We start from the raw sequence: 288358 nt of genomic DNA, 5'->3' as shown, positions 1-288358 counted from the left end.
AAAAATAATAAAAAAAATCACTGATATACATAATCCAAATATAACCTGTAAATCTGATAATGAGGTGTTACTCTCTCATAATAATGACTCATTATCTCACAGTAATGAGAAGATAATAATCGTGAGATATTGAGATAAGCCCTGAGCGTTATGAAATCGCTAGTAATAATTCACAGAAACTTTCACATTAATGACACATTCAGTAAATACATGACCGTTTTAATGGTGGAAAATAATATTTTAAATAAAATATACAAATAGATAAATTCATCGCCGACTAAATCTGAAGATCTGATGATGTTGCCATCAACGTTTATCAGTTTAACGTAAAGGAATATGTCCTTAATTCCTTTATTCAGAGAGCAAAATACGCTTTGTTTAGGATTAAAATTCTCTTTGAAACAACACGGCTGTGTTTCCTCTACCTTTTTTAAAAAAAAATAAGATCGTACTAAAAACAGTCTGAACGTCAGCTATTACGAGTTTAAACTGCGGCGCTGCCTCAACAAAGCGCTTTAAGCGGATCTGTGCGCGCGCGTGTTCGGTGACTGTGTGAAGTGTGGCGCCCTCCAGCGGTAGCTGCTGGAACTTCATACTAATTTTTTTCACTCAAACCAACCCTGAACTACAACTGTCTCTCTACGCGGCTCAGTCTCAAACTCCCCTCCGCGGTTTTAGATTTTTTTTTTTCGCTTTTTCCCGGCGTTTGAAACGATTAATTAACACTAGCAAACAGAGCGGGAAAGACCAAATTGGCGCCGCATTTTATTACAGCGGAGAGCTTTCTTCCTCCTCTTTTCGCTTTCATTCTGCTGTTTATTTCTGCTTTCTGCAGGAAGGCGGGAAAATAATCGGGGCGCGTTTTCGAGACGTTGTGAAAAACGCTGAGGCAAAGTTAAATGAGAAAACGCGACGGAGAACAAGGATGAATGCATTTGTTCAGACTTTAAATGACACACCAAAGCTGCTAGCGTACTGCGCTATGTGGCTGTCTATGTAGGATTACAGAATAGTATTACATTTAAAAATAAATTAATTACAGCCATATGGTGTATTTTCCCTTTATTGCGCGATTATTAACATACACCACAATGACTGTAAACTGAAATACAGTATGAACATCTATAACTGCACCTACAGCTGTGTATGTATGTTGACTTTATCCACATATTAATACATTAATACACATTAATAGAGCCTACAAACACCAATACATGGAAGTATTTCTAATCATTGTAACCCCGACAGACAACTCAAAAACAAACCCACGACACTGACGCATAAGGCCCACGGTGCCTGTCAATGCTTGCAGCACATTAGCCCAGTCCTTTTCTTTCTCTCTTTTCTCATATGTGGATATTTCACGCGTGATGCGTTAATGCCCCCTTCACGCGCTGCTGTCTGCTTCCGTCACTGTGGGCTTCTACTCTGCATTTCTTCCCCAATCCAAATCTCTTTCATTTTTTTCGTGCCTGTCAAGCCTCCAATTTGGTGAAGGGGGAAAAAGGAGGTCACGGTGCGCCTGGAGGGATGAGGGGCAGCTGCTCGGCGACCAGCTCCAACGCCACACCTTCAGCTTCCTTTCCGAAGGCATGCATCCTTCAGAGCCGTTCACGGGCCTTGATGGTGTGGGGAGAGAGGCACACCCTCAGCCTATAGGGTTGCTGAATTGTTACAGCATTATTACTACGTTACTACTGTACTATTATTGCTTTATTAGCGTATTATAATTATAGCTAGAGGTAACTGTGGGCTTCGTGCGTTTCAATCCTGGGAATGATGCTGTAAAATTTAATTATTAGTAGTAGTTATGGGTGCCCTTAAAAGGTCTACTTTTGCCTGCTTAATATTTCAGTAATTTGAGCATATTATACAGAATAGCGCAGAAAAATTTGCTGAAGTGAGCCATTTTTTTCCCTTTTAATTCCCTAAATGATGAGTCTTTATCTCATTTACTAAGAGATATAAGCCCAGGCTGGTGGGATGGGAGCCTAAAGCTGCTGGGCATCATTTCTGCATCAGTTTAACTGCCTAATCATTTTAAAATAAACACCACAAATCAGATTAATGGTAACAAATGTGAGCAAATCCACTGTGACAGCAACGCTTTGCTGTCCCGAATTACACACTGGATAATAGCAGCAACCACCACTTGTCCGCCCGAGTGTGGCAGATACAACTCCTCACATCAGCAGCACTAATTATGTCTCAATTTAAAACGGGCAAACTAGTGTATAATTCAGTAATTGAGTGATTCCAGTCTTCCCTGGCCTCGTGCCTTTAGGGCAGTACGTGATTAGGACCTGTCAGCTGCTGAAGTGAACCTGAAGCAGTGGAGCGTGCAGGCCCTACATGACCTGCTATTGTTAAAGCTTGTCAACATATTCACTTTAATTCCCTGCAGTCATTTAGGAATTGCTGCTTTAGAAAAAAAAGAGGGATTTTTTTTCCTTTTTATTTTGGGGGGAGGTGTAGGGGGGGGGTCTACTAATTGAAAAACAATTGGCATTTTCTATTCTCTGAAATGTGTATTAATTAAAAGCCCTGATGCCCCAAGCTTTTTTTTTTTTTTGGTTAAAAAATGTAATGTAAAGTGAAGTGAATGAGTTAATTCCTCATTAACCTTTCAGATAAAGTACTGAACAATATGCAATCCCGTATCTGAAGCGAGGTTTTGTGTGTGTGGTAAAAACCCATGAGGTGCTATTAAGAGGTAGCGAATCATGGCCTTGTCCCCACTCTGTAGGTTCAGACTGGGCTTTAGTAGCCCCACTCCCAGTCAAGCAGATCTGATCTAATTGCACGTGACATGGGCAGAAGCATATTTTTGGTGCACCAAAACGGTGCATCCCAAACAGGTTTTATCCTTGTCAAAACGTATTGATTTGTAGTCTTTTGTGGAGCGGTTGATGTCTCTCTTTGTGGGGCCGACATGGTCAGCAAGAGCGGCTGGGTGTAAGCGGGTTCAAACCACAGGCTGCACACACACACACACACACACACTTCCTCTAATGAGACTCAACACATCACACCTCTCCATATACTCACTCAGTTCTGAGGGATCAACAACACTTTTAAAAATAAAGGCACTACAAATGGTTCTATAAGCGATGCCATAGAACAACTTTTGGTTCCATAAAGAACCATGCATGTTTAATATTTAAGAGTGAATAGCTGTTAAAACGTTGTACCTATTTGGTCTAAACTAATAAATTAATATTTTTATATCTTTAAAATAAACAAAAAAGTAACTTTATGGGAGAAGGACACATTTGATATTTAATAAGACTATTATCTTCTCACACATCATAAAAAAGCAGAGCTTTAATGCTTGTTTACAATTAGATATATATAAAAATCACTTCTAGCTTTACTCTCCACTGTATCAGCTCCAATACACTTTGCTTTTCTATAATGACAGAATATAGTCCACCTGCATTCCTTGTTTACCCACTTTCACCCTGGTCTTCAAAGGTCTGGACCCCCACAGGGCCACCAAAGACCAGGCATGATTTGGGTGGTGGATCGTTCTCTATGCTACAGTGACACTGATGCGGTGATGGCGTGTTAGTGTGTGTTGTGCTGGTGCGAGTGGATCAGACACAGCAGTGCTGCTTAGGGTTTTAAACACTGTGACCACTCACTGTCCACTCTGTAAGACACACCTACCTCGTTGGTCCACCCTGTAGATGTAAAGTCAGAGACAGTAGCTCATCTGTTGCTGCACAGTTTGTGTCAGCTTTTATAGCAATATATACGTATATATATAGTATTTACACTATAGGTTCAAAAATAACCTCATACATGTTTTAACTTTAAACACACAGACGGTGAAACATACTCAAACAAACTCGCATAAACCCCTATAGCACTCTTACATACATGTTGGATCATCGTGGCCTTTTTAGTGGGGGCTGTGTGGAGCAGGAGAAGAGCAGGAAGAAAAGGGGTGAGGGAGAGAGAGAGAGAGAGAGAGAGACAAAAAAAAAAAAGAGTGAGTGGGCGACTACGAAGGTGATGAATTTCTCTCAGCCACAATCAGTGCACCTGGGTTTCCTTTGGTGTATCCAGAGGTAAATAATTGATGTGGGGATAAAAGCGTTAGTGCAGGGAGTAAGACAGGCAGTCAGGCACAAGAGGGGGGAGTGAAAAGCCTGACCATCGCCCACCACAGCCTCACCAACACACCACTCACCCCCCCTCAAAAAAATAATAAATTAAATAAATAAATAAAAAATCCTGATCCAGTGCCCAAGTGCCCCCCCTTCCAACCTCTATCTCTCCAGAGCCTGGCCCCTCGCCGTTTGGTGGCCCCTTGCGCTGCCCCCGTCGGACCGCCTCTTGAAGTGCAAATCCGTGTTCTGACTTGTTCCTGCTTGCTGTCAGCATGCTTTCCTCTTGTCAGCAGCGATTGACTCGGGGCTCGTCTCACCCTTGTGCTGCGAGTGTGTAGCGGGATCATTGACAGGCCAGTGACACTGCCCAACCGGATAATGGAAACCTATTGATTTTTTTTTCACCCTCTATCTCTCTTTTCCTGTCTTTTTTCTAGCTTTCCGTTTTTTTTTTTTAACCATGGGGTCCTTGCACTTTTCAGACTGACCAGCCGCATCACTGGGTCCTGATCTCTGGGTCACACCTGACACATGAGGGTTGGGGGGGAGAAGACAGGAGGCAGACGGTAGTAGAATTCCAGGTCATTCACAATGGCAAATTTTGAGTCGCTAAGTTGTCAGTCTCAGCATCTGTGAACCAATAAACATGCTTTTATTCCCCAATCTGGACCTTTGCATGTCATTAACCACACTGAGATGGACCGGCGCCCCCTCCAGGGTGTGTTCCCGGACCCACCGTGACTCTGAACTGGGTCACGATTACAGAAAATGAATGAATGTTATTAACCCCAGGAATATCTGGTGGGTGCTGACCACTCCTGGTATTTGACAAGAACCACTTGTTTGTCTCAGATACGGCATTCGGTATAAAACTGTGCCAAATTGATAATGTGGATAAGATAACCGGCTGTGGCGACCCCTGACAGGAACAAGGAAGAAGAAGATCAATGACACTAAGTCTTTCTTTAGATACAAAATCACTCATTCTCTCAGGCTACGCTCACATTACCAGGTTGAAGTGAACTGAACCTTATTTTTTGCCTTAAAAGTGACAGAGATTTGATTGTTTTTTCAGAGCTGTGTGAACATGTAAAATCCATTTTTCACTTTCAAATCATCACTGTATGGAAGTCAACATAAAAAGCTATTATCCCAAGTAACTTTATAGCATTTCTATTGGTCGATTCATCATGAACCTTTCACACAATGTGTAGCTGCTGGGTTCAAACAATGACCAAAATGGAGATAGATATTTTTCTTTGGACAGCGATGAAATGTGGTCCTAGATCTGCTAAGTGTCCAGTTGTGCGGCATGCGTCATGAATGTGAAGAGGCAAATCTGAATGTGTGTCAGGAAAGATCCTACTGAAACTGAGCAGGGAGTGAAGTGGTTGCTAAATGAAAACATGAACCCTCAAGACAGGCAAATGTGATCTAAGCATAAAATAAAAAATCGGATCAATGGTTAATAACGCTTGTAATGTGAACATAGCTTTAATTAAGAAACCCACTCATTAAGTAAATCCTTAACTCAGTAACTGGGTTTCCATCCAAAAATGTTGAAATGTGATGGGCAATAAAGAAATACCAACAGGGAAAGAAATGCAAAATAGTGCAAACAAATTTTATATGACATGGGCATCAAAATGTGGTACAAGGCAGAAAGATCTGAGTGGGTTTATGCTTTGATCAGAATCAGTTTTATATCCAGTTTATTGATCAAATATTTACTTGTTGAGACTTGTTTCTCTCTTACAGAACTTCTTCTGTAGTAAAATTATGTGTGGTCTCTGACTTTTGCGCAGAGCTATATAGGTGTACAACAATCTGTACATGCACTAAAACAATAAGCTTTTAAGAATGGTGTTAGTGTTATGAAAATGGAACGATCCTAAGCGTGGCTTAAAGACCATGGTCATGCAGGCGTGTCAGCTTTTTGCCATATTTTAGTGTTTTTGCAAAATGTGGGCCTTTTCTATTCACATTGTTTTGCATATTTTCATAATTTGCAGAATCTCTGTAGATGATAAACCAACTTTTCCTTCAGTAAATTTAGGGTCACTAATAGTAGGCATGTGGTCTGAGTCTGGACCCAGATGCTGTCCTATCCAGACCTGGACCTGTAACTGATAATCTATTAAGAGTTGTTTCATTTTTAACAGAGTGTTTGTTTTAAATGGGGTAACTCTTCTAGTCATTATGGTTCAGGTTTAAATTACCAGACTAAACCGCATGCTTTTCTGCATATCACATGAGGCTAATCAGCCAATCAGATAGAATAAAAATAGCCAAGAGATGTGATAAAAGCTCTTTTGGGACACTTTCAGGACAACACTGTTGTTTGAGGTAAAACCTTTAAAAATAAGGGAATGATTACGTATTGAAATTCTCATAACGCTGAACATGGATTCCCGTCCTTCAGCATAAAAAGCCAATCAGCTTGCTGTTAATGGATTAAGTCCCGCCCTCCAGCAATAAGAAGCAATCAGATTGCTGGTTATGTAATGCCATAAGTCAACTGCAACTACAAGTCATTATGGACTTTATTTACATGTTCATTTTATTCTTCAAAATTGTTTTATTTGTATTTTTTTTCTTTAAAAAAAAAGGAAATTAAAATTTTAAAAAATTATTGAGTATTTGTTATTTATAATATTTATAAATCTTGTTGAAATGTAATTGAAAGTGTAATTTGATTTGAAATTCCATTATCAACTACATACAATGTTGCTAAACCGACAAGGCTACTTCAATATGTAGGAAACGGCACTGATCATAATGTAGTTTATACATTATGTTCTGGACCTTGGCTTGAAAACATTTTTTTCTAACTGGACCTTAATGAAATTTAATTAATTACCCCTGCACTAAATCATTGAATTAGCCACTCTCACAAAACAGAAGCCAGTAATCTAGAAATTTTCCAGACATTACCCAAACTTTATCCTGTTACCCCTAGTACAAAGTCTGGGCATTGTAAACAGAGTCAGCAATGGATACTTGATAATACTGGATGTATTGCTGTGCCTCTTGCACACATGGAACTCAGAGAACACATCTGACACAGAAAACCTTTTCCCTATGTTCAAATGTAGAAATGGTTTAAGTCACTCATTCATGAATCACTCACTCACTCACTCATGTTTGGCAGGCTAAAGATTCTCCACAAGGGGGCTTTGTGAGTACTGAAGCATTTTAAAAGCAGTGGTTTGCATCAACCTCATGCGGTGTGTCCTGGTCTCACTCTGTCTTTCTTTTCCTGTCTTCATTCTGTTTCCTTTCCAAAGTGAAGGGGGGGGCAATCTTTGGGTCCTGATCTCTGCCACATGAGAGGTGTGAAGGGAACAGACGAGAGACAGACCTGAGACGAAATAAAAAAAACAGAACGGCTAAGGGGGGGCGGGGGGCTGGCAAGGAGAGATGGACAACAACAACAACTAAAAAAGAAGTGCCCATCAATCAATCAACAGTTTCCTCTTGGTGTTGGTGTCAGGTCCACCTGAGACACTATGGTTAAGAGACAATGCTAAGCTGAGATAAAAAAGCCCTCTCTCTCTCTCTCACTTCCCCGAAGCCTCGGCCTGTCTCTGTCGCTATCTCTCCGATAAAATATTAAGGATGTGCTTATGTGCTGGAGGGCATTTTTAATTAGCACCTAAGGTTATACTATTAATATGAAACAAGTTACCGAAGCCTCTCGTTTCCTCATGCTTTGTGGAGGTTCGATTTAACAAATAAAATACAGCGATTACAGGCGAACACATAGCTTACCTCCTCTCTCGTTTTACAATGCCAACTCATTATACCCTCACCGCTCCCATTAAACATGTCTGTCTCTCTCCCTCTCCCTCTCTCTCTTCGCTTTCTCCACATGGAGAGGGGATGACACATCTATACAGTTTTAATAGAGGAATCTCCTGAGAGAGGGCCTCTTTGATTCGCTGCCTAATGATAAGCATGCGCTGGTCTGTCAGCAGCCGAGCCCCTGTGGCAGATGGCTGGTGTGGATCTTACACTTAGATACACATTTCTTTATGTCCCTGCCGCCCCCACAATCCAACCCCCCCATTCATAATGCTGCCAATAGAATAATGGAAGGGGGGGAAAAATGCAATCCTGGTCATGGTTAGCTCAATCTCATTATAATCCCCTCGTTTTTTATTCATTCTGCCCCTCGGGATGCTGTCTGCCCACTGCACGGCTTCCATCCTCACTGGAGAGCGAGAGAGAGAGAGAGAGAGAGGGCCCCTTTTGATTCAGCCAGGAGCACCTAATGAAGTCACAGAGAGATACAATTACTTCCCAAAGCAGGGGCATTAATGTACTCCAAATTCCCTCTGGAGGAACGTGATGACAATTGGTTTGTACAGCTTTGATCGCCTGTCTAAGCCCTGCCCAGGATAAACTGCAGGGTCGCCCCCGCCTCTTTCTTCACCAGCCGCCTGGCCCCCGCTCTCACAGGCGGTAGATTGACCCTGAACACACGCCGACCAGCCACAGTCTCCACATCAGAGCCACGATCCCACTGCACACACAGCCAGCCAGCAAGATGGAGAGGATTACTGATTACATAACACAGAGATGGCTTTTCACCAGAAGCAAGTCGCATCCACAAAGAAACCGAATGGGAAAAAGCACATTGTCGCTGTCCAATGAAATATCTCAGTTCTCGTTGATCCGGAGTTTACCACATGATTTGAATAAAGCAGCTGCCATTGAGATTGTGTACACATTTCACGATGAACGGACCAAGAGAAATGCTCCAAAATCTACTTGGAATATAATCTTTTTACATTGACTTCCATTGAAACTTAAGAAGGCTTCTCCTGTAAAATTGCTATTTTGGAGAAACATATATTTAATTGGAGAGTGACGATATTGTATAGTATACTGATAAAATTTACATACACAACTTTTGGATGAATAAATTGTATTACATTAAAAAAAAATGTTCAACACCAGCTCATTCAGCTTCGAAAATCTAGGGTACACTGTCATAAGAACTGCCACTGTGGTAGTACTCCCAACGGTACATATTCTGTAGCTTTAGTTAGGGAACCCTAATTGTATCTTATTCTGTTATAATTATATATTTTAAAATTGTGTTGATTTCATTTGCCCACAACGTCCAACAAAAGGTACCTCCACAGTGAATTTTTCTGAGAGCGTAGGGATAAAAACATTACGTGTAAATCATGCAGAGCACTGACTGGCCAGAGACAATCTAGCCATATGTAATAACTGTAAAATTACAGTTGTATTTTGAAGGTTCCAACGTTCTTTGGATGGGTGGCAGACGAACCAGGTACCGGGAACCAAAAAGCAGCACAACAGAGCAGAGTAGGCACTATGCAATGGAAAAACGTGACTAGTGGTCAGATACTGATGTTGAGTATTTAGTTGTGTTCATGCTCACGAGCAGCTGCTCCAGTCTATGAAGATTACAAAAATTAAACATGTGTATCAAACATGGGCCTCTACAAGTAGATGACAAAACAGAAACCAGTTCTTTATCATGTATTTTCTGCTGTGATGATGACAAAGGTTGCTTCAATGTATTATTCATTTGGAGGTGTGTACATTTATACATCATTACGGTACTTACCGTAAGTTCATTTTCAAGTTACTATTGCAATTGTCTTATTATGTTTTGTCTTGAATTATTTTCACTGCATTATCACCATCAAAAAAAAAAAAACAGGATTAACCGCGATCAGCTCCTGAGAGACAGGACACAATCCAGCACCACTTTTGCTTCAGATCTGGAATAAAACATGTGTTTCTACCCATCCTTCCACAGTGAGAATCTATGGGTGTGAAGTTATGTGCAACTGTCAAGAAGTGGTTACTGAGAAAAGGAAACAAGCAAAAATAAATTCTGCAAATAATAAAAAGTATGGGTGTTTACAGAAGTAATAACAGTAGGGGGGTTGAATGTTTTTTAAACCCACAGTTTTCCCAATTCCAGCTTCTCGTAGCTAGTACTACTACCCAACTGCTTTTAGTTTGTAATTGAACATTAAAGTGAAAAGTAAGTGATTAAAAACATTTTTCTGGAATTGGTGTCAAAATTCATGTACTGGCATTTTTTTTCCAATGAGTGCAAAACAAAACAAAAACAAGTCTACACATCTGCAGATTTTTGATCATTAAATTTATTTATTCTGGAGAGTAATTAAGCCTAAGAAGTCTAATGCCTGGCAATCTCTGATTGCACTTACTTACAAACTACTCACACAGTTCCAAAGCTTTATGTGTGCTAACCCCTTAAATCCTAAGCACATTACTTAACCCATAAGAGCCTATGGATCACTTTATTTTCCCACACTTTTTTTGCGCTAGTCCGTTACTATATATTCAGGTTCAAATCAAAATGTAAAATTAAAATCACAACAACCTTTTTTAAATTGGAACAAAATATTGTTCTTGAAATGGGATCTGTATGGGTTGTATGTAACAGCACAGGCTACTAATCTTCAGAAATTTGAATGATATTTGAAGGATAAAGCTGTGTGAATTTGAAGGATAAAGTTATGTAGGGAACGTTCTAGAACTAATAAAATGTTTGTGACACACACTTTATTGCCAAATGTATACACTCACCCATCCAAATCATTGAATTCAGGTGTTCTAATCACTTCCATGGCCTCAGGTGTATTAAACCAAGCACCTAGGCAAGCAGACTGCTTCTACAAACATTTTTGAAAGTACGGGTCGCTCTCAGTAGCTCAGTGAATTCCAGCTTGGTACTGTGATAACAAGTCTGTGTCCAGTTTTAAAATTTCCTTGCTACTAATATTCCATAGTGAACTCTCAGTGGTATTATAACAAACTGGAAGAGATTGGGAACGACAGCAACAGCCGATGCTGATGTGCATAGTGTGCAGAGGTCCCCAACTTTCTGCAGAGACCATCGCTACAGACCTCGGCTAGCATTCCCCCACTGGACTCTAGAGCAGTGGAGACGTGTTCTGCGTCTGACAAGCCAATGGATGAAGTTGTCAGGAGAACTTGTCTGACTGCAACGTACCTAGTGTAAAGTTTGGTGGAGGGGGTTATGGTGTGGGGTTGTTTTTCAAGTGTTGGGCTTGGCCCCTTAGTTCCAGTGCAATGAACTCTTAATGCTTCATCATACCAAGAGATTTTGGACAATTTCATGCTCCCAACTTTGTGGAAACTGCTTTGGGATGTCCCCTTCCTGTACCACACACTGTGCACCAGTGCAGAAAGCAAGGTTCATAAAAGCAATGGATAAGTGAATTTGGTGTTGAAGAACTTGACTGGCCTGCACAGCGTCCTTACCTCAACCCAGTAAAGCACCTTAGGGATTAAACAGAGTGAAGACTGTGAGCCAGGCCTACTCGTCCAACATCAGTGTTTGACCTCACAAATGTGCTTCTGGAAAAATGGTTCATGGAAAAAATCCCATAAACACACTCCTAAACCTTGTGAAAACCCTTCCCAGAAGAGATGAAACTTGTATAGCTGCAAAGGGTGGGCTGACGACATATTAAACTCTAAGGATGTCAACTCTAAGGTTGTCACTGAAGGTCATATGCGTGCAAAGCAGACAAGTGAACACTTATTTATTTTAAAATAGTGCATGTCACCATAGGCTCTTATGGACTAATGTATTCAATTAAACAAGTGTAGGGTTCGAGGGGTTAATGCTACATGAATTTGTCCCGATTATAGAAAAGCAGATAATCACGTCCTTTGGAGTCAGCCTGTGCCTGTAGAATCTTTCATGAGGTCCAAAATGCACATGTAAAACTGCACATATAAAAATGTCCGTAAATAGATTTATTGACCACAGAAAGATGGACACATGGGAGCTGCTTTTCTCGCAGTACATCCTAAAGGAAGGGATGGCTAGAAGGTTTCACAGAGGTGAGGAAATGACTGAATACTGACCTTCTGAGCGGCCTGCCTACTGTATGAGCACCATAATGATGAATCCACTGAAACCCATTAAAACCCAGGAAATTTTGGTTTCAGTATTAAGCTAAGCTATAAGCAGTGTACTGCAGTTGCAGCAGTGTGCAAAAGTATCACAGAACAGTGTGCTTCCAACATATCTAAACCTTTTGAAGGAGATAAATTTAAGAGCTGAATATTGCATTGTTCTCATTTTCTCATCTCAGTATCTGGAAAAGATATCCATGGCAGACTGTTTAAAGTTAATTTTGTTCAAGATTATCCTTAAAAACCTAAAACCAGGGGCACTAGAGCCCCCTATTACCATGTCAGAAGTTGCATAAGAACTATGAGAAACCTTATCAGTAAGTATAGCACTACAAGGGTTGATGTAGTTCAAAAATAGGTTCTAGCAGTTCTTCTCTGAGTAAATATCCATGTCAATACAGTTCCGTTATATAATATATTCATTTACTGTCTCGTTTAGCCTTTGCCAGACTTTACATGTGACGTAAATGTCGTGCCATGTCTAAAGAGGCAGAATACAAAAATAACAGACGGAAAGAGAAGAGAACAAATGGTCCAATGTCCAATGTGCAATATGAAATAATCTCTCTCTCTTTCTCTCACTCTCTCTGTCTCTCTCTCTTTCTGAAGTTCTTATATATTTGTTCTTAGACTCTTACAGATAAATTGATATAGAATATGCTTTGTTTACATATCTCTGCGTATGTACATGTGCAGGGCAGGTGAGTAAGAGTAAAGAGAAGAGGCGTGGTGTAAACGTGGCTTTAGGAGAGCCCCTGAGCGAGCTGGGGAAAGGGCAGAACTTCCAGAGATGTGTCACACAGTTCCTCACACATGGCTGTTACCTCCACCATGCTGGCCCCTGTGCCGGGGACACTGGTATGCATCAGGTGTCTCTGCAGGTGTTTAACCCAGTCCTCCTGCACAGACTGAGGGCCCTGGAAGACTAGATCACAGAACCTGGGGAGTTAGGGGGACAAGAGAGAAGAAAATAAGAGAAAATAAAAGGCTTTTTAAAAAAGAAGGGGTAATGGACATAGAATCTGGCAACCTATCACTGTTGGCATTGTGTGACATATGTTGATTTTTCAAGGAAGTTATGCCACACATTATATAAGCGTGTTTTTTTTTCCTGCTTTATTTAGCGCATATCACATATGCCATAACCTTTGCACAGGCCAGGTGTTTTATTTATTTTAATCTGTATATTAACTCTCCATCAAACCTCTTAAAGGTTGTTTGAGTTTGTGTATTTATTTTCTATATTCCTGTGGGTTAGAAGAGTTTTAAGTAGTTAGCCAGGCTGTTTTTAGAAGCTCAGACGAAGTGGTTAATTACTTATTTTAAAGCTACGTAGCTTTTAAATAACAAGTGTTTTAGTGAGGTAGACAACCTGCAGGTGAGTCTGTAGATCACTTCAGATGCTGTGTGTGAAGAGGGGAACTCCTTCCTCTTTGGCCCGGGCCTCAATCGAGGACGCTTCTGACTGCACTCGTATGCTGCAAAATACACAGCCCGATTAAAACTGGACATGATATGTAAATGTAATTAACAAGCTTGCCGGATTTTCCAAAGCAAACAAAATGGAACTCCTAGTAACCAAGCAAGTTCTGGTAGGACAACACTACCCCAATCAGATTAACATCACTGTGCAATGGAAAGGATGAACAGCTGTCAAGAAGCTGAAGAACATAACTAAACAAGCCCAGAAATATGCAAATCAAACAGTGAAGCTCCTAGTGTCCTCAGAATAATGGACTGACCACCCGTGAGTTCACACCTGAACAATACTGAATGTGTTTGGGATGTCTTTAGACCTGCAGTCTTGAAGCCAGGACTTTTGATTCCGGTTCCAGGCCAGGATTTGCAATGACACTGTAACTGCCCAATCAGGTGCATTAGCAGTTGTAGCTAAAGGTATCAGACGGCCATTTTAAAATCCTGGCCTGGAACCTGTATCCAAGGTCTGGATTTGAAGACCTCTGCTTTAGACCATGAGAAGCCAACTTCTGAGGCTGAATATTGGACTGCAGGTTTCTTTGAAAAAGTGAAGGTAAGTTTCTTTAAAATAAAAAAAAATGGCTAGGGCTGGACATGCTAAATACTGAACACATGTATATTAAATTTAGTACATGAGGACTTTCTCCTACTATCCTGGCAAATAAATAACTTGTACCAAACGGAAATATACATAATAAAGTGATCTCTATTAATGTTCCAGATGTGGTCATATCTGATTATGACATCATATTTGAGTAAAGAGATACTTTGTTCCTTTTGTATATTAAGCAATATTTTGCATGTCCCCCACTACAGAAGGTAATTAAGAAAAGATCTCAAACCCACATGTTCCCTCAAGCAGGGCGATCCTCTTCCTGCGTGCATAAGCTCGAAGATGATTGGACAGGCTGACAGCGCTGTGAAAAGTTGCATTGCAGTGGATACAAATCTTCTTGTTGATTTCAAGCTTTTCTACAAAAACCGAGAATGAGAGAGAGAGAGAGAGAGAGAGACATTTACTGGTTTTTAACAGACATATTAACTGACTTCATTACCGTATGCCTCTTCTGATATCAGCACAACAGTATGCATCCACCCACACCTCGTCAGATTCATTTCAATAGGTATTTGGCAGCATCGTGTATGAGGGTATGCAGCATAGAAACTTGGAATCAACAATTCAGTGAGAAATCCAGCACTGCATAGAAAGCTGAACTCTATGTAAAAGAATGAAGCTGTGCTGTGTTTAGCCAATCAGGCATGAGCACACCTGGTTGGATCTGGATCTGAATGGAGCACAACAGATACTTTACTTCAGTTCAGTGAAGTCAGAGGAAGGCTCATGAGTAGAGTCATATGTGGTGAGAATATTGTGTAATATGCACTGATTTCGGGTAGGTTTTGGACCCACTGCGACCCTGAACGGGATAAATGGTTACAGATAATGAAGGAATGAACCAATGAATATGTCATGTAGAAGTATATTGGGTGTAGATCAAAGGGTTAACATGGTGTGTGTATGTGTATATATATATATAAGTGTGTGTGTGTGGGTCTGTGCAACGTTTTGCACACACCACCAGCTTGAAGGAAATAAAGCTGTGATTCCCTTCAGAGTCTTCACCCTCTCACTCCATCTGTTGTCAGATCCTTAAGCTCACTTTTGTATTGTTGAGAATAATGTTTATCGAAATACACCCCGCTTGGTTTGTTTTTATTTTGACAGCGAGAGAATAAAAAATGTACAGGAATAATTTTGCGCCCGCTGAGATATGACAGGCGGAACCAGACGACGTTATAAAAGTTAGAGGTTGAGCTGAACATCCATCATGCTGAATCCAATCTGGAGGTGCGCTACTATATATACACAGCCGGTACTGTGGGAGCGGTTGTTTTATTACGCAAACAAAATGAACGGATGCATCGTGGTCTGAAAGAGTGACGGCTGGACAGAGTTAAGATATTAAAAGGTATACATGTGCTTATGTTGTGTGAAAACTCCAACAGCTTCCAGTCATTTCGCACCAAATCAAGAGCAACATCTGCTACTTAAGACTTGTTTTTCCGTGACAAGACACCAAAGGTTATTTAAATTACCTGCGAATTGTTTTACTGACAATTATGCGCAACAAACCAACAGATGTCTCCGTTAATTACCTAAATATCTTCAAGCGCAAATATTTTTTCCTCTTTTCCTCGTCACAGTCTCGGTTGATTATAAAGGCAGAGATGTCAAGATTTTCGAAAAAAAATGTCCATCTGAGTGTTAAAGGAATAAAAAAAAAGCATGGAGGAGTTTTAATAAGCCTGCTTAAGTATTCAAATTCCTACAATTTCAGCAGACTGTTTGAACTTCCTGCCAAGGCTGTCAGGGCCCCACCTCCGAGCACTAAGCTCAGAACAGCAAGTAATAAACTTGATAAAAATGAACATGCATGAACCATCAAAAAAAAAAGAAGAAGAAAAAAATAATAAAATAAGGCACTGGGATCGAAATTAAGATGGACACCCCGAACAGAGGAATGAGGTTTTAAATCTTCGCTAACATTTTCCCTGCTAATGCGGCTGAAACTCTTTATTTGGACAGACATGAAACAAAGGTGTGTAAACACAGCTGATGCGTTTCCAGCGTCACATCAAAGAACTCCACGGCTTTTACATTTGAATTTCAAAGCCACTTCGGATGACACTCATCCTTTTTTTATTCGCGTTACAATAATTCAACGGGTAGCGAGCCTCTTTCTGTTTTTTGTTCTTTCTCTTTACCACTGCACTCTCTGCCTCTCTCTCTCTCTCTATCTCTTTTCCTTCGATGGCTTCCAGAGGCGTCTCTAGACTTCAAGGTTGCTGAGAGAGAGCATCTGTGCTTTACGAAGAGCGAGGTGTCTGCCATACATATTTAATAGCCGACTGTATGATTGAAATTGGGTGGTTGAACATGAGCGACTGTAAATAATGAAAACGGCCGAGGTGGAAAAACACACACAAAACAGCAATGAAACAAGGTTTTGTACTAGCGCTACATATTTATCATCAACACGAGCGGGCTGCTGTACACGCCGGCTGTAAATCTCCCCGATTAGTGCCACCGCCGTTAATCTATCTGTCGTTATGTGCCATCGCAGGGGCCCCCTCCAGCGTAACACAATACCTACACAGTTACGACTATGTTATAAGAATAAATAACACTCGGTGATAATCTGTGACCCAGATTTTGCAGCACATCATACAATTTAGCCATCACCTGTCTGTCAAATCCCAGCCGTAGCCTTTGATTCCACATCAATAGAAACAAGACAGATCATACGTGCGTCTGTCTGAGAAACAGAGAAACCCTCTTGTTACAGTTGAGCTTGTATTCTCATTAAAAAAAAACTGCTAGACACCAGTCAGAGTGATTGCTGTAAACTTCAAGCCTGTTAATGGTACATGGAAAAAGGGACGGTGCTAGACAAGGACAGTTCTCATACATCACCAGTAGCTGATCTACAGTATCATGCATTGTACACATGTACACCATAATGTTTTTGAACAAGAAATAGGTGCATGTGTGTTTGCATGTCTGTGTGTGGGAGAGAGAGAGAGAGAGAGAGAGAGAGAGAGAGAGAATTCATTAGTAGCAAATATATTTGATTAAAATAAAGTAGGTACCTCAGTTCTAAAAATGTAGGTACAGTATGTAAATCTTTCATTTGTATTCAACACTATAAAGAAGAAAAAAAAGTATATCTACCTTAAAATTACAGCTTCAAAACCTGTAATCAGGAAAACCTGTCATTGATCAAGGCCCAGCACTCCAGGAACTGCGCTATGTACATTTTGGAGGAGGGTAGGAAACCCCCACCACATCCACTGAAAAAAAAAATCATACCCAGCGTTCCCTTTAAAAAAAATAGTTGTTTTTACTCCTGGGCTCCCCCTACATTTGCAGAGTGTAATTCACGTTTACAGCAATGTGGCGAGAAAGATTTAGTGCAGTTTCTGCAGTGCTGAGCCTAGATTAGCAATGGCAGATGCTTTACTGCCTTTATTACAGGTCAGTGGAGGATCAAAATAATACGAAGTTGTCATTTCAATGTCAAAATATTTCATAGTGTTCCTTTAATTAACTTTTTTATGCATTTATATTGAAACTGCCACAGGCAACATGTTCCAAACTCAGGAGAGAGAGGAGAAATATTGTAAATGTACAAACAACTTTTTAAACACGTGATTCATTAATAAATATTATTAAACACACATTAAAACAGCACGCTTCACCACAAGAACAAAACAATGCTACTTTTAAGGTACTGCCTTAAGAATGCCAAAAGGAATTCCAGCACGTGTGGCAACTTCTCCAGGCTCAAGCTCATCTGAAATGCAGTTATACACAGTGGGAATCCACTGTGATCGTCCCCTGGACATTGTGTTCTCTAGGCCAAAAAAGAAACGGGAAGTCAGACTGTTACAATTCAAAGCAAGGGTCTGTCATTGTATGGGGGGTTTATTACTGTCCATGACATGGGTAATTTACACATCACTGAAGGCACCATTAACACTGAAAGATACAGTCATATTACGGATAATATATTCTGCCTTCCTGACATGTTTGTCAGGAATGCCCATGCTTATTTTAATATCACAACAGCAAGGAACATGTGTCTGCGTGTGCTGCAAGAGTACAGCCGTGTAATCAACAGAATCTGACGCTGGACTGACCTCCCTACTGTCCAGGCCTGTCTCTCACTGAAAATGTGTGGCATATTATTAAGATGCAATTACTATTAAGTTGAGTATATATTTATTTGTAAAAAAAAGTTCATTTCATAATTTAAAACAGTAAAAAGTATGGTTTGGTACAGTTTTCTAATTAACACATGTCAGACAGGAAGTTACGATTTGCTGCTTTTTTTTTCTTTTTTTACATACTGTCCCAAACTTTTGGGACATTGGGACTTTTTTGAATTGAGGTCTGTAATATTCTATTAATGAGATCTATAAAGGATTATGAAAAACCTCTTCCTTTAATTTCTGAATAGTAATCACACAAAATTTCAGAAATATCACGCTTCCTCTGTGCAGACCCACAACGTTCAGGTATATTCTAATCATGTGTGGTGCTGCAAAAAAAAAAAAGGAGGAAATCCTGTCATGCTACTAGTTAAACTTGTGAGCATTTTAGACAAGTGTGGCTCTAATTATTCACTACTTTACATTTTATCTAAGAGAGAGTGTGGCAGACAAGCATCGTGTCGTTGTTTCTGGTTGAGAGGGAGCCTGCTTATATGTGAAGTTACGTACTGTACTGAACCTTAAAAATTCAATATCTAACTTATAGACATTCAATTAAATCCTGTACATCCTGAATTTTAAAGCAGATCCCAATTATGCCTCAGGCACTGATGCTGAGTGTGTGAAGAATATTGAGTTTAAAAACTAACAAAGTTAATAATACATATAGAGTAATACACATTCCCACCCTAAATTCATAATTAAGCAGCAATGGCCTTAAAGTACCTATAACTATCCAAAAGAACCTGCTCAACTTTTTTTTCTTAACTTATTTTCTTTTTTAAGTTGTTTCCGAATGTTCTACTTATTATTGTTTGTCACTAATTCCACCCATCAGTGGGTCTCCCCTCATTGCACACATGCCGCTAACCTCGGCCAAGCACAAGCACAGCCAACTGACTGCTTCCTTTGAATTGCTACTAATACAAAACAACTGAATAACTGGATGTGTTGGAGAATGCAAACTGCCAAGATATATCACATCACACTCATGCTGGTTAGTAATATGGAAGAAGGTTGACCATCCTAGCCACCAGCAGGGTGAGACCCTAGCTGTGTCCTAATTGCACACTTAATATTAATTCAAATTAGCATTTGAGTATGTAGCATGTAGTATAGTTACAAGTGTCAAATCTGAGTAGATTATACAAAGGCAATGTTCATAAAGCTATGCCCGAAATGGCTCCCTATTCACTATTCCCTATTCCCTATATAACTCACTATACAGTGCACTATTACAGGGAGCTGAGTTTAGTGGAGGAGTTTAGTGAACGATTGTGGAAACATCCTCATGCAGGTTTTCACCAAACAGCACAGTGCATTATATTATATTTACTAGTCTTAGCTAGTGTACATGGGTTGTACGCTACATTTGTTCTGCATTGTGGGATTGTTTGAGTACACTGAAAATTGTCCAGTATGATTTTGGACACTACTACAAAACGGCCAGACCATAAAATAGTGCACTATATAGAGCATAGGGAACAGTTTCAGACACAGAAATGGAGACTATTGTCCGACAATCCAGTAAGAAATGGAAAGGGAGGACCTACTTGTGGCTGGGAAATTATAGCTCTGTACCAAATACTACCCTACATAGATTATAAAACTAATATGACTACACACCGTGCACTCAATGTTAGAAAAAGGGATGTGAAGCTTACACTGAATATGAATGGTTCTATCATTCGACATACAATGTACAATTTTAGTGCATAAACCAGTGGTGCCAGGTGAAAGATATTCTAGGTGGAGCTGTTTGTGCCACACTGTCAATCATCCCTACACCTTTTAACACATAAGACAGGACACCAAAGCTCTGTCTAAATCATTCATTCATTCATTCATTATCTGTAAGCGCTTATCTAGTTCAGGGTCGCGGTGGGTCCAGAGCCTACCTGGAATCACTGGGCACAAGGCGGGAATACACCCTGGAGGGGGCGCCAGTCCTTCACAGGGCAACACACACACTCACACCTATGGACACTTTGGAGTCGCCAATCCACCTACCAACGTGTGTTTTTGGACCATGGGAGGAAACCGGAGCACCTGGAGGAAACCCACGCGGACACGGGGAGAACACACCACACTCCTCACAGACAGTCACCCAGAGCGGGACTCGAACTCACAACCTCCAGGTCCCTGGAGCTGCGTGACTGCGACATCTACCTGCTGCCCCTGTGTAAATCATTAATTTTAAATTTATATTAATATTAGTCATTTCTAGGGTGTATTGCTGGCTCATGAAAATCCTTGTGAATATAGATGGTCTTCACAAACATATAAAAACACATACACCCACACATACACACAAATATCTTCACAAGGATTTTGTTGTGATTAAATTTTGGTGGCCCTCACTAATTCTAATGCCTTTTTACGAAAATTGGTACTTTAATGTAAAAAAAAACAAAAAGAGTGAAATGATTTACCTTAGGTTCCTGAGGTTAAGGAGTTTAGGGTTAGGTGTACCTGTAGCGTGCATTAGCTACTGTAATCATGATTTCCATGAATGGTCCTCACAAGTATAGCAAAACCATTATGAGTGTGTGCATGTGTTTATCTGGTGGACTTTGGAGAAGAGTGAAAGATCTTATTTAATGTGGAATGTTGCTGGATTCTTGTGCCCTGAGTGATCACCAATAACTGTCAGGTTTTTACTCCACCACTAGCGAACCTTTGGAGAGACAGACAAAGTGCCCTGAAGGCACTGCTCTGATTGGCTGTGCTCCTGTCATTCACCCAGGCTGGAGGGGTGTCCACAATCTTATCCTCACCAGCAGACCATTTGGAACATATTCATATCTCAAATAAGCAGCTACTGACTAAAGACACAGTCTTTATAAAAGAAAAAAATTATATTTCCACTGGATAAGGCTCTATTGAGTAGCCGACCCTGACAGAAAACTTATTTTATGCCTTACACTGTACACCAAACTACGCTGGGCGGAAGGCGATATGTGAGTTTCAGCCTTTAAAAAAAAATGTCAAGAGTGTTGCAAATGCAGCTTGGTAAGACTATGTTGTCATAGCAACAGGTCATCATGTCCTGTTAGTAAAAAAACAGTGTAATGTTAAGATTTTGTGTACTAGCCTGCCAAACTCACACTTGTAAAGTTGCTCACCTATACTGCCACTGGAGCTCAGGTCCAGCGGAGGCAGGTATGCAGGAGCAGTGTTTCTGGACGATGGAAGGATACGAGTCCTGGCAGCCTGCGAGTGACCGCTGGCCTCCTCCAACTCCGGATCCAGTCTCTTTTTCTTAAGTAGTTCTATTAAAGTGCTTGATGAGGTTTCATTGATTGCATTGATTTCCTCACTTTTCTTCCTCCTCTCAGCTTCTTCGGAAGACCACTGACGCTGGACCTTCACAGGGACGCCAGTGGGGGTCAGAAACAGACCCTCGCTGTCCACAAACTTCTGCGAAATGAAAGGCCTAGAAAAGTGCGGCTTGCCCTCGAGAGAGCGGAGGATCTTCTGGTGTTCGTTCTCATCTTGCAGCAGCTCGGTGAGGATGGACAGCGGGGATTTGCTGACCCCTGTGATTGGCTTCCCGATCCGCTTCAAGTGACCACGCACGTGATTGGACAGGCCGGTCTTGGTGTCAAACCAGCCGAGACACAGGGGACAGGTGTGCTCTGTCTGAGATAGGGGTTTATCTGTGGTGAAGGAAACATACAAAAAAACAAAAAACACAATAACCCAAAGATATCAAAGATGACTGAGAGAGTTCCACTGACCATACAGGAGCACATTGTTTTTTTATAATTACAGACTGTAGTCCAATTGTTGCTCTGTATACTGGTACAGGATCCCCACAGGACCACCACAGAGCAGGTACTATTTGTGTGGTGGATCATTCTCAGAGCTGCAGTGGCACTGACGTGGTGGTGGTGTGTTAGTGTGTGTTTAGCTGGTATGAGTGGATCAGACACAGCAGTGCTGCTGAAGTTTTTAAACACTGTGTCCACTCACTGTCCTCTCACTTAGACACACCTACCTTGTTGGACCACCTTGTAGATATAAAGTCAGAGACAGTAGCTCATCTGTCCTCTAGTCTTGTATCAGTGACACAGAACGCCACCTACAAGACGCTGTTGGCTGGAAGTTTTTAGTTGGTGGACCTACATGCATGTTATATATATATATAAACGCTCTGCTAACAGTGTGACAACAACACTCAAAATAATATAGTTAAAAATGACCTAAAACAATGTTTTTGAGTGCATGAGGGCCTTAAAGCGGCAGCTTGTTTCAAAGTTGAAAGAGGAGCATTAGGAGAAGATTGTTGATTGGTAGAAATACTTAGTCATTCCCTCATGGTGTGGAGTTAAGTGGATGTAAAAATATAAACAATTCATATTTAAAAGTGAGTGCAGTTAAATATTGCCTTCCCAAATTAATTTGATTTATAAAACAACTTTTATCAATGTTGTTTAGTTGTTGCAGCCCTAGTGTAAAATAGATATTTTGGTCAAGCCAGCAATTTCAGAGTTGAGCTTTATCCAGTCAGAAATTTCTATACCACCTTTTCGGGTTCTTCGGATTATAGAAGGCGCCCTCCTGCGGATGCGAGGTTGGCGGTCTTGGGAAGCCACTTGTTCAGGGGAGAGCATGTGACGAGCGTCATAACTCAGCCCCAACCTGTGCAGATGTCCTCTCACGTGATTGGACAAACCTACTCCTGACTCAAACACAGCAGGACAATATGGACAGGACTTGCGGTCCATCTCCAACACAGGGGACACTTGGTAGCTCGTGTAAGAATCACTCAGGTTGTGGTCAGTATACTCTAACTCCACGTTGCCCTCACTCACTGGGCTCTCAATACTCTCTTCTTTCACGATGAAGGTGCAAATTTCATCTCCTTCCAGATAGTCCTCATGATCTGAGTGATCGGCTGAGTTGCAGCTGTCTTCTTTCAGCGAGAAGCCCTGTCGGATGAAGTGGTTGGCATCGTAGGGGCTATGGCCACCTTCATTGCCGTCCAAGAGGTTTGCTGGGGTGTTGTCGTAGTAATTTGCATCATCATCATTATCATCATCATACTCATACTCACTTCCCTGAAGGGCATCAGTGTCCTCCTGCCATTCGGGAGAAACTGGTTCACTTTTTGGGAAAATCAAATGATTGCTCGGTGTGTTGCGAGAGGGAATGGACATTTTTCTTTTGGAGGGAGATTTCTGTGCCTGTGTCGCTAAAACGCCTCTTTCTGAGGGATCTTTGGGAGCGTTAGCAGTGTCTGGATTCAGATGTGCTGTTTTGCTGGAGGTGGTCGTAAGATGCGTGTCAAAACTAGAGCGATATTTTGTCTTTTGTTGGGAGACAGCACTTTCATATCCTTGATTGTCCTCTTCGACATACGGGAGACCTGTTGTCACATCCATTCTCTCTGTAGGCACAGATAATTTACTTGGCTTGTCACATCGCAGGGAAGATGGTGACAGGTTGTTTGCTAAGCTGCCAAAACTCCACTTGATCAGTGAGGAGCTCAATCCTTTCCCGGATTCCTGTGTGCCTTTATCTCTCACATAAAGGTCAGCCGTGCCGTTGGACCTCATGGAAAGCCCCGCTGCTTTCCAACCGTTCTGCTTGTCTCTGAGTGACTTTGGCTTCAGCGAAAGTGGAGGTGAGACGCCTGTTTTAGTTTGGCCTGTTAGCTCTTCCTGATCTAAAACAGGCCTCATATGGCTGTCAGCTCTCTGGAGGTCATAGTCATAAAATGGCTGCTTGTGGATGAGCTCCAAGTGCTTTCTAAAGGCGTTCATATTCTTTGTGCTAAATGTGCAACTTTTACAAAGGTACGTGTCAAAGATTTTTAAGAATCTGTCTTGGTGAGTCTGTCGGTGCTCTTCCAAATCCAGCTCAGTCGAAGCTTCATAATCACATTCGTCACAACTATAATTGTGAGTCTTGGCATGGCGGACGAAAGTTTTGGGGCAGTCGGTTGTGAAAGCGCAGTGGGGACAGCCCAGCCGGGCGTCGAGGCCTTCGTCCTGTGGTCTGTTCAGACCTTTAATCTCCTGCATCAGCCTCTCTCTGCGTACCTGGTGGATCTGCATGTGCTTATGCAGTGTGGAACGCTCGCGGAAGGAACGCCCACACTCTTTGCATATAAAGGGACGGAGGCCGCTCTCCTGCCCTACCTGATTATGCCGGCTTAAATGATACATCATATGTCTATGCAAATGCGTCTTCTCCTTGAAATTAATGTTGCACTTTGTGCATTGGTAGAAAGACGGCTCTGGCTCCGTTTCCTGCCTACTCTTTAAACGCGCAGGTTTGCCACCCACGCAGCCGTCTGCATCTCCGTCATCGCCTTCATGGCTTCTGCTTTGCTTCTCGCTTGAAACGAACTGGAAGAAACCGTCTGCTTCTTTGCGAGAATTCCCCAGGCGCACGTCCACGTTCGCTCTCAAACTTTGCGGCTCTTTCCTCCAGGCATGTTCTTTACTAATGGACAAATCCAAATCTATGTCCCCATCAGTGAGGGAAGCCTCCAAGTCCCCGTCTTCCTCGGTGGGCATCCTTTCAACTCGGCACAGCTTCCGTTTCCGCCTGCTTGGGCTGGCCAACGAAGAGCCCTCATTTTCCATCCTTCTTTTAACTTCTCTCATTACTTTGCCTTTCAACAACAAGCGCATGAACTTCTCTTGGAGGCCCCTGTTGAGGTCTTCATAGTCGTCTGAGGAGCTTTCTGATGACTCAGAATCCACATCCCATAAGAACCCTGTTTTGACGCTCTTTCTCCTCCACGGACGGCTGATTGGACCGTTACGTGAGCCGTCCCCCGCCGCCACATCCAAAGGAGCCTTGCGATCATCGCTCTCCGACTCGGATGAGGTCCGCGTGGATGGTGCTTTCAGGACGTGCCCTTCTGGTTTTCGCCAAGTGTCTGATTGAAGCTCGCTGGGAGGCTCCGACACCTCAGGGTTGGTGTCTGTCCCAGGGCAAGGGGACGTGTCTTTGTTGGGGACGTGGGGCTCCTCTGAGGTACAGTGTGAAGCAGGTCCATTAACAAGTGCTCCTGAAGGCAATGAATCGTCTGGGCAGGGGGCAGTCTGGACGGCGCCACAGACAAATGGGCTCGGCTGTGCTCCATTTAAAAGACTTTGCTGAGTATCCAAAGACTGGCGCTGCTGAGGTCCCACACTGTTGTTGTTGTTGTCGTCATCGGTGCTGGTGGTGGTGGTGGAGGTGATTGGTGAATGGGTGTGACCGCCTGACAGATCCTGAGTGCGATCTTCTGCAGATTCCACCTCTTTCTCGTCCTCTGCGCACTCTCTCACTGCTGCCATGACAGAGACACCATCTACAAAACAAAATTAGAGGGAAACTAATTCATTATCAGTGAACATAGCTGTGAAAAACAAGGTTAGTTGATGAACAAATGTGAAATCATTTTTAATTGACACTATCAAGATTTAAAGTAATTAGGCCTGTCACAATACTTACATTATCGATTTATCATACAGTATATGGATATTTCCTCAATATTTTTTGCTGACCCCACTGTTTACTTGCGTCTTTGTTTACATAAGAATTAATTGCTCTGTTCTGCTCTCTGGTTTTCTCTGGTCTCTCTCTTCTGGGCCTATTATATGAATTAGTTTGAAAACTGTAGATTTATTTTATTTATATATAGGATATTTAATATTTAATCATATATTCGATTTTCAATGTCTAAATATTATTATATTACACTATAATAATATAATTACTACTAATACTATTATATTAGTCGCATTAAATGTTCTCAAAATGACAATAAAATAATTCATCGCAATAATTTCTTGGACAATATATCGACTGCAAAAATCGAATATATCGACTGATGCCTAAAGGTAATTCCAGACTTTTAATTAAGACTTTAAAGTACAATTAAAGTAAACTCTACAAACTATTACAAACTAACCTTTCTCCCATGCAAAACTACAAGACTACAAATTACACACCAAATTGAGGCCATAGTTTTTTTTTTAAATGCTGCCTTATGGGTTTCCACACCCACTGCCACCACATCTATTCGCAGCACACCCTGCTGTTAGCCCTGGAAACACTGGTGAGGAAGCTTAATTATGTGAGCACACCTCTGGGATCCGACCTTCCTGTTTCTCCCACTAAAGTTCTCAGCCGCCTCCTAAAATTGACCAATTTCCATGGGAACAAAGTACACCTCCAATGAGATCATATTATTCTGTCTTAGCACTCTCTGATGGTGCCAAAGCACATCCCAGCACGAGACTGTTGTTGCCTCAATCTTGACAAATTGGCACACATGCACCAGTGCTACCACACACACACATACAAATACACACACACACAGAGCCCCAAAACACTGGACAGATTGCTAGACGAAGAGGAAAGCAACATTTTCAAGTGTCAAATTTGGCCAGTCTAACAGACCTATAGCTCAAAATGAATGACAACTAACTATCTAATTATATTTGATGGTTCGTAGCAGTTTCAGATTAGAAAATGTTGCAAGGTTTCCACTGACGGTTAACAAAGCGGCTGCCGTAACTTACATTTGTGTGATTTATTCCACCCTTTATTGATTCATTTAATGCAGACCATAGGAAGACACTGGCTTTCTTACAAATGAAAATTAAAAAAATTGATCATCTCCATTAAAGCACATTTTATTGTATTTAAAGGGGCACTAGGTCGTATCTTTACGTTAAAATTTCAGCTTTAAAATCATTGCGATGCTCCACTGACCAGTGACACGTAGAACAGAGCCTCTGTTGTTACTATTCCAGGCTCAACATTGCAGAAACTGCATTATGTAACTTTTGGAGGAGGGTAGGAAAACACCATCCCCAACCACTTGATTTCATGACAGTGCAGTTAAAATAAAAATTTACTCTGCAAATGTAGGGGGAAGCCCAGGAATGTATATATATCAAATCTTACCTAGTGTTCCTTTAAGACCAACAAGACTGATGTGCAAATGTGGCTGCTGATCTGCACTGGTTGAATGTACGCAGGGCAGCAGATGTGTGTTACATCACAATACATTTAAAAGCATGAACCTGTGGCCTGTGCAAAACTTATGTCTCGTGTTAAATTAAATTCCAATATGGTAAACTTTGGAAAAAAAGGAATGTGCAGATTTGTAGAATAACATTTGCATAGAAAATGTCTTATTTAAGTTTCTGTAAAGAATGTGTTAAGTTATTTTCACTTGGAAAATCTAAATGTGTAATTTATCCAAACGGTTGCATACGGCTGACTCTGTGTTATTCTATTCTAACTTGTTTCATTACAACTATGCTTGTTAAATAACTATTAATTATGTAAATAATTAAATAATAAAACAGAAATAATAGTAGAAGGAAGAATAATACTACCACTTGTTTTCCATACAGTTACCCAGACATGAGGACTTAAGAAAAAAAAGCTTTAGCCCTTGAAAGGGTCCAAGTTTGCTGGAGGGGAGGGGGGGCGCTTCTGGACTAAACGAATGCTCTGAGGATTTGACATCCAGCACTGGATGCTCTCAACAGGAAGCTGCGTTGCTAACGAAGTGGTAAATTCAGTGTTAATGAGTGGCTTCACTGTTACCACCTCCAAGGTAAACCTTCCCAGCTCCATATTCTCTCCATCTGTTCGGGTGTGAGGGGCTTTAGGAGGGGGAACAGACGCTCCACATTTAAAGCAAACTTCACTGCAAGCCCCCGAACAGCAGGGTGGCAGAGCCATCAGAATATGATTTGGGCGTTAAATTTACAGGGCTCATTAGCTGCCGGCTTACGCGCCGATCTGTTCCATACATAACAAACAGGGTTCAACTGCAATGCGTCTTTTAAAAATTCATTTGCTTCTATTTACTTCATTTAGTCAATGTTAAAAGGCTGACTTTGCCTTGCTGGAAGCTATTTACAAGGATTATGAGCTTAAATAAATGTACGCTGCTATGCTAGGATCGATCCGGAGCGATTAGATGTTTCTCTCTTTCTCTCCCTAGCTCACACCCTCTTTCCTTCCTCCTTTATTCACTCCTTTTTTCTCCTGCCTCTTTTAAAAAAAAACGAGGTTCAATAACGAATGCGCCAACAACAATGAATCAGTAGAAATCCCATTGTGATCTGTCTAAATTAACTGCACAAGTAAAAGAGCACTTAACACTTCCACGACACGCACATATGTCACTGTGCTTTCTCTCCCCCTCTCCCTGCTCCCTCCATCAGCACTTGCTCTAACACTCAAGTTACACCTCATCTCGAGGTTACTGCTGAAAAAAATCAGAGGTGATAATTGCATATTATCATTACACATTATTCTGCAATCCCAGAAGATAAACTTTTCTTGGATATATTTATTAATCAGAAGGGAATGTGAACTACCAGCCTTGCTCCACTTTGTGTTTTAAACTTTTAATTTCCTTGCTTCTTCCCACTTGTTCCCCAAAATAACAGGCACAAAACAGCACACACAAGACTGAAATACACTTTGAAAGATCTAGATAAATAAGAATCGCATTCACAGAGAAACTGCTGCTAATCTCCACTTTAAAAATAACTTCTTAAAGTGAGGTGATGGAGCAGCTTCACATTAGTGCTCTCGTGTATTTTTCTTATCCATATTAAAGCAGTTCTGCTGTGGGAAATGCCAGAAAAAAATCAAATAAAATAAAATAATCTGAAAGATCTTAGGCATCTAAAATAAAATAATATCACAATATTCCAAGGTATTTTTGCGATAACAATATTCATGGGGATCAATTTCCGGAACGTACTATTGCAACAAATAAAATGTTAATAGTTTGATTTAAGTATAAATAGAACACTTTAAAACATTCAGTCATTGTCTGTAACTGCTTGTACAGATCCTGAATCACTGGGCGAAAGGCAGGAACACACCCTGGAGGGGGCGCCAGTCCTTCGCACACTCGCTCACACACTCGCACCTAGGGACAATTCTTTTGAGTCGCCAATCCACCTATAAACGTGTGGGGGTTTTTTTGGACCGAAGGAGGAAACTGGACCATTCAGAGGAAACCCACTCGAACACAGGGAGAACACAATAAACTCCTCACAGACAGTCGCCCAGAGCAGGCTTCAACCCACAACCTCCAGGAACCTGGAGCAGGGTGAAAGCCATACTACCTGTTCCACCCTTTAAAAATTCCATAGAACAAAAAAGGAAATAGATAGATAGATAGATAGATAGATAGATAGATAGATAGATAGATAGATAGATAGATAGATCGATCTATCTTGTTGCTGTGTCTCACGTAATTTAAATGTGTAACTGTGTGATGTCATAAACAAGTCTGAATATCTCTATTGTGTAGAACTGCAAATATAGCAGCTGAATTAGTGGATAATTGCTGGATGTGTTTTAAGAGTAGAGAATGAGCGATGAGTAAGATCATTCCAACTAGGAATGCATGATAATATCAGATATCAGTATCAGCAGATAATTTCTGATTATGACAATGCTTCACATACTTATTGTACTTTAGAAGAGATAGACTTTTAGGCATTGCTGAGTTACTGCACTACAATGTCTGTATTGAATTCATTTTATTACATTCATGTGTGTTTCATTTCTCTGTAATGCTAACATTTTTAGTCCCTATTTGTACACCTTATGAATGTTTATACAGGTATGAGCATGTCCACTAGTAGAGAAGTACAAGATTTGTCTGGATATCAAAAGTGAAATTCAGTCACAGCCCTGAAAAAGTGAGAAGGTTCCAAATTTACTGATTGATTTGAGATGATGTGAATTTATGAAGCATCTACTTTAGAGCAAGTGTGAATTAAAGCTTATCAACGAGTGAACAAGCACTCATTCATGATATCACAGAACAGATATCTGTCTTCATACTGAAGAAAAATCAATACAATACATTAATTTGATTCAAATTAGTACATATATTCAATAAGAACATGTTGCATCAATCATATTATAATAAAGAAAATTGAATTTTTTAGAGATTCTTAAGTTATATATATTTTATGGGGACAATTCTAAAGATTGATGATGAGAGGACTACAATCTCCAGATAATTTTTATGAAATATTTCTCATTCACTGTATCTTATTTAACCCGTGAGATTCTTCTTGGTGATATAGTAAATAATAAAACATATGGCATAGCCTGGCCAAGCATTCATTTCCAATAAAGTCACACTCAATATATCAGCACTACATACAGCACAGAGAAGTGACAAATTATTATTGTTTGACACTGACAAATTAAAATTATTGTAATTTTATTTCACCCAAGACACGACATATGCCTTATCCATGATTTAACCATCAACAGATTTCACAAGTCATAAATGTAAGTACGGAGGACCCAATTAAACAAATATTGTATATAAGCCCTTTTCACACATGCACTGTAACCCAGAAATAATCTGGAGTTTACCTGGATGAGACGTGTGTGAACTCAAAAATACCCCTAACATTTGTCCCAGACTTTACGCGGACTTTATCCCACTAGTAACCTTGTAAACCTTCTGGATAAATTCAGGGTGAATACATGAGAGAACAGAGCCACTAATGTCCCAGAGAACTGCTCTGTATCTCCTGTATGTGCTGCACAGGTGCAGTCCCATGCTTAAAGCTTGCGGAATATTTCCCACTGCAAGAACACTTCAGACACAAAATGTGTGAAAGGACCACTCTGGGACTTCTCGGGTACCTGATACTCTGGCGTATTGAGGAATATTATCCAATATTTAGGGTTTGTGGGTGGCTGATGTGCAACCCCCTTGTGCAGCAATAACAGCTGGTAAACATTCGAGACTTTGACTTGGGCATTACAAAATGATTCACTCATTCATTGTCTAAAACTTCTCATCCAGTTCAGGGACATGATGAGTCCGGAGCCCACCTGGAATCACTTGGTGCAACATTACAAAATTAAATTCTTCCTTAAATATACTTTAAACAACTTGTGCAAAAAAGAATTAGAAAAATCATAAACATTAATTTCCTTAGGAAATTAGCTTTATCTGCATTTAATCCGTGTCATTCCAATCAGTGCTAGAGAACACGCACACTAGTGAGCAATTCTTCATAAACACTAGATTAGAACAGACACACAACCGGAAGAGCGGGAAGTTGACTGGCTGCATGGCTCACATTCTCTTCAGATTGAATTAATGGAATTTAGTATTAGCTGGTGTAATATATAATTCATTGTCCCGTCAATGATGGCAGGATGTCCTGGCCTGGCTGCAGTAAAACAGACCCAACCCATGATACTACCACCACCATGTTTCACGGATGGGATAAGGTTATGTTTACGCTATGATATACTTCCAAAAAGTGTGTTGTGAAGATCAGACTTAAATAAATCACTGTGCTTTCAATACAACAGCATGCCTGCTCACACCTGATGTATAATATTGGATTATTTCACTCAATAAGTAATGTATGACATATGTATGATGTATCTGTCTCGAAAAAAAATCTGTACACTACATAGCTTAAAAAAGTAGAAAAAGTCATACTGAAACCTGAACTCTCTTTTTATTTTTGCCCATTACCCTTGGGGTATGAGTATACAGGCTGAATCCCTGCTTATAAGGACACAAAACAAAACACTGAGCTCAATACAAAACACCCCCTCTAGCTGGCTGATAAGAAATCTGTAGCCAATTACCTCACAAAACCTATGCACATGCTCTCAGAATACTGTACTACCTCTGTGGTACACACTTTTCTACACAAAGCCAAAGTTCTGCAGCACTTCGGCTAGTTGCTAAATTAATCAAGGGAGGTTATTAGAGGGAGAAATGTGAAACATGCTGTCTCTGTGTGTTTAGAGTGAAAGCTGAAACAGGGCAAAGTTTCTTTTTGAAAGGCTGTCCGAATGAGGGCTCCGAAATAACTCCTGCTTTATTACACTAGCTGCTCACAAGCTCAGGAGCTGGTGGCTTAGAACAAGTCTTCCAAAAGAAAAGCTCCCTCAAACAAACTAGTGCTTATCTAGGAGCTGAGACTGACAACTCAAATGTCCGGGATAGCACAATGGTGGAGAGGCTGCCTTTTTCCCTGGACGGGGCCCTGAAAGGCGCGCTGATGCAAAGTTGCAGCAATGTGAGCTCATCCTGGATTAAAAATGGACCACAGGAACGGGGGCCCTGAACTCGGAGACGAAAGAGCGCATCCTGTCCTGATGCTGCAGTCTTTGTGTAAAGCACCACCACCTCCCCCTCCAACACACACACACACACACACACACATATACACATCCTCCCCACCTCAAATTAAAGGAGATTCAACACCTAGTCCCCTCTCTCTCTCTCTGTCTTTCTCTCTCTCTCTCCTAGGCCTGTACTCATCAAGCTATTCCCAAAATAGTGAGGGCCAAATTCGAGTGCGCAAGAGTGCGCGAGTTAAGGGCTGGAGTTGATGGTGGGTTTTAAGCATGGAGAAAAAGGAGAGAGCGGGAGAGAGAGAGAAAGAGACAACTTTGGGGCTGATAAAAGGGGACAGGGCGCGAGTGACAGTTGGGTTAAGACAGAAGTCATGTTCAATAGCAGGTACGGAACATCAAACAGCGAGTTCACAGGAAAGCCTATGCAACCTCGTCTTGAAGCAGGATTTTCTGTTGTGGGGAGCAGATTAGAGCCGCTGCCGCGATGCTGACACGGCCTCATTTGCTGCCCCGCAGTGTGAGGAGGGGGGATTAAACCATATCAACTTTGAAGCCTTAAACAATACCTTTCAAAATTAAAGGGATTAAGAGAGGACGTCTGATGGGGATTTCCCCAGGCTTTGTTAGTTTAAAACTTCCATCTCTGTTTCGTTAAAAAAAATGGGGTGAGGGAGAGAGAGGTAGAGAAAGAGAGTGCCTAAAAAAATAAAAAATTCTCGGGCATGTGACTGTTTTAATGAGAGTAACTCTCACGCTGAGCTGAAGAGTGGCAGGAGCAAACACACGGGCCTGAGATCGGCAGCCTGTCTCGCACCAGACAACGCCTGTAAGTCAAATGACACAAAGAAAAGTCAAAAAAAAAAAAAAAGAGAGACAAAAAACACACTTCTCAACACAGTTGTTGCATTACCCTGTTAGTTTTAAAAAGTACTAGTGGCACGCATGTTAAATCTGGGGGAAATTCACGCTGATTGTTGTTTTTTTGCCATGGCGTTAATATGCATGAGACTTGCAATGAAAAATACATCCTCTTGGTTGATGCGCTGAAAAATACTGAGAGCATGCTCCACGGCGCCCATGTCTTATTTAGTTGCGGGGCTAGATGTTTTCCTTTATTAAACGCGAAGCTTACCAGCGTGCTGCTTTAGATTCTCTGGGACTGTGCAGACTACACGCTGTCTGTGTGATCGAGGGCATGCTCTCCACCATCTGTCTCTGCTTGAGGTATGTGAGAAAAATATTTAAATTAATAAATAAATGGGGAAAAAAAAGAAAAGAAAGAAAAAATCTAACTTTGTTGCTGTTGCTGTAGAGGCACGTGACCAATCAGATGAAAGCGAATCAATGTCAACGCTCGCCTCCAAATTGAGGATGTGGATTTGGGGGTGGGTAGTGGTGTGTGTGTGGGGGGGGGGGGGGGGGGTCAGGTCTAGCAGAGCGTTCGTTCACATTTACAGAAATGTCAAGAGCTGCAGGTATCAGGACGAAATCGTCTCTTAGTGTGAAGTGCCAGCTAAGACATGAACGACAAAACAGATATCGAGACGTAAATTCATCTGGAAAGGACCACTAATTAACTACCTTAACTGCTAGCCTGAGTGGAGCTGTGGGAATATTACACATATGTACAAGGCCTGGAGTGAGAAGAACCACTAAGTTCATTGCAAAACCGTTTTAAAGAACTTCTTAAGTATGTCTGAGAGTATGACTTTTAAAGTTTTAAGAACATGGCATAAAAGTCGAGCTGGACGATAGGGACAAAATTTATAGCACAATATGTTTATTAATTTCGGTCAGTATCATATAATATTGATATTGATATGAACAATAAAAAAGCCATAGAAAATCTGCCAAGGACTGAAAGCAAAATGACATCTCCATGAAACATAAACCTCCTGGCTTTGTCAATATTATTATTCTTAAACTAAGTTTTAAACTGAGTGCAATGAACTAATGTCAGCACCCTGTAATGACCGTCAGTCAGTGACAGAGTTTGTAAATAACACATATTCATTATCTGTAAGCGCTTATCCAGTTCAGGGTCACGGCGGGTCCAGAGCCTACCTGGAATCATTGGGCGCAAGGCAGGAATACACCCTGGAGGGGGCACCAGTCCTTCACAGGGCAACACACACATTCACTCACACACTCACACTTACGGACACTTTTGAGTCACCAATCCACCTACCAACGTGTGTTTTTGGACCATGGGAGGAAACCGGAGCACCTGGAGGAAACCCACGCGGACACAGGGAGAACACACCAACTCCTCACACACAGTCACCCGGAGCGGGAATCGAACCCACAACCTCCAGGTCAACACATATTGAGATATTGAAAATGTGTATAAAATCATAGTTTTTGAAACACTGTATATTGCAATATATATATATATATATATATATATATATATACTTATGTCCAGTCAGATGCTGAAATCCTGATTAAATACCAATTATAGACACACTTTTAAAAATAAGGATTTTTAAAGCAACAGTAGAACCTATTTTGGCTTCTTTAAAAATTACTTTTTTCCTCCACAAAATGTAAATGTTACTACTGTGATGCTTCACTGATCTGTAACAGGGGGAAGTGTGCTTCTGTTGTTGCTACTCCAGGCTCAGCACTACAAAAACTGCACTATGTAACTTTCCGAGAAGAGTAAGAACAACCCCATGTCCTTCCCCCTTGGTTTCAGGACAGTGCTCTAAAAGTGAATTACAATTTACAACTGAACAGGGAACTCAGGAGCAAAAATACATTTTACCCAATGTTCCTTTAATAATATTTTTTCCTATAACTGTACTTCAAAAGAAGGGACCTTTATTTCTAACAAAGTAAGACAGGCTGGACTCGGGTATCTGGCTAAGTCACAATTGTTACCCAAAAATCTTATAAGTACTTTTGCAGTGTTTTGTAGTCTTTCTGAAAAAATAAAACGTCTTAAATTTTTCTTGGATTGTATATTGTATTTTATTTTTTTTTTTTCATGGTGGTGCAGCAGGTAGTGTCATAGTCACACAGCTCCAGGGACCTGTGAGGTCTGTGAGGAGTTGGTGTGTTCTCCCTGTGTCTGCGTGGGTTTCCTCCGGGTGCTCCGGTTTCCTCCCACAGTCCAAAAACACACTCTGGTAGGTGGATTGGTGACTCAAAAGTGTCAATAGGTGTGACTGTGTGAGTGAATGCATGCGTGTGTTGCTCTGTTAACGACTGGCGTCCCCTCCAGGGTGTGTTCCTGCCTTGAGCCCAGTGATTCCAGGTAGGCTCGGGAACCCACCACGACCCTGAACTGGATTACAGGATTACTATCGGTTACAGATAATGAATGAATGAATGAATGAGGATATCAATTTGATATTTCATAGTAGAACAAATAAGAATTTCGTGTTTGGTAAATTTAGTTGTTATATTTTAAGCTAGTTATAAACAAAGGTCCACTTCCTTCATATTTGATACAATGTAATTACGTCCAGAATGAAATTCTGATCATTGACAGTGTTGACGCAGTCTGTAATAATAATAATAAGCATGTTTTACAAAAATTGTTCAATACTGTACCACCACAATTAACAACATAAAACAAGCCTTTAATTAGAACCCTACATAGATTTATTATTGTTGTCAATGCTGCACCCTGTAGCCCCACCTTATCGTTAGTGCTTCCACCTGTGTCTAGTTTGTTTTCTTTCCCTTCCCAGGTACTCAGGAGTGTTTACTGAGGTCGTTACTGACTAAAATCTCCTAAATTATTCAGAACTTTTGTGAATACAAGGAATTTATTGATATTTTTGTCAAATTAAATGTATTCAGTACAGATAATTGGCTGCAAAAAGGTTGCAGATCATTTACATATACATTATACATCTTTCATAAAACATGACCAAGATAACAACTGCTGTTCCTGCTCCCACTGTCACTGGAAACTGTGAGACTAGGTCACTACAGAGATCCAGAGGTAATAGTGAGGACAAAATAAGGGACATTGATGGAGAAAACATAATCTTTAAAGATGAACAGACATAGCACTTTATGTTCATTCTTCCCTTTTTTCCCCCGTTCCAGTTCTTACAGGTTCTGAAAACCTGGATTTAATCAAAAGCAAAAAAATGGAAAGTGCCACTGAAAAATGAACAAGAACAAATGTTGAAGTTTGGACCTTTGCTAGAGGGACATTTTGGCAACTGGACCTCACTGAACTGATATGTCCATGATGTAATCCATTACCATGATTTGTCCATTAATCCTTAATGTAATGCTATGGTTAATGACACATACGTGGAATTACCTGGTTATTTCATAAGTAAATGGTAACAAGTCTTCGTTATTGCAAAGTGTTGCCGAACACCTTTCAAATAGAGCAACTAAAGCAAATGGAAATAGAGCACAAACTACACAAACACTGCACTTAATCAGTGGTGTCAGTCTCGCGCTCTATTAAACGCATCAAAGCCATTCACAGTGACCTCCAGCCTAACAAATTCTGACTCACTCACAATACATTGTACTGATCAAAAAAGAAACCAGCCAGGACCCAACAGCACAGGGGCCTTCTCCGGCATCCGACGGACCACCTCTACCCAGGCAGACTCCCCGAGGATATTAAAAAACCATCACTTTCTTATTATTCACTGCTGTTTGTCAATGGCATCCATTAAAGCTGAATGAGGAGGTGGACCCTGCATCGCAACCGCTCATTAACACCAGAGTGGCCCTCAGTCACAGGAGCCCTACAACATATCAAAAGAGGGGCCGCAGAGGAGGATGAGAGGTGGGAGTGGTACTGGGGGCGGTGGGGGGTGGGATTTCCCCAATAACCCTGAGAGAGGCCTCATGGAGAGATGTAAATAGCCTCCCAAGAGAATCCCGGCAGGCTGTGAAGGAGATGCTAGCTGGGAGGCGACGGGAAGCTAATGAGTGTAATGGTAAATGTATACAAAAGAAAGAGAGAGAGAGAGAAGCGCTTTCTACATCCCAATTAATATGATGTTATCAGTGCTGGTGCTAGCAGTGGGGGGTGTTGGGGGAGGAACTGCCCCCTCCTCTGCTTGTACCTTCTGGGCCTCGGTGCCATTCAACACAGAGCAAGGTCATTAGTCCTGCGGGGAGGGATACGACAAGTTAAAAGATGCATTATGCCCAAGATCAAAATGCAACTGACCAAATCAAAGAGGATGAAAATGTTCTTTTTGATACACCACACATAAAGCAGATAAACCCTCTGAAGGATGTATTGTTCTGAGATTGCTTTCCCTGTACAACCTTATTGCATGTGAACACACAGACACACACACATACATATACATACATATACATACATACACATACATACATACAGATATATATATATATATATATATATATATATATATATATATGCATGTGTGTGTGTGTAAAATGACAGCATTCCCATAGCTTCCAACTAATATTATCAATTTAATTACAGTCAGATGTTTTATATTATATAAATACATACACACACAAATTAATTTGGTGTATTTCAATCAAGTAACACATTAATACATAAATAAACAAAAGATGAATGAACGAATACAAAAAACGGTTCAACTGAAACAATGAACCTATTTTAAAAGTGAGCAATGTTTTAATCACTACACCACTTCTCCTTCTTTAAATTGAACAAGAAGACGTTCATCCTTTTGAACTCCTCTGCAGCCTCCACTGTAGTCGACTTCAAACATGTGGTTTAAAAAATGTAAAGTAAAGTAAAAACTCTTTGTTTGAGGCATATGATTAATTTAAGAGTAATGCTGATTATTGAATAATAAAACTTTTAAGTTATGTCATAACTTTTCTTTATATAAGATTAGCATCCAGGCTTCCATCAAGATAATTATCAATTTAAAATTTTAACAAAACTGATTTAAAATCTTTATTCAGTAATGGCAGTGATTGCTTTATGTCCTGTTTGAGTTTGTCTCTGCTCACTACCACTCTTGACCAACAGATGGCCCATTTCCCACCATTATATTTAACAATAAAAGTCCCAGTGCGTCCAACTCAAAAATAACAAATATAACCTTATCTTTTTATTAAACATTTGTATCTTAGAAATTAAGGGCCCATATCTTGATTTTCCGCATGTTTGTTTTTTTCCCTGGACATTTATTTAAAAAAAAATACAAAATGGGTAAAACCGAGTCATGATACTTTTTTTTAAACTTTTTATATATTTTAGAAAAGTGTTTATTTCTCTGACTTAAAGGTTACAATACGCCAAAGAGCTGTAGACATATGTAATCACTACAATATATTTCTTTTTTGTGCAATTTACTTTTCTTAGGTGGACTGTATGGATTAGGAACCGAATGGTAGCTTTGAATTGTTTTTAAGCTTTTTATTTCATTAAACATTTAAAAGTATGAGAAAATTCCCATTCATAAGACAGTTTTCTAGCAATAACACATATTTCGTCGTGGCTAATGAAGCCCAAAACCAATGCTTCAAACAAACAAAGCAGAAACCAATATTAGTATACTTTGATGTGATCAATTCATTCAAGCCACTCAAATCCTGTAAGTCTTACTCAAAGGACGTGACCGTCTGACGGTTGAAGTCAGTGGCAAAATATTACCTTTGAACTTTGAGCTGACAGAAATTCATAGGTGAATTTTGTTTAATTGATGCTTGAGGTAAACAATTGTGGTAAATACAATAATCCCATTGTTTTAAATGTAATAATATCCTAGGATTCATAGGAGAAAACAAAATGGGGATATATGTGGTTACTGTAAATGAACTATACATTCATTTCCATATAACAGATTTTATATATATAAAGTGCAGGGTGTCCAAAAGTAAGGAGTCAGTGGGGAACTTACATCTTGTGACTAAAATGGGATCACCAGTTTTATCCTTACATTGTATAATAATGTAATATGTAATTGTTTTTTGTTCAATGAAGTATTTCAAAGCACTTGCAAAGCTCTGCTTCATTAATACACCTCACCTTGCTTTTTAACAGTTTAAAAGTCCTAAAACTACTGACTTTTTGAGGAATGCACCTGTCATTTTAAAATGCTAACTCCCATTTCATAATATATGCTACAGGCATTAAATTAGGATGTTTTCCTATCACCCACTTGCCTTTAATAAACGACTTGTAAAAAAGACTGCAGTTTATTTTGACCCCCCCCCCCCAAACCTGACAGCGTGTGAAGTATTAGTGGTCAGATTCTGCCCCCTAGTGATGAATCCAGTCCTTGCATGCACAGATTCCACTGTCAGGAAGCCGTGTAGAGCGAAGTTGACTCCGTACCTACGTCTGGAGCTTTGGAGAGGAGGTGTGAGGTTTTATGTTTTGCGTAATTCCCCTAATGAAGCACTTAATTAAGGAAAGCCTCTCATTTGCTTGTTCAGGTGTGGATAAGCGACTGCTACAGGGACATCTCAATGAGCCTTATTCACGCCTGCTTCATCAGGTGAGGGAACTTGTTACCCCATTTAATCGTCAGCATCACAAAGGCTTGGGGGGGACTGTTAAGTTAACGTTAAAGCTCACCACATACCAAAGCAAGGGAGCAGAAACGGTGCAGCACTGGAGAGGCGTACAGTAGAAGGCCTACATTCAGCTCGGGGTAAGTGTAGACGCTGCGAGTCAGACACACTTCTATCAAAAAATCATGGCAGATATCCCGGAGTAAGCTTCAGAGGATCTGGATGATTTTTTTTTGGCACCAAGAGCAAACAAGACATATTTCTAGATATCGCCTCAGTTTCTCCAATGCAACAGAAAGCGGGTCATGGATCATCGTCCAATTACTCAAAATGATCTTGTCAGTTTTGCACACACAGGATCCTACCAAAAAACAAGAATCAAGAATCCACCCCTCCTCACCCCTCTGTTTCTTTTTTTTTTGGCATTTTGTTATGCGTGTGAAAAAGTAGATGAAGGTTGCCATGACGAGGTTGCCAGGTTCCGAGGTTGACGTGCCGAGCTGAAGTTTCTGACACACGTAACTGACAGGCCTGATTTCATTTGACTGCTGATCACACCCAGCTATAGTATCACAGCAGTTCACACGTTCAGTCTCGGCTCAAAGTGTCGAGACACGCCACCAAATGTCTGCGACATCACACACACACACACCCGCCTGACACGGTGTACACCCGGGGTGAGCTGCTCCTCTCTATAACAATACTACAAAACACTATCAGATACAACCAGCAGACAGCAAGATAACATCTATCCCTCCTTTCCTTCCTACTTAACATTAAACCCCAACAATATCTTCTCGAGTCAAACTCCATCAAACAGACCTCCGACTTTAAAAAAGAACAAGTGAATGGGTTCGCAATGTGGTTCTTACCGATCTTATCGCAAACATTGGCACCATCCAGGCTTGGAAACGCCGGCCTGCACACACACACACACACACACACACAAAACACATTTTGAAAACACACAACATAAGCCAAGCTGTAACTAGGGTTGACAAAAGTATACTAAACATCATCTCTACATAAATGAATACTCTACAATTACAGACTGTACTCCCCCTGTTTCTCTGCATACTTCCTAATCCCCATTTCACCCTACTCTTCAATGGTCAGGACACCCACAGGATCATCACAGAGCAGGTATGATTTGGGTGGTGGATCACTCTCAGCACTGCAGTGACACTGACATGGTCAAATAACTAATATTTTCAATTTTGAAATTGTTATAAGAATACTGCGGGTTTAATAATCATTTCATTGGCAGCTTTTTAGCTTGTTTCAATTTCCCCATTATCATTTGCCAATGGAATAAAACAACTTCAACTAACGAAATGAGGTGTCAAGTGCTAAAAGTTGAATAATGTAATAGCACTGGGAAAATATTCGATATTCTGCCTACATTTGGTGAATGTATTCTCTTGTTTACGTATCTTTATTTCGCCTGTGAAATACAAATAAATACACTTCATTTAACTTTGGGAGCAACAGCTTTATAATATAAAATAAGTTATGTATCAAATTCAGTTTTTCTTTCAAAATGCTAAAAAAAAAGTGGGATTCATAAATGAATATGAGAGAATCAGTACTGCCAGGACTGCCATACTGTTTTATTCAACTTATGATACTACAAGTAAGTCAATAAAAACAAATGAGTAATTTATTAAATATTTTTCATGGTTTTAATTAATTAATTCGTTTTCTATAACAGCTTCATCATGTTCATGGTTAATGGATTCATTGGGTGCGATGCAGGAACACACTGTGAACAGAGCACCACTTAGTAACACACACACACACACATACACACACACACGCACACAGATATTTTTCGGCAGTTTCCCAAAGGAACTAAATGCAGCAAAGGCCTCAATATCAGTGAATATTTGCTCCAAACTTGGCCCACAGTCCTATAACAATTGCCCATTGAATGACAGTAGGTCATTCAGTGACAGTGGGACAGTGTCAGGTGTGCTACTGAACAAATCTGGCCCACACAACACAAACTGAAGTCCGGCTCACGACAGCTGGCCGATGTCCAAACCACACATCACATGCCAGTGCCGTAGCTGAGCCATACGTGCACAACTGAGCCTTAAGTGGCACTTAAACAAGGCCCAAATTTGTCTGCAATCTGGAGACAGAAGACATCAAACTCTTCACAACCAGTCACACGCAGTCAAAGCCATGTTGCTTCGCCATGCTGCCCTTCATTATGTCAGTCATGTAGTTAATTAGACTGACACAGCGCTTATTATTCATTTCAATATTGCCATTCCTAACATATAGGATTAATAAAGTACAACATTCATTCATTCATTATCTGTAACCGCTTATCCAGTTCAGGGTCTCGGTGGGTCCAGAGCCTACCTGGAATCATTGGGCGCAAGGCGGGAATACACCCTGGAGGGGGCGCAGTGCCTTCACAGGGCAACACACACTCACACACACCCCACATTCACTCAGACACTCGCACCTACAGACACGTTTGAGTCGCTAATTCACCTACCAACGTGTGCTTTTGGACTGTGGGAGGAAACCGGAGCACCCGGAGGAAACTTATGCGGACACGGGAAGAACACACCAAAATCCTCACAGACAGTCACCTGGAGTGGGAATTGAACCCACAACCTCCAGGTCCCTGGAGCTGTGTGACTGCGACACTACCTGCTGCGCCACCGTGCCGCCTTGTACAACATTTTAAACAAAATTTCTTTGTTGTGATTTGATGGAACTCACAAACAAATTTTAGCCCCAAGCTAACTCATTAGCCACAAGCTAACACTATTCACAATACACCATGAATTGTATTGCTACTTCCCTAGAAATATTTGCCTAAACTATCATTAATATTTATATAGCAACACTTTGTATTTGTCTTATATATGATGGATATAAGGCTTTATTGAATGTCGTATTGCCTTCAGAATTTGTTTAACATGGACTCTAACCATGTTTATTTGAGGCTTAAAGTTTTAGTCAACACTGGAAAGAATACTACATCAGTTCCGCAAAAGAAATACTAAATAAATAAAATAAAGTAAAACATCCAGGCCTACTCTCCAAGGAAAAGGCCACATAACCTACAGTGCATCTCCTTCACGTAACCCACACAAGACAACCAATCATTTTTGGAGTGTGTGTTGGCATAAGAGCTTGTACAGAAGTTTTAAAGGTAAATCACTATGAAGGAATGGCTAAGAGTATTAGCTCCAGTGGCTCTGACAGACTTATGGAGGTCTCAGTGTTCTGGCGAGATCAACAGCTCACTGAAATATCTCCAGCCCGGCTGCAGTTCTGCAGGGTTGCTAATTCAGGGCAGTGTACTCCCATTAAGTCATTCCCCAGCGTCTTCATTTATAGCACTGTGAGATGGGAAGCTGGCGGAAAACAGAAAGAGATGGGACCAGTGTTTTATCACTGCCCATTCCAGCAATGCACTTCAGTGCAAATATTTGACCTTACAGAATGAAGCATAATCAATCTATGGAAAATTGGCCTACAGCTATTCATTTATTCAGCCACGCCATGAAATCTGTCTGCAAGGGACTGGCTAACTTATGAATGATTTTGTATGTGTGTATTTGTGTGTGTGCGTGCAAGTTTCTTGCCTGCAGTCACTGGAACTTTGTAAACACATTAGACCGGTCTCAAGCACGCAAACAAAGTGAAGAGCTAGCAAACCGTGAGTAAACAAAAAAAAAAGTGTTTGTTTAAATGTGTCGCCTTTAATGATAGCTTAATTAATAAGACACATGTTCATAACACGTCTGTAGGCTGCTAAATTTTGCACAATACCTACCTACAGCAACCAGAAATTTCTCTCCACTGATTGATCCTTTAGGTCGTTTTGTGGATTTGAGCGTGGTCAGCAGCTGAGCTTATCCTCGTATTTTAGCCGTATATTTCTCCAAATCAGTATGCATTTTCCAGCTCCTCCATTCTTGAGTGATAAGCTTCTTTACCCTGAGATGTGGCGGAATATTCACCCACATGTCTATACACATGGGATCAATATAACCTGTGGTTATATATTCTGCTCATTTTACAATAGGTAAAAGGTTCAGGAATCTGTCTTGAAATGGAAGACTGCAAAATTATTGAGATGCTCTGTAATAATAAGTTCACCCCATGTCCACCACTGCAATTAATCTCGTCCGAATAGGGCTTAAGTCCATCATCCATGATGGGGTTTCTGTCCAAATTTTGATTATTCAATTGAGTGCTTGAGCCTTGAAGCTAATGCTAACAACAAACTAAAAACTAATAAATACTATTTTTTTTATGTACACTGTAAAAACACTCAGCCCACGTCTACGTGTGCAGTAAGATCACACAGCCATGTCAGTGTAGTTATGGACACAGTGTGAAGATTCTGAAGGATCTTGAAACCAAGGAAACACACTGTTAAATAAAAACAAGATCAATCATGAAAGTGATCTTTGTGATGTGTACTTGAAGGGTAGTTGGAATAGAAGACCTCATCAAAAAATGATTACCTGCAGCATTCGGTTACACAGCATGGATTTAACTCATGGTTCACAATAAAAAATTCTGTGCTCTAAAACACATTAACAAGCCTGTGACATTTATAAAGACCTGGATGTGGTTTGAACAGGCTGTATTATTTATAAATATATATGAATAATAACTGATTCCAGTGTTAATCTAAACAAGGGGAAACCAAACATGTCTTTGTTAATTGGCCATATCTGGGATAAGTGAATTATTATTATTATTTTATTTTTTGGCCAAATCACTCTTTTAAGCAAGTCTCGTCTACATCACATGCAGTAACACGCTGTTTTCATCAGATAAGAGGCAAGAGGTTATTGCTTCAAGAACAGAGGGTTGAAAGAGTTCTTTGTGTGGTGATGAAATCACAGCACAAGAATAAGCCTAACTTAAAGTTCCATTTGTTTTTATTTCATTTTCTGTTTGAATTCGATGTACTCTCTAAACCACTGTACTACACGCATACAGAAAACACTTTAAAGGAATACTAGGTAGTATTCTTACCTTAAAATTACAGCTCCAAAATCACTGTGATGCTTTAAAGACAAAAGGTAATAGGGAGAGCAGAGCCTCTGTTGTGGATACTTCAGCTTAACTGTGCTACTAGAAAATGAGTTGGTTTCACATTCACAGATAAGTACTGAAAACATCATCAATTTTCTAAGTAAATATATTTCTAACATGCCATTGACATGAACTTCCCAACAGATGTTAGTAACACCACATCCAGTCCACTCATGCAAAGAAATCAAACCATAGATGTCCATAAATTACGTGTAATAATAAGAAATGACAGGGAAAAAGTATTGACCACGAAGAAAATTAGGCGCAAAAAGCCATGGAAATTCATGACATCAGCTGAAACGTACCAGTAATTAGAAAGCAATCCTGCCACTTAATACAAATTAATAGCAGCTGGTTCAACTGATGGCCTATAAAAAGGTGCCATACAAGAAACATCTCATGAGGGGTTGAACCAGTGAGACTTTCGCAACCTTATTTTTGCAAAACATACTGCTGGCATTGGTTACAAAAGAATTTCTAAACTAAACTATGGTTGAGGCCATAATTTCACCACAAACCGGCCCTGACCCCTGCAAGATTTCAGACAGAGGAGTGAAAAGAATGATTAGAAGAGTAGTCCAAGAGCCAAGGACCACTTGTGGAGAGCTAGAGAAAGACCTGGAATCAGCAGATACAAGTGATGCACTCAACCTGGCCTGTATGCACCCCGAATATACCATACCAACTGTGAAGTTTGGAGGTGGGCACATCATGGTGTGGGGCTGTTTTGCAGCATACGGCACTGGCACACTTCATATAATCGAAGTAGGAAGGAGCGGACTAATGTACCGATACATTCCTGATAAAATCTGCTGCCATCTACCAGGATGAGGAAGATAAAACGAGGGTAGAAATTTCAGCAAGACAATGACCCCTAACACACAGCCCAGGAAACTCTCGATTGATTTCAGAGAAAGAAAATAAAGCTGCTAGAACAGCCCAGCCAATCACCTGACCTGAATCCGATTGAAAATCTATGGAAAAAACTAAAAGCGCATACTTTATTTCATTTTCTGACACCCAGACTTTTTAATATAGATATAATTCCCATGTCATCGTGCATCACTAATATTGTATGGAAATAAACCTATCGTTTTTTTCCAATTCAGCATGATTATGATATCACAACCATTAACACATTTAAATGAGTCTGCACAAGTCATTATATCAGGTCCGAAAGACAATAACAAATGTGACTTTAAGGTATTAAGAAAATTTCGAATATATTTGTTTAAAGATATAAAAAATAATAATAATAAAAATAAGAATGTAATAAGGCCCTTTAAATTCTAAACCCACGATATGAAGGTGTCCGTTCATTGTTGTTATATTAGTCTTGCAATGACATGCTGAGCTGTGTTTACATGCTAATCTAACTCTCCATATAATTTGTTGGAATTTTACCGCTATCAGTGCTCCTGCTGGAGTGAGTGTCTCCTGAGGCCTACAAGCAGTTCATGCCAGTAAATCTGTCTCAAGAATTTGGGCAAACTGAGCTCACCATCCAGGAACTTGTCTCCCGCTGCCTGGATAGGAATCAGGCTAATGGCGACTGACAGCCTGTCTGTACTCAATTTTACAAGCTCTGAGTGTGCAGGAACGGAGAGTGAAAAACAGGGAAGGACTGGATCACCTGTCAGCAGTGAGGGATAAAAACAATGAGCCAAGGAAAGTTCAAGTCTTTGATGCAAACCTATTGCCTCTGATTAAAAAAAATAAAAAAATATTACACTGGTGGCCCAGAGGGCATGGCTGGTAAAAGCAATGCATATCAGTCAAGAAATGCTCTCTAATGCCAGCTCTCGGGTTCAAATCCCAGCTGTGCCTTGTGCAATCATAACAAACATGTCACAAGTCCCTCTCTGCCCCGCTGCTAAGCAATCTGCCATCCATTTTGTGTTGTTATGGGAGAGCAGTAAAGTCTAGTGTCACTAACCCTTCCACTGCAGATCCAACGGCCTGTGGATTTAGTTCCCATCCTATTTTCACAAATCTATTCCAATGAAAGAGACATTCCAGTGAAGAAGAACCCAAACTTAAAGGGATAACTACCTAAAGGAGATGCTTAAGAAGAAATAAACACTTTTTAATGCATTTGCAAGTTCATTTGGAGATCTGGAGCTCCTGCCAAACACAAACTGAGAAACAAATTAAGACACAAATTAAGTACAAAACAGACAAAAACGAGTACTAAGAAATAACAGTACTGAGCACAAACAGCAAACATGTAAACAAAAATGGCTTAAAACCAAGAAGCTCACTTCTCACGGTGTGCTCAGAATTGGGATGAAAATTGGCTAATTTATAGGAGCAGATGTTTAAACCATTCATTCTAAACAGAACAGTTCAGACAAGGGGGCGGTGGTGTTTGATCCTTGTGGTATTTTGAACCAAAGATGGCACAGACATTTCATTAATAACCAAAGAACCTCATGAAAAAGAGGCAGACTCTAAGGCTGGTCCCGAAGAGTCAGCTATTCAGATATTCGTTTGTTGGGTAGGAATTCGGTTTATAATTTTGAGATACATGGATATTTTTTGGGATAAATGTGGCTAATCGATAAAGGCAACCCACCATGCCACATGTATTCAACCTTGTCAACATAAAAGTCTTGAACAAAGCCTTAAACAGGCTAACACCCTACAGCAATCTACTTACAATGAAGCATGGCAAAGCTACAGTTCTTTTTATCGGCTTTACACCTCAAATTAGAACACACAGCTCTGGTTTATTCATGTACATACACTCTGTGCCTTTTGTGGCACCGTGTATGCACAAGTTAGCGAACGACTCAGCAAGCGGAGCCATGCTGGAAGCCGCAGTGCAGCCTTAATTTTACAGTAGGTGCCAAGATTTTCTGAACAATAAGGCTGGCCACAAGTATTTGGGTATTCAGATATTTGTTCATTGGGTTCGTTTTTGTGGTTAAATGTGGCTATTGATATAGGCAATGCTCCATTGAACCTACATTCAGGATCTCCAGCAGTAAAAACTGTGCTCTCCCCACTCCACCCATATTCAGGCTCATCAATTTAAAAGTATTTGTGCAAGTGAAGCCTTAACTCATATAAAACAGCCTAACATGCTAAAAGTGATTAGTGAGCTAGTTAGCAGGTTAGCGAGCACTGGGGGAGCATACAGGGGTTGGAAGAGGATTTTGTTAATGACAACAATATACAACACCCCACTCCCCGACTATTCGAATATTTACAGAATATTTGGTTCCTCAGCATGAACCATGATGTCATCCACAGGTGTGTCAAGCTTAAACTTAATCTCCAAAAAGATATCGTGCAGTGGAGCCAGATGGGTAATTTACAGCAGGTTATGTAAATAATAATAATAAATACAACAGGAACATGCTCCTTGTGTGTATGTTTCTGGGGCTGTGTCCGGCCTGTTCCAGGACAGCACCAAAGTTCCAAGTCTCAAGATCTATGAGGGTATATTTACACTATAGCCTTACCATGCTTGAGCATATTAGACCCACAAAGTACAGTTTGTTTGACTATTGTGATTGTTCCGCACCCTGTTCTGTTGGAAGAGGAAGTCTCAGGCAGTGTTTGCCCAGATATTTGGTTAAATTCTCAGCTATTTACCTCCATAAAAATCTTCTTATACATGTAATATTATTAAAGGAAATGCTCAGGCATGGTACAAGGCAACCAGGCCATAAGAGCTTATGGAGGAAAGCCTGAGAAGAAAATTTTCAGAACGAAAAATTCCCCAAGAGCAACACTGAGAAGAATTAAAAGGTAAAAGGTTGCTGACAGAATGTAGAAGATGCACTTAAAGGAATCAAGTCAGGAAGCCATGACTGGCTTGGTACAAAGCATTAGGCGTTCACCCGTTTAAATGACCACCTAGGTCTATCGCACCCTGCTGACTAGGCAGAGCTTGCCGAGACATTTGAAATCCTTTTTCAAATGAGTTAGTACACTTCTATCTCATGATATTCAGTTCACTGTCTAGTCAAATTAGTTTTGGTATTCATGGGTTGCAATGACAATGTTCTTGGTGTGGGCACCATATTGTGTATGATCTGATTTTAGAGTGCAGTGCTGATATAACGAATGGGAAAAACTGATAAATGTATCTTATACACAGCTCCTCTCCTTGCACTGGAGAGAGTTTTACATCACCCAGAAGCACAGAAACCCACATTCCCTCTATGTAATGGAGTAAATGATCACACAGTGTAGTATAATGAGGAAAAATTTCTTTTTTGGTTTTGTTTTACTGTGTAAAAGACTACAAGACACAAGCCACATAATCTTCAAAAACCTGAATGGAAAATGCTAGGGCTGGCCCCGAATATTCAGATATTCGCTCGTTGGGTAGGGATTTGGTTTATAATTTTGAGATTTGGATTTTTTTTTTTTTTTTGGATAAGTTTGGCAATAAAGGCAACCCTCCACTCCACATGTATTCAGCCTTGTCAACTTAATAGTCTTGAACGAAGCCTAAAACAGCCTAACACGCTACAGCAACCTACTTACAACGAAGCATCGCAAAGCTACAGTTCATTTAGTCAGCTTTACACCTCAAATTACAACCCCTCCATGAAGCTCTGTACTCTTAGTGGCACGGTGTACGCACAAGTTAGTGAATGACTCCATGAGTGGAGTCAAGTGCAGCTTTAATTTTACAGCGGGAGCTGAGTGCTGATTTCTGAACGATAGGGCTGGCCCCAAATATTCGGGTATTCAGACATTTGTTCACTGGGCATTTATTCGGTTTCTAATTTTGAGATTGCCTGAAATTAGAGCACCTCCACTCAAACTGGCTAAATTGTGTAGCGAGCTAGTTAGCAGGTTAGCGAGCGTAGGTAGCGAGCGAAACCGCACTTTGAGCCATGGCGCAGCCTTGAGAGAGTAATATTAAAGCAGGGGTCGGAAGCGGATTTTGTTAATGTCAGCAACCCCACTCTCAGAGTATCTGAATATCCCAGCCGTAGCTCTGAAGCCCAAAAAATGATATTCGGAACAGCCCTAGAATATGCCCAAAGTCCACAAAACCAAACAAATATGTAAAAATGTTTTTACAATCAAACTGTTCACAAAAAAAAAATGCCATGGACAAACCACTTTTGCTTCCATAAAGAACCATGTTCATTAACAAAATGCCAAAACATTACAAACTAGTTCTATATGACAGAAAAGCAAAATCCCACTCAAATCTCCCCCATTTCAATGCCGCGGCTCATTACGAGAGTCTACATCATCTGTAACATATTTGCAAATGTATATAAGACAAATTTCTGTTCCACATTTATCTATTAACCTGCAGTGAGAGATGCAACTATAATATAAGAATATCCCAAAAAATATGCCTCCTCTTTCTTTTTTAGGATGAAACGTCTGTTTGTTAACGTCAAAAACAAAATAGCTACAAAAAGTTTGCTAATATCACAGATGCTATAAATGAGGAGATGTATCATTGGTTGAAATAAGAGTGGGAGTTTTCCTAATGCTCAGTAAGGCATCTTCAACAAAAAGAACCAATCAGCTCACTGGCTATGCCGGGATCTGAAGGGGTTGACGATTTTGTGGCATTTGTGGGGAAAGTTCCCCTTGATGTAGATACCTATGCAAGGTAGGAGCAAGAACAAGCCTATACTACAAAGTATTAAAGAACACTAGATAGGATATAGTACTTTTGCTCCTGGCCTCCCTCTACAGTGCCAGAGTGTAATTCACTTCTACAGCACTGTACTGAAATGAAGGGGGACAGGGGGCAAAGTTGTTTCCTACCCTCTTCCAAAAGTTACATAATGCAGTTTCTGCCGTGCTGAGCCCAGAGTAGCAAAGACACAGGTTCCGTTCTCCCTATTATAGGTCACTGAAGCATCACAATGATTTTGAAGCTGTAATTTTGAAGTAAAAATACTACCTTACATTTTTTAATGAGTCTTTTTGGATTTCATCAGTTATTTAAAATATTTAAGAAAACAGAAACCTTGTGTGACTGGAAATAACCTGGGACTGGGAATAACGAACACTGAGTGGACAGACATGTCTATAAGAACTCAGTAAGCTCCTCCCACTTGTGTTCCCAATGTGATATAAACTTACTCCGCTAGCATCCCTGCTATGATTAAAACTCATATCATTCGCTTAGTGTGCCCACTGTAATTAAGTTCCCTGACACCTTCAGTATTGGACAAAATGGAGGACACTGTCTCACTTCCTATCTCTGTGTTACAAAGGATTATTAATGACTTTTTAGGTGTTTACAACCTAATTAATAACCATGTAATAAATAGTAAATTAATATAAGCCTTTATAAGTGTAGTCTTATATTAAAATGATACCTAGCTACTTTATTCCATGATTCATTTTTCTTCCAATTATCCCTGAATATGTGCAAAGATGCCTCACACACTTCCAGAAAAAAGGTATGGTAGAGGTACATTATTATCGCTAAATGTACAAACAGTGTAAATGTACCTTTAAATATACAATTAACATAGAATAAGGTACAGTTATGTTCCCTAATTAAAGGTACTGAATGTGTGCCCTTGAGGGTACCACCACAGTGACAGCAAAAGGTATCACCATGGTGACAGTATTTCTGAAAGTGTATAAAATTGAAAAAGAAGAAACAGCTGTTATGAGCCTCTCTCCTACATTTAAAAATGCATTGTTGGGAACAGGAACAAAAAGGTAGGGACAAAACCTCAAAACGTTCAGATTCAACAGGGACTTTGTTGGATCAAATCATTTTAGATGATGTTTCACCATGTCATAGTTCACCAATACAAGTAGCATTTGAAACTCTTTAAAAGACCAGAGTAGAGCCAAGTCAAGTAGGCACCATGTAATGGGAAGTGTCAATATCCCTGAACTAAACCCTATAGCGTCACTGCCCAAGAAAAAAGACGACAGGTAGAATTGTTTTGCAATTCTAGAGCACTGACATCCTACAAAAACTACTTTTTAGCCACACACTTTCATACACCTTGAAAAATGGTACACCTCGATACATCTGTTCATTATTTTGTCTTATTGCAATACACTTATAAAAGTAAGCCCATGAAACTTGCAAGTATTTGAAGTTCTTTGTTACATACTTTGAACATGCCTGAGGTTTACCCTTAACCCAATGGTGCTAGATATTCTGAAACATGAAGAGCCCATTATACAGCATTAGACCTACCTCCCACTCCCTTATCAGAATTTGCAACCTGCGTAGGTGAAAATGTGAAAAAAAACACAAGCAGGCTACATGCTTTCTGCACCTTACCATGTTATTGCTAATGAGGAAAAGAGAGAGAAAAAGATGCAAAAACTAGAAAAAAGAGGTGTAAACACCTTAGTTATTACATGCTGAGAATTTGGCAGCGAACATTTTTTTATTTTTCAACAGGATCTAAAGAACATTTTAGCACGTGCTGTGGAGTCACACTTATAGCTGGCAAGCTGATGCTTGGAATGAGCCAAAAAAAGAAAATAAAATGAAAATGAAAAATCAGCCACAGCCAAGAATCTCAGCCAGAGAAAATGTTGATCTAATTAGTGTTTTTTGCCTACAATGACTGACGTTGGAAGAAATGAACCAGAAGAAGAAAGTGATCGCTCCTTCTGCTTATTACTTTGTATCAGGGCTGAAGGGCACCTTGCAGGGTCACACCATCTGGGTTTCTTACCCCTTACAGGGTCTGTGTGACAAAGCTGCTGAAGTCACGTTTGTGTAGGCCTACCACTTTAGCTAACATAAGTTCACGTTGGCTAGCCACAAGCCAAAGGAAAGGAATACTCAGTCCATTCACCAACATACAGTGAGACCAATTAAATATATGGAGATTGATCATTCTTGATGACAAAGCAGTCTCCTGCTGCTCACGTGTCTCCTGAGATAAAGACCTCTCTTTTATCTCACTCTTATGTCTCCTGGAGAATCACCATTATGTCTCCTGGGCTATTACAGAGAAACCAACAAGCGTAAAATTTTCCTCTGGGGACATCTCTTGGCTAATGTGACAGAACTGGGAAATTAATGTTCTCCTCCAATGAATGAACAATAAATGACAGAAATTGTCCAAAGACATTTGTCTTGCATGTTTGATCTATTGGCTAGTACCATTCTTGGCCATAGCATGTGCTAGCCTTTACCTGTCAGACTGATGTGCGGTGTTAATTTTGTTAATGAAATCTATGGCACATATAAACTGGACAAATACTAATAAAAATACTTTTTTGAACATGAGAATTATGACGCTGTGTTATGAACTAATAAATAAGAACCTACCCCAGTATCAGCGTCAATGTGACATTATTATAAGGAACAAAGAGGGTTTCCTTTTTAGGAGAGTGACCCAACTCTAGTTCTCTCCTCACAACCCTGCAACATGGGGTAGATGCTCCTCTGAAATATCCCAAGTTATTATCAGAGTATTAAAACTAAAACTAGACAAAAATACATATAGTTTTTATCAACTAAAAAAAGGACTAAAATGAGACTAAGGGCATTTTCATGCCCGCACTTGTCCTTAGTCTGTTTCAGTAGGCCCCACAATTATGGGGAAGACTGCTGACTTGACAGATGTCCAGGAGGCAGTCATTGAAACCCTCCTGCTGTATCCAAGCATATTAAAGGAAAGTTGAGTGGAAGGAAAAATGTGGTAGAAAAAGGTGCACAAGCAACAGGGATAACCGCAGCCCTGAAAGGATTGTCAAGAAAAAGGTCATTCAAAAATTTGGGTGACATTCACAAAGAGCAGAATGCTGCCGGTGTCAGTGCTTCAAGAGCCACCACACACAGACATATCCAGGACATGGGCTACAACTGTTGCATTCCTTTGTGTCAGGCTACTCATGACACAGAGACTTCGCCACAAGCGTCTTACTTGGGCCAAGGGAAAAAAGGACTGGACTGTTGCTCAGTGGTCCAAAGTCTTGCTTTCAGATGAAAGTAAATTTTGCATTTCATTTGGAAATCAAGGTCCCAGAGTCTGGAGGAAGAGTGGAGAGGCACACTCTCCAAGCTACTTGACTCTAGTGTGAAGTTTCCATAATCAATGATGGTTTGAGGAGCCATGTCACCTGCTGGTATTGGTCCACTGTGTTATATCAAGTCCAAAGTGTGTGCAGCCGTCTACCAGGAAATTTTAGGACATTTCATGGTTCCCTCTGCTGACAGGCTTTATGAAAATACAAATTTCACACTCCAGCAGGACTTGGCACCTGTCCACACTGCCAAAAGTACCAATACCTGGTTTAATAACCACAGTATCACTGTGCTTGATTGGCCAGCACACTCGCCTGACCTAAACCCCATAAAGAATCTATGTGGTATTGTCAAGAGGAAGATGAGAGGCCCCAGAGTGAACAATGCAGAAGAGCTGAAGGCCGATATCAAAGCAACCTGGGCTTCCATAGCACCTCAGGAGTGCCACAGGCTGATCGCCTCCATGCCATGCCACATTCAGGGGCCCTGACCAAGTATTGAGTGCATATACTGTACATACTTTTCAGTAGGCCAATATTTCTGTATTAAAAATTATTTTTTAAATTGATCTTATGTAACATTCAAATTTTCAGAGATAATGGCTTTTGGGTTTTCACTGGCTGTAAGACATAATCATCAACATTAAAAGAAACACTTGAAATAGATCACTCTGTCCGAGTTTCACTTTTTGAATCGCATTACTGAAATATCAGGGTTTGCCGCAGTGCTTTACAGTTAGGGTGGCTGCCTTGACAACGAAGGGCGGCTGCCTTGACAACGTCGTCCACCCCCCTCCCCCCACACCCACAATTCATTTTGTGCAGTTTGTTCAGTTTCTGAATCAGGGTTCCGATGTCTTAGCGCGTGGCTTTTTGCTATGTCCAGTGATCCGTGATTTATCAATCTATTGCAGAAAACACTCAATAATAAGAGACCGAGTGACTCGTTTAATGCGTTATTTCTCACAGTGACTCGTTTAATGCGTTCTTTCTTGAGCTCTGATTACCAATGGGAGCGTGCGTGGGGGCGGTTATAAGGTTGTTGCCCTGTTGTCCACCACCCCCCGGTCAACAAAGGTACCACCTGGACTAACAAATTTACTGATTTATTGATATGCAGCAGTATCACTAGATTTCAGATTCCCACATATGAATGAATATAAAATATATATATATATATTATGTTGTATTAGAAATATATAATGAACTATTTAGATCTAGATTCAGCCATTTCATGATTTTCTATGTAGTGCACTACGCAAGTATGAAGCAATTTGGGATTAAAACACTGTTTCTCTCATGTTACGTGGTGTTTTGATGTCACTCTTAAAGAGGTACAATGGCTCCCTTCTGGACCAGCATGATAATGCAGCCATTTTATTATCTGTCTGAACAGGGATATTTTCAAATATGGAGTGAGGAAATTCTTTGTTTAGGAAAATGAATGGATCCGTGTAGACAGGTCCTAAACATAAATCAATATCAGCTGCCACAATTAACACTGATTATGTGATTAGGGGAGACACGGGTACTACGTGGAAAAGGCAATGACTAAATTGAGCAGAAAAAGAAAAAAAGACTCTAAATATGGCCTTTTCCTGACAGGCTCCATATGGGACTAGTAAAAGCTGGTTATATTTTTATTCTTGCCTCCTTTTTTTTTTTTTTTTGAGAGCTACAGTACAGTGTCACTTGTAACAAACGCTCAACAAGAGCAAGGTGCAATTGCCAAAAGAGCTGATCAAGTTGCAGGAGCTTGTGTTTGCAGTTACAAATGCTCTAGCAGAGATAAGATGAGCCTTCAGCGAGCAAGACGGAGAGATGATGATTGTTAGAGAGCTGCTACATGTCTGTGCCTTTTTCTCCGCCTGCTTGAAGTGTCAAAGCTGAGCTGAGGCTGAGTGCAGGGGGAGATAGGCGAGCAGGGCTGGGGCTCCTGCTTCTGCTGCTGACACGGGGAAATGGGGCTTGCCTTAGCTGCTGATTGACAATGCTTTGGCTAGATCCTGACACAGAGCCTTGTAAAGGAGCAGATAAAGCGTCAACTTCCAGGAGGGAAGAGAAATAACACGACAAACCTTGCTTGGAAGTGCTTTGACTTGCAGAGTAGGAGTGAAGCCTAACTTTTTCCCTGGGTGATTACGCGACTGGGGTGCCATTTAGCCCCTATAACTCTGAAAAACTTTATATTTTTTTAGCATTCCTCAGCAAAGGATAGAAGAAAACACGCATTTATCTAAATCTCAGAAACTGTATCTACTTCATGATGAGGTTCCAGCACTGATTGAGTAACAGGTTTAAAAGAAACAGAAAAGAGTTTTTCAGCATAGGCTAGCATATACTGACCATAACATTATAACCACCTCCTTGTTTCTACACTCACTGTCCATTCTCTCAGCTCCACTGACCAGACTATAGTCCATCTGTTGCTTTGCAGACTTTGTTTGCCACCATTCACCCTGCTCTTTTATGGTCAAGACCCCCACAAGACAACCACAGAGCAGATGTGATTTGGCTGACAGATCAAACTCAGTGCTGCAGTGTCACTGATGTGGTGGTGGCGTGTCAGTGTGTGTTGTGCTGGTATGATTGGATCAGACACAGCAGAGTTGCTGGAGTTTTTAACTACTGGGTCCACTCACTGTCCACTCCATCAGACATTATAATCCTATGTGAATTACAATGTTAATAATAAATTCCCAAAAAATGTGTCAGACTGGGTGGAGGGGGAGTGGTGGTGTTTCAAAAATATTCTTATTTATAAAAGGGGAACAGCAGAAAAAGTTTGAGGACCACTGCTACTTGGTTTTCATCACTGGACACTGCCCACAGGACAGGCTGGATATTTTGGTTGGGATTCAATTTTCATTTCGGCATTGGCCCGAGTGGTTTATAAATTCCAGCAGCACTGCTGTGCCTGATCCACTTGTACCAGCACAATTCAAACATACACCACCACCACATCAGTGTCACTGAAGCAATGAGAAGGATCCCTCTCTCAGATCATATCTCTTTTTTTATTATTATTTACTTTCATTATATACCCTATATAACGGCGTTAGAAGTACAAAATCAACTTTTCTTCATCTCAGCTTGGATGATGTGAATTCATTTGGTGTAAACTCTTCAACTAACTGAGCTGAGTGAATGCTGAAAAACTTCATGGGCTAAAATTGACTTTTGATAAATGAGGTTTCAAGAATATTTAATGCATGCAAAATGCTTTAGCTATTTTAATGTTTATATTGATTATGTGCCAAGCTAAAATGTGGTTACAATGGGCTGGGGCTGATTTAAAAAATAAAATCTGGATTCTAAGTGCCGTAGCTAAATGTCTTATAAGTGTATGCTTAAATTAATGTCAAATGTGAACGTGGGTTGTTCTGAATGACACTGTACCATGGTTTAAAAAGTCTTTTCCCTGTGCTTTACACACCAATGGCACCACAATAACTCCCTAGTGCAGCTAAGCACAGCGTTCGACTAGCAAGATCATTCCCTAGCTGAAAACGGTGAAACGGTTACGTGACTTTTTTATGTTTTACAATAGGTCGTGATAAATAATAACTCTGGTCATTTCAATGAACATGCAGCGCGGTCTCGATCTGCATCCTCTCTTCTTCTTCTCTGCATTACCTGATGTTAGCTTTCACCCCAAGGACTTCAAGCCAAAAAGGACAACAGCGTGTTGACAACACTAAGCACGGCAGCTCAGCGAACCACATAAAGCCAGGACCGTTTATAACCGACGATTAAACCTACCTTTAAGACGCGGGAATGAGTAAAAGAGCGACAACTTTGCTCATGACACTTCCATTACTGCTCCATTTGGTCTCTCATCCATAACACTGTCGCCATTTTGCCTAAAATTCTGCAGGTTGGACTATAACTCTGAGAGGGGTGTCTACTCCGAGGGTTTCACGAGCACCACGCCGCCTCGCAACGACTTCGATCCTTTTCAGCTTTACAATCTGACACAGAGAATAAACAGCGTTGTCTTATCTGGCTGTTTAGTGTAGAATTTTGTTTATTATTAGAGTTAGATTTAAGTCTTGAGAGCTGGACCCCCATTCGGACTGTGGATTGTTCCAAAAACAAGAGGTTATAACATTCCAGGGAGAAGTTGCTGTGGCCAAGACTGGAAAAAATGTCTTGCCAGTGGGCAGAAGGTTGTACATGGGCATAGTGACCATGTGGGTATGTTCATATTTAGTAATTTGGTGCCTCAGTTCTGTTCAAAGTTTTACAAAATGGTTCAGACAGAAGTGGCTAAATACTTGGCCATGTCACTTCCATAAAGTGTTTCATAAGTTATAGCTGCAATACTTCATTTTCATTTTTCTTCATGTACAGAAGTAGTCTTCATTATTTAGAACTGGACCATCTCCTCAGTTAATCAATATTTGGAAATAGCTGCCCTAATTAGCCATTAACCAGGGGCAGAATGTATCTCCCAGAGCGCATGGTGTTAATATGCTGTTACATGATTTGGTGGTTGATCATATCTGCTATGTGGTGATCTGGACCATTAATGAACAGGGTAAAATGGGGATAGAAATTATACAGAGAAATGTCTGGAAGTCTGTAATTGTATAACTACAAAGTGCTCTTGTATGGTCAGTGGAGTTGATCAAATGAACAATGAATATATATACAAGGTAGGTGCAACTAATCCAGTGATTGTTCAGTGTATATAAATAATTATGCATCTAAGATATGTTTATAACAATGTAAGAATTTCAAGTTAACCGCTAAAACGGTAATCAGTAGACGTGGTACCACTTCTAATGATATTTTCTCTCAAACTACGTTATTTACACAAAGGTTTAATAGTTTTATAGGTTACCAGATACATATGTAGATACAATTACAGCAGATGTATCCTAAATATGCCCCAGATATACAGATTGTGCACCGGCTTGATAAACAATCAATTAATTGTTGTATTGTGACATTGTCCTCTCTTTCTGAGTTCAGCTGTGCAAGGTTATTGCTTTTTATAATATGTCTGACTCCTTAAGGCAAAGGTAGCCCTTTCATCATTTTCTGGTTTGCTCATAACCTAACAATACTGATGGGCCTGCTGACTCACTGCTGCTCCAGTTTGTACTGCGACCCTGTACTGAGGACACTGTAGCATTGGTTTGTAAATGCAAACAGAGTAGGGAGCTTGTATATTCATATAACAAAAAAGCTTCTATTTCTGTACCAACTAAACATGACAGCTAATGGAGTTCCAGATTCAGTTCAGTGAATTAACATTAATGCACACTTTCTAGCTTCTGATGTAACAAAGTAGGTCCTACTTTGCCTGTAAAAAGCATGTTGTAACATAGTGTTGATTATTTTGTCACATATATATCAGTGAAATAAATACAACAAACAAAAAATAAGCTTAAAGTTGTATGGAATACAAATGCAATTAAATTGTAATACATTTCATAATACCATATGTAATTAAATATATGTAAATAGCTGCATACTTGGATAAATGTATTTACTATACATAAATAAGTATAGTGACAGCACAATGTGGATATATGAGGTTTTAAGTGATCATGCGATGTGTGGTTCTAAGTCAATAGAGCATATTCTGCCTACATAAGACCCTCATTTATAACAACAACATACTGAATGTGAATTATTGATGTTATTCCATAATTTATTTGCCAAGCAGATGCTCTGGACCTGCTTAAATAAACAGCAGATTGAACGTTTCCATGATAGAGCTTTTTTGAAACCTTGGGTGTAAGATCATAGCCAAGGCATTACGGTACAATTTACATACAACCAACAGCCATCTGAGTGAAATGCAAATTATTGTTTATTCTTATGCAGATGCTGTACAAGATGTTTAGTGTGTTTGTTTGTGTACCACACAGAATATGAATACTGGAATCTACACTGCCTAAAGCTGATTAATTTATAATAATTTTTAGTTGTCATTTCACATTGTAATTTAAAATATTTATTAAGCATATGTTCTAAGGGGCAAAGAAATCAAGCACTGCTGCTATCACAACATATTTTACAGTTTGATGTTATGATATGTAAAATATTTAATTAATGTGAAGTGCTGCACCCTCACTTTCAATCATATTTATAGTAAATCATTTCACGATTAATCATTTGTAAGTCATTGGGAAGAAATACATTATCACTATCAGCGGAAAACATTTTCATATCAGTCCTGTCATCAGTAAAGCAGTTAGCCGCCTACTGAATTATCTATCAATCAGTGAAAATAAATTAATCAATATTTATTTATACAACACTTATAACAACTGACATTGTCACAAAGTAGCTTTACATAATTAGCATCAGAACAGATAATTTGAATCAAATCCCAATGTGAAGACGCCAAAGGCGACAGTGGCAAGGAAAACTCCCTCGAATTAGGAGACATTGCACCTTAAGTGAGCAATTCCTCATCTCAGTTTCTACTTTTCATCGTTTGGAGTTTTCTCTATTGTCTTAAAACTCTGGATGCCTCTGCTCTATTGTGAACAGAGAGAGGGAAATCCTAACATGCAGGACTGAGACTTTTTTTCCCCTCCATGTACTGACACCATTAAAAATGTGAATGTTGCATTTAGGGTAATAGAGATGATTCATTAGAAGAGGTTTCTACAAACAGTAAGGTTTTGAAGTTATGTTTCAATGGTTTTCTGTTATTGTTAATTGAAGACTTCAAAGCTACAATATCAAAGACTAAGCATTTTTAGTGAAGGCCTTATTGGTTTATTTAAGATAAGTTAAATCACAGTTTTCATGGATATATATCACTGGAAATACTGTTTTATCCTTTCTATAAAGTCTGGTTTGTAGGGCTTCTAATGTAGTCTAAGTTACGTTTAAACAATCCCTGTAACAGCCTTCACTAAGACCAATTATGGCAGTAATACCAAGAAAATTGCAGTTTTATCCCCTGTGTCCCCCTGTTATTTTCTCAGGTCATAATAGATTAGAAGATGCCTGTCCTAATTTAATCCACTAATGCCTCATTCATTTAAATGAATATCAAAGAGTGACTACAGATTAGTAAGGTTTCCACATGGCAGAAATAATGAAGGGTATTGGGGATTTGTCCTCCATATTTCAGGCCATCGTTTCAAACGCCCCAAAGTTTGCGGTATTCCCTTAAAATCAGTGTGCACATCCAGGTTGGAAATTGGTGTCATTGAGAGAAATCCTCCATTTCCATTTTAGCAGTTCATTTAAGGAAGGTCACTAACAATCCAGCACATGGCATATTTCCAAGCCACTGTTCACATTTGTTGGCCTGTAAAGGCTTGATTGAATTTTTATCCCCAATTCTGTTTCACAAGACAGCAAAAGCTATTCCATTCAGTACAGCACTCACACCGACCTTCACTGTAAAATAATAATCGTAGATTTTACATTCAAGGTATGTTTTGTTTACAGTACTTTTCTGTTAAAAAACAGATATACACCATAAAAAACCCATAGTATTTACATAAAAAAACAAAGAAACATTGTTTTGCTATAAATTTAACATGTAAATAGTGTGACAAATGAGAAAATACAGACTGAGATATAGCCATATTTAGATTTAGTCATTTACTGTCATGGTTTTACAGTTTTTCACTGTAAAATTTACAGACATTTTTTACCGTTGCAGACCTTTGGTCCAGGTGTGCAATTATTCAAATTGTCCCATACCAATGAAATGGTAGCTTTGTTTTATAGAAAAATATATGTTCAGTCAGTAGAGCTTCTTTGAGGAATTAAAGTGAAAAAATTGTAGCTAAAAATGAAAGTTCTTTTATACCACCAGAACTGTCACCATCAGATAAACATCATCTTGGAGAGATGGGAAAATCAAGCTCCACTTTTGCTTCAGATCTGAAAACTTCCCCAGCTTTTCTGACCATCTTTCCACCATGTTGACACTGTTACAGAGAAAAACATACAGATAAAAAAGAGCAACATTTGCAAAAAAAAAAAAAAAAAAAGCTATTATTGAAGCTACTGGAGAAGAATGCAGAATAACTATAGTTTAAAGAAAACTTACCATAGCCCAGAGCACAACAACAAAGTGGACATCAACAATTACGGTTAAATGTTGCACATCTTTTAAGGTGGAACAATATGTTTGAGGCAAAAAAATGTCTGTTGTTTGTATGTGGCTGAAATTTTACTTCTCTGTAAGTTTTTATTCACTGCTTGAATTACCACAGAAACTCATTTTATAACTTTGGAGACATTTCCACCTTAAACCTTAAAAAGTTCTCTCTGCTGTCTAAAATTCTACAGATGTCTTTTCACTGCTACAAGCAGTAAGAAAGAAAGAAAGAAAGAAAGAGTGAGAGAGAGAGAGTAGTGAAGTGTAGAGTGTAAAAAGTGTTTATTTATTCAAAAAAGCCCTAATGTTATGATACAAAATCAATAACACTTTTACAGGAAGTAGAGATATTCAGTTTCTAGATCACTTTCTAGATCTTTCCTCATGGCAGTCCAGTATTACTAGTTTTACCACAGTTAATAAATACTTCATTATGTTAAATCAAGTGTGCTGTTGATTTAACAAGCCCATATGATCAAGGAGGGCGGCACGGTGGCGCAGCAGGTAGTGTCTCAGTCACAAAGCTCCAGGGACCTGGAGGTTGTGGGTTCGATTCCCACTCCGGGTGACTGTCTGTGAGGAGTTGGTGTGTTCTCCCCGTGTCCGTGTGGGTTTCCTCCAGGTGCTCTGGTTTCCTCCCACAGTCCAAAAACACATGTTGGTCGGTGGATTGACTCGAAAGTGTCTGTTGGTGTGAAGGACTGGTGCCCCCTCCAGGGTGTATTCCTGCCTTGTACCCAATGATGGATATGAAAGATATTTAAATCTTAGGTGCATAATGCTTTTGCACAGTACTATATATCTGGGATGCCTTTGACAAAAAGAAGCAGAAATTCAAGCAACTTCTATGAATGAACTTTCGAGGCAATGACGTAGATTTGCTCTTTACATTGCACCCCCCCCTCGCCATCACCCACCCACCCACACACACATACATACCCAATTAGCTGTTTATTTTTTTTTCTTTGCTCCATGATAAAAAGACATTGTAAGACAATTGACAATTGGCAGTTTGTTGTGCAGTTAATTTCCAAACTATGTTAGACGATTATAGCTTGCTGTTATTATGATTGACTCATTTCATTAGCGAACTTGACTTTAAGTGACTTACATGTTTTTTTGAAAAATAGCTTCTTCTCTTTTGATGCCATCCTCATTCACTTTTGACACCCATGTGTCACCCACAATGCACCTGAGTCTTACACAGTAATACTCGCTTATGACTGGAAAGTTTTCCTTCCTGTTTTGGCGCTGCTCACAACCAAACTACAGAGACTCACGTGAGAGCAGGGAAAGACACAGCCAATCACACTGGCCATATGTGTTAGGGGAGGTAGGCCTCAAGTAGAGAACGTGATTTAACCCTTTCTGCACCTCTAGGTTAATGAGACATTGACAGATCTTTTTCAGGGAATCAAAGTATTGGTGGGGACAGTTATATAATTGCCGGATATTGACGGGGACACGTCTCCTCCATCTATGCTAATTCTACACCCATGTTTGGAGGTATGGGAACATATCGCTGTACAATTCTTTGTTTGCAATATAAGGTTATCGTGAAGGTCCACCTAAAGTGGTCTGATTCTGAGCTCCACTGTTTTGTTAGCACATTACTTCTGATTGTGCACATTATGTTTGGGTGAAGTGGAGAGTGTTTTGTTATGTTTTATTTTTCTTTTTTCTTTTTTTTTTTTGAGGTATTGAAATTGACATTAGGCAGTCTCTTTTTTTTCAAAGCATGAAATAATTCTTTTAATGGCCTGCCAGAGCTTTGATTTGGGTCTGATGTAAGAAGGGCAGAGAATCACAATTCATTTCTCCATTTCTCATGCTGTTTGTGCCTAGCGCTGCTAGTTATCATCTGCAATTTATTCCTCACCTTGGGGTACAGAGGGGCCATTTTCCTCATTTGTGTGTGTGTGTGTGTGTGTGTAGGATCTGCCTGCAGCTCTGGTGCTGCAACATCACAGAAAAATAGGGCTTTGAACACAAAGAGAGGCACAGCAGCCGTTTAAATGGTGACCCACTACTGTACATTCACCTTCAAGACTGAGAATTCTGGGTAGTGTAGTCAGAGATGGTTAGTAACTGGGTAAATTTACTAAATTAAATACAGATTTGTGCTTTCCTAAATATGTCCTAAGTTTATTTTTAAATATATTCAAGGGATAAAGTATCTTGGTAGCATTATTAGTTAGAGATTTTAAGCTACAAAACAATGATGACAGGGGGGTAATATTACCATAATATTATGTAACAAGGTGTATTTTTCCAAACATCAGTTTTTGAGTTGTTACTCCATTATTATCCAGTAATAGTATAAGTAACATGTTTTGTAATATTATTCTAATTACTTGGAGTGTACTGTTCAGGGTCTTGGTGGGTATTTGAAATCATTGGGCGCAAAGCAGGAGCACATTCATGCTTATGGAATCTCCTGAATAGTTAATCCAACTACCAATGTGTGTTTTTTAGACAATGAGAGGAAACCCGCACAGACAAGGGGAGAACACATGAAGCTGCTCACTGACAATGACCCAGGGAGAGATTGTACCCAAAACTCTAGATGCTGTACGATGCAGGATGTACGTTCCACTACTCTCCAGTTACTCAGTTTTTCTGTTTTTATTTGTGTTAAGCTGTTAATTTGGATCTTTTACTAAAGTTATTTTGGAAGGTACTTTTACTTCAGTCATTATATTACGTTTATTTGAGAATGGATTTAGGTTACTGTACCCACCTATCAACCAAAGACTTTTTCCAGTGTTGTAACTGTCAGTCTTGTGGCTGTTGCAGGGTTATTTGCTCTGCTGAGGCTGTAGAGGGCGCTCTACACTGGCCCGGAACAGATGTGCGGGGTGGTAGGTTGGGTTTACAGCTTCGTAGCTGTGTATATGTGTACGTTAATGTTGACCCACATAACCTATATACACTGGATCATCCCCTTCTTGGTCATTATGTAGGAGGAAAACCTTTAATAAGCTCATCTAATACCATTTAGGTGAGCCTTTGTCAACTACATTTCTGTCAGCCAAAACCATGTTTATTGTTTTATTTATGCATTCACTTACTTGTTTGTGTACAAAGCTGTACATATTTCTGAACGTGTACTTATATAACCACTTTGAAGTTACACAGAGTGTTTCAAATACACCTGAATAATCAACCTTAAAAACACAGGCGCACACACAGCCCCTATAAATGCAAAGCATAATGGCGGTTTGGAAAAGTTTAAAAATGAATTACCCCTATTTTTAATATTTAAAACTACACAAAGGTTCAAAGAGACTCTAATGAGGAAAATGAACACACACACAAAAGAAAATAAATGAAATGTAGGATTATAGGTTCTTTAAATTCTACCGAAAAATGTCAGAATTGGTTTAGTGGCCATTTTATTGTTGATATTTTTTTGTTATATGTTATAAAGAATATTTCCTTTGTGGTGCAGGCAACGTATTAGTTTTGACCATTTAAAGACATAACAGGTCTTAACAGAAACAAATAAATAATGTGTTTAGTGTAATTTTACAGGGAAAAAAAAACACTAAAATTAGGGGATGCTCAGATTGAAACCAACGGTAAACCTGTAAATCTTAGCATTCACACTTCACTGAGACATAATATAAACAAGTAGCATAAGAACACCAGACTTTTCAGAGCTTCGCATTAATTGATATGCACTGATGACCACAGTCACTAGTCACTGATCTTTCTCTTATTGCTGTTGACAGTGAAGCCACAGGGTGGCAGAATGTGTCCAGTTAACCCTTTAATGGACCAATGTAGAGCTGTACAATTAAGTTATAGCATATAGCCTTGTGGAATCAAATTTTACAGTGTAAAACACAGTATTGCATAAGGACACAGAGGATTTTAAATGTTTAAAATGGGATTTAAATCGTTAACATCAATAATTCAGCTATAGTCTTTTTAATATATTATGCAATTTGTAATCAGAAGGCAGTGGATATTTGGGTGGGAGGTGGTGCGGTGGGATAACATATATGAATGCATTGAAAAGCTCCATGTTTGTTAAATCCATGATGGCTTGTAGATGCTGTAGATTTAATTGTGTTATTTGAGATGAATTTGCAGCTCTGCGTCTTGTGGCCTGCTCTGCCATCATTTATTCATGACCGCTGTGCAGGGGAAAAAAAACGGCCAATCTGCCCTCATAAAAATCTTAAAACTGATAATGAGCCTGTTTTTTTCTTCCTGAAGGCTGTACCAGTTTCTTTTTTTATCTTATTTTATTCAGTCGATTCTCAGCCTCTCTTTGTTTTCCAACAGCAGCACAGGGTAGGCCTCCTCTGTAGAGTTAGCCTTTGTATTGCTTTTCTCTTAAAAAACAATGTGTAAAATCAGTGCATTCTTTCGTTTTTTGTTTTATTGAGCCATTTCTCTCTCTTTCCACCCGCTGCTCCCACTCAGTAAACTTTGCAGGCCCCAGGCTTTGTTTACTTGTTTAGCAGAGTGCAGAGTCCTGGTAAACCCTGCTGAATTATAATATCATATCAGAGCTGCTTTGTATTGTGTCATAGGATGAGCATTACTGAGTAAATGACATTGAAAAACAGTGAGGTTACTGTATCAGTACAGCCCCATAAACTGAAACCAAATGGCAAATACAGGTCACGAAGTAAGTGAGGTCATGCAAATGAGCATCCGATTTACAAGTAATTTGGAGTATTTCTATTGGTTCATTCATTATGAAATGTTTATGTGAAGGACAGCTGCTGTGGTCAAATATTGTAGTAAACAAATGATTGACAAAAATGCATGTTTATAATTGGACAGTGACAATATCAGTGTAACGGTGCTGCTTTGTGTTCTGTTATGGGGAGTTTAATGGGGCAGTTTAAAGAAGAAGTTTATTATTATTCCTTATAAATAGTCTGTAATCGCTAACGCAGTTCAGGGTCCCATTGGATCAGGAGCCTGCCTGGAATCACTAAGCACAAGGCGGAAACACACCCAATATATATTGCTAGAGCGAATAGGTTAGAGTTGCTTTGTTTGTTCTGTTATGGGAAGAGTGTTAGTGGTGCAATTAGAGCAAAAACAAAAAAATGAAAACAAGAACTTAAGGTTATTTTAGCAATCAAATTATTCACTGTGCGAAAGGCGTTCAGCTAATGTTGTCCTGTTGACAGCTAGGAATTGATCCTTCTGTAAACAAGTTAAAGAATGGCGTGGATTTGAAGGAGATTACAAAGACGTAGCTGCCTTTGAGACTTCTTCTAATGCTTTGATGTTCTCTGACTTAAGGGGTGGGGGGGTGGAATGTGGGGGGCGGTGAATAAAATTCATCAGAAATGGAGAGACCTTGGGCGAGGAACGCGAGCTGATTAGCTTTCGCACGCCCGAGACGTGGGCAAGGCTTTGCAAGGCTGCTCTAATATTTGTTTTCTATCCACTGGATATGTGAGGAAGAAGAAAGCGAGGGAGTGCTTTAAGTATCACCGAATGCGTTTGTTCTCTTCAAAAGCCAGGAAAAGCCTGTGATTCTCTGTTTTTTGCCGTGTCCATTGTTCGTGCTCATTACTGCAATAAAGCCGATTTGTGCCTCTCCAGATCCTTCTATAAAGAGAATTGTCAATGACCCACCACTGCACTACGCTTAATGTATTATTACAAAGGAATAACAGAAGCTGCTGGATGGAGCCAAGGCTACCGGAGCTCTGTCAGAAAGGCCCATAGCTGCAATGTTTGTCTTCTGAGCTCTGTCAAAAGTAAATTGAGTCCTTTGGTAGACGGCTGAATTTCAGGCAGAGAGCTGTTAGAGAATTTATACTGTATGTTCTACCACACTCACAGACAATTAAGAGCGAATGCAGCCCAATAAGCCACCACTCACTTTCCAAAGGGAGTCTAATTAAGTGCATGGCTTTCCATGCTTCTGTAGATGTGTATTATTGCTTTGGAGAGTGGATGGCTCCACTGGAGAATTGTCACTTTGGCCTTAACAGAATTCATTTCAGTTCACTTCAAATGTATTTGTACAGTGCTTTTACAAAAGATGTTCTCCCTTCAGAATCAACTTCAGAGATCGCTTCTTTCTTTTTCTTACACTGTAATGTTTTATTCTGTTTCAGCAATCATCCCTGCCCTATGTACACCATGGGTCAGTTATTAAGCTTAGTTCTCTTGATTAATTAAGTCAAATGAAGATTACTATTATTATTATGAGGCAAGAAGTGACCGCAGTGACCGATTTTGCCAGGACGTCTATAACAACCCTACTCTTTGAGGAAATGCCCCATTTGTTCAGTACAGTGGCCCCATCGCTGCACTCTGACATTGGGATCCACACAGACCACTGCAGTGGTTACCAAACTTTTTCTGCAGTGCCCCACTTTTGTAGAAATTAATATTTTGAAAGGCCTCATCTCCAACACACACATGCATGTCTTTTACTTCCCAACTACAGTGGAAAGTTCCTCGACAATACAGCGAAATTCGTGGCAAGCGACATCCTCAGACATGGTTTGGTCGCCAGTTATAAATAAAAATGTTGAACAGAGAAAAAATACAGGCACCTCTGGAAAAAAACCCTCAACAAGAAGCGGGACCATGCAGGAAAAACGTTGTTGCTTTCCTGGCAGCACATGTAAACTATGCTCTGTCCCAAACGACACCCTACTCCCTAAATAGCACACATCAAAAATGTATAATACTAATACTACTACACCACTACCTCTCACCAGAGCATTCCCTTTTGAGTTTCAGAATTCCTTAAGGTCTAGGGGCTGGAACTGTGGTAGCACAAGCAGACCAATGTTTCCCCAGTGACAAAGGATTTGATTACATTCCACATAAGCATTAATGGCATTACATATCCATGTTGGATGATTAATTCAGAATCAAAAACGTCACTCTAATGTTTCCCAAGGATATGGGATGCCACTTCATCACTGCAGAGAACCTGACATACTTTCACTGACATACTTTATACCACTTTGGTGAGTTCCTAGTATTGAGCATGGCAACCTTATGCTCCAGTGTTCCACTCCTTTAGCAGTGGCTTGCTTTGAATGTTACACATATTGTGGATATGTGTAAATCAGATTCAGATTTAGAAAAAAATAAACGAATACTTCGTTAAATACTACATACTACTCACATACTCACACACCTATGGACCCTTTTGAGAAGCCAATCCATCTACTGATGTGTGTTTTTGGACCATGGGAGGAAACCAGAGCACCCAGAGGAAACACAAGCCGACACAGGGGGAGAACACACCAAACTCCTCACAGACAGTCACCCGGAGCATGACTTGAACCAACAACCCCAGGACCCTGCTGCACCATCGTCAACACCACCAAAACACTTGTCATACGCCAGAAAAATCCCAAAACCAGAATACACACTGTACTTTAAAAATACTCCTTCAGAAACCTGACAGCAATCTATGATATACATTCATTCATTAATATTTTTAACAGCTTCCTTCCCGTCAGGGTCGTGGTGTTTCGGGAGCCTGGAATCACTGGACATAAGGCATGGACACAATCTAGTCTAGTGTAGGCAAGATGGTCTGTACCCAAACTTTTGACAGTCCAGACATTACCTTAATGAAGAGGTTTTCAAATCCAGATTACGGATCCAGGTTCCAGGCCAGGATTTTAAAATGGCCAGCTGGTATTATGCTATAGATGCAACTGCTAATGTACCTGACTCACCAAGTAAAAGCTGTGTCCCAATTACACACTTAATACTAATCCTAACAAGTGTTTGTGCATGTAGTACGTAGTATAGTTACAAGAGTTACGCTTGAGTATACTAAAACTCGATAGTGCTGCATATCTGTGAGCATAGTAAAGATGAACACTTCTGTCCCACAATCCAACGGGGAATGGAAATGTAAAATCTTATCATGGCTGGAAATGTTGGGTTCTGTCACAAATAGTGCCATACACCCTACATAGTACACTTCACCGATAAATCTAATACTACTACACTCATCAAAATAAATGGTTTTATTATCTGACTTACAATGCAATATTTTAGCGAAGAAACTGTTATTTTATGTACTAAACTGTGCACTAAGCAGTTTGAAGGGAGATTGATTGGAGTTTCAACTTTTGAAAAAAATGGCGCACAGCATTGCAGCTGCAGTTCATCACGTCCTATTAGATAGAAATATGTAGTATGTTGATACTTAGTGTACTAGCCTGCCAAATTCACACCTTTAAGGTTAGTACATTGTATATACTGTATAGGATTAGTGTGTAGTCCACAACTGACGGCATCCATAGTGTCATTTCAGTCAGCCATTTTAAAATCCCAGTCTGCGACCTGAATCCAAGGTCCAGATTTGAAGACCTCTGCCTTAAAGTGACTGAATTCACAAAACAGAAGGGCTGTCCAGATAATTTGGACACACGTAAGAGCTTGGAGAATCTCTATGTGTCAAAAAATATATAATGTGAGTACTTGTTCCATCTAAATTGGGACATTTATAACTCACAAATCAGAAATCCTCTTTGATAATCTGACTAAGTTTTGAATATTTGGAAATCTGAAACATTTGGAATTTTCATTCCATTTCAATGACGTTCTGTGTGTGTTCTTTTTTCTTTGCTCAGTTAATTAGACACAGTCTGAAATGTGATGTAGATTTATTTGTCCCTCAAGAGAGACGGCCTACACACTGCTGGAGTGAGGCATTCCTAAACCGTGGTCTCACTGAGCTGAAGGACGCGAAACTGCCGGAGATTTCACTGTATCCTCCGTCTCCAAAACACTTCACACAATCTGGCTTCGTAACCAACGCTGTCCGGCCAAGCAACTTCCTGTACAACTCAGTGTGTGTGTGTGTGTATGTGTGTGGCAGGGCGGAATGCAGACTCTGGCAAATAGAGAGTCTGAACTACACACACACACATACACAAGGCTGAAAGGCATATACATCTGTTCACTCAACATTTCTTCTGAAATCTACAGCATTAATAACTAGTTTGTTTACACTTAACGAAAATGTTTTTCACCAAGTATTGGAGCATTTCTGTGACGATTTGAAGGCATTCAGTCACCAAGTACTGATTATAAACACCACTCCAAGTCATTCTGCAGTTATTTGATGAAAAACCATCCAAAGCTTGGGCGGGTGTGAGGTGGCGGTGGAGGTGGGGCGGGGGTGTTGTTGCTTAGTTCGGAGTTATGCTCAAGTATTTAGACTTTAAGGAAAACTAGACAGTATTTTCACTTCAGAATAACATTTTCAAAATCATTTCAATGGTCCACTGACATGTTACAGAGAAAATAAATAATCTGTCGCTGCTACTCTGGGCTCAGCACTGCAGAAACTGCACTATGTAACTTGTAGTGAAGAGTTGGAAACAACCCCCTCTCCCTCTCCTCCTTATTGAGGTTCTGTTAAATTTAATTACACTCTGCAACTGTATGGAGAGGTCAGGAGCAAAAATGCCAATTCTTACTTATTGTTCCTTTTAAATTACCTCTGCTAACATTTAAAGCAATGAACCAATGTCCGTGTTTATAGTCAGAGTCAGAAACCACATAAGCAAATCTATTTGAGATTACTTAATTAAATCTAGATGATCAGCATACAGTTTTATAATGCTAATTGTTAGCTAAATTAGCCTTTTAGCTTGATATGCTGAATTCTAAAGAAACTTGAACAGAGAATTGCTTGCAGTGCTGGTGCTGTTTGAAGTTTTCATTCATTCATTCATTCATTCATTCTTCTCCTGTTACTGGTTCATGCTCATCAGGATTGTGGTGAGTCACTGAGTGCAAGGCAGGGACACACCCTAGGCAGGATGTTAGTCCATCACAGGGCATCATGCTCTCACCCAGTCATTCATACTTGTGCCACCAACATTTTGGATTTTGAGAATATAGGAGGAAAGTGCAGCACCTGGAAGACTCAATGACATGGGGAGAACACATCAAAAGTAAGGGTCAAATACTAGACCCCAAGCCCCTGAAGCTGTGTGGCAGTGACCAAGCCAGTTATGTGACTATGCCACAAATATGAAATGCTTAATGCCACTAAAAGTTCCCTCATAGCTGGGGTGTGTCTAGACTGCGAGGAGACCTGGGGCTTAGCCCCAAGGAAAAATGTTGCTCTATGAAATCTTTACCAAATGTTTGTAATGTCAAATCAAGCAAGAATTCAGATCTTACTATGAGGGGCTTTGGTTTAATAGTACAATTCTATTAAAACTGCATAGATTAATATGTTGGTTGCACATGTAACTTTATTTTGATATTACTTTAATGTGTGAGTACTTAACTAATACCCTCAAAATAGCATGATGTCAACAAACAGAAAAAACACAGGGCATTTTTGCTGCATTAAAAATAACCTGCAGTATCGTGCATTTGTGCTAAATACACTAAACCTGGGGTGTCAAACTCAGTGGGCAGCGGGCCACATTACACTCAGTTCAATGTCAGGTACGGGCCGGACCACAAAAGCTTTAATCAATATCATATCAGCAATTCCTCTTAAATGTTTTAATGTATCCACAGGGTGCATGCTGAATTCACAATTTCAACATACAAAATAGATGAACATGTGCAGTTCATTATAAAAAAAAATGGTTAAACATCGGTTAATCCCATATTATTTTTATTTTTGTAGCTATAAATATGTTCCTGAAAATGATGTCAATGCATTTCCAGCAAATATATAAATAAGAAAGTGTCTCAGTGACACGTGAAAGTGTCACATGTTTAGAGTAAACTATCACATGACTAGAACTGTTTATGTCCTGGTTGCACCACAAGAAGAGGCTGCATCGAAGCTCTCAAAGAAAAGGTTAATAAAGTATGTTAATATAAAGAGGGCACAATAAAGTGTCTAGTGTGGATATATGCATTTTCATTTACTCAACTTTGCTTAGTGTGGTCTTGAAAGGAGTAAACATTGTTGATGGTAACTATAGTAACCGGTGGGATAACACAATGCATCTAAGTATACACTTATACACATCTTCTTCCTCTACCAAACTTTCTACACTGTTTTTTTTTCTTTTAGCTTCACTTTGAGTCAAATTCTAGATATATTGGACCCAAGTGGCCCTCTAGACAAGGCATGCACAACTGCAGTTATCTCTCAAAATGAGAGAACGTGTGAGTGAATGTGCGAGTGTGTGTCGCCCTGTGAAGGACTGGCGCCCCCTCCGGGTGTATTCCCACCTTGCGCTCGTTGATTTTGGGGAGGCACTCTGAACTGGATAAGCGCTTACAGACAATGAATGAATGAACGATTGGAAGTTTCAGTACATGTTGCACAATGGAAACAATGTTGATGTTTGATGTTCTGTTATCTTTACTTTCAGTATTCATAAGGGTTTTTCAATGTGTACAATAGTCACACTAGAATATAATACAGAATTCTTGTGGAAATGCTGGCGTCTGTTAATGAACTAGGCTAGGATATACAAGAATGTACATGACTGCATAGTACAAATATGTTAAATGCTTATGCACCATATCATCCCACCGGTCACAAATATGTCAATCATAAAACAAACTTTTCATCCATTTTCTGATGGATTTTTTTTTCAAAGTTTTAATAATGACATATAATTTAGATATTTAAATACATTGGAAAAAAAGGGATTAAATGGGTGAAAGTAAGATTAAAACTGTATTTCGGTGCAGTTTATCTAACTTTGAATCCATTGGGTGCAGCACTGAATGATTGACAGCTAACTCTGGCTGTTGATTGGCTAAATAAGTGACGGCCAATGAGAAGCACGTTCTTTTGTGCTGGGGAGTATTAGCCTGTGGAGCGTTATCTTAACAGTTTCACCTCAGTAATACAGAATGAAATCCCGTATCGGTTTCAAACAGAATACGTTTTTTATTTTCCAAATACGTTTCCAAATAATTTTAAGCCATTCTTCTTGCAGGATAGTGGCCAGGTCACTACGCGATGCTGGTGGAGGAAAACGTTTCCTGACTCGCTCCTCCAAAACACCCCAAAGTGGCTCAATAATATTTAGATCTGGTGACTGTGCAGGCCATGGGAGATGTTCAGCTTCACTTTCATGTTCATCAAACCAATCTTTCACCAGTCTTGCTGTGTGTATTGATGCATTGTCATCCTGATACAGAGCACCGCCTTCAGGATAGAATGTTTGAACCATTGGATGCACATGGTCCTCCAGAACGGTTCAGTAGCCCTTGGCAGTGACGCGCCCATCTAGCACAAGTATTGGGCCAAGGGAGTGCCATGATATGGCAGCCCAAACCATCACTGATCCACCCCCATGCTTCACTCTGGACATGCAACAGTCTGGGTGGTACGCTTCTTTGGGGCTTCTCCACACCGTAACTCTCCTGGATGTGGGGAAAACAGTAAGGGTGGACTCATCAGAGAACAATACATGTTTCACATTGTCCACAGCCCAAGATTTGTGCTCCTTGCACCATTGAAACTGACGTTTGGCATTGGCATGAGTGACCAAATGTTTGGCTATAGCAGCCCGGCCGTGTATATTGACCCTGTGGAGCTCCCGACGGACAGTTCTGGTGGAAACAGGAGAGTTGATGTGCACATTTAATTCTGCCGTGATTTGGGCAGCCGTGGTTTTATGTTTTTTGGAAACAATCCGGGTTAGCACCCGAACATCCCTTTCAGACAGCTTCCTCTAGCGTCCACAGTTAATCCTGTTGGATGTGTTTCGTCCTTCTTGGTGGTATGCTCACATTACCCTGGATACTGTGGCTCTTGATACATCACAAAGACTTGCTGTCTTGGTCACAGATGCGCCAGCAAGACGTGCACCAACAATTTGTCCTCTTTGGACTCTGGTATGTCACCCATAATGTTGTGTGAATTGCAATATTTTGAGCAAAACTGTGCTCTTACCCTCTGCTAATTGAACCTTCACACTCTGCTCTTACTGGTGCAATGTGCAATTAATGAAGATTGGCCACCAGGCTGGTCCAATTTAACCATGAATCCTCCCACACTAAAATAACAGGTGTTTCAGAATCTTTGTCTAACCCCTGTAGTGTCATGTTCCAAAACATTTCTGCAATGCAAAGACTGTATGGACGTTTTCCAAGTCTACATCTAGAGAGCTCACCCGACCACCCACACAGGAAGTAAAATTTAACCCAGTGCTCTTAATTGGAATGTCTACGATTGTGGGGAAACGCAGTTCTTTCTGGTTGTTTACATTCGAAGCTAGGTGTCAGTTAAGGTAGGTTTGAGGAGGGAAAAAAAGATTACTGTTGTTTGTACGTAGCTGAAGTTTAACCTGTTTGTAAGATGTATTCACTATTTGAATTACTTCAGAAACTGATTTTAGTTTTGTAGCAGTTAGCCATCTCCTGAAATTGGAGACATTTCCATCTCAAGTGATCCTACACAGCAAAATAAGTCAATATTACCCACCTGTGGAGCAGGAATAGATCAATATCCTCATTCAGATTTTAACTTTTGGAGTTCTCTCCGTTGTCTAAAAGAACTCGAAGTAGAAGAGAGAGAGAAAGACTAGCATACCGGACAGAGAAGGATTGTTTTTTTTTCTACTCATTAAAAGACACTGGGGCTTCGTAAAAACATTAAACAGGTTTCCAGCAGGCACAGTCTGGAGAGCTACCACATAGTGAGGAAACATTTATTAAAAAAAAAAAAACTATTATTATTATTATTATTATTATTATTATTATTACAATCACTAACGCCTTTAAGGACAAACAAAATACACTCAGCTGAGATTTTCACATTTCAGCTTGCTGGAAGTGAGCACTAGAGGGCAGTATAGCTAACAAAATCAGCCTGGACCTAAACAGCTGGTCACTTCAATTAACCATGTCAATGTGTATCCTTTATATGTGATCTTTACTGTGGTATCAGTTTGACTGAATGTGTGAGGATCCTCTGTATTTGATTAGCAGTTAAAGATTATCTTTAGGAGCTCAGGAAAAAAATGCATCATCCCACTCAGGAATAAACAGCGTTTCTTCTTTTTTTTTTCCAGAATATTCATAGCCTCGTTTTGAAAATAAATATAAGAAACTAAGGATTAAAAGCTGTTACTGTTGTATTTGAGACATTCAGGTTACCTTCCTGTGGGAAACAACATAACATATTGTTTCTTACACATAATTCATACAATCCAAATAAAAAAGTAGTAGTAATGCTTGGTCATTGTATGAACTTGAACGTGTGGGTGTGTGCGCGCGTGTATAGGCACAGTATAGACCTGGTGCCAGTCTTTGACAGTATAATTGTGTGTTCTGCTGGTCTCAGCACCACCACTCCTCTGGGGAACTGACTTAAGCTGGGTTACATTATCCACTTGTCTATTGGCCTTGACAGACCAGCAAATGTGCTCAGACCCCTCTGTAACACACATGCACACACACACACAAACTCCTAGTCTGGATGGCATCCCGCTGTGGTAGTGTAAACAGGAACTCGATGCCGAAAGGGAATCAGACACCCTAAAGCTTCGTTAGGTCTCTAATTTACTTACTGTGCATCACTGGCTTAGCCATAGTCAAGAAATGGCTGAAACGCATGAAAATAGATGAGGATGATGCTCTATTTCTGTGAGTAATGTTGATACTTTTTTGCTGTTACAGATTACTTAAGGTTGTACTACATTTGGTAGACCACTAACTGCAGGAAAGTAAAAAAAAAAAATTAAAGTGCTACAAAACTAAACAACTCAAGTTACAAACTGAGTTTCTGTGGTAATTCAAACAGTGAATAATACGTTTAATGCCCTCTAGCCATTTCTTGGCATTGAGTACAATCATATGCAGTTTCACCGAAGGATGAGGAAGCACAGTTAATTTTTAATGTGATTTAATGTTACAAAAAATGTCACTGTAATGTAAAACACAGGTGGCATTGTCAAAAGCCACAGTTGAACATCAGAATCCACAGTATGTGCTCCTTAAAGTAGCCAAATTGCATAATTAATAAGGGTTTCTAAAAACGTAACAGGTCAAACTGGTCAAAGAATCTGCATATTTTGCCCAACAACACTCAATGGAGCATCACAATGATCTTGCAACTGTATCTGTAAAACAAAAATACCACCTAGTGTTTCTAGATGTTGGGCCATGTCTCTGGGGATTTGATGGCATTCAGTCGTAATGCCAGAAATCAGAATTACAAACACTACCCCAGTTCATCCCAGAGGAACTAAATGATGATAAATCTAGACAAAGGCTGTGCTGGGAGGCTTTAGGCCCTTGGCATTAGAGATGCTGACCTTAAGCTAATATAAGGCTGCATGAGAAAATGTTTTATGCTTTTCTATCAAGATTAGACAAGTGTCTGCACAATCGGTGCCCTTTAAAGTAGCTGAATTTACTGATTACAAGGGGGTAGCACCAAATTTTTGGACTGTGTATGTGATAAGCAACAGATTCCCAAGTTGGGAGTGAGCTGAATGTCAATGTAAGTGTTTGTGTTTGTATGTGTCTGGAGAGGGAATGCGGATCAGAGACAGTCAAAGGTAAGTGTGTAGGTGTGTGAGAGAACAGGCAGATTTCTCTGTCTGGGCTGAGGGGCCTGGTGAGGGTCTGGTTGTCAGAGTCTCTCTCCTCCACTGCTCTGGTCATGGTTAAACACACCAGGGCCTGAATGCATTAGATGGCCCAGAGGTAGAGGTCCTGCATCAGGTTTTACAGTTATAGATATGTAAATACTATTACAGGGACAGCCAATTGAAGAGTTGCAAAACGTTTGGAAATGTGAAATTAATGCAGATGCAGACCCGGTCTTAATATTTACAACGCTCGTGGTATTAGTCCATTACTATTACTAATAGGGAAAATAGAGCCTGTCATTGCTACTTTGGGCTCAGCACTGCAGAAACTGCACTGTATAAATTTTGGAGGAGGGTAGGACACCAGCCCCCCACCCCTTGATTGTAGGGAGGTGCTATAACAGAGAATTACACTCTGCAATTGTACTGGGAGCCCAGGAGCAACAATCCCAGATCTTAAGTATTACCTAGGGACATATGGTAAAATAATTTACCAGTATTCTGACAGTTATTTGCAGACTTAAACATTAAAGGTAATTAAGCATTAAAAGAAATGCTAGCTATCTGTGCAGCTAATGTTATTAGCATATATGCTAGCATTTCTGACTCCTCCAACTAACTTAACAGTTGCAGATTTTAAATAATAACAGTGGTGTAATTGGTTTGCACCAAACAAGCGGCCTAAGACCGACTGAGCAGGTGGGTCTTGGTCCATTTCTAAATAAACTTTGGTGCAGTTAATTTCAAATGTGAATACAATACAAACCAAAAGCATCTAAAAAACAAAAACAGCATGTGAATTCCCAAGATGTAACAATAATCGCACCACAAAGGAATGGTATGTTAAAAACAAACTATGGACGACATACCTCCCAGAGCAGCTCTCTTTATAGCAGAGCTGCTCTGTATTGGGCAATGGTGGAATTTCTGGCAGGGTTTTGTTTCCTTTACCCATTTTACCAGTGCTTGCTGTGATTCCAGTTGGTAAAAATACTACCAGATAAATATACACAATCCCAGTAAAGTGCTTTAAAGGTGATATTCACAATTTTAATCAAAAGAACACTTTATATTATACTTGAAAGAAGTTTCCTCACCATTTGCTAGTTCTCCAGTATAAAAAAACAGTCTCAGTCCGGTATACTAGGCTTTCCATCTCTCTCTCTGCTCACGGCAGAATAAAGGCATCTGGAGTATGTTAGACAAATGGACAGAACTCCAGATAGTGAAAAGCATGAACAGAGATGAGGATAATGATATGCTGCTCCATAGGTGGGTGATATTGACTTATTTGTGCTCTTTCGGATTACTTAAGGCAGAATGTCTCCAAATTCGGAATTTGCAAAGGAAACCAAGCTACAAGTCTGAACCCATATGCTACAGGTGTAGATTAGTTTTTAAACTGAATTAGCTATCGTCACAGCTGAGTGAGGTCCATTAGAGCTTACACCCCTCTGTCTGGCACAAGTCCATCCCAAACATTTCCTTCACCAGTGAGAAACCTCAGCAAACCATGCCAATCTATACGCTTACTGACAGAACACTGCCCAACCAGGACTCCTGGACTTTCTCTCTCATTCATCCCACACACACACAGACACACACACACACATCTGTACAGCAGACAAAACAGCAGGATGGTTACAGTACATTTAGTAGACACCTCTACTAATGAGTGACACAGATATGCAGCTGTGCATATACAGTTTGTAGAACGTCTAATAGAAAAGCTTTGCCAGCAGAATGGGATGTTGTAAAGCAGTTGCACATGAGTCTAAGGCCATCATGACCATTGCCAAGTGTTAAACACCTCCAGAATTCAGCTGGAAACAAGAAGTGCCAGAACAAATAAAAAAAAGTCCATTATTATCAATATTGGCTTTATTCAACTGATCAATTAAATCCTCACCGCAGTGTTCCAATAGTTAATGTATAGTCCCTTTCCCAGAAGTGGAGTTTAGTGCTTAGAATGTTACTACAGCAAAGGGTGTAGTGTATGGTTAACCATTTCAGTACCATGTGAATAATCACCACTGAGTGAAATGAAGTATAAAGACAGTTGACATATTGTTAAAATAAAAGATGATATTGGTTATCTTTCATTTTTCCCACATTTAATGGCATATGGTGTTCAGTCACTCACAGATACTTAAAATTAATCAGAATGTATGTTTTTCTAGACTTTTAATTGCACATTTCAAAAGGATAAAATATATACAGTGGAACCTCTACTAACGAACGCCTATACTAACGAACTTTCCAAGATACGAACTGGGCATTTGAATATTTTTTGCCTCCACCAACGAACCATGACTCTAGAAACGAACCCAAGCCTCCTCCGAGCCGGCGGCTGGAAATGGCCACTGACCCCAATAGGCGAGTCTCCCAGCGCTCCCAGACTTGAGTGAGCTTTTAAGATTAGCACATTGTAGCTTTAGCAATTTAGTATTAGTGTAAATAGCAGACATCGAAATTCATGCTAAGTTAAGCCTTCATCTCCCCACATTCACCCGCCTACTCTCCTTTATTCCACCCACCCCCCACCTCCCGTCATACAGCCAGTGCCAGTGTGTTACTCCTCCAGCCAGTCGTCACGTCTTCAAGGTAGCGATGTGTAACCACTTAACTTTTTTATTTCTTTTTTATTACTGTTACCACTGTATTTCTTTTTATTTTTAGTAATGATACATGTATTTTTTTTTACTAATTTGAGAGTGTTGTAAACTTATCAGTGCAAAAAGTGTGACTTTCCGGGTGGGGCTGGAACGCATTAATTGCTTTTCCTTTATTTTAAATGGAGAAAATGGACTTGAGAAACGAACTTTTCTACTTACGAACCGGGTCACGGAACGGATAAAGTTCGTATGTAGAGGTTCCACTGTATCTGCATTCAGGATTAAGCTTTTCTGATTTTGGCTTTTCACCAGTAACATGGGTTGATGCATGAAATTCATCACATCATATATTACTTAAACAAGAACAGTACATGATATTTTTACCTTAAAATTACAAAAAACACTTATTATAACACTCCATTGACCTGTAATAGCCCTGTGAAGGACTGGCGCCCCCTCCAGGGTGTATTCCCGCCTTGCGCCCAATGATTCTAGGTAGGCTCTGGACCCACCGCAACTCTGAACTGGATAAGCGGTTACAGATAATGAATGAATGAATGAATGACCTGTAATAGGGAGAATAGAGCCTCTGTCATTGCTACTCTGGGCTCAACAATACAGAAACTGCACTATGTAATGTTTGGAGCAGGGTAGGATAACACCCCGGCTCCTGCCCTCTCTCTTACTGTGCTGTAAAAAATTAATTAAACTAGTGGATGCCTGTACCAAAAAACATTTCTGCAACATCATTATCCACAAAGCTGATAAAAATAAATACAATATAAAAAAGGGCCCACCCTCTGGACAGACATACTCACATATAAATGGACTAAATTTATAGAAAGAAATTTTGAGAAGTCCTTTTACCATAGGCCAGTAGACTCCTCAGAAACACTGTCAGTTAAATACAAAATATTGCTGGTGTAAATAAACCATTCTTCTAAATATGGACCAGTGTCTAATTCAGGTAAGGCCAATGTGCCCAAACTTTTGCACATTTGCCTTCAGACTGAAGATACATTGCAGATGACCTTAATTGACTGTCCATACTCCCCCTACACACACACACACACAGAGAAAACCAAAGCCAAACTAGCAAAAGCAGACAGAGGTGTGTGTGTGTGTCTGTGCATGTGTGTGATGCTCCCCAGTCAGAAAATTCTCAAGGGAGCCCCATACATACACATCTCTTTCCCCCATATCTCTCTCTCTCTCTCTCTCTCTCTCTCTCTCTCTCTCTCACACACACACACACACACACACACACACACACACACACACAGAATGTTCCATCTGTCCCCCTCCTCCTGTCTGGGTGCATCTGTCTGCTGGAACAGGAGAGAAGTCCCCCAAACGCACACACTTTCGATTATTCAATTGCTCTTGCTGTCTTTTGGAACACTATCATGTCCCTAGCCCCTCTCTCATTTTCTCTATCTCTCTCTCTCTCTCTCTCTTTCTCTCTCTCTCTCTCTCTCTCTCTCTCTCTCTCTCTCTCTCTCTCTAGACACAAACAGTTCTCTGGGTTCGATCCAGGAGCGTTTCTCTCTGTCCAGGTGACATGTGTTTTCCTCTGGCTCAGTGTGGAGCAGCAGGTGGGACTAGCAGGTACACCTCCAAGAAAAGATGGAGAGATGCCATAGAAAAGAAAAGTGCCACGTGCACATAAACTAGCTGCATATATAAAACACAAAATACAGCTAGTGAAAATGATAAACTATTTAAACTACATCAATGAAAAATATCAATACATTTTCACAGCGTTTCTCTTATCAGAAATTTAGTGAATTAGCAAATATCCTCATATGTTAACTGTCTTAGGATTGCTGCTTTAATATTAAGCTGAAATGTGTAGCCTGATCTTGCGTGTCCTAATTGTAATTACACACAGGATTAGATGTAAAATATCTTAAGCCAATCCATTGCAGCTTCATATATGGCCCGCCCCAGTCTCATCTTACATACAACCACAACATTTCTGCTACCATCTATTGTTGAACATTTAAATCCTACATCTAACCACTAAGGTTGCTGTGGCTGTTTATGATCTGATCAGCAACCAGTTACACCTAATTAACGTTACTCATTGGGCCCCGCACATTACCTTCATCTGTACTCAGAGCCCCACTTCATCCCTCTTCACAGGACTGTAGGTTTTTTGATGAATTAAGCCCATGACACCTCGAGAAGACTCAAAAGAGAAGGAGACGTGATTGTAATATGCCTTTAGGGAACAAACCTGGACATTCAAACCTCTGTTGCACCTTTAAAAGTACATTTACACTGTGTGCACTTTAGTGACCAATGATGTACCTCGACCGTACTTTTTTTCAGAGAGTGAGCTTCCACGTTGACCTCCCTGGTGACTAAAAGACAGAAACAACTTACACAATCTAGGTCACACTTTACTGGTCACTGTTTTTAAGGCATAGTTGATCTGATTTGAACTACACTTATGAAATCTAGTCCATCCATCCATCCATTATCTGTAACCGCTTATCCAAATTAGGGTCGCGGGGGGTCCAGAGCCTACCTGGAATCATTGGGCGCAAGGCGGGAATACACCCTGGAGGGGACATGAAATCTAGTAAATTCACTATATACTCTGTCCACTGTAGACAGACATTTCATTGCACAGAAATAAATTGTGAAACTTCAATGAAAAGCATGAAGTGAAATGTGTAGGCGGTAGATTAAAGCAATCATATGCTCACAGAAATCTTCCAGTAAGAAGACTGTCACAAAAGGCAAACTCAAGTTGTTTAGTTTTGTTGCACATTCCATCTGTGGGGGGCAGCCGTGGCCTTAAGGTTAGAGAAGTGAGCTTTAGGCCGGAGGAAAAATTATTTCACGGCTGAAGTGTCCTTGAGCAAGGCACCAAACTGCTCCCCTGGCACCAAGGTTGTTGGCAGCCTCCTGCTCCGGTTGTATATGGGTGTGTGTTCACTGCCCCTAGTGTTTGTGAAGAATTCCTCACTAGTGAGTGTGTTTGTGTCTTAACATTTATGGTTGAGTCAAATGCAGAGAAGCAATTTCCCTAAGTGGATCAATAAAGGTGTTTCTTCTTCTTCTGTGCAGTTCGCTGCAGACTCCTGAATTTGGAAACATCTCAATCTCAAGTAATCAGAAATAGCAAAAATAGGTCAATATTACCCACCTAGTAATATTACCCACCAGTAAATGAATTAATGAATGAATCACCCACCTATGGAGCAGGAAATAGAGCAGCATCCTCATTTCGGGTCACGCTTTTTGATGTTGAGTGTTTTCTTAGTTTTTTTAAAAACCTCCAGGTGCTGTTTCTCTGCCGTGAGCAGAGAGAGTGACAGAGACAAATCCTAGCATACTGGACCAATCCACTTTGTTTTTGTAAACTCATTAGACCGGTTTAAAGTCTAAACAAACATATCTGAGAGCAAGCAAAGGGTGAGGAAACATCTTCAGAATTTTATTTATTTATTTATTTATTTTAAATCATGAATGTCACCTTTAACTCCTGAAGAAACGATGAAAGAGCACACAATATGTAGCCATAGAAATCAGTACATAAATTACCAGAGTCTGACCAATTGTTCCATTCCAATGTTAAAAACACAAATTCACTCAAACAAAAAACATAGATTACTCTCCGCAGCATGTGGTCACTCTGCTGGACTTCATTGGAAGAGTGAGGTCACATTTTGAAGTCAGTCGGGGATCATCGGAACTGCATTATACACAGCAAAAGGCTAATTTCCTTTATAGACTTGAAGTAGCTTGCAGACTAAAGTGTGTGAGATGAACTGTGACAACCATTAAGTCGTTTCCTGTTTAGTTAAATTAATGTTGGGATTGCATGTGACATTGTCTCTCTCTCTCTCTCTCTCTCTCTCTCTCTCTCTCTCTCTCTCTCTCTCTCTCTCTCTCTCTCTCTCTCTCTCTCTCTCTCTCGGCACACAGCTGTTTGCAGGGCAATCATGTTATTTGGAGCTGAGAGTGTGAAACATAGCTTCATACCATTAGAGTGAGCGGATGTCCAAATTCCTCTGTCTATTAATTATGGCCTAGTTTCGGTAAACAAACAAAATATACATGACTACGGGTGCTCTATATCAGAGGTGGCAAAAGTTTAAACCCTCTCCTGGATTTCATTACAACGGCCTGGTTTGTTTAATTATCTCCAAGCCACTTTAGATATGTAAGGAAAGCTGGTCTAAGGAGACTGAGTGCAGCACTCCACAAATACATTGTCTCATACTTTCGATCATGGAGGATGGAGGACCGAGAGCCCATCTAGAAAATGGAATGCAAAACTGGAAATTACTCTTTATCAGATTTCTGATGAAGAAAGTGGCATAGACATAAAACCGGGAATGTTTTTTGTGTGTTTCTGAGGCTGTGCTCTGGACGACTCAAGCCGCATTTACTGTGCTGTTCATATAGCTACTGTCTGTTTTAAACGGGGACATAGCCAGGGATAAACTGGCTGGTTCAGAGTGATATATATTTGGAAAGAGTGTTAAGTTGGGGCTGGTTTTATATTCAATTTGCACAGCAGAATGTGCTCGCACACTGAGACTGAGTCGACTCAGCGTGTTTCGATTCTCTGAATCATCAGCTAAGAATTGATCCAATTTACTATCTATGGTTGATTCGATTCATCCCGACTGTCTAATGCTCAGCACAGATTCATTGGTGGTAGACTCCTCATCAGTAAATACATTTAGACGTTATTTGGCGAGAGGGCTTTGGGCCCATACTCTGAATATTGGATATTTCACATATCTGCCACCAGTCTCAGGATTGTGAGGAATTCTTAGTAAGAATTTCTTTTCAAACCAAAAACTCCTAAAGGAAAACACAGTTTTCTCCCATAATCATGCTACATAGTAACAGACATTTCCGTTTGTTTTCTGGAGAAGGCTTTTCGTAGGAGGCGCACAGTCACAGAACCAGGAGACCTCAGCCAATATCATTCAACATGTGCCTAATGAGTCCTCTGATTGGTCAGAAGAGTTCGCTGATCTCTGAACAGTAACAAAGTACTTTTGCACAACACTGACTGATATTTGGTGCAAAAGTGAGAGCGTGCAAGACAAATATCCCCTTTAAAAAAAAACTAAAACAAAATACTTTTGTGTAACTCGCATTACACAGATTCACATAATGGTTTGCGAATGTGGAACTTTTGTGCATGTTTTATACGAGTGTGTGAATGTGTTTTTTGCACCATATCGCTGCAATTGTAGCAAAACTGTGAGCATATTATATTTTTGTACTTGTGTGTGTAGAATTGAATTTGTGCACCTGCAGTGGAGAATTTGTAACTGTTAAGTTGTATTTGTGGGAGAGGAAACAAATCTACTCCTGAAGAGATTTTATCTGTGACTCAAATTTATTGATACACATGTAAGATTACTACATTTCAGTAAAGGTGAGGTGTTTTCACCAAGGAAATAAATCACCCAATAAACCTCTTTCATGTGGTTTATGTGAGAGAGAAACAACACTGAGAATGTGGAATGGGTGCGGTAGTTCATTAGCTTGTTGGCATCTTTCAGCTTTGGTCTATTTTAGGGTTTAACAACAATGCACACAAAGCAGGAACCGAGTGTGAGTTATATCTTTATAAAAGCAGTGAATAACCAAAAATAAATCTCAAACACAGGCTGACACGCCAAAAAAAAAAAAAAATGGAATGTCCGCATGAAAAACACAGAAACAGGGCATGGGTCAAAATCAGATTAAAATAAAAAAAAAACAAACAAACAAACAATAGAAACATAAATGCTCAAAATAGACAGAGGAAAGCATTGGAAAGAGCATGGACAAACACAGACAGTGTACGCAATGAGAATCTGATGATAAATGGGTGCAGTTATGGAGTGGAATATCTAGTTTTATATGTGACATAGCGGTGTTTTAATTTCAGGCAAATTATAAATAAAATGTGAGAGGTAACATTTCTCAGATTTACTTGTTGATTACTATTTAAAAGAACACTCTGTAAGATATGGTATGTTTGCTCCTGGGCTCCCCCTGCACTTGAAGAGTGTAATTCAAATTTAAAACTCTTTTTTTTTTTAGATGAAACCAGCAGTCTTTGAGAACCCCAAACTATGGACATTTTGTGTTTTTCCTCATCTTGCACAACAGACTTAATCATTAAATATGGTCTGGGTCAGTTGCAACAGAGTAGAGAAAATGCAAACATATGCAGTTCATATGGTCACTATGACTGACTCTCGCAGCATGACATCTTTCATCAAGTGAAGGAAAACCCTGATAATCTCTTCAGACCAACTTTGTAGTGTCAGTGACTCAGTCTGAACCATAAGGAGATGGTGAAAAGGTGCTCCTGAGGAATATATTATCCTTCTCAACTTTCAAAATCATGTCATCCTGAGCATTTGGATTGTGTTTTTATTTCTTTCCTGAAGTGGAAAATGTTTGGGATTAAACTCTGTGGAAGACCACACTCACTGCTCACTGTCAAATGAATTAACAGACAGACATATGCTGGCTCTAAAGGAAAGATGACATTTCCTAATCATTATGAAATATTGCACCATCTGAAACTAATGTTGGGATTAATTTTACTTCTTGTGATTTTTTTCCATGTAAGTCTGATTCCTAGGCTAAATATTTGTGGACATTTTGGTAGTTTAGATTAATTCAGGGGTGTATTAAGTCCAGAGAGGCCATGCATTACTGTGATTTCACCATCAGGAACAATGCATTGAAAGTATTGATGAAGCATAATATAATCATTCATTCATTCATTCATTCATTGTCTGTATCCGCTTATCCAGTTCAGGGTTGCAGTGGGTCCGGAGCCTACGTCTTCTCTGCTCTGACTGCCGCTACTGTTTTGGACAGGGGGCTCACAGCAGCACTTGTTGCTTGTTGAGGACAGTAAATGCAGAAGGATATGTGCTGTCATGGCTGAGTCTCCAAAAGTCTCACTCTTCAGGGAATTCACATTGACTGGGTTAAATTCATTGGCGTAATAGGCAATTAATTATGGAATTCGGGTGTTTACAGGTGTGTGTATGTCATGTATTTTACAACTGTTTAGAACAAGGCTCAACCAATAAGATTTTGGGACCAGAACTATTCGTTTTTTAAATAAAATTTTGGACATTGGTGTATTTTGACATAAAATTCCTGAAAAATTCTCTAGATTGATTAATGTTAACATTTATTTGTTTTTGTCTTCTCAGTTCTCTGACAGGGTTTTATAATCTATTCTAAATGTACTACACTGTAGAGTATCCTCCAACACACTTCGACTAAAACAGACGATTGAAACATAATGTTAGCATACTTTACTCTTTACCTTAGGAGTGTTTTACCAAAGTGAAAGATCCTTCTCATGACACTTACTAAGGGAGGGGAAGAATGCTCATACTCGTTTCAAAAGTTAATGGACACCATTTATAAATTGTAAATGTAGGTAATTTAACGTGCAACCCTTATCGACCCAGCTCTATATAAATATGTTAAAGGGAACGTCAGCAATTGTAGGGAAATGCAGTTCTCTTGGGTTTGTTTACATTTAGTAGCTCCGGGTCTTTTAAGGTAGAATTGTATGTTTGAGGAGAAAAACAATTGTTGTTTGTACGTGGCTGAAGTTTAACTTGTCTGTAAATTTTTATTCAGTTTGAATTACTACAGGCTGCACAGTGGCACAGCAGGTAGTGTCGCAGTCACACACCTCTAGGGGCCTGGAGGTTGTGGGTGCGATTCCCGCTCCAGGTGACTGTCTGTGTGTGAGTTGGTGTGTTCTCCCCGTGTCCGCGTGGGTTTTCTCCATGTGCTCCGGTTTCAACAGGTTGGTAGCTGGATTGGCAACTTAAAAAGTGTCCATAGGTGTGAGTGAATGTGTGTGTTGCCCTGTGAAGGACTGGCGCCCCCTCCAGGGTGTATTCCTGCCTTGTGCCCAATGATTCCAGGTAGGCTCTGGACCCACCGCGACCCTGAACTGGATAAGTGGTTACAGACAATGAATGAATTACTACAGAAACTCATTTATAATTTAACTTGTTTAGTGTTTTAGCACTTTCGGTCTGTTACTTTCATGCAGTTAGCTGTCCGCCAGTTACGTAAATTATCCGAAACAGCAAAAATAAGTAACAATTACCCACCTATGGAACAGGAATAAAGCAATATCCTCATCTCTTTTGATGATTTACAATGTTTGGAGGTGTCTTTGTCTTTTGTCTGCCATGAGCAGAGAGGGAGGAAGCCTGCATGCCAGAATGTCTGAGCGAGTTTCGTGGATGTCACCTTTAAATGAAATGGCACATTCATGAGCAGTTGTACATCACCTTGCCTAAACCTAGTTTCCAGTTAGTGGGGCATAAAGAACTGCGTTTTCTTTAGTGATCAGTACCCTTTATTTCAGAACATAAGTAGGACAAGCCGGAGTCCACAAAATTTAGGCCATAAACTGTTTACAAATCCATGAAATTGTATACAGAATGTTAAGCTAGGCTACGCTGTGGCAAGCCTAGTAGAAGTATAAGCCAATCTTTGTTTTGGCATGTGGATAGAAGCTGTGCCTTTACATAAGGACTTACAGACTGCTGCTAGTGTAGCATTGCAAGTATGCTAATCATCTTTGCTGTCAAACTCCACTGGCACAGTCATTCCTTAATAACAGGGCTTCCTTCAATTTCGTTTGCCCCGATTACTGTCCTCAGCAGCAGGGCTTCAGGGCGGATGATTTTGGTTTGCTTTAATATAAATAAGTTGCAGATCCAGATCCAAGATTGAGGATAAACAAAGAGCTCATTGTGTTGGATGTGGACTTGGCCATCATGGCTATAATTTTATTCCTTGCGGCGGCTTTCCCGCCCCTCCCCCCTCAGTGGACCTAATTTGTCATCAGGCAAAGACACAGAACACACCATTAAAAGTCTGTTTAAATCATATGATGACTTACAGAAAATCCTGCCTTCAGAAAAGAGCAAATTACATCAGCAGTAACACCAAGGATGAGTATGTGTCATTATCACTGTCTAGCTGTGTTGTCCTGTTTTGTTTTTTCATATGGGTGTTTGCCATGACGCATCTTTGTTTTTCTACACAAAATGAAAATGATAATCATGTTTCTTTAATATGAAACAGATTTTTTTTTTCTAAAACTTTTGATAGTAAAAGCTTTTGATAGCAATGTAAGAATTTCTTATTTTGTGGCTGATTATGCAGAAGCTGTCTCAATGCAGTGATGTGGTTTTGTATCGTGTTCTTCATCCCATATTATAGGATGTTGTGCAAGTTATTAAGATTCCTAGAAAATAACCCTTACACTACTCAGTGTTTGAAAAAAACAAGGACAGTGATGGAGGACAGAGTAGTCTGCTTGCATTACCACAGATACAGCGCCCCAGATTCTGAGAAAATCAAACTCAAAATGGACTCCTTGTGAGGGGGGAATTCATGCATTAAGAAAGGGGAGGCCTTGCCCTTAAGTGAGAGAATGCATTTCACCCTGAAGAACTCTTAGGTAGACAACCACGGAGGCCTTGCCCTTAAGCAAGGGGACACCTCCTACCTTAAGTAACCACAATGTGTAAAAGTGGTATGCAAACCACATTATCTTGGCATCATGGATTGATACCCTATGACCTGAACAAACTCAGTCTGCATACCACTTCTTATGAGTTCAGTGTTGTCTCTTGATTTCAGGTTCCGCAGAATGTATCCTTGCTTAAGGTAAATGCTTCCCTGTTCCTCTAGGTCAGAGATTCTACTCACCAGGAGAGTCCCATGTTTTGAGTTTCCAAATTTCAGAGTTCATCTGAGTCCAGGGGGCTGGATCTTTGGTAGTGCCAGGGTGTTTCTAGATTGCTTGTTGTACTGGGGCTGACAAAGGATTTAGAAGGGCACAGCTGTACCCATCTGCTTGCCAGTCAGTCCTGGGGGTAAGACTGTGCATCTAGTGAAAAGCTTGTTACAAAGATTGAGAAATGAAGCACAAATCAAGACTAAAAACTTTTATTAACTGCATTAAATTTGTTTATGTGCGTTCTCCTTGGTGCCCAATCTCCTCGGTGTTTGAGCTTGTTTTATGAATGCCCCTTTTTTGAGCTAGCATAAATAAGACCTACAATAATGTAACAGATTTTTTCTTGTTAAAAACGAACAAGCAAAAACATACAAAGACTGACGGTGTTAGCAGCTGAAGATTTTGGAAAGACACTGGGGCATTATGGGAAATGTAGTGCTTGTAGTGAATTTGCATGGCGTGAAAGGTAGTTCACGTAGGGAGGTAGGGAATGTGTTGTATACATTTTTTCTTTATAGCACCAAGCAAGGTTCTGCTATAGTTGTGATGTCATTCTTGTAACACTAGGATAAACATTTTCCAAAATATTCAGTTTCTGGTTTCTGTTTGTATATAGAACCATTGTCTTCCATAAAGAACCCTTGGGGGTGGGGGAAACTACTTTTTTTTTAAGAGAGATAGACTATTTTCATGTTCTGGGATTTCTAAAAGGTCATAGTTTCTCAGTGCAGTGGATTCTGGGTCTATTTCACTTTAAATTGCATGAACAGTTTGTTGAATAAAGAGTCTTACGCTGTGCCTGAATGCTGTGTTTATATGATTAAGGAAAGGGTTGATAGGGCCAACATCTTGCTTTGTTCATATATGGACATTTTATTGCCCTCTTTCTGCCACAAATCTCATATAGGCCAGTCATTATCTCAGACAGTTTTGTTTATCGCGCGCCTCTTATGGGCTGCTGGATTAGTGCTGAGACACTGGAACACAAACACTACGGAGAACGTCTCAGCAAGACGACAGCCCGGTGATTATTACTTCACTTGCTGTAATTGTTTCCCCTTGTTTATTTGATGGTTTAATTGAGGCTGATGGAGAACACCTGGGCTAGTGGTGGTGTTTAAAGCCCCTCTCAGCTGAAAAAAAGTAAGCAGACCATGAAAAGGTGAAATGACATATGAAAGTGGGTCTTATTCTGTGCCCTCAACTCAGACTTATGGCTCCTGCAGAGTGTGTTTATCTGCACAGAATAAAATAGGTTCCCCATCTGAGTCTTGGGCCTCTTTTCCTCTGAGCCCTGAGTAACCGAATCTGTGGTATTTTTATATGGACGTGGCTCAGCATTGAAGATTTTTAAATCATCCTCAAGGCTACAGAACCATTCATTTGGGTAATACAATGACACAGCTTTAATGCAGATTACTTCTGTGTTATATGAACATAGGTTTGCTGATACCTTGCTCCTCCAAAATTCCTTCAGAAATCATCAGTTTATGCTGCAGTAATGTTTTATATTTTAATGTTCATTGTAACCACTTATCCAGTTCAGGGTCGCAGTGGGTCTGGAGCCCACCAGGAATCACTGATTGCAAGATGGGAACACACCCTGGAAGAGGTGCTAGTCCATTGCAGTGATCACACTCTCACACTTCCTCTTTCACACTCACACGAACACTTTTAAATAGCAAATCCACCAACCCCCAGAAGAAACCTACGCGGACACTGGGAGAACACACCAAACTACTTTCAGACTGTTTGGAGGCTCGAACACACAACCTTTGGACCCTGGAGCTGTGTATCAGTGACACTACCTGAGGGATTTTAGAGGGATTTTACACCATTCCTCTTGCAGGATAGTGGCCAGGTCACTACGTGATACTGGTGGAGGAAAACGCACCCCAAAGTGGCTCAATAATATTTAGATCTGGTGACTGTGCAGGCCATGGGAGATGTTCAACTTCACTTTCATGTTCATCAAACCAATCTTTCACCAGTCTTGCTGTGTGTATTGGTGCATTGTCGTCCTGATACACGGCACCGCCTTCAGAATACAATGTTTGAACCATTGGATGCACATGGTCTTACTGGTGCAACGTGCAATTAATGAAGACTGGCCACCAGCCTGGTCCAATTTAGCCATGAAACCTCCCACACTAAAATGACAGGTGTTACAGCAAAAGATATAATTTCAGAGAACGCATTTGCACTGCATGGAACCTACACAACTCTACTTGACTCAGCACGGCTCTTTTGCTTTTCCACTGGCCAAATCTGGTACCAGGTACTTTTTCAGTCCTTGCTTGCTCCAGGTTCCAACTGCGCTAAGTAGGTACTAATTTGGTGACGTGTAAACCCTGCAGAGTGCTGATTGGCCAGAGAGACATGTCAATCACCACAAAACCCAGAGCTCATTCAAATCCAGCACAAACTTGCAGCTTGTTAAATCCCTTAAAATACAGCAGCATTCACATTTATTTTTATCGGACTCACAAAGGCATCTCATAATTTTATCTACGAGAATTTCCACTGAAAGCCAAATGTGCAACAATGAAAACTAGGGCGAACTGTGAGAACTGGTGCACGGAGGCATGTTCAGTCTAAAAAACAACATGTGAATACACTATGAGTAAACAGCACTTAACTTTACTTCTGCATCTGTTGTGGTTTTCAAAGCCAGCAATTCCTGTTAGAGACGGGGATTTGTGACATCACCAGATCAATTTTACGGAGGGAGCTGTGCCAATGGAAAAGCGACGAGCTTTAAGTGAACTGAGCCGAGTCGAATTGAGTCGAGCCAGTCCCAAGAGGTGGAAAAGCATCATATGTTAAGCCATCCTGTGGTGTAGTGTTAAAAGCACTTCAAAACATTATTAGAAGCAATCAGGCTATTGGCATGAAACCAAATTCATGAAAGCAAAAAACTTTCCAACTTTCCATTCTATACATTCCAAGTATAGAATTAGTTTGTCATATACTTTTTTTTTTCCTTTTTCTACATCATTTGGACACTGTCCTTCACATTGTGTAAAACATTTCATGATGAATGGATCAATAAAAATGCTTCAAAATTGCTAAATCTTTTTATATTTACTTAATTGAAAGCTTAGAAGGTTTTAACCTTCTACTGTAAATTTGCTGTATTTATATTTTCATTGGACTGTGATGATATCGCCCTGTGAAGGACTGGCGCCCCCTCCAGGGTGTATTCCCGCCTTGCGCCCAATGTTTCCAGGTAGGCTCTGGACCCACCGCGACCCTGAATTTGATAAGCGGTTACAGATAATGAATGAATGAATGAATGTGATGATATCGGTCATGTAGAAATAGTCTAATGGCTAAATTATATATGTTCACTTTGCACATATATATTTTTGCCCCTTCTTGCACAGTATCTTTGTACTTGCATGCATAGTTTCCTTTATATTTTTTATTAATTTTTTTATTGTTACAGCACCAACTATGGGAGAGCTCCCAGCATGCTCAGCTACCACTTCTGGGTTGTTTTTGAGGTTAATTTAGGGATGTTTCTGTTGTGTTTGTGGGTGGAGAGTTTTGTGTTTGTGTTGTTGGACTTGAGTTTGGCAGCCTCCACTAGTGGAGTGTTATTTACCCTCCAGAGTTTTGTGAATGCCCTTATAAGGGCAATTAAATAAAGGAGATTCAATTGCAGTAATGGCTCAGTCTCACTCAGCATCTGAATATGCCACTGTATGTTCCTATAGCTAAGGTCTGTGTTGAATTTATTTCAAGAATTTTATTTATTTACATACTACACTAAATGAAAGGCTGTAATATTACGTGCGGCACTGTATTGATGTCTAGGGAGAGTGCAGTTACTTTTCTGTATCCTGTATATTGTATTATCTAACGTGAGGTCTGCTGTGTAGTTTTTCTTGCTACTAGCTGCTAAATTTCCTTCTGGATCAATCTGGATCATCTATCTATCTACACCATACGTTGTTCAGTTGTTAAGAATAATTATTCAGTGACCACAATACATTGAAGACGAAGGGGTATAAAATCTGGGGCAGGAAAAAAAACTGAATTGCATTGCCTTCTTAGGTCTTGGACTAGGAATTATTACTCTGCACACACCTACTGCAGTAAAACCGATGGGGCTCAAACCCAAAGTACTGATATATAAGGCCTATGGGACAGCATGTGGCAGCAGTCCCATTAGTCGTGGCATAGATAGCTATTTCGCATTAAAGAAGTTTTGAGAGTACGAGACATGTCACAAGGCTGTCTCAGAAATGTGCAGACAGAGAGGAGAGCTGGTAAAAAAATTACAGATCTGCACCGTGTGTTTGTGTGTCTGTCGGCCACAGAGAGCACCTTCACTGCCGTTTTAGAGGCCAAATCAAAACTGAATTATACTTCTGCATCTGTAAACATCACTGGTCATCATATACAGACATTTAGCACAGGTACCTGCCAAAATATTTCAGACAAGTTTGCAATGTCATATTTAAACAAGCTTCCACAGAGTAATTGATGCAAAGCATCAAAAGCCTTTCATACAAGAGTTGGTACTGACCATGTAATTTAACTGGACAAGAGATATTCCAGGAATGCTAATATAAAGCATTATGGCACAGGGACTTACAGTGTACAGTATATGGGAGTAAAACTCTGTAGTATCAGCAGCTTCCCACTGACTAACACATGAAACCCAAACCCCTAAAAATGACAAACACTACACCAGTTGAGCTAATGTTACAGAATGCCTAAGTGAACATTTGTAAAAAAATAAAATAAAAAAATTAAAAAATAAATAATAATAATACAGAGGAACTAAAGTAAAAGTTTTATGCCATTGGTGAGGAAGAGGAGTGACCAGGAAGCATCACTGTGTAATCCAATTACTCTTCATTTGCAACACATGTTTACAGAATTACACTGAATGCTTGGTGGTTAGCCACAGAGCTGGAGAAGCTGCAGGAGCTAATAGGGGTCAAACCATCCCTCATGATTCTGGTAAACATACACACAAAACAAAATGACCACCAGGAAGCACATGCCTTTTATTTCACTAACAAAACTAAGATATTAAGTTACGCAAATTAGCAGATGCAACATAGTGTCATAATCATGTCACAATTAGTTAAAAGTGGAAGTATAGGGAAATAATCTAGGTGTAGCATGGGCTACTGGAGAGTAAAACCTGCCAGCATTGGGCTGGGCCAATACGCATCGAATGAGTTGAACATTTGTACAAAGAAAAATGGGGGCATTTTGCAAAATGCAATATAAAATATAATATTTGACTGTTTAATTCTCTTGAACCTTTTTATTAACTCACAAAATACAGATAAAATGTATTATATATAAAATGTATTATTATTATTGTTATAATTATTATTTATTATTGTTGTTATTAAAAAATATTTCTCATTTTCTCACTGACAAACGATGTATTTATAAATATAGACATATTTAGAAATTGATACTTACAATATATTGCCTAAAGTTGGGACAGGGGGAAAATAAGAGTTAAAATGTAATAGAATAGAGTGAATGTTTGAGTGTGTGTCACCCTGTGAAGGACTGGCGCCCTCTCCAGGGTGTGTTTTTGGACTGTGGGAGGAAACCGGAGTACCCGGAGGAAACCCATGCGGACACAGGGAGAACACACCAACTCCTCACAGACAGTCACCCGGAGTGGGAATCAAACCCACAACCTCCAGGTCCCTGGAGCTGTGTGAATTTAATAGAATATTGATGCTAAAGTGTTTTGAAACATAAACAATAAGCAGGTGAATAAAAAATGGTATTAAAAGAAGCACTCATCAACGGATCAGTCTTTGCACTTTGCAATTGTGTGCAATTATTATTTGTCATTGTAAAAAAATAATGTGTATTCTGCATTTTACCCATCTATGGCAGTGAACACACATACACTAGTGCACTAGGGGCTCTGAACACACACCCAGAGCAGCAGGCAGCCAGGGGAGCAGTTGTGGGTTCAGTGCCTTGCTCAAGGGCACCTCAGCCGTGGATTGAGAGAGGAGAACAGTGCTGTTCCTTCACTTCTACCACCCTCAGTTTTCCTGCCGGTTATGGGAATTGAACCAATGACTTTTCAGTCTTAAGCCCTCTGCTCTAAACATTAGGGCACAGCTGCCCTGTTTTGGTTTGTTTACGTTCAGAAGCTCAGCATCGTTTAAGGTTAAGTTTAAGTGGGGAAATGAGTTTCCACTGAATTACCACAGAGACTCTTTTGCTAGAGAGAGAAAGCCTAGCATACCAGGCAGAGACATTTTATTTTTTACCCAATTACAGATACTGGGGCTTTGTAAACACATTAGACCAGTTTGTATGCAAACGGACTGGAGAGCTAGCAAATTGTGAGGAAACATCCTCAGAATTTTATAAAAAACAGATCTGCATCAAGAAATACATCCTGAAACTTTATTACACATATACATATATACATATATCAGTCATATTCAGAAAAGCTTCAGTATTCTGTTAGCACAAGCTCATCTCCTATGATCCAAAAGACGGTGAAAATGCGTGCTGTTGTCACGTTTGTCCATGCGAGTCAATGTATCTGCTTATTTTAAGGGAAAAACAACATTGTTTTCAGCAGGATACTGCCAGGCTGCATTAATGAGTCCCCAAGAAAAAAAAGGATTAAAGGGAAAGTTGATGTAACACAGTGATAAACATTTCTCTGTCCCAACTTTTTTGGGGTGCGGTGCAGGCATCAAATTCAACATGTGTTTGTATTACCAACATACAATCCACTTGGTCAGTATAAACTTTGGAGACATTTTCTTCTGTAAATTTGTCAGTTAAATAAATGTTCAAGAGAATTAACAAGTCACATTTTTTATTGCATCTTACAAAATAAATAAATAATTTGAAAAAGTGTTGTAAGCAAAAACTGATCAAGCCAGATCAAGGTTTTTGAATACCACCATTTGTTGTGATGCCTGATGCAGTGACTGATGAACAGTACTAGTCCTTGCATAAAGATCCATTGGTTTGCAGGTCTGTCAGCAGGTCTACATTTTGCGACTTTAGAAGCAAACTCAAACCTTTCATTTCGAAACTGAGAACCATATCTGTAGACGGCGGAGTATTAACCCTTAAAGTCCTGGTCTGTCACCATCTCAGCTTGTGGCTGTATTGTGCATTTTGAGGTTAATCTGACTCTTTCCTGTGTCGTAAATTTGCCACCAGAATGAAACTCAGTATTCAGCACAGCTGTGCACCAATAACACCAAAGCCCACCTTCATTATATTTCAGACTTAAGGGAGGAGCGGGGGAGGAAAAAAAGAGAAACAGTCAAGTATGGTAACGTAAACTAGACAGTCACTTTGAATAAATGGTCTAAGGTCGTTATCCACTGTGTTTCAGTTTCCTTGGCCATATATGGAAAGTAACCATTCGCACAGAGAGCAGCAGAGCTGGGCTTGTTCAGGGGGCAGGATGGGGTAAAGGGGCCTTAAGAATAGACTGTTTTTGCACCCCATAATCAAAACAATGATTATTCTTTTTGTTTTTAGTGAAAACTGTGACAGAATGTTCAGGAGAACATTAATATCACAGGCCTCCTAGACTCCTCCTAGTTCAAGAGCAGTGCGAGCAGATGTTTCAGTACAGAAGCAGATCTAGGCGCAAACCGGCCTTCATGTCTGGACCGTCTCTGAGCTGTTTATGCAATCGACACACTCACACACATACACACACACACATTTGTTTTTGTACGATCTGAGGACATTGTGTTATACATATAGATGGTGTGGGGAAAAAGAACATGTATCTCGTAAATAGCAAGTTTATAGGAGAAGACAAACGTGTTCTTCACTTTGAAGTTAATGTACTTGACATGACAGGAATTTAATCATGTCATGGAGTCGTGGAACATGATGGTCTAAACGTAATAAAATACATATTTTTTGTATAAAATATGGAAGTGAATTTCTCCTTTGCTTCCAGATATTGTCTTTCTCATGTGCAATTCCAAAGTCATGGAGAGGAGTCGACAAAATGTGTTTTTGCTTTTGTATTTTTAAACCAATAAAACATGATTTGTAATAGGTTTTTTATAAATTCAACACTGTTTTGTTGGTGGTAAAGTTGTAGGTAAGCCCTGTTTGCTCTGCTGGTTTTCCTACAGTTTGTCTTGGAAATATACTAAAACAAACACAGAAACCCACACACTTGGTAATGTCTCTGGAACGTTATCGATTCTTCAGAACTGAGGGGAGCATAGACTGATACACGGATTCCTGCCTTTATTCCTCTAAAAAAACTGCTTTTTTTCCATCCATTGCAATGAGTTTAACAGAGCTACTGCTTTGCAAAAGCATCAGTGTCTAGCTGATGGTGCGTTGTAATGTGCTTTTATTGGAATGGCAATGACGCATTTGCTTGGAAGTATGTCTAATCCAGTGTTTTCTGGAATAGATGAGAGGAAGGACTGAAAAGTTCTTCAGCTCTTCAGAGAAATTTTATGAAACGACATCTACAGCCTTCTTTGAATAGTTCATGTTTCTTTCAACTTCAAATACAGGCCTCCTTCTACAATGGAGGCCAACCAGACAATTAGCAAAGCATTCATGCAAACTGACCTTCGAGTAATGGGCAGTACGTCATTTAATATATGACCAAATTTGTTACAGAAGCTGTTATAATCATCACCAGCCTTGCGATTTAGTTGTAGGCACGAATCAGCCAGAGGTCTAGTGTTAACAGACAAGGATGATGCCGTAAAAGAATAACGAGCCTCTATTTTGACTGCGAAATGACTTTAGACAAGCGAAGGTAATATTGCAGCAGGTGTAATCTTCATTAAAGAGGTGAAATAAGGGGAAGGTAAATATCATTTCTCCCAGTCTGCATTAATGATGGAGGTAGAGGGAGGTAATGAAGGGTGAGTTACGCTTTGTGGCTCCATTTGCAGTTATGTTTGCCAACTCTATCGGAAAGTGCCTTTATTGCCATTACTTATGTAGCTGTTAATTCAACACTTCATTTATAGTGCAGGAAGATCTCCTAAAAAGGCTTGTACATCATGGACTTTTATTTACATGGACACTAATCTGATAAATTCATAAAATCTGATTTGACACAAATCTGTTCATCTCATTTATATGCACTTGTGTAATGAGCAGTGAGAGGAAAATAACCATATATGAATTATTTAATAATCAATTACTGATTAATTATTTAATAACCATTACTGAGCAACACTTTAGCACAGCATCTGAAAAATATAATAATTTCTTGGAGCAGTATTCTTATTAAAATGAAAACATCTGGTACATGTTAATTTCGGAATTTTTTGACTACAAATTTTCATGGACTTGCTTGTTACCAAACAATTAGTGTTTACTGTTTCCCAGGAAACCTGTCTGTGCCGATGTAGAAACAACAGAAGTCATCAGAGTAAGAGTACAAATGCATTGGAAACCTCAACACTGATGTCAAATCCACTGAGAACACTGGCGAGTGTGCTCATGCAAAGGCGACGTGAATTATCTGAGGTCAAACGAGGTATGACAGTAGGACATTCCATTTCCTAAGTTGTAATAGCATTTAACATTTACTATGCCATATAAGGCATTACCATCCACAGTGCAGTGGCCACCCATGTGTGCTTAATGATTGTGACCAACGGAGTCCAGCTAGAATTGTCAATGCGAAAAGACAATCCCTCATGAATATCCCTCAGGTCAGTGCAGCGGTAGTGTCACTAGCAAAGTTGCCTACAACCACCCAGTGCTACTGGCCTATCACAATTAAGACAGGTACAAGTTTCCTTTGTGAAATGATGATTCCATCATGTTAACTGTTGCCAACACATTATGGGGCAGATCGACACACTTGGAAAAGAACCCAACTGCTCCATAAGGCTAGCTTTGTGCTGAATGATGGGAGGAAGAGTGAAGCTCATCCTACCCAGAAAGTCCAATTGTGTTTTCTTGGACTCCTGGCCATGGATGGAAGTCGCATTATCTCAGCACTCACAAATTCTGGCATGTTAAAAAAAAATAATAATAATAAAAATAAAAATTTCAATATGGGTTGACTACCTCTAATTCTTTTAGCCTGTTTCTGCTTCTATAAAAATGAACTGCAGCCAAAACCAGAATCACTGCATTATCTAAATACCTTTAACTTAAAATATGATGCATACATTTTCATACCAAATTTGCACATCCCTGGTCAAATGACATGATTTTTTTGATATTCTAAATGCTAACACATACTTTACATTAAACAAATTTAAATGAAAGTTTTAAAATATGAAAGTGATATGCTTTATGATCATTGTACAACCGTACAACAAACTATGACCACAGGTCATGGACTTTGAACATTCCACTAGCAAGCATTCCACTATTCCTCTATTGAATCATAGTTCATATCTTCTATTTGATTACTGAGGTCAATGTATTGAAAGAAATGTAGAAACTTAAAATTAGAAAAATAAAAAAAGGTGACAGCTTTTGTTAGGGTTTGTTGAATTCAGCAAATAAGCAACGGTTTATGAAATTTCACTAAGAGAATGCACAAAACTTCTATTTATTTGACTAGGGCCCTTAAAGCTTTGCATGTGACTCTCAGCAAAACTGACAATATTAAATAAATACTTAGGAATATGTGAATGTAAATAAACAGGGGTGAATACATGGGCCGTTTGACTTGCACTGGAGTATAAATTTAAAGTTAAGTTATAATGTAAGTCTCTTACAATGGGAGTGGACTAATATCAAGACCGCTCACAATTAAATGACACAAGCAGAGAGACAGAGCAGGAAAAAGAGAGACAGAGGTCAGAAAGTGTTGACCAAAACATTTCCCTGCCCTGGTCTGGACAGAGGTGGGTACGGCTCAGACTGGAGGAAAAGCGTGCGCTTCTGTTATTGAGATTGAAGGAAAAAGCTGAGGGCTCCTTTGGGAGGATTAAAGGTAACGGTCCTGAGGAATCCAGCCATAACGCCAACAAGAGCTACTCCATCACTTCCATGTCCATTTTCTACCAAAATACACACCGTCGAGTCCTTGGCACAAATACCATCTGCTGGAATGGAGGTAAAAAAAAAACGAGGGCCACTTTCATCCAGTCCATTGCTTTTGAGGTTTCTTCTCCCTCTCGTAATTTTGTAGACATGCACACATAAATATCAAGAGTTATGGTACAATATTTACACTCAACCAAGCCCATATGAACTCCAGGGGGAGTGTGAGTGGATATTTTCTCTGTGCTAAATCAGTTGAAAGAGCTGGGGACACAGGTTAATTTGTACCACCATGGGAGAGCCACCAGGAGAGCGCTTCTGACCCTTCCATCATCCAAGCCACTGTGTTTATATAAAAAGGGACAGCTCCCAGTAAACCACCCTTGGGGCTGGGCCTTGGACGTGACGTGTGTTCAACTTTATTCCCTTCCACTATTTATTTAAATTAAAGCCTGTATTAACTGCCTTATTAAATACTGCAATGTCAAACCATCACCTAATTAGTATCTGTCTAAATCTGAACGTGTCTGGAGTTCAGATGCAGTCCAGACCCCAAACACTCAGGTGTTTAAAGTAGCATTCCTGATCAGTTCCATGTGGCACTTGACATCTTGTAATTAGGCATTTTATTAAAATAGGGTACTTTTTTTTTTTTTTTTGCTCTAGAGCTATTAAAGCCAATATAGCTAACTGGTAACATAAGCCCATGCTAGTGTCATGGTAAATCCATGCCTAACTTCTTACATATTTGAACATTTTTAGTCCTTAAGTCATCTTGAGCAGATGTGTCCATGTGGTTTCCAACACTGTATACATACTGTTGTAGGCCTGGTGACAGGGGTTTTTTTTAGTAGTGGTGGGGACATATGGTTGCAGCTCTCCATGACGGCAAATAAATATTTAAGGAGGCACATAGAAAAGAATGAACAGGTGATCCATATACACAAAGATTTACCCATTTAGAGGCCATTTATGGCACTTTTCAACTGCATGGTACCTACTCTAGTCGGCTCTACTCCGGTTTCTTCATATGTGACACAGATGTGTCATTTGTACGGCTGTGTGTACAGCACAAATTGCAATAAATCTGAGTGTTACAATTAGATTTGGACCACTTTCATATACGATATTGAAATCTGATCAATTTCCGATCTGTGGCAATGCGACTCTGTCTGAGCGGCCAGATCAGAGTTCATGTGACATTTACATCACTCCATGGCCGTTGTGAATGATCTTTGGAACTTGGCCCAAAGCATTTTTGTTTTAATTTGAGGTGATTAAGACATGGAAGACATGGTATTTTTCATTTAGTAAAAAATATTGGGAAATGGAAAAACATGGGTAACTTCTTAATCCAGGTTCCTGTCACTCATTTATGAGAAAATAAAACCTGTGGAAACTGGTATTAAGTGTTTTTTATAAAACAAACTTGAAGAACTACTTCATAGTTTTTTTTTTTTTTTGGAATGTAGGCTACTTAAATGGATCAGGGAAATATTAAACATATGATGTCAGTGCTTGATTCCTTAACTTTGGTGACGCTGTTTTTATATCAGCTCCTGTTTTAATATAAGTCTTGAATTTATACCTTGGTTTTCACACTCATTTAGAATAAAGAAAATGGTTGTTTTAGGAGACAGCCCTGAAGTAAAGTAAATTTAAAATAAAAATGCATTGGGTGACACAGCCTGACCTTTTCTTAGTCCATTCCTTAGTCCTTAGACCTTTCCATAGAACTTTTTGCGCAGGTGGGACAGTTCACCCAGGTAACAAATTTACCTAATGACAGAAACAAAAAAGTTTAGCCAATCAAGTAGCGTAGGTACCATGCAGTGGAAAAGGGCCATTAAACACAAATGTGTTTCCTGCTTAACCTTCCTAGATAAAGCACATACTTAAAGTGCACCCAACACACAGTGATACAGAATATATTTGTTATGATGAGCCCGCACAGCAATCAGTGTACAGTAGAAACTAAGCATGTCCTGATTGCATTGCAGGTAAAATAGTTATTTTTTAACATTAAAACAATACTGAGGTGCACTTAGCATTGCTTTTATTAACATATAAGATACATACCAGGCACCAATGCTGCAATCTCTCTCTCTCTCTTTAAGAAGGGACTAAACCTTACGTATACTTAGATTCAAAAATACTATTTGCTAGGTGTTTTTCAGCCAAGTGTGATATCCAGAACCAATGAGGTCCATACTACAGAGAAGCTGGAGTGTAATACATCTCCAGATGACCCAGTAACTGAATGTTCCATCTACTCTTGTGCAACGGTATCCTGTTAGTGTTTGTAGAAGAGGGAGGGAAGTATTGCATTGCAGGAAAACGCGAAAACCAGATCACACGGCCCAGGAAAGTCCACTCGGCCAGGCTGAGTGGTCAGCAACAAAGCAGCCTCTTCTTCTCTGTGGGGAGCATCTATCAAGTGCTCTGCTCCAATAGCCAAGATGTGACTCACAAAAACAGCAGCTCTGTCATACACACACACCGAAGCCTCCCCCACCCCACATTTCTGACATTTTTATCTTTGAACTGTACACGGCCTCTGCTCCCAGAGGAGGTAACACAAATACACAAAATTACTGACCCCACAACTGCCTTCAACCTCTGCCTTCAACAGCCGTGGGATACACTCTTCCTACAAGGAAGTTATATTGGAAAATAAAGGGTTAAAAAATGCTTGGAAAAAAATTTGCATTGTTATTTACACAGCTTTCCACATTTTTTATCAGTTTATATATAATTAAGCAGCCAATACATATTTAGCTTTAAAAAATATATTTAGTTTTGACCTGAAGCTGTATTGCTGTACGTTTTCATAAAAAATACTTTGCCATACAGCATTAGAAGCAGGTCTGTAAGACATGCATTTGCATTGAAAACATTAGCAGTCATTTTTCCATTAGTTTACCCACTACAAACTGCCTCTGGATGCAATATGAGCATAACAACAGTGCACCAAGACCTTTATGAAATGAGTTTCCATGACAAATCAACTGGACACAATCTAAGGTTCCAACAGACAATGCCAGGTTCTGGCTGGATGGATGTAAGGTACTGAGGCAGTCTGACTTAAGAATTTGGATTTGGTGGATGCCAGGAGAACACTGTCTACCAGAATGGACTCTTGCCCCTGTAGCCTTCTCCTGGCATTAACCAAATCCAGATTTATCATTCAATTTGCCAGATAGTAAAATGTGATTCATCACTCCAGAGAAACCATTTCCACTGCTTCAATAAAATGTAGGTGGAAACGGATAATGGCCTGGGGTGGTTCCAGGTTTTGAGCAAGGCCCCTTTGTTCCTGTAAAGACTAATTTTAAAATTACAGCTCATGAAGAAATGTTAGATCATTTTAAGCTTCCAAGTGTGTTGTTTGAGGAATGGCCTTTCCATATTTATATGAACTCACCATTAAGCTCTAGGTTTCCACAAGTTCATGTAAGTGTGATGGTCAAATATTAGGCCATAGCAGGATAATACTGTTATCGAACACACAGTGAACTGAACATTACAGTTTAGCAGTTGAAGGCACATATGCATGTGATTTCTGGTTCACTGTGTCAAATGCAACAGTAATATGACCATAACTTAAAGGGTTAAAAGATTCAGAGATAGTATGTGTACTTTCTGTATGGCCTTTTACCTTTGCACATCTGCTTTAGCTTTCAGCTGACTGACTGCCCATTTTGTGTGTGTGTGTGTGTGTGTGTGTGTGTGTTTGTGTGTATGATGGTACAAGGTGGGTACAGCATCTGTTAATGTTTAGGGTCTGGTGGATGAAGTGGGAGGGGGGTGCTGGTGTTTTTTGGGGGCTCCAGAGCGCTGGCCGGGCAGAAACAGGATTGAGCTCTGCCACGGAATAACAAACCAAAATGAAGGCTGGTCCTGCTGGAATATCTGGCCCACACTTCTGGCAAAGACCCTCACACTGGCACAGTGCAAAGGGTCTGTGTGTGCAAGTGTGAGTGAAAATAAGCACCAGCTTTTTTCCCCAGAAGGTTGTTTGATTTACAACATGTGCTGCAAATTTTTTGACCGCAAAAGTCATATTATAAAAGCTCAGCGAGAACATTGCGCAAACTTCTCAGAATGCGTTCAGATGATCTCCTATGTCATGTCCAGGATCATTAGAGATACACAAATATCCTGCAGCCGTGCATTCTTAAAGGGATGGTTTAGCCAAAATTATATTCACACAATTTGGCTTTGCCAAAAAGTAGACCTTTTAACTTACCCATGTGCAAACTTAATTAGCATCGCATGCACAGCTTTGTTTTTTTTAAACAGGAAAATAATATTAACCAATCGGCAGTCATATCTAAAAATGATTAAGCACCCCTGGCCAAATGATGTAGTGTTTGGTAGATATTCTAATTAAACCATGGATATTCTAATTAATGCATGTTTTTCTTTAGAATGCTAGAAAAAAATGTACAATGTCCCCTGTATAAAAATATATTTAAAATTAATTTCATTCATTCGTTGTCTAAAACTGCTTATCAAGTCCAGGGTCGTGGTGGGCCTGGAATCACTAGCAACGTCATTTTGGTGGTTTACCAGGAAATATATAATATAATATATATAAATATATAATATAATATATATACATTGTTACAAAAAACCAACCTATTATTATTAGTCATTCCAATGATATATCAATTTGTACCTTTTAAAATCATAACATTTAGGTGGACAATTAATACATACTAGTGAATAATTTATTTGCTTTCTTAAAACATTCTAGTGGTTAAAATTAAAAATTAAGCGAATAATTTTCACCTTTTTTTTGTTATTGTTTCGTGGCCCTTTATCCTTAAATACCCTGCTTTTTAAGAAAAGATGAAGTTTTTTTTGTTTGGATGTTGGTCATATAGTGTCGCCTAAACACAGATTGATAAATGACCCACTTCTGGAGGTCAAAAGACCTGAATGCTAATGCGTGGGTGATTTGAATCTCCATGCTTTCTTTAGGAGTGTTTGGGGCAGCATTAGACAGAAAGTTAAGTGCAGTTTCTCTGTAAAGAGCCAAAGAGTTCTAACCCAACTCCACCTTCTAAACACTGCTGATAATCCATCATCTACCAGCAGAGGTGTGGAGGGCATTTGTATGCATATACTCAAGGGTAGGTTACCATATTTAAATAATCATTTAAACAGAAGTAAAAAGAAACCTAAGTACAACAGAAACTTATCAGAATTCTGAGTACAGAGTGTAAGATATTACAGCATGGACCCAAATGTGACTGGCTTAACTTGCTGCAATCAACAGTATTAATATCATAACAAATGTTCCAAACCAGTGTGTCTTCCTAGAGATAGGTTGACCATTTGGCATATTTAGTATATAAACAGGCAAAGCAGGAAGAGCCACAACAGCTCTCACTGTGGGACCAGAAGACCTAATCAATATCAAAGGAAGTTTATTACTGAGTAATCAACAACCACCACAGACAAAGTGAACTAATCTAGACATGAAGGTGATAGGACTCAATACACATTAAGTTCCTCACAGATGACAGGGTTCCATGTGTATTGTGTTCCTTAGGAGGAGCTGAGATGGAAGGCGGTATTGTCAAACTATATAAGCTGTGTTTTTCTATTACTCAATGTTCAATCTAGCTCTGCTGAACCCATGGTACATCTTTGTATCTTGCAACTGCTTACTGTAATAAAGGTTTTCCATTTTTCATCAATTTTTGAGAGACATCCCATTTTTTCCTACAAGAGCTTTACACGTTTGAAGGGGCATGAAAGACTAGTACATTTGTGTAATGCTAGAAAAAATAAATAAATAAAAATCCAATGAAGTCTCCAAAACAACTACTGACTGGCTGTGGTCTTAGAGCCCTAAGGTGGATTCAAATCAACTGAATTCAAATGAAATCCAAAACTGAACTAGTGTGAACTAGTGCTGTCAATGTCAACATGTAATTAATCTGGAAATTTTTACACAAATTAATTAATTTTATGAAATGTGGCCACAAATTCCTCCCAGAATTCACTAGTTTTTATCTCTTATAAAGTTTTTGAAGCTGGAATATAAGGTGCTTTATAATCTGAACTGTAAGCTGCATGCTGCAATTTTCTCAATTAATCCTTGGGCCTCTTAGTGTTTGTAGTTAAACTCTCTCCCTGAGATTTTAATTCAGCAAATTAAGAGGTTCTAACTCAAATTTCAGGGGGTGCACGGTACACTGTCACACAGCTCCAGTGAGCAGGGGTTGGGTGTTCGAAACCCGCTCAGAGTGACTGTCTGCGAGGAGATTAGTGTGTTCTCCCCATGTCCGCGTGGTAGGTGGTAGGTGGATTGGTGACTCAGGTGTGTGTGTGTCTGTGTGTGTGTTGCCCTGCGAATGACGGACGCCCCCTCCACGGTGTGTTCCTGCCTTACACCCAATGATTCCAGATATGCTTCAGACCCACCAGGACCCTGAACTGGATAAGCGCTTAAAGACAATGACTGAATTAATTAATAATTCAAATTTCATAAAAATACTCAGAAATTTTATAATAAAGTAAAACTCATGATTAGTAATAGAATGTCATAGTAATTTATAAAGATTTGTAATGCAATTAATTATTATTATTTTTATCAAATAGCACTAGTGTGAAGACTGTTAGTCACTGCATCCAAAAATGCAAGTTAAATCTCTGCCATGCAATGAAACTATATAGAAAAAGGATCCAGAAATTGTTACCTTCTCTGGGCCCAGGCTCATTTAAGATGGACTAAGGTGAAGTGGGAAAGTGTCCTGTGGTCAGAGAAATCCAAATTTTGAAAATCTTTTTGGAAATCATGGATGCCATGTCCTCTGGGCTAAAATAATGATGGAGCATCTGTAACGGTGTAAGGGTGTGTTAATGCACATATGGCATTTGTGTATATAATGACTTGCATGTAACAGTATTTTGTTTTTATTTACATTTTGCACAGTCTTTATATATCTTTATATTTACATTTTGCAGTGTTCCATTTACTAAGAAAATAATAACATTTGTATATGTATAAAATGTAAATATATTTTGTTTTTATTTACCTTTTGTACAGTGTCCCAAATTGGTTTTATTTATTTATTTATTTATTTATGGGATTTGCAGTATATATTTCTAATATCTATTCATGGCTAAGGGATACAGGCAAAATATATCCCTCACAGAAAAGATCAGATTTCAGATTTATCATTGTTTTAACATTAACAACATACCATAAACTCAAAACATTTTGAGGGTTCACTGGGGGTTTCTAGGTAATAAACAAAATGGCGGCCTTCATTTTGTAAACATAGCAACCCCTGACTCCTATCAGCACCACTGTTTCTCTAAAATGCAACCATTCTACATCACCTTACATCTCCACTTGAAGTTCATATATCAAACATAACTAGTAAAAAAACCCACCTCTGGACTGGACAACACACAGAGAACACAGTGACTATGGCAGGCCTAATGGCCTAACTAAAAAAAGTAGAGGCAGAAATGTCGCACCAATATGAGATCTCTTTGAGAAATCCACTCCAGAATTCATAAACCTGAGTAAACATGTGAGAATATGTGGAATCTGTGGGACAGTCTTCTGTGTATGTGCTACTTTACACAAAATGTGGCCTGGAAGATGTGCAGGTTCCTCCCTTTTCCTCCACCACAGGCTTCTTTTCTCAGCTCTGATTTAGTCATCTGCCTCCAATTTTGCTCTTATGTATATTATTAGCTCCTTGCCACTTCGCAGATGCTGTGTTTGTGGGGGTTTGCCGCATTTGGTGCACTTCTGGGAGCCAGGCCTTGTTTCATCGGTGATGAGCTTACTGATGATGTTGAAGATGCTGTCTCCTGCAGCTAGCACATGACCTCACTATAGGAACATATGGTTCACAGAATATGATAAAGAGATTCAACACTTAAAAGTACTAACTCGATTTATTATTGTCAAAAATGTCAAATTTTCCAAATACTATTTGTCACTGCAGAAAGCTTTCATTTATAATAGAATATAACTTGGTAATGAGGCCACAATAAAGCCATTTGAATCTTTCTTCAGAGGTAATAAATAAAATGTCAGCCTTCATTTTGTAAACATAGCAACAACTGATACAACTGAGCAACAACATAGCCTAATGGCTATGTTCCTGTCGACTGCAGTGAAATAATTTGATCAGTTTCACACTGTAGGGTTTCAGTGTCATACCTTGTTTTCTATCACAGTATAAGCATAAGGCTTCTTTTATTGTTGCATGTTGTTTTTTTTCCCAAGCAATTCTGAGTATATACAGCACAAAACTTTTATAGCAGTTGTTTGCACAACGATAAAGAATTATCCATGTGTTAGTCATTGTATTGTTCGTTTTGTCTTGAATCTGAACACTTTTAAGCAGAGTACATTATATATATAGCTCTTTTCTTGCCCTTAGAGTGTTTGCAGAGAATTAAATTTGTCTTCTTCTAACTGTATTTTTCAAACCAAAATATTTATACCATATCTAACAGAAGGCTTGGCTTGTTTTACAGTATTTATGATTCATTATTATGATTCTGATATTATATATTTTTTTACTGGCAGAAACAAACTTGTTGCTAAAATAAATCGATTTAAACTATGTTTGTGACTGTCTAAATCTTTTGCAGAGTACTGTATTTATTTTATTTATAAAGCACTGTGCTTAAGAAGCCAAGGGTGCTTACATTAATATGCTGCATGAAACCAGAGAGACAAAAAAAAAATCTGCTCTGGTGCTGATGTTGGATGATTGGTTTCACTTCAACTCTTCTCAGATTTGTTGGATGTTGCTCCACCAATCCAGAGAACACAGTTCCGCTCCTCCTCAGTCACTTATTGGGCAGCTTTATACCCCACTAGCCGACACATGGCATTGTATTAAATATCTTTCTGCAGAGATTAAATAAACTGTGTGTGCCTGGATGTGTAAGTACTCGCTTATAGATTCACATGCAGTAATGTGTGTGTTGTGTGGGTGTTCATTTTCGTAAGAACACATGCAGATGGTATGAAATATGTGAGTATTGGAGTATATGTGTGTGTTTTGGCAAAGTCTGAAGTGACGGAGCTGCAATTATGTGGCTGCATAGATTTCAGCCCTGGACCCTATCCAACATTTCCAGTCATAAAGAGCCCTCTTCCTCCTCAGCAAAATATACATCCAGCAGCCCAGCGCCACAATCAAAACACAGTCAGCTACTCAGCAGAATCAAATGGACTTTATTGACACTGGCAGCCTGAGAGTAGGTAGTAAATTTAAAATCCCATGCGGTGGACCGGGCAGCTGTAGCAGGAGAAGCTAATCTTAGCACTTCACACATGTGCGAGCAGGTTAGAGATTATAAATACGAGTGTGGCCCTACCATCAAAGTTCAGATTTTAACCTGAAAGCAGGAGGCAAACTGAGCTTCGGCTGAGGGGGAGTATTGCTTCTTCCATGAGTGCCAACAATATGGAAACAATCATTCAGCTTGTGTGTTATTATAAGGAGTTATATGCAGACATGAATAGAGTATCATATACCCATACCCAAGCAGAACTATTGTTACTTAAATAAAATGATGACTCAGACAAAGAAGTAACTTACCAAAAAAAACAAGTTTAAAAATAGCAAAAATAATACAAATCATAACTAAATTGGTGGTAGAGTTACATGTCATAGTCAACAACACGTAAGTAGACATAGTACATGTCAAGCTGGATATTAGATGAAATACAATGCTTCACTATACTATATATATATATATATATATATATATATATATATATATATATATATATATATATATATATATATATATATATATATATATAAATGAAATAAACTCTATGATGACAACAACAACACAATTTTGCCATTTAGTTCACTATAATTAGTGCATGGAGGAGCATGGCTAAAGTGTCAGACTGCAATGATAATAGGCTAGGTGGTGGTGGACAACTAAACCCAAATTAATCAAAACTGACAATGAGAACTTCCAATTGACATAAATGCCTATATCAGATATATTCATTTATATTTAACCCCTTAATGCAGAAACACCTTTACTATTTTTTATTACACAGTAAAATACACCTACTAACTTGTGGGCATCACAGTGGCACAACAGGCAGTCACACAGCTCCAGGGTCCTGGGGTTGTGGGTTTGAGCCCTGCTCGGGTGACTGTCTGTGAGGAGCTTGGTGTGTTCTCCCCGTGTTTGCGTGAGTTTCCTCCCACTTTACAAAAACACACATTGGTGAGAGGATTGTATACTCCAAAAGTGTTAGTGAATGTGTGAGTGTGTGTCACCCGGCAAAGGACTGGCACCCCCTCCTAGGTGTGTCCCTGCCTTGTGCCCAGTGATACCTGTTAAGTTCCGGAACTGGATAAGTGATTACAGACAATGAATGAATGAATAATCCAACATGCTCAACGATGCAGCCATCTATACTCAACTGTTCTCCAGAAACATCAAACCAAGCACACTACTCTTTCCTGATGTTTATACTGGAGCACACCGGCCTTTTAGTCCATTACAAACCTGAAATATCACTTCAGACTTTGTTTTAAAAAATCACATACAGTCTCATGAAAGGAACTGCACTGGTGAAAATCTCCTAAATATTGGGAAAACTCTGTATTCAATCGCTCATCACGCCACAGTAAACAAGAATTTATTTCCTGTGGAACACAGGAAATATAAAATTAATCTGTGCATCTATCTACGCCCTCTACTCCAATGCTCCCCTACAGCTTGAAAACCCCACCCTGGATTGATACCTTTGGTATATGACAAAATAAATTCTGTCTGTCTGTATTTGGCCATGTTAGACTGTATGTGAAAGGCTGCTGTGTCAAAACAGAAATCTTTTTTTCTTGATTCAGTATATTTATCATTTAATAAAGACCCGTTACAAAGCAAATGTGATCATAATGCTTTTGGTATATGCAGCTAAATCTACAAAACCACATGGCCTTTTTAAAGCTCATGTATCTGCTTTAAGAATGACCCAGATCCCTGGGTCACAGCCCAGTTAGACAATACTGATGGTTAAAAAATGAGGAGCTAAGGGAATACAGGCCTCACACAAGCCTGAAAACAAAGCACTTTTTATCTCAGCATGATCTAATCATCTGTCATATTCAACAGTACTTGGAGAGAAGATGAGATGATGAACGAAGCTGAAGGTACATCTTTCTTTATACTGGCATTCAGAGGAACATGCAAGTACAAAGCCATGCGCCAGTGATGTGATCCAGTCAGATAGACTGACAATGTGGGTTTTGGCAAATGTGACGTTATGTTTCCATGACGATACACCCCCACAGTAGTCAGAGTGTAGACGGGTCAGTTCAAAGCTGGAGATGATGTCATCAGAAGGTTGTTCCAGTGCTCCCACAGCCAGGGCACTATTTTTCATCTCTATTCTCAAGCGGTATTACTAGAATATGTATGTGTGTGTGCCTGTGAGTGTAAGTATCAGCCAATGATGGAGATTCGTAATGTGAGTGGTTCTGCAGTTATAGAGAGCCTGTTTATCTGGATCCATGAAAACCAACCTATTTATCCATGAAAAATGCACATTGTGAACTTAATCATGAATGACCCTGAACTATATTTTCGGTTTTATGATGTTTTGTTTTATGTTAAATCCAAATAAAGTACTGAACTGTGTATATGTTTGTGTGTCTTATATATATCACATTGTGGGGCCCACCATATGTTTACAAATTTACATTTTGGGGATTATTCTCCCCTATAGGGTCAAAAACATGTCCTCATTAGGTAAAATGTACACTGTGAAGTGAAGTCAGGTTAAGGTTAGTGTTAAATTAGGGGTATTTTTAGTGTTGGATTAGGGTTGAGTTTAGACTAGTAGTAGTAATTATGATTTAGGGTAGAGTAAGTAGCCATGAAAGGAATAGAAGTCTATGTAATGTCTCCTGAAACGATGCCAACAGTGTTGTGTGTATGTGTGTGTGTTTTAAATATTGTTACGTAAACTTTTCCTGATATTGTGGTAAAAACTAGAGTAAAACAGGTCAAAATTACAGACCAGTCAAAGTGGATCTTATTTATTTATTTATGTATTCTCCATGTTTCCTGTACAAACATGTTTAACCTTACTCAAACACTTGTAAAAGTCTTGTATAGCTTGTGGCACAACTGTGTATGTGTGTAATAAATGTACTCATCAAGCCGGATCTACACATGGTCTGCATCATATAATGACCCAACCCCAGAGACAAAGCATAACTGCACGGTTATGATTCCAGAACCAATTCTAACACATTATTAATGCATATGTTGTTCTGAGACAATGTCTACAACACTGGGAGTGCTTATGGTATGCAATAAGGCAGATTTATGGATATTGGAAGACAGTTCAGGATGTTTCAGGAAAAGAAAAAAATCACAACCAAAGGTTGACTACTCCCTGAAGGACACGCCATACAGGGGCACGACATGGGGCCCACTATCTATTTGGAAAACAGATGCACATACAAGGTTCAAGATTATAAGAATGTATTTATTTTTTATATATATACAGAACATTCACATAGCATGCATATTTACAGCACATTCTATTTACAAAGAGAAAAGCTTCACAAACAGCGGGAACATGAGCTGCGGAAACAGATTGGACTTCTTCCGAAAGCTGCATTGAATGTATTAGAGTTCACATTAACAGCTGATGGGTTGACTCCGTGACTGTGGAGGGCCTTTAATATGTGATTCAGTCATAAAACATCCAGCCTTTAGTGATCAATACAGTGATATATGTAATGGAGATAAACAAAACAGATCATACTCTGCTAAGATATACACACCTCCAATCACACACACTAACACAACCAAGCAAGTAGCACATTCGTACATTCAAACAGCCCATACACAATATGAGGTAGATATAACAGCCGACATTCAGAGAAGAGAAAGTTACACACGATATATGACTTGGAACAATACGAGAAAGGTGTTGTTAGAGACAGTAAAACTGGACAATGATGACACACTGGGTAACAATAAATCATATCTCTCCACTTACATTTCCATTTCAATCTGCTTATAGATCCATTACAGAAATGTACTAGAACAAACTCTTATTTCATCTGCTATTCATCTGCTATTATACCCAAATTATTTGCCCTTTCACCACTGGTTAGTTTCTGACCACAGGACCATCATTTACCACATATGTTTTGGATGGTTGATCATTTTCAGCTTAGAACAGACACGAACATAGTGTGTGTGGTGCTGCTACAAGGGTATAAGGCATATGTCATTGTTACTGCTGTGTGAAGAATGATCCACCGTTCAAAAATACACTCTCAAGACAGACTCTGTGGTCAGACACTGAATATGAATAAAAAAAAAATATGGCTAGGATTAACCCTGCACCAACAGATGGGCTGCAGTGTTTTAACTCTACAGCTGTTCGTTAGTAAATACATGCAGGGGTTTCTAATAGTGGCCAGTAAGTTTAAACTACTGGTCAAAAGTCTGGAGCAAAATAAACACAACTAGTTTGTGTGTTTGTTTGTTTTTTGACAGACTGAAACACATTTAACACATTTTATGGAATTAAGCAAATAATGTGTGCAGTAACCAATGATTACTGAAGAACCCTGCAGAGATTTACTGATGAGCAGACTTTCTAATCAGACTCAGATGACCAAGTCTTCAGGATCATCTGAGTCTGATTAGACAGTCTGATTGTCAGTAATGGATTGTTAATTAGTTTAGCTCTTGCTGATTCTCCTGCAGAGGTCTAATCAGACTCAGATGATCCTGAAGACTTGAGCAACTCAATCACAACGTTACTTTAAGAAACGAAAGTAATGTTCTGTATTTGACCAAAGCACAGTGAGTCGTTGCTGGCCTTTAAGTTAATAAAGATTAATGATCATTAGTATTAACAGTATTTCAGAGTTCCACTGTGAGAAATCTGATCCATAATCCTCCAAAATTTCTCATCAAATCATATCAGGCCAATGATTTTGATTACATATTTTGAATAAGGCACAACAGTTACAAACTTACTGGAATTGTCCTTTAAATGCCTTCCATCACAAGTCAGCAATGCTTTAAACATATGCATACATCACAATATAGGTGTTAAACAGAACAATGCAAGCAGGACACACACACACACACACACATACATACACACACACAAACACACGCAAAACAAATACACTCCCTGTCATTCATATGAATTATACACAGTATGTCAAATGTTTATAGACACCTTTTCAAATCAAATGAATGATTTCTGCTACATTAATGTTCACGCACTGCGGACACAGATGTTCAGCTGTGCACACACATAGTCTGCATAATCTCAATGGGTCTGTGTGCTCTGAAGCAGCTGCCAATAATTTCACCATGCCCCAAGCCAAGTGTCAGCTAGAGGTTTATAGAGCCCCCGGCATTAGGCTGTGGATTATTGGATCAGTATATTCTTTTGTGATGGAGCTCTATCCAATACCACTGGGACGAGTTGGAGTGAAGTTTGTGCTCCAGAACTAATCATACAGCATCAGTAACTGACTTCACTAATATTTAAGATGCTGATTGTAATCGAATCCTTACAAAAAATGTTCCAATCTCCAGCGTAAACCCTTCCCAGAAGAGTGGAAACTTTTGCTACAGCAAGTTTCCAATAAATACCCTGAAATTCAGAGAAAACACTGGGCAAAAAGGTGTCAATAAACTTTTGGCCTTATACTGCATTTATGGGGAGATTACATTTACATTATAAACATGCTAAAATGGGGACAGATGCTTTATGGATGGATCAGATGCATGTGCTTTTTATCATTCAACAGAAACAAAAGAAATGCATAAGGACAGGAATATATCCCCCAAAAGAAAAGCTCAAACTCATAACAATGGATTGTCAAAATGATACATTTCACTGTAAGTACATTTTATAGATGAAAGCCCAAGAGAAAAAAAAAATTCACAGTATGCGACTCAAATTATAGCTTGGCTCTACATCATACTATTTTTTAAAAAATATAACTTTGTACACAAATATATATAGTCATACTCTGTTTGCTCTCTCTGAAGACATCTATACAAGTTTACATTGACGTAAAAGCTTCAAAACAAAATACATTCTACTGATTCTGCAGCAAGCGACACAGACTCTAGCGGTTATGATGAGATACAAATCAAAATCTGCCCAGACACACAGACTTTATGGGGGTTTCACATCCAAACAAAGCAAATTAAACCAAGTTCCCTTCTTTTTTAACAAAAATACACTAACTCTACTGAACAATACATGATTCTGGAGTTAAGGCACTTTTAATAGTTCAACATTCACGTATACTTTTGACGGTGGGATAGTTTTGGCTTTGCTTTGTCTTCACACAACCAACACAAATCACATACAATAAGCAAAAAAAAGCTCAAAGGACACTTAAAACTGTAAATGTCCCTGTATTGAAAACAAAGAACAAAATATACACCAGTAATGAAGTAACAATGCAGATTTTGTATCAGTTGGAATGTTAGTGTAAAATCTGGACATTGACAAGCAGTGGGTTAAAATTAATACACAAGCTGTAAAATTCCTCAGAGTGTAGGTTGATTTTTACAGGTATTGGCGAGGCACACTGGTTTCAACATTGACGATTGTTATTAGAAACATTTACACTGCGATATCTATGGTTTGGATTTTGTCACAGCAACAGTTGCTATGTTGGACAAGCTTTAGAGAACCCCAGCTAAACTCTCATTTAAGCTAACGAGAAATGGTAGCACACAATTCAGCAAAATTAGGTAAAACATTTATAATTTCAAATGACATTTATGTAACAAATTTTCAGCCATAAATATTTCTCTAACAGGCTCAGCAGAAAGTTCATTATTTAAGAATATTAAGAAAATCTGCTGACAGTATACACCAATTATCCATAAAATTATGACCACCTCCTTGTTTCTACATTAACTGTCCATTCTCTCAGCTCCACTGACCATACAGGAGCACTTTGGAGTTCTACAATTACAAACTGTAGTCCATCGGTTGCTCTGCATGCTTTGATTGCCCTCTTACATCCTGTGCTTCAATGGTTAGGACCCTCAGAGGACTACCACAGAGCAGGTATCATGATATTCATGATGGATCATTCACAGCGCTGAAGCGATTGATGTGGAGGTGTGTTAGTGTGTGTTGTGCTGGTAGGAATGGATCAGACACAGCAGGGCTGCTGGAGTTTTCTAACCTGACTGATATATGGTCCACCAGTCAAACATATCTAACAAACAGCGTTCTGTGGGCAGCATCCTGTGTCCAAAAAAGTAGGTGTGTCTACTAGAGTGGGCAATGAGTGGACCCTCTCATACCATCGCCACACACACTAACACACCACCACTATGTCAGTGTCACTGCAGTGCTGAGAATGATCCACCACCCAAATCAAACCTGCCCTGTGGGGGTCCTGACCATTGAAGCACAGGGTGAAAGGGGGCAAACAAAGCATGCAGAGCAACATATGGACATTTTGTAATTGGAGACCTACAAAGCTCTCTTGTATGGTCAGTGGAGCTAAGGGAATGAACAGTGAGTGCAGAAACAAGGAGGTCTTAATGCTATTGCTGATCAGTGTATCGACTGTCCGTGGGATTCCTCCGGGTGCTCCGGAGACCATTTGGATTTGGAAATGCCTCATTGAAAACTGGGGCAAAGAAAAGTGTTCTGCTATAATATTTGGGGATGATTTAGGGACGCTGAAAGCAGTGTGAGACGGCTATTTATTCTCTCCCAACAGAGTGGCTGCTCACATTTACATAATAATACACTGAAATTGAACTGCAATGTTAAATATTTAGGAAAGGAGTTGTACGTGAACACTGGATTTTTGCCAGTGTTCTTTAAAGCTTGTCCAATTTAACAACAGACGTGATTTGGAAATACAAATTATATCAATTTGATTATATACAGCAACAGTGTGTAAAAGGCATGGTGGTCAGTGGATACGTCTACAAACATAAACCACTTCCTCTCTAAACAACTGCATTGATTTTTGATATAATGCCCAGATAAGTTCACTCCCTATAGAGTCTATCAGTGATCCAATAGTAACAGGTATACATTATTGCCAGTAGCTTATGAAGCCCCAAGAGCAAAGTAGTTAATAATACTCATATCAGAGCTGTTGTAAGTGTCATTGTCATTATAAGAGATGCTCTATTATTAACCGTGATCTGTACTTTTATTTGAATCTATTCTGTCAAAGCCAGGTTGTTGTACACAGCTGATGCACGTGCATCAATAAATAAATAGACTCTTAAATGTTTTCTAATAAAATATTATTTTTATACTATCTCTATATTAGAAAATGATGCTGTATACATGGTTTATGAGAATAGCTTGAAATATCTATATCATTAAGATAATGACAAACGCATTCATAATGCGAATAATTTTAGTATTTTTAAAAAATTCTTTATATAAACTTTTAGCAAAAATATATTTTATTTTATAATACATTTATATAGAAAAGGTATTATCTGACAAAACCAGAATGCCTCTTTTAAGATATTTACACCAATCATTCTTGACTGAGCCCATTCTTGGCCCCAAGGTTCCAGTCACAATCACTGCATACGGCCACTTTTAGTGCAGCATGGGATATATGCAACTTATAATATCAAAATATATCAATGGACCATGCCAAACAAGTTCTGCAGCACGCTCTGATGCTTATGATTATTTGTCATTGTCATTGAAGCACTTTGGCATAAAAAAAGGCAAGTTTGTTTCATAAGTGATTTACAAGATTTTTCATTTAGATTCTGGATTATTTCTGCCCCGAAACCAGACAGACATGGCACTAATTAGTGATTGGCCACAATTTTCTGAGAAACGAGCTTTGCTTTGGCACTCTGAATAGCTACAGCATTGTGCAACAGAATGGAGTCTCAGCCTCGGCCTAGCAGGCTGTTCTTCCAGATGCTTCCACACAGTAAGAATGATTGGAGTAAACAAGCTTTCTATGTACAGACATTTCCCACCCATATATGGTAAAAACAAAATTCTCTGTTGTAGTCTCTCTTTTTTTTTTTCGTTTGTAAAAAGCAGCGTGTAAAAACTGGCTGGCTCCTCACCAACGTTCATCATCTTTCATCCCACATTTCGGAAGATTGTCTTCCAAAGCCTATATTTCTGGTGCTTGCATTCTCGAGTGATGCTCGTCCACCTCCACGCCAAAGTAACTAACCAGTTACATGCTGCTGTATGCTACAAAATTCACTCAGCCATCCTCGACTTTCAAAAAGCGTCCAAGGCTGATGATATCAAGGAAGGAATTAAAGGTGTAAAGGAGTTGTGGTCACAGATAAAAGACACTGGGTTCAGGGTAAATAAGGTGTGGCCAGGGGTAAAAAGGGTGTGGATATGCAGAGATCAAGTCTCAGCTAAAAGGAGGTGTGGTCTGGGATAAATGAGGTGTGATCAGGTGTAAACAAGGGTAAACAAGAACCAGAAATGAAAGAGGTGTGACCAAAAAGTGGGTCTGGTCACATGTAAAAGATGTGTTGTCATTGGTAAATCAGCAGAGCCCTGGGGAAATTACGTGTGACCACATGGAAATTAGGCGTAGACATGGGCGTAGAGGGTTTGACCACATGTACAAGGATAAGGAGGTGGTGCTATGCATTACTGCTGCTGGAGCAAGGGGTGCTCTGGGTACTGCCAATGCTGTGGGCTGCACTGCTGTTTTCAGAGACAGGAGGAGAATGTGGAACCTGCTGCCTTCTCCCTGAATCACCTGAGTGGGAGAGAGAGAGAGAGAGAGAGAGAGAGAGAGAGAGAGAGAGAGAGAGAGATGTTAGTATCACTTCAGATGCGTTGATTAATTGTGCAACAAAAAACAAATGACAGCCACTATCTAAAAACCTAGTGCACCTGGTAGGTAGGTGTGGTAGGTGACAAGGCACAGGGTTAGTAAATAAACTACACTATTAAGCTGGCAGCTCAGTGTACATTGTTGCTGTTGTAAATAAAGCCTTGTACCTCCTCCCTTACAATCAAGATTTGGGTTGTTACTATTGGCTCATTCAGAATGGAATGGAGATATAATAACTAAATACTAAAATGGAGATACAAGATTTATATCCTAACATCAACAATATGCACATTTGAGTGGTCTTGCTTGTTTACTATCTGCCTCCATGTTACTGCGCCTCAGCTGTATTTATCTACCTTAAATTTTTGTGTTAATAAACTCTTGCATGTTTGTGCCCCCATTATGTCTTGCATGTTCTTTGCCTGAGAGAGAGAGAGAGAGAGAGAGAGAGAGAGACAGAGAAAGACAGACAGACAGAGAGACAAGAAATAGAAGAAGAAGAAACACCTTTATTGATCCCCTTAGGGAAATTGCTTCTTTGCATTTCACCCATTTGTGACAGCGAACACACAAACACACACTCATTTTTCAATTATTCACACACACTAGGACCAGAGAACACACACACAACCGGAGTAGGGGGCTGCCTGGGGTGCAGTTTGGGGGTTAGGGGCTTTGCTCAAGGGAACTTCAGCCATTAATGAATTTTCTCTCGCCGGTCCCGGGAATTGAACCGCTCCCTTCTCTAACCTCAAGGCCAGTGAGGGTGTCCAGTGAGATGATTCATTTATTAAAATGTTCAGTTTTGAAATCAGTGATCCTTGGAACCACTGACAACAGCTGTAATGAGAAACATTTACTGTGAGTCACTATTAAAACACAACAACTAAATATTAACAGCATTGTTATGGGCCCCTGCACCCATAACGACACACCTTAAAATATCAGTTCCATCATACTCACTGAGTCGTTGTAGGTCCCCTCTCTCTCTCTCTCTCTCTCTCTCTCTCTCTCTCTCTCTCTCTCTAGTGAGAGCAGTGTGTGGAAAGTAAGCATTTACATGTGTTCCATTTGAAATCAGCTCTGATGAGAGACTGAAGTGTTTCTGATTGAATCCTAAACATTGGATTCTTTGTTTGTTTCAGATTCTTGGCCCAGCGCTTCAGCGGTATTAAACACACCACTTTAACCAAAGCGACACAAAGCCACAGGCTACAGAAAATACATGCTTTAGCCATGGCCTGACCACCTAGCACAATATGTGTGAACAAAAACAGAGTAGATAAAGAATAAAATAGAAAGTGAGTGTGTTTTTGGAAGATGGGATAAAAAAAGAGGAAAAAAGACAATAAGAAAAGAGAGAGGGAGAGGGAGAGAGAGAATTGGATACAGAAAGAGACCAGAGACCAAACTAAGGAGAGGGAAAAAGAAAGAGAAGGCCTTTTCTAATTACTGCAATAATGCTTGGAAAATTTCTACTTGTTTGCCTGTGTGTGTGTGCGTGTGTCAGTGTGTGTGTGCGTGTTAGGACCCTCAATCTGTCTGGTTCCCCCTCTCAGGCCCCTATGCCGCTGATGTTTGCCAGATATGTGCTGCCAAGCAGCCGGAGCTAAAAAAGGCCGCTCTTCTAACTGTAGCCTGGCTTTTAGTGTGTGAGCTCAATCTTCATCCTTTCCTCCTCCTGTTCCTCCTCTTCACATCTCCACATGCTGCCCTATACATTTCCTGACAAGCTAGCATTTAAAAATGCACATCATCATTTCATCTATAACTGAAATGACTGAAATGATGATTATTCATTTATTTATTTATTTATTTACTGTTAGGACAATTATAAACCAGAAGCTGCAAAGTATTTTGAAAGTATTATTGAATATGTTTTATGACCATGTTTCAATTCTTGCCAGAATAGACATTTCTGCTGATTATATTTTTATTTATATTAGTGAATTCATCATTCTTAATGTATTCTTATAGTTATACATTTATATTCAAAATATGTATTGATTATTAATGTTTCTTTAATTAATGTTTAATTAATGTTTCTACAGCTCTTCTACTTTGTTCTCATATCCACAAATATTATAGAATCTACAGCTCTGTTTATCATTCTGGTTATTACAATAAATTACTTTTTCACAGCTTCATATAAATTATTACACTGTTCACTTGGATCTGCAACTACGTTGCTTTTAAATTATTGAAAATTTTATGTTTGTGAAACATATTAAAACTAATAAAATCACAGCTTGAATAATCTCCACAAAATAAAAACATAATGACATTTTTAAATAATTGCTAACAAGCATTTACCAATACCTTAGACACTTTTTCTAAACTCTTAACACATCAACACAACGCACGATGCCAAATTAATTAAAAAGTTAATTTTCTACTCAAAACCACATTTTGTTCATTAAATTCCAACTCTACATTTCAGAGTGCAAACAATACTTTCCCTACATACACTACTCTATAAAAACATGGCAAACGTGCCTCAAAATCATGTAATTAAAGCACTAGCACGCATTTTCTATCCAAGAGGAACATACAATCAATCATAGCATAATCATCGACTGTCAAAATACTTACAGTTTACAATAACAGCATTATTTTCCATTTGTCAAATTACCAGCAAAAATGAGACGTTACGGCATCCACTGTAGTTTACAATTCAGTGTCAATTCAGTACAATTCCTGGAAACAACTACATATTTTGCTTATGTTCTGTAGTTTTTCCAGAAGTAGCTGTTTTTTACCGTATCTAAGGTTTTGAACATTAGGTTTCCAATTCTGGCATTGCTGTGTGCAAGCATTTGTAAATGAGACAAGGAAGATCCATAAATTTGGTATGTACAAAAAGGTTTTTTTTAGCATTTTGAATGCATGTTAATGGACTGCATATTTTGTGAAAACAACATGAATTGTGTTAATGGTGTAGTTCACAACTGACTGATGTTGTACTAATTGTGTTTCGGGTTTTGTAAATGTGAATACAGGTTGGACAATATGTTGTTAACAATTGTAAACACGGTAAATGGAGTGCTCTGAAGCAGCCGCACAGGACCATATTGACATTGTGCAGTGTATGCTGAGGAAAAATAACCCCCCCCCCCCAGCATAGGGCTTTAGAACAGAGGAAGAGCATCTTATGAAATGATGAAGCACCATACAAATCTTTTGGGAAGAGCAGCAGTGGGGTTTATGACCCAGAACTATCATCCAGCACCATATCCTGAAATAACTAATGATCTTGTGGCTGAATGACAGCTAATACGTTCCAAAATCTAATGTAAAATCTTCCCAGAGAAGTAGCAGCTAAAGAGGATTCTGGTACTAATATATAGTTAGGAATATAAAGTGATGGTTCTTTCTAAGTCATACAGAATTTTCTGGAATGTCCCTCCCACAGACACCCCCTCTTCTATTGCAGGGATGAAGTTCACATGCTGATATGCTGAAGTGTGTGTGATGGCAGTGTGTTGACCCTGTCCCGTGTGACTCCTCACAGTCCCTGAGGGTAAACTCCTTAACCTATCACTGTGATGAATCGCACAGAGGCCAAGAGGATCGCCGCAGGCCTTAAGCAATCGCATCCTCTGCATTCCACACAGAAAATAAACACAAGATCCTCTGAAATGTGTTATACAGTTTGTTATTAAACAGTGATTTGCTGAATTGTTAAATTATAAAGCATTGCATTCACCCTATCATCACCACCTTCTTTGAATTCACCACAGTGAGAAATAACCAGGGTACGTATTCTATAATATTTACAGAATCATACTCTCAGCTTTGTGAAAGGCAACATAGACAATTCTGGAGCAAAGCAAACAGTATTGTCTACGTTGGAACAGTATGTTTGAGAAAGAACCTGACTGTAACATGTTGGTGGTTGAGCTTTAAAATTTCTCAACGCTTTTGGCCAGTTTTTGAATTTCCAGAAGAATAAAACTCATTTGCAACTCGAGTTGTTTATTTTTGTAGCATTTTCAGTATGTTTTTACTTTCATGCAGTTAGCAGTCTTCCGAATTTGGAGTCAGTTCCACATTAAGTAATCTCAAACTGCAAAAATCCACCTATGGAGCAGAAATAGAGAAATATCCTCATCTCTTTTTATGTTTTTATGAAAAGTCTGAAGGTCTCTCCACAATCCAAACACCTCCAGATGCTGTTTCTCAGTCATGGCTCAGTCAGCGAATAAGAGAGAGAACACCTGAGACATTTCAGACTTACTTACAAAGGGCTCACAAACACTGGAGCTGTTTCCAGCACACAAAGTGGGAGGTTAGTAAAAGATGAGAAAATGATTTCTGAATTTTTTAAGAATAATTTATCATTTTTTAAGAGGCAACTGATTATAAAAATTGTTCTGCACTTCATTAAAACACATACTCAGTTTCTGGGGGCTCTAAGACGTCATAGCAAAATTAAATAGCATATTGTAATGTAAGAAAAGTGTATACTGTATAAAACATTATATGGCAATTTGTTGTAAAATGACAGCAGTTGATTACAGTGCAGTACAATTTACATGGAAGCTCCTTTCCAAAAGGAGGAGGGGTAAAATAATATGTTGTTTATTCCACCTTCTCTGGATATTAAAATATAATTGATTACAAAGTACTCATTCCCTTACATAGCTGGGTAGATGTAGACTCTAGACAGACATGCCAAAAATTTCAATTCATTTCAAATTCAAAATAATCATTTTCCCACAAACTTCACTTCAATAGCACAACCCTATAATTAACTCGTCACTTTATTCACGCTTATATCTATACTTCTATCTTCAGAAAGTCATCTGTCTAACACTAATGGGTGTCAGTTTCCTACAGCTGTGAGGACTCTGGCTAAGGTGCTGAAGTGTGTTTATATAAAAGTGTGTGGAGGAGTGCAGGATCACCCAATACATCAAACAGAAGAGAGAAAAAGAGGGAGAGACCGAGTCAGTGAGATATTAACATTTTTTTTCTTACCAGTCTCTACTTAGGACTTTCATTTGCCTTTAGGGAAAAAAACACTGGCCAATTTTAACATCACTTACGCTGCAGTGTTCAAAATAATCTGATATTTTAAGCCATTTTAAACCCATAAAGCCTTTGGGAATATATTTCACATCACAAATACCTCCTTTTAAGGGTTTTGGTGATCAAACGGGTTAACCCTTAAATTAGACCAGAGATCTCCAGAAATAAAAAGTAATAATAAAATAAAAGTTTAACATAAATACAAAAGTTACTTGTAATTATATTTGTATATTATAACAACTCAAAAATCCCCTGATGTCAAAGAGTTAAACACTGCTGACTAATAAGCTTTAGCACGATTATTAGACACATCACTAAAGAGGATTTATTGCAATCTGGCAACCAGCAGTGTTAAATCCAAGTGTACACTTTCCACCTGTTTCCGTCAGAACAAAACAAAGCTAAACCTTGGGAATGAGTCCAATCCAGGCTTTCATTTCACTTCTCTCTCTGGTAGAAGTCTATAAAGGCTGAATAATGTGACTTTCTCCAGCACAAACAGGTGGATAAAGATAAGCCCCACTCTCAGGACACCTGATCTGGCTTTTATTTCAGCTCAACAAGAAAGACAAAAATCAGTCGCACGCTTAGTGCAAGCAGTGCACTGAGCTGGCAATCCCAATATAACTCTTCTTTCAGGCTGAGAGCTTAAAGCTAATGCTAACAGTCATCATTGGTCTGATTTGTGTCAAGCCCCTTTTCAAACAATCTGCCCTAATGAATAATTAAAAATAGCCTGTCAGACATGACATTTTTGCTGTCTGAAAATCTTCTTTTTTAGATTTGCACTGGAGTTTAAAAAGGTTTATGTAGCTAAGTAATGAAAGTTAACAGTCATATGCAAAATGAAATGCATAAAAGAATGGTAAATACTATAATGGAGTGTTCAGGGTTCTATATAGATGCATTTCCTTTAATAAAGAACCCTTGTAGAACCAATTTTTAAGTGTGTATATATAACATTATAGTGTTATTAATAACTATTACCAGTATAAGAATTATAAGTACAAGTATGCAGACAAATCAAGACCCTAATTGCTGCCTGTACTTCAGAAATGTCATGTACTTTTGTCATCTTAAAGAAGAGTGATTTGTGTTGATCTGGTTGGATCTAACTGAACTACTTCTTTAAAGGCCATGTATAATAAATCAAAGCCCACTGTACATAGTTTTGTAGAGAGGAGCAGGTCAATAACACTGTGGACTATGAGTGAGGAGTGGCACCAGGGTGGGAAACAGGGCCTGAGAGAAAAGAGCAGCTCTTCCTCTGAGAGGTCACTGAGGGTCATCAGTTTGGCGACAGCGGGGCGGAGAGAGGGGGTGAATCTTGGCATCCAGAGGGATGAGTGTGTTTTTGTAGTTGTGTGTGTGTGTGTTTTCCTGCAAGTCCTGAGGAGACCCTCACAGCGGGGAATTCCAGTGCATTGTACCCATAATGCCCCTGATCAACCCCTCAGCTGCCCAGTGCCTCTCCATCGGGCTGAAAGAACGGAAGGAGTGCCCGAGCTTTGGCTGACCAACAGGAAGTAGCTAAACTGCCCCGGTCCTGTGTTATTGTTACACTGCTGCTGTCAGCACAGGGCACTTTTTCCACATCAAAAAGGGAATTTTTTTTTCTTGATGTCATATTTTGGAAGGACTGTGCTTTTTTATGACTAGTGATGTCCTAGTTTCACAGTGCTGAATCAGGGACTTATATTGTCAAGGGAAATGTTTGGCAAATATACATATTAACACAATATTCCACTTAGCCCAGATGAAGTAATCCCTATTGTTTGAGATTTGATTTTCCATTAGATCAGAAATAGAGCTATGAGGTTAATATTGGTGGAAATCAAGAGTCAAATATTTAAAATATTTCTGTAACAAAACTCATTGCCATAATTTCTATCCACTGTAACACTGACCATGTCTTAAGGGTGATGTTCATGATTTCACAACTGACATTGACTCATTTACTGTAACCTCAGCCCCGGTGTGTCAGTAAATGATTAAAGTGTCTTCATCCGGTATGCTAGGATCTCTCTCTCTCTCTCTCTCTCTCTTCTCTTCTCTTCTCTTCTCTTCTGTGGTATTTTAGACAATGGAGAGAACTCCAAACCTTGAAAAGCATGAACCAGGATGAGGATATTGCTCTATTCCTGCTACATAGGTGGGTAATATCTAGAATTTGCAAAGCAGTAGAAGAAAACTGCTCTGGGATCAGATTCCTCCATATATATGATGGTAATTGAAAAAAAAAATGAATAAAAATTAAATAAAAGGATTGTAGAACAGTGTTCCTACTCTTGATGGTTTATGAACACAGGTCTTTGTTGTCTCATAAAGCTGCCTGAAGCATTCAGTTACATTTTCAGTGCATTTTTATAGATGCTGTGTTCTAAAGCACACTGACAAGTCGGCACAACTTTACTGAAGACCTGAACGAACTTTGAGCACTCATCCATGAAGTTAAAAAGCAACTGCCATTTCAGTCTTTTAAGATATTTCAGTCATCTGTTCTGCCTTGGTTTATGTTATGTTGTCTCGCCATCAGTGGCTCTTCCACATTGTTTTACTGTTAGATTGTTTTTTTTTAATTTATGTTTTTACAATTTTATGTTTTGTTTTGTTAGTTGAATTTATTGTGCAGAAATTTGGCTGACACTCGTTGTCTTTTAAATGTGATATATAAATAAATATGACTTAATTGGACTACACTGGGCTTAATGCACTTATCAGGGTTGTGTTTACTTGCGGGCAAAGGAGTTTTTGCTGTCTTTAAGTGTATTTGAGTGAGACACTTTTGAATCATGACTTGTTGATTTGGCTGACCTATTTTGCTCTGTTTATCTTGGAGATTTTTTTCAGACCTTTTTGAATTATCCTTCTAATGAAATACCCTCGTCTGCACTTGTCTGCTTTCATTGCCTTTCCTAGAACTCGTACAGACAGAACACTAGAAATTGGGCTGTTTTCATTTCCCAATGTATAATAGCTTCACACTGCAAACAATGAGCCTGCTTGCTAACTTAATAATTTAACTGCTAAACCTCAGTCCCGTAATTTCAAAAATGTGTCTGATTATGTCACATTCAAAATACAGTCAACACTGGTGTATAAAAAAGTGAGCTTAACATTGTACATACAGTACTAGTACCAATCAAATTTCCAGACTGAAGAGAGGTACAATACGTTTTTACAGAGCAAGAGTGCAAATGAGGTGACTGTGAGAGAGTGATGCAGTGGTGTATTAGTGGCTGATTCTCTCACCTGTGTGTGAGTAAATGAACCATAGGGCTCCGGTCAGCATGGCTCCAATGACAAAGGCTGCAAAGGCAATTCCCACCACTGTAGGAGTGTCCAGCACATAGAACGCTAAAAGAGAATAATCAGCATTATACCATTTTGTATATATATTGACCAAATATGCAAATTTATTGTTGTGATTAGACACTATGAATACAAACAATAATTGTAGAAAATTGTGCAATAAATGACAGCACTACTTCCAAATAAACTCGATAGAGTCTATAAAATGTTCATATTGATGGCAAACTGTAAAAGCTATATTCACAATGCCAACTTACGTTCACGTTCACCAGGATTAAATCCTGGAGGCAGTAGAGGCTTGCGGGTTGGAGGAACTGAAAAAAAAAAAGCAAAACGTGTTCAAGGACAAGACTGCATTTCTTTACTCTGTTTAGTTATTCTTTCACAATGTAATATGTAAAAGTAACTGAAATTATGATTTAAACCTAAAATTACATTGGACTTAGAATACCTTTTAGTTTTAAATTTAATTCTTTATACAAAAGTTAAATGAGCTTTAATAAATATGCTGAAAGAACGAAAATGTGAGAGTACTGCTCTGTCAAATGTATTTTTAATAGTTTACATGACACTATCATTGCAGATGAACAGGACCTCAATGTATTTTTGCAATTTACTATTTTGAATTCACTGATGTAACATTACATAACTTAAATGTTCTTTAACTCTGGAAAAAGTAAAAAGCTACTGAAATAAGCCCTTTCTCCAACACTGAACACATTCAAACATAGTCAGCACTTACACAATCGAAGCAAACATACAGTATCTAGACTTCCAGAGTCCAGCTATTTTACATTGCGCTTATTTCAAGTGGTGTTCATTGGCACAAAAATAATTGATAAAACTGCTATAAAAGAGCGACCACCAACAGAAGGGTTCACTCTGGAGCAGTAGCACATTATTCCAAGGTCACGATGCTTAATGAACAATGTCAACAGAAGGGTAAGTAACTGAGCAGAGGAACTGAGCTCTTTGAGCTTCATCCAACACCATGAGGATGAGCTAGATTGGCTCTTGTGATACAGAACTAATCCAACATCAGATAATATATATATATATATATATATATATACCATATATAATTAAACGGCTATAGCTACAATGACTAAAGGTATATAATTTAATAAATAATTATGTGATCACATTTGAAATGACAATAATAACACTAAGGTTTACTTAGGTTTAAGGGTTAATCTTTAAAGGGCCTTTAGTGGGGTAACTTCAGGTGGTCAGTGTAATAACAGCATTCCTTAAATAGCACTGTCAGAGCGGTTTTCAAATAATTCATAGTAACTATTGACTAAGCTGTATGATTAAACTCTGAATAACAGGCCAACAATTTAAGGGGTTAATAGAAGTAATGATGTGCTAGGCTAAATGAGAAGAAGCCTGCCAAGCTCACAGGGACAGTGAGCTTCATTGTCATCACAGCAGGTGGCAGATAATCCTCTCAAAGTCACTGACACCCATTTCTCTTGGACCTGACTCCACAGGAACCTGCAGAGATATGGAGTTGGCATGGTTCTCCCCTCTCAGAGAGCGAGCCAAAGCGCCTGAGCGTCTCCATGGTCCACACAACCCAGCGGATGGGTTTCGGCCTCTAATTAGCTCTAATGATTGCCCATCAGGCAGCACAATAGCTCCTGTGTGGCTGCAGGCTCTAGGGTCACTCTGGTCCAGTGCCAAAAGCAGGGCACAAAGGCAGCTATTCTGGGATAGAACACCTTTAAGTTTTCATCCATACTGATGGGTGATGACAGATTATCAGAGAAAAGCTCAGTTGCACTGAGGGAGATGGCTACAGAGCGGTCCTCAGCCGACCAATCACAGAGCACATTAACCTTCACCTTATCTCCACTGCCCAGTTCATAATGTAAAAGCCTTCTACTGACCACATATGTACTCCTGAGTCTGCAGAAAGGAAGAGTGAATGACAAAAACTTCACTCAAGCTAAAACTAGTGTGTTCATCAATGGAGACAAAGCATTAACTGTCCAGTATTGCACTGTTTATACATCCTAACACTGAACAATATTGTGTTATAATTAATACACACTCAAGCACTGTGTAATGCCTTATAAATCAGCAGGTATAGCATATGCAAGAATCCAGCCCAGGATTTTACAATGGCCCGGCTTGTATGAGGCTGTTCCTAGCCAGTCAGGTGCATTGCAATTATGGGATTCGAATGCGTCTGGCGTAGTAGATGACAACACGTCCCAACACTGCAGTCTGGGGTTTGATTCCTTGCATAGTCAAGCACATCATACTATTCAGTAAGAGTCCTTGGAAAACATTACTAACCCAATATCTCAGTAGGTTGATTAAACTATGGTGTGAATGATGGTTCCTCATATTTTAAAGTGTTTTATTATAATTTCTTAAAGTAAATAACATCTAGTTTTCTACTGGCTTACACTCGCCAAGATTTGAATGAGTGATTATCATTCACCTAAGACCTATAGTTTATTTTCCAGCATTCTTTTCCATTCAAATGAACTGGCTTTTGGCTTCATCTGCCAAATTCTACCTGCATTCAGTGTGAGCACAGATTTAATTTTCCATTACTGCACTATGTGCCACACCTCTGTATGTACATGCACTTTATTATTGTGTCTTCACTGTACTGACCTCCAATTTCTGTACTGTTTCTGGTGTGCTTATGTTATGAGTGAGAACATTTCAGGTCTCTAAATGAACTGAAATGGAAAACAATGCTACATCATTGCATATGCAGCAGGGCAGGACATAAATCATCTAAACAAATCCCAGGAACCCTTAATGGGATTTATACGACAGTTTAGAAAAGCAAAGAACACAAAAGACTGAGTGCTGAGCTGATCCCTGAGTGGTGCTGTGTCAGCTCTTGTTTTGAGGCCTTCTGGCTTAAAGCTCTACTCCACCCAACAGTTCTAACAGAGCAGGAGGTTCCAGCTCCTGGTCCACAGGGCCTTAGTGCAGAATAGTTTGGTGATTTTTGGGGTTATCCATGGAAAAGTAACTTTATACTCAGCTATGGTTGGCTAATAAACATAACATCAAAAAATACTGGATTATAGAACTTCAGCAGTAGTTTTGTACATTGAATGAAAAAATAATGCTATAAATTCAATATTAATATATGTTCTTCTTGTATATTTTTATTATATTGTTCTACATTATTTAAGCTTGGGCAAATACAGTTAACAAAGTACTATTTTAGATGCTTCAGTGTTTTAAGTGTTAAGTCATGTCCAAATTTCTACTGTGTAAAATATTTTTGCTAAGTTTACACACCACCTTTTAAAAACCATCTGTGCAGAGAATTGCATTTACCCCTCACATCCACCTGATTGTGAGTAAACTAGAATCTTGCTTAAACCCATGCAAATATACTAATAATGTTCCATGTTTTGTGGACTTAATAATTAAAAAAAAGTAATATTTATGTATTTTTGAGTCCTCCTCAGACCACTAAGTTCAAAATAGCATTTTCTGTTATTTAGGCTACTGATTATTTGTTACGTTTACCATTTATTCATTTACTTTACACCAAACAGTAAATAAGTAGATGTTTTGTGCTAAAATGTGCATTCCCTTGACAGGACATCAATAAAACAATCTAATTTCACAAAGGTGCCCAAACATTTGAATCTACATATAATGAGTCCGATTTTTATTTTCCTTTCCTTTGAATGTGATTTCCCTTCTCAAACACACCTGATATAGCTGAGGAGTTAGCAAGTTTAGTGAATGTGTTTGAACAGGGAAAATCAGTAAAAAAGTTCTGCACTCTGGCCTTCCACATCCAGAACTGGACACCCCTGTAATAGAGCATCTCTAAGGGAGTTGAAGGGAATGGACCCTGGGGCTCTGTGCCTCACCCTGTTCCAAAACACTTTTGTTCTGTAATTTTGTCCATCTTTTGTGGTTAGCTTGGTTCTCAGAGGAACCAGAAGAGAAGCGATTGAAAAGAGTCGTCATGTGTGTGTGTGTGTGTGTGTGGGCCGGCTGTAGGAGAAGTCTCAAATCCCTGAGTCCACAGCCTTTCTATGCAACCTCCATTACCATGGTGACCTTTTCCTTTCACTCCTAACCTCTTTCTGTGAGGTTTTGGTCTCTAAGTGATGACTTGGACAGACTTTTCACACACTAATAAACATACATCACTGCCTCACTGTGTTGCTTCCTAATATAAGGTGTATTTAAAGGGTTTTGTAATTTTATGGCACATATGACCATTCAATTTTTTAAATACATTTCTGTACATGTAAGGAACCAGTCCAATGTTCACTTTCCTTAGATATTTTATTACTTTTAGGACACTGGAGTGAAATCTATCCACATATGAACATCAGTATCTGCATTGTTTAATTTGAAAAGTCCTTTTATCTGAGTTAAATATCCTACAAAATAATTTTTACACATATATTTCATTGAGCTTTTCCCCTTCTTTGTTATATGAATTGATTTTCTTTATTTATCCTGAAGGGGAAAAAATAAGCAGGTTTCAAAATTTAATTTTTCAAATAGTTTTGACTGAATTTGACAGATTTGAAAACAAATAACCACTGGAGCTTCAGCACAGGTGTCAATCTGAATAAAAAATAATATCTAATAATAATAATATTAGATTTGGAAAAGGCTACTTCACATTTAATAAAAAAAGCCCATCATTTATGGAGTAAAATGTGAACGCTGTTTTTCAGACTGTGTTTGGACACTTTAGCATGGCCGTGTTTCCCCAGTGGACAGAGTGCCCACAAACAGCTCTCTTTGATTTGCAGATCAAGCCCTGGCGTCAGGCTGCTGTCCAGAGCGCTATGAGCCCCTCTCAAAGGCAGCTTGTTTTCTTTGCCATCTCAGCATAAGAGATGTCTTTGTCTTCAAAGCGTGGCTCCGAGCCTTTTTTCATTACGCTCATGGCATATCTATGTTTTCTTAATCCTCACCAGAGAAAACAGCTCCAGCAGCGGCAACATAAAATATGCCTTCTCATCGCGAATAAACTCCCTCAATTCACACCGGACCCCGTCTTAATCTGGATACAGTCGGAATTCAGCAGTAAGCCTGAGCCAAATCCCTCTCTATATCCACGCAGGTGTGGGACTGTGAACGCCCTTTTTGAAATGTTTCGCTCGTTTCAGCTCCTCAAAATCTTGAGGACACTTGCATTTCCTTGCTATTATTTTACGTTATTTTAAGTCATCTTTATTACTGAAAATATTTTAATAAAAACATTTTTACATTTACATTTGTTGTAAAAGTGTAACTCTGAAAATTAATGTAATAATGAAATGTCTTTGAAATCCCTGAATGAATTAGCACCCACATATGGGGGCATCCATGTTTAAAATAGTTTTAGTACAGAATATCTGATGCATCCGGGCCAGTGTAATGGCTGCGTCAGCATGTGAATAAGAATCAATGGAGAAAATGGCTCTCCCCAAGTGTTCTACAAACTGCATACAAAAAGAGGTCACTGGAGATATTACAGAAGGTTGGGATTTTCTTCTTTTTTTTTATGAAACATTTTGGCTGTGTAACAATTAAACGTTTCCCCAGAATTTCATTTTTCAGACAATACTTGATACTTGATAAGAGCCAAACCTGACTTGTAACGGACCTATAGTATTGCACAAGTATTTATCAATGGGATTTAAATAAGTGAGACCTACTCCTGGTCACCATGCCTCATTTCCTAATAGGCTCGACGCAGATGTTTTGATTAGTGTGGTGTGACCTCCGCCACAGTTATGAGTCAACAGATTTGACTCAGTGACCATACTGCATTAGCAGGGTGTAACTGAGCCAAGAGCAGAAAACAAGCTCTCATGAGGTCAGTCTGTCTTAGATTAGGTCATTATTAGTAAAATATGCTGTCCAAACACCACCCAGATGCCCTGCAGTGCTCCAGCCTGTCTCTCACACATATATATATACACACATGTATCAATGCTGTAGTAACAATACCTCATACCTATAAAATATCACACTAGTTCATACACTTGCTTATCCAAAGTTTCTTCGGTATTAATAGTGAGCTTGTCCTCACAAGTATGATCTTGATGTTGCAACACTGCTAAGGAAATTTTATTGCATTTAGCCTCGTAAGCAGAAATGAGATCAGGTGCACAAACGTCACTCATACTCATCCCATCACTACGGAGAACATATTCACTGTACAAATGGCTTGGGTGATTTATAACCCTCTAAAAAAAGCTTGGCCTTCATCATTGTAACTTTGTCTGAACATGTGCAATGGATTCACATTAGGAAACTTAGCTCACTAATTAGAAAGTGTGGCTGGATAATTATGTACATGTGGTCTCACTTTACATGAGAGGCTTTAAGATATATTCTCATAAGGAGAAGTAACCTCATGCCCAAAATTATTTGAGCTGATCACAGCTATTTCAGATGACCACAGTTTCTCTCCCAGTTATTAGCTTTCCCTGTCATATACTAATGTGGCAACAATGTCATTTGGGAGCAATTTTATCTAATGCAATGAGAAAAAAAAATTAATTTATTCATAAAAGCCATAGAAATGACAAAAGGTAGGCTCAGCAGCTAGGGAATCTGAAAGGTAGGTGGGTTTATGTGGTCACAACAGACTTACACTTAAACATGGATGCACTTTATAGATACAATAAACTTTAAAAAGTGAAGTGCAGTTGTTTCTATTGCAATTCATTGTCAGCTAAAGCATCTTGATTGTGATGACTATTAGATGGGCTATTAAAAGAGAATAATAGTTTTTGATATGGCAGTTACAGTGTGTTACTCAGAGATTGCTCAATCTCACACAGACCACAGACTGAAAGAACAGTGCATAAGTATATTCACATCACATTCATCACGTCAGACATTAGGGATCTCGCTCTGTGTGTGTGTGTGTGTGTGTGTGTGTGTGTGTGTGTGCCGGGAAGGGGAGGTCTCAGAGGATGGTTAAATGAAAACAACTGCAGGCCGGCAATGGAACACTAAGCTTTTTCCATTTCTTAAAAACTGACTGAGACACAATGGCATTTACCCCACTCGCTCTAATCAACCACTCACACACACACACACACACACACACACACACACACACACACACATTTATATATACACTAGGAGGTGTACTTTTTCATTTTACAAAATCAAGAAAACATGTAATTTGACCTGGGTTGCCCAAACTTTTGCATGTGAGTGTACATACTATATATATGTTGATTATACATGTTTTAGATTAATGCATAAATATTTTTCTAACTGACCACTAATGCACACACACCCCACACACAGGATAATACACATAAACGTATGGTCTAGCTCCACTGATCCAATCAGCCACGCACAAACACAAACTTTTGGTTCTACAGACCCACAGTTACACCCCCTCCCCAAACAAAATGCAAACACACACACACACACACACACACATACAAAAATTAATGATAAGTTTTCCACATCTTAACACACTCCAGATGAGGTGTTGTGCCATAGAATATGACACGACAGGAACTCATGAACATATATACACACTATGCCCATAGAACATCTCCCACCTCTGGACTGCATGTACAAGAGTTAGGTGTGATTGAAAAAAAGTCTCTGCCTGGCTGCTGGTTAAGGTGTCACCTCTACATTCACCATCTCTCCACACACTGCATTCACTACTGCCATTCAAGACTCTATCTGAGGGTAATGATGTAAAAGAGTTAGACCAAAGAGGAAAATGGCCTACATCTATTTATCTGGCTCTCAGTGTGTGTGATTGTTTGTTAAACCAAATCACTACATGATGCAGAAAATGCAAATAAACCATTTTATGGTATGCTCTACAAAGCAATTTTTTTTAATATAATTTTCCCTGTAATGTGAGCAAAGACTAGGTTTGGTTTGAAAAATTGTAAATATTTCAAATTTTCTAATCAATATCCCTATCTAGTTATTCAGGCCTGTGTTTTTAACAGGTTAACAAATGTATCCACTTATTGTGGTTTAATGTTTAAATGCTGAACATTTTATTTTATGAAATTGGTCCCTATTTACCTTTAATGGCACTATTGAGTGTGCCACCATATTTCTGTGAGTGCTCGAATCCTAAAATTTAATTTGAGTGTGATGTTAAGGGCACTACAATCTCCCAAAATGTACTCATAATTTATATTAGAGTGCACTAAATGTGTGATGTCATAACGCATTAGGGCTTGGTTGCTTCTGATTGGTCGGATTCATCAACAGGCAGCTCCCAATTTATATTCCCACACCTAAACCACTTGTGTTATAATGCCTCCTTGATTTGGCTCCACCCCTCATTCCCCACATACCTGTAGTTTATCATGTTCTTCTTTACTCACTCTGACATATACCCCATATAACCATTGCTTTGCTGATCAGATTTTCAAAGGCATAAGCCTGGTTTGTACTATTGTGCTTGGTTTTAAACACGGTCTGTTCTGACTCTAAGTGTTTGAACAGCTACATGGGGTGTGTTTCCAGCCAACAGGCTTTCTTTATTACATCTTGCCACTTGAAAGGCTTTTAAAATGCTATTTCTGTATGAAATCTATTAATTGTCCAGCTGTGGTCCCAGACACTGTGCTGTAGATCTGTTCAATTTCACCCACAATACACAAGGTTTGTGTTGTCCCAGCAAGAAACGGATGCTACAAATTACTGGCTGTCTTTGAGGATAGAAACATTTCATCATGTCAATAAGCAAGTATTGAACAGATACATTCATAAAGGTACTGTGTCTGGAATGCTACAACTATAATTATGTTCTCGGTACCTTTAATTTAACATAACGTTTAAGTGTTTTATTTTTCATTTCCAATGCGGAATGTAAAATCAATTTAAAATACTGGAGTTTAAGACCATGTCTTTACCTTTTGAGACCATACTACACACTGATACTTTTTCCTAGTGGTGTGATTTTTATTTTATTTTGTCATGTATGTGCTGAGAGAACACGGAACATTGTAAGTAACATGTATCTTGTCATATTTAGGCCTCATGTAGAAGAAGGAAGTCTTACCTGGCATTTTTGGATCATTATCCTCTGGGTTGATGGGACCTTCATTGTCATTTGAGATCACCACCAGAGGTTTGGTGGAGGTTTTGGTGTACATCATCATTTTAAGGATGGTGTCTACATTAACGTGTGTACATGCTTCATCTGGAAGCATACACTATAGAGAAAGAGAGAGAGGAAAAAGAATTACTACAAAATCATACTGTAATCTGATAATATATGAACACAAAAGACTGAAAGTTGAAGAGAAGAGAAGAGAAGAGAAGAGAAGAGAAGAGCAGTACATGGCATATGGGCATTATAAGATAAAAGTAGCACATGTTCTGCAGAAATAAAGGCAGAAAATGAATTTTATTTCCTCCTGTTTGAAGTGGAGTCCTTTAAGAGGAATCAGACACTCAAGATTAAAAACATGGGCTCATAAGCATCAAAAGTCTTTGTGAGGTTTACTAAAGAATGTTTTCACTTCATCTTTCATAAAAGTGGAAGGTATAAAAAGAAACAAAATAATTAATGCCATCCGGATCAGCACAGACCTTTTGTATAGCAAAGTAAAGACTTTGATAGGAACACACATGAAGATATTTAACACACCACTCTCTTTTAAGGGTGGGCAATGTGCTATTGATATTGCATTAATTTATAGATCAGTACGCTTTTCTCAATGTATCATGGACTTCAAATACATTAATTATAAGACCTAGACCAATTAAACCCTTGCACTGAAGAAACAGCTGCCAATTCCATTTTCATTTACTCACTTGTCCTGTTTAGTGAGTGCTTTAATTTAAATGGAGGGTGTTAGATAATGTCATTCCTGTATAGTTCTTCATTACAAGTGTACAATTATAGAACTCATATTAGCAACATCCATCATTACATAGTACATAAACTGTATTAGCAACAACTAGCTGATTGGATGTCAACTCACTTTGTCTCTCATTTAATTCTCTTTGTACTATTTTTTTTTCTGCACAGCGTTTTAAAAATACAGCACAACACTGTATTTGATGAATTTCTTGAATTCATCCATTAGTCAAGACCCCTCGAATCACATACAGTGCCACCAACCTAGGAGGGTAAATGCAAGCACATACTTCCTTCAGAATATGTGAAACTGGCTACAAATTCTTTTTTCAACTGCTGCTAACACAATGCCACTGGACAGTTCAACAATCTTGAAGTAGAACAATAACTGTTCAGGTCTATTATGTCATGTCCAAATGTATTATGCCCTTGCTGGTTAGCTTTGTGCTTGTGATGAAGTTAATTAGGGGACAGCCTACCCACCCAGAGAGCAAGGCCAGTTATGTTCTCTAAAGGCACTTTTCCACTGCAATGTACCTACTGTAATCAGCTGTTATGTTTTTCCATTAGGCTAATTTGGTACATTGTACCTGCTCATATTAATGATGTTATATACTGTATTTTAGCAATGGGGATGGGAAGAATTTTACTGTAGGTAATCATTCATAAGGCCTACTTCATGTCACCTACTTATGTTGTCTTTGAAGACAATGGACATAAACCTACATATACATTTATAAACGCTTTTGTCCTACATGCATCTGTTGTCACAAAGTCTGACATTTGTTGGAATAAAACCGATGTTTATGTAGGTCTATGTAATGTGTCATAAAAGGCTCATATAGCCTAGTGAATACTGACCTACACTGAAGTGTTACCGTAAATTTACTGCTTCACTTTTTTCAGCAAACACACTCCGCGAGGTTGATCTGAGTCAGCTGCAATGTGAGGTTAACCACAAGAGAGAGCACACACACACACACACACACACACAGAGCATGGAAGGATCTGATAAAAGAGTATATGGGGAGTAAAGAGAGAAATGACTAGGAGGACAGCAAAGGAGGGGGGGATTGAAGAATACACAGAAAAATGCCTGGGGAAAAACTTTGTTTGGCTGTGTGGATGGTTGCTGGGTAACGCTGAGAGAGATTTACACATCCTGCTCTAGTGAAGAGTGGACGGATGTTGACAGCTGGGGCTGGCTGACCAGTGCCAAGGTCGTGAATTGAAAACACAAAGTGAATGGGGTAGTGAAGCAAGCAGTGTTTTTGACAGAGAGAGCCTCTATATGATTTCTATATGACAAGGAATGAAATGATGGTGTCCAGGTATGTACATCATCTCTGGGATCAACATGATTTAGTACAGCTCTTGAATTTGAATCAAATACAGTCCCTTTTTGGACCAAAGGGAGCGAGGACATTAGGAATGGAGAAGAGAAGAGAAGAGAAGAGAAGAGAAGAGAAGAGAAGAGAAGAGAAGCTCTATACCTCTGGTAGACCCTGGTGGTTGGCTGATGTCTTGGAGCAGAGGGACATTTCACAGTGCAGGAAGAGCAGGGAGGTGTTAAACTTTGACCTGAAAGTGAAGCTGAATCGCTTTCTGTCCATCTGGGCATGGGGCACAGGGAAGTCCACCTTCTGAGGGTAATACACAACGGAGTCATCTTTGGGACAGATGTTTTCTATCATCATATAATCAGACGCTACCAAAGGGTTGGAGTTTGGAGAGATGAAGCACGTCTGGATCATGAAGCCCAGGTCAGGGTCTGCTTTAGTAGCTGCAATCTGCAGAGAAACAGGCAGATAGAGGTAGATATAGAAGAACAAAAAAGAGTGAGAGATGGTTTTAGTAAACAAGAAAGCAGGCCTGAATTATCACAGGGGTTTTATGTGCACACACCAGGGCCCCGAGTCAAGAGTGGGGTCCGTGGAGCATTTATGACAAAATCAAAATAGTTGTTTAAACACAGTGGGAACATTATTGATGGCAAGACTAGTTTCCTCCTTGTCATTGAGTTACGGCTAATTATAACTCTGCATGTCTGCTTCACTTTTTCCTCCAAACACTGCTTAGTACCCGTTCCACTCCATAAGCACAGTGTGAGTCAGTATGGGCACCTGCCATCTGCCAAAACACATCCTTAAAGTTAGCACTCTCCTTCAAGTGTGTTCAGCTGTCCCATGCAGTTGTTTTAGGAATTAAGGCTCACAAAGGGGAAATTAGAAATGAATGTTATCACTACATTTAAATTGTTCAATTTGTAATAATAATAAATAAAACAGTTTATAAATAAAACATATTTCAAAATCATTTGCTAGCTCTCCAGGCAGTTTGGGTGCTGGAAACTGTGAAAATGTGTTTATGGAAACCCAGTGTCAGTAAATAAAAAAAAATAAAAATACAAAAACAAAGCGGCTCAGTCAGACATGCTAGGTTTCTCTCTTTCTGCTCTTGGCAAAGAAATGGCAAAATGACCTGCAAAAGTGGAACGTCATGAAAAGAGATATAGCTTTATTCCTACTCCATAGGTGGGGAAATTTTAACATATATTTGCTGTTTTAGATTATTTAGGTAGTAACCCAGTCTACATTTGAAAGAGCGATAACTACATGAAATTAAATACAGCACAGAACTACTACAAAACTACAACAACTCAAAACTCAAGTTACAAATGAATGTCTGTGGTAATTAAAACAGTGAATAATAACTTATAGACAATTACATTTTCAGCCACATACAAACAACAGTTGATTTTTTTTCCTCTGAAACATAACATTCCACCTTAAAAGAGTTGGTGCTTCTGAACGTAAACAAACCAGAGGTACTGGAATTAATAAAGATTATGGCAATACTACTACTACTACCACTACTACTACTACTACTACTACTACTACTACTACTATTACTAATAATAATAATAATTATAATAATAATTATTATTATTATTATTATTATTATAATAGTGATAATGGCATGAGGGTTATATTTCTATTCCAATGTCATTCATGATGGTGGGTAAAGGCAAGTGGTCTGAGGCAGTTACAGTAGATGGAGGGTGAGCAGCTGGTGTGGGGTGGGTACCAGACAACTGTCCATCAGTGTGCCATCACAAAGAGCAGGGAGTGTTTTTTCACTGAAGGGGAATAGAGGAGACAATTCATTTACTGGGAGCAGTTTTGCAGTTGATGAATCAGCCAAGACTTTTTTAAAAATGAGAAACACTAATATCAGTGCCTGTGCCAACACACAAACTGTCGCTCTTGCTGTCAGTCTGAAACTGGTCTTCACACACACACCCACACACATAAATGCACACACTTTTGGGCTTTAGTTCAAATCAGAAACTATGAGCTCCTCAGGGGCTGTCCATTTATTTTAGCAAAGCTAACGGTCTGAAGGAACATTTTCAGGGTGCTCACTTCCAAGAAACACATTTCTGAAGTGTGATTTCTTTGCCATTTACAAATTAAAGAGAGTCTTTCCATCACAAGACCACAAGGCACTCCTACACCACCAAAGAAATCTTTCTAATCCTTGACACTGGGGGAAAAAAGTACATTTTAATAAATATAAGTAATCTGACCAAACAATGTGCATCGGTTGAACTAAAAATATTATTTTAACCCTTTGAATTGAGCACTAACATTTGTGCAATTTAAGCTCCTCTTATCTATCAGTCGTGTCATTTCTGAGTGACCTTTATGTAATAAAAACAGAACATGATTGAAAAAGGCTATAATCCTATATCCTGTAAATTAAAAAAAATATTTTGAACAAAAAAATACATTTAAAAATGTTCAAATTGCAGTTTGACTGATGGTTCTCTCCCTTTCACCAGTTTCCAGGCAATGCTTACAAATCACTAAAAGCACTAAAGCATTACAACATACACGAATAGTGTGATACTTTCATAAAGGAGTTTGGTGTGTTCTCCCTGTGTCCGCGTGGGTTTCCTTCAGGTGCTCTGGTTTCCTCCCACAGTCCAAAAACACACGTTGGTAGTTGGACTCAAAATTGTCTATTGGTGTGTTTGTGTGAGTGAATGTGTGAGTATGTGTTGCCTTGCAAAGCACTGGTGTCCCCTCCAGGGTGTGTTCCTGCCTTGAGCCCAGTGATTCTGGGTAGGTTCTGGACCCACCATGACTGGATAAGCGCTTACCGACAATAAATGAAGAAATAAACAGTGCAGCCACATAGGTCATAATAAATATTTGTTTTTGTTGTTGTTGTTTATTAAAGAAATATCACTGTTATTGGTATTATCATATTTTTTATTGTAATGCTGGGGCACAATTCTAATGATTTTACATGATTTTGGGTTGTTTGGGTCATTTATTCATTCATTCATTGTCTGTAACCGTTTATCCAGTTCAAGGTCGTGGTGGGTCCAGAGCCTACCCGGAATCACTGGGCTCAAGGCAGGAACACACCCTTGAGGGGACACCAGTCCTTCATAAGGTGACACACATACACAAACACACGCCTATGGACACTTGAGTCACCAATCCACCATGGGAGGAAACCTGGAGAAACCCAGACGGACACGGGAAGAACACACCAAACTCCTCAAAGACAGTTACCCGGATCAGGACTTGAACCAACAATCTCCAGGTCCCCGGAGCTGTGTGACTGCGGCACTATCTGCTGCGCCACGTTTGGAACAAATTTCAAATAATACTTATGCATGTGTTTTTTATTTAAGCTTATTACCATGATGTATTAAGAGCATTTCAGATCATTTCACTAAAAAAACTTCATTAGCACATTACAGAAGTGCTCCATGTTTGACACAAGCTGAAGTGCTGCTCTAGGGCATCTGGTTTTCAAGGGCCACAGCTTTGCCAAGATTGTCAAACTGTGTGCCCATCTGATTCTGCTACAGCATGCACACACTGTGCACACTTCCACACACTCAGGGTCTAATAACACCAGCCACAGAGAGAAAAAACATCACATCCCATTTCCTCCTGTGCCTGAGGCACTTACACTGCCACAGTATCCAGTATACACACAAGCGCTTGACACACGCTCAACAGCACTTATGACACATGCATAATGTGAGTTATGACACAGGGGTCATGGGATAGAGCTTTTCTTGCCAGTGTGGTGGTGCTCTGGGCCGTGTGTGATGTTTCGACTGGACTTTACACACTGATGGACAAACAGGGATGCAAACAAAGCTCTTTGTGACCAGCTGGCCCACTGTCCACACAACTCGAATATATCAGCGTCAGATTCAAACATAAATCAGATCTTCAAAGGCCCACAGCACACCAGCCCTGAGCACTGTCCTTCCCCTTTGCTTGTGTTTATATTGGCCTGAAGACCAGGCACTGAGTCCAGCAGAGTACAAAAAGAATGATCAAACTCAAACATTCAGGGGGCTAAAAAGGACACAGCCATGTGTCATATGAGGGAAAATGATATCTGTATATTTTGCCCCTGTTGTCTTATTATTAGAGGTTCAGTCAATATAAAATCTTAAGGCAGTCTATATCTAACATTATTTTTTTCCAGTATAGCACAAATATGTATTACAAATATAATAAATAACTAACTAACTAAATAAATAAACATACATACATACTCCCATGGCTCCCAGGGACTCGCTGTGCTTGTCATTTTCATGGAAGCTTTCAACACAAAGGCTTAGAGATCAAAGAAGGAATGAGCACTTGGATTCATCATAATGCATCTGACTAAAGAAGCTCTTATTTCTCCCTGCATTTGACAAAGTCTCCATGTTCTTTTGAAAAAGGAAAGTGCTTATAATGGGCGTGTCACAGCCCTTCACATGAGACACACCTGAAGATGGATCTTTAGCTTTCCTGTGACAGTGGCCAAACATCTACAGACCTACTCCAGCTGCCCCCAGTGATGCCTAAAAAAAAGAGACCTAAAAAAATGAGGCCCTGACTAGACTAAATGTATACACAGCAGTATCTGGACTTATTTGACACAAGTGACAGTGAAAGATAGGCAGAAAGTCATGGATATACACCACACTCACACAGTCCTCCAGGCAAAATCACTCAAAAACACATAACTTGTCCTCTTAGCTAGACTGTGTTTGACAGACCATTCACATTATATGGACGGTAGTGACAGAACAAACCACGTGTGCTAGAAAAATGAAACCAATACAGAGTCAGAGACCAGAGTGGCACAGCTATAGCTTTGGCACAGAAACCCTGTTTACAGTTGTATAAGCTAACATACCACTTATTTATGACAATGATTCCCAATATGATCAGATAAAGGCATATCCTATAGCATTAGCATCAGAAGTGAGGGGTAAATATGCAGTTATATGTTTGTGGTTGTCACTAATGACTGTTACTGTAGTTGTATAATCCAATAACTACGGTCTAGTTAGTTCACTAACAGAATCACCACACATTTTCAGCCCAGGACCACAATCAATCCATGTCGGTTAGTGTATTGTAACCCATCAGAAACATTGATAGTATGAAACTCCAGTATATGGAGAAAAATCCAGTATCTCCCAAAAACAACATGAAAGTCCATTTAAAAACTTTATTTCACGTTAATTTGGAGCATGTCTATCGTTCTGTTATTTTTTAAGTTTGAAACAACTTAAGAAAAAGAGTAAAAAAAATAAGACAAATGATAAAAATCGAGATGTCTTTGTCAGCTGTGATATGAACATTCCCATGAGCTACGGTCAGTCCTGAAAATATCAGATATCAGTCTGTTCTCACACTGCTAATTTTGCAAAACAGCATGCCTCAAGAGTTTGCTGATCAGTTTTAGTGATGGTTCAACATTTTCTTCACCTGCAAAGCAGTGCCACCTGGGGCAGTGGAGAGACAGTTGGGATTTAAGCCATCGGTAGGATATGGGTAGGACATGAACAGCTCCCTTTGTGGAGTGTTTTGTTAAACATTAGTGAGTGAACGTGTGACATACAGGTCATTTAAAATTAGGCAATATGAGTAGTATATACAGCACAGCAAGAATATAATTCACAGATATACCTCCACATAGATGAGCTTGTTTTCAGAGATGGTGGGGAAGGACGTAGGTACTTGGTAGAGGAAAAGGTTGGTGTTGAATATCTCCATGCTGAATGTCACGTTATCCACCAGGTCTTTGGGCATCATACCGGACCCCGTCCTATGAGAATCACCCGCGGAATCCTGGCCCTTACGGTATGTACAATTAAACTGAGAGAGAGAGAGAGAGAGAGAGAGAGAGAGAGAGAGAGAGAGAGAGAGAGAGAGAGCATGAACCTCAACCCCTGACACAAGGGATGTACAATGGGCTGGAGTAACTGTTAACCCTTTAATTACAGCTGCACAGTGGGAAATACGAAAGAAGAAAGGACAAAGGGATACAGAAAATGTGTTTTGAGTTATATATTTAGATTAAAGTTTATAGATTGCAAAAGCTCAAAAAGTGATTGTGTTGTAGAATAGAGTGAGAGAGAGAGAGAAAGAGAGAGAGAAATGACTGAAGAAAGAAAGGGAATCATGGCAGTGTTCCAGAAGAGCAGGTCGAGAGGAGTTCAGAAAACAGACGCAGTGAAGAGATGAACTCCTGGCTGATCCGCCTTTACTAGCACTGAGGGAGTCTGGGAAATGTAGTCTCAGTGCTGAAAATCTCCAGACACCCCTTGGACATTTATACATCAACAAATATGTGCTCATGGCAAAGTAAGCAGGACAGCTGCTAACTAAATGACAGACATTGCGTGACAATGTATCTTTACCTGAATTACAGGGACAATGCCCTTTTATAGCCTTCAATAAACAGACCATTATCGCTCAAGATGAACGACCAAGACCACAGAATATATAGTTACTTATTTCTTAAGTCCAAAAAGTTGCCTTTTCCTTTTCCAAAGAGCAATTTCCATTTTGTCACTTTTAAATATATATTCTTCTTCTTCTTCTTCTTCTTCTTTCGGCTGCTCTCTCCCATCAGGGGTCGCCACAGTGGATCAACCACAATCCGCACCATCAGTCTGGCACGGTTTTTACGCCCTTCCTGACGCAACCCTCCCTATTCATCCAGGCTTTGGGACTGGCACTGCACCGCAGTGGCTAGGTACACACTCACTCACTTTTAAATATATAATTTTTCAAAACAATAATTCATACAATGCCCCTGATATTCAGCATCACTTCTTTCATGTATTTTCATGAGATGCTTCACATCTAAAAACAAAGATTTGCAGTTAAATATTAATTTTTACATTACATAGTCTTACATGAATAATTCATTCCACAACCATACACACATGAACTCCACACCCAGATTTGTAAGAGTGTCATGTAAATGCAATACCAGGATGGAGGAGCGGTGTGTAGTCCCTGGGGCAGTTCTCTCAGGAATGTCTGGATCTCCTGGGAACACCACATCTCCCGACTCGAGGTCTTCATCATCCAGCGGCCAGCCACTGCCATCCCTGTTATCTGTATAGCTGATCATAATCTGTCAATCAGAAATACACAGAGTGCTAGGATTATCCTTTGAAATGGCATCCCTCTGAACTATTTCTATCACTTTTCACACATTTACCTCAAAACTTTTGTGAAAGCTTGATTTATGACAGTTTTAATACACACACACACACACACACACACACACACACACACACACACACACATATATATATATATATAAAATATAAAATATATATATATATTTTTTTTAATTAGTTAGTTAATCCGTGACCCTGAACTGGATAAGCACTTGAATGAATGAATGAATGAATGAATGAATGAATGAATGAATGAATGAATGAATGAATGAGTAGTTTTATTAACTGTTTACATAGCACCGTATTAAGCATTATATGTAATCTACAAATGATTACAAAGAACACAGGAGCATGTGATTGGGTAATATGTACATACTAATTTTTATAAGGGACTACGAAGCATCCTGAAAGCCTTGGAGCCATATACCCCTTTATAGGCCTTAAACCTCGTTACAAGATATGAATTTGTAACTTCTGTAGTTCTGAGAATGAGAAATCAAAGTTTGGACTCACTTAAGGATCCTAATTATTAGTGTAAACAGGGTGGTTTGATAAATCAAAGAAACAAAACAAAAACAAACTGAACAACACTGAGCAACATTGTTTCAAGTTCATTACTCAAACTAGCAGTGACCCCAGAAGAGTATGTTTGTGTGTGTGTGTGTCTGACAGAGAGAGAGCGAGAAAGAGAGAGAGAGAGAGAGAGAGAGAGAGAGAGAGAGACAGACAGACAGACAGACACAGAGAGAAAGTGAGAGAGATGTAGCCTGCCAAAGGCCAGCAGAAACAGATGAGCTGGAATTAAGACGTGGGAATGCTCTGCAGTTTCAACAGCGCTGGTCCCAGGATGGACCCACACAGCATACTTTTCATTTCTGAACTCAGTAAAAAGGCCACACAGTGTAATAGAGGGAATCACCCTCAGCACCAAGCCCCTGCTGTTTACCAGCTCGGATGTGATGAAGTGTACGCCTGAGAACATTGCTTAATCGAGGTATGCTGCCAATTTCCGTCATTGTCTCAGACCTTTCGAACGGTTCTCAGCTTCAGTCAAAGCAGGGCTTTTGCTCTGACCGATGCAGGTCACATTTTTTAATTGCCCCTGAGGCCCTACATCTAAAACAAAGCAGCAACAGCTGGGAGCTTGCCCAGCAATTTAATGAACTGGGCCTAAACGTGTTGCATTGAATTTCCTCCACAAATCATCGAAGGAGATCAGGGGGAAGTGACTCATCTGAGCTGGGTGAGAACAAACAGGCTGGACCAAAACAGATCAAGTCAAAGAGGACAGTCAGCCTCAACTGACCCTCAACATCAGCTCTATCTCATGCAGGACTGAGCCACACAAGGCAACATGTTGCCTACAGACTACAACATTATAAACTATATAAATATTAAACAGTCTCCATCAAATATTAGAACATCTGTCCTGAGAAATATATTTTTTTATAGACACCCCTTCTTCAGGGTGGAGCCACTGTAGACAAAGACATTCAAATCAGTTTGTATAACTGCCACAAAATGTTAAGGAATTAAATGAGATGGCCTGGAGCAGCTGCACATGATCTTAAAGTTGCAATACCCGGTACCAAGTGTGGGTTAGAGGTGTATAAAACACTGAATCATTGAACCACAGAGCAGCCCAAACCACTACCAATTAAAAATTTTTGATTGCAGTAGAAATGATGGATGAGTAGCTGTTAATTTTTAGCCATTCATGGAAATATGATTTCACAATTAAAAGCTATATATTAGTGCTATTGGTAAATGATTGTATGCTACTTAGGTTTCAGCAATGGAAGCACTCTAGAATACTTACAGTGTTGATGTAAAGGACCACCGGGCTTGAATGGGAGGGGTATTTGGTGGTTTGGCAGCCAGTCAGAGAAGTTTCCACTGTATAGTGGGTGGAGTTGGAAGTTGCTTTGCATCGTGGGTCCTGAAGGGTTATGTTGGCTTTACTAATGCCACTTGCCTATGATAAAATCCAAAACAGATCGTTTAGAACATACATTCATTAGTGCGATGTCACCATTAATCTTGTGCATCCAGTTCCTGAGTCAAATGCCAAGTGTTTCTACATTTTCCATTCCATTAACGTGAACAAGAGATAAGATAAGCTTAGATTTCAAAAGATTCAGACAAGAACTCCATATTAATTTTAAATGTCTGACATGAGAGAAGGCAACCCATAAATATTCCTCATCTTTAGCACTTTCCACCACCCTCCCAGTGTGAGAGAGATGGCAGGTATTGCAAAACCATGCAAAAAATGCTGCTGGTTCCCAGAAGCAAATAAAACATACAAAAGGTTCCAACTCTGACCAAGTGTAGTCAGACTGCAGAGTGTGTGTGTACAAAAGACTAGCACACACATTCATACAAATTCTGGGAGCATTTACACAGTTTGTAGTGTGAGAAATAAAATCTCTGGTCTTTTAATAATGCATTGTTTTAAAATGCACTGAAAGCTTTAACTGAAAATTCTTTGGCTCGGTAGTCGATTACACAAAAATGTGGATGAAAATACAACTATTGCTTTTTATATTCCCAAGTTAACGCAGTAAAAAATCTGTTCTGATATTGATTTTCTTCATAATAAAATCCTGAATTGTATAAAATCATTTTTTACCACCTAAAAGCAGCAATAAATTCATTACAAACGTGCCAATTTGCAGGAAATAATAGTGAAATGTGTCTTAGGCCCTAAAAATAATTTTTTCTCATTTTTATTCTTCACCTGCAGGCTTTCCTTGTTGATGCTGACCACCATCCTACTGTCCTCACACTGGATACTCAGCCCTGTGCTCAGTGTCCCCCTATACTCTTCAGGATTCTGCACTTCCTCCACAGTTGGGGAGAAGGGGAGGAATGGCAGGCCATGATCCAAGGTTGAGGGAAAAGGGAAGCTGGAGCGGTCAGGGGCATCTCGGGCACTGGGCAGAGACTGTGGGTTGAAGCTCTGAAGAATGGACAGCTCTGGAGGAAACATGGACTTTAGAGGATCCACCACATCTGGAAATGACAGTGGTGAATGACAGCAGTGAAATAAACTCTTAATTTAGGAACAATTTCCATAAATATCATGTAAATTGTGTAAACCATAAAAGCTTAGGGCGGATTTGCTGCTGGCACACTGTACCACTACACAGAGTTTCCAGTGAGTAAATGCTAGGACAAAAATTGCTCCTGAAAGACTGTGGAATGAAGGATTTTAACCAAACTGTAGCAGCTTACCAGCTTCTTTGAGGCGCAGGTTGAAGAAGTTGGCCACTGCAGTGCTGGTGTAAGAGGTCACAGGGCTATAACGATTGTCCTCTGCCCACTGGATCAGTGCCTGAGCCCCTGCTGGAAGCTTCTGCCTCACAGCCTTGGACACCTGCATTAGTCGCTCCACATTAGTACTCAGGCTAACGCTGTCTGATGTCTGAAAAAGTAAAAATTAGTTAATTACATTCCATAAAAATAACATGCAAGTATTTTTAATGTAATATGACAATGTGAGAATTTTTTATTTTTCATTTCCAGATTATCTCAGCCGATCACTCAAGGAATGTTTGTTGTTTAATTAAAGTTAATTTTGCCTTACATTTACAGCATTTAGCAGAAATGTGTTTAATGGACTAGCCTAGGGATTACAAGGCTAAAAATTAGTTAACATACACTGAAGCTATGTTGCTAACTCATCCTATTTTGCACCTACTAGCATTGAGCAAACGTCTGAATCATCACAGACGTGCCTTATATAAAGAAATCTTATATACATTCTGGTGCTATTATGATTCTAAAATACACAGCAATTTGAGCATCAATTTCAGCGATTAGCTATTTATTAGCAACACCTTTTAATTAGGTACAGCATTATTGATACACAACAGCACTAACACCGTGTCAGTTCTGAGGACATAAATTGCACTTTAGATATAAATTCTCCCTGACATAAGATTCAAAGAGAAGAGATTTAGAAGTGACATGTCTGAGTACATCAGACTGCATTCTTCTGCCATCAGTAAATCAGCAAAAGTAATAAGATGCGTCAAATTTTTCACAGCTAATTAGTCATGGATCAGTTTGACTTTCACTGACCAGAGTTCACACTGGAATGACCGTAAATACATCACATGAGTGTCACAGATTACTGGGCGTGAATGGGGACAGACAAACACATTCAAGAACACTAATTTACAGGCAGTCCACTGTGAGACCATGACTAATGCACTAGCTTCTGTTTCTCTGCACTGTCTGCTGAGAAACACTCTAATCAGCAGAGTATCCAATGTGTCCGATTACGAAGAGGATTCCACATTCGTTCCTGGTTGTTCTTCTGCTAGCACTCTGAGGGGGGGTGGATGGGTGTAACTCGCTTTTCCCACACTCAATTTCTCACACTCAGCACCAGGCTGGCAGAAGTGTTCAGACCAGTCTAACCACAGAAGTGGAGCTCTGAGTTTATAAGGGTCTCATATCACTTCACATGGTCACATAGTTTGCATTCTTTAATGTCCAGCAACACACTGGCCAATTTGAACTGACAAACCCACACAAACCAACACACTATGACCATTGTGTGTATGTGTGTGTGTGTGTGTTCATGTGTGCGTGTGTGTGTGTGTGTGTGTGTGTGTGTAAATGCTATTGTGCTCCTAACACAACCCCATCCTTAATCTCAGCTGTCAAAATATCAAGTTCTTTTGAAAGTAACTGAATGTATTCACAAAGTAATAACATTAAATAATTTTCCTATCAATTTGGAGAGATAACACACTACATAACACACACACACACACACACACACACACACACACACACACACACACACACACCCCCAAGAATAACATTGTAACAATAGTGAGTTGACCCCTCTATCAGTCTGGACAGAGATGATACAATTCTTCTTATTGGCAGGAAGTTTCAGAATCAGCCTAGCAAAGCTGGACAACATTTATTGTATTAAAAATGACATTCAAGATTTTAATTAAAAAACAATTCAAATTCAGAAGATTCTTATGCATCCTTAAAGGCATCCGTAAGGCATGCTAGGCTTTCTCTCTCTCTCTCTCTGCTCATGGCAGAGAAATCGCAAAGAGACCTCCTAACATTGAAAGTCATAAAACAAGATTCCTTTACTATAGGTAGCTAACATTTACTTATTTGTGCTGTTTCAGATTACTTAAGGTGGAACTGATGCCAAGTTCAGGGCAGAGCGCTAACTGCATGAAAGTATACACAGACCAAACTGTTACAAAACTGAACAACTCAAGTTACAAATGAGTTTCTGTGATAATTCTAACTGTAAAAAAAACTTACAGAAAAGTTAAACTTCAGCCACATACAAACAGTGCACATGAAAACAGCAGTTCTTTTCCTCAAACATACCATTCCTCCCTAAAAGACAAGGAGTTACTGAACATAAACCAGAGAGAAAAAGGGCTCCCCCACAATCATAAAATTGCCTTTAAACTTATATAACTTATTATACATATATTTATTTATATTATTCAGTTTAAGTATACTGCTGTTCAAATGTCTGAAATAAATTGATATGTGAACTATTTTAATTTTAAAATTCAGGAGCTGTGTAAAAATGCATCGTAAGTTTTTATCGTCATTTTGTTTTCTGAGACATTTTAGAATTTTCCATGACTTCATCATTCTGGACACATCTAAAATATTTTTAGTGTACAGAGTACAGTATACACATATCAGAACACCCAAAACAATAACATTAAAGAGCAAACGAGCAATGTCAACTTAGCTATCTTGAGATGTATCAAATATAAATTGTGCTGATCTTGCTCATTACTGATCATTATTTTTTAAAGAAAATAAGGCTTGTAGCTGTGTATTTTTCTTATTAATAAACCAAAAAGTAATGGTTCATGTCTGATAGCGGTCTATATTTAACATAAACAATGGCATTCTGATATAAGAGCGGATATGCTCTAAAATGGCTTATAATACATTGTCTTAGAAATGGCAGGCGGTGCTGGATGAAGAGCACAGCAATAATCCTTTGGCTCTTTCCTGGCCACAAAAAAACTCTGTCACCCATCACTTTGCCATGGCTCGGGTTGAAGCTGTCAGAAAGAGATTTCACAGCACGTCCCCTCCAGCCCTGTTGCAACCCGTCTATCTGTCTATCTGTCTGTCTCTTTATCTATATATCTGTCTGTCTGTCTGTGACCTTCAAAAAGAAGAACTACTGCACCGTCACCCTTCAGAACAGAAGTTTTATAGGTTCAAGAAGCTTTGTGGGGAAACATAGCTGTCAGGTCTGTCTTGGCATCGAAATGTCATAGGCCCCTCTGACTCACACAGTTGATTATAGAGGTCAGAAAGCAACTCTGGTCTTCAGATGCAGTGTTCTGACACATCTGAAGAAAATTAGCACAGTGTTATTTAGCTGGAGTAAAAAAACCCAGGCTAGATACTGCTCGAGACATTGTCAACAGAGCTTTCAAAATAAAGGTTTTTGCTACATTGCTAGTCAGTTAGCTAACATTTACACAGAATGATTTAATCTTAACCAACCTAATTTCACCTAAGATAAGATATGACGAAACAATGTATTTTCACTACCAAAATGTATTTTCACTATTTAGACAAAGATAGCTACTTTAGCTGGTTAACAAGCCATTTAAGGTATGAAAGCATTCAAACCCTAGCACATGATGTGTTTAAATACTTGTTGATGTTTTTGTTCATTTCAGACAGCTGCTGCATGTGAAACTGCAGTACTTACTAGTGCACGGTTTTTCATTCATTGTCTATAACTGCTTATCCAGTTCAGGGTCGCGGTGGGTCCGGAGCCTACCCGGAATCCCTTGGCAAAAGGCAGGAACTCCCCCGCCAGTCCTTCACAGGGAGACAAACTCTCACACATTCACACCTATGGACACTTTTGAGTCGCCAATCTACCTATCAATATGTGTTTTTTTGGAAACACTGAGTGGGGCTCAGACCCCCCAACTCCAGATCCCTGGAGCTGTGTGACAGCGACTCTACCTGTGGTGCCACTGTGCCACCTGTACAGTTTTGGGGTTCCTCTAATTTATACAGATGTCTGAAAAATATAGTGCAGTGCATTCAAATAATCCTACAGTTTACAGTGTATCGTGGATACCTCTAATAAATATACTGCTTTGTTTAGTAAAAACACACATGAAGTAATGTCCGAAATCCTTTACTAACCTCCTGAATTCAGTTCCTATAATAGTGCAATATTCAGTATGTCCAAAAGAAGCCATTTTGAACACAGCTAGAATTTCTGGCCAAGACTCAGAAAATAAAAATACCTAAAATGTTATAGAATAATAACACATTTATATAAACTATGTATTCTTGCTACTTTCTTGCCACTGTTATTTTTACCAATGAAAGCGTAGGAAGCTGCAAGTTGTTACAACATGGTTAATGCACTTTTTTAAGCTGTCCAAACATTATGTCATTTAAAATATAATTACATAACTAAAGCAGAAAATCCCCAAAAGTGTTTATTTTTGTCAGGAGACATCTAACTAATACCACCAGCTTAGATGACTAGCTTCCATTTAAGTTGAAGCTTTACGCAGTGAGGACCCTGGTCTCTTGGATTTCATCTCATCACAGTGACTCCTTATATTCCATGATGTATAATAAAATATTTGAATGTTGTAATTCAGGTTTTGACCTGGGAAATTGTACAGAACTTTATATATGTGTAAATATATGTATGCATGCGTACCACTATGTCCAGTTTGCCGACTATGCTGTGGGCCTTGATCACCCAGTTCACTGATTTCTCACATCTGAGCAGCAACACGACATCACGATGCAGAGGAAACTCCCCCTCAAGTGGCCTCAAATCCACCGTCACATCCACTTGGAACGCACTGTTTAGAAAGCAAAAAAAGAGGGAGAGATTGAGAGAAAGTGCAATAAGAAAACGTCTTCAGTATTAACATGCTTCTCCGTCTGGCCAACTGATTAAAAAACTGGATACTTTCCCGGAAAAGCAGGACATGTGCGCAACATACCACATAACGCAATACTCAGACGCAATACTCCAAGTCAATCTCCAATATATCTGACAATGCTTTCTGGGATACTTGAGTCATTATTGAGCAACAGTGCACAATCAGAGCTCAGTAAGATATCAGCTGGAACTGAGATGAAGATAATGCTATTCTAAATGAAAGTTTACTAAGTCAACACTGTCCCAGCTCCTATCTAACTCCAAATAAACTTTACAGAGGAAGAGGAAATGCAACATCATTCTGGCATAGGGATCACATGAATTCATACTAATACACACCCATATACACAGAGAACCACACACTGAATGGTTTACAAATATTTAAAACCACTGGACAAATAAAAGATATTTTAGTCAATAGGATCTATCTGATTATTCATGCCAGGTTTCCGCTATCTAATTTCCAAAGATTCCACAAGCTGCACTAACAGTTCCTGAAGTTATATAAAGACCAAGGCAGAATCATCATCGTCATCATCATTATTATTGTGTATTTAAAATAATTAAGTAATACTGTAAATACTTACTTAGTTAGAGCATTATTATTATTATTATTATTATTATTATTATTATTATTATTATTATTATTGTTATTATTATTATTATTATCTCTTCTTAACTTTTAATGGAAGTCAATGTAAAATGATTCTTTTCTATGTAATTTTTAGCATGTTTATTTATGTTTTTGGTCAATTTATCATGACATTTCACACAATGTGAATGTGCTGCTGTATTCAAATTTAAAATTTAAAACTTAAACTTGAAAACTCCTTTGGACAGGATATAAAATAATTTAAAAATGTATTTCAAACATTAACTGAAAAACCTATTCAGGCCACATGCTAATTTATATTGGGTGGGCTCCATTAGGACAGAAGAAGCTCCAGGAGGAAGATATAAAATCAAGTGAAAATGATCCACCTGCTCGAGTTGGGAGCTTGCAGTTCAATGATGTGAACCTCCTGCTGGTTGTCAGGACCAGAGAGGACACAGCCTGTGGATGACTGAGGCGTCACATAACTGCCCAGGTAGTTCAGCGACAGGAACTTGTTGTCAATTTTGCAGGTGTCAGAGAACACAGGGTCTGCAAAAGAGGGTGAGCACATACAAAACTGACCAAAAACTCTGAAGACACAGCAACACTTATGTTTATAAAAAAAAAAAAAGGGGCAGCGCCAAACCTAAACAGAGTTCATATTTTCAAACACAGGAAAAGGACACAAAATGGATGGGTGCTTTCTACTGTATCTCTCTTTGAAAAGCTCTTGTCAGCATATAAACAGAAGGAAAAACATGGCCATTGTCTTAATCTTTTACATTGTTGAAAATGTTTAACTTTTGCTCTTTCTACGTGCAAAACAGCTCCTTCTGTGTGCTAAAGAGGTGAAGATTCTTCGTTCTCTTTCTGGAGAGAGAGAGAGAGAGAGAGAGAGAGAGAGAGAGAGAGAGAGAGAGAGAGAGAGAGAGAGCCAGAAGACAGACACTTCCTTATTTGGCCAGCCAGCTTTTGGACAGAGCACAAAGATGGTGTGTATAAACTGAAAGGTTGGCACCTCTCTCTCTCTTTCTCTCTCTCTCTCTCTCTCTCTCTCTCACTCTCTGAGGTGTCTGCTCTTTGTAGAAAGCCGATCGGAAACGTGTCCGCTCACATGTGGAGCTACAAAGGGAGCAGAAAAAGTGGAAAGCCACTGCTCTCCTGCAGAGGTAAACACAGCACCCCGAGCCTCTGCCAAAACCACAAACTCAGCTAATGACCCACAGCCAACTGTCTTTACTCTGCTCTCTCCGCTGCCAACTGAAGACATGAGCGGAGTTCAAATGATGCTGCCATTATATGTACTCTTAAAGAAAATTCCTAAATGGTTCTTGGCTAGGATACATACTTGTCATCTTCTTAAACTGGGGGAATTGTTCCATTATGTGGAAGTCCTTTAAACTTGAAAAAAGGTTCTTCGTACTCTCAGCAGTTGGTTTTTAAAAGTACTTTACAGAAACTTTCATTCGATTGCTTCTTCTGTGGCACTGCTCCAAAGAATTCTTTTTTGGAATCTTCCTTTTTATTCTTTTTTATTTTTAAGATTGCATTCTGGGAGGTATTTTACTGTCAGCAGGCCGTATGTTCCAACCCTGGTAATGCCACAGCCTTCCAAGGCCAAGAGATGATCTAGGATTGTCCTTTGTTCTCCTATTATCACTTAGCTTAGTGTTAGCAGATATAACACAACTTGATGAGTAGTCCAGTGACTTTGCAGTAGTGTCAGTTTAAAAAGTTGTCAGCATAATATATTACATAATAGCTGATATTATAAGTGCAAATTGATTTTGGTTGGTGTTGTTACTAGTGTCAAGCAGCATTTATAAAATAGATATTGTACACCCACTATGATTAAACAAATTGCATGTCAGTGATATTGAATAACAGTAAAACCCACAAAACTATAAAAGCATACAAATGCTATTACTTAAGTCAGATACACCGGCCTACAGCCAATTACAGCAAAGCTTCACAGCGACAAAGCAGAAAGTTTATGTTATGTTTTTGTTTTTACATTGCTGACATTGCTGTGTCATAGTCATGGCCTGCTACAATTACTATATAATAAAAGAATCACATTCCTACCTATGTGTCAATGTTGTCTTTGTCTATTTTGGTGCCAACTCCACAATATCCCAACTTCCTGTTCTTTCCTCAGATCTTTAGTTGTGAACTCACATGTGCTCAATTCACATAAACTCAGTCAGGTCCTACTCCACAACAAATTCAGTTTGGACATGGGATCCAGGTCTCAGGGAGCAATTAAAAATCGAATCAATGTATTTCAAAGGAGTTCACCTTGTCTAATTTCCTTTGAGAATTAGTGGAGTCCCCGTCGTGACTAATGTGATCAGTCGAGTGGCTAAACTTGGAAGGAACTGTAACTTTGAGGTGCTTTGGATGCTGTGATTTTGGAGCCATTTTATTATTTATATCTTTATTTTCCCTCTACACAGTCAATTTTTTGATCTCTCTTTTTCTTTCTCTCTCCTTTATCTATTATATCCATTATCTAAGTTCTGAGCCGGTGTGAAAGACCACAGATTTGGCAGGACGCCCACACAGAGACCAAACTCTCCTTGTTTTTCTTCCATTTTACTCTGATTTTCCTTCACTCTTCTCTCTGTCTTTCATTCTGACAGCATCAAAAACTTAAGGGACAAGCAGATCAACTCAACACGACAGAATGAAAGCAAGAAAGGGAGAAGGAAAAAGGAGAGAGAATGAGGAATGAGTCTCAGCTGGCCTGAATGGGTTTGAAGCTTGCCCGGTGGTAATCAGAGAGAGAGAGAGAGAGAGAGAAAGAGAGAGAGAGAGAGAGAGAGAGAGAGAGAGAGAGAGAGAGAGAGAGAGAGAGAGAGAGAGAGAGAGAGAGAGAGAGATGAGAGAGAGGGAGAGAGAGAGAGTCTCCGCGGAGCTGCTTTATTACTCTTGGGTGCAGTTATTACACTGTGTCAATGGCTGCCATTCAGAGTGAATTACCATGTGCAGCACTTTGATTATGGCTCAGTCGCGTGCCGAGAAAATATACAAATTCAGACTAAGTAAAATAATCTCCTTCATCCTGAACGCTGTCCATCAAATGTTTGAGGACACCCCGATTTTCTAAAGGTTTCTAATGCAAATTAACTTGTTTTCTTTATCACTTTGCATCAGTTTAACTTTCGAAGAGAGTGCTACATTAGGAATGACGCCAAATCTGACCTCATTTAATTCCCCTGTGGTGATGTAAGCACTCAACAGCACGCCAACCCTTCAGCTGGTAAAACCACCTCTGACTGAAAAGAGTTTCAGCATGTGCTTTTAAGTAAGACACTGTGATATATAAGATTGCCGAGGAAATCCCAAACTCACAAGTTAAAGCTAAAATATTCGCATTCCAGAAGGTGGCAAGAGGTCCCCAGACTGTTCAAACCTTACGATGTAAAGCTCAGTCAATGTTGTTTTTGTATTTATCTGTAAAGAACATGATCTTAAATTCTGAAATGTTGCAGATTAATGTTTGGGTCAATCAAGAAAACAGAAGATTGTTAGGACCTTTCAGTGGAAGTCAATGTAAATATAAAGTAATCTGATTCTTCTGTGTACATTTCTATGTTAATACCAATCTACGGATTCAATTTCAAATGATGTAACTTTGAATCCAGAAAATTCAATGTGTTTATGGGTTTGTGGTCCATGTGTGTGCTTCTCACCCTCTCCGACTTTGATGTAGACATCGTGGGCCATCTTGAGTTCACTGAAGGAGGTGACAGCTTGGTAGCGATGCTGGGCCCAAGACAGCAGGTGCTCATTGCCCTGGGGAAGAGTTTCCACCCGCACTTCACAGGACTGTGAGAAATTCCCTTCAAACTCAACATCTGAACCCTGTGACACCTGAGGGAACAAACACACAGGGATTAGGAATTAGGTTAATCACAAATTAACGACAAAATAATAGTATTGCTGTTGGCAATATGGCAACTTTTTTTAAATATTATATGTTTATAATATTAACATATTACAGGTGTAAATGACATGAATATATGTAGAATATACAGTAAAAATGGTGACTGAGGTTTGAGGGTTTGTTCATATTTACAGTATATCACACGGCCTAGTATTGTGGAAAAAATATCCAAGAATAAAGGAAGCCTTACGCATCTTTTATACAGTGATAGAAAACATGGCCGAACATTAAGGGCACCAATTTGACAGGTTAATGTTATTTTATGTGATCAGCTAAGAAATTCAAATGCCACATTTCACTTGAAAGCCAATATTAATGATTTCACTACATTTTCTGATATTAGAAAATATAGTTCAATATGAGTTCTCCAACACTTTCCCACAACACACATGCACAAATACCAATACTTTCGCAGCTCCTAGTTAGTTTGACACGGCTGCATAAGTGAAGGAGACGACGGGCAGGTTTTGGCAATGAAAGCAGCCCTGATTTACAGCACAGACAGAGAGCTCTTTTTATTTGACTTGTGCAGCACAGGTTTCAGGCCTGCAGAGACAAAACTTTCTTTGTTGATAAAGATATCCTCATAAAACACCATGCCGTATCAATATGCACATCCCATTTTACGGGGAGAAAAATTTCTGCTTGTAAAAATTTGAAAGCCCTTCACAATAAAGAAAAAAAAGAAAAAAAAACACAATGCAAAGAGGGGGAAATAAATAAATAAAACAAGGTTTTCCAGAATTAATCCTTCCACCACACCACTGCCAACACACATCTTTCACACTCTGTGTATGAAGCATATCTGAAAGAAGCTCTAAATGAGCTCTCCATATTTTCACACATGGAGCTCTTGCTCAAGACGGTGTCCACTTTCTTCTGCTTATATAACGCACTGCCGAGAGTCACAGGAAATTTAAAAATCATTATCAAAATGACCAGCACTACCATAGATTTGGGTTTACGTTAAATGTACAGTAAATTCACTACTACATTATTGAGATTAGGACATACTGTTAGCTCCAACACAGCCTAAGCTAAACATAAAAATATACGTTACACTTTAGGTTCAAATGCTTGTTGACATCCTTAATAAGGAGTGAACTGAGCAATTTAATGTGCACCCACTGTGTACAGTGGCATTTATTTGTGTACAGAGCTTTTGTACTCACCATAGAAAAACAAGAAATTAAATTAGACTCTCCAGAGTTATTGCAATTGTCTTTGATGTCACTACTCTCCATGCCATGGTCTAGAGAGGTGTAAAGCACCCAAGCATTGACTGGGTTGAGAAGTAGTGCATCTGTATTCTTTGGAAAGACCTTTGGGGTTTCATTTTTAAGTTGACAGTGCCCACCACCCAAAAATATCCAGCCAAGAGCACTGCTGTGGCCTGAAACTGACCACTAATGAAGGACCACAACATGACTAATAAGAGCCGTGCCTCAACAAAAGCGCTGAATTCTCGAACTGAACGCCAGCAAATTGGAACTACTAGGCGGTAGTCTCTAATAAAGTGATCAAATAAATGAAATGATAAAATGTGTTCAGTAAGAGGCAAAATACACCTGCAGAAAGTGGACAGAATCCTGCTGGTGTGTTACTGGGTCAGATTTAAAGGCAGATAATGGCTTTATCTTTAAAGTAGAGGGCCAACTGTGAGAGATTGTAGAACAATGAGAGAGAGAATATAATAATAAAATATAAATATATCTCTGGAACATATTACTAGAAATATTAATAACACTATATGTGTTTAAAAACTGGACCACCACAGGATAAAAGGAGAGCACAATTTGTAATTGTAGAACTAGAAGGTGCACCAATGTATTGATGAGCGGAGCTGATAAAATGGACAATGATTATAGATATGATTCCATAACCTGATGTGTGTAAATGGAAAGATCTATCTGTGTGTGTGTGTGATCTTAGTGTTTAAAACATGTGATGAAGTGCTGACTTAGTTAAATGATCTTGCTTGCATGACTCCACCCCTTTTTTGGCTTACACTAAAGCACAGCCCATACGCTTCACTTCAGAGAGAGATAAACACACACATGTGCTGAAAAGCCCACTGTACAAGTCCACACACACAGTCAGCAGTCTAGACAGCCCTTGCAGAAGACCTCCATTTTCATGCACTCTTTTTTCCAACCCCCCCCCCTCTCTCTCTCTTCTCTCCCCAAGGTATTCTATCAGCACTGGCTCCATGCTGCCCAGTCCAATTAAAGTACTCTATCACAGTCAATTAAAGCAATACATCACACAATGGCCCTGATATCAAAGCCTTAAGATTCTTAAACACAAAAACCTAGAGTTCTTTTCAGCTGAAGCCAAAGGGCTGTGCTCTAGGACAATAACTAGGACTAAAAAAAGAGAGAGAAAGAGAAAGAGAAAGAGAGAGAGTGTAAGAGAGTAAAAGTAATAGAGATATAACATTTGCAAAGAGAGTGACAGGAATATGCGCGTGTGTGTGTGTGTGTATGTGTTTCACTGTTCATATTCTCTGACCAAATAGGCACGCTTGACTCCACAATACAGCTATTTGAGTTGTCTATCGTTCTCAGCGCTGCAGTGATACTGACGTGTTGAGTGTTGAGCTGGTATGTGTGGATCAGACACAGCAGTGCTGCTGGAGTTTTAAACTTTGTGTTCACTCACTGTCCACTCTGTTAGACACACCGATCTCAATGCACCACCATGTAGACGTAAAGTCAGAGACAGTGGCTCATCTGTAGCTGCACAGTTTGTGTTGGTCATACTCTAGTTCTACATTAGTGGACACAGGATGCTGTCGGCTGGATATTTTTTGGCTGGTGGACTATTCTCAGTCCAGCAATGATAAGGAGTCTTTAAAACCCCCAGCAGCACTGCCGTATCTGATCCACACATACCAGCTCAACACACACTAACATACCATGCAATGTCAGTGTTGCTGCAGCACTGAAACTGATCCACAGCCCAAAAATGATCTGTCCTGTGGCGGTCCTGAGCATTGATGAAGAGAGTGAAAGAGGGGCTAATAAAGTATGCAGAACAGAAGATGAAACTCTATGGTCTGTGTGTAGAGAGAGAGACAGACAGACAGAAAGAGATAAAAAAAGAGAGAGAGAAAAGTGAAAGGACAATGACAGAGAGGGAGAAAGTGTGAGTGAAACATCTGCCTGACCTCTGGACGGCTCTCTAAGCATGCACGCCATCCTGGCCAGAGACGATAAATTTAAAAAAAAAAGAAGAAAAAAAAGAGAACTGCATGAAGACTGTCGAAGAATTCAGGTCTGTGGACGTTATTTTTAGTGTCTACTACAGCTGGAGAGAGGAGTGTGAGGAGGAAGAGTGTATATATTTTCTTACAGCTACTGCAGGAATGAGAGTGAGTAAGAGAAGAGAAGAGAAGAGAAGAGAAGAGAAGAGAAGAGAAGAGAAGAAATGAAGAGAAGGTTTTGGGGTTCATTTGGCAGATCCTTTCAAGCACAGCAGAGCTGATCAATTTTAATTGCGGGAAAAGGGGTCTGTAATTAGTCTTGAGGAATTAGAGAGAAAAGTCTGAAAGTTTAAATTAGCTCTAGGTTTTGGGGTACTTTTCAAACCTCAGGAATTCTTAAAGGGAATATGAAAGCTGTAAAAGACCACTCTGAAGCTCAGCAAGACAATTTCTCCTTACCCATAACCCCCCGCCCCCACCCCACCTCTCCCTCCAAAACAAGGGAACACCATGCCAGCTTACAGATGGGTCGGCTGGTGTTCAAAACCTCACAGCACGAAAACACTATTCTGTGAGTAATGTCTAGTAACGGAGGTTTAACAGACATGAAAAACTGTCTAAGAGACAGATAGCATTAATGCTGACTTTAATGAGAACACTTAAGTCATTCGGCATGACTAATTAAAACTCGAATTCAGCAGGATTTTATGGTCAGAGGCCAGAGAAAACCATCCCGTCCACTCTGGTCCAGAGCATGCTGGAGCAGTAAACAAAGCTTCACACAGATTTTACACTCATCCAGACTCCATAAGATGCGACAGAGCCTCAGATAAAGCCAACATCCTTAAAAGGACTCAACAAGTAGGAACAAAAAAAAAGGAAAAATGAATGCAAAGTATGGATGAAAAAAATATACTGCTGTGGTAACAGCTTGTAAATGTGATGGATGCATTGGATGGCGCTCTATGGCTCCACTGCCCTACAAAGGGATCGACTACAGTGACCTTAGGATCTTGTGTAGCTGTTCCAGAGAATCATGGTTTGTTTCATGGTTTTCTATGGAGATCATACAAACAGTACATTCATAAATGACCATCTGTGTCCATAATGGAAGCACCTTCAAGTCAATGAAACGTATTATAATAAATAAGCATTATCTGACTGACTACATTTTGGGCTAAATACAACACATACCCAAACCGGCAACAGACGTCAGTCAGAGCAGAGCACCTCTACAAATGTTCTGCTCTCAGTGATGTGGTTAGGTTCATTTAAGTGTGGTTAGTCATGTGATAAATGCTGCACCTTGTATTTATTGTGCACAATTAGTGGTGTGGGCTTTGACTCCAGTCCCTCTCCGCAGGAGGCAGCTACTACACCTGAGGCTTAGAGCTGCTGTTATACACATTTTTTTCTACATCAATTTTCATGTTCCTCCACTGTTTTTTTAGTTAATTTCAGGCCAAACCTCTTCTATAAACTCATCAGTAAACCTACAGATCCACTTTTGAGCATTGTAAAAACTTGTAACATATTAATATTCACAGTAATGTTGTTTAAGGTAGTATCCACAATAGTTTAATGCAAAAGAGGAAGGTCAGAGAGTGAACATTAATTCAATTAATTTACTTAAAGGGGACATGACAATGACATGTTTTAGTGCATTAGCATGTTAATGACTACACTGTGAAATGATAGAACCCAGTCATTTTTTGTTGTTAATTTAAGACTGAAAATAAGTGACAAAACAATTAGTTCTCATTCTGTGCTGCATCTGTTTTGCAGGCATTTTAGAGCTGTCCCCAGTATGTCTAAAAAACCAGAGCTGCTCTGGCTCATTCTCTTAAAATGAACAGGCACTGAAATGGGTCTTTATAAAGAGGTCTGCTTGGAGAGGAGAAGGAGGGTGCGGTGTTGTTTGAGCCTTGTGTTGTTTTGACCAACGCTTGTCAAAGAAATTTCTGTGTTAATTTGGGTAAAATGGCTATATATATATATATAATTTAGCTGCACAATTTATTGATATCATATAAACTGTAATTTACACATTAATTGTTTGCCCCTACCCTTAGAAGCAGCTTAAAAGAGTAAAAATATTTCACATAAAGTTAAAATATTCCTAGTTCATATGATGTAACTTATAGTGATGAATATATACATATACCGTATTTTCCGCACTATAAGGCGCACCTAAAAAATTCAAATTATCTCAAAAGTCGACAGTGCGCCTTATAATCCGGTGCGCCTTATATATGGAACAATATTGAGCCACACCAGGTCTTGCAACTACGATAAGCAGCCGCCTACTTCATTTTCTTCCGCGCGCGGTGCATGCTGGATATATACCGGTATATATATTTCATTTCCATTTGTTTTTTATGTAAAGACCCCAAAATGGCTCCTATTAAGAGACACGCATATGACGCAGAGTTTAAACTCAAGGCGATCAGTCACGCAGAAGAACACGGGAATAGAGGAATAACTTAGTAAAGTGAGCTTTACGTGTTTATTTTGTGTGTTGTGTGATTTTAACGTTTGAGCAACGTTGAGTTATTGATATATTGTTATCGCTTTGCACTATTTCGAGTGTTACTATATTGTGATTATTATTATTATTGAATCGAGGAGAAGTTCCCCTCCCCCCACTATGTGGGGTATATTAACATTGCACTACATGTTTTACCTTAAACTACGCTGGGTTGTAATCTATTAATAAAGTTGAACTGACCTATCTGACTGTTTTGTTGACATTCCCTTTAGCGCAGCTCCATCTAATTGATGCATAACGTAACCCCCGGCCTCTACTGTAGCGTCTATTGTATGCGCCTCATAATCCGGTGCGCCTTATATATGGACAAAGTTTTAAAATAGGTCATTCAATGAAGGTGCGCCTTATAATCCGGTGCGCCTTATATATGGACAAAGTTTTAAAATAGGTCATTCAATGAAGGTGCGCCTTATAATCCGGTGCGCCTTATAGTGCGGAAAATACGGTAAGTATAAATATATGTGAGGTTATTTCAAGTGTATTTCCATTCTAGTGCAATGTCCACTGGGGAAATGAACTAGGAGGGTTGTCAAGATAGTTATTGCCCAAAGAATGTAAACTGAAACACAATACTGTGTTGCTTTAACATATTTCATCCATGTGGAAATGATCCACATGTTTCAGTACAGAGCATGAAAACCTTTAGGATGTTTTATATATGTTTGCTTATGAATTCTGACTGTCTTCATTTCTCCATGCACACTATATTGCTCTTATTCTATTCACACTCGAAGGAGACCGTCTGGAGGCTTTCTGCAGGCTTTCTCTTGCTGTATAAATCTTCCTGTTTATCCCTTATCTGGCAGTAAACAGGTCCAGACAGCAGCTTAGCGCTGGGCTAGCTCGGAGCTATGAGCTAATGTCCAGCGGATGCTCTCTGGGGCCTTCTGACTCAGATTTGTTGTCTGCTTGAGGTGAAACGCTTGGAAAGTTTGCATCGTCCTGCGAGCTGACCTCATACAAAGGCACACGTTCAGCCTCGTCCAGAGAGGAGCATCAACCCCAGCAAAGCCAGCGTGCAATCAGGCCTTCCAGCGCTAGCAAAAAGGCGCTTCACAAGCCACTTCTGCTGAAAGAGCAAATACAGCTGACATCTGGCATCCACAGTGTACTACAAATATGAAATATGAGCCTATGAAATATTACACTCTGCCTTCAAAAAGGTAGACTGCAGCTGTTGATACTTGGTGTAAATTTGACCTCAGGGCCATAGAAAGCTTTATTTCCTACCTTCACTTCTAAACACTCTACCTTTCAGATAAGTCATATTTAGGGATTTTTATGCCTTGAGACTGCTTGAAGCACACAAAAGTATCAAAACTATGACTGACTTTCTGCTATTATCCTCTTGGTGACGTCACTTTATGATTCATGACTAGCAGAATCTAAATATAGCCTAAACTTTCCAAAATGTTTTCATTTTAATAAGCAGAACTCACCTTTGTTTTTCCTTCAGTGTTTGAGCAGTAACTTCACTCATCATTCTATTGATAGGACTTTGTCTTACCATTTATGATGTCACATATTATACCCCTTTCACAAACAGCTTTTTTCTTCTTTGTTAAATGTATTAAATACAAATCAGAAAAAAACATTATTATCAAAAGATGGAGATTAGTTTCTTATTATGGAGGCTTTCTCTTAGCCCTTGTCCTGTCGTGTCTGTTTTCCCCACCATGTGCTCACTTAGCACATGGCTCTGTTTGTTGTTGTTCATGTCTCCGCCCTAGTCCCACTTTTGTTCCTCCTCCTCGCCAGTGTCATTTGTAACCCTGCCCCCTCGTTATCTGTTTCAGGTGTCCTTTGTCTGTGTGGTGTATTTAAGTTCCCTTGTCGCTCTTCCACATGTTGGACACTCCAGCTTTGTTTTGTGCTCGCTGGTCTGGCTGTCTTGTCTGTTTCTCATGCCCACCAAGTCAGTCTTTGTAGCTCTCATGTCTGTTTGTGTCTTTTCTGTTTAGCCCTGTGTCCAAGTTTACTCTGTTTATTTCTGTGTTTAAGTTTAGTCTGCTTTAGCTTTCTGTCTATGTTGTCTGTTTAGTTCTCCTTGTCCAGTTATCTGTTTAGCTCTTCCATGTTTAGGTCTCTGTTCAGCTCTCTGTGTAGTTTCAGTCTATGTTTCTAGTTCTCTGTCTGTTTAGTTATCTCAGTCCAGGTTTGTCTGTATCTGTATCTCAGTTTAGTATGTATGTATTGTCCTTTCTGTCCAAGTCTCTGTTAAACAAAGTCTTTCGTTGTTGTAATGTCTGTTATGCTCGTCTCTTTCTGTTTGGTTATCTTGTGTTTCAATAAAGTCACTGTTTTAACAAGTGCATCTGCCTCCGTCAGTCTGCCCTGCGATCCTAACAATCCTAATATTGATTAATTGCTAAGTAACTAATTTGCATGAGTGGCTAACGGAAGTTTAGACCCACATACAGCAAAGCTTGTTATATATGAGAATTAAATGGTTTTCTCACCATTTGCTACCTGTCCAGTCAATTTGCACTTTATGAAAAGCTCTGTTGTTTGTACCCTAGCTCAGTAAATAGGGGGGAAAAACTAAGGGTCCTGTTCTGAAATGGCTTAGGCTTTTCTCTATGCATCAGAGTCTGAGCCACAGTCGAGAAATAGCACCTAGATGCATTTGGATGGCAGAGAGACATCTGAATATTTAAATGCATGAAAGGATAAGAGGATGTTGCTCTATTTCTGCTCCACAGCTGGGTAAATTTGATGTATTTCTGCTATTACAGATTACTTAAGGTGGAACTGACTTCAAATTTGGGAGACTGTTAACTGCATGGAAATAAACACAGACCCAATGCGCTACAAAACTAAATAAAGTTTAAAAAAAATCTGTTGTAATTCAAACAGTGAATAAAAACGGAGTCAGTTTCTTACTCTAACATATTGTTCCACTTTCAAAGATGTGGAGCTTGTGAATGACCACAAACACTGGGGCCTGGGGTTGGGGGAGTGGGGAGTGAGAGCCTTGTTTTGTTGTGAGAACCGTAGAAGAGTAGAAAGAGGTTAATTCAATTTTCCAGATTTTCATGCTCCTTGAATATTTGAGACAATACCACATTATAACTGCAAGGAAACAACTTTCTTTACAAATATGTTGCACTATCTACTGTCCAGATTCAGATAGCTAACATTACAATGACAAGACGGTTAGAGGCTGTCACTGTTATTGTTGTTATTTTATTTTAATAATAATAATAATTATTATTATTATTCATTTCAGAATAGAATATTGGATGAACTAGTGTCCATGAACTACTGGCCCAGTCTGAACAGGGAAAACTTTAAACTGCAAAGCACAGAGGAATCTACATGCTCTGCCCCTTTTAAAAAGCATATTTTATTGCGGTTTTCCGGACTTCGCCTATCAGCATCTACAACATATTACTGCCATATGTGGAGGATAAGTAGAGACGACGCCTGTGCCAAATGGCTTATATCAATTATCACCCAGTGGTGATCTCCAACTGCTCACGCTGCAACACCCTTTGCTTAAGAGAGCACAAAAACCATCTCTGAGAAATGATGAAGTGCTTAAATCGACATCAGGGAGGGGGATGGAGTGCGTGCTGTGGGCTCTTGGGACGGGACGAACGTGCCCCGACGAGCTGGAAAGACGGAGGCAGTAAATGTATTTGTGGTTGATTTGTTCCACTCTCTCCAAGAAAGAGATGCTAATCAAGCTGGATTGGACTGAGGCTTGTGTTCTCGTGAATTGGAGAGGCCTAGCAGAAGTAGAAAACAACACCATCTGTTTGCAAGAACGTTTCTTTAATGCAGAAACCAGTATTGGTTCCCGCCATGGTTTCAATTAATAATCAGAGAGAGAAGGGGGCTCTTGCTGTGAAAGTCTCCAAACAATTAAAAGAAAAAAAAATCACAAAAACAATTTCTTGGCAAATACAGAAAGAGAAACTAAACAGCCATTTTTTTATTAATGTTATGTTTCTCCATCAAACGCATTTAAAGATGTTTTCCAGATCAAACCTCGTAAAAACAATCTGGCTGCGTAGCCTCTAAACCCCAGCTCGGTCCAGACGAGCCCCACATTCACTTCTCATTTGGTCTACACAATGCTAGCGTGATTTGTGTCCACAGCTCTGTCCTGGTTTGGTTAGGGTTAGTCTGTGGGCTGTTATTTATTATGAATAGTCTGTATTTTCAGTCTCAAAATGGATAGCCAACACCAACATTATGTTCACTAGTCCAGAACAGCCTCCAGTCTGCGCATCTGCATCCAGTGGGCTTCTGTGGACTGGAAGTGTTAAATGAACACAGGCATTGATTCATAAGCCAGTGCTGAAGTGGGAAAGACCCATGGTTTCTGGTCATAAGCCCTAACAAACCATTCCTGTTGACGGTGTCTGTGGATCTCTGAGAAGCTCTAAGCTCTTGCTACTTCCTCTACAAATGTTGTGATTTTTGAACACACGCTAGTTTTGGCTCCTGCATGCTAGTACCTCAGCCATCTGTAAGAAAAATGTGTTGAAATCTCAACTCTCCTCAGTCAAAGGAGAGCTACACAGGAATGAACTCTAGAAATAGTGTGTGTCTGTGTGTGTGTTTTAGAGAAATGGCTGGACTGAGCGAAGATGTATTCTCTAAACAGTGTAGATGTGAATAAGGAGAGTAAAGCCAAAATGGAGAGACATCAGGGACGCTTGAGTGTGTGTGTGTGTGTGTGTGTGTGGTGTATGCACGCGCTTGTGTGTGTGTCTGTTCCCTGGCCTTAAGATGGAGAAACTGTACTCAAATGCTGTATTGTGTGAGGTCATTGTTCCTGGCTGATCTCATGCTGACTGGGACCGCTGCTGAGGTGTACACGTGCAAGTGTATTGTGTGTGTGTGTGTGTGTGTGTTGAGATGATGTCATCCTCACGCTCAGGGGTCCTAACTCATGCCAAGAGCTGAGGGAGGTTGAGTGCAGAGCGGAGTGAAGAAGTGTGTTGACAGGCCACAGGGGGATCAGGTGTCCTCTCTTTCACCAAAACTGTCTGAGCATACTGTGCTCTAACTAGACGGCTCACTGGAGCTAACCTGAGCAGAGCAGGAGATTATGGCATCAATGTAACCCCCCACACCCCCCTTTTTAAAGGTAGGAGGCATGTACAGAGGAAATCGCTAAATAGTGTAATTTAGATGATGGAAATATAGCATGGGCTTAATCCTTCGTAGGTCAAATGACACTAGTATTAAACAGATCAGTGCAGAACATTTTCATGGTTATTCTACACCCACACCTTCTTCGTGAGTTCCTTCGTGCAGACAATGCTTCTATATAGAGACTCAAAAAAGATACGCATTTAAATTCAAACTATTTCTTAGTACGATATTGACCTTTTTTTTTTTTTTGCTGAGAGGAGGTCTATATCAGTAAGAGGATCCACCCAGGTAACCATGAGGAAAAAAACAGCAGGGGGGCAGGGGTAGGTCATTTTGAGACCCTGATGCAAACACAAGTACAAACAGTGATACTGTGGGAGCTGACACTCAACCTCTGTCCAATAAAACATCATAATAATAGCTCAGCTGAGCAAAAGATGTGGTAATTAATCCAGTAAGAACCAGTTTTGTTTTTATTTTTTTTTACAATAATTTCATCTGGTGGCTATATGTATGAGAGCTGAGACGTGACAATGTTTTATTCCCACAAAACGTAAGCTGTTTTTCACACACCTTCCTATTTCCATGATTTCTCTACACCCTTTTCTATAATTATGTTACAATCATGTCCACTCTATTTCTACACCCTTTCTACAGTCGCGTTTGACCGATGTCGTTGTTCTCCCGATCCCTATGTCCATGGTTATGCCCCACTTTAAAATGTCTCTTGTTCATTTGGGCAAAAATATTAGTAAATATATACTTGTTATGCTGTATATTATGATAACTGATTTTAATTTGAATTAAAAGATTGAAGCAGCTGAGTCATCAGCTAAAGACTTGCACATCATGTTGCACCCAAGCATTTTAACACCCTGTGGGAATACATTTACCACCAGCTATGAATGGCCTGACAGATCGGGTGTTCCACAACATGAGAGCTCAGTGCTGTCAGTCAGCAGTGTGACAGTGGACTTATTTAAGCTGAGTGTTACCGAGCAGACAGGCAGCGTTCCATACCTCCAACTGTCAAAATAATTAACGCTGCCAAAACACACAGATCAGGTACACTCAATTTGTGTATGTGATCACACTTGTCATGGACTGCAATGTGGAGCCAACTGTGTGTGTGTGTGTGCGTGTGTGTATTAGTGGGTGGGTTGGTGGGTGTGTTTCTGTCAAGCAGACTCCTTTGAAAACAAAGACGTTGTACTAATGTCCTCCAGAATACAGTACATTACAGTAAACCAGATATTTTCATCCAAAAGACATGAAAAATATGTACTATGTACTTTGTACAGGAAATAGTGCAATAAGCGACAATGGCTAATTCCTTCTGTTTTGCTCACACAGCATTATTCTCTGTGGGCTCTGTAACTGGAGCCTCTGTTTCGGATGGAGTGCAACTGTGGTTCAGGCTCTGGTTTGTCTGGAACGTTTTGCTCCATGCTTGGGTTGTGCAATGGGGAACAGAATTGAAAACATGCGTACGGCTCCTATATCCAGTTCTAATCCTACACCCACCAAATACACATGGGTGATGATGGACAGCTATGTCACCCAGTGAGGATTCTCCATGCTGTTGAGAGCAAATGAAGAGTGGTGGAAAGATAAAATCAAAAGTTCTTGCTGTAAAAATCAAATGAAATCATTCAGAGAGCATGTACGTAAGGGTGTGGTCAGGTCTGACATCTTTTTATAAATAAAGATGTAAGAAAGATATTATTGTTAGAGCTGGCGTCAGTGTTTGTGTGTGTATACAAAAGACTGATGTGTGTGTGCTGTATTTTGCTTCCAGTTTTCCAGGAAAGTTGATCCTCATCCACAAAACAAGCAGGCGCAGAGAGCCCATAGCCACATATGGAAATAATACATAAGTCCTGATGCTACATTCTTGAGGAATGCTATGGTGTTAAGGCACATTTGAAAATGATTATTGCATTGAACCGCAAGCTACATGAAAGTGTTCACCAGAGTGTTTCAGTAAGGAAGAGCATACAAGTTAGTTAATCATGCGATTTTCAGAAGATAGCAAAGCTCAGGCCAGGAGATCCAAGTCAGTCCGCTTTCATTTTGTCATTAAGCCTTCTATTAGGGGCAGCTGCTTGCCTGACTAAATATGGTGGGTTATTTGGGGGATGCTTGCCTCAAAACCTCAACCTAAACTCCCTAGTTTGTACCTCTTGATTTAGTCAGTGGAAAGGAAATGCCTGAGATTATACCATGTCATTGCTGTAAGAGAAAGAACACAGAACATATCTCCTGCCTAAAGTTGTATGGTTTTGTAAGAATTACATTTTAGATATTTAATTTTTTTTATTCTCTTACCCTCAATAATATAGTCAGTCAAACAAACAAGTTTTACAATGCTGTCTTATATAATACATATCTTACCTTAGTGAGTAGATTTAGACCACTTGAGCCAGTAACAGTTAGCATGACTAGCCTAGCTACCAAAGCAACTAAAACTATATATATATATTTAAACACCATGTAAATGTGTACCATGTAAATACACTATGCAATTCAATATACAGTTTTTTAATATTATTGTTTTCAACCAGCGTGGCTCTAGTCATAAGCATTATTGGCATGTAAAATGAAAATGAATGCTAACCCACCCGCAAGTATGACAACATGAGTTCTCATTCTGAGATGTTCTTTGACCAAAAAAAACCATAGTGATTGAGTACTTTGTATTGTTTGTTTGTTTTTTAAGCTATTATTGTAGCCTCTATATTATGTATCATGAAGGAAAAGTAGATGTTTCACTGAACGATACACCTTTGGGTTTGTACACTAGGATTTCTGTCTAAAACCCCCTGATCTAAGTCAATTCAAAGGAAAGGAAATGCCTTGAATAATACGATGTTGTTGAGGGAGAAACAAAATCATCACTGGAAAACAAGTGGTGCTGATAAGACAGATCTCCTCAATTTAGTTTATCTCTCAGACAAATTTGCCTTCGACCAAAGTGGTGTGAAAGTGCTTTCTTCAGACAAAACAGCCTCCAATCAGCCTCCATGACGACCACAGGCGAGACGCTGTGTTTTTACTGTTCGACTGTGAAAGTCTTCAGGGTTTTGGTAATGGAAATATCAGCAGACTGTGCTGAGGTGTTTGTATGCAGCAATAAACAGAACACAAGCACAATTAAGGGACGTTTCACGTTCCCTAAACGTTAGTTAAACAGTGCTGGTCTGATAGTTTCCAGCAAGGGCTTCTGGATGAGGTGGAGGTGGAGGTGGGGGTGGGGGTGGGGGGAGACCAAAAAGCACCAGAGAAGCGGAAGGTAACAGAGCGTAGCTGTGGCTAACAGCTAAACCTCAGCTCTGCACTAATCGCTGCCACTTCCATGGAACCGACTGACTGCCAAACATCCGGTTAGCGTCTGCAGGCTGCAGAGCAATCAATACTAACCTGTGAGGCTAAGCCAATGCAATTATACGCCCATCTGTCTGAGAGGGATCGTGTGTGTGTACATGCATGTGTATGCCTGTGTGTTTTTCCTCCAGAGACACACACCTCAATGCATCTTTTTCTGCAAATGGAATGGCTTCTGGCAGGTGTTGGGTGATGTTTGTTTGGGGAAGAGAAACTAGCGTAAAAGAGTCGAGTGTTTGAGCATGTTTGTTGTGCAGGACTGAGCTGGTGTTGAATATTCATTAGGGAGGGGAGGTGGATCAGAGTAAATGTGATGGAAAATGAAATAAATGAGGGTATATAATTCTGCATATATATATATATATATATATATATATATATATATATATATATATATATATGAGTGTGTGTGTGTGAGGGAGAGAGAGAGAGAGAGAGACTGCGGTGGCAGTACAGAAAAGTGGCTGTGCATTGTAAAGCATGTCATAACAATATTACCACGTATATAAGTCCAGTTAAATACTCTTTTATCCCACAATGGAGAAAAACTCAAACTCACGTAGAAGATTCGCTTGACTCCAGGGACAAGTTTCTCTGTGTGAAGCTTCCACAGGACTGAGTGTGGCGAGTTCAGGAGAAACACCAGGGGCTTTCGGTGGACAGACATAGACTGGATTGGCCTCAGATGTAGCGCCACCTGGAGGAAGCAAAACCAGGAGTGAATGGGTGCAAACCAACAGCCAGAGAGAACAAATGAATAAAGAGTGAGGAAGAAGAAAAACAATAAATATGTTCAAGTTTTTCATTCTTAGTTTTGTTTTGAGGAAATTAAGTTTACTTATCATGATTATCATTACTTTATCTACTTCATGTTTATTTCCATTAGACAAAGAATGACTAAACAAAGCTGGAAGAGCAGATGAAACCTTGTATTTTGACATCCACGTCAGTGTCCGAATGGTCAGTGTTATCATTTTACTCCACACTAATTTTGCTCTATTCTTTTATTCCCTTCTCTGTCATATATTTAAGTTGGAGTGTTATTTTCTAAGGCAGTAGAACCCCTACCATTCCTGTGTAATTACCACCGCACCACTCACACTGATTGCTGCTCTTTATCTGAGAGTTCTGTGTTGTTTATGTGAAACACATTGCTGATAATGTCATGGTGGCAGAGAGACAGCAATGCTGTTTAAAAGAGAAATAATACAGAGCTTCAAAGCTTCTAAAACACTGGAGCTTTTGTTAGGGAGAGAGAGAGAGAGAGGGAGAGAGAGAGAGAGAGAGAGAGAGAGAGAGAGAGAGAGAGAGTTAGTCTAGTTCATTTTACTCTTCAGTTCTGTTGTGTATGGACAACTGCAAACATTAAAACATGGTTGTGTTTGTCCTGCTGGTGAACTCTGACCTAAACAGAAGCTTCAGAGTAAATATTTCACAGAAACAGATTTAAACAGAGGTTTGTGTGTGTGTGTGTGTTTTGGGAGGGGTGGTGGTATCAAAAGTAACTCTCAATTTTATTCTCTTTCATTTACAAACCCATTTTTCAGAAAAGTTGGGATATTTTGTAAGATGCAATAAAAAACTGTCTGATGTGTTAATTCTCTTGACCCTTTGATTTGATGGGCAAATATACCAAAAAAGCATTTCACTGACCAACTCTTTTGTAAACACATTTAGAAAAGTAATGACTGACACACTCCAAAAAACATTTAAACAAGGGGGAAATAAGTGTGAAGATTTTTATAGAAATTATTGTCACACCGTTCTGAAGCATCACACTATAAACCAGTGAATATAAAATATTGAATATAATATAAAATATGAATATAAAATGTATAGTAAAGAAGCACTGACCAAAAGCTCAGTCTTTGCAAACAAAAATGAGTCATTGCTCAAAAGGTTATGCCAAAATATGTGACATAATTGTCAACAAATTAAAACAGAACATTTTTGAATGCACCATTGCAAAGTATTTATGTCTTTCACCATTTACAGTTCATAATATCTCCAAATGTCCCATAAAGGCCAGGTTGAGGAACCACTGCTGACTGTGTATGTCCAGTGAGCCCTCAGATGGTGCTTGTCGATTAAACATTCCACCGCCGCATCAAGAAATGCAACTTGAAACTCTATGATGCAAAGAGGAAGCTCTCGGTGCTCAAAGTCATCTGAGATGGACTGAAAGATGGTGGAAACAGGTTCGGTGATCAGCCAAGTCCATGTTTCAGCTTGTGTTTGGGGAAAATGGACATCAGCTTCTCTGCGCCAAAGGCCATCCAGACTGTTGCCAACATAAAGTGCAAATACCAGCATCTGTGATGGCATGTGAGGGCATCAGTTCCCACAGCATGGGTGATCTGCAGATATGTGAAGGTACCACTGATGCAGAAGCTTACATTGGTATTCTGCAAAGACATATTCTGCTGTCAAGATGACGTCTTTCACAGGAAATCTATGTCTATGAAGGACAATGCCAGGCCTCGTTCTGCTTAACCACTAAACATAGTGTGTGTGTACTTGACAGGCCTGTCTTCTACTGAAAATTTATGGCACATCATGAAGAGAAGAACCAGACAAAAGAGACCATAAACTGTTGAATAGCCCAAGTCAATTTCCAAACAACAGTGATCTTCCATTCCCAAACATTTTAAAAGTGCATTTAAAAGATGACATGTTCCAGTAGTAAACATGCTTCTCTCCTACTTTTTTTGAGTGTACTGAAGGCAAACAATTTCTTACATTCACAAACATTTATTCAGACTGCATAGAGCACCTTGCAAATTGATCTTAAAGCTCTTTAAGAAGAGATTTCCTTCACTGTGTATCAATGTGTCTCTGTTTAAAGCTGAAAACATGAAACTCATCCATATGTTTATACATTTAAGGCTCATTTATGCTCAATGTTAAACATACGGATACTGATGAAGCCTTCTGTCTATGCTCTGCCTTCTTTTTGTCCATTTCTGGGCATGTTCTTTAAAAGCTTTTGGATAGAGTACTTCTGGAAACCATTGGGTCAGTGTCTCAAATATTTCAAGCAAAACACGTCCTCTGGTAAAATAAGCGAAAATAGTTCTCTGTCCAACGTCTACTTGTTCGAACCAGACAAACAGGATGTCTTCTAAAACTGAAGTAATGAACAGTGAGAACTTAATAAACACAGCTCTGTAACAGATCAAAGCACAAACAAATGGGCGGGGCAGGGCGGGGAGGAGGGTTTGGGAATTAAGACAGAGGGGGAATAAAGGATTAAATCAAAATGGGAGAAGGAGAAAAAGGTTTATAAGACACAAAGAAAGCAGGAGAGAGAAGGGTAAAGAGGTAATTAACGAGAGTTGGTGCATGAGCAATGAGACAGAAAGCTTTAGAGGGAGAGAGAGAGAGAGTAGGACAGAAAGAGACAGACAATATGCAGCATATTTTTGGTAGCTGAGCTAACCTGGACCTTTTGCAAGGGTTTTTAATAGATCTGTATTCAAGAGGTTCTAAAGAGGGTCTCCACACAGTATACATTTCTCTCTCTCTCATTATCTGTGTGTGTGTGTGTGTGTGTGTGTTTGAGGGAAGAGGAGGAGAGGACTGTAGCAAATCAGAATGCTTAGCAATGAGCTTATAAAAGGGCTGCAATAATCATAACAGAGAGAGAGAGAGAGAGAGAGAGAACCTGAGAGCAGCAGAGAGAGACATTTGGAAAGACGAGAGTGGAAGAAATTACGAAGTGCTTATCACTGCGAGGGTTTGGCCCATTCACACACACGCACACACAGGCACATGCTCACACTCACACATGGCCAGGAGTCCCATAAGCATTACGTTTTAGTCTTTCTGGGTTTTTATTTTGTTTTTTTTTCCCCTTCGTCTTCCCTTAATCGTGTTTGTCATGAGTGGAAAATTTCCGTTAAGTGTCTGATCTCAGTAAAGCCTCACCACAAGAGACAGAATGAAAAACAGCTTAAATAAATAAATAAATTCATTAAAGCAGCAGGTAGTGTCGCAGTCACACAGCTCCAGGGGCCTGGAGGTTGTGGGTTTGATTCCCGCTCCGGGTGACTGTCTGTGAGGAGTTGGTGTGTTCTCCCCGTGTCCGCGTGGGTTTCCTCCGGGTGCTGCAGTTTCCTCCTACAGTCCAAAAACACACTTTGGTAGGTGGATTGGCGACTCAAAAGTGTCCGTAGGTGTGAGTGTGTGTGTGTGTTGCCCTGTGAAGGACTGGCGCCCCCTCCAGGGTGTATTCCCGCCTTGCGCCCAATGATTCCAGGTAGGCTCTGGACCCACCGCGACCCTGAACTGGATAAGCGCTTACGGATAATGAATGAATGAATGAATTAAAAAAAAGAAAAAGGAAAGAAGGAGAAAGAGAGAGATGGGGAGACAGGGAAAAGTGGGGAGGAGAGAGAAAGACTGGGAGAAGGAGAATGAAAGAAAGAAAGAAAGAAAGAAAGAAAGAAAGAAAGAAACAGAGAAAAAGCGTATGAGTGAAGTGTACAAGCCCAAAACCCCTCTGATTGTAAAAGTCATGGAATTTTGGAATCAGACATAAAACAGTCCAAGAAATCTGAGTCATAAACATTACAAACACACCACAGCACAAACACACTCCTGACGTGTCGAAGCAGCTGGGGAAAGGTGAGGGACAAATGATGCTGGCCAGCACTCTCTCTTACATTTCACTGATGACCGCAAGTCACTGATGAGCCCAAACATCTCACTGAGGATCCATGAACTCAAGCCATCAGCATAATGCACACACCAGAGTCCTGAGTATGCATCACTATTTTGGGGCCAGAGTTATGCCTAAATAGAAATACCAGGGCCTGTTTAGGTCTATGAAATGAAATAATTGCATTTACAATAATTGTTTACAGTCTCACTGCCTTTCTCTGGGTTCTTTAAATGATGAAGTTTATGTAAAAGCATTAAAGGTTTGGCAGTGTAAGCCCAAATTCTATATCCAATTAAACTGTTTAATTATAATAAACATATATTATTTTTGTTTTTGATTTACTAGAAAACCTAAGTATAATCTAATCAACTGATTACACATTTAAATGAGTTTACAGATTTAAATTTATTAAACAAAAAAATGTTGTAATGGATTAACTACATTGGGGACTTTAATGACTGTAAGCCCTCAATTTTTTCAGCTTCTTGTTGTGAGGAAAACATTTCAGGAGCTGATTGTTTCAACAAGTGTGGCTGACATTTTGCTTCTTATTCAGTAACCTATGGCTGTTTGTTTCAACAAGTGTGGCTGACATTTTGCTTCTTATTCAGTAACGTTTGGCTGTTTGTTTCAACAAGTGTGGCTGACATTTTGCTTCTTATTCAGTAACCTATGGCTGTTTGTGTGCAGGGACAATTTTGATACAGCACTGTGGCAGTGGCGAGTGTAGGAGGGGCTGGGGAATTCATGGGGGAGCTCCCAGTATGCTCCGTGGCCACCCATTCTCTAGTTTAAGAGCTATTTTCAGTGATTTAATATTGTTGTTTGGGGGTTTGGGGGTATTTATGTGTTTTTGTGTGTGTGTGTGTGTGTGTGTGTGTGTTTGGGCTTGGTTTGTAGTGAGATATGGTGCCTTATGGGGGTTCATCTTCTCAAGGGGGGGGGGGGGGGGGTGCTTAAAACAAACTTACTTCATTATCCCACATCTGATGATCTTACAGTATAAAAAAACAGTAATCAAATTAATCAAATCTTGTTCTACTATGTCTATGTGTTTTTTATGCAGATGCATCGCAAATGTCTTCTGAAATTAAGGCTATTAATATGTAGTTGGTCCCCTTTTGTCCTGTTGCCACAGCTTCTACTAATCTAGGGATATTTCACCCCAGCTGTTGCAACATTGCTGTGAGGGTTTGGCATATTTTAAATATGGAGAAATATATGTTATTGTACATTTTACAGTGACAATAAAAAGATTCTATCACTCCAATTTATTCCGGAAGTACTGAACTGTGCTCCATCACTACAGTGTATGCAGTTCCACTGCTTCACAGCCCAGTAAGAGAGAGACAGTCAGACAAAGAGGCAGCAGTGTTACCCTGGTGTATATAGCAAGCTGGCGTGGGCAGGTGTGTTGAGGTTTTATTTGCCTGTCTATGGTGTGAAACTGTGTCTGGACGCGGGGTCTGTCTGGGCTGATCAAGTTACACTGAAACACACAACAGCCAAACAGCTGCAGCCCACGCAGAAAGACCACCTGGCCAACACCGAGCTGCCTAGCACGTTAACGATCTGTTTAAATCATAAACCAGTCACTAAGGAGAATCAGATACATAAAATACAAACAAAGAATGAGCAAAAAAGTGACATATACAACTCTAAGACTCTCAGTCCACACTATTAGACAAACTGTCACTGTGATGTTATTTTCGTTGGTATGGTATTTCAATGGAATATTCATACCATTAATTAGGGAACATAATTGCACCTTATTCTACTATAATTGTAGATTTTAAAATTGTGTTGATTTCATACGCCCCATTTCATCTCCAGGTAAAGCTGGGCAATTAATTGAAAATAAATCAAATTTGACACTCAGAACTTCTAATTGATATCATTATCATCATCATCATCATCATCATCATCTTTTCCGCTTATATATTTCAGGGTCGCAGTGGCAATAGGGCAAGCAAGAAGCCCAGACGTCTCGGTCCCCTGCCACTTCAACCAGCTCCTCCTGGGGGATCCCCAGGTATTCCCAGGTCTGCCAGGAGATATAATCCCTCCAACGTGTCCGGGGTCTACTTCCTGTTGGACGTGCCTGGTATACCTCCAGTGGGAGGTGTTCAGGAGGCATCCTTACCAGATGCCCAAACCACCTCAACTGACTCCTCTCAACGCGAAGGAGCAGTGACTCTACTTCGAGCTCCTCCCTAATCACGGAGCTCCTCACCCAATGATAGAGAGTACCCCAGAAGCCCATGGGAGAAAGATAATATCAGCCGCTTGTATACGCGATCTCGTTCTATCGGTCATTGCCCAAAGCTCATGACCACATGGGAACGTAGACTGACCCGTAAATTGAGAGCTTTGCTTTATGGCTCAGCTCTCTCTTCATCACAACGGTCCGGTACAGTGACCACATTACTGCAGACCTACAGTTAACCTCACAAGCCCTCTTCCCATCACTCGTGATCAAGAATCTCAGATACTTGAACTCCTTCACTTGGGGTAGGTTCTCATCCACTACCTGAAGGGAGCATGCCACCTGTTTCTGGGAGATAACCATGGCCTCAGACTTGGAGGTGCTGACCAGCATACTGACCGCTTCACACTCAGCTGCACACTGCTCAAGTGAACATTGGAGGCCTCCGTGCGAGGAAGTCAGAAGGACAACGTTGTCCACAAACATCAAAGATGCCATCTCCCGAGCCCTTCAATGCAAGCCTTCCTGTCCCAGGCTATGCCTCGCCATCCTGTCCATGAACACCAGGAACAGGAGTGGAGACCAGCACAGCCCTGTCGGAGTCCAATGCCCACATTGAACAAGCTTGATTTACTACTGAGCATGCGAGCACAACTCAAATTCTGAGAGTACAAGGATCGTACAGGAGCGACCCTGGCACCCCATACTCCTGGAGCACCTCCCACAGAATCTCTTGGGGAACATGATTATACACCTTCTCCAAATCCACAAAGCATGTGTAGAGTGGAGTAGCAAACTCCCCCTCAATCATCTGTGAAAAAGTAAAGATTTGGTCCATAGTTCCATAGACAGGACGAAATCCGCATTGTTCCTCCAAAATCCTAGGTTCGACTGTCGGACGGATTCTCCTTTCCAGCACCTTGGCATAGACTTTCCCAGGGAGGCTGAGAAGCGTGATGCCATGATATTTGGCACACTTTCTCCAGTCCCCTTTTTTAAAAAAAGAACCACCACCCGTTTGCCAATCCAAAGGTACTGTTCCTGAGGTCCATGCAAAATTGTAGATACATGTCATCTAAGACAGCCCCACAGTATCAAGTGCCTTCAGTAACTCTGGGCAAATCCACTCTTGGGGATTTGCCACTGCGTAGCCTTTTAACCACCTCAGTGATTTCAGCCAAGGGACATCCCAGACACTTCTGGCCTTACCTCCTGTCCAAGAGGCATGTCTCTCGGGTTAAGGAGTTCAGAGTTTCACCATCCTTACTTAGCACAGCTTGGACAGTATCCCCCTCTCCCCCTCCTGAGCTGTCAGAGCTTCTGCAACTGCTACAGGTGTAGCCTTTTTCACATGCCGGTATACATCTGTGGACTTGGGAGTTCCCAGAGCCAGCCAAGCACAAAAAGCCTCCTTCTTCCACTTGACAGCTTCCCTCACCTCTGGTGTCCACCAACATGTTATAGGGTTGCCACCATAACAGGCACGAGAAGTCCAGAAAAGGGTCTATTCAGACTCTATTCCCACATCCACCTACCTGAGAGCTGAAATCCATCAGTCCTCTGTCAGCTTTTCCTAGCACACGTGCACTATACGTTTGAGCCTACCAGGTCTGTCCGGCAGCTTTCCCCACCATTGGATCCAACTCACCACCAGATGGTGATCAGTTGACAGCTCAACCCCTGTCTTTACACAAGTGTCCAAAACATATGGCCTCAGATCAGAAGATATGACCACAAAGTCAACCTTTGGCCCAAGGCGCTCTGGTACCAAGTACACTTATATAAGCCACGTTGTGTTTGAACATGGTGATCGTTATGGACAAACCATGATTAGCACAGAAGTTCCAATAACATTACTGCACTCAGGTTCAGATCAGGTTGGCCATTCCTCCCAATCACTCCTCTCCAGATTTCCCAGTCATTGCCAATGTGAGCACTGAAGTCCCCCAGCAAAACAATAGAGTCAGTGCATGGAATCCTCTCTAGCACTCCACTCACTACTTCCAAGAAGGCTGAATACTCTGAGCTGCTGTTTGGTGTATATGCACACAACAGTCAAAGTTTTCCTCTCTACAAGCTGGAGCCGCATTGAGACAACCCTGTCGTTTACTGGGATGAACTCCAACTATACAGCTGCCAGCTGGGGATTGTGAGTATCCCCACACCCACCCGGCGCCTCTCACCCTGAACAACTCCTGAGCGGGAAGGAGACCAACCCCTATCGAGGAGTTTGGTCCCAGAGCCCACACTGTGTGTAGAGGTTAGCCCAACTATATCTAGCTGGTATCTCTCAACCTCCCGCACCAGGTTCAGCTCCTTCTCCCCCAATGAGGTCACGATCTACGTTTCTGCTGCCAAGCTCCATGACACCAGGGGCCCCTTCACCCCTGCTCTGTGCCCAATGGACATGGCATCAAACTACTCTGGATCTTTGAGGGTGGTGAGCCCGCATGATCCTCCCACACTGCCTTTTCAGGCTGAGCCCAACCGGGTCACGTGGGCTGCTTCTAATTAGGTTGAATGGGATTTTATCAGTGTCCTGTTAAGCTTGTCTAACCTTGGAATGGTAGTTATGGAAAACAAATTTGTGGGCAGACCATGGATAATACAATTGCACCCTTGTGTATCATGTTTTGTATTTCCTGAGGTGGCACAATGGCACTACAGGGAGTGCTCCTGCCACAGAGCTCCAGTGTCATGGTATCCTGGGTTCGAACCTTGCGTCAGGACACTATCTGTAGGGTGTAGTCAGCACATGCTTGCATGTGTTTCCTCTGAGCACTCCAATTTTCTCCCACAATCCAAAACATATGCTAGTAGGTGGATTAGCTATGTGAAATTCCACAGGTGTGAGTGTGTGACTGAACTGGCATCTTGTCCAGGGTGTATAACTACCTAGCGCTGAGTAATTCTGGCTAGACTCCGGACCCACCATGGCCCTGTTGAGGATGAATCAGTTATTCCCATGTGCTAATTTGCTAATGGTTTAGTGTGCTTTCCTAGACTGCTAGTACATTAGGGGTTAAACATGCCAACATAAATCCATCTTTTGTGTAACCTGGCAAAATAAAACTGACTCTGGTTTTGATACTGAAGAAACTTATAACCCAGGTGCACACACTCCACCACACACACCTGTGCTCCATTACTGATTTAATTCATGCCCAATGTCAGAAAAACACAGCCGTTCCTCTGCTGTGACCTGAAGTGCCGCATGCCTTTCAGAGACTGCAGGAGTAAAGCTTTCAGGTTTATGATTCATGCTCTCTCCTCTAAAAAGCCTATAATAAATTACCAGCCTGTAAAACACTCTCTTTCTCTCTCTCTCACTCTCTCTCTGTTGACAGAGGATAGCTCACACATTCTGCAGGAAAAGGGTGTTTCCTCTGTTGACAAAGTTCATTAAGTGACTGACATTACTTACAGATTCCCTGCAAACAACAAAACATCCTCCAATTAGCCTGGTGCTAACGCTAAGACAAACACATTCTGCTGGACAACTAAATGCGGTGGGACTCCATCAGGGACAAATTACTCCCCAGATCCTGGCAGAAAGGTGGAGGGAAAGAGTTCGATATTGAAGTGAAAGCTCAGAGAAGGCAGTGCGTTTGGCACTACTGGGGGAAATGGATGTCTTTGGGAAGCCGTTAGCACAGGAATTCAGCGGAGCTCGGCTAATTTTCAGTCACAGAGAGGAAACAGGCTCACAGAAACAGCCTGACAAAACTTCACTACTCTGCCCAACATTACTCCCTGCCCAGGCCGGTGCACTGGAGAACAACATTTACACTCAGCCATGATTTACAGCTAACTCTGTCAGACAGGGACAAAAAGAGCAGATTGTGTTTTGTGCTTGTCACCATTATTGCTAGCATCATTGCAGCTCACAAAAGAAAAAAAATAATTATCTTAACCTTACTTTAAAAAGGCATGTCCAGACCCATAGGCAACCATAATAGCTATCTGCTGTCTTAGTTTCTCTTCCCTTGCAGATTCTCCTATTAATTAAACTGAATAGATCATAAGTATTCAGTCTTATCCACAAAGGGCCAGTTTGCATAGCAGGAGCAAATCAGCTTTTTTCAAACTGAAACCAGCCAATTTAAAGGAAAACTAGGTAGTGATTTAACCTTAATGACAACTTCAAAATCATTGTGATGCTTCTCTTACCTGTAACAGGGGGAATATGGCCTCTGTTGTTGCTGCTCTGGGCTTAGCACTGCAGAAACTGAACTATGTAACTTTTGAAGGTAATAATCCACCCCCACCTTTCCCCTCCCATTTGATTTCAGGATAGTGCTGTAATTGTGAATTACATACTGTAATGTTAAGGGGAGTGTGTTGCCCTGTGAAGGACTGGCGCCCCCTCCAGGGTGTATTCCCACCTTGCACCCAATGATTCCAGGTAGGCTCTGGACCCACTGCGACCCTGAACTGGATGAGCAGTTACAGATAATGAATGAATGAATGAAATGAATGTTAAGGGGAACCAAGCAGCAAAAATCCCAAATCTTAACTAGTGTTCCTTTAACAAGGGTAACACTCCAGCTTATTTGGAACAAAAATCTGCAGCCATGCCAACCTTCTGTGAACACGACTGGACACTTCAGGGCAAATCTGCATTCTAGCAGATTGAGACAATGTTGACTGGATATTTATGGGCGTCGTACTACGCATTTGCCATGATTACAATGAAAATGAACAGCTTGATGCTCCACCCACTAATGACTTTTTCAGTTTCTTCTTTTTCCTAATGGAAAATTCTCCTGTAAGAAAGAACAATCTCCCTAAGTCTCTGTAGTTCCACCTAGATAACGTTGAGATTACATGGAAAGACAAAGGAGATGTCTGATCTCCTACTGCTCAGATATTTCTGCTAAGAAAAAAACGAGCCCAGGAATGTCACACTGAGATTTGCTGAGATAGTAATGTTCATGCTTTTCTGCAGCAGGACTCAGATATTTCTCATCCCAGTTTGGTGCTGTGAGTAAACATATATCGTGCTGTCAGCCAAGGGCTTTACGGTGGGGAGCTGAGGGGTTAGGGTTATGCAAAGTAGGTCCTGGCATGCCAGTGCCTACCAGGAAAAGAGAAGTGGTCGCGTAGTTGTTTTTTGTTGTTGTCATGTTGTGTTAGGTTGTGTTTACTTACATTTGCATTGTTGTTTTGTGTAAAAGCACAGCAGTTTGTGGCGATATGATTTGGTGCTGCGTTCTGTGATCTGGGTCTTTATAAAGAGTTCTTGGGGAAAAGCAGCAAAATAAAAGTCGCATTCTACCCAAGTGCCCTGGTGTCCTTGCCTTTTTTGACTCATTAGCTAAAATATATATTTATAGGCATTTTAACTGCAATACAAGTATCCTAATGTATTAAACCATTTTAATGTTTGTTTTATGCTCTTTCTCCTAAGAATCACCACAGAAGTTTCCTAATTTATCAAACAGCTGTGTAAACTCTTTTTTTTTTTGAGGGATACATTCAGTACTTTTACTAACGAGAAAGAGGAGTGCATTTTAAGATTCAAATCACTGTTGCATGTCTGTGTCTGAACCAATTTACAGCCATGTGTATCACATCTTCACTGGCATGTGTGTGTGTGTGTGTGTGTGTGTGTGTGTGTGTTGTAATGGGTGCTGTGTTTGAGTGAGACAGCATCTTGGTTCTTTCTGGATGACTGCAATGGAATAAAGGAGGCCTCTTTGTGAATGAGAGAGAGAGAGAGAGAGAGAGAGAGAGAGAGAGAGAGAGAGAAAGAGAGAGAGAGAAGGCTCCTATCACTGCAGCTGACTGATCTGAAGCCATGAAGCCTCTCTACACAACGATAGCCATCAGTCGCCGCTGGGCACAAACACACACACACACACACACACACACACACACACACACACACACAGGGACCCCCTATCCCAGTCATATCTACCGCATCAGACCACTTTACCCTGTCGGAGCCCACAGGTAAACATACAATCATAATATGGTGTGTGTGTGTGTGTGTGTGTGTGTGTGTGTGTGTGTGTGTGTGTGTGGTGTGAGTCTCTTGACATGTGTATTCCTTGTGTGAGCAAGGAACCTGATCGTGACCTCATGCAAAAACAGGTTTACACAGATAAAATCATCAAAATGTCCCTCCAATCTCTCTCTCTCTCTCTCTCTCTCTCTCTCTCTCTCTCTCACTCACTCTCTAGTCTCAGTACTCCTCAACTTCAACAACTCAGCAAGTAGCAGTTCACATGGCCTGCTGAAATAATGAAACATTTAAACAACCTTCAGCAATAACAGCCTGGCCCTCACACACACACACACAGTCCTGTTGCTCTGTCAGTAGTCTTCTTCACACAGACTTTCTGGGTTGGTTTCTCCATGATTCTCTGTCTTCTCACTTTTTATTTGTCTTTGGAAGTTAATACGTTCCAGTGCTTTAAACTGGTTTTAATCCATTGCTTGGTGGAACTGGCAGAATAAATCATTTAGAAATATTTCATACTGATGTCTGAAATGTTTCAGCCTGAGCATAATCTCGCATGAGCTGTTTGTTTTCTATCAAAGCAAAGCAATTGTAAGTTTGAGTATGATTAATTGGGGATATTTTTCTTGAATTTTTTGCTTTCCTTTCAGAAGTCCTGGGACCCTGTAACAGACAGTGTATTGTATATTCTATTTACAGTGTAAACTCCCCATTAAGATAGCATTACAACTCTTTGTGTTTGTGTGAGTGAATGCAGGCCTGCTCTGTGACAGTAGCTGCAGCTCATTGTCAAGTCTGAGGTGGCACTGTGTCACATTGGTTTGTTTGGTTTCCCTGTGCTCTGCTCTCTCTCTCTTGCTCCCTCTCTCTATCTAAGAATTCCACCTGATAAAACAATCATCCGCTAGGCTCGGCGCTGAGCCACAGCCAAGAGCTCGCGTTTGATGTTTGCCTTTCGCTAAATTGATTAGACAAAGATGGCCTGCGAGGGAGATTACGCCGGCCGGGCTTTGTTTATTTTTGACCTCGGCGTGGAACCGCTCTCAGTCATGAGGATACAGGACCAGAGCCTCCACTGTTTCTCCACTGTTGCTAAGCAAAATTACACTTGTTTGTCAAAAAAAAAAAAAAAAAAATGCAACATTCACACTTCCAGCACAGGACACACCACCACCAGCAAAAGCTTGATAATTCCCAGCACTGCACTCTGTATGAAGTAATAATTTATAAAAGAGAATTATCTTTGCACATATTTCCCCAGACTTTTCCCTAAATGCAGATTTTCATTCAAGTTCAGACAAGTATTATTTTTTATGTATTTAGTTTTGCACTGGAGCGCCGTGGTTAATGTAGCTAATAAATAAATGAAGCTTTAAAGTAACACTAGGCACTATTTTCACCTTAAAAGTACAGATTCACAATCATCGTAACCTGTAATAGGGAGAATAGAACTTCTGTCCTTGCTACTCTAGACTCAGCACTGCAGAATCTGAATTACTTACCCCTCCCCCTTGATTTCAGGCAGTGCCTTAATAGTGAATTATATTCTTCAACTGTAGGGGGAGCAAAAGAGCAAAAAGAAATCTTATTTAGTGTTACTTTAAAGGCGATTTTTAAGATTTTAATCTATAAACACTTTTTATAATATTCTGATGATGTTTGGTATGCTAGGCTCTCTCACACACACACACTCTTACTCTCACTCACACGCTAACTCTCTACTCATCGGAGAGACATGGCATCTGGAGCGGAGAGAACCCCAAATGTTAAAAGCACAAACCAAAATGAGGATATTGCTCTATTCCTGTTCCATTGGTGGGTAATATTGATTTATATTTGCTGTTTCGGAGCACTTAAGGTTTAAATGTCTCCAAATTCAGGAGACGGCTAACTACATTACTGAAATGCTACAAAACTAAACAACTTGAATTACAAACGAGTTTCTGTGGTAACTCAAACAGTGAATAAAAAATGTACAGTACAACACGTACAACAACAGTCAAAGTACATATCATTCTGCCTTAAAAGACACTGAGCTTCTGGACATAAACAAACCAGAGAAAACGTTTCACTATAATCATAGATGTCCCATTTAAAATGTCCCCTTGAAAGCAGTGTCAAGGAAACTACCAATCACAAAATTAGTGCATTCTAACAAATCTGCCATTATAAAACTGGCCCTAAAATCAAACATATTGAACTCAACATCTCTGTGTGGTTAAACTGTACCTAACTGTAAACACCATATTTAAAAATGTTGTTGGTACTTCAAACTGAGGACAGTATTTCAAAATTATGACATGTCTGATGTGTTCAATTTCTGTTCTGTGTCTGGTTTGTTAGTGCAAGCCAAAACTGTGGTCATTCATGACAGGGAGGGGGTGCTGTGGGAACTCATTTACTGGTGATATCATGCTCTGAAACAAGTGGGGAAATTATAATACAAGCCCAGTAGCCCACCATAGTTGTGAATTTAGAACCAGAGTATGGCTTAAAAGAGGGAGACAGTTGAAAAGAGACAAAACACTCTGAGGTGCTGAGGCTTTATCCCCTAAATTTGTGTGATTTGAGCCTGAGGGAACTGGAACATTGTCTGTGTTATGGCTGCTTGTTAGTTTTTTTGATTTTTTAACTTTTTTGTTTCTCCAGCACCAGTTGCTGGACTTGATTCTCTCAAACATGTATTTTTATTTGTTCAATCATTCATTCATTCATTGTCTGCAAGTACTTATCCAGTCCAGTCCTGCCCGGAATCACTGGGCGCAAGCCAGGAACACACCCTGGAGGGGGCACTATTCCTTCAAAGGGCGACACACAATCACACATTCACTCACACCTATGGACACTTTTGTGTTGCCAATCCACCTACAAATGTGTGTTTTTGGTCCGTGGGAGGAAACCGGAGCACCCGGAGTATGCCGTTGCCATATTCATCCTGATTTAAACATACAAAAGCACCATCTACTACATGCAGTAGTTGGAGAGTCATTTTTGATGTGGCTGCATGGAATTTTCCATCTTAAAATCACTGCACACACATGACACATGAAGAAAATCCGAGACTGGCCTTAAGGAACAGCTGAAGCTGATGTTTTTTGAATGAAGTGAAAATGACCTGTGCCTGTAACACCTTGGGCTTAAAAATCAACCAGAACAAAACACATCTCTGACCACAGGCTCATGCTGACATGTGGGTGCTTTCTGCATCTGTTCATACTATTACCTCTCTCTCTCTATCTCTCTCTCTCTCTCTCTCTCTCTCTCTCTCTCTCTGCCCGGTCCCAGCTGGTTTATATATTAACTTGGTAAGTGCAGCTTTAATCTTGCACAGATTTTACTCTCACACCCTTTTATAGCCAATTTTTCTCTGGTTGGATGCAAACGATAAAAGGTTTTAATGATCTTTTTAATCTTTTACTAAGTGTTTTTAAAATAAGGCTTTGTTTTTTTATATATTTTAAAACCTCAAACTAATAAACCTATGACACAATTACTAATACAATAAATATTCACAAAGTTAATCATACACAGAGTTTGCATATAAAATATTCATTAGTCTACATCTCTAAATGCTTCTACAGTGTCCCTATATATATATATATATTGCAGCTCCACAAAAAGACACCATTTTTTAATAGAAAAAAAAATTGAAATAAAAAAATGTTTGATGTTCTCCAGCTGGCATTAAACACACAGCAGTTTGATCTCTCATTAACTTAGCTACAGCAAACCAGCACAGGCGTGACCGGAGTAAAAATTGTTGCCAACCTCAGAGTACAATTATGTGAATAAAAGTAAATTCAACATCATTAGAGAGCTCAACATGCTTGGAGAAGAATGCTAAACCCCACTTATTTTATATTAGCTACAAACAGCCTACATTGACTAGGATTGTGGTAAGTAATGCAAGAACCACCCAAAGAAAGTGAGAACATTTATGGTGTTCTCCACTGGACTCTCAAACTTGAATGAATGTGGCACTAGTTCTAAACTCTAAAAGGCAGAGCCATATTTGAAGCTGCTACAATTTATTGATAAAGTGTCCATCTTGGGATAAATTTGAACACAATCAAGCAGACCAAATTTCAAACAGCCTGTATTTCAATGTCTATATTTGTGCTAAATAAAGGCCATGAGAGCTTGATTTGATTTAGCCCAAAGAACAATTTGAGCACACTTTACTGTTTGATGGAAAAACGTTTATTGAAATGACTACCAAAATATATATAATAAATTTAAAACCTCTTTTTATTTCATTATATTATTTTGATACAGTAAAATAACTGCTGCTGTATACGTCCAATAATGTGCCAAAGACTCGTTCTGACTTAATCCTCTTCTGCATGAACCTTATCACCATCTTCAGCAAAAGAATGGATGCTTTGTTCTTTACTCCGTCTGATTGCCTCTCCATTCTCCATTTTCACACATGCACGAGCATGGGCAGAGTAGGAGAGAGTGAAATGCAGGCAGATGAGGTCATCACTGTTTAGTTCATAGAGACTAAGGGGAGAATTAACCTGGAACTAAAGGATTAGCATCTGAGTGGTCTGTGTCAAACCCAGCTGAGTCCTGCTGCCAGCCTAAGGGGTATCAGACTACGTCTTTAAAGCCAGGCCTATGAGGCCTTTGAGAATGTTCTGTGAGTGAAGGAACAGATTCTGTGCATATCAAAGGCCTTCTCTCACTGGGCCTAAGCTACTGAAAGAGAGGAACCTTAAACACAACTGTCACCAGGGCCATGATCACTGGAAATAATACAAGCACCACAGCTTCTGCCACTCAGTGACAAATCTAAAAGGCAAATCAGAATGGTTCACTATTCATACTAACAATGACAAAAGGACTGCTTCATGCATTAGATCATTACCTGATCCCAGAAATTTTTAAACATTCATTCATTATTTGTAACCGCTTAACCAGTTCAGGGTCGTGGTGGGTCCTGAGCCTACCCAGAATCATTGGGCACAAGGCATACACCCTGGAGGGGGCCCAGTCTTTCACAGGGCAACACATACTCACAGATTCACACATTTTGAGTGGTCAATCCACCTACCAATGTGTGTTTTTGGACCGTGGGAGGAAACCGGAGCACCCGGAGGAAACCCACACAGACACTGGGAGAACACACCAACTCCTCACAGACAGTCACCCGGAGCGGGACTTGAATCCACAATCTCCAGGTCCCTGTGTGACTGCGACACTACCTGCTGTACCACCATGTAGTCCACTTTTTAAACAGGTATACTATAATAACATTTCCCATATATCGTGGAGGATGGCATGGTCTGTGAGGAATGAAATGAATGAAAACACTGGTTACCCTCCAAGCCTGGAAGCAGCATGTGATGAGGCAGACCTAGCTAACTGATGTCCTAAATCTTGCCTGCTAGATTTAGAGGTAGAGGCAGCTGAGAGACAGACTCCCACTGAAATATGTCAGACAGAAGATTCCTCTGTGAATCAGAGCCACTGTTTTGCCAAATCACATTCCAAGCCCTGTCCGACGTCATGCCATCAATCCACAATCAACCGCACTCCAACTACCTGTCAGTGACAGCATGCTCCACTTCAACCAGCCAAAGAAAACCTCTACCACACTTTCTGGACTTTTATTATTTCTTTAAAAAAGAGAGAAACCCTACTATGCTGATACTGTTCTGTGTGATTGCATAAGAGCTTTGTTGCAGGAGTGTGTTCTGGGCTCTGAGAGAGAGGAAAAGTGGCTGTTCAACGGCATGAGCGATGAGGTTGTTATAGTGGAAGTGAGGTGTGTGTGTGTGTGTGTGTGTGTGTGGTTGGGGGGGGGGGGTACACTGGAGTTTGGGTGGGGGGGTACACTGGAGTTTGGGTGGGGGGGAGGGGGGGAGTTCTGGGTGTTCAATTACAGTTAATTACAGAGTAGAGTAGGGGAGCCTGGAACAATGCCAAACAGCCAGCCTCACACAGCTGTGCTTTGCTCTCCGTTATTAAACATATTATATACAGAGAGAAAGGCTGAGAGAGACAGAAGAACAGAGAGTGGAAGAGAGGAAGTAAGAGAGGGCAATAGAAAAGAGGTGGGAAGTGTAAGGGACAGAATGAAAAGAGAGAGGGATACAAAGCAAGAAAGAGGACAGAGAAAGAAAATAAATTAAGAGAAAGGGGGAAGAATGAAAAAGAGAGACAGTAACAGAGAAAGTGTGTGTGGTGTGTGTGTGTAACAGAGAGAGAGCATGAGAGAAAGTGAGTGAGTGAGAGTGAGAGAGAGAGCGAGAGAGAGAGAGAGAGAGAGAGAGAGAGAGAGAGACCAAGAGCAAGTGAGGCAGGAAACCATTCATTTTGATATGAGCAGTTCTGTAGAGAAAATGAAAATGAATGTGTGTGTGTGCGTGTGTATTGGTTGGGGGGGGGGGGGCATGGGAGGTTGTACTTATGAGACTTTCACACACGGATGTTAGTTTAGTGCGGATGTGGAGGCAACCCTGACACCTTGCAGCTGCTCTGCGTGTGTGTGTTTGTGTGTGTGCGTGTGTATGTTCTACTGGTACAGGTTTGATAGTGTAAATCTGAGGGGAAAGTTTTGTAATTACATTAATATCTTTCTATTCATTCCTGTTTGAAACCGTTTGAGAGTAAAACACTAACAATGAGCCCAGCTCAGTTGCACGCAGTGATGGTGTTTAAGCAGTAGTGTTGTACACATCTAAAGGGCACGAGGTGAAATGTGTCCCAGTTCTGCTCTCAACTCGCCCACCCCTTGAAAACCTGAACCCTCATGGCCCTTCTGTTCACCATTCAACAATGTCTTCAGAGTGCACACTTCAAGGAAGGCTTTAGGGCCAAGGGCCTGAATTGAGACAGGGAAAAGACCATAGACAGCAAAATCTAACCCCAGACATGCTCACCTTGTACTTTCCTACTCCAAGATATGCATATAAGAACAGAAAATGGATGGAAATATAACTTCTGTGAGAACTGCAGTCTATCTGATCTAGTTCTGAAGAGAAGTGTATCAGCAAGACTACATTAATTTCTGAACCTGCTGTTGATTGTACACTTTATGCAGCTTTAGCTATTAGCTGTGATGTTGGAACAACTAAACAAATGGAATAAGCAGGGAACTAAAACAAGAGCAAAGAGAAACTAGGCAAGCCTAGTTTAGCCGGACCGCCATTGGCCATATAGCTATTGCCACAGAGGTATTTCTGGTATTTCAAAAACAGGAAAGCCCAAAATACATACCCTTGTCATTGGAAGGTCTGGATATCAATGTCTTTGGTTACATGTGGTTTTTATTATGTGATTGTGTTGTACAGAAATTATGGAGGGCAGGTAATGAATGCAGAAATGAAAAAAGGAGCCCAAAGATTTGTTCATATTATATAACACTGTCATCGATGTTTTTCTTGTTCATTTTATTTAAAATTAAATACTAGATGATCTACCACCAAAATACAAAGAAGACCAAGAACATTTTGTTGATTTTAAGAATTAGAATTACTTATTTATTTAGTATAACTGGTTAGAGCACATGAAATATAAAGTGGCTGTGCGCAGCTATATGGAGTTTTATAAAAACACTAATGCCACAAAATATCTCCCCACCACAAAGTCACACACTCATGTGAAATAAGTAAATTCAGCAGTCCTCCTCTCTCTGCGAGATATATTATGTGTGTAAATGTTGCCGAGTTCAGAGCTGTCCTGCTGAGCTTGTGAAGTAACCAATGGCGAGCCGAGGATCTGGCAAATGTGCATGAAATGAAATGAATTCAATACTATATACATATATAGATATATATAAAAGTTTCCAAAACTAGTTAGAAACGGTAAGTTGCCTCCCCTCCTTCCTATTTTCTGATGTTTTCTCTCCTGTTTCCTGTCCTCTTTCTCTTGCGTTCTATGCCTGGCAATACACACGTAGATTCAGACTCCTCTCATTAGCTTTGGGACAGGAATGGTACTAATCAGGGATATAACAACAACATCCTGCAGAAGGAGCAAAACACCGGATAGAAGTCCATTATGGGTCAGCGAAGTCCTTCATGTGATGAAAAAGATGCAACTTTATCACCATCCATGATGAGAGACATTGATGAGCAGACATTAATCATTGAATTAAAGACCTACAGGGACGTGCTAAAATCCTAAGCGTGCTTAAAGGGAATGTCTATGATTGTGGGGAACTGTTCTTCTTAGCATCTTTTAAGGTGGAAGAGTTGGTTTAAGGAGAAAATGTCCTAGCACCAAGTGGTGGAGCAGGCGCAAAGGGAACAACTCAGGCGGGTTACACCTGAGAGTTAGAAGTATAGCAGTAGAATCAGGATAAAATAAGTAATTTTGGGCAGTAATAGCACATATCACAGTGTTGAGCACATATCACAGTGTTGAGCCCACATGAGAAATTCTTTCACTAAAACAGCCCTAACTATTTGGTTCTCTTTTACTGTCCTGTTGATTAACAGAGCAACAAAAACATTCAGCCCCAAGATGCCTCTCTACACTAATGTTACGAATGTTTACTTAAAATAATATTACCTCTTAAATGTTTCTTAAAATTAAATGATGACCAAACAGAAGCCATTGTCTTTGGTCATCCAGACTGCACTAAAATAATGGCAAATTGCCTATACACAGATAAACTCAGTGGTCAGTGCTAGTTTTTATCAGCACAGAAAAATTGCCAAGCTCAAACCCATTAAACTGAAGTAATGCAAAACTGAATTTATTACATCAAGTCACTGCTGTAACTCTCTCTACCTGGGTATCAACCAGTCTCTGTCATGTCTGCAACAGGTCCAAAATGCAGCTGCTCGGCTTTTAACTGGGACCAAGAAGAGAAAACCAGAAAACAGAACAGAGTAAGTGGATAAAATAATGGTGATGATCATTCTTATGTAATCAAGCACGGAACTAAACACAATGCTGCCATATTTGCACTATGCTACTCTTTGCCCTTCTGTTAGATGCTAACTGCATTTTGTTGTCTTGTTCTTGTACAGAGCAAAACTGAATTTATTACATCAAGTCTTGACTACTGTAACTCTCTCTACCTGGGTATCAACCAGTCTCTGTCATGTCTGCAACGGGTCCAAAATGCAGCTGCTCGGCTTTTAACTGGGACCAAGAAGAGGGAGAACTTTCTAGTTTTGGCCTCCCTACATTAGTTGCCTGTTAAATTCAGAGTTGAGTATAAGGTCGTATTGGTTGTTTATTTGAACGGCATGTCTCCAACATACATCTCTGACCTCCTGAATCCATATTCAACTCCAAGAGTTTTTAGATCCTCCAATTAGCTGTTCTTAGACACATCGAATTCTAGACTGAAATCAAAAGTTGACAGAGCATATTCCGTTGCTGCTCCCAAACTGTGGAATAGTTTGTCAGTTTTTATTAGGATGTCACCTACAACTGATGTGTTTAAGTCCAAATTAAAAACATACTCTCAGGTCTTTGGGTGCTTTTAATTCAAGTTCTAAGTTCTAATTTATCTTTATGTCAAGGCTAAATTTGAATTTTGCTTTACAAATATACTTTCATTCATTCATTCATTCATTCATTGTCTATAACGCTTATGCAGTTCAGGGTCATGATGGGTCCGGAGCCTACCCAGAATCACTGGGCACAAGGTGGGAACACACCCTGGAGGGGGCGCCAGTCCTTCACAAGGCGACACACACACACTCACACCTATGGACACTTTTGAGTCGCCAATCCACATACCAACATGTGTTTTTGGACCGTGGGAGGAACATGGAGCACCCGGAGGAAACCCACACCGACACAAGGAGAACACACTAAACTCCTCACAGCGGGACTCAAGCCCCCAGCCCCAAACCCAGATCCCTGGAGCTGTGTGACAGCAACACTACCTGCACAATTTAAGGTGGAACAGGAACCGGGAAATGAAAAGGTAACTTTAGCCTCATGCAGTTGTGAAGCACGAGTATCATGTTTTGCACAGTTCTGTTGGTGCTATGACTGTGCACTGGAGATAGATATAAAACATGTATATTTCTCGTACACAAATCTCTCTGGATTAAGAGAGTCTGGCGGTTAGGGAACTGGGCGTATAACTGGAACTTTGCCAGTTCATTCCCCAGAGAAATGCAGAGAACAGTTCTTCTGTGTGCAAGCACAGTGGCCAATAAAATGATTCTAATTATGATTCTAATTCTAATTTGACATCTTTCCTGGGTCTAAAATGGATATGCTGATTTCTTTTTCTTATTCTGTTCATATCTATTCTGCAAATTGTGTTAAATTAATATTTTGTAAACAATTCATTTCAATGTTCAGTAGAGATTATGACATACCAAGTTAAATGGGGGAAACGTGTGCCCATTCCTTTGACCAGTATAGCAAATTCGGCATAAGCAAATTACCATAATGCCTGCTGGCAGATCTGTACTGTATTACTGCACTTCCATAACTGACCACAGGCTCCTGCTGGAGTGACCACAGGATTTCATCAGTCAAAAACATGTCTTACTCTCGACTCTAACAGAGAGTTGATGAGAAGGGAGGATGAAATGTGAACAGAGAGTGCTCTTACCATAATCACTGACTGACCAGTCACCTCTGTGCTGACACTGGTCCAGAGGCTTGTTCCAAAGCAAACAGAACAGAAGCCATTTCCAATAAAGAAAAATGTCTCTCTGAAGTTCATTGCTGGGGTCAGTGGTGAACTCTCCAAGTGACGAATGTCCAGCTTTCCCCTTACAACTCTGATACAAACTACAGGGCAAGTGGAGCCATCAATTTTAAGCAAAGAGGTTGTGAAAGGGTCAGCAGGCAATTAAGGCCCCCCTGAACCTGTGGGGAACATTTACATGATGGCAACTAAAATACCTACTAAATGCATTGTGACTAAAGAGAAAAGTCACAATTAAACTGTGTATCATAAGGCAAAACTATGAAACTGATAATCCAACAGACCAAACAAACGAAAACAAAAATAAAATGTCAACTGCACTTCCCACCTCCAGTCAAATTACGTATTATTTGCATTATGTTTTAACATCCATGAACAAAGTTTTTTACCTTCTCCTATAAAATTACTATTTTTTGGACAGCGATGAGTATTTAGTTGCCATGGATACAGTCACTCCTCTCTGTTGCTCAAGGCCTGGTCACACCTCAGAGAACATTAGGGAGTGGGATGGCCACTGGTGAGAGACTGTAACCCTATAGGGTGCCCTGTGCTTTCGGCCTTGTGTTTGGAGGCAGTAAATCAGGGTCTCTGTGAACTGTTTATGTCTTGAAGGATCTGATTCATCTGCTGCTGAAGGCCGGTGGCGCCTGGACACATGAAACCTGACCTGGTACAGGCGGCACACTCGAGAGGGCTGAAGGACATTTTGTGTGTGTGTCTGTGTGATCAGTGGGTAAGTGTATCTGGTGTGTGCTGTAAGTCTTTGTGTGTCCAGATGGTAACATCTGTGCCCCCGTCTCAGGTGGGTAGAGCAAATGCCAAGGCCCTGTGGTCATTTTACCAGATGTCCTCGAGAGTTTATCTCCTTCTGGGTACTGCGTCATGGACACAGTTTATCTCCACCAGCCTCCATCAGCCCTGACCTTCTGTAGCCAAGTGTTAAAGTCTAAAATATGCGTCTCGACCTGATGAGACATGAGTACTCATATCAGATATGATCACGTCCATTTTCAAGACTTTGATATTCTGTGTTTCACCTTTAATGGGTTTTGAACTGCATGTTTAAAACTACAGACGAGTCCAGAACTTTGAGATACAGTCAAGCTCTGACTTTGTCTTGTAATTGTGTAACTCTGAGGTTACAAGATTTAGTTTGGGCAGCAGCTGGATACAAAGAGGATTTTAATCATGCTACAGTCACAGAGCACTTTGTAGTTTATAACTACAGACTGGAGTACTTTGCCCCTTTCACCCTGTTCTTGTCAGGTCAGGACCCCCACAGTACCACCACAGAGCAATTTTTAAAGCCCTTAGCATCACTGCTTGACTGAAAATATCCCACCAAACAGAAATATCCAGCCAAACGCATCCTGTGCCCACTGAAGGACTAAAGGATGAAGTAGGTGTGTCTAACAGACTCTACAGTGAGTGGACACAGTGTTTAAAAACTCCAGCATCACTGCTTGGTCTGATCCACTCATGCCAGTACAACACACACTATCAACCCCCACTACATCAGCGTGACTGCAGTGCTGAGAATGGATAAAAAAATAACTATACAGAGCAACAAATAGACTATGGTCTGTAATTATAAAAGTAGGAATTGCTCCTGTATGGTCAGTGAAACACAGAGAATGGGCAGTGAGTGTTCAAACAAGAAGGTGGTCATAATGTTATGCTTGATCAGTGTATTTGGGTTGAATTCAAATTTTCAGGCCTGATTAAAGCCCTGTGTTATCCCTGCTTCAGCCCCAGCACTGGCCCAATGTCCTGACTTGAGGGAGCATGTAGGGGCTGATTTATTCCTATACGATAGTCCAGCCAGAGACCACACGAATAAGCAAGGTTTTGGAAACATGAGTTAGGCGTCAGGACAGAGTTGAGTTTCACCAGCGCATAAAATGTCTTTAAAAAAAAAACAACTGATGCAGAGAGTTCTAGTCCATATGCTTACCCGAACTCCTTCATTAAGTGAGAAAAGTATGCCAGAAAACGCTCCACATAGTGCGAAAACAACACAGCAGAGGAACGGACAAGGTCTGGACATCTGCCAAAACAAATAACCCTTAATCGGAGGGTGGAGAGGGTGGTCTATATGTATAACTGCAAGAAATGTGCTCCAAAACCCAGCCATGCAATTAATGCCAAACATGTCAAGGACAAACAGTTTCACATGACATTTGTGCATGGCCAAGCCAAAGGCCCCAAGAGGAAGGAAAACATCCCTCACAACGCGTGATCCGTCCAAAAGACAATGCATTTTTTTTTAACTCTGGGGAAAAAGTAAAAGAATGATAACACAAACTTGAGCAGAAGTGCTAAGGTGAATGATAAATTTTTTGCATCTTTGGCGTATTTCACAAGCCATCTGACCCCACACTGTACACCGTGGTCATAAGCAGTGGTCACTGCCCTTCTTTGAGACACTATTGTATGCAATTTTTCTGTGAGCCTCCAAATAGAATCAGTTGACAAGTTAGTGGAGTTGTGATTTGAAAAGAAAACACCCAGCCACAATGGGCATTAAAAAGAGAAAAATTGCAGAAAACCTGGAAGCTACATCAGCCAGACGTTGGGACACTATGCTTTCTAATTTTGTGGGAGGAAAAAAAAAGAAGAATTGTTCCAGGCAATTTTGGACCACTAATATCAGTTTATTCATCATGTTATTTATTTATTTATGTAAGTACTAATAACAATACAAATAAATACATTTCTTCATAAACATGTACAGTAATAATATTTTTAGTTTCCACCCACTCTTTTGCATGGGTTTCATTCGGCTCTAATCAAAATAACTTGATTTCCTGATGTTGATTACCCTGTAGTCTCCAACTTAATCAGCAGTGATATAAGTGTGAACAGACATCTGATCAATATAACGAACTGTAAAAATCAATAACAAAACTCCAGCCCCAGTGGTCCACTTGTCTTTGCATGCGAGGACTATAAGGTGTCCCATTTCTCATTTTTGTTATCTCATTTTGGCAATCACATTTTGGCTGTTATTCATTTAACTTGTCATTGAGTTGGATTATCATTGTAATTTGAGCCACTGTAGGGAGGGTGGGGGTGGAGAAGGGGGTGCTGGTTTTGAATGTGTGGTCATGATTACGTGCTGGCCTTTAGATTACAAAGATCTCTGCTGCGGATGTGTGTGCACCAAAGGTCGTCACAAGTCTTTTGTTCTGCACATTCCCAATCTCCCTCTCCAATCAGAAAGCACAATAATTGGCCTGGGGATATCAGAGACTAGCAAATACCTGGAGCTTGGAATGCACTGAGTGGAACGGTCTTATCTGTTGTGTGTGTAGACAAAACTCACTTCACATACAGCTTAGAGGGAGCATGCCATAATCCTCTCTCCAACAGGTCCCTGAAGTGTATGGTAAATTGAATTCCTGCAGAATGAAGGGCTTAGTTCTAGTTCCAGTGGGAGTGACACTGTGAAGTTCACTGTGATCTCAAGTTATTTATAATGTTTCAAAATCAGGTTCTGGATGACCAAAAGTAGTTTTCATACCAACAAAATTGAATTAATGGAGCATTGCTAAAGTTATTGCTAACATAACAGATTTATGTTTCCTTAAGTAGCCTACCGCACAGGGCTGGGCAATTAATCGAAAATTAATTGAAATCGACATTCAGAACGTCTAATCGACATAATTTTGTCTATATCGATTATATCAATTATTTTTATTCAGATGTCCCCACTGTGTGTTCATGTACTGTCCCTTTAAAATCATGATGCCAAGCTGATTCTGCGCCTATATGCCACATCGAAGCAACCTAAACGCTGAGGCAGACCAAGCGACATGAGCAGCTAGTACCGTAGAAAAACACACGTCTGTGGTTTGGATGTGCTGTGTTTGACTACACTGAACAAAAAGTCAAATGTAAACGCTGAGAAAAAAAACAAGAGGAACAAGCTCCCAGCAACATTAGAAAAAATATTCCATATTTAATACTGAAGCATATTTACAGTACAAGCCTCGTCTTTGCACCCAACAAGTGGACCAAGACCACCTAAGCAGGTGGGTCCTGGTCCATTTCTATGTCAATGTCAATGTTAATGTCACTTTCAGTTTATTTATAAAGCACATTTTGTTGTCACTGTGGTGGAACCCCCAAGAATGCATAGTCAGTACCTTTAATTAGGGAACAAATTTGTACCTTATTCTATTATAACTGTTGATGTGTGTGTTGATTTCATACACCACAATTACATCTTCAGTGTGTATACTATGTTCTTTTATTTTACACAGTTCTATAATAAGGATTGCATATATCCAATGGGAAGTCATATGAGGCAACACTAAACATGCTTTGGGAGAAAAGAGTGCATTGAAAACAGCAGCATACCTTCCTTAGTTTGGGGAACAGAGGAATTTTGGTGCTATTTTGATGCCATTATCCATTTTCCCACAACTGTTGATAAAAAATACCACAAGGTATACACAACTCCAGCATGTAGCATTGTCTGACAACTGGCTTGCAAAATAGACATCATACATCTGTTTTGTTTATTTATTTATTTATTTTTTTTGTATTAGTATTATTTGTCAGTGTGAACAAACAGTGTAAGAGCAAACTAAAATGTCTCAAAACACATGAGTTTAAAGATGTGATATTTTGGCAAAGCAATATTATTTTGTATTTAATAGGCTAAACTGGCAGTTACCTTACATTTTACAACAGAAACCTGTTGATTTAATAAAAAACAGGAGTCTGCTTCACTGACAAAGACTGGCTATTTTGTGGTGCATGTGTAACAGCTGCATTTAAACACAGCTCAAATGAACAAATCTGGTTAGTATTATCTGAATCATATAATTGCTACATAGATAAAATAAATCAAAATAATACACATTAATAATACACAAAAAAGATTATTCCAATCCTGGCTGATGGCAGTCTTACATGATTGCAACTGTGCATCCCTATATTTCATGTCTCCCAATTCAATCTCGAGTAGCACGAAGTTCACTAATTTTGAAAGTTGGGAGGACAAAGACTGGATTTAGAAAAATCTCAGTTGGCAGCTACATCTATGTATAAAACAATGGTATAATAGGAACAGGGCCCTATATGGAAAAAACACATGTTTTCAATTGGCCTTATATCAGGTGAGGGATTTGTCTTCTGTCTTTGTACTCAGCACCTTGACAGCTCTCATGTGTTACTGAAGCTGAAAATGTGTCCACAAAATGTTTCAAATGCTAAATTCTGAGTTCCCCCACCCCCTGTTTTTCCTTTGCTTGCTTAAATACAGCTACGCAAACCGGCACAAGAGTAATGAAAAGAGATAGACTGCTGTTTAAACTCCAAAAGACCTCCTTAGATATGCACTACATAAACCTCAATTTGGCCTATGTTCAGCTGTTTGCTTCAATTACTCAGTTATTTGCAGGGTTTGCAATACATAAGCAAAAAAAAAAAATGGTAGAGCTGTTGCCAAGCTACAAATACAAATACACCACAGTGGCATAGCAGTGGGAGTACAGCAAATTCCTTCAACTGCCAAAAAAAACAGAAGACTAATCACATCATGGGTTTAAAGAAGAAAAAAAACATCTTGTATCTGGTGCAGGGAGAGATCAGTGGGGTTTTGAGAATCTGCTCTCCTAGAGCCAGTGTTTAGTCCAAACATGTTTTTCACACTTCACTGGCCCAGAGCCTTGGACTACCACAAAGTCCTGATGAAGCAGAATTTACATGGAGGAACCAATGACTCATGACACAGGCCAAACACAGAGATAATGCCACAAGATAGTGGCTTCAGTCAGTGACATATCACCCAGTTAATTATCAATTTGGCAATGAACAACACATTGTGATGTGAAGTCTACATAAGAATATAATGAACTAACTAAACAGACTCAGATGAATTAACAAGACATCAACAATATTTAGGAATAATCACATTTTCATTTCAAAATGAATGTTAATGAATGTTATACAATCATTTTCTTTTTGTACATAGAGAGTAAACACCTTAAAAGAGTTTATGAATAAATTTCTCTTTCTAAGTAACTCAACTGCAAAGATAAAGGGAACAATGATTACACTGTAAATCTTTCCACCCAAAAATAATGAAAAGGCATATAATATGTAAAACATTTTACATAATCATTATATTGGCCAGCACTATTTCATTTATTACTTTTATAACATATCTACTTGTCTGTGGCTACACTCTATGACACTCTATGTGAATGTTCATAAGGCGTTATATGACAATAGCATCTATTTAAATTGACAAATGAGAAACCTATGCACTTGTGTATTGCTAAAAAGCAAAGACTATTGCATTACAAGCCCTTTTTTTGGCTTAATAAGCACTGTAATACCCTGTTCCCTTGATCACTCTGAGCACAATGACTAACAAGTAGTATCACTGTATCACTGTATGACTACATTACACTGACATACTGAACACAAAGTGGTAAACTTTTGCCCAGAAAGCCCTTTTTTGTTTAATAAACACTTTAATACCCACTTGCTCGATAAGACTCAGATGGACTCTCTGACGACTTTGGTTGTCTCCCTCCCTCATCCCTGCTGCATCTGTATCTGAGATAGGTCAGATAGCATTCTCTCTACTTTTGTTTTACATGCTGGAGCCTCCCAAAACAAATCTGATCTCTCCCCCCCTCCTTCATATCTGGCACAAATACTCCCCTGCATGGAACCACTTTAACATTGTTTTAAAGAAGGAGTTCAGTAAAAATAAATAAATAAATAAATAAATAAATAAACATTAAAACAAATAACAATAAAGAGAGAGAGCGAGAGAGAGCTTTTTAGAGTGAGGTCTGAGTTCACACTAGGCAGGTTTGTCTGGATTAAAACCAACACTGGTGTGTTTGCTCTGTTAGAAGTAGAAAGAATGCTGACTGTCCAACCCTGGTGCACACTAAATAAGAACACAGAGACCACCCTTAGGAAGTCTTCAGCTTCCAAACAAACTCTAGTGTGACTCAGTTAATGTGCCCCTATGGTCAATGATTAAAAACCCTAAAAACTCATCTCTGTTCATCAAATTGACAGACTTAGAAGACTTTTCCAAGATATAAAATCCCCTAATGCCTTGAAAGTAGCTTAAATGTAACTCCACACCTTTGCCTTCGTTCAGTGCATGGGGATCTATGAATATGCAATGAGTCCCTTCCTCCAAGTCCACTTACCCCTCCACCGCTTCCCTGCTGCAGAAAAGCACCACACTGCAAGTTGCTGGGGCTGATTCCTTAAGTATTTTGACAAAACACCCCAAATTTCTCCTGTTTGAACTGTCTTTTTAAAGCTGAAATGCTGACCCTATGCTCTGACTGGTTATTTACCTCATGATTTGTCTTCCAGCATATGAAATAACTCAATAAAGACAAGTAAACAGGTAGACAGGTAAAAATTATATTTGTATGAAAAATAATATAAACAGCACAGGCCAAAGACTATATAAACTGTCATCTTCTATTTACAACAAATGAATTAGCTACTAACACTATTTTTAAATCAAGGTTATAATCGCTTCATGAGTTGATAACTGGGGCTGAGACATGTTTAATGACATTATAAAATATTCAGTATACACACATTATCCTGCAGTCATCAAATATAGAATACGTTTAAGTGCATGCTTTCGGTTATTTCAGCTTATAAGCATCATAGGAAAACCACTGTAACATATGGCCTCATATTTCTTTCAAACATAACAAGAAATGCATAAAATTCATGAGCTCAGATGGGTCCAAATGGAGCATATTTGTTGGATATTAACATAAATATTATCATAGGTAGGTATAAAATCTGCCCAGTCTATTTTATGTTTGTATTACTATTAAGTGATGTGAAATGTCTAGGTTTCAAACACTAAACAAAGAAAAATATCAATAGTTTTCAGGTTTGCAATGGATCGAGAGGACGTAATTACAAATGCGAATGCTCCCTTCGTCATGTATGTGAGATATATGTCTGTTATAAATAAGAAATTTAAACATGCATCAGTCAGGATTAGGATAACACCCTTGTCTCATACCAAACTGAATTGTTAAATAGCATCAATTAAAGTTGCTTATGTGGTTTCGGACACTTTATGTTCTACTGTTATTACAATAATGGACAAAAGTATGAAAATGTTTAGCTTGTCCTAGATGCTAGTCTGCTTGTTCTAGTTTAGCTAGGCAGCAGAGGCCCTCTTTGTTCCATTGTTGTAGCTCGTCATCAATTGGCTTATCATCTGCATTTGGGGTATAAGAAATAAATTGTGTAAATGTGACTTCTTTGATATAAGAGCTATTTTGAGTGACCTGCAGGTTACTGATGGTGCTGTCTGAACCAAACCAAACGTTTAGATTTGGGCGCTACATATCCACTAATGAAGAAAGCTTCCTGCTCAGAAGCATAGAGGGCTTGTTATGGCCATGGTTTTGCTTGTGGACAGAGATTGATATTGTATTTCAATGGTGGTGGACCCTTAGAGTTAAGGAACATAAAAAGCTTGCCTTGATCCGCATGGCTGATAGTGCTTAACTGCACCTATTAGCCAAGATATACTTTTCTTCTTTCCTCCTCCTCCTCCTCCTTCTCTCTCTCTCTCTCTCTCTCTCTCTCTCTCTCTCTCTCTCTCTCTCTCTCTCTCTCTCTCTCTCTCTCTCCTTGCAGGACAAAACCAGCAAACCCCCACCCACCCCCTCACTCAGGGCCCACTGCTGTTTTTCTTGGGACGTGTGTGGACTGAAAAGTTGATGGACTGTCTCTTTTTTTTCAGCCCTATACTTTTTCCTCCCCAAGCTCATTGCTCACTAATAGAATTGAGGACCTCCAGACAACTGATCCATTAGGGATCACCCCAACAGCGTTGGGTGTATGTGTGCATGTGGGGGTGAGTGAGGGAGTGTGTGCCGGCTCCAATTGCACACCCTGCTGAACAAAGATAAAGTAAACACAAAAACGATGCTGTTTCTTCAGAAACATGTGCAAGTCAGCGCGGTGCTGGACCAGAGAGGTCTTCCAGCAATTACAACATCAATTAATCTGATAGCCACAGTGGGTTCACACACCTCCTTCTCCCCTTAGCTTGCAGAAAAGGCAACATGCAGTTTCTACAACATCCCTTTTCACTTATGACTCTGCTAACAGCTTCGTAACAACCCACCCAAAGCTGTGGTGGCCAGAAAATGCTTTCTGTCCACTCCATCATAGCAAACTGATGCTCAACAATTCCATTTTACAACACTCTACAGTTCACACTGGCTATTCAATTAAAAAAAACACCATCTGGACCAGAACAATTGAACTAATTACAATGAGTAATTGGTCTGACCACAGGACAGCTGTTGACCAGATATTACTTGGGTGGTGGAATATTTTCAGCATGTACATCAGGCACAGAAGTATTGCATAGTCAGTGTCACTCCTAAGATGGGAGTGGTCCAGTATTCAACAATAACCAGACAAGAGACGCTCTGTGGTCAGAAACTGTACGCTGACATAAGACTTAGGCCTCTTCCACATGTATTCGGATATTTTTAAAAACTGAGCTTGCACTCTACATTTTTGAAAATATCCCTATCCAGTCAAATTGAAATATTGAAACTAATTGCAACAAAAAAGGTTGCAAATGAAAAAATGGTATCAAACCCAGAGTTGGCCAACTTTCAGACACAAAGATCCATAAAAAATGCATTACTATCAGAAGTGAAAAGGAGGCCAATACTTTTTTAATATCCAGATACATGATGTGGATGGAGTCTAAAGCAATGGTTTCCAACAGTCTTGAACTACTCCCTTTCTTGCACATTTTGGTGTTCTCCCCACTCCCAATTAACCTGGTCCAGCTGAAACATTCATTACCCATCTGCAGTTGGTCTGAAATAGGTCAGAGGAGGAAAAGACAAAACTATGCAGGTAAGGAGGTGCTCCAGGATCATGGCTGAAAACCTTAGGCCAATGGCCAATGAATGTATGCCCTATAATATCAATAAAGTGGAACTATTCTTACTTCATGTTTCTCTCCTGATGCATCAGGGCTACTGCTACGCAGGTTGATAATGTGCACCTCCTGAGGAAAGCTGGTGGTTCCTCGGCTTGCACAGCCAGACTGGGCAGTGTAACTCTTCAACAGAGCCTGGACAGGGTGACTCACGCCCACTGGCAACAACTCACATGGGCTACGGGACAGCGGACCTGAAACACAACCAGAAAAACACAGAGCATTAGCAATTGTACACACTTGAACCAAGGGGCTTCATACCTCACTACTTGTAGGTTAAAGCAAAAATTCAACTAAAACACAAAAGTAAAATAAATACAGTCAATGAATCGGTCATCGCATGTTTGCTGTATGCAGTTTGTTTTATTTTAACTATATTTCTCCCAGTTTTGTACATATTCACACAATGGCACCAGGTTGATTGGAAGAAGATTACCCAAGACTTCTCCCAAGACACGTGAAGTCCACACTATTACTTTGGAGACTAACCCTATGGCCACATCAGTTAGCATTGTGCTAAATAGATAAATCATCATACACTTGCCCCAATTTAATCCTTTCTTTTGCAATCTCAGAGACTTGTATTTGTGGTTCGTGACAGTTTATTGTATATTTCACAATATCTATAAAAATGCACAAATAAAAGTAGTAGTAGCAATCATCTAGAAGATTTTGTATTTTATATAGATAGCAGTATTAGAGACAACATCACAGTAACAGTATTGTGATAATATGTCAGAAACCATTTGAGCCTGTCTATTTGTCTATATAACTGAGAGAGTACTACACTTTGTATACCACAAGTCATCAACTACATTCAGGAAATGATTTAAATATTTCAATAACTAACAATTGCAGAGTAGTGGAAAGTAACAAAGTAAATGTAATTCATTACTGCACATAAGTATTTTTTTTTGTATCTGTACTTTACTGAAGTATTTATATTTTGGGTGACTTTTTACTTTAACTCTACAACATTTCAAAGTCAAATATCCATCCATCCATCCATTATCTGTAACCGCTTATCCAATGTAGGGTCAGAGCCTACCTGGAATCATCGGGCGCAAGGCGGGAATACACCCTGGAGGGGGCGCCAGTCCTTCACAGGGCAACACAGACACACACACATTCACTCACACACTCACACCTACGGACACATTTTGAGTCTCCAATCCACCTGCAACGTGTGTTTTTGGACTGTGGGAGGAAACCGGAGCACCCGGAGGAAACCCACGCGGACACGAGGAGAACACACCAACTCCTCACAGACAGTCACCCGGAGCGGGAATCGAACCCACAACTTCCAGGCCCCTGGAGCTGTGTGACTGCGACACTACCTGCTGCGCCACCGTGCCGCCCCCAAAGTCAAATATCTTACTTTTTATTCTATTACCTTATGAAAATTTGCTGTTCCTTTTTGTTTATGTTGTGAATAACAATATTTGTGATATTGTCGCTGCTAAAACATATGAAATATTTCTCCATCTAAAACCAACAATACCAAAAGCAGACTTTATGTTTATCAACTGTTGTGCGAATCTGAGCGTGTAAGTAAACACTTTCAGTTCTTATAATCTTTATGAATTAACAAAATGATTTGTACAGTTTAGTTTTTGGCTGCATTTCAGTCATCAGTAACAACTATTCATACATAAACACGGTTTACAGTTCTGTAGATGCCACAAATCACTCTCCGAGGGTGAGAGTCAGTTGGAGATTTATTAAACACAATATGTGAAGCAAGGTCAAACCCAGAAGAAATATTCCAAAACCCAAAATCAGTACAAAGATAGATAAACAAGTCCAAAAGACAAAAATAAGTATTAGGCAAAAAGTCATTAAAAGAAAACTGTAGCCTGTTTTAGAAAAAGTTGTCTCAGAATTGCAGAAATAACTCAAACTATACTCTGCAACTATGTAGACAAAACAGAGAGCTTAAAGGAACACACTGTAATATGTTTACCTGTAATATAATATATTTGCTTCAAAACCATTGTTATTCTTCACAGACCTGTAATAGGGACAATAGAGCCTCTGTTGTTGCTACTCTCGGCTCAGCACTACAGACACTGCACTATGTACCTTTTGGAGGAGGGTAGGAGGCCACCCCTTTCTCTTCCCCTCCCTACCAATTTCACTACAGTACTGTAAATGTTAATTGCACTGGAGGGAGCCCCAGGAGTGGGGAAAAGAAATCTTACCTAGTGTTTTCAAATGAATAAAAAATACTATGATATATTTTACTCTGTTTATTTACTAAATGTCCTGTGCAATTATGAAATGTATATGAAATGTATATGAAATGTATGAAATGTATTGGCGTCTGCATCGCTCTGCAACCACTAGGGCTGAATTTCAAACATCTTTAACCGTATGTAGTACACAATGCATTAGTGTAGTGATATTAGTTTTACACACCTTTAAAGTGAACTATTTAGGGAGTAGAGTTAAAAGGAGTTCTGGACTTTTTTGACTTGAGCAACTTGAACCATGTTCGTCCAGCCAATCACAAGTCATTATGGTCTGTGTAGATGCGACGAGTAATATCTCTGGAGAGGCACGTATCAGGCCACTCTGCCTACAGCACAGGTTCAACACAGAAGCATAAATTTGGCTTAATACTCAGGAGACAGTGACCTCTGTTGGTTTGGAGGGGCAGCACCTTGGGTGTATGTAATAGTTGATATAACATCATTCATTTTATTTCAGCTTTGACCATTTCTGCTGTATTCATCCATGTCAGACTAATTACTGACAGTCTGTTAAAAGACTGCGGAACCAAGAGTGACACTAGTATTTTCGACTACAATGTGTTAAGCATGATCCTTGTTACAAAAATAATAATAGGACATTAGAGCCATAATATGTTATGGTACATTTACCTACCATACTTATTTACTTTTGAAGGTAAATACTTTTGTACTTTTACTCATATACTTTGTACATGGTTTGCATACTTTGTCCACCACTGCAATTCAGTACATGCAGGTGCTGTGTGCCCAAGCTACCACTTATCACTGGAATGCTCGAAGACAGTGTGGAGACAACTCTACAAAGTCAATTCAACTCCAAATGAGCTGAAGGAGGACTAAAAAGCCTCAATGTGGGTTATCTAGGACAGTGATAAGATAATAGCCCTTAGTGATGGCGTTCTAGGAGCACAGACAGATACAAAAGCCATGTTTTCCTTGTTGAAACTCCCATGTCATTAATTGATAAAGTCCATGTAAAGAGTTAGATTGGAGAAGGGAGAAGAGATAAATTAGAAAGCAGACAGGAGTCTCCCACCCGCATACTACACACTCCATGTTCATTAGAGAGGATCTGGCAACCCATCTGTCCTCCTCTATATCCTCGGCTGTCATGTCATGTCACGTCACGTCTCTCTCTCTCTCTCTCTCTCTCTCTCTCTCTCTCTCTCTCTCTCCTTACATGGCTGGATCTAACCTTGCTTAATCACTACGTTAAAAAAGAGACTTTAAAAGATAGCATGCCCCTCTTCTGGAAAAGAGCATAGTCTGTTGCTACAGAGATGGGTATTATGGGCAGTGGGCAGGCTCAGTAAACCCAAGAAAGGCACAGAGGTCATATTTGATCCATAAATCTGAAGCCTAGAGCAAAGGGTTGAGCAATAATGTGGAATTGGGCATATATTAACTTCTTTTGCATCACATCTCCAATTATGGATAACAGTACTGCAGGTATACCCAGCTGAGCTACTCACTGTCAGTGAACTCTCTTAGAAAGGACATAGTGACTTCACATACTCTCTGTACGGGCAGCTCTTACACACAAGGAGAAAGCCACAAATATGCTGTACCTACTGTCTATGCAGCGTTGCACATGTTTATTCCTTTGTTCTTAGTACTTTCTTTATAAATTTCCTATATATATATTTTTTACTGTACTTCCTTGCATTCCAGTCTTTATACCACTGCATACAGCACTGCTTCCCAAAGACGTTTCTGCAGTGCCCCCATTTCTCACACACACATGCATGTCTTTTGCTTCCGAATGCCATTGTAATTTATTTGAAACATTGTACTTCATATAAAAAAGCAATTTCTTATTGAGCAAAACACTATAAATAGAAAAAGAAAACCTTTACCGTGGAATTATTTCAAGTGACAATGAGTATTTATTAATTTGCCTTGCCGCCCCAAGCAGCCACCCTCCCCCCACAAATACCCCTCCTGAAAGCTTTCAGTCTCTTCATCTTGTTTCTTCTGTTTGTTTTGATATCAGACAATGGCAAACAGAGGCAAACAAATAACAGATGTGCCGCCATTGCTGTTTATAAATATGAATTTGAATATTAATAAACACACATGACATGGATTAAAAACTACAGCTAATAATAGCACCCTACTGTAAAGATCAGACCTACGGAAACACAAGACGTGCCTGTCAGATCCTGTCAGATATGGTATCAGTCATAAGATTGGGGCCTACCTTTTATTATTATTATTATTATTATTATTATTATTATTATTATTATAACTGGGGGAATAGGTACAGTTAAAAAGTGTACCAGTAGTTCATCTTCGAATGGTCACGATTCCTCTGCCTCTATGTTCAATAGGGCTTTTATCTTCGTGATTTTCTTGAATAACTCCTCGACATGCAGCAATAAAGCAGGAATCACATACACAGGAGAAAGAATGAAAAGAAGAATCTGCCTTTTAGGGTCATGGTCAGTCTGCCACAAAAGGTCTTGGTCGCTTGCTGGTGTGTGTGTGTGTGTGTGTGTGTGTACTTTTGTTTTTGTACAGTTTGAGAAACAAATGCTAACTTAGAGAAGCAATAAAATGTTCCTGACTGACATATTTACAAAAGCTCATCATTTCAGGAACATATATCACATATGTTAATGTGGCCAGTTTTTTTTAATCAGCATTTTTTGAAACATTTCTTTTACTATTTAAATTGTAAAAGGCAGGCGGAATTTTCAAGTTATGCCAAAAAATTTAACATTTCTAAGAAAAAAAACAACAACAAAAAAAAATTGTTCTACCAGCAATACTATAAAATATACAGCATGTGAAATGTAATTATTGCATATATATACAAATATATCCTTATTTTATACATAAAATGTCTGTAGGGGTCCTAATGCTGTAATAAAATATCTTTATGTGTGTAGTCCCCTGCAGCTAATCTCTCTCTCTCTCTCTCTCTCTCTCTAAGAATCAAGGGGTATTTGTATTTACCCAGAAGCCCCTGCAGGCCAGCATGCCAGGCTCAGACAGAAAAGACCACATGTCTGTGTTATATTTGTAAGAGCTGAAAAGCACATTAGAACCAAGAGAGGAGAAAGAGACAGAGACAATCAGAGAAAATGAGAGAGAGAGAGAGAGAGAGAGAGAGAGAGAGAGAGAGAGAAGAAAATGAAAGATAATGATAGAAAAAAGAGCCTGATGACTGGATAAAAAATGTCAACAGTGAGAGTTCATTGACTGATTAATAGACTGATATATAAGGACCAGATTTGAATGATTTGGCAACAACATAATTTAATATGATCATGCCAGTAAAGCGTTTTCAATGGAAAGTGTTGGCCGCTGCAGTGGAGCCTTATGCAGGCCAAATCACAAGCCAGGCCGCATTACTTTAAGAAAGGACACACACACACACACACACACACAAATGCAAACAATAAGTGTCCAGGCAACTCTGAGTCATGATGTTCGGATAATGACTTGTGATTCCAGTTCAAATGTATATGAGCAGTGTCTTGGCACTTGAGGAAACTGTTCATAGCAGAGAAATTAGGCTGCTTCCCCTCAGCACTGATGCCTGGACTCTTTCAGAGAGAGCAGTGAGAGCTGCTAATCTCTATGTGTATATATACTTTACTGGGCGAAAGTCAGAGACCATCCATTGTTTGTAATTTCACATCCACCTTTGGCCTTATTGCAGCTTCCGGTCTTTTTCAGCAGACAAATTTACAGGGATCTCTCTTCATGCTTACGCAGTCTTAGAGGTTCATTGCATTTTCTGCTTCTCAAGATCCAAGCTTCCCAAACATATTAAATTATGTGCAAGCCTGAGCTTCTTGGCAGCTATGCATCCTTTCAGACCCATAGAGCTGAGATGTCTACTCACAGTGGAAGAATGGATAGAAACTCTTGTGAGATTTTACTCTTGATTTATTGGTGAGAGATTTGGTGGTTTTTACCAGGTCTTGCATTGGGTGTTATTAGCCCCATCTTTCTTTTAAAAAATGTGTTGCAAAATCCTGTTTATTCACTGTTTTTACTTTGACATTCCCATTCCTAATGTAAGATGTATCTGGCATCCAATCCGTTTATAAATGTTTCCTGAAAAATTGCATTCCTTTGTTTTATTCAAATATCCATTATTCACTTCACTTGTTCATTAATGACTACATTTCATAGGCACCAAAAATGCCTGCACATATTTATAAAAGAATTATTCAAAGTACTGTGATCTAGATCCAGCTCTGAACTCAAAAACAGCCTCGCTTCGCTTTAGTGTGAAGGTCTGACCCAAAAGAGGAAAAAAGAAAAGAAGTGAAGAAAAAGTGATGACCTTTTGATAAACACTGACCCCTTTTGAGTACAAACATTGCTCCATATCCTCAGCAAAGACACTCACTCAAAAAACATACACACTTTCACTCTCTCCATTGCACTATAAAACACACACACACACACACACACATACACACATACACACACACAGTGTTTTTTATTTTACATTATAAGGTAATCTCTCCTGGGATTGTGTTTGGTGGAGTTTTCCCGCAGGTCAGTGCCTCATTTCACCACACACTGAGGCAAATGTACACACACACACACAGAATCCACAGTGTAGTCCCACCACAACATACATACCAACCCTTTTACCACGACATTGATCACACAACACATTTGGAAAGCATTAATGGAGAGAGAGAGAGAGAGAGAGAGAGAGAGAGAGAAAGCAAGGGAGTGAGAGAGAGAGAGAGAGAGAGAAAGCAAGGGAGTGAGAGAGAGAGAGAGAGAGAGAGAGAAAGCAAGGGAGTGAGAGAGAGAGAGAGAGAGAGAGAGAGAGAGAGAGTGAGAATGAGTGGAGATAAACTACTTTTTGCTGCAAAGGCATTTATCTATTTATGTATAGTCTATTCATTTATCTTCCTTGATTATAATTTTCTCTCCCTGTTTTTATTCTCTCTCTCTCTCTCTCTTTCTCTCTCTCTATCCATTGTCCCTATTCAGTGTGCTTTATTCTCTCTCTCTCTCTCTTCATTCCCTCTATCCATTGTCACTATTCAGTGTGCTTTATTCTCTCTCTCTCTCTCTCTCTCTCTCTCTCTCTCTCTCTCTCTCGCTCCCCTGTGATAGAGCTCAAACTGACTTTTTCCCCTGTGCCGTGGAGCTGGGAATAACAAGCACCAGCCGAAGTTTAAAAAAAAAAGAAAAAAGAAAGAAAAAGAGTCTGGAAGACTGCCAAAAGATTACGGACCTTATTGGGCAGTGATGTTGTTTCTTTATTTAACTGCTAGGAGGGGTGGGGGGTGGGGGGCAAGGGTCCACGGACAATAAAGTGTATTGGAAAGAAAAGAACACAGACAATTTCTTTTACAATAATAGAAGGAAACCCTGCATTTGTTTTATAATCCTCAGACAAAATGGGACTCAAAATTGGGGGAAATAAACAACGGGCCTCATTCCCATGCTGAGAAGAAAGAAATTTTCGCACTTTACATTAAACATTGGATATTAATTGGTTACAATATATTTTATATAATAATTTCTTATTAAGGTTCACAGTGGTGCAGCAGGTAGTGTTGCCGTTACACAGCTCCAGGGACCTGGAGGTTGGGGGTTCAAGTCCAGCTCTGTGAGGAGTGTGGTGTGTTCTCACTGTGTTCACGTGGGTTTCCTCCGGGTGCTCCGGTTTCCTCCCATCCTCCAAAAACACACGTTGGTAGGAGGATTGGTGACTCAATGTGTCCATAGGTGTGAGTGTGTGAGTGAATGTGTGAGTGTGTGTGTTGCCCTGTGAAGGACTGGCACCCCCTCCAGGGTGTGTTCCCGCCTTGCGCCCAATGATTCCAGGTAGACTCTGGACCCACTGTGACCCTGAACTGGATAAGCGATTGATGTGGCATGTAAGGCAGTAAAGACTTTTAGTGTAGCTGTTATTCCTTTAAAAAATGAAGAAAATCCTCCTGCAAGACAGGATGGTTTTTGAATTCATTAGGTAACATTTCTCCTTAATATTATCAAGGATAAACAGCCAAGTCTGAGAGATGAGATGATATTTCCTTTTACAACAAAAGATATTGTTGAGTGAAATACATTCGCTGTGCTTTGTTTTCTGCCAAAAGTTCTGTCTGTCAGATAGATGCTTTAAGATAAATAACAGCAGGTTATGAGAAGCAGCACAGACATGCACACAACCTGATATTAAATAAATGGATTTCATGATGGTACTTTTATTTTACTAGCTATTGAAACAAATGGAACATTTCTCCAAGTACATCTGGAAAAAATAAAAGTGTCTGTTGAGAACACAGGGGGAAAGAAAGACAGTGGGGCGGTGGTGGAGAGGACTGTGTCAAGGGGATTTGACTGGCCACAACACTATGTCTCACCCCCTACAAGTACTTCTTTGCTCTTTCACAATTTCTCCTTTCCTCTCTCTCTCTCACTCTCTCTCTCTCTCTCTCTCTCTCTCTCTCTCTCTCTCTCTCTCTCCCTCTCTCCTTCTTCTTCTTCTTCTTCTTCTTGAACTCTGTCCAACCCATATGTATATGTCCCATGAGTTAAGGGCCTCCCGCACAACCAAAACTTCATCTGGCGCAGTCACAGCATCTTCCTCACAATCCAAATCTGAGGGGGTTTATTCTACTCTGGTATTGGGCATAGATCAATGTCAGCTCATGTGCAGCTGCTACAGAAAGTTTTACTTTGTTTAAAAGTCTAAGACAAGTTCACTGATTATAAGGCACATCACTGTCAGAAAAACTGTCACTGTGATGGTACACTCTAGCCCTCAGTACCCTCAGTACATTTAAGGAACACAGTTGTACTTTATTTTAATTGTATGTTTAGTGACAATACAGTAACTCTATTGTACTTTTTTATGTTTTGGGGGCTTTGTTTGTTGTTGTTGTTGTTTTTTACTTTAAGATTTTCTTTATGATTCCAGGAATTCCATTATATTTTTAAATGTTCGTAAAATTTGATGCTCAAGTCAAAAGTTATGGGCGGATACAATTTGTTTAAAGTTGATATGTACACAGAGAGAGAGAGAGAGAGAGAGAGAGAGAGAGAGAGAGAGAGAGAGAGAGAGAGAGAGAGAGAGAGAGAGAGAGAGAGAGAAAGAGAGAGAGAGATAAAGAGAGAAAGAAAGAGAGAAAGAAAGAGATTGACAAAGAGTGAAAGAAAGAGATTGACAAAGAGAAAGAAGGAGAAATATCAAAGACCAGGATCAACATGAAAAAAAAAACAAAAAAAAAAGGAAAAAAACATGAAAAAAGTAAAAACAGAGAGAGAGAAGAAAGAACGACAGAGATAGAAAGAGACTTGACATACTTTGATCAGACAGTGTGTGTAGAACACTGTTTGGAGAGACTCAACATCAACAACCTCAAACACACACCAGACTGAACCATGAAAATGTTAAATAAATAGATACAATCCAGCCGGCAGGATTTGACCAGGTTTGGGGTTTAAAAGCAAGTTCATACTTTATAAAGCAGTGCTGTGTTGACTGGAGTTAAAGCTGTAAATTTATGGAAATTACTGTTGACTCAAAACAAAATTATGACAGGCGCCTAGAAGCAGTGGAAGCTCCTGTCCACCGGCTTCAATTGTAGATGTAATCAAGTCATTTCTAGATTTCTGGGGTTTTCCTTTTCAAGGAAATGTTTAGCAATGAAGGTTCGTGGTAATGTACTGTACACTACATATGCAGCAGAAAGATCTCACTCTGAATATTTCTCAGCAGATGGAACGTGTGGATAATGCCCACTGTCCTAAAAACAATAGGCTAGGGTTTGTTTCCCAGCCAAGGCAGGATTATGACACTAATAAGAGTCATTAGGCAAGAGTACTAACACTATTAGGTGTACAAATATGTTTTAAAGCATTTTTTGTAACAAATACAACTAATTAAAAATTCAAATATTCTTCCACTGTCATTTTTTTGGTAACTGCTGCACAGTATTAGAAATTAAATATATTCAAAACTTCATTCCTTCTAAGCGTCATGATTAAAAATGTTTGGTTGATTTTTGGGGATAATATTATATACCAAAGCATGTATAGGTTCTGTTTTAGGTGTTTTAAAGGAACAATGTAACATATTTACTATATAATTACAGCTTCATTGTGATGCTCCACTGACCTGTAATAGGGAGACTAAAGTACCTCTCTTGCTGCGACTCCAAGCTCAGCACAGCAGAAACTGCATTATGTACCTTTTAGAAGTAGGTAGGAATTTTAATTTTTTAATAAAAAAAAAAATTGGTGATGATGTTTCCTCATCATTTACTAGCTATCCAGTCTGTGTGAATGCTTGAAACCAGTCTAATGTGTTTACGAAGCCCAAATTTCAATTAATGGCTAATAAAAAAACAATTTAAAAAAGTGTCTCAGTCCGGTCTCTCTCTATCTCTCTGCTCACGGCACAGTAAAGTCCTCCTACAATTTTAGACAATGGAGAGAACTCCAAAGGTTGAAAAGTACAAAGCGGGATGAAGATATTGCTCTATTTCTGTAGGTGGGTAATACTAACAAATTTTTGCTGTTTCAGATCACTTAAGTTGGAAGTGATGGCAAATTTGAGAGATGGCTAACTGCATGAACAGACTACTTAGACAAAAAAAACTTGAGTTACAAATGAGTTTCTGTGGTCATTCAACAGTAATTATTTTCTTCAAACATACCATTTCACTTTAAAAAATGAGCTTCTGAATGTTAACAAACCTGAGAGAACACACAGTCCCCACAGTCATAATTCCCTTTAATACCAATCAATGGTTACCATAAAATTACAAAAGACCTGGAGGATATTTGAATTATAAAATATAATTATATGTTACACAAAAACACCTTAAAACTTGTTTGTACAACTGGAGGGTCACATGTAGTATCTGGAGTTCTCATGTAGTTCCATACGTTTGGTGGGTGAAGTCTCAGTCTGAATCAGATGAAGTTACATTGTGTAGTTACACTACCATATCTAAAGAGTGTAAAATGTGTTTCTGCAGCCTACATGCACTTCCTTCAGACTGAGAAACCAAAACCACACCAACACCACACGCACATTTCATACTAATCATTCATCTGGCTAGAACTTGCCACATTTTACAGTAAGCTGTAGGTTACGTTATTAATTGAACTGTATCACTCCTACAGTTCAACAACTAGATGCTTTTGTACCTAAAATAGCAAAATACAGAGACAATTCCAGAAAAATGAGATCTGCATTGAGTTTTCCCTTAATAACTGGACTGGACCATGCTTATACCCAACTGTGGCAATGGCTATGCCACCCCAGAAAGGAGGAATATGGAAGAAGTTTCTCGCCTGGCTCTACCTTATATACGTTTTAGCACAATCTTCACTGGTGTTTCACATTAGGACTATCCCAAGTTAGCAGAGGTAGAGGAGTGAGAGGAGCCATGTGGCTTTAGCCCCAACTCAGTTGATCAGTTCCAGTTGATCTCTCACTCCTTTCCCTGCCATCGCACAGACCCTGTCGTCCACCCTCTTCATCCTCCAAGGGCTTGAGCCACTCTGATCAATTAGCATCATGCTAAATTCATGCTTAAATCATGGTACTGAAATTTTGCTCTCATAATTATACAGAAAATTCTACTCATTTATACAAGTTATATACCTGCCTTTTCAGTTGACAGTATTTTATGACACTGAAGTATTCGGCCTGGACTGCTGACTTAATTGAAGGTCCATTAGAACTAAGACTGTTTACATATTTCACTCAGGCACACCAAAAATATTCCCGTATTATTGTAAGAAATTAAGTTGGATTGGAAAATGACCACGTGACGATGAATAATGAATGTTTTGGTACATGAATCCAAAGAAACAAGAGTAATGGCCCCTCTAACAACACAAATATTCAGGCAATCTGTGACGACATGCAGTTTGCACAATGCTAATTTGCGGGCTATGAGCTTCCTTTGCATCTTTGATCTGGGCTGAAGCAGTGCAGGTAATAAAGACGCATGTTTTCGTAAAAAAATAAAATTTGAGGCGTCACTGATAACATGAAAAGGAAAAAACAGGAAATGCTGAAGTGTGTGTGTGTGTGTGTGTGTGCTTTTATTGCCAAGCTGAGGTCATCCTGAGATGTTCACTGACATACAACTTTCCTGTTGTGATTGTGTGTGTGTGTGTATATAAACTACCTCACTGTAAAAGTTGACACCCATGTGAGTTTTGCTCAATGTGAGAAAGTGAGAAACGTGAGAGTTCTCACTCTCTCTATCACTCTCACACACAGATACACACACACAAACACACGCACATGCACACGCACGCATAGAACAGAACTGAAAGCAAAAAGATTCCGGTAACCCTAAAAGCAGTGCCGGCTCCTGCCATATCCCTCAAGTGGGTGGGGGGGTGGGTCAGTGGTTATGATGATCGCTTGTTCATTGTGTAAATTGATTGTAACTGGCACATTTCATTGTACAAATTGATCAAGAAAACAACCTGACATTGTCATCTAACATTGGAGAGTTTTGTTTCTGTGGTCACCTCATGTAGAAATACCACCAGTAATCACTGATTAATTTTAAAACATAAAGCTGTCTCTTTTTCTACATACTGTACAGTATTTGTGGACAGCTATGTTCAGGAGTTCATTATTACACTAGTCTTTAAAAAAATTACTTTGCCTCTACAGCAACCAAACAAACAACTGGGGTTTTCAACAAATAAACTGTTAGTCGCACTCACAGATATTCTTAAGAGTGACCAGCGTTATCATTAATAAAAAAAATCTAGATATTTTTCACTCTTCAGATAACATTTTAATTTAGGTGCATGTGGTCCCGAATAAAGAGTATTGTGAAGTTTTCGATATCCATACTGACCAGATCGCAAGCAGCACTCCCCTACACAGCTCTGACTGGTCCAATTATCTGTCCAATTAGCCTGAAATTGATCAGAGTCCTATTCACTATTGAGTGCACTACATAGTGAGCAATATAGGGAACATGGTAGGAGCCTGGGGTAGGGAACAAGCCTCATGTTGTGTATTAAAATAGCATTTAGAAGCGAGCCCTCCTAGAACCTAAAGACTATGAATTGAAGCCTTAATGTGAAAGTCTATGAGAGGCAGGTGCATTTTCCACCATCTTATAATTGGCCAAAAAGAGGTGGGACTGTACGGAAAAAACTAATGCTGATTGGACTGTGATACCCATTGGTGGGAAAAACGAGTCTCCCTTTGAATGTCTCACTTTTATTTTATTTCTTGTAGGTACAAATGCAAGTTTTGAAATTTTAAATAGTGTTGAATGTTAAAAAAATATACACAATTTTTTGAGTAATTGAGTGAGTAAGTGAGTGAAGTGGGTGGGTTGTTCTCCAAATTAATGTGCATTATTAATAATGTGCAAATAAATTTTTTTATCATTAAAAGGTTGCACATGTTGGGTTTCAAGTGATCTTCAATTGTGCACAGTAGGTATAAACCCTACAGAGAAGCACACAATAAAATGCGATTCACTGGAGTAGCTGCTTTTGAGCGTCATTTATTTAATCAAAGCATGGACAAGAGCGGAACTGTGTTCTCTTAAATTGGCTTTACTACAACTAATACTTGTTTGTTAGCAAAAGCAAAATTCTCAAGGCTGAATCTAATTAAAACCACCAAAAATCAGAACCTCTTATCTAATGACTTCTCAGAAGAATAAAAGATTGGAAGCTGAAAGAAAAAATAAAACATGTTCTTGCTTCATCTCTATTGGTAATCTTGTTAAATCGTTAGCAGATCAAATTCACACACTAAAACAACACACATAACACAGCGGCCGTGCTTGTGGTTGATTCAGAAGATAAGCAGTACAGGATGTCGAAAAACAAAAAAGTAGGTTGTAAAAGCGGAACGGAAACACATACAGAAACTCTAAACAAGGACAACAAAAGCTACAGGGGCTAGGTAAATAATTTCTGAGCCTTTTTAAATGTAACTAAACATGTCAAGCGCCAAGAATCATATTTCACTACTCTCCACACTTGGCCACAGGCCAGCAGTCGGGCACAGGAAATGACATCATTTACCCAAATGCCAGCTAGGGAAAAAAAAAATCTGATATTCCCACAATCCCATGCAGCCATTTCCGAAGAGAAACAAACAGACCCTTCCCTTCTTTACACACATGCACACACTCGTGTCATTCCCAAGATCCCTGTACATGAGCTTCAGTTTTCCCTTCCAACTGAACCATGGGCAGATTTTAGCCTCAACGTATATAAGCAGGTATTTATATTCATTAACTGCAGAGCAATAATTTATGCATATTACATAACTTTAAGACATAATATTAGGCTCATATATCCACTACTGTGCATTTCCCCCATGAAATCAGGATAGAACTTTGAGGCATGGACTTCTTAAGGGGTCCTCAGGGATTTAAGAAAAATACATAAAATACATAAAAAATATAATAATAAAAAAAAGAAATGTAAGAACTTTTTTCAGATTCCTATAGATTTTCAGGTGCAAAATGAGGAGGCAGTGTGTACCCACCCACCTTAAGCCCTCAACACCTGCTGAACAAGTCAAATTATGATGCTACACCATGCCATATTCTCCAAAGCACACAAATTATAAGCTTGGGGCTCTTTTGGGAAATTACTGTCACTTAAAGTCTGCTGCCTGAAGGTGTATTATACAAAGATGAAGCCATATATTCATTTTGGACAGAAAAGCCTGCTAGCTCTCTGCTCAAAGTCATCTGAGATGGACTGAAAAATGGTGGAAACTTTCTGTCATGAGGCAGGTCTACGTTTCAACATGTTTTCTGGGGGAAATGGACATTCAGTTCTCTGTGCCAAAGCTGAGAAAGACCATATTGATGGTTACCAATGAAAAATGCCCAAACCAGCATCTGTGCTGGCATGGTGATGCATCGATGCCAAAGGCATGGGTGATCTGCAGACATCTGGAGGTATCACTGATACAGAGGCCTATACTGGCATTTGGGCGAGATATATGCTGTCATAAATATGACATCTTTTCTCAGGAACTCACGTCTACTTCAGCAGAACAGTGCCAGGCCTTATTTTGTATTACAGCATGGCTTTGTAGGCATAGTGCATGGGCTTGACTGGCCTGTCTGCATCCAGATAGGTATCCTATGGAAAATATATAGCACATCATGAAGAGGAGAATCTGACAATGGTGACCATATGCTGCTGAATATTTAAAGTCTTGTATACAGCAAGAATGGGTTAAAATTCCACTGGCAAAACTGCAAAAATTATGATATTCAGCTTTTAAAAATAATGTAATGGTGATGTGACCAGGTGTTTTTTATTATTATTTATTTATTTGTTTTTTTTGTGTCTGTGTGTTGTAGGCATTAATATATAAATTTGTTAATATTTAACAAATAAAACAGATTGTGACTGAAAACTGTAAATGTTTCCTTTGTCCTTTTGCTTGTACAAGTTTCAAGTGAATTACAAATTAAAGATTTCCCTTTCTGGAAACTGTGTTTGTAAATATAATCTAGAAATTTCCAGTACTTGTTGATATTTTTGCTCCTAATGGTGCCAGTAATCCCAAACATATTTAAGAATTTTGAGGGCAGGGCCAGCCCTTTTTGTTTGAGAACAAGAGCAACTTTTTTGATTTGGACATATTTTGTAAACCAGTGGTGTCAGTAAAAATTGTTGTGTTGTTGTTATGAAACAGGAGGCTTCCATACACTTTTCTGCACTATACATGTTTTTAGTGAGCTTTAGCAATGCACTAAAGAGGGATTTTTTTTTTATTAAAGACAATGCTATAGGCAGAATAAGGCCAAATGACTGTAGTGCAGGAGGAGGGGGTCAGTAAAGTAGAGGTTGAAAGGTTCACAAGTTCAGGATGGGCATCTTCTATCCACAGAAAGCAGGAAGAACAAAGCCCCCAGCTCTCATAAGAAGCAGGGGATTAGATCAATCCCTTGCTCACCCTGCCCTTGTGCTGTGTTCCTAGCGTTCCCATGCTCCACAAGACTCTTCCAAGCCTGTCTAATACACGCAATATTCCACATGCTCATGTTTTTTTAACAGCAGGAGAATTTTTAGGTTCTTTTTTCTCCTCCACATGAGTTTTTGGCAGTGAAATGTTACATTCAGCATCCATTTCTGTGGGCTCTGCCATAATAAGCATGAGTTTCAACAGCCACCAAACATGCTAGCTGTCTTCCCTAATATACCAGTACATAATGTAGTGTTTACACTGGTGTTTTCAATGTTTCTGTTAATTTTATACTTTACTTTTTAAGCTAGTTTAAAGGTGGCACTCTGGCACTGCACCTTGGACCAGTGTCCGCAACAAGTTTGGTGTGTTCTCCCTGTGTCTTTATGTGTTTCCTCCATTGTGTCTATGCTCCAGTTTCCTCCCACATTCCCAAAGCACATGTTGGTAGGTGGATTAGCTATGGGAATTTCCATGTGAGCGAGAGTTTTTGATGTCCTAGGATCAACTGTCACCACGTCACATGTTCTGCCTTGCACCCAATTATTCAGGGTAGGCTCCTAACCCAGCACAAACATGTGGATGAATGAATGAATGAATGAATGAATGAATCTAAGAGAAAATGCCAAGAGCAGCTAAATCTGTATCAAGGCAACTATGGATATTTTAAAGGACTTCTAAAAATGTTAATGGTTTATTATGCTACACCTTTATCCAGGTGACTTTGGTCACTTCATCCAGTCATTTGCACATCCAGTATCACACATTCAGCCAATGTTGTCATATTACATGTAGTGGAGCCCAAATCTTTCACAGTTTGACATCTTTATTGTTTATTCGGAACGTGGAAAACAGTAAAAACCATACTTCCGAGTAAATGTCTCTTCTGATCTATGGCACGGCTGTTTTCTGTCTCTTGCTTTACACAAAGACCCCCATTGTCCTGCTACAGGCAACAAACACAGGAAGTGAAGGCACTCTTTGATGGGGACAGTGAGAGTTAAATTTATTTGCTTTTGGGTGAAATACAGCTTCATCAGGTCCTCACTGAGGAGCTGTAAAGCTGTCAGCACAGAGCGTGAGGAAGCGAGTGAAGGATGGGAGGATGAGACGATTGAGGGGGAAAAAACAATTGATGGACAGAGGAAAAGAAGGAGGGCAGTTATCCTTTACTCCATTGGGGGGGAAGTAGTAAAGCTTCCAATCGAGGCATGAAAACACAGAGCTCATGTGTGTCTCTTGTTTGAAGTCAGGAGCCAAACATAAGCTCCAGATCTACTGTGAAGGAGTTCATTTAAGCTCCTGGGGCTCATCTGAGTTTAAAAACCTTTGGCAAAATATGCAATTTACACTACTTTCTCCTGATCCCTAATGTAGTCAATTGGCCAAATACACATTTAATATCTGAAGCTTACTTCTTTATTTTTGCAATGGAGCCACAAAGCTGACGTAGCTCACAAGCAATGGAAGCTTATACCACATTGGTTACAGAATTATGCACACCACCTGCACACCAACTACATCACTAAACCACACAGGCCACAAAGCATCACTGGTTATTAAGTAAATTAAAATCGACTTTCGTCTCTGATATTTAATCCACAACAATGAACAAAAGCTTATGGCAAAGCTAAAAACAGTAGTAGGGTTTTAATGAGCCTATATTTTAATCATTTAATCTACAATAGCATGGTATCTATACATTTAAAGAAGCAAACTCAGGACATGTCTAAACTATTATTGAGTTAAATGGAAATTGGACTTGTTTAGATCTTTGGTTAGGTCGATTTAGATTTTCATTGAAATATCGCTTGCACACAATAGTGCAACTCTCACCAATTCCGTGCTTAATTTTATTTAAACGCAAAAGTCTTCATCATGGTTCACATTAGACACATCTGTTATTTGTTACATGCCTCTTAACTAGAGATGGGCCTGATCTGATCCTATATTGGTATCAGGTTCAACATCGATGTCATTCACTCATCGGGTATTGGACAAACAGGGCTGAGGCACTTACCCATCCATGTTCCACTCTGGCTTGTGCCAGATTTTAGAGCCAGCTGTAAGAATGGAATGCATTTAAAGCACACATCTACAATTGTGGGGAAATGCTGTTCTTTCTGGTTTGTTTACATTCAGAAGCTGAGACACTGTTTTTGTTTTTACCCATTTACTGACACCAGGGTTTGTAAACACACTAGAACAATTTCAAGCATGCAATCAGACTGAGGGCTACCAAATGGTGAAGAAACATCCTCGGAATTTTAGAAAAAGTGTTTTCTTGTATCTAAATTTGAATCGGTATTGGCAGTTATTTATCAGAATCGGATCGGACCTGGAAAAATGTGGGTCGGCCCATCACTACTTTGACTGACTTAACCATAACCCACAACTGGATGACTTTTAGTTACACATTTGTTTCAGTAAATATGTAAGGTTATCTCGTACACTTAAATAATAACCGCTTCAAAGAATGTTCTGTATCTAATTTTATATAAGGAATAATGCATGGAAAATGAATGTTGATCAGAGTTGACTGATACAACAGCAATAATCTAAATGGTCCCATAATTCCAGCAGTGAACAATTCATATCCAGCAGATGAGACTCACGATACACATTGTAAACTAATGCATCAGGTCATGTTGTTTTCCACTTGAGAGAGAAATACAACCACCTGTCAAAACATAAAAACCTCTTGTACCTGCCATTTTGGTCAGTGTCCAAGTGTATTACCAGGCAAGCATGTGTATGTAGGTACGGACCATAAATCCAAGTCAGAGTCTGTACAAGTTCAGGAACAAAACAGGGTATAAAAGCAGAGTTAGAGGAGCACACATATGGAACCTGATGTATCTTTCACTTCTTCCTAGAGTTTCAGCATATGTTTACTTTTGTCAGGAGGACATGAGACACGTTTTGGGGACATTAGCAGAGTCATGCTCAGAGATTCTGGGTAGGTTCCCTCCAGACCCACCATGACCCTGAACTGGATAAGTGGTTACAGACAATAAATAAATTAATTAATTAATTAATGACAGAATTCTAACAAATACAACATCAAATCTCTCTCTCTCTCTCTCTCTCTCTCTCTCTCTCTCTCTCACCCCTCAGAGCTAGTATAAATCAGCAGTGTTTGAAGTGAGAGATGACACGGCGGTTTCCCAGAGGAGAAGAAAAAGAGGGAAGAGAAGACTCAGAGCAGACAGCCCAACAGCTGCTAAACACACACAGACACAGACACACACACAAACACATGGTGTGACAACAGTCTGTCTGAGGGTCAGGATACACACAGAATGCACACACACAAACACCAGCCCTACCTCTGAACAAGTTATGGTCACAAACACATTAAAAAGGCGAGCAGTTCTACAGATTAACTCTTGACGAGGCCACAGCCGTTCACTGAAAACCATTCCAGGTGACGACCTCATGAAGCTGACTGAGAGAAGGCCAAGAGTGTGCAAAGCTGTCATCAAAGCAAAAGGTGGCTACTTTGAAGAACCTAAGTATAAAACATACTATGGTTTGTTTAACACTTTTTTGTTTTTCATTCTATGTGTAGTTTCAATGTCTTCCATTATCATTTACAATGTAGAAAATAATAAAAACAACTATACAATTAATCCAAATTAATTATTACCATCATATTAAAATCATTTTATTAATGTATACGGAACTAATTCTTACTTACACATACCACAGACACACTCCATATAAAAGGCACAGAGCAGCCATCCACACACAAAATGAAGAACACGGGACATTTGCACTGACTGATGAGATGCGGTAAATTCTCCAAGAACAGAAACACCATGTCCCCTGAGACTATTCTATAAGCTTGGTCAGACTTGTAGGAACACTCCCTTCTCATACACCCCTGCATCACTGTCAAAAGAAAACCTCCTAACTCCCTTTTCCTTTATATTTTATAGATTTACAAACACCAGCTGGTCTTTACATTGTTCAGGAACTGACCAATAGAAATGGACTGAATAGAAATGGTCTGAAATAACCGGAATAAATTATGTGTTTTGATATGAACTATAATACATACACTGTACAGTCAAAAGTTGACACCAAAAGCATTTAAACTATATATAAGGCTATTAATATTTAGGTTGTACACTTTTGCAGCATTACTGGTTTTCAAACGTAAGATTAAAAACTAGTAGGTGGATCATTTCTGTAAGGATCCGATGGCCCTCAGTTGAACACTAATGAAGTCAGTTACTGATGCTGGTTCTGGATGAGAGATGCCACTCCAAGTTACATAAAGATATAAATTACATGGAGCTCCATCACCCCCGAGAATATAGCTTCACTGTTCCACAGCCTGATTCCGGGTAGGCTCCGTACCCACCGTGACACTGAATTGGAAAAGCGGTTTCAGACAATGAATGAATGAATGTTCCACAGCCCAGTTCCTGGAAGGATGACCCTTGCCATCATAGATGGTGACCTTAAAGATATAACTCTACCTGCATATAAAAATCATGAAATTTTATTTGAAGAATGAAACCATTTTAGGTCTGAACCATTTCTAGGACAACAGCAATGACCTCTGTCTAAAAAACAATAATCAAATAAAAATGCACCCCTACTGTTTCCATTAGAGAGAACATGGCATGGGTTATGTACGGTTTTCATTGTGAGCAAAGGCATTCGAAACTGTTTCAGTCTATCATTCACTATTCAAACCGACTGGGAAATTTCAGAGCATGTCTGATGGACAGGCAAACAATAAGCCTGTCCACTCCGCTTTACTGCACTCGATGGGAGGAAGAAAGCTCTTGAGTTGCACTTGTATTACTCCCTCTCAGAAGCTGCTTTTTTTTTTCAAACAGTGCATAAAACTCATTCTCCATCCTTCACTTCAATATCACCATCTCAACTAGTCAGAGCCAGAATAAAGTGACTTTTCACACGTTTCATAATAGACAGAATGAATTTGAATCAAAAAGCTCTCCAGACTGAGCTCATGTTGAGATGACACCTGTAAGCACAGTGCGCTCATTTCAGCATTTCAGTAGGCTGGGGTCAGTGGGTCAGTCTGGTTTCACACGCTCCCACTTAAACACCACTCAAAATCTCAGAACCTCAAATTGTTTTGTGATTATTATATTTACAAGTTAAATGTCTGATGTTCTTAAGCAGTTAGAGTAAAGCCTATGTTTTAAGCAGTAAAAATTAATGAAGATCATGAAGCACTGCATGAACGTTTAGTACGGAGCAATACTCTGTTCCACTTCACCTCGGAGGAATCCCTGATGCCATCTTAAGGATGGACTGAAATGTGTTAAATGACCCTAATAGGGGCAAAGAAAACAAGTCAACACTGATGTCCACTTCAGAAACTGAACATGCCCTGAATGCACTGCGAAGTGACGTAATTTCCATAGCTACAGCAAAAACAATGTTAGACCATTTATACCTGTAAGCTAAAATAAAAAAAATAAATAAAATAAAAAAAGCTGTTGTAAAATACATGATATACACACACCTGTGATCACCTCACAACATCTGAAATCCATATTAATGCACAACTATATTAAACCCAGTCACTTTTACTCAGTTCTTCTTGATATTGAGAGAGAAATATAGTATTATACATTGCTTGATTATGCCATTTCTACTTAAATCAGTTCAACATGATGCATATTTGTGTTTGTAGCGGGGAGCCAAACTGTTCCAATTAAAAACCTCCTCCTCGTTGCCTCCTACTCCCCTTGTAACTGTGTGTGGCCATTTCTGTGACATAGGTGCTACGCACTTCTGAGCTGTCTGTGGAAGTGGGCGAGGGTAAGTGGAAATCCGAATTGAAAAGAAAAGTGCACAACCATGCAATGTGACACTGTGCAGGGTCAACACTGACGATGGAAGGGCTGCAAGTGTTTCTTTTTTGGTGCGAGCAGCCTCACCCCAGTGACAACACACTAAGTATAAACCTTGCTTTAGGGCCTGAAAGCCAGGGATTCCTGGGGATTGTAAAGAGGTTAAAGAAAGTCAGCTGTCCCCAGGGTTGATAAGTGAATATGCTTTCTTTGTCAGTTTGCTTACCATTTTAAATAGAATGTTTATGTCTAGCCTTTATCCTTTCACGATGACACATTTCCTCAGGTTGTCTTTTCAAATACAAATCACAGATCAATTTAAGCTGTTGGAGCATGGCCTATTATAACGGAGAAGCAAAACAAACAATAAAAAAAATGGTAATTCATGACATGGAATATGGTAATACCAAAATGTCAGTCTGTATAAAAAACAAATGGATGCTGATACCCAGCCCAAGTCAGAACCCCTCTGCACTCAAACTTTTTACCCGTATTGAAACTATGTGTATTTGGCAATAGTTCTTGGGGGGAAATGCTTATATCACCATTTAGCAGTGCACGAAAAAAACAAACTCTTGAGAAAAAGTGAATGTAACATCACTGTAGTGAGATGTCATTTTTCTTTTCTTCCTCAGAGGAGAAAAATCTCACCCTCATTGTTCCCAGACATATACATGCATGTTCTGTGGCGTGATGTCGGGAGTGCACCTGAATAAACTCTTGACTCGCTGCATAAACAGAGTAGGGGAGAGAGAGAATGAGAGAGCCGTATCAGAGTAAACAGGCAAGGGCTTGCGGCTGTTTGGAGGGATGTTCCTCCAGGTCAGCTCAGGCTGCTTTCAGCACATACACAAATACATCAGGCCTGAGTAGTCTGACAGAAGATCCTCTACTTTGGCCCTGCTGGGACATCCCAACATACTGAGTGGGCCAGTATGAACAGCTTAGGCTAAGAGGCAGAAACAGAATCTGGGTTTAATGAATATGCCTATATACTGTCCATTCTATTATACACGCACATTGCTTGTCACCACTCTCTGATCACAGGACACTGTTGCCTGGATATTTATATTTGTTAGACTATGTTCAGTCCAACAGTGAAAACAAGTTTTTATAAAACTCCAGTAGCACTGTTGTGTCTGATCCACTTTTAGCAGTTCAACACACGCTACCACCATGTCAGCGTCACTGCATTGCTGAAAATGAACCACGACCCAAATAATACCTGCTTACTGGTCACGCTGAGGGTCCTGGCCATTGAAGAACAGAGGTGAAAAGGGCAAACAAAGTATGCAGAGCAATAGATGGACTTCAGTCTGTAATTCTAGAACAACATAGTGTAACTATATGGAAAATGGTGCTGATAAAATGGACAATGAATGTGGAAACAGGGAGGTCATTTTAATGTTTTGGCTGATTGGTGTACACTGTGTACACATATATTGAAAATTTGTCAATCACAACAAGTAGTACTGCAGTGTTGGCGAGATGGACAGGTCAGAATAGACTGCAAATACCAATAATTCATAATAAAAAAAGCTATTGCACAAACCTAATGACTGATACATATTTACAATATTTTTCAGACATGGTTTTGGTTTAAAACAATTTTTACACTCCATTAATGGTAAAGAGGTACTATGTTGTGAGGCGAATTAAGTCACCGTGTGGTTATTGCATTTACCTCCATGTAAACATATAAATAAAATGTATGAAGCTTTGAGCACTGTTCTCGGAGTTCTGTGCATACTTATTCACAGATTTACAGCTGCAGTCTCTCTGAAACAATGGCTGACCTCTTGATGATTGTGTTGGGAGTGTGTGAGAGAAAAACAAAGATACACATGCATACATCTATGTGCAGACCACAGATGGTGTGTACAGTGGTCACTTTTAAACTCCTCAATAGCCCCATGTGAAGGCTTTCACAAGTTTCCTTTCACACTGACTGGGCACAAGAGCACTCCAGCCAAGAGGGCAGGGAAGGGCTTTAATCCACAGGCAAAAGTCAAAAGACCTCCTACTGTGTTAAATCATAAAGATATGTGGGAAGAAACAGAGCCATAACAAAGCAAAAGAAACAGTGAGAGGCTTTTGCTGTGGAAAACTTATAAAGTTTAAAAGTTTAACCCTGATACAGTCACAGTAATCACTGGAACAAAACAAACAAATGTAGTCATTTTCTGTTTGTATGAATACATTCTTTCGTGTAAACTATCACTTTATATTCTTATAAATTACAGTGTCTTGAAAAAAAAATGCTGTAGCATAAATTCTTCTTTCAATGCATAAATATAAGTTTGTAAAGAGAAGAGGAGATACTTTATTATGAACCGACTTAGACTAAAAGATGTGGTAGATCTGGATTTGTATCAAAATTGTTTCAATTTGTGCTATATTCATTCATTCATTTTCTGTAACCGCTTATCCAATTCAGGGTCACGGTGGGTCCAGAGCCTACCTGGAATCATTGGGCGCAAGGCAGGAATACACCCTGGAGGGGGCGCCAGTCCTTCACAGGTCAACACAGACACACACATTTACACCTACGGACACTTTTGAGTCACCAATCCACCTACCAACGTGTGTTTTAGGACAGTGGAAGGAAACCAGAGCACCCGGAGGAAACCCACGCGGACATGGGGAGAACACACCAACTCTTCACAGACAGTCACCCGGAGCAGGAATCAAACCCACAACCTCCAGGCCCCTGGAGCTGTGTGACTGCGACACTACCTGCTGCGCCACCGTGCTGCCCCATTTGTGCTATATGTTTTACTGTAATTGTATTATCTTAAACATACAAAAACAGCTTTGGAGAAGTTAATGTAAATGACTGAATTACAAAACTGTCCAATTATAATGTTATCGCATTTTAAAGTAGTGTGTAATGTGAACTGAATTGATAAAAAACAAAGCAATATCTCTAAACAGTATCTAAAAATAGAATTGCAAACAGAAGATAGCAAGAAGGAATGCTGTGACATAGCAGTAAAGTTAAATCACTTTACAATAAAAAAGAGATACGGGACACTTGCATGTGTGTGTGTGTGAGGTAGGGAGGGACAGAGAGATTGTGGAGGGTGGGGAGGGGATGCTTTAAAATGATGGCAGATATTTACTGCACAGGAGTAGGCCGATCACTCCTCGTTCGGAAAAATGTGTCTGATATTTTCCACAAACCTTTCCATTCCGAAGACAGAGGTTTCTCTATGAGGTGGAGGAGTGATTTTGTGGGTGGGGGTGATAGGGGGGTGGTGATGGACCCTCAGAGGAACACAACCGGCCAAAGCCACCACCTGGGAAGCCTCACTTTAATATAAATCAGGACAAAACTGTGGCTGACCTGCAGCCGCAGCCAAAAAGAAAGTCCCCAGGGGCCCCTTTGGATGGGACAGAGTAAAAGTGTTGTAAATATAGGGAAAAAAACAAAACAAAAACAATGATCTAATAAGAACATGAATCATAACAGGGTGTCAAGGGATCTTGGTGCTCACAATACAAAGATTAAAAAGTGATATTTCAGCAAAGAAATATAATATTTACAAATTTTCTCCTCAGTTTCAAGGTCCCAGTCCCAAGAAGTCTAGGTTTATTGACATGAGTGTGCAATAGAGTTTCATGAAACACATAAACAACAGGCTCTGTTTGTGGCACAACTATGTAAACCCTGTCCCCTTCCTCGGTTGATTTGAAGAAACTTTTGAAAAAAAATTGTGTTTTCGATATCTGTGGGCGGGGGTCCAAGAGAAAACTGCACAATTGGCCTTGGTCTCCAAGTGAGTAGAATGACCCTCCCTCTCCCCTCAATGCTCAATGCTAGTCAGTACAGACAACTATTATCCACCACAACATAACTGAGGAGTTAATGTTCTCTTCCAAGAATTTCCTAGCTTGCTAGTGTATGGTGACTAAAGGTGGTACTGTTAATGATTATAATTAAGGAGAAAACTGTTGTCACAATGATAACATGACAGCTATAACCTCTATTACTTAGCCACATTAGCCTCAAAAACATTTTAGTTTTAACATTTTTTGCACACTGTCAGTGTACATGTACATTATTGTTCACCAAAGGGAAATAAAATGTAAATACATCTATTATAGTACAACATTGAATATATTTGCTTTCATAATGGGGCGGCACGGTGGCGCAGCAGGTAGTGTCGCAGGCAGGTAGTGTCGCAGTCACACAGCTCCAGGGGCCTGGAGGTTGTGGATTCAATTCCTGCTCCGGGTGACTGTCTGTGAGGAGTTGGTGTGTTCTCCCCGTGTCCGCGTGGGTTTCCTCCGGGTGCTCCGGTTTCCTCCCACATTCCAAAAACACACGTTGCAGGTGGATTGGCGACTCGAAAGTGTCCGTGTGTGTGAGTGAATGTGTGTGTGTCTGTGTTGCCCTGTGAAGGACTGGCGCCCCCTCCAGGGTGTATTCCCAATGATTGCGCCCAATGATTCCAGGTAGGCTCTGGACCCCCCGCGACCCTAAATTGGATAAGCGGTTACAGATAATGAATGGATGGATGGATGCTTTCATAATAAAGCTGTGCAAAATAGAAAAACAAAATAAAAGTCCTAGAGATTAAACAACTTATAAATCTACAGCTAATAAAGAATACAGTAAAATGATGCTCCCTAACAAAAGGTACTGAAGCACAGTAACAGTATTTTCTGAGTATTTAGGAGGAGAACTGTGGAAATTAGCCTATATATTTTATATTCCTGATAGGGATAGGAGCAGGATTAACAGGCAGCACATTTCCTGTTTACTTTTAAAAGCACAGTAAAGTGGAGCAGGTTATATGTTTACATTACTCTGACAGTCAGAATCCAACGGGTTAAAAAACCTCTGAATCTGGGATCCCTTTTCTCAATGACGGCTCCACAGGACTCTCCAACTCGTGTTGTCTATTTTTCTTCTTCTTTTTTCCACTTCGTTTTTTTTTTCACTCAAGTGAAGCACAATGGAAAGAGCACAACTGCCCCAGATGTCTCCGATTATCGTCCTGGCCCATGATAACCATACACTTACTGGCATAGCGGACAGAGGGGCGAGATACATTGATGATGAGACAGAGCGAGAAAGAGAAAAAGTAGTGAAAAGTGCTGGTTAACCACATATGAGTGTTCTCTGTGCTCATATATACACTTTCAGATGATGTTTTATGTGTGATGTGTGTGTGTGTGTGTGTGTGTATACACGTGTGTGTATTTGAACAGTCTATATGAAGAAGAATATTCCTTGATTTTGAGTTAAACCACTGAACTTCTTACACACACACAAACACACACACACACACTAGTGGGTGAGTTAGATAACTGCACATGGTGTGTGTAAAGCAGCACAGGCTTGCAGTTGCTATGTAAATATCCCCACACATCTCCAACACACTAGCAGCCGAGGATTCTCTGCACAAATGCTGCAAATCTGCTTTTGAATAGAGGATCTCTCTCCCTCTCTCTCTTTCTCTCATTTCATTTTTCTCTCTTTCACCCCTCTCTCATCCCCTACAATCTCTTTTCTATGTACTGCAGTTTTTTCTCTGTCACTTTCCCTCTCTTTCTGGCAATTCCCCTCTTTCTTTCTCTCACTCATTCTTTTTCTCTTTCTGCCCTCCCACTCTCTCATTTATTTTCTTCTCTCTGTCTGCCCCTCTATCTCTCTATCACGCTATATATCGTTTAATAACTCCATATATCTCTCTCTCTCTCTCTCTCTCTCGTGCCATGGCTAACATTACAGAGGTTGTGCAACACTTTGGCAGCACACGCAGTCTGGCCTACAGTTTTGCATACACACACACACACACACACACACACACACACACCATAAAGCAGCTCTGTAGAGCTCAGATTTTTATAAAGCTTTTACTTCTGTCTGGTAAAAGTGCTTGGACTGGAGATAGAGAACTGGACAGTCTTTTAAAGCAGTTTTAAACTACAGTATTGCTCAAGTTCACATGCTCATTTTTCAGATGACCAGACTAAATAAACTGCATTCTCCTTCGTAATGATGCCTGGATTTATTCACTGTTTAGGTCCATTAGTCCAGACAACACACTCTTTTCTCAGCCAAGCAGACAGAGGAGCATGTAATGTTGCTACACACCTATCATCAGTGTGTTTTCGAGTGTATGTGACGTGGAGAAAGTTTGTTTTATCGAGTGTACTTGATAATTACAATGTTTGGCTAAAATTTTTCATTTAAGAAAAGGGGAACCCTAACCCTAAACTTAACTGTAAATGGTTAGCTCTAAAATGTTTAAATGGCAGCAATTTTTGCTTGTGTAAAACAGATAATTGTCTGTTGTTGTGGCTGTTCAAGTCCAGTGATATCTCCTGTTTTTTGTCATTTTGAAGCTGTCCAAATGACCTTGTAAGAAAGTCACTCGGAGCATTCAGATAACCCCTGTGCATTGGTGTTTGTTATATGGACAGATGAGAAGATTTTCAGGTTTGATAAATAAAGAGGAGAATATGAAAGGCATGTGGGTCAAAGAAATGTCTCCACACATTAAAAAGAGATTATGATAAGTTTTCTCAACAACTTTCAATACATTTTTGTTTGAAACTGTAATGTTGAATTCAGCTCGGCTAAAAATGTCCACATTGAACATTTTTAAAGGAAGACTAGGTAGTATTTTTACCTTAAAATTACAGCTTCAAAATCATTGTGATGCGCCACTGACCTGTAATATAGGAGGAAAAAATCTTTGTCATTGCTATTCTGGGCTCAGCACTGTAGAAGTTCATTCATTCATTGTTTGCAACCGCTTATCCAGTTCAGGGTCGCGGTGGGTCCGGAGCCTACCCGGAATCATTTGGCGCAAGGCAGGAATACACCCTGGAGGGGGCACCAGTCCTTCACAGGGCAACACACACACACACACATCACACCTACGGACACTTTTGAGTCGCCAATCCAGCTACCAACATGTATTTTTGGACTGTGGGAGGAAACAGGAGCACCCGGAGGAAGCCCACACAGACACCGGGAGAACATACCAGACTCCTCATAGACAGTCACCCGGAGCGGGACTCGAACCCACAACCTCCAGGTCCCTGGAGCTGTGTGACTGTGACACTACCTGCTGCGCCAACGTGCCGCCTTACTGTAGAAGTTGCGCTATGTAATTCATGACAGTGTGGTAAAAATGAAATACACTCTGCAACTGTATGAGGAGCCGAGGAGCAAAAATAGCTAATCTTACGTAGTGTTTCTTTAAACCAGAGTGATGTAAACACCTGAAGTCGTGCGAGGCGATGTGTCCCAATTCTGTTCTGAACTTTCAGACCACTAGAATGCTGCCACTATTTTACTCACCCTTGCACATCAAATGTCATCAAAGTGCACACTTACAGGAAGGATTTAGGGCTTAGGGCAAGAAGTGAGAGAGGGAAAAAGAAAGCAGATGGCAAATTCCAGGACATTTTAGATGATTTATATATCTCAGCCTGTTGCATTTTTATGGTCCAATACGAGTTCAACAGCTTAAGACAGAAATGTAGTTAGCCACTAGCTAAATGCATCTTTCTCTTGAAAACAGCAAATATATAATTTGTTTAATGTGCTTTAGAGCTTAATCATTACACTTTTTTACATTTAGTTTATAAACTCTAGTTCCATTCGTCTGATCCCACTAATCTCAAGTGTGAAAGGATTTGTGACTGTAAAGCTATGTTAGTTAGCTAGTTAGCTAGTTAATGTTTAGTTAACTATTTGGCTCTAGAGCTAGTGGTAGGCGCATGACCACTTTTATTCTTTATCAGTGAATGGAACAAGAGGTGAGTCTGACAAGAATGTGTATCCATTCATTCATATGGAATTAATAGAGGAAATTTTGTTTTCGTGAAGTTGTTTTCAGGCAAGCATCCCATAATCAGGCTGAAAAATCTGGATTTGAATGATGTTTATATCTCAAAAACTTTGGAACAATTTTTGGCAGAAAAGTATGGAAAAAGAAAACAACAAGAGGAAGAAAACAGAAGAATTATATAAGAATTATATAAAATTTGCACAATGCTAATTATTATATAGGCATATCTACAAGTCTAAGGGGTATGGAATATATTGGACACGGGATAAATACTTTATATATAGATAGATAAACTTTTCTGGGCAAAGATTTGACCCTACATTGGGACAAGGTATAAAAACAACCTGTGTGTGCGTGTGTATGTGTGTGTGTGTCTATTTCAGGAGAACTATTAAGTTGCTTGATGGAAGAGTTCTGGACATCAGCACGATGAGTAAGGACTCATCACGCACAAATTTAAACATTACACAATCACCACTCTCCAGACAGATCAGAGGAATGAGGTGATGCTTTGTACAGGTTCCAGGAGCGAAAAAGAAAAGGGAGAGAAGCAGTAAGACAGGAAGAAAGATGACTAGAGAGGGGAGGGAGAGAACTAGCTTTACACCTTTCAAACTCACTTTAACGTCTTGGCTAATGTGTGGAGGTCGTAATGACCCAACATTAAGCTCCATTTTAGTCTGATTTTCTTATGAAATTGTCATTAGTGATTATAAGCAAGATTGTACAGACTGTGGCATTAATGAAAAACAAAGATTCTGCCTAAAGAACATTTAAAACATCTGTAAACACTGTGCCCTCTTGGCTTGCTCTAACATTCCCAATCCCCATGTAATAAACAACAAGGCCCAAGACTGCTGCCAGTGAAAACACTGTTCATCAGCAGCTAAATATACTGTTGCTGTCAGAAACAAAATCCTGTATCTCTCTTTTGGATGGACTTATTGTTATTATTATTTTTTTTCTTTGCTTACAATGAACTCATCTTGTTATGTATTCAATGTGAAACAGATCAACAGAAACTGTTTAAAATGAAAGGAATTGTGCAAATTCAAACATTGTTAAAATGTCTATTACAAGTTAAATTAACAAAAACTATTTTTTTAACTATTTACTTCAAAATCACTGTGATTCTTCACTGACCTGTAATACAGAGAACAGGGCTTCCATCATTGCTACTCTGGGCTCAGCACTGCAGAAAGGGCACTATGTAACTTTTGGTGGAGGGGTAGGAAGTCAGCCCTTTCCTCCCTCGCCCATCCCCATTGATTTCAGTACAGTGCCATAAAATGAATTATATGAATTGCAGTCTGCAAATATAGGGCCAGCGCAGGAGACAAAATACCAAATCTTTTCCCTCTCCTGAAAAGTGCCAGTTTTGCACAGACAATCTTATTTTTTCTGATGGCTAGAACATTCAGTGAGCCTTCCAAGATTGCTAAAGCAATCTCCTTATTAATAACCTTAATTTCCGAAGATATGTTAGATGAGCATTTGTCTATAAATCTTTAGACATATGGTGTAAATGGATTAAGGTTTAACATTTAAATGTGATTGCTTTTCCATGGTGAAGAGGATGCTGTAGGTTTCATTTGAACCTACAGATCCTTGGTGATGGTCGTACAGAGGGAGGGTCTTGCAGTAAACAAATTAAACCACTTTCAAATACATTTGGGGGAAATCCAACAGTAAAAACTGTGAGACACTATGGTATACAAATGAGATTGATCTGGGACACAGAGGCAAATATAGATCTTTCATCAAATAAATATCACTACCTTCTGGCACACTTTAGATATATATCTTTTTAACCACACTATATCTAAAAAGGGGAAAAAAAAAAAAAACAGACGGACCTCAGTTCCTGCAGCAGTCCATGTGGATTGAATCACGGGCCAAAATGTTGATGCAGCAGATTAGATAATGTCCTAGTTTCGGATTTCCAAAAACAAATGATATCTGGACGTTTCTCGGGGAGGCCGCACTCGTCCAAAACAAAAACAGAACTCCAGCACCAGGGGACAAGTTCGTATTGAGCTTTTGAATCATCCGCTACGTCTGACCTTCATAAATCCACTTTAGGCTCGGACTCATCAGAACCAACAAGCTCAATGAGACTAGACGGTTCTGTCAACAAACACGTTTTAAATAAGCAGGGTTTTTTATGTTAACTCTCAGAAGTTGCATTTTCATCAGCAATAGCACAAGTAATATATTATTTCTCACTTGTAGCTCCCTGATGCAAGACATTCTGCTGAAACAATGGAATTTAAACTTTCTGTTTAAACATCATTTGCATGTCAGAAGTAGACAATGATTTTTTTTTTTGCTCTTCAATATTTATAATATAATTATATATACACAAATATAACAATACTTCATTATTAGAGCTGAACAAAACGTATAGGGATGGTTTCCCAGACAGGGATTAAGTCTAGATGTAATTTTTTTCCTTGGCTGGAGGATTATAGTCCAGGACTAAGCTTAATCCCTTTCTAGGAAACCACCCCATAGGGTTTAACCTGATAATCAGTTTTAAATCTGATAACACGTTGAGTAGGGTGTATCAATGCATAAAAATGATACCTCAGTACAAAATGTATACATTCTGTGTATTGTGTAGCACTGATATCCCATGCTTTTGCATTGTTTGAACACCAAATATACCAACATTCATCAGTTCAAACCAGTATATCCATGTCACGCACCACTCGTCTCCTGCCTCCCAGCTTGTATAATAATATATAATACATTTTCATTCAGACAAACTTCAAATCATTAGAATATTATGTCAAGGAAATTGACTGTTTACTGTCATACCAAGTTATGGGTTTAATGTCGCATCACTATTGTTCAGCTAAAAAAAAAAAAGAGAGAGAGAGAGCTTGAAGTGTTTACAATGCAAACTCGCAGTTTAGACTTCAGTTAAACTATGAAAATCGCTGCAACAGCGATGCGCTGACACAGATGAATGAGTTTCCTGTAGATTGGAAACTATGGGGAATGCAACAATGCTGGCATGAACTCTTCAGAGGAAGAGGTAGGTGGAGAGGCTCCTATGTAAGCTCATTGTCTTAAAGAGCAGGTCACGGCAGGAGACACAGCATAGCTCTGCTAAGCTCAAGCGGCCTTCACACTGAGGGCCATTGTCCTCCGGATCATCACTAACAGGAATGGACCCTCAGCTCCACTAAGAATGGTGTTTACCACCTATTAATCTTCCAGAATCCACAATGTTCCACAACCCCAGGACGCTGGAGCTGTGTGCCATCGTGCTGCCCATTATAGAATATACCATACACAAAATAATGGACATTAAAAGATGTGCTATAAGTGTTCTCAGGCATGTTTTAAGAATTGAAGTTAAGATACAGTATACGCATCAACAATAGTAATCAAAAAGGAATCTATATATAGACTGAAAATGGCATTCAGAGGTTGCATGAAGAAAGAATATTGTACAGGGAGTGAGCCCTAAATAATCCACTAAAATAGAGCGCTCAGGAGGGAATGTGAAAAGAAAGAATACGAAAAAAAAAAAATCTCAGACAAATCCCCAAACTGTCTGGACCACAATGCTCCCATCCAACAGCCAGGACTTGACAACAACCATAATTCCAGTTTATTTACTTGTTTTTATGCTTCTTGTTTTCCCTCTCTTCCTCTATTGGTGTTTGTCTGTGTGTCATGCCAGAGCAGAATGAATCCTCTCAACACACAACTGATCAGATCACATGTTTAGATAGGGCCTATTTATCTGGCAATAGATATCATCATTCAACATGGCCAAGGACAGCCCATTTTGGCAGGAAAAGGGTATTTGATTGACATGCAAATATGAGCCCAAACTGTAAGTCACACAGCTCCAGGGACCTGGAGGTTGTGGGTTTGAGTCCCACTCTAGGTGACTGTCTGTGAGGAGTTTGGTGTGTTCTCCCTGTGTCCGCGTGGGATTCCTCCGGGTGCTCTGGTGTCCTCCCACAGTGTGAAAACACACATTGGTAGGTGGATTGGCAACTCAAAAAGTGTCCGTAGGTGTGACTGACTCTGACTATGTGTGTGTGTGTGTGTGTGTTGCCCTGTGAAGGACTTGCGCCCCCTCCTGGGTGTGTTCCTGCCTTGCGCCCAATGATTCCACGTAGGCTCTGGACCCACCATGACCCTGAACTGGATAAGTGCTTACAGATAATGAATGAATGAATGATCATATGACTTTTATGTCAATTATTTTCAATCCAGTGCAGATATCTTACTCTAAAAAGCTCTGTTGTCACAGTGTAAATACCAGAACAGAACCCTAACCTGAACCCTAAATCTAGCTACTTATAACACTGATAAATTGGAGCATCTGTAGTCTAGGTAGCCAGTTAGATTGTAACAGTTAAGATAACTTCGGCCTGTGTAGAATACAGCCCATATAACTCAGGGAACGAAATGTCAGACTGAGACAAGAAACAAAGTCCAAATGCTTTCAGCTTTTATTTCTAGTCATAAACTCTCTTTGAATAAGAAACATATGAAACAGATATAAATAGACAAGCAAAGCTTTTTAAAACTGTAAAATCACTGTTCAAAACTGACAAAATTGCATAAAACAAAAAAAAAAAGTCCTCAACTTGTTTCAAATAAGAATTCCCAGAACTCCAACACAACAAACTGGAGCTATTTTTACTAACAAGGCAACTGTTCTTTTTATATTGATAGGCTGGACTTTCTTCAGTATATCCATCATGTTGAGCATAACAGGCATATCCCATCCATATTTCAATCAGTGAGCTGTCTCCTCCCCTGATAATGTCTTTGACTAGATGAGGCAGGCTCTGTAGGACTGGGTTACTGTTGTGTTTTGGGTTGAGATATTGAGCCTGTCAGCACTTTCTTAATACAGAACCCCACAGCCTCTGTCTCTGAGCATGCTGGGAGGGAGCGGGGAAATTCCGAGCACTGGGGGCGATCCGTGATTGCCTTACATAACAGGCAGCTTGCTCTAACAAGAGATTCAGAAACAAAGGTGGCTTATCTGGAATACAACCCTACACACTCTCACAAACCCCAAAACACTGACACACACAGCACGTCTCATGTATTACAGCACTAATTATGAACTGCCTAAAACAAGGCCAAAGTGGGAGCACACTTTGCTACACCAACAGAGGTCATGAATGTGTATTAATAGAGTTGTTGTTGATATGACAGTATTCGCTGCTGTTGAAAGTTCTTGCTTGTTCTGTTTGTTGCCATTTAAAAACACTTAAGGACACATCAGTTTAACACAGTTTCTTCTTTACCTCAAATGCATTTAATCATTCATTCATTCATTCATTTATTGTCTGTAACCGCTTATCCAATTCAGGGTTGAGGTGGGTCCGGAGCCTACCCGGAATCACTGGGTGCAAAGCAGGAACACAACCTGGAGGGGGCGCCTGTCCTTCACAGGGCAACACACACTTACACATTCACTCACACACTAACAAAGATGGACACTTTTGAGTCGCTAATCCACCTACCAACATATGCTGTTTTGGACCATGGGAGGAAACTGGAACACCCGGAGGAAACCCATGTGGACACAGGGAGAACACACCAAACTCCTTGCATTTAATCAGCCGAGACAAATTTTATTTAAAAGTTTCTTCTGTAATTTGTGGTTTCAGATCATTTAGGTTGGTATACAGTTGTATGTACTGAGATACACATAAGCTTCAACATGGCTGCTACCACCGTTTTTGCTATGTGATGTAATTGGACTCTTGTTTTGTCCACAGTATCTGCAGATACTTAAAAGTAATCATTTCACCTTACAGTAACAGCTTCAAAATAAATGTGATGCCCCTGTAGCCTGTAGCCCCTGTCGTTGCTACTTTCCAGTCCTACAGAGTCTACACCTGTAGACTAGAGATATGCTTGTAATGCTCAACATGATGGATATAACAGATATACTGCTGTTGTCACTCCAGGCTTAGCACTGCAGAAAATGCACTATATCTAACTTTTGGAGGAGGGTAAACCTCCCCTGCTCCCTCCACCCTCTCCCATAATTTCAGGACAGTGCTGTAAAAGTGAATTACACTCTGTAACTCTAGGGGGAGCCCAAGAGCAAAAATACATAATCTTACCTAGTGTTCCTTTAAGGTTAGGGTTCTTAACTAGTCTCACATTTCTAGACACTCTAGGGCAAGTCTGATATCTCTCGCCACTTAAGCCATCTACTGTTGCAGGAAAAGACATATGACTGACATGCAAAAGGAGCAATGACAAGTCTGCTATTTTAGCAAGACATGTAGAAGGAGGCAATCTCCGATTCACGTCGGACCAGCAGCTGAGACAGTACAAAACAACAGATGGAAGTGCATATATACAAATGTACAGAGAACCAGTCTGAATGCTTTGACAGATAAGTAGAGCTAAATTTTATGCAAATGCAATAGGTCTTATCCAATCAGAAAATAGCTGGTGTTTGAGTGACATATCCACAGTGCAATGTGTGAAATAATTTCAATTGGTGTGACGTAATTTCATTTGGATTATGCAGGGAATGTCAGCCCGCCAAAGTGAGAAGCACCATGCTTATATATATACCAAGCATGGTGCTTATAGGAATATGGCTGCTGACGCCACTGTCTGGAGGAGTGTTGGAGGATTGTGTTGGCTCTAAGCTTCCATTATTTGTCACCCACATTGACATCACTGTATTCTGGCTTGGCTGATAAATCAAATTTATAATTTATAATTTATACCCTAATAATAAGGGTAAGGAATGGCATTAATTAGATTTTTCACTAAAGTATTTCTTTAAGCAGAAAGTCTGGCACTATTAGCCCCTCATTTTTCAATACAGCCCTTGTCTGCAAGCTCTGGAAGAGTGAGCACCTGTACTCTCATCTTTATGAGCCACGGGACAGCAGTGAGCCGTCTGAGCTGCTCATAATAAATTATCAATCACATCCATCATCTCCGCAAAGAAAATATCACAAATGATAAAGAGGCTTTGTGCCATGTCACGGCATGTCCGTTCACTGCTTCATTATTATTACTGTGGAGAAAGAGACGGAGAGAGGGAGAAAGTGAGAGGGAGGGATGAGGGGGGAGATGAGAAAAAGATGAGGAAAACAGCTCCTACCTGCAGAGGCCACGCTGTAAAGAGTGAATAGTAGAAAAACAAGGGGACGTCTGTGTGCCATCATCCGGAGCAACTGGGCACCACTCTCCTCAAAATGTGTTAGGCTTCCTCTTCACACAGTCCACACATACACACACACACAAACAGACAAACACACACACACTCAGCTCTGTATCCTGTAAAAGAGAGAGAAGGAGGGGTGAGTGAGTTTAGAGTCAGAGTCCAATTAGCAAAGTAATGGGGTCTCACTGTCACGTTTTCAACTGCCTTATGAGATAAGAGAGAGGAGGTGGAGCTGGAGAGGTGTGTCAAACTCATTTAGGCCTTGTGAGGTTTGCAAGCGGACAGACAGACCGACAGATGGACAAACAGATAGATTACCAATGTATAATTCAGTTTACATTAACTTATATACAATTCTACTTTATATTAAGTGCATTCAATTACACATTAGTAACTCATAACTGGGTATTTACTGCTGATGTATCCACTCTTTCAGATAGAGTGCCAGAGTAGTGCTTCTGTAAATGTACATACGACCCGACTTCAGGTTTTATTCATTTATTGGAGGGGGTGCCAGTCCTTCACAGGGCAACACACACTCACACATTCACTCACACACTCACACCTATCAGCACTTTTGAGTAGTTTTACTCATATAATTACATTGTGACTATCAAGATATACTCATGTAATTACATGTAAGAACTGAAAAAATTACAAATGTGTATTTACAGAAACTGCACCATGTCAGCAGTAGTTACTTGTTTCTTAATATGTAATAAAACAGTTATTAAAGACACTTAATACAACAGTTTGCAAATCTCATAGACCCATATTTTGAAAGTGAGTTCATGACCATTATTAACTCATTTGCAAACTTGACTGGAGCAACACATCCTTCACCTCATTCAAAAAATTGGTCAATATATTATTAGCATTTTTATGCAGTATAAAAGGACAAAAGGGCAGCAAAAACATCTGGACAAAACGTCCAATTCTGAGCATCCGAGAAGCTCAAGAATGACGACATTGACAAAGACACATATGGAGGGGAACGGACAAAAGCAGAGTGTTCCTTAAACTCAGCTGAAGATGATGAGTGGGTGAAGCACCTAAGGGGAGATGGCTAAGAGGATTAACAGCCGGCTGGAGTTAAATCACCATGACCACAACTGACCCCAAGAAGCAGGACAGGGGACTCACGCTTGCTCAAGCCTCTAGATTAAGAAGGTGGCTGTTTTTTTATATTTTTTCAAAAGAAATACTTATTGAGTTGCCAGTTTAGCAGCTAACACTGCCCTGCATCTACAGAGTCATAAACAGTTATAGGTATATGACTCTGGTCATATAACAGGTATAGGTGACAGGTGTAAAATAACTGTCGTCCAACTGTTCTTGACCTTCACTCAGGACAGGGTGTGTACAATATTAAAAAAAAAAGCTATAGACTGCAGTCACATGACATATACTCGAGACTGACTTGAGTTCCACACGCTATAGACATAATTGAACATACAATTAAATACTAATCACTTAGACTTGGAGTCAGGGCTGGATTCAGTTGAAAATTTGGGGAAGCATCATGTTGCAAATACGACTCTAAGGACTCTACACTGTCACCTACTGCTCTTATGAAATGGGATGTGGTTTTTCTAAAAAAAAAGAAAAAAACTTTGTTGATATTCATGTCACATTAGAAGGGTAACATTATAAAATGATTAATAACTTAATAATAATTTAATGTATTTCTATATTTTACCATTTCAAGCCATTTCAAAGGCTGATTTACTTTTACCATTGGTTTGCTGAAGAACCCTTTAGTACTCAGGACTGGCTTCTCATGACTCAGTGACTCAATGCTTAACTCATTTGCAACTCACCGATTTGCTCCCACATCTTTTACCTGCAACAAAGTATGGTACCATTATGTTTCATATCTAAATGCACTGAAAATTATGAAAGAAGGGTTTTTGATAGAATGGCTTATGTGAAAAATGTATTTATTAAAAGCTAGACTTCAAATCTAAGGTTGTTAGTGTAATGTTTTGGTGCAACTAGAGTTAGAGAAAATGACTATGAGGAAAACTTACTCATAATCAAACACAGTCATAAAACATACTCACAATTATAAAATGGCACAGTGGAAGGCACAGAGTAACAGATCATCCACATTACACTTCACACACTTCTACCTGACACACCACTCATATAACGGACAGCTACTGAGTCATCCAACCGGAGCTTGTCAAACAAATCCTCCATGGCATTCAAAATATTTACGTCTGCTCAAAAGCCTCGGGAATGTGACGTCAATCCGTCCCCAGACAAGATTCGCTCGCTCGGCCGCTCCGCGCTGCCAGACCCAAATGGGTTTTTCAAAGGCCTGACGGAGATCCAACAGGACTATCATAACCAAATACAGTCTCTGAAGAACACAGGCCAGAGTCAAAAGCTTAGCCAGTCGCTTTATAACCCAAATATCTTTCAAATTGATGGTCTTCTATAATGAGTTGGTACTGTCTGATGGTTAACCGTAATAAATTCACGTAAAGGCTTGTGTTTCAAGAGGTTTATATGTCTCAGAGCTCCTGTAGGATTGAGCCAAAGTAGTTGAAGTCCAGTCAGTAAGCTTCAGAGCTGTGAATACAGATATCCATCCTATTCTTTCAATAACTGATGCAGATAATTTCTTACAAATGCAGAGGATTCACATAATAAACAATCATGCACAGCTGTAATAGGGAGAAAAGAGCCTGTGTCATTGCTAGTCTGCGCTCAGCACTGCAGAAAGTGCACTATGTAACTTTTGGAGGAGGGCCGGAAACCATGCACCCTTGATTTCTGGACAGTGCTATAAAAGTGAATTGCACTGTGCATCTGTAGGAGAGCCCAGGAACCAAAAGACCAAATCTTACCTAACATTTCTTTAAGAAAATAAGCAAATAATAGCAAAGCATTTTTTATTTATTAAAATTGCTGCTAAGATTTGGCAACAGCAAAACAAACTACTTTTTAATGAACTGCTTTTCCAGTAGGTGCAAGCCAAACAGTGTCTATGACCAACAAACCTCACTAGACATCGGTAAATATCATAAAGGCTTAGCATTCAGACTAACATTTGCTGATCTTCCTCTGGTCATTGTTCGAATCAGAAGCCTGCAGCACAACACGGTCTTACCTCAGACTGGATGATGCAGTATTCTAAAACACAGTGGTTAACCATTAATCTACACATATGATAGAATTTACATGGTGTGAAGTCTTTTTTTTTCGTGTGCCTGTGTACAGAATGTTGATGTGATTGGCACTTGCAGATAATAATAAACATTATGCATGCTCATAAACTATGCATAATTATTCATATTTTATTAAGAAGCACTGCAAACATAATAGGTCCAGTTCTAATGCCGATGAGTCAATCCATGCACATCAGTACTGCACAGAACAATATGGCTATGGCCATATGGGTGTTATTAAGCATTCCTCCTTATGTGGAGCAGTAAATTTCAATATTTTCATATTCATATTATGCAGAGGCAGTGCTAAGCACAGACACCTATATGTAAAGTAGCTCTGAATGAACAATGTCAACATATGCTTCATATATTCAAAACTTTCTTCAATTGGCTGTGATAAGACCTCTTTCCCAGAAAAGAATACATTAGCCAATCAAATGAGTGCAAAGGGTGTGACAGGAAATGAAGGCGATGACATAAACAGGAACCTTCTCGGTGTCCCGCCTACAACATCCACTTGGTCTTGTTTAACATTGTGTTTAAACAACCTCATTGTCTGACTTTCAGCAACTGTACACAAAGCAAATTTCTCTCAGGTCAGAAAAGAAAAAAAATCTGTCATTGTAATGTTACACATATATATAGAGACTTGAAAAGAGTGATGAATCACAGCTTTGTTCCTTTTCACAATGTGACAGATACAAATAATGCAAACAGGTTATTACTAAACACATACTGATTCTCACATGAGAGACAATATAAGAGAATAAGTCATAAATAACCTCTTTATGTTTATGTCCGTATCATTCCACCAGGTAGAATCAGTGGTTACTTCTGTGTTTTTATTCACTTTTTGGGGGGTCATTACATATAGCAGTACTGTGCAACTGTGGTTTGAAATAAGAATAATAATACTGCAAAAACATGATTGAATAACCTTAGCCATACACCCAAAAACAACAACCATCCAACAACAATTCCTGAAATGTGTCATCTGTTTCTGGCATCAAATCACAGGGGAGTGAAAAAAACAGTACTGCTCTTACCCAGATGCCTGGAAATTGGGACACGACAGGTTTCCACTACCAGTAAGTGGCAGTAAAGTCAGTGCATGTCGCTAATGCGTTTAACAGCATCCAGCGTAAAGCAGTGTAGAGTGAGAGTGAATGAGAAAAGGAAATGGCATCACAGAGGCTCCTACCAACACAAAAAGTGAAAACAAAGCTGTTTTAGACATCAGTGGTCACCCACAGTCATTATAACTGACCCATGCATGTACAACCAAGAAGCACGCTAGATGGCCAAAAGATTGCAGACACCTGCTCGTTTAACATTTCTTCTGAAATGAAGGGTAATAATAGTGAGTTTTTCCACTGCTTTCTGAAATAAGAGCCACTAATTTACACTGGATGTCGGAACATTGATCTGAGAAATCAGTGAGGTTTAATCGCCAGTTTGTTTTATCTCTCTCTCTCTCTCTCTCTCTCTCTCTCTCTCTCTCTCCATCCACTTTCTTTCTTTTCTCACTTTTTCTCTCTGCCTCACACTTTCATGTCCTTACTCATTCACTCTTCATTTCTTCATTCCCTATTTTTTAAGCTTTCATTCTCTCATTCTCCTATCTTCCTCCATCCTTCTTTCGTATTCACTCTCATTCACTTCCCAGAACCTCACTCATACTTCCATACTTCCTCAACCCCTCCTCTCTCTGTCTCTGCAAGGTGGGGAAGCTTAGGTGCTCTCTCTCGTGCTCTCTCTCTCTCTCTCTCTCACTCTCTCTCTCTCTCTCTCTCTCGCTCTCTCTCTCTGTCTCTGTCTCTGTCTCTCTTTCTGTGTCAATAAACAGCTGTTGAACAAAGAACTATTCACAGGCCGAGGCAGCTGCTGAAGAGGGAAGTGGTTTTGGAGAATCTCAACAAATACCACACCTCCAGCACCTCCAGCACCGGGGCCAGGGTCAGTGCCCTGGGCTTTGAATTGTGCCCCAAAAACACTCATGTGCAGCCCCACACTCTCGCACACACCGCTCACATGCAGAGAGCAAGGGGAGTGGAGTCATTTCATCCTCTTCACGGGGTGTTAGTGATCAAAGACAGGAGAGAGTGTAACACTGCTGATCCACAATCAGAGGAAACCAGAGTCCATTCAGGAGCTGCAGGGCATCAGTGCCTATTGTCACTGTGAAAATACATATTAAAATATTACATTCCTACATGTTTAAATATACATAACTGTAACTAATCTGAATGGCCAGACACACTTACCATAAAGTTAGAGCCCTACCACTAACCCTTTGTTTAATGGAGGGGAAAAAAGCCATAACACCATCAAATGTTTTCAGGGTGGTGGTCTCATCACATTAGTTACAAAATCACGGTGATGGCATGGTTTGTCCTTTAGACTTTAAATCTAACAACAATTGTATCAATTTACAATTTCCAACAGTAGCATTATATGAGTTTGATATTTTTAATCACAAAAACAATGAATGGAAAAACAACATTTTAGCTTATCTTCCTTATCCAGGCTGTACAGACAGGAATAAATTCTACATATACTACATCACACTCTTTTCATCATATGAATGATGTTTTTCCATGATATGAGCCCTTTAAATCCAAGTGCTGACAGCCCATGCATCATGCACACTACAGCTGTAATAAAACTGTAAGGAAATCAGAAACTACTGCTGCGTGCTTTTAGGGGGAAAAAAACCTGTCTGTTCAAGTTATTACTACTTCCAAACTTTAGACCTGTAGATGACTTGTGCTACAAGCTTCCTATGCTAACTGTGATTCAGTCTAGTGATTCTCTCAAGTCTCACGCATTTCAAAACGAATCCTACAAACGAGTCAAAGGCAGGTTACTCTGCGCTCCTACAGTTCAATTAGCGAACTATCGGCTAATCAGAACACCACCCCTCCATCGACAGAAAACTCCTCCAACACAGGCAAACCTCGCCACCAAGAGACAACCACCCCAACCCCCACTGCCCAAACACTCCAACCAGACTTCAAAGATTGAGGTTCATGGTCTACAAAGATAAAAATGCGTATCTGCTGTGAGTTGGATTGCCTTGCGTGACCCCTGCTGAACGGCTGACACTTATACTGTTTTACTCTCTCCTTCTTTCACCCAGGCATATCATAACAGAGCTACACACTTACACACTTACACACACACACACACACACACACACACACACACACACACACACACACACACACACACACATATACAGCCACAGGCTGGAAAAGTCATTAGCAAATTGAAGGCAGCAGACCTCAGACTGAACATAATAAGTAGCTGTGAGTTACTCCATGCTATTGCGGCGTAGGAGGACTGGTGACTAGCCATATGGTTTTAGCACACAACCTGGGCCTGAACCCAGCCAGCCAGTAGAGAGCGATAAACAATGTAGCCATATGCTCTGCTAGCACTCCAGCTAAACTCTAGTTAAAATGAGAGTTAATAGCAATCATTTGGTTTTAAAATATACAAAAATATATCTTATTTACATTATGTTAAAACCAGTGGAAAGGTTATGTGAATGGTTATATGATAGTATGGACATACGATTATTATTAATAATGCTTTGAAATATCTAACTGCACTGAAATCCCCACCTATCGCTAGTATTATATTAACACCGTATTTGTCCCCCTTCGCTGCATGAGCGGCCTCAACCCTCCTTCAGAGAGATTTAGACTAGATTTTGAACTATTTCTGTGATGATTTCATGGTAGTCAGCCACATAAATGGTTGTACCATATATTCTAATATATAAGTTATAAATAAAGGGTCTATATTTGCAAACTGCAATGTAAATAAAACAGTGACAAATTTATTTCAATATCTTATATATTAGATATTAGAATATACTTATAGTCCATCTGTACTACTGAGTATTACTCTGTAGCCATGTCTAGGGAGAGTGCAGTTACTTTACTATATCCTATTGTAATATTCTTATATATATGTGTGTGTGTGTACATCTACAGTGTTGTTTTCTTTTATACTGACTGCTACATTTGCTTAGGGGATCAATAAACAATCTCTCTATCTATCTATTTATCTATCTATCTAAACATTTGTGAGGTCAGATTATAATATTAGATGACTAGTTGCAGACCGTAAAAGTCAATCCATAAACCTCATCTAAACCATTGGATGGTGCTCCATCTCTCCAGGGGACATCTGCTCCACAGCATAAGATTCTGAGGCTTTATAGACTAGTTAATGCTCTGCATGGGTCTGCTTATGTGCAGCCACCCCAGAGTGTCAGAATTAGTCACTATTTCCTCATTGCAGTATGCCACATGAAGTAGTTCTGAAAGATTTACATCTTGGTTTACATAGACAGTGAGCAGTGAGAAAGATTTATTTAAAAAAAAATAAGTATCAAAACACTTCTGCCAATATGTGTGAATACTGTATGGTTATTGCAGGTATGTATGATCATTTGACCCTATTGGTGGATACAGTCAATTGATTTATTTTGGTTTAGCTATAGAAGATTCTGCACATCCAGACACTTATGTAGGAAAACAGTTAACAACAGTGTCAGTCAGTAGCCATCAGTGTCAGTTCAGAAGCCACAACAATGGCGATGGCAACGTTAAGCTGTGTTTAATCATTGTGTATTTGCCTGTTGTTGTAGACACCCCAGGAGGTCTTGCTACACAGGAGGTCTGCATTTAACTGTGTAGGCAAGTCTTTCTGGCCAATTGGTGCTGCCAATGTTTAGTCCCTGCTCATCTAGCTTGGAACCACATGAGTGCTGGGACTAAAAATGTGTCCGGTTCAACGGACCAGGTACCAGATTTGTCTAATGGAAAAGCAAAAGATCTGAGTGAAGTCATGTAGAGTCCATGCAGTGGAAAAGTACCATCAGTCCACCGTATCAAAGGTCATGCAGCATGTAGCGTATCAAGACACCAGACTCAGGTTTTAAAACAGGTTAAATTCACATTCTACTTTGAGTAAAAATAGACTACATGTCAGTTCAAGGCTGTGTGTTGACCTCCCTGATAAGTAAGAAAGCAGGTGTACTGCTGAAGCACTGGGTTTTAGTTATCGCTCTCTGTCCAATGCCACATTCAGGGCCTGCTGCCTAAGGTCAGGGCCTCTCTCCAGTGACCAAGGCTCTGTCTCACCAGACAGCACACATACGAACAACCACAACCATTTCCTGCAGTCATTTAAATCAAACACAACTTAAATAAGGACTGGGGAGCTTGTACAGTCTGTTAGATTCATATTTAAAAAGCATGCTAACTGTTTTTTTAAAGGCCACTTCCACTTTGGGAGATTTGGATGGTGAGTTCTACTCTTCCCCAAGTTGTGACACAACTGAAAGGAAGCTTATATACTTTAGTAAACTTGCATCAAACTGTGACGAGTTTCTAAGTAACCCTGCTTGGCCGCATCACATGACTGAACATCCAAACCCAGGAGTCCATAAGAGTACAATTGGCCTCAGTGTCTCTGGATGGGCAGGATGTCCCTCCCTCCCTTCCTTCCCCACTATCCCTCAGCAGTTTCTGATCAATGAGAGCATTTGTCAGTTGACATAATTGAACTGAGGATTTAGTGCTCTCCTTCAAGCATATTGAGCTGTCCTACTTAGTTAGCGTTAGCAGTACAAAAAGACGAGCTAGCTGGCTTCACATTAGGGCTGTGCCATATATCAATATTATTGCAAATGATATGATAAGTTTTTATCAATATTATGATAATAGTGACGTTCTGACTTGTTTACATAATGATATCATGCATAATATGGCATTCCTTCATTACATGGGTCATTTAGACACATCGGCAGGTATAGTGGACAACACAAACTATACGCATACAGAACCGTAAATTTGGTTTTGGATCTAAAATACTATGTAAAACAAATAAACCATAACATAAAGACTACCTCCTTGATTCTATATACTTCTATGTACTTCTATAATTACAGACTGGACTACATATGTTGCTCTGTATACTTTGTTTGCCTCCTTTCTCCTTGTTCGTCAGTGGTCAGGACCCCCACAGGACCACAGAGCAGGTATGGTTTGGGTGGTGGATCATTCTTAGTGCCGCTGTGACACTTCACCTGGTGGTGGCCTGTTACTGTGTGTTGTGTTGGTACGAGTGGATCAGACACAGTGGTGCTGCTGGAGTTTTAAGAGGTTTTTTTTGCATCCTGTGACCACTGATGAAGGAATAGAGGACAACCAAAACAAACTGTGCCACAACAGATCAGCTACTGCCTCTGATTTTACCTCTACATGGTGGACTAATGAAGAAGGTGTGTCTGACAGAGTGTGCAGTGTGTGGACACAGTGTTTAAAAACTCCAGCAGCACTGCTGTGTCTGATCCACTCATACCAGTGCAACACACACTAACACACCACCACCACTACGTCAGGTGTCACTGCAGCACTGAGAATGATCCACCGCCCAAATCATACCTGCTTTGTGGTGGTCCTGTGGGGGACCAGACCATTGAAGAACTGAATAAAATGGGGAGAAATAAAATATACAGAGCAACAAATGGACTATAGTCAGTAATAATAAAATGATCCTGTATGGTCAGTGAACAAGAATGGACAGTGAGTTTAGAAACAAGGCAGTGGCATTAATGTTTTGGTTGGCAAGTGTTTTTGATATTACGAAAAAGTGCAGAAATACAATGTGCAAAATTATAAGCAATAGCAGTCAGTAGAAAGCTCTTCAGCCAGTATTTGAACACAATTTGAAGCAAACATGTAAATAAAGTTAGCACAATGCTAATTGTTTTTAATATTAGACTCAAAGCTTCAGTGGAAGGCAAAAAAGTGAATCCCAGACAGTAAACAAGTCTGGGCTGACTGACTACATTTTAAGTTAAGAGAGAAACTATGTAAATTAGATTCTCAGCCAAAAAATAACAAGCATCATTTGGCTCAAAAGCGGAGAGCTCTAGGAGTAATTCAGCCTAAACAAAGCTAGGGTGAGTAGGCAGGGATGCAGCCGATGCTGACATGTTTATAACGGAGGATGTGCTGCTTTGGCTAAAGAGATTCTCTCTGCTCTGGCTGCGAGTGGAGCCACGTGTCGAGTAGGAACACACCAGGGACAAACAGAGTGGCCAGCTGCTCTTTAACATACACACATACAACAGCCAATGGCCACATAGAGTAACCCCACTAGTCAAGACAAGGTCACAATCTATTCTTCTCACTCAGTCTTGTTCACACACACACACATACACACACACACACATACACTAATTCACCACTCACAAATAACATCTGTACAGAAAGAGGCCATTGGGAAGAGGCAGACCACAGCACACACGCATCGCTTGCACACGCACGCACACACACACACACAATCTCTGTGTTTTACAGTCTTGGAACATCTGTGTGAGCATGTTTGTGTGTGACTATTTATGAGTCACAGCAGAATACACACTACAAACACACACAGAGCAGAATACAGACACACACATATACATGCTACAGACCCACAAACAGTGTGTGTAATACTCCATAGTACTATGTACATGACAAATTACATATATCTAAGAACATACATATATCAAAGTGCCTTGTGACCACTGATGAGACACAAACTGAGCAGCAAAAGGAGGACCAATGAGGTATGATTGTCTAACAGAGTGGAAAGTGAGTGGGCACAGTGTTTAAAAACTCTAGGACCCAGGACGTTTTGTGCCACAGCAACACGCCACATCAGATTTACTGCAGCACTGAGAGTGATCCACCCCCCAAAACATACCTGCTCTGTGATGTGGGGGTCCTGACCAGTGAAGAGCAGAATTACAGGGGGCAGACAAAGAATGCAGAGAAACAGGTGGGATACAATCTCCAACTGTAGAGCTACAAAGTGCTCCTGTATGGTCAGTGGAGCTGAGGAAATGGACAATGAATGTAGAATGTACAAGAAGGTGGCTTTATTTTCATGGCTGATCAGTTTATGTATAAATATAATTATTTTAGTAGTTCATGGTTTGTTTTGTTTTGTATGAAATATTAGAACTGTAAGACAAGGTATGTAAATTAAATGCTGGACAATGTTGTTGGTTCTGTATATAAACCATTTTTTTATTCTAGGATTGCAAAGTCCTTCTGATTTGACCCAAAAAAATGTATGAAAACACATTCACACACACACACTCAGACACAGTCATACATAAGTAAACCTTCATGCTACAACATGAACGGCATGCGAACACACTCCTAGGCGTCTCCACCTTTCTATGAATCATCAATCACTGAGGCAACAGCGCTCTACTGCTGCAGTCCTCAAACAGGGACAGACACAAGTTAATAAAAAATTCCCTAGGTGTAATCTTTCAAGCTATGACTAGTTAGCAATGTTTCTTCCATCAGCAGATCTCTCTCTCTCTCTCTCTCTCTCTCGCTCTCTCTCGCTCTCTTAGTGCGACTTACTCTCCTCTAACTCTCCCCATCTCTGTCTCCTCCTTTTGTATCTTTTTTCAATTCTCTTCCTCTATAGACATGGTTTTCCCTTCTTCACTTTCTCTTCCTCTTATCACACCCTTTATCTCTCTATCTGTTTTTCATAACTCTCTCATATCCTCTCCCCTTCTCTTGTAGCCTCTTTGCTCTCTCTCTCAAACTGGCTCAGTCTGGTGTGCTAGTCTCTCTCTCTCTCTCTCTCTCTCTCTCTCTACCACATTTTTGCATTTTTGTTCATATTTCCTTTTAAATCTCATACCATGTTGATAAATATGGGCTTTAATCATGTTGATTTACCCAATAAAGCTGTAAATATAATAAATTATATTCTTGAGAAGTATCATTCACTATATTGAAAGTCAGAACAACTGTACAACTCTTAGCGATCATACATGAAGTTTGTTCATGAATACAGATGATCACTGAAAAAAAGCTGAAGGGGGTGAATTGTAGGTGAGTCACTTCAGCATCTGTCACGCACCACTCAAAGCACAACTGGTTTGTCGCCTAGTTTCACACTGTACACGTCAACATGCCTCCACGAATGCACATCCTTCATGTACAGCAGCAGATCTTACTCACATCTGTAATCACTCACTCACAACTATAACCAATGCCTACACAACAGGGCAAACATGTAGTGCTTGTTAATCATGTTCACAAAGTTTACCTTTGCCATACTGATATTGCAGACATTTCCAATATGACGACGAACTGCTGATCAATCTCAATTCCATGAATCAAGTAATTTTGGTCAAATTTCAATATTAAAGACTATGCGAGTTAACGTTATGGAACCAGCTTCATTATCTTGCTGTAATCTTCCTGCAGAGGAGTTACAGAACAGGGTAAAGTGTATCAGCATGAAGTTCTGGAGCTGTTGTGTCTTCAGTCAATGTATAAAAAAAGTTCCATGCTGCTTTTATTGTTAGATGCAGTGTGATAAAACACGACTGGTGTGTGATTTATGTTTCTATTCATGTGTTTCCTGAACATATCAAGTCATAATTATAATATATATATGTGCAGTTAGTAACAAATGTTTAAAAAGTCAAACTTATTTGAAAGAACATGCAAATTATGATATCTAAATCAGGTTCATGCATTAGCCTAATCAAGGATAATGAGATGTCTGAACTTATCAAGTCCAAAGGAAGGAAACAAGAAACATGCAGCTGGCTAAAGATTACTATACTTTAGAAAACCCATCAGATGGCTGCTTTGTATTTTATACAAACAAAAGCAAATCATTTTTTCAAACCTTAACTTGCCCCATTACTGATTTAACGTGTTTTTAAAAACGCTGCTATGTAAATCATTATTGTGATATCTTGTAACGTACTTGCAACACTGCCTTTTTGTTCATGTGATGTAGCCCTATAGTTACTGTGTAATTATGGTAAGTCTTAAGATAAACAACTGAATAATATGTCTGCATTTTCAGGGGTTAATGGCCTGCTGAACTTATACTGATTTAAATCTTATCCACACAACACAAGCAATGGCTTCATGGCCATAGAAGACTAATCACTTTCATGCACGTAATCATATCAAAACCTGTTAATCCGAGAGTGATGCTAAGCTACAGATATCATGCTTTGTAATCCTACAAGAAGCATTAACCAGTCTGATTAGGATCCAACAGATCCCTCTGAGAAGCCCCAGTCATGCATAAACATTTGGAGGGAGTTGAGCCCACGTTTCAGCACCATAAACGTACAACTAAAAGCATATAATAAGTGCTAAATTGTGGGACTAAACAGTGATGTGTTATTTTTATGGGCTTCAGGGGAACTATTAAACTATTAAAGCAAATGTAAGATTTTAAGCGTGGCAGCCACTTTGTCTTTAAGAGTATCTACTGGTGTGCAGGTGTCTCTGCACAGAAACGTGTGCTGGAAGCAGGAATGAAAACCTTACATTATGATACATTTCCTTTCATTAATGTACAACTGATGAGATGAATTCATCAAAGCAAACAAGTCTTACAAACATTACAAAGCTTTATTTCAGTTCTCAGTAACCATCAACAAAATCAGTTTGGCTGTGAATATACTTCATCAAGCTCTACTTGAATAAAACCCTTAAGGTGAACCCATTTCATCTTTATCCTTCATCACAAACTAATAGGACAACCATTGGATTGGCAGCATCCCTTTAGTAGTGTGATCCCTTTATATATGATGAATCAGTCAAAGTTGATGTGAGCCTAATACCCAAGAAAACACATATAAATAAACAGAAGGAACTACAGATCTATTCATGGATAGGGTGGACTACAGAAAACAGATCCAAGTAAAAGTGAGCAAATTCTTGGGTGTTTTTATTGAATTTAAAATGTGGGAAGAGGGAATTTTGCTGCAGTAACAGTTTGTAAAGATCTTAATGCATTTAACCTCAAGGGCACTAGTGAGATCAGGTACTCAAACACTCCTTAAACTACACCCAGTGCAGGGTGGCTTTATACCCTCCTAGCTGATGGAGAGGAAAGGTGACCACAGGCTCAAAGATACAGTTCCATAGCATCTGATATGAATGCTTTTTTATGGAGCTCATCACTGTCTGAGTAATGTGTGCATTCAAACCTAGATAAACTGATATACACAAGTACTTTCTGATCTGATTTTTTAATTTTTTTTTTTGCTGCCATATCACTGCATATTTCTATGCCTTGGCTGCTCCACCGAAGACACCGATGATAAGTTGAATCATCAGTGTGAACCACCTTTTTTGTGCGGCAATATCTCACTACTGAGTGCTTCACAGCTCAGAGATGTTGAAAGCTTGCCTGAGGACAATACAATATCTTCTACAAATCATCCAGACACTGAATCTGATACGTACTCCTGCCTGGCGGTGTTAACAGAAATGCCCCTGCCTCCCTTTACTTATTTTAGCACTGTTCCATTTTAGGAAATGCCTGACGAAAAACAGCCCTGAATGATTGTGACAAATAATAAAACATGTTCATTGAAAAACCACATGCAAATCTCTGCCCCCACATTTGATGCCACATTGCACTTCAAAATGTCACAAACTCTTGCTCTCATGCAGAAAGGATGCCACCCAGACTCTTACTGTAGTGCCATTCAGAAAAGAACCTTACTGTTTCCTCAGAGCATGATATTTTGTACATTTGTTCCTTTATTTCTGTCTTTGTTTTCAACAAAGCCAACATAGACACATTATTCACTGGATTATGAAGCTCTTTATGCACTTTATCTTTATCTTTATCACTTTTAACCACAGTGAACACTTGTGTAGATTTAGGGGAAAGACACCTTTCTGAAAGTAGGTGAGCTCTTTTTGGGATATGTGTTGGGTGTAAAATGCTCAGTTATGAACTATACTTACTTTTTTCATTATTAATAGACAGTAATAATAAAGATAGATGCCCTAGAATATCCTGCCCACTGATAGCCTGCTCACATGTACTAGCTTTTCCTTTTTCTTCTTAACTATACTCAGAGCTGTCTTTACTGTGTAAAATATACACATCAAACATAATGAGAATAAGAAATGTATAGACAAAATGAAAAGATAAACAATGCCAGTGTACCAAGAACTAAAAATAAATTCTCTAGAATCAACTTGTATTGTGTTACAATTCCAGATAAGAACATTATTTTTGTGTGTTGGGATACTGACATATATGCCACTAACAATGTACACATTCCTATATCTGAGCTGCTGTATGTACGTTGTGTTGTAGGACCCTCAACTTGTCAAACCACACTTTTCTCCTTGGCATTGACACAAGTGGTGAATAATGACTTTGACTAAAAGAGCTGAGTAAGGGCTGAGAAAGGACACTGCTTTTTAGACCGTCTCAAAGTCTAAAAGAGGAGCAGAAACATGTGGAGAGAGCAGCATCATCCTTCACCATGCAGTCGCCCCCCACTTCCCACAGCAGAACTACTCCAACAACGTCAACCAAACAGACGAGCAAGCAAATGTCAACCCTATCCACACAGCGGGACACAACCACCTGTAGTATACTACACTGCAAATACGGCTCAGACAGAAGAGATGTTAGTTTAAAAGCCTGGGAGAAGTCAACGTAAGATAACAGCACTGACGTACCACGCAGTGTCCACAAGAAGAAACTTCTCTGAAGTTTGAAGGAGCAGCAGCAGAGCGGGAACGAAGATCAAAAGCTCAACGTTTCCTTTCGAGCGCGTTCAAACGTACACACGCCACACGGTGTCGGTTCAGTAGAGTCCTCAGCCAAGAGACGCTCTGCCCCAAAACACACAGATGATAAAGTGTAAAATACGTCCCAAAAAGTTTTAAATAGCTGAGCTCCTCTGGCTGAGCGCTGCATGAGGAGGAGGGGCGTCTAGACTCCACCTACAACCCTCCACTCTCTGGAGGAGAATCACTGATACCCCGTATACTAAATACACAGCACACTCCACAAACACAGCATACCGAATATATACAGTACACCGAGTACAAATATTACACTCAGTATACACACCTTATCAGTACGCAGAGTATACTAAACACTGTATGTATGGCCTATACACTTAATACACACAGTAAACTGGATATTCACAGTGTACTCAGTACACACAATATACTCAATACACATAATATACTCAGTACACACAGCAGACTAAACACACACAGTATACTCGACACACACGGCATAACTAGTACATAGAGTATACACAATATGCACAGCAGACACAACACACACACTATATTCAGTACAAACAGAATAATCTGCACACACAGCCAACTCAATACACACAGTATATTCCATATATACCCGGATATTGCACGTTGTGGCTGTAAATTGTTTTGTTTTTGTTGTTTTTTTGTTTGTTTGTTTTGTTTGTGTGTGTTTTATTGGTTTTGCATATTTGTTTTTTAAATACCCAGATGAAATGTAGAGATATGTTTATTAAGGTGTAGCCTTAGATTTTAATAATAATTAGGTTTACTGAATTGTTTAAATTAATTAAATTAGTTTTAACTCCATGGCTTTTAAATCTATTATGATTGAAAGCTAACAAAAATTAAACGCGTCATTTAGTTCCCAGCTGAGGTCACTAAAAGAGTTATTGCTCTTACAAAACTGGGAAAGGCCACATAGTTAGATACATTCAGTGTGCAGAGCCATACTTTTGTGTTCATCCAACATTTCATTTGAAATGTGTGTGTGTGTGTGTTCGTGTATAATTTCTATTACTCTACACTGGGGAAGATCAAATTTGGGTGTGTAGAAGTACAATGAAATCACTTTTTTTAAGGTTATAGTTCCAATCTAATGTGGCATGAAATTCAATGCTGAAAACCTTGAAGATAAAACTGAAGCTGATTTATCAGTTATGATTAGATGCCTGGAGATAGCAGTGTCCCCCTTTCAGAATGGAGTCATTGCCATCTGATTAGCTTCAAGGCTTCTGCATATTGTGAGGCGTTAAACCTGACCTTGGTGTTCCACTATCAGAGAAAAAGATTTGAATCCAGCCAAACCTGCCACAAAGCAGGCCATGCCAAGGCCCATCCTTCATCAAGGACAGCACATCATTGATGAACTGAACAAGCAGCTCTAAAGCATTCATCTCATTTGAGCTGTGTCTACTGTGGAAAAGAAGCCTGTGTGTAAAAGGATGAAGAAAGTAGAGAATATAACGGAAAAAAAAGCATGGCATTGCCATTGAAAACAACATGAGACATCCATAATTGATCATTTTGTTTAGATAAGTGAGATGACAATATATCGGCTGAAGCAAAATGGAGCTCCTTCTGTCTGTCAGCAAGCAACATTTTTCTTCCATTCAGTCATAGCAGTTTTTTTTTATTCCCAAGTTGTTAACATTTGTTGTTGTTGCTGTTGGGTATATTTGTTTACCTGATTTGTTTTTATTTTGTTCATGAAGCCATCTTTCCCCTTTCCACCATGTCTCTCTTCAATGTTCTGAGAATGAAATGTGGTGCTGTGCTTGGTATGAAATGGGTAATAAATAAATAAATAAATAAATAAATAAATAAATAAATAAATAAATAAGGCACTTCACCTCCTTACGGTGTAAAATGTCAAGGTTGTGATTTGCCACTAACGAGACACGTGTACCTGTGTGAGACAGGTTGGGGGTGGGGGGGGGGCTTTGTTTTGGAGTCCCCTCGCCATCTTCCATGAGGTAAAAAAAGAAAAATATTGATGTGCTGCTTTTAAGTGTCAATGAAAAAATTTTCAAAGAGCCACCATCACACTCCTCTTCCTCATACATATGTATCTCTCCACTGAGAAAAAAAACGAACTGGAGAAATAATACCCCCAACCTAAAACCTTTGCTTAACTTTTGATTTCCTCTGTTTCTGTCCTATTTGTCATCCTATCCTGTCATCTCTTTCTAGTATCTGCTATCCCAGATAGCACTTTTTTTCTGGCCTATGTCTGGCCTACATTGCCCAGTTACATCAGACCATGTGCCACATGGATTGATGGGAGTTAGGGGGTCCGATCCTTCTTGCCAGACAAGGGCCACATACTTCTTAAATGCGTATGAATACTCTGCACTAGATTCAGGCCACATACAACAAGGAATAATGTGGTTAGCACAGGACATATATCAGCCTTTTACAACCATTATCAGACGTGATCTCATCCACACTGCCATTTCTCTACTAGGATCACATGAAAGATATTCTTTTGATTATTTACCCACATCTGAGACATTGCCTATATGTTCATTTTTAATCTGTGTGCCATACTGGCTCACAGTTGTATCTGCCAGTGTGACCACATCTCGTATTGTACTTGTAGGGATACAATACATGTAAGCCAGTGCAGGCTAGTGTTTTTTTTTTTTTTTTGCTACAAAATCAAAGATAACTTTAAAAATGTGGTGCACATTTTCTTGCCACAAACCTCTTTAGTCGTTAATTTAGTCATTTCATTAATTTAATGAAAATAACTTTTTTAATCTTGTTAAAAAGTCCATGTGGTGTTTTGTTGTTTGTTTTATTTTTCTTTGTAGAACATGTAACACAAGTGAAATAAGAAGTCAACTCCATGGCTAATCATTTCCAGTAAACCAGGGTTTCATACATCACAAACTTTTGGCTTCAGTCCTTACAAATAGCTGGGTGGGGCTTTTCAAGTATGCTGGTTACTGCAGACAAGTGTGTGAATGTATGTGTGAGTGTGTGTTGCCCTGTAATGGACTGGCACATCCTCCAGGGTGTGTTCCTGCCTTGTACCCATTGATTCTGGGTAGGTACTGGACCCACCGCCACCCTGAACTGGATAAGAAATAAAATGTAAAAATGTAAATTGGATTAACAGTGCTGAGGTTCGCAGCAGGTAGTGTCACAGTCACACAGCTTCAGGGACCTGCAGGTTGTGGGTTCGATTCCCACTCCGGGTGACTGTCTGTGAGGAGTTCTCCCCATGTCCGTTTGGGTTTCCTCAGGGTGCGCTGGTTTCCTCCCACAGTTAAAAAAAAAAACACGTTGGTAGGTGGATTGGCGACTCAAAAGTTTCCGTAGGTGTGAATGTGTGTTGCCCTGTGAAGGACTGGCGCCCCCTCCAGGGTGTATTCCTGCCTTGTGCCCAATGATTCCAGGTAGTCTCTGGACCCACCGTGCCCCTGAATTGGATAAGTGGTTACAGATAATGGATGGATGGATGGATGATGAGGTTCATAAAGCTTTTAATGGCTTCATCAAGTGCTGAGAGGGAATTTAAAGCACACTTTTAACTGCTAACATATTTTTTTTTAAATAAAACTATTTTACTGAACATGTAAACAGAGTTAAATTTTCAAATGTTAATTATTTATTTTACAGTCCATTTAAAGTTTTCTAAAGTCATGAGTGCAAAATATCTTTTCAGACTAGAAACTTTAAGCCCCACCCCTTTTCAATAAAGTTACTACAAGTGTTTCTGCCTGGATTGTCTTGAATCAAGAATGAAGCACAACCCTAGAAAGCTAAAGAAAACAGTGGTTACTTCCACTTGACTTTTGAAGACATTAACAAAACACACATGAAAGAAATATTGGAATATATTTGGATGAAAATATATATGACAGTTCTTCTCTCCTGCACGATTCTTTTACAGAGGACTCTTAGGGGGCTTAATCGAATGATTAATGGTACTTAGTCTTTACTTTATTAGCTGATTAATAGCTGAATAACAAACCTTGGTCAGGTTCAAGAGTTTAATTTAATTATGCCTCCATCCAACAGACTAAGCAAAATCAGCATATACATACTTTCTTACCTCTAACTGAAGTATATTTATTTTATGTGAACATATTTTCTGTCTAAAGTTTTTTTTTTTTGGCCTAATTTCAATAAAGAAAGGGGACTGCTACCTCTTAAAAATAAACACACTAGCTTTGTGTGTTAGTGAATAAGAGACAAAACAAGAGAAAAGGAATATACACAGTTAGGATGTGGTGTGGAACCAGGTGAGAATGCTCCCTCTCTGTCAGACCACATCCCAGGGCTGAGGAGGCCAGACTGCAGTCGTCTAGTCTAAAATGAATTTAAAGGAATAGTCCTATGTAATTGAACTTGAAATCTCTCTACCCCGTGTGTACAGTGGAATACTATATGAACAATAATTTCCTATACTCTTCCTGTGCTGTTGACTGAATATACTTAACAGCAGATGTGTGGTAATTAGTCACATACAGCAAACACTGTAGGTAGAGTTTAGTTTAAAATACGACATACTTGTCCTTTAAGCATGCCCAAACAGGTCGTAAGGTGTATCGTGATATGTTTGTCTGAATAGTGTACTGCCACGAAGAATTTTACACAAGTACAAAAGGTGGCTTCTGCTGCCCTCTTGTGGTAATGTGATCGAAGCTCTAACTGCCGGTATTATAAGAAGAGGAAGTACATGGTTACAAAATAAAGTTTACTGTGTTCATTCATTCAATGCTCAGTGGGCTCACGTCCGTGACAGACAGGGTTTTACACATTCACCTAATAACTGTAGAAATGTTCACGTAGCCTTACAAACTAACAGCAATTATTTTTGGATTTTTTTAAAAAGAAGTATCAGAAAATTGTTGCTTTACATTGCCCAGAAAAGCCTGCCCTTTTTCTAGGTTTTGAAAAAGAAGCAAATAAAATAAAATAAAATAAAACAGCAAGTTGATATTTATATTTTACTACATCATTTGTTAATAAATAAATAAATGAATAAATAAATAAACAAATAAATAAATAAAATGAAATGGTCTCTGAATGAAACCGTTTATTTTGAATAAATTAGAACACACATAAAATCTATGCAAGCACCAGGCCACTAGGTGACAGAGCAATTACTGTTTCTGGTAAAGAAGGATCACTAGAGGAACTGATTACTCGTTGGAAGGTACTAGCTGTTCTTACCCCACCAACGAAGGATATGTGGAGTTGAACGCATTGAATCCTGTCCATTGTCTCACTGTAATTCTGGGAAGGTTTTCAATACATGGTGTTCCATCACTTTGTAACTGCAATGCTCCAAATTCCAATGCCGGGGCTACAGCACACTTGACTATGTGTTAATCAGTCTTATCAATCACTGTGTTGGTACAATGAGGGGGGCAGTGAAAACAGCAAAGAACTTATTTTTATACTCTGACAGTACTAAAACTGGAGAAGCATAAGCAAAGTAAGAGAATTCCAAACCGAGACAAACTCAGAAATCGAACCCAGGACTGTTATTTTGATAGACTCTCGTCTTTTACAGTATTGATCCAATGAATTGCTGCCTGCTTGGATATTAGTAAAACATTGTTTATTGTACGCTCTCAGATAAATTATCACTGTGGTGGTACCCTCAAGGGTAAATATTGAGTATCTTTAATTATCCATCCATCCATCCATCCATTATCTGTAACCGCTTATCCAATTTAGGGTCGCGGGGGGTCCAGAGCCTACCTGGAATCATCGGGCGCAAGGCGGGAATACACCCTGGAGGGGACGCCAGTCCTTCACAGGGCAACACAGACACACACACATTCACTCACACACTCACACCTACGGACACTTTCGAGTCGCCAATCCACCTGCAACGTGTGTTTTTGGACTGTGGGAGGAAACCGGAGCACCCGGAGGAAACCCACGCGGACACAGGGAGAACACACCAACTCCTCACAGACAGTCACCCGGAGCTGGAATCGAACCCACAACCTCCAGGCCCCTGGAGCTGTGTTATCTTTAATTAGTGAACGCATAATTAGTCACACAGCTCCAGCGACCTGGAGGTTGTGGGTTCAAGTCCCGCTCCAGGTGACTGTCTGAGAGGAGTTTGGTGTGTGCTTCCTGTGTCCTTGTGGGATTCCTCCCGGTGCTCCGGTTTCCTCCCACTGATCAAAAACACACATTGGTAGGTAGTTTGGCGACTCAAAAGTGTCCATAGGTGTGTGTGTGTGTGTGTTGCCCTGTGAAGGAACTGGTGCCTCCCCCAGTGTGTGTTCCTGCCTTATGCCCAATGATTCCGGGTAGGCTCCGGACCCACCATGACCCTGAACTGGATAAGTGGTTACAGACAATGAATGAATGACCATACATGAGCACTTTCAAGTTCTAGAATTAAACTGTAGTTTATGATGCTCTGCATACTTTGTTAGCACTCTATTACCCCATACTTTAATGGCCAGAGCCACCTCAAAGTTATCTCAGAGCAGGTGTGACCTGGGTGGTTAATCATTCTCAATGCTGTAGTATCACGGACACTGGTGCGTAAGTGTGTGCGGCACTGGTATGGATCAGACACAGCAGTGCCACTGGAGCTTTTAGACACTGGACTGAGAATAGTCAATCTAACATAAACATCCCACCAACAGCATCCTGTAGACAGTGTCCAGTGACCACTAATGAAGGACAAAAGGATGACTAACACAAACTGTGATAGCGATGTGCGGATCAATACTGAAATATTGATTCCTCCGGCACCAGATCTTTATTCTCTGAAATCGATTCTCAAATCAAAATATCTATACTTTTGATACTTCAGTCCATTCATTCATTGTCTGTAACTGCATGTCCAGTTCAGGGTAGCAGTGGGTCCTGAGCCTACCCGGAATCCCTGGGCGCAAGGCAGGAACACACCCTGGAGGTGGTGACAGTCCTTCCCAGGGAGACACACACTTCATACTTCATCCTTTGATATAATGTGTATCATTAACAGGAACACTGGAAAGTAACGTAACTACTGATATCTTGTCTAAATGGCACATGGTAGGTGGGAACTACTTTTTATTCCACCTGGGTAAGTGCGTAAGGCGTAAGCGCAGCGGCATGCTGCTCAGTAAGTCAGTCACTCAGTGTGTAGACAGCAGAGGTGGGCAATACCGGGAATTTTGGTATCGATCCCATACCAAGTAAATACAGGGCCAGTATCACCGATATTGAAACCGATACCAATACCAAGTCTTCGCCAGGTGCCGGTACAGCAGCAAAAGATAGGGGGGGTGGGGGTGGGGGTTGGGGGGAAGCTTGAGTATCGATCTTTTTACATGAGTATTGATCAATACCAATACCAGCGTTGGTATCGATATTATCGATATTTGTATCGATCCACCCACCTCTAGTAGACAGACACAACAGCAAAGTGTAAATGGAGCACATGTGGAGTCGTTCTGTGCTGCAGGCAGGCACTATCCAGGTACAGAGGGAGAAAATGTGGAGCTTTAGGCGGCGCTAAGCATTTTTGCTGTTGGAGTTGTTTAAATGAATAAATATGGTTATGAAATAAATAACTAAATAAATCTATGCTTCAACAAATAATAATAGAGTAATAATATGTGTATCAGTGAGATAATCTCACATATGCAAAAAAGCCTAGATTTATTCATGTAAGGTTTTCGTTTAAAGTGGATTACATAGACTAGGAATAATTAAATTATACAGAGCAATTGCAATAAAACAGTATTGTGAACTTTGAAAAATATGTACTAGAAAAGATAGATAAAAAATAAAATTTTATCTATAAAACATATTTATTATTATTTACAATCTGTCAATTTTTTTGCTGTTTTATGAAAATAAAATAAAGAAATAAATTACTCTGATGCCTTGTAATCTTTATAAAGCTATGATTTGAAATGTAGATTTACCAGACACATTAGGTGTATTTGCACAAAGTATCTTTATAGGATCAGTATCACCAATACCAGCTTGAATTTTACTCTGTATCGGATTGGAAAGGAAATCAGTGGTATCTAACATTGCTAAACTGTGACACAACAGATGAGTTACTGTTTCTTAATTCTATAAGTTGGAACAAAATGGTGAGTGTGTATAACACAACTACTGAGGGTTAAAAGAAGGGGCGTGTGTTTAAAAACTGTACTGTTCCACTTGTAACAGTACAACACAAACTGACACCTACCACATCATTATAGCGATAAGAATGATCCAACACTAAAATCATACATTAACACTTAAAAATTATGGTTCTGCAAGAGTTCTTTTGTAAAGAACATAGTTCTATACAGAACCCTGAACACTCAAACATTGTGCATGATTAAACAATTCTCTGTATTATGAATGGGTGCTTCAAATTGACAGACAATGTGCTATATGGATCGTCATAGCATAATACAGAAAAGAATGCTTCTGTTGTAACAAGCTTGACGTCATAACAATAGACGAACACATTTTGGTGCCATAGAACCCTTTTCTAAAAGTTGCTACATCAATCTGAAGAAACATTTCACAATGCAAACCCTTTAATCATGCAAAATGTTATTCAAGAGTTCAGAGTTCTATATAGAACCACATTTTTCATCAAAGTACCCTTGTAGATCCATCATTTATAAGTCTGAAGGCTGGGTTTTGAAAGATTTTAATCCTGATGCAAATTCCCCAGATAATTAAATCCCCACTACATGGCCATCTGCTGGACAAATTATGTTTTATTATGATTGAGATAGTTTGCTGAACTGATATTAAAATATAATAAATAAATAAATAAATCTATATTAATTCTAATATATTTTTTGCCAACATAATGAAATAAATATGATAAACTTTGTTATAAGTATTGTTTTTTTAAAGCCCTTTTAACAAACACAGGTTTATTGTCAAGTAAATCTGTACAAAGTGATAAAAATCACCCTGGTATTTGGTATCAAGAGTATCCAAGATTTTTGCTTCAAGTTTTCAAAAACCCATTTGAAGAATTTATTCCTGCTCAAAGGATAGACTGGATTGTAGAATCCAGATCTAAACCTTCAGGATCAACAACATATATATTTCAAAAACACAATTTTCAAGTTTAAACCAACTAGACAGCTTTGATCAAAACAGGTTTTGGTTATATGTGAATTCTGACCCACAAATTATACAAAGCAACAGGTTGAATGCAGCCTGTAAACTACTAAATGCAGATATATACGTTAAGCTTTTATATATATCGTCGTTTTAGTGTTACAGCTGATCGGAGTGTATATGGGGAAAAAGCGAGAATGTGTCTGACGTCAACGGCTCCTCTGCTCCTTGACCAATTAGCGAAATCGTCCTCGACTCATGCGCAGTGGGCGCCCTCTCCTCCCGCTCTGAGCGAGTTGTTGTGCTCTTTGAGATTTTTTAAACTGCTGCAGCTTCGCTTCATATCGGACTCAGGCCAGTGCAACCTGGCGAAGAGAAACGGCCGCGGGGAAAACAGCACCATTTTGAACAAAACAGGGCATTTAAGACGAGGAAACAAGCGAGTGAGGAAAAGGAGAGAATGTTCTAGAATCGGTCATGTGATAAGGCGAGGCCAGTTATGTGGCAGTTTTGAAAAAAAAAAAAAACCTCTGACGTACGTCGTTGTTTTTATGTAAGACTTATGAAGTCGGGTACCAAAAATATTTTTTCAGCAGGTATTAGCCTTTTTTAAATATATTTTAGGTGGAAATTTGATACTTTGTTAAGTGCTTGTGGTCTTATTTGTCCTCGGATTGAAAAGAAATGAAAAAAATGAGAGCACGTGAAGGGAAATGACCAATCAGAGAGCAAGCTCCGGGCTGGAAGGTATAAATAACAGGCGGGTCGCTGGGAGAGCCGTTGGTCCGCCATTTGAAGACTCGTTGACGCTGACTTTGTTTTGAAATATTCAACATAAAGTAAAGCGAATCGTTTGGTTTTAAAACTTTATTTTGAGACTGAGTAAATGTAAACCTGTTATGGTCTCGGGGTAGAAACGTCAAGAACCATCTTTGGTCGTCTTTCCAGCAGAAGTTCTTCGGCACAGAAACGTCTATCTCAGTGTCGGCAGTTTTAAACGTTCGTTGTTGTGACCGAGACGGAAAGGTAAACATCTTTTGAGCTAGCTAATGGTGTTTAGCTGGCGGTATGAGGGGCGAGAGTCAGGGGGGCTGTATTGGTCATGTCAGTGTACGCCTCTCTTGAGTTTACATGTGTTTCAAGGGGGCGGTGAGAGTGCAGTTAGCAGCAGGGCTCAACTGAAGATAGAGAGGCAGCGTTACAATCTGAGATCTTGCATCCTACCAAGGAACACTACCCAGTGGAGTGAGCACAATAGTGCACATGGGTTACAAAATCTAGTATGCTTCTAATCACATTAGGCCACGTGTTTTTCTCTCAAGATACTTTACTTTGCCTTATAAAACAGATCAGAATCAACACTGACCAAAGACCAGTAAACTTGGTTACAATAGGGGTCCTATTTGGTTTTTGTTACGGTAGGAACTTTGGATTTAAAAACCAAGTTGGGACTAATTCTAAATGTGTTGTATAATGTAACGATTAGTGTTGTTAAAGACAGTTTAAACGAAGATAATTATTATAATGATTTAGTCATATCTAGCCTAATGTTCTGACGAATATGGGTTTGTGCGTTGTTTATATATTGTAGGTGTTATTTTGGTCTGGATTCGGGGATATTGGACCAATTTGCTGTAGGCCACTTGTCTTAGTGTGCACTAGCTAGCGTACAAACAGAGCACACTTACTGCTGAAAACGCGGCCATTGGTGTCGGTCACGTCAGCCGCCATTTTGTTGCCTGTTTTTAGCGGGCACGTCATTCTTTTTGAAAAGCGCAGGGGGGGGAAATACAACTCTGCTTTAGCGCAGGTAAATGCGTTAGTATTACCAAAGCAATATTTTTATTTTAAGACGAGTAGCGCAAGAAGTGCATTTTGAGTCTTTGACCCTTGCAGTTGTATAATCTGTGCGTGTTGCATCATGCAGAGATCACGAGGTTTACGTAATCAAAACGTGGTTCGCTGCGAAGTGGGTGACTTGCGTATTTAAAATATTTTTTCAGTTTATTCTCACCCACACGGACTCTGCTTATTTAAGAACTATTAATTAGAACATGATGGTTTGGTCCAAATTGTTTGTCCTCAAAAAAAAAAAAAAAGATTAAAACATGGCATCTTTGTGCAGCAGGTTATGTTTGTGACATTTTGATTTTTTTTAGAAGTTTGTAAAATAAAAATGTACACGTATTAGTAAATAAAATTACTATTTTCCACTACTGTTTCTTTTCTTCTAGTCCCAACGGACTTTGTCGCTTTCCAATAAAAATCTGCAGTGCGGTTCACACACATGAGCATTATCGGCTCATTCTGTAGTGTTTTAAAATATTAACTTTTTTTTTTTTTTTTACTTAATAATTACTGTTTATTTTCCTTAAATGTAGAAATATCTAAGACGTTGTTAAAATATTTTATATTTCCATTGTTAAAATGTATACAAATAAAATGCATAGAAATATCTACTTGTAACTTGTTTTTGATTGAATTTGGGCAAAAATTTGCAAGAAGACTTATTTGAAGTTTTTGTGGTAAGTGGTGAGCAATTAGTGCAGTACTCATTTTAGTGAAATTTGGCTACTCTATTGTGTTTTGTCAATCTGTCATTTTGATTATGTAATTCAATGCAGCTGAGCTTTTAAAATGCCTGTTTTAGATTTTTAGACTGATGTAGTAATTCCTTTTAATAGAGAATGCATTATCAGATATTTATATAGGAGAGAGACATTTCAGTGTTTGTACTGGGATGTATGCAGCTTAGTTTTGATGTACCAACAACCAAAAAAAAAAAAAATTAATCTGCGGAGGGTTGGTGTGGCTTTCATTCCAACCAAGGAAGGACACATTGAACAAAGTGGCCCTTTGAAGATAGACCAGTTTCGTTAAACCAGTTATGCTGCTTGTTTGGAATACAGCCACCAACGGCTGTTGACCGCAGCTTTAGACAGCAGGGGTCAGTACATACCACAAAGCCAATGACAGGTTTGTTGTAGTATTTCCTGGCACCTGGAAATTGTAGTTGCATCCAGCATATTTTGCTTATATGTCTGAAGAAAACTATGCTGAGGCTGCCATTAAAACTTCACGTTTTTTGCACATTAGTCCAGCATTGCTTAAAACTTTGGAGTCCAGTAAGTGGTGGTTAAGCACCTGATAGAACCATCTTGCAGGCATGCTTATGTTTTGGAAATCTCCAAAAGGGGCAATGTTCAGTATATAACATTAATGACATTGTATCCTTGTTTATATTTTATCATCTGTTCCAATTAACATAGTTTCATTTATTGTAGAATCTTGCATTAAACTTTTTTTCTTCTCCCCTCCCCAGATTAGATTAACCTTTTTTTCATTCTTGTGTTTTAGTATGGTAGCATACCGGAACCTACTGTATAAAAACTACCTTGAAACCACTGTCTGCTGAAGTAGTTGTGCTTTATAGTTAGGACAACGTTCTGAACACTTGGTAAATTCATGTTTGACAAAGAACTCACATCGTTAATGTGTTGGGAATAATATACAAGGGTTACTTGTACATTTTTGTGTAGCCATGTGCACACTTTCTATATAGTTTAACAGGCAGTGGGGCTCTAAAAATTATGTTTTAAGTTTAGCATGTGTAGTAACTTGCAAAGACTGTTTGGTCCCACCTTGGGACCCTCTTCCCAATTGTGTTAAGTAAATGAATAATGATAGAGTATTTAAATTGTTTACTGTATCACGTGTAATTATTTTCAGGCTACACTTATTTCACATCAGTTTTTATCAACTGATGGCTACAGAACATTTTTTTGAATTGTGGGGTATTGTTTTTTTTTTAAATCTTCTGCAAGCTGGGCTTTTTTTTTATTCTTTTTTTATATATTTATTTATAATGTATGTGTGTATATATAGGTCAGTGTATAGCAGGACAGGCTTTGTATGATTCTTGTGTTATACAAAGAATCACATGGTCTTAGGCTGTGTCATATGACTGTTAAAATTACTTTCCCTATTTACAGTGTGGCACAAGCAGGGGATGTGTAATGACTGCTGAGCTGCTGAGACATAGCTTCCAAAATCCTGCTCTCTGCATTTTCTGGAGCACACTCAATCATGTCGGAGACCTTTTTCACCAGGAAGGGGAATCCCCCTCCCCCTGAGTATAAGAACCCTAAAAAGCCTGGGAGGCTCACTAACCAGCTGCAGTACCTCGAAAAAGTGGTGGTGAGAACTCTCTTGAGGCATCACTTATCCTGGCCATTCAGACATCCTGTTGATGCTGTTCAACTCAACCTGCCTGTGAGTCTAATACAATAATTTACTGGAGAGACATTATGTTCTATAAGTACACTGAGCAAAATAAAAGATACATGTTTAAAGTTATATCATAAGCTTAATATAAATATATAAAGTTTCATATAAATGTTGTAAAACTGGTGCTGCACCTATATTAGCCAAACAACATCTTGATTTTAAACTATGAAAGAGCTTAGTTTTAGCACGTTTTACTTGGTATCTTCTTTTTACCCCAAATTTAAAGTCAAGGGCTAGATAAATAACGATGATTTAGGTGAATTAGGTGTGGCAAAGGTGGAAAAACCTCAGTTGTGCCATTCCTTTAACGAGAGTGATGTTAATACTAGTTTGAGGGTTTTTTTTTATTGATATGGATTGGAGAAGTTAAGGCTGACTTCCCTTTAATGAAAAAATCTGATAAATACCTTGAAGTCTAGGGAAGACTAATTATGGTTGGTTTGTATATCATATAAACACTTACAATCCCTGTCATGTTACGAGCAACATTTTCTGGCTTCTATTTCAGGATTATTACACAATCATAAAAACCCCAATGGATTTGAACACCATCAAAAAACGTCTTGAAAACAATTACTATTGGAAGGCAATGGAATGTATCGAAGACTTCAATACAATGTTCACAAACTGCTATGTGTATAATCGGGTAAGAGCTTCATTACTGTCATTTCTTGTCAGCAATTTGACGAAAGCTGTATTGTAAACTGAACCTTGTTTTCTCAGGCAGGAGATGATATAGTTTTGATGGCTCAGGCTCTTGAGAAGATGTTCCTGGAGAAAGTGGCTGTGATGCCTCAGGATGAGTATGAAGTCACTGCAGTCACCAACAAGGCGCCACTGAAGGGCAGGAAGAAGACAACTACAGGTATCCTACATGAAACCAGGTTAAGCCAAAAAAATGAGACTAAGTATTTGATGATGGAATTTTTTTTAGTTTAGTAAAAAGACAATAAAAAACAGGTTTAATCTAGATCCGTCTGTTATTATTTGTGTATTTTTACATATTACAGGACTGGAGAAATTGCGACCACAATCACCTGTGTCTGAAGTGGTCTTCCAGCAAACGGTGACTGTCATTCCTTCTGAAGCTCTAGACAGCATCCCCTCCACTCCTTTGTCTGCTCATCTTGAAGCCAAAGTCAGTCTCTTTAAACAATATTTATTTTTTTTCAATATTTTCAGGCAATTCAGTTACCCATTGTAATAAATAAGATTTAATTGAGAGTTGAGTTTTATTGTCCTCCAATATGTGTGCAGTGGTTTTAGTTTATTTATCAAGACAAGACCAATATCAACCTCTTTGTTAAAAGCCATTTTTTATCCCCCCCTCCCAGTTGAAGAAGGGTGTGAAGAGGAAAGCAGACACAACAACTCCCTCTGCGTCCACATTCACCAGTAGTGAGTTGCCACCTTGTGTCTCAGAGTCAAAGGTTTTGAAACTGTTTTCCCGGCGAGGAAGTGGCAGGCCCATCAAACCACCACGCAAAGACTTGCCTGATTCCCCCCAGCAGCACCAGGTTGGCCGCAAGACAAAACTCTCAGAGGGACTCAAATACTGCAATGTCATCTTAAAGGAGATGTTTGCTAAGAAACACTCCCTCTACGCTTGGCCTTTCTATGTGCCTGTGGACGCAAAGGGGCTTGGTCTTCATGACTATCATGACATCATCCACGAACCCATGGACTTGAGCACCATTAAAGTAAGACAAATCTTCTGATATATATATATATATATATTTTTTTGACATGTTAGGAATAATTGTGGTTTTATATGTGGGTCAGGGGTTAAAGACCTCAGACTTGGTTGAAACTTTTTCTTGTGTATTAAGTTGATTATTAAGTATTCTTCACAAATGGATGATAATACTCCAGATTTTAAGAGTTGAATCTACACTGACGTGACATAAATCAGGGGAAAGCAGTATGTAAATTTTAAGGGTTATGAAGTGGCATACCTCGGGATGGCTTGGGGATATCCGTTGTTGTGTAAGTTGTTGGGTGTTATCTTATGAAGTTGAACAACGACCAGCAGCAAGGTGACATTCCTCAATCCACATTTTCACGCATGTCCCAGGAATATGTCACACTAGGCATTATAGTCCACAATCGCCGTCCACCGGTGCTTAAACATCATGAGTGGCAGCATCTGGCTAGAATTGCCTATGCAAACAGACAAGTGACTCCCATTCACATCCAATGCACGAGGGCCCACACACACACCGTCAGATAGGTCAGTATTCAAAAGACCCACCTAAGGGATTCCATGAAGTCATGGTGTCTGCGCCACCCACAAACCCTACCGTCAATCTGAAACATTTGGTACCATGACTCATTGGACCATGCCACTGGGTCCCATCCATCTGGTACCCACTATCATGCCTTGTTCAAACTCTGATAATTTATGTCGCCTTGAAATTAGCACTCTGGCCAGTGTTAACTCACTCACAAGATATCAGCTCCCAGCTTGTTCAGGTGGACATTCCCAAGAGGTTGCCTTAGGTAATGCCAATTCACAAGTTAAATACAGTTGTCCCATGATTTCTGGCATGTTACTGTACGTTGACACTACATGTTTTTGTTTGTTTGTTTACTTATTTTGTTATTCATATACGCACCAATGAGGTACATAAAACTGAAATTCTATGAATCCATTCAGTACCATTTTATAGTAACATGGAAATATCGCATGAAGACATAGGGCAGTTGTTCTGTGGGTGTTTTTTTTTTTTTTTTTTTTTCTTTTCTTCATAATTGTTTGCAGAGCTTTTGAAAACGGCTGATTGCTGTTTGTCGTTTTTTCCCCACCCTCAGAAAAAGATGGACAATCGTGAATACACAGATCCATCTGAGTTTGCTGCAGATGTCCGGCTCATGTTTTCAAACTGTTACAAGTACAACCCACCTACCCATGAGGTCGTGGCCATGGCCAGAAAACTGCAGGTGTGTGCTGGCTGTGCATAGCCATAAAAAAATACTGCTCCTCTCATTCTTTAACCTGGAATAAGAGTTGAGTCTTAGGGGGCTAAGACCCCAGAGTCATGCCTGTTCTTAGTGTGCATGATGGGTGAGTTTTCTGACTGTAAATGTCGGTCTCCCCTACTCAGGATGTTTTTGAGTCACGCTTTGGCAAGATCCCAGATGAGCCCAGGCCCACGGGTCAAGGCCAGCCTTCTGTGCTCAAGAGAGGGAAGAAGGAGAAAGCAGGCGGCATGTCAAGCTCCGACAGCAGCGACACAGAGTCCTCTCTCTCAGATAGCTCATCCGACTCAGAGGAAGATGAAGAGGAAAGAGCACAACGTCTGGCTAATCTGGAGGAACAGGTACTGAACAGAAGTGCATATGCATAATGACATGATCTCGTTTTCATTATTATTAATGCTTGTTTCATCTCTCTTTTAAGCTGAAAGCTATGCGGGAACAACTGCAGCTGCTGACACAAACCCCTCTACTGAAGCCAAAAAAGAAAGAGAAAGCAAAGAAGGATAAGAAAAAGAAGAAAGACAAGAGAAAGGGTGATGAAACGAGAAGTGCAGTTCCTTCAAAATTGCGAAAGAAGGCCTGCAGCAGGAAGTCATCAGTGTGAGTACACACACAGAGTATGGCGATGCTTTCAAGCTTTTACCTGAAGTTGAGTTCTCTAACCTGTCCCAAATCATTTTCTCTTCAGGCATAATAAAGAGCGAGATTATGAGTCTGAAGAGGAGGGACCTGCTTTGCCGATGTCCTACGAGGAGAAGCGACGCTTGAGTCTGGACATCAACAAACTCCCTGGAGATAAACTGGGCAAAGTAGTGAACATCATTAAGGCCAGAGAGCCTGCACTCAGAGACACAGACCCTGAGGAGATTGAGATTGACTTTGAGGCACTCAAGCCCTCTACACTTCGCACACTGGAGAGCTTCGTCATGATTTGCCTAAGGAAAAAGCCCAAGAAGCCTGGCCGTGAGTAAATTATGGGTCAAGACCCCAGTTACATTGCAGTTTTTCCAATTTCCCTACCCTCCCTGTTCAAGTTATTGGAAGTTATTATCATTCACTGACCACTTCATGAGCTATGTGTACATATAGATTAACATCTGTTATTAGCCACCCTCTCCCCTGTTTCTAAATGGTTAGTTTTCTTATTGCTCTTATTTCAGAAACAGACAATTCTTAACACAGTAATGCCCCAAAATGCTAATGGCGTTATAAAGTGTGTAGGATTGGGATCAGCATTTTGGCAAAAGCAGCATTGCTAGGATTTTTGCATCATGTCCCTGCTAGGTTGACAGTGGTCCAATTTTGAAGGAGTTTGTGTTTTTCTTTGCTGTAGAGAAAAAGCCTCAAAAACCTAAACAGGAGAAGATGAAGGACATTGAAAATCAGAGTACCACTGAAGAGCCCACTTCAACCAAACGGTCCCGGTCCCACACCAAGAGTATGTAATTTTATTTATTTATTTTAATATTTTACTTTTTTTATATTTTTTTTAATCAAACAAGCCATCCACGTGGTAGGTAAAGTAGAGCCGAAAGGTTAATAAATGTGCATTTTTTGGATGAGCTACTGCAGTCACTCTGGCTCACCTGCTGGTGTCTGTCATTCCCTGGTGTAGGTGAGGCAACAGAGCCGAAGAATTTGGCACAGCCGTCCCGCCTCAGCGACAGCAGCAGCACATCTGACTCCAGTTCAGACAGCAGTAGTACAGACTCTAGTTCTTCTGATAGCAGTGATTCTGATTCAGGTTAGCTGATCTACACAAGCACTCTTGCTTCCCCACCCCCCACACATTTCTACCTATTTAACCATATCTGGGGCAAGCCTGAAATCACCCCCTTCCTCTGTCTGCCTACTGGTAGATTGAGAGGAAAACAAAACAAACAGGAGACAAACCAAAAAAGTGCTTATATTGCTTGGACTTACCATCGTCCCCATTAGTAGAACCATATCAATTTAACACCTACTGGAACACCAAATACTTGAATTTTTTCAGTTCAGTTTTTTTTTTTTTTTTGCATATTGTTATAAATGGGTGTAAGCGTTTTTGTTTTTTTTTTTGTACACTTTGTGCACTGTTCCTTCCAAATGAGTGAAGAAGTCTTGTCACACAGTTTCTCTCTCTCTCTCTCTCTCTCTCTCTCTCTCTCTAGTTCTGTCAGATGCTATTTATTTATTTTCCCCTTTGCTTTAAGTATTGATATTTTTGTTCACCTTTCATCGTGATCACTTTTTATGTTTGTTGGCATTTTAAGACAGTGTTTTAGTTTGAAATGAGGGCAGCTGGTGCTCAGTATAGAAAAAAAATGTGAAACGTGATACTTTGAACTTCACATACTCTAACTATGGAGGTTTGCTGAATTCAGCTTTGGTTCTTCATTGGCCTTAATGGATTGAGCCCGTACTGCATGACATTGCTCATTATATTGTGGATATTGTGGAGAAACTTTCCAAACGACCAGGTTGCATATGAATCTGTTATGTGAGGAAAATTAGCAAGCAAAACGGAGAGAGAAAAAGAAAAACTAAAACTAACAAATAAACAGTTTGTTGATAGCTGCTGCTTAGCAAAAACTACTGAATGTACTATCATTGTTTGTGGAACCACAAATGGACTCAAACGTAGTTTAAAAGAAAAATGTAATGGAAGGAAATGCTGTATGAGTCTTAAGCTGGGTGGCAGGCTCTAAGGAAATTGGCCCATGTGCCTAACATTGTGTAGCCAGGTCTACATGTTTAATGTCTCACTAATGTCTTACTGCAGTTTGAAAATATTCTTATGCTGAGTGTAACTTGTCCTCATTTGAAATTTCTGCCTTAGCTCTTTACTGTGTGATTTTTCTTATTGTATTGGTTCAGAATTGTAATTTCACATTTTTGTATATATGATAGGGTTTTTGTACAATTGAAATATGTAACAGGAAAATAATCTTTGTATAGAAATTGTATCAAAATACATCATAATGTTGTGTGCGAGGTACTGACCAGATTGTAAACTAAGTTGGCATGGGTATATTAGGACCAAACAAAGCTTTGTCGTAGGAGGCAGCCATCTGCCCTGCTATAAAGCAACTGCATTATTTCTTTTGTAGCTGTGTGCAAATTTTATTTACCTGAACAGGTATAAACCTTACAGAGTGATCTTGGTGTTTGACACCTAGAAGTTCAAATAAAACTTCTTTTTATAGACAACTGTATATTTTTAAGATAAGTGGTGTGTTTTTTTGTGTTTGATTTTGCCATCACATGTTGCTTTAACTTTCACTCACCTTCACCCATCACATTCAAACTTGGTGACAGAAATCATGCACATTTTACTCAAGATCTGGGCATGCATATATCTGGAATGCAAAAGCAGAGTAATATTTTAATTCTTTAAATGTTCAGTAAAAAAAAGCTCTGTGATCTTGTATTTTATTTAATTGTATTTTTTTAAACATGTACATTGCTGTATATTCTACCTATGCAGTGAACTGAATATGTCTGAAAAGCGTATTCTATATATGTAACTATAATCTGTCAGCTGAACAATTTTTGTTTTTCCTAAAAAGACTGGACAGGCATAAGCCCTTCCCCCCTGCTCTGGCTGAATAACAAGCGTTATGCATGTCTTACAGAGCAGAAAGCTAAGAAGAAGCAAAACAAAGCCCCCGGTCATGGCAACAAAAGTAAAAACAAGGTAAAGCCAAAAAAAAAAACCCTCATTTAATAAAGATTTGTAAAGGATAAAACATTTAGAAAAACGGCCTATAGCTTTGTGCCAAGTTTTTCTGTGCATGGAGCATTTCACTTCACCTTGCAGAGTAAATCTGGAGTCACACGTGGCCCCATTGTTCCCCCCTCCTTCCATGATCAGGCGTTGAAGCGGCGCACTCATCCTGAGCTGAAGGAGCCTGGCCGGGTGAGACTTCCGTCTGGGCAGCTTCTGCCCTTGGCAGCAGACTCCAAAGAGCCGTCTGCGCAGACGCAAATGGAGCAGGTCGCCAAGCCACCCACTGACGAGGCTCTCCTGGCCCCACCAGGTTAGCCCCCCTGCACCTGTTCATTCTAAACATATAACAGTCACCAGCCCTACTTCGGAGACCTTTCTTTGTACAGTTTCTCAGTAAGCTGGTTAAGTATGTAAAATTTAAGGAGCATTATGTAGGATTGTTCCACCTCTCTCCTCTTTTGGTTTGCTCGATCAGTAGTACTGGGTTTGAGGTTGGTGGAAAATGCATGAAAGTAAATTTCCAGAAGAATGGTGACCACAGCACAGTATACAGACTTCATTTGTGAATTTGTGTGGCCTAGTCATGTTTTCTAGGGGGTTTCTTTTTGTGTTGTGACTACCTCAAATCCTCAAATGGGGGGTTGGACTTTTTATGTGCAAGAAATGAAGCCCCAGTTTTTTTTTAGACACAATGGACAGTTTATAAAACAGTATTTCACAAAGATACTCAATGTCTGTACTAGATATCTTCAGCCCAAAGTGAATTTGTCCTACTAAGGATGACTGGACAAATCCTGTGCTTTTGGATGAGTTTGAGCTGTGAAATATCCCTTTATATATAACATAAATTGCACTCAGGTTTTAATCTTTCATTTTTTTTTTTTTCTTGTGCTAAACCACCACCCCACTCCTCTCCAGCCCTACACAGCCGTCTCCCTCCTCAACCTTCCAGACCCTGTGCCAAAGCAGCTCCTCTGATTCGCAAAACCGGGCCTACCCCTCTTCTGCCCCTTAATGTTTCCCCAGAACAGGACTCTCTTCATCCCCCTGCCCCATCTCTCTGCAGTCTCAGTACAGCCCCACCCAAAAACTCCCCACCCACTGCCTGCCCACATCCACCTGCTTCACCTAGTCAGCCCCAGACTGCATTAAACGCAGTGGATTCCACCTGCACACACACTTCCCCAGCCCCCCCTCACTCTGTCCCACAGGAGCCCCAGGCCGGCCCCCCTGCAGCCTCAGAAAAGCCTCGGCTGGAGGCACAGCAGGAAGGTAAGAGGTTGCTCAAAATCGCCGTAATTGCTGCCCACTGGTTTCTCTCATCTTAATCTCCTCTGGTCCTCAAATTATGTCTCTGTAAGATTGATTAGCTTTGCATGCACCGTCTGCCTTGTCAGTTTTGGTAATTAGGAATTACGGTTTTGTATTTGTTTCATTTTTCATTGTTTTATATTTTTATCTTATTATTGAATGGACGTTGGTTTGTTATTTAGACCTGGCTTGCATCGCTTTGCTTTCTCTGGTATAGTGCTGTGATCCCACATCTGTATTTTCCATTCATAATTAAATATGTTTAGATATTTGCTTTTAATTTTTCTGTGTTTGTTTGTCTGTGATCAGGTTTCCCTTCTCTTCTTTCTCCACTCACCTCTCCTCCTGGACTTCCCTCCACAAACCCAGCTTCATCTGCTGCAAAATCACAGCCTGTTTGCAAGGATGAGGTAAATCTGTTTTTATTTATTCATTTATATATATATGTATATATATATCAAAAAAATTGTTAGATTTCACCAAACTCCTTTACTCCCTCTGTCTTTTTCCCTGAAAATCTTTCTCTCACTGTCTGCAGCAGCAGTGTCAAGGGATGCTCCTTTTACCCCATGTAAGGGATGCACGGGGAGATCCGGGTGCAGTGAAAGAGTCTTCTGCTCAGCTGAATATGCCTGGTCAGCATTTCTCCTTCAGGAGTTTTCCTTATAGTCATCATTTGTAACCAGAACTTTCCTCAATGGGCCCTTCTATTCTCTGCACTATTTATACAGGGACTAAACTCGCAGAAGGAGGTGAATTGGGAAAATCAAGCCAAGATGTCAAACCTAGTGCACCCAAACCGGTATCTCCAGAATTAATGTCTTATATAGAATTCATTGCTCTATATGTGATTAGAGTAATATAATTTGCTTGTTGGTTAATAATTATGTTTAGACATTAGTTTATAAAGTGCACAGAGAATTTGGATTTGAGCAAATACAGTATAAGATCATTAAATATAGAGGGGTTTTTTTGTGGGTTTGTTTTTGAGACAGTGTCTTCATACATTGTCTTAAACACTAATAAGTCAGAGAGCAAACTGATATAAATGAAATTTCTCATTTATCAACAATTATATATCTGGCACTAATTTGTTCAGCTGGATACAATTAGTTGTGAGAATCTGCTGTTCATAACTGCTTGTGTTTTTCCCTTATGTAGGAAATCATTCTGAAGAATGCAGACTCATGGACCAGCCTGGGTAAGATGGCCACTCTCGCTCCCTCTGCCATCCGGTCATCTAAGGAGAGTTTCCAACAATTCCGCAAGGTTGCCATGGAGAAGGAAGAGCGAGAGAGGGCTCGTAAACTCCAGCTGGAAACAGGCAAAGAAAAGAGTGCCTCAGACATGGGCAGGTGGGATGGAACATGCTTTTTGTATATAATTCTCGTTCACTGTATATGGTATCTTTAGATTGGCTTTCTTTCATTATGCCTTATTCAAAACTGTTCATTTGAAATGATGCAGTTAAATGTGGAATAAGAAGAGAAGGGGTATCTTTAAATTTTCAATGTTTACCGAATATATCAGGCTCTTCAGGTATGCAGGACTATGAGCTTTATTGTAGATTTTGGGACTGTACTAATATTCATAAATCCCACTGCCTGGAATTAATTCCTGGCACTGTCAGGATACAAGATAGACCATTAGTGCTACTCTTGAAGGAACAGACCTACAGTTAATGCTGGTCTTATTTATAGAAGAAAACCACCAAGCCCACAGGAGAGATGACCCATCACACGTTATGGTCATAAGCAGAACTCAAGTATTAAGATTGATTTCACTTCTGTTGCTGCTCATGTGTTATTAATTCACCTTCACACTCAAGTCCCTCTGGCTCCAACAGCGCATGGTTGTATAATAAGTTCAGCAGTCCTGTATGAATATACTGATGGTGTGACTTTTTCAATAATTCATAGCCTGACGCAGCAGCTTACAACGCCCAAGCTGGAGAGCCAGACTTCAAAGCCGGAGGTGGAGTCTGCAGAGCTTCCTCTGATGGCAGCTATCTTGGACACCCCAAAATCCCTTGAACCTGCGCAAAGCTCTGTGGACCGCATAAGAGAAATCGCCCGCAAGAGAGAGCAGGAGAGACGCCGACGGGAAGCTGTAAGTTGCATTTAAAAATATGAAATTTATTTTAAGTGGGGAAATTTTAACCTAATGACACACATTTTATAGAAAATAATAGCAGTTAAATCAATCGTTCAACCCCATTTTAGTTTAATCTCAGTTAAACAAATGTTAGTTTGTGATTGGATATGATTAGTATTTGCTAGCAGTCTATATTAAAGATTATCAATGTTTATGACTCATTTGCTTTGTCTGTTTCCTGTACTTCACAAAGCTGGTATATTAAGTTCATTTAGAACTTCAGTAAAACTATATTTAACCTGCTACCAGTACGACTGCAAGACTACAACAAATTCTAAAGACTTTTGTTTATCAGCTGTGACTTTGAGACGGCGTAATCAAATTCACTACACTTTAATCTAATACAGTTCAGCAAATAACATGAGATAAGATGGATTGCTTAGAAACCTGAAGCTGTGCTTTGGTCAGAATAGACCATCACACATGTGATGTTATTTCCAGTAACAGTCTGGTGTGCTCTACTGGAACATCAGTGTTCAGCAGCAGTTTTGGAACGGGAAGCACCTCATTGAACTGTATGAAACTTGCTCAGGTTTAAAGATGACTTTCACGATTGTAATCCAAAACAATTTTTATAAAGTTCAGAATAAAAAATTCAGCAACATTTTGCTAGCCCTCCAGTCTCTTCGCCTGCTGGAAACTGGTCTAAGGTGTTTATTAAACCCTAGTGTTTGTAAACAAGTAAAAGAAAAACAAACATGCTCCGTCCAACATGCTGGGCTTCTTCTCACTCTGTCCACAAACATGCTGTTCCACCTTAAAAGACGCAGCGCTTCTGAACGCAAACAAACCAAGGAGAGCGTTTCCCCATCATTGTACACATTGTCTTAAACGGAATGGTCTATGATGGGATCGTCGTCTTGTTATTGGCAGCATGTTCCAGGAAAAATATATAATTCCAATAGCTTGAATAAAGTAGTCATTGTTCCATTAATAGACATTGAGCCTGCTGTTTGTTAACTTGGTTTTCCTCAACTTTCTTTTAGATGTGTGGAATAATCGACATGACAATGCAGAGTGACATCATGGCAACTTTTGAGAAGAACTTGGATTGAGATTGTTTGTAAAATAAAATGTTTTTTTTTTTTTGTTTTTGTTTTTTTCCTTCGCCCTCCTTTTTTTGGTGTTTAAGAAAATGCAATTGTTCAGTGAACAAAGCAATGTCTCCCCTCCCCTTCCTGACGAGTTCGAGTCCTGGCGACTGAAACGGGTCTATAGCGCTCACCAGAGGCTGAATCTTGCAATATGGTAACCTTGATTTACATTAGCACGTTTGTACTGAAGTGACTGTTGTAAAATAAAGAAAAGAAAGGTAGTACTGTAAAGCATAGAATGTAAGTGGAAGGTTTGTTTCATTTACACATGTTCTGGTTCTGAAACACTTGCACTGAGTTTGCTGCATATTTTGAAGAGTAGTTTGTTGAGACAAAGGCTAATATGAAAGAACAACTATTCCACCTTCCACTTGTTGTTCTTTGGTCTGTTGCATTCTGTAACTTTTTTTTGTACTGAACAATGCTTATTTTGTCGTTATTCATATCTTCTGTCACATTCCATAGATATGTCCCTTGTTTGAGTAAGTTGTAGCTGCTCTTCGCGCACTAGAAGAATAATGGCTACTTCTGTATGGCCTTCAATCCGTGTTTATTGCATTTGCCCTCATTCAGTGAATTACACAGAAAAGGTCTGTGCTTCAATTTACTGGTTTGTATTTGTGTTAAGTTATTGAATATTTGTTAGTGTTCTTCTTTTCTGTAATAGAAGTAATGTGTATATGGAAGTAAGATTTGGATTTGCGTTAGAATAATATACGTCAAGGATGTTATATTTTTAATTTTTTTTTTGCCATATGTCTGTTTTCAGTTAATGAAGATATTTTTTTTTTCTACTTTCTTTTCTATTCTACTTACATTCTCTCTGAAAAACAGTGCCATTACCTTGTGAATCTCTGAGATACTGGGCAATGAGGTGCCTGCAATTAGCAGCTTCTCCTGGCCTGAGCTGAAATTTAGTTAGGCCAGGGGCTGGGCTTGAAGGGTGCAGTGCAGCGCTGGGCATGCCATGTTCAATTCTGCAGCGTTCGTCTTTCTGCGCGCGCGCACACGTACATGCACTCGCACGCACTTCACCACATAAGCACTTTACTATCCCAGCAGAACCAAGGGAAACCAGACCTAATGTATTATTTCAAAGTTAAGCTAAATCAATAAAAAAAAAAGGTATTTTCATTTAAGCAGGTGTCTGCATTTCTTCTTTAATTATTCATATATTGCTTTCCTCCACTTTACTATTGTCGACTTGACTCCAAGATTCCACGTGGCATATTTGTACATTACTCACAAATTCAACTCTGGCCCAGCACTCTCAGAGTTTTTGCTCAAGGGGACATATTAAGACTTGACTGATGCACTGTAAGACTAATTTTATTCCCATTATTTTACTATTCAGCCAGGGTGTTTGTCTGAGTGTGTACACACACACACACGCTACCGGCCAAATGAGCCTGAGTGAATTTTTGCACACCCAAACGTTTGGTTTTCAAAGTCTGTTGCGTGTTCTAATTCTAATGTTAAAAGTAATCCAAACATTTTGTGTTGCTGAGGTCTGGGCTCCAGGGTAGATCCTACTGAATTGTGTTCTCACTTTGAAAGGATGGACAAAAATGCCAGTGGATTACTTTCAGTAGAGTTTTTTTTTTTTTTTTTTTCGGTCTCTCAAGTATTTGAGTTTGAAGTGCTATTTGTCAGAAGACACACACCTGGTGGTAAGGTTTTATTAGAAGGGACGGAGGAACAAATCCATTCAGTGGTAAGAAAAGGCACATTTGTTCACTTCAAAAATTCCAGATCCTGTGGGACGTATATATCCAAAGTAATTCCCATATGATTGTGATGCGATGTGAGTGTGTGTGACGTAACTTGCCCTCTGTGTGCATTTGTGTCCTTTTCCAGGTCAGTACCATTGCATCCTTCCTCGTGTAATTAGACTAGTGCTGCAGGGGCACATGGGTGATAGATCTCCATTATTAGAAAAACGTTTGGAAGATGCAAGGCAGGCTGCATTCAGCATCATAATTCTGTCTGAATACCAGATGGTGCTTGACTTTACATATAGTGTGTAATATATTACATAGTACATTTTTATTCATGTATTAATATTCTGTGCCTGTGTAGATAGTTTGATTTCATGGCTTGTAGTTTGTAGTTATGTAGGGAGTAAGAAGCCATTTGCATTTCAGTCTTTATGAGCATTAATTTCTTAATGCTATTGGAACAAAGCCTCCTTTCTCCAAGTATTTTTTTTTTTATAATAGTTCAGTGTAAAAATACAAGAGTGGAGGGTGGATTGGTGACTCAAAAGTGTCCGTAGGTGTGAGTGTGTGTTGCTCTGCGAAGGACTGGCACCACCTCCGTGGTGTGTTCATGCCTTGTGCCTAGTGATTCCAGGTAGGCTCCGGACCCACCGAGACCCTGAACTGGATAAGCGGTCACAGACAATGAATGAATGATTTGTTTTCGAGTGTACAAATACAGATACATTTGTGCTCTTAAGTTTTTCGAGCATCATAAACTGGCAGCACATCTTCTGTCCCCTTTAGCATGGGCTCTGCACATTTCTGGAGCTGTACTAAACGGATATAACACTATTGATTTGAAAGGTAATCCCCAAATCTCTGTTTTGCTGGTGCTGGGGAGTGCTGAGAAACAAATGTATTTAAGGTCTAGGGACTGTGAAGACTATTACATATGATCTCCATAATTTTCATCCACATCTTTCAGTGACTTCACGCATCCATTATATGTGGGGCTCTGTCATAGTATTATATGCATATGCAGTGACACTCACTTTTAAAGAAACAAGTGGATTCAGACATGCTAACAAAATTGTTCCCCAAGGTGTACAATTTCACAATTCAAGTCTACCATAGGGCATCACGGTGACACAGCAGGTAGTGTCACAGTCACAGCTCCAGGGACCTGGAGGTTGTGGGTTCTAGTCCCACTCCAGGTGACTGTGAGGAGTTTGGTGTGTTCTCCCCGTGTCCGCATGGGATTCCTCCACATCTAAAATGGTCCAAAAACACATGTGGGTAGGTGGATTGGTGACTCAAAAGTGTCCATAGATGTGAGTGAATGTGTGTTGCCCTGTGAAGGACTGGCGCCCCTTTCAGGGTGTGTTCCTGCTTTGCGGCCTGTGATTCCAGGTAGGCTCTGGACCCACCGCAACCCTGAACTGGATAAGCGGTTACAGTTAATGAATGAATGAATGTTTTGCAGTTGGCACTGTGTTAGAGTTAGAGTTAGAATTAGAATTTGGGTGCAGCCGTGGCCTGGTGGTAAGGGAGCTGGTCTTGTAAGCTGAAGGTTGCCGGTTCATTCCCCAGAGCCGGCAGGTCATGACTGAAGTCACTTAAGCCCCAACTGCTCCCCGCGTGGCTAAGGTTCACTAGTGCCCCCTAGTGTTCACTAGTGTGTGTGAATGTGTGTTTCACTGCACGGATTGGGTTAAAATGCAGAGATTTCAAATTCCTCTGTGTGCAAACTCAGTAATGTGATTCTGATTCTAATTTTTCTAATTGTGTTCAAAGTACCCCCATGGCTTCTGGCCGTCTGAGACCCCGGGGAACAAGACCCTAATGACCATGTGTGGTACTGGCCACTTTATTGTAAGCCCCTCCCTTTTAGCTTCACCTTTTTGTTGAGTCCCATCTGCTAATGAATAATTTATGTTAGTAGTCTTCTAGCCTTTTATCAGTGGTTCTAAACAAAAGAGCTAGTATTGGCTGCATATTTTGCATTGCAAAATGAGCTATGTAATATATTTGAAGAAAAAATTAAACAGGTACATGGTAATATATATATATATATATTATTTTTTCCTCAAATAATCACAGTTGAATCTCGCTTTATTTCTGCAAATCCCCAGTTGTTATATCTAATTTTTTTTTTTTTTTTTCCATTTTGTGATGACAACTCATTACTATGGGTGTGTTAGACAAATGGACTCCCCAGACCACAACATCATTGGGTATTTCCTAGCCTACACATTCATGTTAGATCCATCTCAGCTGTGCAGCTTCCATACCAGAAAGTTTTGTTCAGTTTAACTTCTGGCCTCACGCAGATGCCTCAGGGACAGCGATGGGCACAGAAAACATTGCTCCAATAAAAAGGCAGACCTCCTGCAAACCCAAAATCTTTTTCTGTTAAGCCAACCCATGCCACTCTTGAATCCAACGAGCCCATGTTGTCCATATGGGCCCCAGTAAGGTGTGCTGGGTGTGGCTTGCATTGTTAGACTCCGACTGCAGCCATCTTCCCTGACTGAACTTTGAAGGTGTTGGAAATTGTCCATACAGATAAATCTTTGAAATAACTGAAATATCGAAAGCTAAAGTCAAATTATGGATA

General features: G+C 39.6%; 3 protein-coding genes across 12 annotated transcripts; 1 reads left to right on the top strand and 2 right to left on the bottom strand.

The window, feature by feature from the left end:
• Positions 1 to 10268: 10268 nt before the first annotated feature.
• znf644b (zinc finger protein 644b) lies at positions 10269 to 57809 on the bottom strand. 2 transcript variants are annotated; one of them, XM_066664892.1, is made up of 7 exons: positions 57702 to 57809; positions 40784 to 40830; positions 22861 to 25644; positions 21458 to 21991; positions 14406 to 14531; positions 13453 to 13558; positions 10269 to 13019 (listed from the first exon to the last, which is right to left on the bottom strand). In XM_066664892.1, exons 3-7 carry the CDS (start codon positions 25628 to 25630, stop codon positions 12824 to 12826), a joined length of 3732 nt encoding a protein of 1243 aa, XP_066520989.1. In that variant the 5' UTR covers positions 25631 to 25644; positions 40784 to 40830; positions 57702 to 57809; the 3' UTR covers positions 10269 to 12823. The 2 variants fall into 2 exon arrangements, with proteins under 2 accessions (XP_066520989.1, XP_066520988.1); XM_066664891.1 differs by lacking the exon at positions 40784 to 40830 and having other exon boundaries at positions 57702 to 57796.
• A 55598-nt stretch (positions 57810 to 113407) lies between these two features.
• On the bottom strand, positions 113408 to 259513 carry tgfbr3 (transforming growth factor, beta receptor III). Of its 2 annotated transcripts, none has more exons than XM_066663695.1 (17): positions 259358 to 259513; positions 243562 to 243737; positions 206618 to 206802; positions 173707 to 173844; positions 158648 to 158828; positions 155339 to 155501; positions 154127 to 154274; positions 149641 to 149830; positions 149144 to 149418; positions 148223 to 148378; positions 146208 to 146354; positions 144896 to 145084; positions 139385 to 139681; positions 137088 to 137241; positions 128338 to 128394; positions 128021 to 128125; positions 113408 to 119659 (listed from the first exon to the last, which is right to left on the bottom strand). In XM_066663695.1, exons 2-17 carry the CDS (start codon positions 243623 to 243625, stop codon positions 119541 to 119543), a joined length of 2568 nt encoding a protein of 855 aa, XP_066519792.1. In that variant the 5' UTR covers positions 243626 to 243737; positions 259358 to 259513; the 3' UTR covers positions 113408 to 119540. The 2 variants fall into 2 exon arrangements, with proteins under 2 accessions (XP_066519792.1, XP_066519793.1); XM_066663696.1 differs by having other exon boundaries at positions 149144 to 149382.
• Positions 259514 to 268750: 9237 nt separating this feature from the next.
• Positions 268751 to 285162, top strand: brdt (bromodomain, testis-specific). 8 transcript variants are annotated; one of them, XM_066662961.1, is made up of 22 exons: positions 268751 to 269533; positions 271865 to 271964; positions 272500 to 272779; positions 273303 to 273440; positions 273518 to 273659; positions 273805 to 273932; positions 274129 to 274494; positions 275606 to 275734; positions 275899 to 276114; positions 276195 to 276373; positions 276462 to 276736; positions 277107 to 277211; positions 277389 to 277517; positions 279322 to 279449; positions 279627 to 279792; positions 280401 to 280754; positions 281103 to 281203; positions 281332 to 281428; positions 281525 to 281595; positions 281955 to 282148; positions 282713 to 282902; positions 283934 to 285162. In XM_066662961.1, the coding sequence occupies exons 3-22, from the start codon at positions 272594 to 272596 to the stop codon at positions 284000 to 284002; spliced, it is 3363 nt and encodes a 1120-aa protein (XP_066519058.1). In that variant the 5' UTR covers positions 268751 to 269533; positions 271865 to 271964; positions 272500 to 272593; the 3' UTR covers positions 284003 to 285162. The 8 variants fall into 8 exon arrangements, with proteins under 8 accessions (XP_066519058.1, XP_066519059.1, XP_066519061.1 ...); XM_066662962.1 differs by lacking the exon at positions 271865 to 271964 and having other exon boundaries at positions 268751 to 269103; XM_066662964.1 differs by lacking the exon at positions 271865 to 271964 and having other exon boundaries at positions 279388 to 279449.
• Positions 285163 to 288358: the final 3196 nt, after the last annotated feature.

Source organism: Hoplias malabaricus, chromosome 3, assembly GCF_029633855.1.
Source record: "Hoplias malabaricus isolate fHopMal1 chromosome 3, fHopMal1.hap1, whole genome shotgun sequence".
Lineage (NCBI taxonomy): Eukaryota > Metazoa > Chordata > Actinopteri > Characiformes > Erythrinidae > Hoplias > Hoplias malabaricus.
Note: the sequence above shows the minus strand (reverse complement) of the source record. Positions and strands in the feature narration are given on the sequence as shown.

What these genes read in the sequence shown, in the direction of transcription:
- znf644b (XM_066664892.1), bottom strand. Translation starts at nt 25,630, where the DNA reads ATGGCAGCAGTGAGAGAGTGCGCAGAGGACGAGAAAGAGGTGGAATCT. An exon ending in CGCCCTGCTTGAGGGAACAT is followed by an intron (nt 13,559 to 14,405) that starts GTGGGTTTGAGA and finishes TGTATTTTGCAG; the next exon opens with CATACGAGTGCAGTCAGAAG. An exon ending in ATCTACAGACTCACCTGCAG is followed by an intron (nt 13,020 to 13,452) that starts GTTGTCTACCTC and finishes CTAACTCCCCAG; the next exon opens with GTTCTGTGATCTAGTCTTCC.
- brdt (XM_066662962.1), top strand. Translation starts at nt 272,594, where the DNA reads ATGTCGGAGACCTTTTTCACCAGGAAGGGGAATCCCCCTCCCCCTGAG. An exon ending in AGCCTGTTTGCAAGGATGAG is followed by an intron (nt 281,204 to 281,331) that starts GTAAATCTGTTT and finishes CACTGTCTGCAG; the next exon opens with CAGCAGTGTCAAGGGATGCT. An exon ending in AGTGCCTCAGACATGGGCAG is followed by an intron (nt 282,149 to 282,712) that starts GTGGGATGGAAC and finishes AATAATTCATAG; the next exon opens with CCTGACGCAGCAGCTTACAA.
- tgfbr3 (XM_066663695.1), bottom strand. Translation starts at nt 243,625, where the DNA reads ATGATGGCACACAGACGTCCCCTTGTTTTTCTACTATTCACTCTTTAC. An exon ending in CTACATCAAAGTCGGAGAGG is followed by an intron (nt 155,502 to 158,647) that starts GTGAGAAGCACA and finishes CCTCTTTTGCAG; the next exon opens with ACCCTGTGTTCTCTGACACC. An exon ending in TCAACAAGGAAAGCCTGCAG is followed by an intron (nt 148,379 to 149,143) that starts GTGAAGAATAAA and finishes ATTTTATCATAG; the next exon opens with GCAAGTGGCATTAGTAAAGC.